Here is a 288358-nt window from a genome sequence, read left to right as displayed (position 1 = left end):
GCAGTCCTGATCCACTCTCTAGACAACCTCTGACAAATTACACAAACGGCATCGACTGATCACTGTCTCACTGCGAGACATAAAGAGGTAAAAAGAGAAAAGGTTAGTAAAACAAGTCCATCTGGATGAGGGCGGCCTCAGACAGGACTTCAAACATTCAAAATATTCAAAAAATGTCTTTTCATACCTCTTTAAATAACACAAAGGCCATTTGAGGCTATTTTACGATCAGCAGCTAAAAATTCAGACAGTTTTTCTTATAGATGAGAGATTTTTTTCATACCCACAGTTGAAAGTTCATAAATTTTAAAGCAAGCATCATTAAAATGCAAGGACTCTGAATTTAATATTTAGATTTTATTTATTAAAATTTACCACTCTCTGTAATACAAATCCTCCACTGCACTACAAGTCATCTACAATTTAACTTATTGTCAACAGTCAGCCTAAAATGAACATGTTTATACAAACCCCAATTCTAAAATAGTTTGGAGAGTATGTGAAAAGTGAAATGCAAATAAAAACAGAAAGCAGTGCTTTTTAAATCCACTTTGACCAAAAATAACACAAAGACAAGATATTTAATGTTTTACCTTATCAACTTCATTTTTTTTTGCAACTATAAACTGAAAGTGATGCCTGTAATATGGTGAAAAGCTATTTGGCCATGTTCATATTGCCAGGTTGAAGTGGCACAAATCCGATTTTTTGCCTTAATGTGACTCAGATCTGATGTTTTCAGAGCAGTGTGGACATGCAAATCTGATCTTTTTAAATCCGACCTGAGCCACTTTGTGGCCCTAGATCGGATATGTATCTCATTCGTGGCCATGTGACCTTAACGTGAACGCTCAGATCGGAATTCATGTGCTTTTTTTCCACTTTCCACCATGGCAGCAGCACCAAACAGAAGTTAAAGCCTGTAAACAGTGGAAAAGCAGCACATCTCACCTTTTTCTCCTTCATCTCACTCTAATAATGAAGCTGAGAGCTGATCAGAGTTAATTATCTTCCAAGCGATGCTTGTTCTGCTCGTTAGTTTGTTTGCTTCACATGTTCGTTCACGTGACGTTACTGAGTAGGATGTGTGCATGCGGATCATTTCAGGATGCCGGTTCGTTCACATTAATGACAGATTTGAGTCACATTTGAGTGTGAACCATCATGTTAGAGAGATTGGATCTGACCAAAAAATCGGATTTGAGCAGTGAGGCTTGTCATGTGAACGTAGCCTTAAAGATTTCGAATACTGCGTAAAACGCATCTTAAGTGATGCAATCATGTATGAGTATAAAAAGAGCATCCAGGAAAGGCCCTTCAGTCCTTTATGCACAAGGATGATTTGAGGCTTGCCAAACAAAATGTTTCAAACAATCCAACAGTTTGAGAACAAAGTCAATCAGTGGGTGACTGCAAAAAGTTTAGGCATTTCATCCTTTAACGTGCATATCAAAATTCCTTCAGAAGGGCAAGGCCAAAAAACGCTGTCAATAAAGACGGTTCGTCACTGCATCCCCAAATGCAAGTTAAGACTGTACTATGCACAGCCATATGTGAACAATGATACAATGAACACCGGGATTCTCTGGGCTCAAGCTTGCCTGAAATGGGCTGATGAACAGTGGAAGACTTGTATTGTAGTTTCAAGGGTATGGGGTGTATTAGTGCCACGTGTCCATGGTACGGCTAACTTGCACATCTGTGAAAGCACCATTACTATACAGAGTACCATTTGCACAGTAGTAAATGTTTTTTTTGGAAATGTTGCAGACACCAAATTTGGAATGAGCATATATTATAAAACAAAACAAACCCCTAAAAAAAGCCAAAAGACCCCCAATAAAGCTTATTCATAATTATATTATACTTATTATACACCGATCAGGCATAACATTATGACCACCTCCTTGTTTCTACGCTCGTTGTCCATTTTATCAGCTCCACTTACTATATAGGTGCACTTTGTAGTTCTACAGTTACAGACTGTAGTCCATCTGTTTCTCTGCTTACTTTGTTAGCCGCCTTTTACCCTGTTCTTCAGTGGTCAGGACCTCCATGAACCCTCACAGAGCAGGTACTATTTGGGTGGTGGATCATTCTCAGCACTGCAGTAACACTGATGTGGTGGTGGTGTGTTAGTGTGTGTTGCGCCGGTCTGAGTGGATCAGACACAGCAGTGCTGCTGGAGTTTTTAAACACCTCAGTGTCACTGCTGGACCGAGAATAGTCCACCAACCAAAAATATTGAGCCAACAGCGTCCTGTGACCACTGATGAAGGACTAGAGGATGACCAACACAAACTGTGCAGCAGCAGATGAGCTATCGTCTCTGACTTTACATCTACAAGGTGGACTGACAAGGTAGGAGTGTCTAATAGAGTGGACAGTGAGCGGACAGTGTTTAAAAACTCAAGCAGCACTGCTGTGTCTGATCCACTCAGACCAGCACAACACACACTAACACACCACCACCACAACTAACAAATTATGCAGAGAAACAGATGGACTACAGTCTGTAACTGTAGAACTACAAAGTGCACCTATATAGTAAGTGGAGCTGATAAAGTGGACAATGAGCGTAGAAACAAGGAAGTGGTCATAATGTTATGCCTGATCAGTGTAAATATATTCTTCTTCATAAGGTAAACCATTACATGGTGTGTTTTTATCCTGTTTTAAACTTAATACAGGTTAAACAAAATTAAACAATCATTGTTTATTGTTATTATTAACATTTCAGGTCAGTGAATCCTTTTGACCAAATGCAAATGAGCAGTTTAAATATCAAAAGAAAAAAAAAAGAATCAACATAAGTCTAATAGGCCTCCAGCATTTCAGCAGTACGCTAATCAAAACTGCATGCTATTACCACTCAATGTACGTTTAATACTATATTAAATTTTACATTTGTAAGCATTTGATATATGATTAACACTGTATTAAAATTTACATTTACTTGCCCATTCAATTCATGTTTGTACATCTACATTTAATGTATAATGTGTTTCAATGTGCAAATTTAATCAACTTATTTAATGCATCAAAATGACTGTGTTAAACAGTACAACACAAATGAAGATCCAAAGCTTGTGAGGAAGAAATGGTCATTGATGATGGGTTTTAAGGACAACAGAATTGAGTGCTAGAAAGTTAATGGACTGTCCACCGCACGGGCTGAGCCTTTATGAACACTAGCAACATAATGTGACAATAGGCAGCGAGACGAGTTTGCTGCAGGGAAGAGCAGAGCCAAGTTTCAAAGAACAGCCTACTGTATTTAATTTTAAAGCACATGTTACATTTTCTAGTGTGCATGTGTGTGGATGCCACAGGCTGCAAGCCTATCACGCTCAGCTGGCAACCCAAGTCTTTTATAATACAGTCAATTTAACATTACATCTAAAGTGTCAAAGGAGTACATTCACACAGTTCCAGGAACTCTCAGAAATACTACGACAGGGCTGTCGGACCTCTGTGGGTGTTTCGGATGAAGTGTTAATGAAGTGTGCGCGGGGAGCACTGGAGGGCACTTATGACATTTTAGTGTTTCTGTGGTTGAGCTTCAGAGGGAAAGTCTAAACAGTTTTGCAGTTCATTCAGCTGAACCCCAGCCAATCTGCTGCTACATTTAGGCCTACCACTTAATCAAGGCCAAATGCTGCAGCAAAGAGCCAGAGCCAGACTGCCAGACAGCGAGGGGGAGAGTCCTTACAACGATACGCATTTGCACTGACTCTGCATGACCTTCTATTCAAAGAAGTGGACAGTTCTATAAAGTGTTTTCACAGCAAAATGGCTCTTTTCTGCCAGTGCAGTGGTTCGTCTGACTGCATCCTTGTAATACATTTCCACAGCAGAAGAGTCGCCTGTTTCGCATGTCGCACTAGAGAGAACAGTGATAAAGCTTTGTGTTATGCCGTACTGTTTCATCGAAGTTGAACTGAATAGGTTTTATTGCCCCTTCTATATTTTTCATATGCCTACAAGAACAATAAGATACTGATGATGTAACCTGCAAGTGACATCTAGAAACAGGAGCCAATTTGGTGTCGTTACCATAGTTTGCTAACATTAGGCAGATCAGTCAGTGAACTGTGTGGACTCCTCTCTTGGTTATGCATGTGTTGTTCAGTTCTGCATTCAGTTTATTAAATGTTAACAGTAGTGATATTTCCTAACAATGTAGAGAATAAACCGTTATCCTAGTTAGCTTAACTAGTTAGCTTCTGTCACCTGTGGTCACATTCAACGCAACATTTTCACGTCACTTGAGAGATGAATAGGACATTTAATTAGAACCAAATGCATGAATATTTTAGCTCACTTTATAAGGGTAATAACACAGGATCTTCGACTAATAACAGGAAAATGAAACTGCAAAAGTACAGTTCGCTAAGCATACTTAAGCAACCTTTATCTTTCATCAAAAATTGTTCAGTGAAAAAATCTGTAAAGGACACAAGGATGATATTTATTGACAAATTGTTTTGCTCTCTTTGCGACATATGAGTAATGCAAGTAACTAAATTAAGTCTCTAGCCCTATTCGTGCTGGATTGGTTTTAGCAGAGGAGGTCCGGTAATGTAATGGCCATTTTGTAGGAGATGAAGGATCTCTGCAATTTCCACAAACTACCCCAAACAGCCTGGATCGAAACATCATCGTGCAGATGTTTAACTAAGAATTATGCAACAACACAATGTGTGGCTAAACTGGCAAACAGACTAGTATTGGGCTAGTAAAGTGGGTTCATTTAACTTATCAAATGCTGCCCAACAAGACAGAAAACGCACTGCCTTGTGAGAGGTGCTTTCAAGATGTTTCATTTTTCTTCTCTTTGAATTCAGCCTCCAAAAATGTTAAGGATTTTTGTAGTCTTGTCATGAACTTGAGGATTAAGGGTCAAATCGAGCTCCATTTTAGCCAACAGCTTTGTCTTCAGGTTATAAAAAAGAAAATAACCTGAAGACAGGTTATTCCACGTTTTCTACGATGCTAAAGTCAGTAACTGCTGCACCATTTAAAGTGGAATGGGAAAATCTGAACATGAAGCTGGCGTATAAGAAGCCAACTTCAGCCTTGTCCATTTTCTATCACCTGGTTTTGTCATACTACTGCTCAGGACTACGATTACTGAGGAGCTCAGTGATCTACAGAAAGTAATTTACTCCGGAATTATTAGTTAGCAGACTTGTAAAAACTATGGACATGGCAGATTCATACTGGATAAAAATCACATCGATTATCACTCAAATTGCAGCATGTCCCCAGGTAATACTAATCCGGCTCGAATAGGGCTATTAACTATAATGAGATTACAGAAGTTTCAACTGTAATGTGTTACACTACTTTACTAAACGCACGAAAAAGTATGAAGTATCTCCAACATTGCAAGCACTTGCCTAGTGAACCAACAAAGACATAAAAGTTAGCCAACATTTGGGGTGTCACAATATGAATGTCAATGTTATTTTTTTCAACACGAGGATTTCGAGATGACACACGCTGTGAATTGAATGTCATTAGACTTCCTGCTATAAAACGCATCATAACATCAAAGGTTTTTGTATCTCTAATGAACACAATCTATGATATTCCTAAAAGTGGTAACCACAAATGTAAAAAATAACTTCCTCTCAGAACTGTAAAAAACGGTTTTGGTTAGCCTGATGGCCGAAGAGTGGAAACAGAGTGCCAACATTGCTTAAATGTGGTGAAGGTCTTCCAATGTATGACGTTCAGACTGAGGTAAGGGCTCTACTCTGAAAAAAAGCGACGAGAAAATCTGTGCAAATGTGTCCGTGCCCACAGTTCTGATACCAACTCAGTGGATTATAGTTGCTCACAAATATCTGATAGAAGGCATATAAATCAGAGGGACATAGGGAAAGTCTGTGATACTTTCATGTTTTTAAATGGCAAACAGCTGCTCGCTGAGTGGGTGTGCATCTGGATGAACTGAGTCTACAATGCTGACATCAGATATGCACACACTAGCCTCACAAACACATTTATTCAGCAGCCACACACACAATCAGATGCTCAAACATCGATAGGGACTTGCTCCGCTTTACAGGTTAAAAATAAAGATTAAATCTCTGCAAGATTAGCAGCTTCTCAAAAGCTGTTCTGACCCCAAACTCAAAAGCATCGCTTTATTCTTCGCTTGGCTGCCATTCAAACAAACAGATCACTGGCGGCGAGAGGTGACAGAAACAATTTACCTGAACTTTCCTTTTCCAAGTAGATGTAAGCGTATTAGCAGGCCATTAAAAGGGTTAAGCAGTCGTAATAGCTTGTAATGGTGTAAGACAAAAACTGATGACGGATAGCACCCTGTTAAAAACAGCTCAAATACGCATACCTACCAAATCAAGTGAGTTGATTACTCAAAGATTAATTACTGTGTTAGACACAGCACACATAAACGTATATTATGACAAAGCAATTCAACAGCACTCAGGCATGCGGGTGCTTCCACAGCTCAATATAAAGCCTTAACAGCCTTTAGTGTGCCACTGTTTATCAATGAAACATTAGCTGCTGCCACTATCAAGGTCAAGACACTAGAAAATCACCAGCTTGCCATTTTTGAACGCGGTTAGTTACATATTTTATCAAAACAAACAAAAGCGAGTTTGCCTGGTTAAGCTACCTGGCCATTAATAGGCTTAAGTATACTGGTACATCACAGTTGGACACAGCCACGGAAAGAACTTCGCAGTAGTTGCTCTGCCAGTAAAGCAAATAGGAACTGGCTGCAAGGCTAGGGCTGAATTAGGAAAATTATTCCATTATCTCTGGTTGGTATAGTGTAGTGGGTAACACCTCTGCCATCTACACTGTAGACTGGGGTTCAAAACCTGCCTAAGCAAGCACCCTACACTATAGCAATAAGAGTCCTTGGGCAAGACTCCTAACACTACCTTCACCTACCTGTGTGAAATGATCATGTTGTAAGTCGCTCTGGATAAGAGTGTTTGCCAAATGCCATAAATGTAATCTAATTGCAATATTCTGACCACTCTGATTTCTATACATTAAGCTCCAGGCCTCTATTTTCAGCCAAGAAGACCAGCACACCCACTGTTTCTGGCATAACGTGCCAGACTACCAGTTAGCTGTGGTTGTGATGTTACAGCTCAGAAATGTTTGACTGGTCTCACTCATCTACTAGCAGCTCAAAAGCTCATCTGATTAGGTTAAGTTTCCCCACTTAAAACTTAAGACAACGTTTGTAGGCCAAAATGAATTTTGCGGCTTTTGCAATATGAAAATTGGAGCTCTTGCAATTTCGATACAAAAATGATTAATCTTTCAGCCTAATGCAAGACCTAATTGGCAATGCAATAGCATTTTCTCAGATAAGATTAGCAGCAACGTGTAGTTTTACCAAGTCAATATAACTTTAGCTTCCTCAGCTGTAGACTACAGGTGGAGGGACACTATCTCCAGTCATGAAAAGCTATCAGATAAACCTGACAGTAGCTGCTATAGCCCTTGAATAAGACATCAAATTGCTCTAAGAGAACTCTCATAGTTTAAATTTGAGTGTTCAGACCATGCCTTCAACAGGGTGGCAGTACGAGGGAAGGGAACTCTGAGAACTTCGGCTGGAGCTCTGGGCCGCTTCTGGCTTTAGCTAGAAGGCAAGACCCCCCTTAACAGCTGTAGAAGGATTGATGTAGGACTGAGGAACAGGGAGAAGATAGGGTGGCAGTGGGGATTGTGAACGCTTAGTCATGGGAACGGAAGGTGAGGATGTGAATTTATAGGGCGCAAGACCGGAAGACTGGTTTCAGGCATGTTCCTCCCCCCAAAACTTCAGTTATATTCTAATCACATTAAGCAGCTCTGTACAAAAGCATGCGACACTGTTAAAAATAAAGGTTTCTAAATGGTTCTTGGCTTGAATGTATGCTTTTAAGAACAAAAAACACTTTTAATTGGTACTTTTAGCCTTTACATTATGTGGAGCTTCTTTCAACTTTAAAAAGATCTACACAACTGCACATCTCATTTCTAATAATAATACTGAAAATAAGCATCCACTGAAAGGTTCTCTGGGGAACTGAAAGTGGCTATTCTCTAGCATCACTCCCAAAAAATCTTTTTGGTACCTTTACTTTGGAGAGTACATCATACCTGTTATACAAAAAACAAACTCCAGTTACCCTTTACATTGTGGTAGAAATTCATGATCAGACCAACAGAAATAATCCAAAATTACTTGGAAAAAAAATGTCACATTAGCTTTCATTAAGTTAAGAATATTTTTTCCTTGGAGATATGAGCTATTGTTCCGACAGCAACGATATGTTAAACACAGGGGTGGGTGATGTATGCTATACTTGAGTAAAAGCTGAAATACTAATGCTAAGTATAAAATATTATTTGAGTAAAAATACACGTATTCCTACTAGCATCTCTACTTACAGAGTACAAAAATACTTGTATCGAGAATGTACACCAGTATCAAAAATACAAATACTTTGATACTTTTACAGTAACTTTGAGTTACTGTAGATCTTGCATAATGTTCTATTAGAGACCTAAGTGACTAGAGACATGAAAAAATGTAGCTAGTTGTTTGTGTCTGAAGTCACACAGATCTCTGTAACAGACCCTGATCCTCAAGACGATGTTAGATATACAACAACTCAACATACTTACTTTTGCTACTGAAGCACATTCACAAGCAAGTACTTTTATAATGCTACTCAAGCAGAAATAGTGCACATAGATAGAATATGTGCACTTTTACTCTAGTAATATTACTTAAAGTATTTCTATTTAACTCAAAGATATTAAAGAAATACTGCATTAAATGATAAAATACATTTTATTTGGTTAAATAATTTAATTGTAATCCAAAGGGAGGGAGAAATGCGCTGGCATTAAGAGGAATACTAGTACAACATATTCATTACCAACTTTTGAAAACCTTTGAAAAATCTCCCTGACCTTAACTCTGCAACGTTTATGTGAAACCAGGCCCTGATTAGGAATGAAGACTTAAATTGAGACAAATAAAAAGAGCTTTTGATATAGGGAGGATTCTGAAGGCTTGTTAGAACGCTAATGCATACAAATGCACACGCATACAGAAGACAAATCTAGTACAATAATCACACTTTATCTCCACACACGCATCCTGCACATGCAACACATTCTAGAGATAATAGCTCTGTTGCCACGGCAGCAATTAGATACCAGTTAAAGTCTTGGCGCGATGAAGCTGAAACTGAACGCTGCATCTACAGCCCATCAGTTCCATTTAAAACATCAGCCACCAACCAACCATCACGCATTCTGGGAAAAGACAAGCAAGAAAGCAGAAACATCTACAGTTTAAGCACATTAACAGCATGGACACACTATTTTCCCCAGTTGTATTAGATTCAGTGTAGAGACATGACTGAGTATTTGCTACTGCAGAAAAACTTCCATTTCCGTTTAAACCATAATGCAGCGCACATTCACTCACAACCACAGACAATGAACAGACAGTGAAACAGCCCAGGAAAGCTGTAATTAACTGCAGTTCTGCAAAGAAAATATAGAATGTATTATATTTTTGTCAAAAATGAGTTTTGTGACAGACAGATTTTAATATAGAAATATAGCCAAATTTTGTCCCTACACATCTTGGTTTAGGAGTTATGAAGCAAAATGTGTTTTTTCTGCTCTATAGCGCCCCCCTTTGGCCAACCAGGGTCATTTTTGTTGCCTGGCGAGATGCACAAAAACTATATCTACCCACCAAGTTTGGTGTCTCTAGGACTTATGGTCTCTTCTCCACAACACGTTTTTCAGGAGAAAAAGAATAATAATAAGAAAAATCTAAGCAAAAGCAATAGGGTCCTACGCACATGCGTGCCTGGACCCTAATAAACAGACTGTTTTCCAGAAATATGACCTGTCAGGGTGAGTGAACCTGTGATTTTTCAGGCCGGTCAGTCCCAAATGTTTCTTCCCCGTGTAATAAAACGTCACTCCCTGGAGGCACAGCTGCTCGACATCCCTACAAACCAAACTGTAAATTACCAGTTCCTACCTTAAGATGAAAGACAAGTTTGCTCATTTTGTCCTCTTTGTGATTACCTTAAAGAAATAGCTCCACCATAGATGCTAATGTTGTTAATGATGAATTGATGCTAGTAGCCACATGATGTCATTTTCTTAAGGTCTCTTGCTGGCTATTCATTAGCATTATTGACTAAACCATTCTTTTAATGTTATTTCTGTAGTACTAGATGTCTCAGACATGCCTGAAATACAAGGGCTGAAATCGCTGAAGGTGGTTCTTGTTCTTTAAACCTACATTTGTTTTGGTAACACTTTATTTGGAGTGGTCTTTTGTAGATGATTAATAAACTCTTAACAGATTATCAGTAACACATCAACAACATATCAGTGAAGTAGCAGTAGTGAAGCATCTGAATACACTGAAGTAAATATCTTGTAGATGTTCTGTTGATACATTACCTACATTAAGTAGATTAATTGTTAATGTTACTTACATTACGCAAAACCTAACCTTACCAAAAACCTAACACTAACCCTTCTAATGCTAACCTTAACCTCAACCCAAAACCTAATCCTAACCTTAACCTTAACCTCAACCCAAAACCTAATCCTAAACTTTATCCTGGCCCTAATCCTAACCCTAACCTTAACCTCTACCCAAAACCTAATCCTAACCCTCATACGTTAGCGAATGTCAGTTGTGAGTGTTTCATTTAAAAAGGATCACTCAAAATAAAGTGTCACCTTAATTTCTTGTTTTACCTGCAACTCCATCTGATTTTTCACAATTTCTGCATAATTCAGTCTTACAGATGTAAAAGCCATTCAGAGTGATCTGATGTGAAATTGTCTGTCAAAGAGTAACTCAACTCAGGGTGTGTTTCCTTGGTCCAGACCACAGCAGAAGATGCATTTTTGCATTTTAGTTCTGGTTTCCTTAGCATACACACCAACATATTTGACATCAAACTAAAAGATGTCAACAAAAGTCATACAAGTAAAACTGGTTGGGCAGATTTTATGACATACAATAACTGTTATTATGTCCACCAAACTTTCTGACTCATGCTGTTCTCTGTTCTTGGTCACTGGTTTTATTTGTGTCTTGTTTTATCTGTCTTGTGATATTACAACAATAAGCCACGAGACTTCCTGCATTACTGTGGTTTCACAAAGCAGTGTGAAAACCCTGTAACTAGGGCTGAAAGATGAATTGTTTTTGTATCAAAATCGCTATTTAAAAGAGTGCAATTTTCAAATCACAAGAGCTGCAATTTTTTAAAAATTATAATGTATGTTATCAACAATGTTTTAGGAGGGGAAATTTTAATTTACAACTCAGAGCTTGTGAACTGCCTGGAGAAAAGGTAGACCAACCAGGGGCAACCAAACCTCTATGTGTTGTGACACCACAGCTACAGCTTACTGGCAGTCTGGCCCACTACATTTAGGGGTCAGGCCTTAAGCCAGAAAAGGTTGATATTCTGATCTTCTTGGTCAAAAAAAAACAGGCCTTAATTTATAGACAATAATCGCAATTTAAATCATAGTCAGAAAAGTCGCAATTAGATATTTTTCCCAAATCATTTAGCCCTACCTGTAACACGGTCTCGAGTGGCTCACTGCTTTTAGAAAACCTTGACGTCTTGATGCATAATATAATTTCAGTAAAATATGTATATTGAGTATTTTATAATGACTTAAAGCATGCATCAGCCTCATTTTACAACCAACATTATATGTTATTACCGATTCAGAGCTTCCACATACCAAAGAAGTTACGCACAGAGGAGACGGTTCATTCTGTCTTTGGTCCATTTAGATGTGTTTAGTCTGCACTGCACCAAACACACTAAAGTTTGTTTTGAAGCAAACAGAGAGGTACTGTATTCATAACCATTTTGGCTTTCTACGAGGGATCTTTCAGGCATTAAACTCTTTAGACATCTGGCCACAAACAATAATAATTCACACGTATACATTTTTTGCACCCTCTGTACAAAATTACTAACTTAAGTGCTTGAACAGTTAGCTAACATTAGTGTAAACAATAACGATAACGATCACTCATTTCACCATTAAGTTCATTTGTAAAGTTAATGTTAATGTAGCAAAAGTTAGACAGTCAAACTGTAGAATCTCATGAAGCAACAAAGGAGAATAAGAGAGTTTCAAAACAGTTTGCAGCTCTAACATCTGATGAAAAACAGGGTAAATGAGAACCCCTTTTCAAATCTTAGAGGAAAGTAACACTTTGTTTGGAGTGGTCTTTTGTAGATGATTAATAAACTCTTAACAGATTATCAGTAACACATCAACAACATATCAGTGAAGTAGCAGTAGTGCAGCATCTGAATACACTGAAGTAAATTTCTTGTAGCTATTCTGTTGATACATTATGTACATTAAATACATGTGTTGTTAATATGTTACTTCCATTACGCAAAACCTAACCTTACCAACCTTACCTAAAACCTAACCTTGACCCTGCCCCTAATCCTAATCCTAAACTTAATCTCAGCCCAAAACCTAACACTAACCCTGGCCCTAATCCTAAACCTTACCTTAACCTCAACCCAAAACCTAATCCTAACTCTCATATGTTTTTGACATGTTACTGAGACTCTGGTGAGTGTTTCTTCTAAAAGGACCACTCAAAATAAAGTGTCACAGGAATCTGCAAGAATAGCTTTTAAATATAGACTACTCAGGAAATTGTAGCCTTTCCCAATTAACTATTTACAGAGTCCAAAATCAATTATGACTAAAATATGATTCACAGCTCTTCTATCTGTCCGGGTGGGTGTGTGGTTAGAGGGCTGGTAGGGAAGGACAGTGTGAACAGCAATAATGCAAACGATCCATTGAAGATCAGTAAAATCCATACCAACTATATGTATGCGCAGATAGAGGGTCAACCCCCCAAACCTAACAGTACGTTCTTTCCTTCCACACTGTTATTCAGCTGAAAACATCACCACCTCTTCCTGCACCCCTCCCCACCAAATCAGATCAAAGCAGCCATGTATGGCTGTTGCTAGGGAACCTTGCAGCGGTAGCTCTTAGTTGCCTTATTGATCTAACTGTCGAAATAATGTATTGTGTTGCTTTTAGTAATGGCTAAGCCCGAAAACTCACAGTTCTCTTTGACCAGATGACCACAGCCAGGCAGCATCTTTTTACACAGACAGATTACTTTCCCCTAGAGCACAGGTTCCCACCCCTGCTTAGCTGGGTCAGGGGTGTTGGGAGCAGGGGAAACACTAAAATGTGAGGGCAAGGGGTCTCCAGGTCCAGGGCTGGGAACCACTGCCCTAGAGCAATCACAGTACAGCATCTCAGACTTGAGTCACAGGCCGCCTGCGTCTCGAATTTGCCCCAAAATGACTCATGACTCAAGTTGAGACTTAGGAAGACTGGTGAAATTTCAGCTTAAGGGGGGAAAAACACAAGCAAAACAAGTTAAATAATATTAAGGCAGTAAATGAATAAAACCTGCCGTTGCCAACCTTGCGTGACTGCCTGTCAGTTTCGCTACTGTCAAGTGCCGTCATTACTGCAGTGTCACTCTCTAACTGCTTGCAGCACCATCAGGTTCAAATAATGAGCTTTTCTGTTTAGAAAAACTTTCCCTTATGGACAGAACTAGTGTTAGATGCAGTAAATACAGTGTTCAAAGGACCCATATCATCAAAAGTGTGGAAATTCATATACAAAAAGAGTGTTAAGAATTAAATACAACTGTTTTTGATGCATAAACCACATTTGTGGACCTCAAAGAAAAAAATAAAGCACAAGACAAATGTAGGATATGGGCCCTTTAAAGCACTGGGTTCACTTTTTTGCTTGTGCAAAATGCACATTTATATATCAGTCTTAAAGAAATAAAAACAGCCTGTTTAAGGGATAAATACAGGTTGGAAAAAGGTCATGTAAAAATGAATTACAACTGTTTTTGGTGCATAAGCTCACCCACATGTCCCGATGGAGCTCAGAGAACACAACGCAAGATAAATGTAGGATGTGGGCCATAAAAAAAGAGGTAAGAGAACCTAAAACAGTTGGCTAGCATGTAGTTTGGACAGCAAGTATTCTAGCTAGCACAATAGCTAATTTATCATTTAACATCACATTTCCTTAAAATTTACTAAAACTTACTAAATGATTTATATCTTCTACACAAACTACAGACTAACCAGCTGCTTGAAGTTGTTTTGCCTGTTTCCTAAACTAAAATTCTTTACTGAAAACCTGAGACTCGACTTGCAGTCATATTAAGTAAATTGTCAACATCTCTGATGTCATCCAAGGGTTTCAAATCAACATGTGCTAGCGGGTATTGTGTGTTTATTTATGTGTCTTTCCATTCATCACCGGATAACAACTATTGTATTGGCCAACAGTGGGCACGCACAGCCAGCGTTAGTTTATACTGGTGTGTGATTCATATCAACACCTACGGCTGGCCGCAAGCATGGCTAACTGTGTGGGTGCACTTCTGAGGAGGAGTGATCTGAGACTGTGTGTGTGTATCCACATCACTCCAAGGTCGTGACTGAGCTGACAAGCATCGGGCTGCCGAAACATGTAATTCCGGCATAAAGCCCTGAGTCATAGACCCACAGACCCCTTCAAAACACATACAGCGACGATGCGAAGTGTTTCATGTCGCCGCTAATCAGTCAAAGACAGGGCTTTGTGACAAGATCCCAGGCTTCTAGGAAATATTTGGCACGAAGACAAAGACCACACACTCATACCGACACTGTTATAGCACTCTAACGTGTGCGTGTGTGTTAATTGGACTGGGTGTCGAAAGTAGCACAGGGCTTTTTCAGAGACAAAAGAGGATCATGGGTAATTACTACTGCTGCGGTGTCATTCTGCCAGGCCCCATAACGTCGCTCCCTGATTACTGGCCTTAGGATCGCTCATTCATTGTTACCATGGTAACGCAAGGAGGCAGGGGAAGCAGATTAAGGACCTGATAAGCCTGTGACGGGACAAGGATCGCACACAGGCCTACAGACATACACGCAGGTTTTCCCCGAAAGGCTACCACAAAATAGCACTGAAGCACTCAGACTCTTTCACATCACATTACTGGTCCCTCCTCTTCCCTCCTCGCGCTCTCTCCGCCCGCTAGATAAAATCCAGGACGGGCCCAAAGAGGACCATGGGTAATTACATGTCTCATTATCCTCTTTCATCCTGGCTCCACGCTCTCCATCCGCTAAATCCCACACCCCTCCAACTCTCTCTCTCTCTCCTTCTTTCTCTCAGTTACACCATCTTCCTCCCTCCTCACTCTAAATTGGAGCTGTATCATCTAAAAGTGGGCAATATGGCAAAAATAGTGGTTGGTGTAGTGTAGTGGGTAACATCTCTGCCCTCCTTGCTGCAGACTGGGGTTCGATCCCCCACCATAGCCTTACACTATATCAATAAAAGTCCTTGGGCAAGACTGCTAACACCACATCCACCTGCCCCTGTAACATGATCGAACTGCTCTGGATAAGAGTGTCCGCAAACTGGCATGAATGTGAACCATTCATCAGTGTGAGACATTTTTCACCATACCTATAACGATATTACTTTTTTATGAGGTTTGTAAGTTAGAATGGACAAAACAGGATGACATTTAAAAAAAAAAGGCTAACGTGTGTGCAAAAATGCAAATATTTAAAGGAGAGCTCCACCCATTTTTCAAAATTAGAAACTTACTGAGTCAGAAACGTTAACAGTACTCATGACAGGAACCAGGCGTCTGAAGAGTTAAAAAACCTCTAAAAGCTCCTTCAAAGGGAGAACAGAAAGTCACTACATGAATAGTTATCAATATCCTGCTTGATGACTGAAACATTGCTGTACAATAGCTTTGTGATGAAGGTTCAGCCTAAAAAAATGTTCAGATCAATTCACAGCAGAGAGGTACATACATTACAGTGGTGGTTTTGCATAGAAAATAAAATGTCTATATTTGTGCTGTAGATGTCATGACCCCACCAACACTGTAAAGAATTCTGTGGGATTTTTTTTAACCATTTCACATCACACTTCTCTAAATGACTTCGTTTTACATCCTGATGGCCAACCATTGCAGAAATAATGACAAATTGGCAGAATTTCCCTTTTAAGAACATTAGGAAAAACCAAAACAATTACGGAAAAAAGTGCGTCATAGTAAGTAAACACTGTAAAGTTTCAAAACATATCATTGACCATACTGTCCATATATGGACATTAAGCTGCAAAAACAGCAACAAGGAATTATAACCATTTTGGTACATAAAAAGCACAAATGTGATAAGTGGACGCCAGGGGGGGAAATAAAATACAAGAAAAAAAAACAGATGATAAGCCTTTAATAAACAACATGATAGAACATCCAAAAGGGCTGACATCCAATCAGTTATCTGTTACTATGCAGTCTATCTATATTACTATATTGTACTTTATATTTGGTCTGAATTCTGGTTTTTATGATGATGCTGTTCAGTGTTCTAGATGGACTGACGATGCCCACAATATACTCAGAAAAGCATATTGTGAAGTGTATCATGATAATGATAATCTTGTCATACTGCACCCCTAATATCTGATTTCTGAAACCAGGAGCACTAACTACAGCCAAACACCCACATACAAGTCCTAGTTGGGTGCTATGTTAAATCCAGTGGAATAATGGGAGAGCTAGAGCAGGAGCAGGGCAGCCAAAACGAGACTGCTGTGCAGTTAAGTACTTCATTACCCATTAAGCACACATACAGAGAGAACAAATGGACAAATGTGCATGCGTACACACTTGCTCTCAGGCTCTTTGTTAAATAAGAGCTTCTGATCAACACATTATTTATTAATCAAATCATACTTCGTAGCTAAATGTTTAAAAACACCAGTAATAGATTCTATTGATTGTTTCTAGGCTGTTCACGTTGCTATAGAAATGCAGTGTTTCTCACACAAAGACTATACCCTTATTCGCTTATTTGAATACCCGAATAAGTAAACAAATGCTATAAGTTCAGATATCTGTGTATTCAAATAACCACCTTCCCAAAAATATGCCCTTCCAGGTTGTGGGAAACAGTGAAATTACAACCCCATTTCCAAAAACGTCCATGATATTTTACGTTGAGAAACGGTATTCTTGAATTGTTGCACTATTTGCCCACACGGTCTTTCACAGAGTGGTGAACCCCTCCTCATCCTTTCTTCTCAAAGACTCAGCCTTACTGGGATGCGCATTTTATACCCAATTATATTACTGGCCTGTTGCCAACTAACCACCAGATGTTTTTTTTTTAGCATTACACACCTTTACCAGCCTTTTGTTGCCCCATCCCAACTTTTTTGGAATGTGTTGCTAGCATCAAATTCAAAATGGGCATATATTCTCCAAAAACAATTAATTTCCCATTTTCAACATTTGATATGTTGTTTTTTAAAGCATTTTCAATGAAATATAGGGTTTAAATGATTTGCACATCATTGCATTTCCATTTTTCACAGCATCCCAACTTTTTGGGAAATGGGGTTGTATCTTTTTATATTATTTTGTCAAATAGGCTCCAGACTTAAGTCACACAGGATCTTGATTTGGAACAGCAGGCCTGTTTTATTGATCCGAGTCAGCTAACACTGAACGTAGTGCTTGTGGCTTTAAAATGACATCACTACAATATTTGTCATTGTTGATGACTCAAAATTAACATATGTAAAATGGAAACTCAAGTCACAGACAAACTCGGGTCTCATTATGCGTGTGAATAATTCAGCTGCCAGCCGGGATGTGTGTGGTCAGATTAGAGGCTATCAGGGAAGCTGGTTTTGAGAGGAAACAGTGGAGCCGCAGCCTCTACAGTGACTCAGCAGTCTGCAATTCAAACTCTCTCTCATAGAAATATGCAGATGAGGCCAGAAGACCAAACACTTAAGACAGCCCTTCGTATGAGTGAATTCAGCTACTTTAAGGTGCAGCCACTGCTGACACAGGATGTCTCCATAGAAAAACACTGACTAATAGCATGGGATGCTCTGGAGCAGCTGCACATGAGGTCACCATGCCCGATACCAAGTGTCAGCAAGAGGGCTATAAAGCCCTACCCCAGCACTGGACTGTGAAGCAGAAAAGCTGCGTTCTCTGGAGTGATACAGCTTCATCCAATACCTCCATTTTAAATTCAATCTTTAGCATGTATTTTTTCAGCATTTAATAAAAACTGATTTAATAAAAGCCACATATTAAATAATAAAATACTGAATAACTCATTTTAGGTAATAAACTATTTCACCTCTCATTTATAAGACTGCAAACCCATGCGTTCTTAAGATCCTGCAGGTGTGGGTTAAGGATATTTATCATTTTCCTTGAGCATCTAGTGAAACTGCATTCTCTGGAGTGATTAGGCACCATCCAATAGCTCTGGGATGAGCTGGAGTGGCATTTGTGACCCATAGCTAATCATTCAACATCACTACCTGACCTCAATAATGCTCTCGTGGCTGAAGGCAATCAATCCTACCAGCGGTAATCCAACACTCGTGTAAAGCCTTCACAGAACAGTAGAGGCTGCTACTGCAGCAAAGAGGGACAAACTCCCTTTCAATAACCTTGATTTCATATCAGCGGTTGTCTATAAACCTTTAGACTTTTGTCTGCTGAAACTTTTCAGTTTTTATAACCCAATATTCATGCAGTTTTTGGCATGAGTAGTGGGTGTGTCGTGTTAGAGGTGGGCAATATGATACGGCAAATTACTTCACAATAAGCCTTTGTGAGCACGTTGTGGGTATCACCGTTACTTCCAGAACTCTGATGGTCTGCATGTCTCATTAAAACAGGCTTAGAAGAGGCCACTAAGTGGAACCGGTGTCTGAGGTGCAGTCTTGATGAAAATGTATGGCACTGCTTGACTTTTACAGTTTTTAAATGTGGCACTAGCGTCACACTTGTTCGTTCTAACTTATCAAACCTCAAAATGTTTTTAAGTGTTGTGATATTACATTTTTGCCATATTGCCCATCCGTAGCGTGTGCATACAGTAATATGCAAAAGTCAGAGACCACCAGTCACTTACTTAATTTCCTGTCAATGCAAATATTAAGTACATATTGCTCATTTTTCAGGAGATATTTCTGAGATTAGTTTGAAAATAAGTAAAAAAAAAAATAAGAACAGGAACAGAAAAGAAAATGGGACTCCTAATAACCATGCAAGACCTGGTAAACCACCAAAACTGTTCCCATCAGATAAACAGGACTGAAAACTTTCATCTTTGAGAGTAAGGAGAAAATCAAGCTCCATTCATGTTTCAAGTCAGAAAAAATCCACTGGTGTTTCTATCCATCCTTCCACTGTGAGAAGACAACTCAGCACAATGAGTCTGAAAGGATGTGTAGCTGTCAAGAACCTACCTGAGAAAAGGAAACGGACAAAAAAAACCAGAAGAAAATGTGCAAATCAAACAATGAAGCTGGTGGTGTTCTCAGAACTATGGACTGTCAATCGCAGAGTCCAGACCTCAACATCACTGAATGTGTTCAGGATTTCAAAAGGTGAGAAGCAGAAAATGCAACCAACTTTTAGCACTGAAATCTGGAGGTGTGTAAAAATATTCCTTCTGATTTCTTTGAGAAATCAAATCTTCTGAAAAAAACAGAAGGTGTGTAACTTTCTGTTAAATATACATCTACTTTTTTCTCTGAAGGCTGAAAATGAATAAGTTGGACATAACGGTTGTTTTGACTTTGACTTAAATGAAGGGGGTTATCTGACTTTCGCACAGTACCTTATATAAATATAACAACGGAGTTACAGCACGCTCACTGTTAAAACCACAGGAAGTCTGTGCACACAGTGCACCTGCAGCTGGGAGAGTGAGAGAGCAAGTGATCGTGAGTGGGGGTGGGTTGAAGGGGGGCGGGGGAGAGCAATAGAGCCATGGGGAGCACAGAGGAGATGAAGCTCCATGGTAACTCTATTAACATGTGATCAAATCACAGCCAGAATCAGACCTGAATGTTCCTGCTGGTTTGAGCGTAAGAAAAACACACACACACACACACACACACACACACAGACACACACACACACACACACAAACACACTCCTGTACTTACACACACACACACACACCGACCAATTACCCAATGGCTCCTCCCCCTCCATCTGTACTAGCAGAGTGGAGGAGGCAGTTACCTCTCACCTGTTTTCACTTCTCTCCTTATTTGACCAGCACATTCGCTCTGAACTACAGAAGCAACTAACCAGAATATAATACGCAGAAGACAGTAACATCTAGACACACTTTCATTTTTAAAAAAGTTGGGATGCTGTGAAAAATGGAAATAAAAACAAAAGGCAATGATGTGCAAATCATTTAAACCCATTAAAAATGCTTCAGAACGTAGCTCCCGAGTGGCGCAACCGTCTAAGCGTTGGCCCTATCATCAGGAGATCGCGAGTTCGATCCCTGGTGATGCTACAGCCGTCCATAGCCGGGAGTCCAAGAGAGCACAATTGGCCTCGCTCTCTCTGGGTGGGTAGGATGGCCCCTCCCTCTCCCCCCCCATCACTCAACGTGATGCTAGTCAGCGCAGGCGTCTGTTAGCTGACGTAACAGATCTGGCGGTTGGCGCTTTCCTCCGAGCGCGTTCGGCTGTCCAGTGACGTTGCGCGAACGGCAGTTCGAAAAGAAGCAGGTCTGGGAGGAAGCCTGTGTTAGCCTTCACCCTCCTAGCGTTGATGGCATCGTGTGATTGGGGGAGTCCTAACTAGCGGGTGGAATTGGAAACGACTAAATTGGGGAGAAAATTGGGTAAAAATCCCCAAAAAATTTTTGAAAAATATATGCCCATTTTGATTTTGATGCCAGCAACATGTTCCAAAAAAGTTGGGATGGGGGCAACAAAAGGCTGGCACAGTTGTGTAAAAAACACCTGGTGGTTAATTGGCAACAGATCAGTAACATGATTGGGTATAAAAATAGCATCTCAGAGAGGCTGAGTCTTTCAGAAGTAAAGATGAGGAGGGGTTCACCACTCTGTGAAAGACTGCACCAACAAATAGTGCAACAATTCGGAACGTGTTGTTGGCATCAAATTCAAAATAGCATACATTTTTCAAAAAACAATAAAATGTCTCAGTTTCAACATTTCATTTGTTGTCTTCGTACTATTTTCAATTAAATGTAGGGTTTAAATGATTTGCACATCATTGAATTTTGTTTTTATTTACATTTTGCGCAGCATCCCAACTTTTTTGGAAATGGGGCTGTACTTCAACTCCTGATGAGCTTGACCATCTGATAAACAAAGAGGTCAGCTTAGTTAAGCTTTATAAATAACATTGCTGTCAATAGAAATCTCATAACTACTTTTTTATACACCACTTAACTGCGGCAGGTCTTTCCTCTTCAGCAGACGATGAGCTGACGTGTTAGTCTGTCAGAGAAATATAATTTCACCTGTAGCAAAGTGAACACACACTGTATCTAGACCTAGCTAGCATTAGCTAGAGTAGTTAGCATAGTTAGCGATAAAGCCGTGCTATCTCAGCCTTCTCTGTCAACGCGTCCTGCTCTACACGTTAAAGTGCTTGTGTTTCGCAAAAAGTAATATAATAAACATACTCACTCGCAAATTGGAGAAACTTTGCAATTTCTACATAATTCAGTCGTTTAGTTGTAAACAAAGTGATTCAGAGTGGTCTGATGAGAAATAAGCTCTAAAGAAGCTAACAGACTCAGATTTCTTTACAGCGGTGATGATACAAAACAGGGATTGCAATGTCTGCAGCACAAATACAGCAATTTTATTTACTATTCAAAACCACCAGCGAACCTACACCTGTCTTCTGAGATTATATATGTAATGTTGATGATGGTAAAATAGCGCAACGCCCTACCACTTCGTCATGAATGAATTAAAAAAAATTACTTTTGTATGTAATGACTTGTAATAACTTATATAAATAAAGTACTAACTTTATGTGATGGAGCTTTTATAGATATACTCTTCAGATGTCTGGTTCCTATCATCACCACTGTGAACAATTCTGACTCGGCAAGTTTCTCTTGAACAAAGCATTTCACACCAAACCACTCTGAATGAATTTGTTTGCATCTTAACCATTTAATTATGCAGACATTTGCTCCTACATATGCTCCCTTAAAAATCCATGCTTTAAAGAAGCAGTAGACCCATTTCAAGAAATACTCTTTTCTAAAAAGAGTATTCCTGTGGGTAAAAAGCAAGATTGTGTAATTTTTTAAATTACATGACACGTGTAACAAGTAAAAGTAAATTCAATGTCAACAGAATCGTCATCTCAAAGTATTCAGCCTCATTTCTCAGTTACTCCCTGGACAAAGGTCTCTGGGTTTATTATTCAATTAAATTCTGGAGAAAAAAAACCAAACAAAAAAAAACAAAAACACACATATCCCAGTATCTTGGATCCTGAAATGAGTTCCCAACCTGCTCCACTTTTATACAATTTATTACAACCTAAGCTTTACTCAACACTCAAATAGATAAATATGTTATAAGACTAAGAAAGAGAAAATCTAACAAGCAGTAAATATAACAATTTTAGCTATTACTCAAAAGCTGAAATTACGGGATAAGTTAACAATAACAGCTTGTCTGTCTTTATATCTATATTCAGCTTCATTAAAATGAAAGCATAGAGAAAAAAAATTCAGAGTACAAGGGTACTTGTGATGTAAAAATTTTTGTTCAAATGATGGAAAACGGTGGTAAAAAACAAGACATACATAAGTCCTACCAAGAATTAAGTTTTTTAACTCTCCTCATAAGGAGTTTTTTTGTAATTTTTGACCATTTAAATTTGAACAACAGTCACTTGTTAAATATTTGAACAGTAAATATTCACATGCCAACTCAAAGACAAATGATTCATTTATCTTTTGAGACCATAGACAAGCTGTATCTGCTCATCAGCAAATTAGAAACCAATTTAAATAATCATGCATGATCAGATCAGTGACTGACACTGAGCTCAAACAAAACAGAAGATTACACTCAGGGTAGCCCCAATTATCTCCATCCGACAATTACAGCTGGGTTTACATTCACAAGGAAGGTCAGGGCTAATTTAGCATCAGGGCCCTGATTGCTTACTAGGTCTTCATTTCGAATAGTAAGGCAAAAATTAAATGTTTGGCAAAAGTACAAGTGTTACAAACAAATGAGATATGATTCCTCTACACATTCAGAAAAAAAGACACAAAACTGTCACTGGGGCAGTGCCCCTCTTGTCACTGGGGTGGTAACCTCAAGGGTTAGGGTCAGGGAACATAACTCCACACACCCCGTCTCGTCTCCAGGCTTTTTATTTTATTGTTCTGTTTTAAAACATTCGGTTATGAAAAGGTACAAATATCAACTTTTCACCTGGAAAAACTTATTTAAGGTTCACAATCAGACCTTAAAACCACTGTTGTACCTTTGAGGGAACATTTACATTGTTTGTACCTTGACGAATGAAAAATGTCTCTGCACAGAGCCTTTATTTCTAACAGTGTAGAAATTCTGTCAGCAATACAACAAACAGCCTTTATCTAGAAACCACATTTTACATTTTTTAAATCACATTAAACCTCACCAAAATCAGAGCGATGGAAAAGTCCGCTTGAATGAAGACCATAGAAAAATAATTACCATCATCTTTTCACTGTGACCACAAAATAGTGGGGAAGAGGGAGAAGAACTTTGCCAAGTGCTGTAAGAACAAATATTTAACTTTTTAATCTGGATTAATAACTGAGTATACAGACTGGACTGACAATCAAATTTTAACCTTTAGAATTAATGCATCGATCAAACATAATGAACTATTATACTCCTAGTAGAATTAATTATATTGTTCATTGCATAATAATGTAAACTTATTATACTAGTTTACATCGAACCTGCCTTCCTGTCCTGCCTTCCGCCCAGTGGCAGCTGGGATGGGCTCCAGCGCCCCACTGCGACCCAGAGGATAAGCGGTTTAGATGATGTATGTATGTATGTACATCGAACACATCATTAATGGCTGCGATTATGTTTCAAATTTCACTGTATGTCCAAAATAATAACCTACTCTTCTGAGAAGGTTTATTCTAGATGTTGAAACATTGCTGTGAGAATCTGACTGCAGCCACAAGGGCATTAGGGAGGTCAGGCACTGATGTTGCATGACCAGTTCTTGATCACTCTCAACTCATCTCAAAGGTACTGAACGGAGCTCCATCATTCGAGAGAACACAGTTCCAATGCTCCACAACACAGTATTGGTGGACTTTAATCCCCTCTAGGTGGGTGACCTCAGGCTCATGTGCGGCTGCTCCAGAAAGCCTTTCTACAGAGATTATACATGCAGTGTGTACGCAACATGGCACTACTGTCAATCCCAGTGTTGTGTGTATAACAAGTTGAAAAGTGGGGTCTACTGTTACAACAAACCTGCATCACCATAAGGAGGTTTTCAAGGAATTACATATTTACTCATTTTTGTAGACCTACATTGTTTTGTAGTCTGTTGCTGTAGGCGTCATAATGCGTAATGAATACACTCGCAAATATGAATATGAACAAAGATCTGTGCTGAGGAGCAAAACTTAGAATGGAAGAAACACAGTACTGTTTCAAAGTTTTCTGTCATTTGTGTGGCAGTCTGGAAAACCATTTACAAGCTGAAATGTTTTAAAATAAACTATTACAAAGATGATTCTTTAAAAAAAAAGAAGAAAAAAAGTAAGATATCTCAATCAAAAACAAGGTTACGAGATTTTTAGGTCTACCACCCATGAAAAGGTCAAAAAATTGCATTTAAAAATTAAGTGTTCCCTCAAGAGCCGGTTTCATCAGGAACAGGATACAATTTGTACGTTATTGTATTTATTAACCCTTTAAACACTTCTAGATGTTGGGCCCCATTCACCAACCGTTCTTAAGAAGAAATTTCTCCTTAAAACCCACTTATGCAGTTTCCAAAAACTCTGACATTCACCAGTGCTGTCTTATGTGGGATTTGTTCTACGCAGCCTCAAGAGCACAAAGGTGCAAACATTTCTGCGGATTAGGAACGCAGCATGAATCTGACAGAGACTTTTTCTTTGGACTTTTCTCAGGAGCAAATTTAAGAAAAAAACTTTGGTGATTTTGGTGAATGAGACCCTAGGAATTCCGTCATTACTCATACATACAACTTGGCTTTAAAAGTTAGAAAATAATAACAATATTGTGCTGTTATCTCACCTACAGCAGTCGGTTATCAAACAGTAGACAGAGGACACATACAATTGCCCTTTCTCAGCACACAATGTGCTATAAATTTATTCAATCTCACTTTCGTTTCTGTTAATAAATCACGTATCAGTTATTTCAATTTGTTTACAGTGGCAATGTTTTTTGTGAGGGGTGTCAGGACAGGGACAGATACATTTGAGAGCAGTCACCTTAAAATAATGGCCTATATAGGTTAAATGCGACTGACGGTGAAAGCAGGATTATTATACTATTCTATCTACCACTAATATTTGAAAAGAGAGGCTGGAAATGGAGCATCTGGGTGCTCTAAGCTCTTCTCCTGTCAAGGTAAGATGATAGTCTTTCCATAACACCATAAAAAATGGTGTACTACTATGTTAAGTGTGTATGACTAAAGAAGACAAGCACAAGACCACTGCACAACTAGCTACTCCACATGATGCCTTTAATGGAGGCTGAAAAGTCAAGCAAGGTAGGACCGGAGCAGCTAGATTATCCTCATGATAATGTAAACAGAGGGAACATTCATGCATGCAAAACTTCTTTGACTATAAAAACACCATGTCATAAAAGAAAGTGATTTGACTGTCCAAATGACTTGATCCTACATACACACGCAAAACACTAACGCACGCACAGCTGGTTCAGCCCAGGACTGTCACTATTGATTATATTAGCAATGGCTTCATTCACCAATTATTCTGATGGAAAATCTAGGGATTGATCAGAATCTGCTGAACAGATAAACAGCTTTTTAAATCTGATTTTTTTAGGTGCCTAAAACTTTTGCACAGTACTGTACATGAAAGTTGGAAATCACTCTTCATTCATTTAATATTTTCAGTTAAAACAGCCATCGTGCACAAGTTATTCAGTAACACTTTATTTGGATGGTCCACTTATTTGCTTTGTAGTTACTTAGTCTGTCTCTAACTAGCAATCAACTAAATATCAATGAAATGCAACTGAACTTGATTTTATTAGATTTTATTAAATCTAACCCTAAACCTAAACCTAAACCTATTCCTAACCCTAACCATATTGTTGCTGAGACTCAACTGAGTATCATCAGAAAGTTTATTACTAATGTAAGTATCTGTAGATCATCTATAGGGGACCATCCAAATAAAGTGTTTCATTTTTTGGCATCAGAGGGGAAAAAAAGCAGAAAACATATCAGCTGTTTGAACAAAACCTTGGTATTTTTACACGAGAAGGAAAAAACATAACTTGTCACAAAAGGTAACGTTACAAGATTTTTCATCCGGCCATTTAATTATTTCCATTTATCCATTCATCATGAAAATTTAACAACATGCAAAATGTAACTAGAGTTTTTCAAATTATGCAAAGAAATGAAAAACTAAACTGAAGATGCAAGGTTTTTACGTGAAAGTGACAATATATTGTAACAGAAAATTACACAGAAGCCTCAAAAGCTAAATATAGTTTTCAGTATTTAGTGTGTCCACTCTTCACCTTCATTACAGCTTGCCCTCTCTTCATTTAGTTTCTGAAGAGACTTTCAGTTTTTTTTAAGAAATCTGAAGGCATGTTTTTCCACACCTCCAAAGTTCAGTCTTAGAAGTTGATTGCATTTTCTGCTTCTCACCATTCATGCAACCTCAAATACATTCAGTGAAGCTGAGGTCTGGACTCTGGGTCTGGAACACCAGCAGCTTCTTTGGTTGATGTACAAATTATCTCCATTTATGTCTTCATCCTTTCCTCAGTAACTGTTTATCTGAGGGTGACTGTTTTGGTAGTCTACTGCAGGGGTGTCGAACTCAACCACTGAAAGGGCCATATTAAAAAATCTCAACAAATTTTTGGGCCAGTTGTGTTTTACTTAACTTTTTACTTAACATTTTGCCATGACCCGAACGGGCCATTGTTTATTCAAAATATGCCAAAACTGCAACAGTAAAACAGCCACTGAATACTTGAACTATTCAAAAATGAATTAGAATAAATATAAATAGTTTTATATAAAACAATAGGCTGCATTAGCTACAGATAATTGTTAAACTTCCTTAAATGTCCCCAGGAGGTAGGTTTTTAAAACTGTCCATTTGCTTGAACTAGACACCAGACATGTTTTCTTTTTGTGTGCTGACCCATAGACTGTGGTTGAAGAAAGGCAGTTAGAATGAACATTATGTTGCAGTGCATGCTGGGGACTGTAGTACAGCTCAGGGAAAACAGTCTGACAATAACAGAAAACAATTTTGCGGGCCAAATAGTGTTGTGCCATGGGCCTGACTTGGCCCGCAGGCCTTGACTTTGACACATGGGGTCTACTGGGTCTCTCACAGTTAGGAATCCCATTTTTTAACCTTGCCCCTTCCTCATGCAAGTGGATTATCTTTTATCTAATTTCCTCAAAAACATCTCCTGACTTAATGAAGGGTGGTCTCTGACTTTCGCACAGTACTGTACAGTCACTGCCAATTTATCTGGAAGGTATATTTTACTCAATCATTTTCTTCAATAATCAGGTTTAATCGGGTAATCATAACAGCCCTCGTTTAGTCCACATATTCTCTTGATTTGAAAGTGCAGTAATGCCACCAGAGAATGTTCGTAAAAGCAGAAAAGGCACCGACGTTCTTTTTCACAAACTACAACAAACAGCTTTCAATTAAACCCACACGACTGCGCCTACACAACAACTGTAGGCAATTATGCAAATACTGCAATTAGAGAGACCATTAAAGAGAGAAGGCATACAGTAGCACAACACTGACTGGGGGAAACTAACTCTCCAGCCTTCTTTCTCAGAGGATATGTAGATATGTAACGTTCTGAATGTGGCTCAGCGTGCAAGATGTCGGTTTTATCTTTGTGTAAGACTCTTCATCTCTCATATTTCAAAGGGTGGAAGAGAGATAAGAGCTTTATCTGATGGACAAGAACAAGCCAGGTGAGGCCAGATGCAACTGATAGGAGCAGCCAATCATAGCTTAAATCAGTGTGTGTGGGTATAAGCATGAGTACGCGTGTGATCACACGGAGAACATGTGGTTGGAGGAGCATATGGATGACGGGGGAATATAAACAGACCAGCAGAACAAAAATGTGCATATATTGTGTATGTACATGTTTTACGAATACAAGTTTAACTTGCACTTTTCAGCTCATCAATACATTTTTGTTTTCTTGCAGTGTTTGTTTTCTTTTCCACTGTCATATGCAAAAGTTTAGAGCACCCCAAATAACATGCTTTGTTGATTTTAATGCTCCATTTACTGTATTGGACAAAAAAATAAAATAATAAAATTATTTTGCGTTATTGTTTTTTAAGTTTTACTTCAACTATGCTAAACACAGAAATTATGCACTAAAATATGCAGAAAAATGCCACGTTTAAGTTTGTTCCTTGCAGAGAATGTTAAAATATTTTCATTTATTTTTCAATTAACAAAACATGTCATTTGTCCAGGGCATTCAAACATTTGAATATGACTGTACAGGTTTCCTTTAACTCTTTAATATGTTGGCATTTTATTCACTTATTTATTAAATGTTAAAAGTTATTATTAGTAAAATGTACAGTATTGTACAAAATGTATACACAGTACTGTGAGAAAAATCAGTATTAAATAGTTATTTATCTGGGCAATAAGTGTTTATTTGCTAATACTAACTGCTAATATCGGAACAAATACCAGTAACTTTTATATATATGCTCCTTGAAGAAACCCAGTACATTTGTAGCACCCAATATCTAGTTTGGCTCTATCACTGCTTCAGTGTGCTGGTGATGGAATTTAACAAATCCAATAAATCCAGCAATGTCTGGGGGGAACTACACTCTGTTCTTGGCTCACAAGAAACTGGCTCACAAGATACAGCTTCTTTTTTGAAAACGAGAAATGTGTGTTGCTTTTTACTGTATTTATGATTATTTGAATCTATTCTATGATACATGGTGTTTTATAAGCAAAAACACCTTGCCAATCATTGCCAGGATGGTTTACGATAAGCAACTGCACTGTTTGAACACCAAAGTTTGCAAACAATCAGCACCAAACAACACCTCACTCCAACACTCCTCCTGCTCACAGCTCTGGTGTCCTTACTAAGTGGTGCAACAGCACCATTATGGTCATTGTTATTCTTCATCTGTATTGAAATATCGTTCGTATTAAAACACCGTGAGAATACAGAATCATGAACCCAGTATCAAGAATTAAATCATAAAACATTACACCCTTAACAGTATGTTAGTTAGTTAATTAGGTGACCCTTATTAGTCCAACAACTGGGAAAAACTGACCCATCTGTGCAGTGAAACACCCACATACACACTAGTGAATGCACACACACTATGGGGCAGTGAGCACACTTGCCCGGAGCGGTGGGCAGCCCTATCCACAGCGCCCAGGGAGCAGTTGGGGGTTAGGTGTCTTGCTCAAGGGCACTTCAGTCACGTACTGTCGGCTGAGGGGATCGAACCAACAACCTTCCGGTTACAGGGCCGGTTCAGCCCACGACTGCCCCATATGTCACAACAGTACACCATCATTAGTGCATTCACTAGTACAGTATGTATAGTGGGGGTACAACGAAACAGAAAATTCCAAGTTCAATACTATACAGTGGTGTCTTGATACGATACCTTTTCCAATGTAGAATATATACATCCTTCTAATAAGGATTTCCTGAGTATATGCCCTGTGTTCATATGTTAATGTTAATATGCTTATGCTTGCACTGCACGCACACCTAACTTAACTCTGTTCAGATGCAACCAGATGCCTACTTTTAATTAACAGTAAATGATGAGACCATCGGAGGAAATAGAGAGGCGTTCCACCGATACAATTTTACATTTCAAATCTGTGTTGTATAGAATAGCATGGCATGTAATTTTAGCCTTAACTGCTGCACCTTTTAAGCTAGAACAGGAAAATTCGAACAAAGCTAGCGAAAAAGAAGTTCACTGAGAGTTGAAATGCTTGAAAAGGGATGAGGAGGTCGCACCAACTGGACAGGTAGGTAACAATAAATCATTTTTGCTGTTTCACAGAATCAACAAGTCAGTATTGTTTTGTCCTGTTTATGAATGTTAGTGATGGCAACTGTTTCACAGCAGCAACTGTAGCGACAGTTTGCTAACCCACTACCTCACTAACGGTAGTTACATCACTACATTACTATAACTAACGTTATATCATGGTATTTGTATGTACAATGTTTGCGAAGGGTTTTATGGCTACAAAGATCTAAAAAAAAGGTGTGCTGGCCTCAATAATGCATGTCCATGAATTTGGGGGGCTTCTGAAGGAGCACTGAAAGGAGGGGTGTGTTTGTTTTGCTTTTGAGTTCAAATATCAACAATCGTTCTCCAGAACGTATAGTGCTCTTTTAAGCTACTTTACCATCAGTATTAAGACCTATTTAATAGCTGACTTTTCATGACAAGGATCTCCTTAGATAAGAGCACAGAAACACTTCATAAATTTTGTTTAACATTCAGTTTTCCCAGGACCTTACCCATGTTTTGCAAATGTTGAATCTTGCTAACAGCACAAATAGAGAAAAAGAAAATGAATAACATCATAGCACATGATTATCCACAGAAGATATTAACAAAGTGGGACAGAAGAGAAGACATCTGTGTCTTTAATTGTGACCCCTGAACTCCCTCCAGAGGCTCTCCGTGTGTGTCCTCCACAACTCAAGGATAACAACTCACTGCACACATTTCCCATCAACTGGGACACTCGGGCACAGGACACTTACACTAAAAGTCACTTTAGAGCTCCCTTCTGTGAGAAAGTTACGCACTAGAACTTTCTCAAAGTAGGTCTCTAAAGAATCAAAGTGACAGAGGGGGAATGAGTGGAGAGATAACAGAGAGGTTTGGGGGAACAAAGAAACTGACAGCAAACAAAAGGATAATGTTATCTCAGTTTCGGGCACCATAAGTACAACCAAGTGGAAACATTCCATTTCATTCTGCAAATGAATGGAAATTTCCAAAAACACGTCACCTGTCAGCTTTGAATTGACACTGTTCTGGAAAAGCATGTCCTAGAATGGAATAAGACGATCAATTACCAACAGTCTGCTGACTCTTTTGCGCTGGTGGAGGTGGCCTATTTAGTGATTTATCTACTAAGAATCCCCTGTTTGGATTATACGCATTTGTATCCGTACTTCCTATATATATATATATATATATATATATATATTAAAACACTGTGTCCACTCACTGTCCACTCTATTAGACACTCCTACCTTGTCAGTCCACCTTATAGAGTTAAAGTCAGAGACAATAGGTCATCTGCTGCTGCACAGTTTGTGTTGGTCATCCTCTAGACCTTCATCAGTGGTCACAGGACGCTGCCCACAGGACGCTGTAGGCTGGATATTTTTGGTTGGTGGACTATTCTCAGTCCAGCAGTGACACTGAGGTGTTTAAAAACTCCAGCAGCACTGCTGTGTTTGATCCACTCACACCAGCGCAACACACCACCACGTCAGCGTTACTGCAGTGCTGAGAATGATTCACCAACCAAATAGTACCTGCTCTGTGAGGGTCCATGGGGGTCCTAAACACTGAAAAACAGGGTAAAAGGGGGCCAACAAAGTATGCAGAGAAACAGATGGACTACAGTCTGTAATTGTAGAACTACAAAGTGCACCTATAGAGTAAGTGGACCTGATAAAATGGACAATGAGCGTAGAAACAAGGAGGTGGTCATAATGTTATGCCTGATCAGTATACACACACACACACACACACACACACACACACACACACACAACGAGAAAGTAAGTAATTATTTTGACTTCCTGTTTCAAAACCCATTCATTTTCGGCTGATGGCATGTGCTGAACTTGAGTTTCATGCCATATGCATTTTGAAACCATGTGATATTGTAAAATCCCCTTTTAATTTCGCTGCGAGTACACAGTCTCCAACCAGTACAGAGAGTATTTAAGGAGCCACTGTTGTTTCTTTTAACACCAAAATAGGGTTTATGAAAGCACAAAGTTTTAGTAAAGCTACCCCTGTGATTAAAATACTCCCCCACTTTCCACAAAACAAGAGGAAATGACCACCTACTAAATCAAAACTCAGTTTTATAGTACAGTGCAACATTTGGGAAAAAAAAAATCTCATTCTAAGCTAATATCTACTCACACTGCCTTAGTCACAAAGAGGCTGATGCACTTGGATCTGATGTCATGTTGTACCCAAAAGCAAGCCTGATTGTCATTAGGCTAATCGTTAACCAACTGTTTGAACGGTACAACTATTATTCACAACTCATTTCTATGGAAGTAAGCCTCAGGCAAGAAATAGCACCGTTTCTGAAACCGCACAATGAGAGGTCTGCAGGCTTTCTACACCAACAGGTGTGAAAACAAGGCTGCTGCCAGGAAGAGATGTTATCAGTGAGAGGGAAGGAGAAAGAGCACACACAATTGGCGGTTTATGAAGAAGAAACCGAAGCCTGGAGCAAATTAAAGTGTCAGTGGGAGATTTTCCATTGAAAATTAGCTTTACTCAAAGCCTAGGCCCCAAAAGAACGGATATTTAAATTCCCAATCAGAAAGGGGTGAAGCTTCTGCCACATCTGCACAAGATTACATGGATTTTACTACCGGGCAATGTTGCAAAATGTACATTAAGCACTAAAAATGTAAATGTAAGGTCTGTCATAAAGAGGAAAAGGGGAGAATGTTTGTACAGACAATCATTAAATATACCCTGTGATCCATGCCAGAGCTCATGGATCAATGAGCAGGGTAGTATTGATGAGTACATGAATGATTTGGTCTGTGGACGAGTAAAGGGGTCAACAAAGGCTGGGAGTTATCTGAAGCCATTCACCCCCTAAGCCCACAGAATTGGTTTGGATCACCTCTACAGCAAGTCAATGTGTTGTAGCCTCTGTTTCAATGTTAATATCGCCACCCCCTTAAAGCCAAATTGTACTAGCAACTTTTTTCAGACACCATACATTAGCCGAAATATGACACATGGCCCATAGTGAGGAGGCCATTTGTAAATCATGAACAGTAAGGAACAAATCAAGCACAATGAATTACTTCTGGCTATTTGATAAAACATTCAACTGCTTAAAAGGCAAACTTGTATTTCTTGTATATTTTTCAGCGGGACCCCAATTATAACATTTATGTAGGTTTATGTACCAAAAAGAGTCATATTTAATTTTAACATGACCATTTTACAACCTTACTTTACCTTCTGGAATTAAATGGTCTGTTTTTGTTTCTGTCCTCTTAAGACAGACATATCATGTAAATGAGCTCTCTTCTGATTGGCTGGCCCATATTGTGTCTCAAAAAGCAGTCCAGGCTGAAACTCTCCTTATACACCAATCAGGCATAACATTATGACCACCTCCTTGTTTCTACGCTCATTGTCCATTTTATCAGCTCCACTTACTATATAGGTGCACTTTGTAGTTCTACAGTTACAGACTGTAGTCCATCTGTTTCTCTGCATACTTTGTTAGCCCCCTTTTACCCTGTTCTTCAGTGGTCAGGACCCTCATGGACCCTCACAGAGCAGGTCCTATTTGGGTGGTGGATCATTCTCAGCACTGCAGTAACACTGATGTGGTGGTGGTGTGTTAGTGTGTGTTGCGCTGGTACGAGTGGATCAGACACAGCAGTGCTACACAGAATTACTTGGGAAAAATGTCTGGTTCCATTGACTTACATTAAAAGTAAAGTAGGTTTTTTCCTTCTCCTGTAAAGTTACCATTTTGGAGATATGAGGTTTTGTTCCGAACGCAACAATGTCGACTGTGTGGACTGAGGGCTGAATGGTAGATTTTGAAACCTCAACTATTTTTACGTACTACATGAAACTTGAAAGGTTTATGAGATGGACCATTTGATACCACACACATTTTTTTAAACCGTTTATACTCCTGGGTCGCAGGGGGTGCTGGAGCCTATCCCAGCAGTCATTAGGCAGAAGGCAGGAAAAACCCTTGACAGGTTAGCAGTCCATCACAGCCATTTAAGACCAAGTAAAAGCTAAATCTATGGAAACCAGTGGTGTCTTCTCCTACCACAAGCCCCATCCCAGATACTTAACCTCCTGCCCATTCAACACCTCAGTTATGGCCATGTATACTACAAACACAACCCCTAAACCTCAACAGCTAGTAACGCAATTCAAGGTGTAACGACACCAACCCAGTCAGACGCTCACTGTAAAAAGTGAAATATGAGGCTTTATTACAAAGGGGTTTGGCAAAACTCAATGTTGATGAACAGGCAACCAGATCCAAAGGGCAAAAGACAAAAAGCTAAAAGCCTGGGCTTTATAATAAATCATATGACAAGAAACACAGGTGGATGAGGTTAGTATTCGGGTGAAAGCGAGCAATGATTGGACCGCCGTGGAGTGTCAGTCATGTGATTTCTCAGAGGACTCTGGGAGATGGAGTTCATGGACACTTCAGAGCCAGAGGGATGCGTGACACAAGGCCAATGCAACAGTGTTCAGACAGGTCTCTGAATTATCACAGAAGACATTACAATGATTTTTATATGGATTCAGACAGCTAAAAATAAAGTATTCTTTTTCACACAGTGCAATTTAACAAAATCAATAAAATAATAAATAGTGACAGAAGACTCAGTGAATACTGTAAAACTTTACAAAACCCAAAACCCAAAACTGCAAAAATTAATCTAAAACAGTGCTGAAATAGCAAAGAGAGAGAAACAACTACTTTATTAGATCACCTAGTATCTAAAAATCCAATTAGTCCGAATCAATCCAGGTTAGAGATAATGGCTGATCACCGGTATTTCAAATTATTTCAGGGTAGAAGCTTAAAAAGAGGTAACAGTGTAAAGTACATTGCTACTGTGACACTGAAAGAGCATATTTTACGCCTCTGTGTCGGATTAAGAACATTTCTGCGGTGATGTAAGATGCTGTAATGTTGCGAAGGTAATGGGTGTTCGGCTCTGCTCACAGCGCTGCACAGACGAGTGAGACGGGCTCACAGTGGGATTCTGGAGCTGGAGACACAGATTAAACGAGCTACTCACTGCTGGAGATCTATCAGAGCACTGAACACTGGGAGCTGGGATTAAATATGACACAGAGGGGGAGAGAGGGAGAGAGGGGGGGAGAGAGAGAGAGGGGAAGAGAGGGGGGAGAGAGGGGGGGAGAGAGGGAGAGAGGGAGAGAAAGAAAGAAAAAAGAAAGTAGAGTGGAGTCAGAGAGAGAGAGAGAGAGAGAGAGAGAGAAAGAGAGAGAGAGACAGAGAGAGAGAGAGAGAGAGAGGGAGGGAGAGGGGGAGGGAGAGAGGGAGGGAGAGGGGGAGGGAGGGAGGGAGGGAGAGGGGAGGGAGAGAGGGAGGGAGGGAGGGAGAGAGAGAGAGAGAGAGAGAGAGAGAGAGAGAGAGAGAGGGAGGGAGAGGGGGAGGGAGAGAGGGAGGGAGAGGGGGAGGGAGGGAGGGAGGGAGAGAGGGAGAGAGAGAGAGAGAGAGAGACAGAGGGAGAGACAGAGAGTTGGAGGGAGAGAGGGAGAGAGAGAGAGAGAGAGAGAGAGAAAGAAAGAGAGAGAGAAAAAGTAGAGTGGAGTCAGAGAGAGAGTGTTTGGCAGAGAGAATGAATGAGAGAGACAAAAAAAAAAGAAACGAGCAATGCAGTTTGAGAAAGACAGAGAGAGACAGAGTCAGAGAAAAATAGAGAGAGATTAAAAAGAAACAAACAAAGAAAAATGAAGAAAGCAAGAGGCAATGGAGTACATGAAATGAAAGAAAGAAAAGAAAAAGGAAAGAAAGAAGGGTAATTAAGTCAGAAAGAGAGTGTTTGGCAGAGAGAATGAGAAAGAGAATGAGAGATTGAGACGGAGAGAGAAAAAGAAAAAAAACAGCAATGCTGTGAGAGTGTGGGAATGACAGAGAGACCGAGAGAAAGAAATAGAGAGAGATTAAAAAGAAACAAACAAGGAAGAACGAAAAACAAACAAGACAGTAAGAAGCAATAGAGAGTAAGCGAGAGAGAGACAAAGAAAAACAGAAAGAGAGACCAAATAAAGCAAGAAAACAAAAAGAAAAAAGAGTAACAGTTTGAAAGAGAGAGGGGAGGAAGAGAGAGAGAGAGAAACAGAAAGAAAGAAATTAAGAAAAATATTTAGACAGAGAAAATGGCAGAAAGACAGAGAGAATGAGAGAGAGAGAGAGAGATTGAAACAGAGAAAAAGGAAAAAGAAAAGAGCAATGCAGTGAGAGACACAGAAAGAGAGATTAAAAAGAAACAAACAAAAAAGAAGGATAAAACAAGAAAGCAAGAAGCAATACAGTAAAGGTGAGAGCGTCAAAAAACAGAAAGAGCAAATAAAGAAAGAAACAAAAAAAAAGAAAGAAAAGAGCAATAGCATGAAAGATTGAGCAAGCGAGAGAGAGAGAGAGAGAGAGAGAGAGAGAGAGAGAGAGAGAGAGAGAGAGAGAAGAGCATCCTAGGTCTACACTATCTGCCAGCACTTATCATCTCTCTGACAGGGCTAACACACACACACTCCTCCCTTCCTTCTCTCCCATCTTTTCTCTCCCTCCTCCACCTTTTCCTGCATCTTCCCTCATCTGCCTGGCCAGCTCTCCATTCTGATCACATCCTCAGCTCCTCTCTACTGCGATGACTGCACAGAAGGATTTCAGCCCATAAAGCTTATCACATAAACGCTCAGGCTGATTTTGAAAAGCACTGTGAAACTGGACTGACAGGCCACATTTGAAAGCCTATTCACGACACAGCCACAGACGCCGAGAGAGAAAACATGCTGATTAATTAGGCGAACGCACGGGGGAGCCATGTAGGGTATAAACTACAAGCTGCTGTGCTCAGGCTAGAGTTCTTGAAGCAATTTCTGGATAATCGGAGGATTTCATCGAGGTTTTGAGAAGACAAATAATTAAAACAACATAAGCTACAAATTCCACAAAACTGAAAAACATTCAGTTGGACGTAACATATAAGCACTAAAAGCCTTCACTAATATTCATAAAGCACTGGCATAAAGCTCTAAACATACAAACTTCGATGTCAAATTCACCATTGGGTCATCTTTTATCAGATGTACACTTCATGTTTTTTGAGTAGGGTCTGACCACAGAACCGCAGACTTACACCTGCGGTTTCAGGCCAGCGGAGCGGCGGCGCATTTATAACGTCTCTGATGTAAACAGTGACTGTTTCTGCTGGTTGTATGTGTTCCCATGCATATTACCATTGAGGAAGGGAGACCGTTACCAATATAGGAATCAGCCATCGGTAACCAATTAAACTCAAAGCCAAAACACTTTACAAAACCATCAAAAACCAAAAGAAACACTTAACACTTGGTGGTGTTCAGGTCTGTGGGACCCATTTTCAGTGTTTACCAAAAGAAAAAACGAGGCGATTTATTATTATTTCTACCTCAGATTCTTGGCCTTTGCTCATTTTCTGTGAAGAATATATAAAATAACCCATTTTCAATGTCTTCACTCTGTTCACCCCCCACACATGTGGTGTTGGGTGAACCCACAGGGAATAAAAGTGTGGAGGTGCTGTGTCCTTCACTCTGTTCTCCTACATGGCCTGCTGTTAGTGTGTGTGTATATGTGTGTATGTGTTTGTATATGTGTGTGTGTGTATGTGTGTGTGTGTGTGAGGGTGGACAACATGGACAGGCTGCTGACTGGCTACAGCTGCTAAAGGAGAACCCTACGCTGGCCACCTGACCACTGAGTGACAAACACATCAACACCACACAAGGGTTAATGATAATGAGTTTTAGCAGGGACACGTTCAAAAACTAGTGTGTGTTTTAGCCTAAATCTTAATATTATGCTCAGTTTAATCCTGCTTAAGGTAAAGTTTTATTCCTGCACATGTAATATAAGTTTACACACAAAGCCCCCCTTATTAAGGTTAAGTTAACTGAGCTATATGTCTACATAACCCATTAGCTTACACAGGCCACATAAGCTGTAGTTTATGTAATATTTACCCTGTGAATCTCTTCATGCGTTCAAACTAAATTTTGTTTTAGCCCAAACCTTAAAATATAACTTTAGCCCAACACAAATGTATCATAAATTTATTGTAAACCCACATAATCCGACTGAAATATTGATTAGCCTAAAACTGGCTAAGAAAACCCAAAATAAGTGTGTGCGTATGCGCTGAATGACACCGGCTTGAACCTGCTGGAGTGAAACTGTGGCTCTGCAGCTCTGCAGACAGATATTATTGGTGTTTTTATCAATAATAATAATAATAATAATAATAATAATACATTACATTCACATAGCGCTTTTCTAGGACCCGAAGGCGCTTACAGATTACGTTTAGTGGAACAAGAAGCATACACATGACAACATACAAACAGATGACACAGCAGAGACAGAGATACAAAATCACAGCACAGATTATGAACTGACATGAGCTATAATAGGTTAGGATAGAGGAAAATTGTATGCAAGACGGAACAGATGTGTTTTAAGGTTGGATTTAAAGGAGGCCAGAGAATTAGACTGCTGAATATGAGAAGGGAGAGAGTTCCAGAGGCGCAGAGCTAGTATGGAAAATGCCCGATCACCAAAGTTATGGAGTTTAGAGGGGGGAATGGTAAGCAGACCAGCAGCAGAAGAACGGAGAGGGTGCGTAGGCTTGTAGGATTGGAGAAGGTCAGAGAGATAGGAAGGAGCAAGACTGTTGAGAGCTTCCATTAATAGGAATAACTATGCAGTATTTAAAGTCAACCTGAAATCAAAATTGCCCTTTTCTACCTTGTTACTTCATGTCCCCATTCTTATTAAGTATGATTCATTGCACAAACACAAAATTCTTGTTTTCTCAAGATTCTTTCTCTTCCATCAAAATGGCTTTTGCTTACCTCCAAAACATGCAGCGACATCACCATGCACCAGTGGGTGGGGGAAAATAATAGTAACCTAGAATATCTTTCATCTCCAACTCCCACCCTGACCCTCTATGATACTGATCAATACATCACGGTATGGAAGGAAAATGCATTATGATTTCGGATTCAATTTATTTTACCCTCATCTTATTTTATTTTCTTGCCCTAAAGTCCACTTTTTTGTATTATTTTAATGTTTATGTGAGTTTTATGTACCAGAAACAGCCATCATTCCATTCCATCAGACCATTTTCCAACCTCAGCTGGAAACCACCAATAGGTGGATATATGTCAATGAGTTGGTTTTCATGACATCACAAATACATATGCACATATGCATTCAAAACAAGTTGTTTTTTGGCAGCTTAGTGTCCATATATGGACAGTATGGAATGGGAAATAAACAGTATACTATGGAACTTTAACAGTATATTTCAAACAAAACTGATTCATGTTATACAACCCAGAAATCTACACAACACAAACTAACAATGACCAAATTTTTGGTTTTAGATAGTTTTGTTAAAATATGCTTGCAGCTTATAAGAACATCACTACATCTACAACCAGGGTTGGTGTAGTGTAGTGGGTAACACCTCTGCCTTCTATGCTGTAGACTGGGGTTCAATCCCCTACCTGGGCAAGCACCCTACACTATACCAATAACAGTCCTTCGGCAAGACTCCCAACACTACCTTCGCCTACCTGTGTAAAATGATCAAATTGTAAGTTGCTCTGGATGAGAGTGTCTGCCAAACGTAATGTAAAACTCTTATGCCACGGCTTTTAAAAAAAAAAAAAACATGGCACCACTTTACCTGAAAATATGAACATACATCATCTTAAAGATGAAGAATATTTAAATCCTTCATTTCATCAAGCATGTACTTGGTTACAGCGTTGCGCCAAAGGTGTTTTGCTGTCTTGCGGCAACGCTGCTTGCTTATTTCTGGTACCGCGATCCGCACATGAGCAGACTGAGAAATCCGAAAGAAATCAGAGTAAGAGTACACTGAGAAATCTGATTACTGAGCTAAAATCCAGCTCTCTTTATTGGATTTCTTAATCGGATTTCTAGACTTTACTCCGATCTAAGAAATCTAAGTATGCTGTTTACATGACCATTTGAATATTTAGATAACTGCAGAAATCCGATTGGATTACTGAGTGAACGTAAACGCACTCCGTGTCTGTGATGTGACTGTGGAACAAATCTTCTTGATTTATAAGTTAACAGTTACTAATCAAATACAGATACACAAAAAACTTACAAAAAAGAGAACAAGTACTATCAAAACATCAGGATCACGCACAGAAGCGTTTTTTGTGCAATTTCACAAAAGCATAACCCAAAGTGAGTGCCCTAAATTAATATTCTTTCAGCACTTCAAAATTTATAGTCAGCCACTGCAATGAACAGGCGGACTAATGCGTTTCTGTCCTCAGTTGTCCCCCATAATGGCTTTGGACTCAGAATTATTCAATTCTCCATAATAACAGAGTTTCCTTCAAACTCACCTTTCATCTCTTTCAAATCAAACAAGCTTTCTCCCTGTGTCTCCATGAAATAATCAGTAGAGGTGAACAAAGGGGACCGTAATTTGAGTCATCCAATGAAAGCCCGCAGACCTCCTTACTGGTGGCTGCCCTCCAAATGGCAACCCGTCAGTTACAATGCAGCATGAACTGCAGAGTACACCGGCCTCACTTAGCAGCAGAGATAGTGATCAAACCTGTAAACTGAGACCCATGAGGCAGGTGAACAGACTTTAATATAGATTAACGCAGCTGATACAAGACACACAAAGCTCTGCATTAGCACTAACAGCACCATGATTTAATACAGACTTATTTAATATGATTTTTGGGAAAGTCACAGATCTACACTAAACAAACAGTCATTGAATAGAGAGCTCTTTATCTACTTAAATGATTGAGTCAAGGATTTCAGCACGGAGCTATCTTTACGATATGATACGATTTGTCATTTTCTACCAGCACAAGCTGTATCCAGAACCTGTGTCATGAACTACTGTGGCTTTCAAAACAAGCATCTGTCAGGGAAATGTTGTAGATACATACAATGAGAGTCTCCCCAAAGTAAGGCTTTACTAACAAACCAGTGTATGTCTCCCCATCAGTCGAATGAAACTGCATTGAGGTACACAGTAGAAATAAATATTTTTCTTTCGTTCACTGACCGCCAGATGTGGTGTGAACAGTGGGCAGCCTGTGTGCACCTGCGGAGTGGTCGAGGTCTTACATCAGCAGAGTCACAAAAAGACACGGGATGCAGCCAGTAATGCAATAACTGCTCACAGAGGAGAGTAGATGAGTAGATGTAGATGAGTTAGACCAATCAGAAGCAGTCTGGAATACTATATTCTATCAATCCTCTTTCAAGCCTCGAGCCAGAAAAAGTGGATACAGGCATGGACTTTCACTTAAAGAAACTAATCAAACCCAAACTGTTAAGCCCTGAGGCAGGGGTCGGCAACCCAAATGTTAAGAAGAGCCATTCTGTCCTTTCAACAAAAATCAAACCACCTCGGGAGCCACAATATTTATGTCTATTTTACCACCTTTAAATATGTCTCAGTATGTGCTAATGTACAAACATGGACTATAAAATATAACATAAATGAAAAAGCAGACATCTGCTTTAAGCTTTAGCTCAGCTATAGCCACTTATCTCACATCTCTGGCAGGAAACTTTTCCTCAAAAGTAGAACAGTTTCTTGTAAAACGTCTCACAACGTTCAATATTTTACGAAGCTTCTTATTCAAATTTTCTCGTTCCACCTTAAACGGTGCCTGAGGTGCCAGAATATAACTGCTGCACCATTTAAGGTGGAACGGGAAAATTCAAACAAACAAGAAGGTGGTAAATGACAAACTGACTTCAGCTTCACGACTTTTTGGTGTTCGACAGTTTCTCGCTGCAGATTAAACATATCAGGAAACCAGCTGGAGTGATTATAAATGCAAATAAGTCCATTCGTCTCCAAATTATTGACATTCGTCTTAAATCTCTCTCTTTGCCTTTTCGTTACCTACTAGCTAGGTGAGATTATTGTCCGCGTTGCTTGGTGACCAGCAGTCTGCACGCCAATATTCAGAGTTCAAGGCTGATGAATTAGTGGTTATACATCACCTCCAGCGTTTAAGACCATTTATTGTTAAAACTGTTAGAACGATCAGCAAAGATTTACTTTACTGCAAAGGAGGATTATTTTATTTTTACCTAAAATCTAATTCTGCTTAGGAGCCGCAACAGGGCAGTAAAAGAGCCGCATGTTGCTGACCCCTGCCCTAAGTAGAAGCAGTAGTAGCTACATAATATACTGATACTAGCAGAGCTACAGCTAATTCCTCCCTGACAAAAACTTGTCACCTAGTCTTGCGTTGTCTAGGTAGATACAATACAGTAGAGTCCCCTAGAAGTTGTCTTTGCCTCCCCTGAACCACGTGACTCCATGTATTCAGAGGACAAATCTTTTGCTATGCCTTGCACAGCAGTTCCTTGCTAAGTAGTATTATCTTGTTTAGGCCTAGATATGCCCCCCTCCCTTCCACCTAGGGGCCAAGATCATAATAATAACAATAATAATAATGATAATAATAATGATAATAATAATAAAAATAAATATAAGTCCTTTTTAACAAATAATGAGTAGACTCTTTGCACCATGCACATTGCTTGCCGAAATGGACGCCTCACCTTTTGTCTCCTCACCAAATGACTGAATCTGATCAGACTGCAGTTTGTGGTTCTTTATCAAATTTTTCTGGCCTGCAGGGCTTGGATGCGTTCCCGCTTTGCTAGCCAGACTAACTGCTTTACACCTTTCATCCACTTCTTCTCATCCTGGAGATTATACACAGCATTCAAAATTACAAGTGGTCCCACAATGGAATGCAAGTAAACCTTTCCCACAGGGCTTGAACGCTGCTTTCCTTCTAGGCAACTCGCTGTCCGTTCCTGCTCAAATGTAAAACTTTCCAACTGGAATTTCTTGTATATGGCGTGTCTGGTGGCACAGATACAGAGCTGATGAACTATCACACATGCAAGAGCCTCACTATGCCCATCATTGGAAGATGTTTTATTACGCGCAGATAATCTGTGTATCACTGAGCAGTGCTCAGCGCCTCTAGTGCTGAGTTCCGACTAAGTCTGATGAATAAATGCTGCTCCTCATCCACACCAGCTATCACTCAGCTGATGACCATATGTGTGGGTTACCTCTAGGCGCACTTACCCCCCACTCTTACTTAAAAGTCTGCCAAGGGATTTGCCTTTGTGGTAGACTTTTTTGTAAAGTCCACCCTTTAAGCCATTGTAACAAGTATGGCACCTTTCTTTGAAGACCGCCTGTCTGCTGCTGATTACCTCACCTAAAGTTCTGGGTGAGAAGGATACACTGAGAGCCTATTATGCCTGCAGCAGACTCTGGAAGCTTTGGCTTGACACTGTGGTCAAAACGGCATTTCCCCCTTAGGGCTTATCCCCAACTACACTGAACTGCCTTCTGTCACAGACAAGCAGGATACATGACACTACCTGCTAAGCCCAGTCCAGGCTATGAGGCTTTATGTGGACAGGGCTGCTGACATTTGTCAGACCTACCAATTATATGTTTGCCTCTGACAGGACTACAATGGCTCTTATGTCAAAACCATGGCTTTAGCACTTGATGGCAGGGGTAATTTCTATGGTTTACAAGCAGTGGTGGATAGTACAAAACTTCTGTACTTGCTTGGAAGCAGAAACAATCTTGATAATCTATCACTATAATACAATATATCACACCTGTGTGGCTCCAGATACGAACGTTTTTCCATGTCTGCAGCCACAGTGCTGTCCTTAATAGAAACCAGAGTACTTTTACTCTGATACTCAAGTACATTCACACACAAGACCTTCTGTACTCTAACTTAAACAGGAATAAAGATAGAGGACTTTTTATTTTAGCTAAAGAACAGACATTTTGTACTTTCTCTACCACAGCTTCATCCAATGGTTTATCTCTTACTAGTTACAAACGTTTTGAGTTCCAATCACTTGGAATAGCAAGAAGATTCCTAGAGGATGTCTTTGTATTTGTATTTTTGGCGATATCACACTCACTGTGTGACTTTGTTGGTGTAATATCTCAACCTGTGCATAAAAAGTATCCTGCCTAGTTGTGTGTGTGTGTATGTGTGTGTGTGTGTGTGTGGGGGGGGGTTATGGCGAAAAAAACAAATGTTATTACAGTACAATTAAAATGTCTGATGGTTTCAATATATATTTTCAAATAAATCTGTTTCAGATGCTTAAGCACACCTATTTTTGTAAGTTAAGAGTGGCTTATTATTCTGGGATGTCCCTTCACTTTTTAATAAAAAAAAAACGTTTAACATCTAAAGTAATTTATGAAACATTTTTTTGTGCAAAATAGTAAAAACAAAGCTGAACGATATATAGATGAACATATGTCAATATTACTTTCTAAAACTAGCGCTGCTGACCCAACAAAGACAATGTTAATTGTTGTTTCCCATTTGAATTAATAGAAGACTTAAGTTGGCTTCTTATTTGCCAGCATTTTGTTAGAATTTTCCATTTCACCTTAAATTCAAGACATCTGAATGCAACTGCCGCAACATTTAAGGTGGAACGGGAAATTTGACAAAGAAGAAGACTTCAACGTGCGTTTCATACACCTGTGCGTCCAACCGTCAGACACTGCTGGATGAATATTACAATCATTCATGCTTCAGCACCAGCTGGTCCATGGTTTGTTGCACGCACAAGGCCCCAAGACCGCGGTGTGGTCTGGTGCAGCTAACTGAGTCAGGCAGCTCCTCAGGCACTACATGAGGAAACAAGCTTAACCCAAAATGTCCAGCCATTCTTTTATGTCTGTTGGCTCAACAACAAAGTGGACTACTTCAGTTGCAATGGACAAGACCAGAGGTCGGCAACCCAAATGTTAAGAAGAGTCATTTTGTCTGTTCAACAAATATCTAACCACATTTGGAGCCACAACATTTTATGTCCATTTCACTGTCTTGGCTGTAAATATGTCTCAGTATGTGCTAATGTACTAGTATAGGCTAAAAATATAATATAAACGAAAACGCAGGCTTACTTTACTCTGCTTTAAGCTTTAGCTCAGCTATAGCCACTTTTCTCGCATCTCCGGCAGGAAACTTTTCCACAAAAGTAGAAGTTTCTTGTAAAATGTCTCTCAACATTCTTTTCTTCAGCTTCTCATTCACCAGCGTCTTGTTCTAATTTTCCCGTTCAACCTTAAATGGTGCCTGAGGTGCCAGAATGTAACTGCTGCACCATTTAAGGTAGAAACGGAAAAGTCAAACAAAAAGCTGGTGAACGAGGAGCCGACTTCAGCCTCGCGACTTTTTAGTGCTTGACAGTTTCTCGTTGCAGATTAAATGTATCACGGAACCAGCTGAGTGCTTATGAATGCAAACAGTCTCTAAATGATCAATGTTCATCTTAAATCTTAATCTTTGCCGTTTTATTAACTGCTTGGTGAGATTGTTATCTGTATTGCTATGGTGACCAGCAGTCTACGCACCAATCCTCAGGGTTAAAGGGTGAATTAGTAGATATAGGCTGCATTAACTCCAGCTTTTAAAATCATTTATTGTTAAAACCGTGTCAGAACAATCAGCAGAACTTTATTTTACTGCAAAGGAGGATTATTTCATTTTTACCTACAAATCTAATTCTGCCGTGGAGACGCAACAGGGCAGTGAAAGAACCCCTGGACTAGACAGTGGAAGGTGTTTGAGGGTCTCCTCCGCTTTAATTTCAAATGAAACATGACAAACATCCATGACTCAGCCATTCAGCTAAATGGGGTAGCGTTAGCATGCTTTTCACAGTTGGTACGGCACAGTATCTGCGCTTATTTGTAGGATATCGGTATGAAGGTTATGACAAAACTCATACCTGAGGAAGAACTTCAACCAGTATACAGGCACTGCCCTCTGCTAGTCTAACGTACTTCTCACCACTTCACTCTGGAACTCATAGCACTGGCACCATAAAATTAAGCACTGAAACCTAATACTCCACCTCTGCCACAGAAGAAAGGTAAGAACCATTCAAGTCCGACACTCTTAGGTGGGGGCTGGGAATCACAAATCAATGTAATTAATTTACACGGCAACAACGGCAGCATAACACACCTCAGCACTAGAGCTGGGCGATATGGCCAAAAATGTAATCACGATAAACAAAATTCTTATCGTTCGATATCGATACATATCGCGATAAATGTCAAATCATTATTTCTTTCAAGTTTGAAGGCTGATTTTGCTCCTGGGTGGTTAATTGCTGTTTTAAACTATCCTTTATGTTCAGAACACGACAAACACTCAAACAGTGGAACATTTCACAAATCTGTCATGGGAGAGTGGGAGAAAGTGTCTGGTGAGCTGTTTTTACCAGCTGGAAAAGCACGGCTATTTTGTAATAGTCATAATTTAAAAAAGAAAACAGATTATTTTAGCTGGTGCCGAGCGCTCGGCTACCCCGCTACAAATGACATCACAGTATTCAGACACCAGCTAGACGACTGGATTTCTCTATACTATCGTAGTAGTTTAATTGGTGAACCGCAAAATATCAACACCAGACAAACAGAGTCCTCTTTTTAGGTATGTTTAAACTGAAAGCGGTGTTTTGTGTCTTGTTTGATCCACAGTATCATCAGTTCGCCGTGTTGTGCGAGTGACAAAGCGCTGCTTCTAGTTAGCCAGCTGCTAAAAACAGCTAGCCTGGAAAGCTAGCGCTCTCCCGCTCTCCAATGCCTCACAGCTTCCCCAGTTTACTTTCGTTTAAATCAGGGCTGTAATTTACATGAACCCACTTCTTTCTTTCACTTTCGTTGCTTGGGAATGCACTCATACTAAATTATGACTATCCGAGCGCTGTAACAGCGCTGTAGTTGTGAGGATTGTGATTTAACGCTGCTAAAGCTGGTTAGGATGCACGGAAAGAGTTGAGTTCGCTGTAGGACAGTATAGTTACGCCACTGACCTCGTGACTCACACTCGGTCACAGGAGAACAGATCGCCGGTCGCTCCACTCAGACAGGAAATGTATAACTCCGCGTTTCAGCCGTTCTCTAAAGACTCATCTTCCTCGTCGCCCCCTCCCTCTCTAATCATGTAGAAAAACTTGGAAGTGCGCCCTCTCCTGGCGACAGCACAGTAATGTCGCTTTCCTTGCAATAGAAAACGCCACCAAGGCTTTCGCTGAACGTGAGAGTGTGAGAGTGGTGTATTATATCGAACATTTATCGAACATGTCGTATCGCTCTATCGAGGAAAAGTTATATCGCGATAATTATCGTTATCGTTTTATCGCCCAGCCCTACTCAACACCCATTCAATGCTCACGCAGACATAGCCAAAGATGAATTCTTTGCAGTTTTATAAATCAAGCAGCTGATGCATAATGCTGTTGAATTCATGAATAATACTGCGTAATTTTAAAATGGTGCAGTCTTCCTCGCAGCATCCAGCACCTGAGAAATATACTCCAATTGGCCATGTCATCCTTTCGTTTTCCCATTAAATGAGAGCAGGAAGAATAATCTCTGGAGAGGGCAACAATTTAATATGTTGTTTCATCTTCGGTTTCTGATAGCACACCAGTGTGACATTCATTTTGCCAGCAATTACCGGTCCCCCCCCCTGCAAGGCCTTTATTGCCCTACTACATCTCCCCAGTCAGGGACGCAAACTCTAGATGGGTGAAAGAGGTGAGAGACCCCCTCGACGTTACATAAGTGTATCCTCCGTATGGGATACACAAATATTTTTCACAGCAGGTAAAACGCTGTTTTAGTCCACAATATTGCTTCAGATTCTGGTACACTGGCCCACTGAAAGTGAAAAGGGGCTTGTTCAGCTCGCTACGGCTCACACAGCATAAACACCTTTAAAAAGCGAAGGAAAATATCAGTAAACATGCTGACAGAGGACATCTGTTCCAGCGTAACAAGTCTGAGAAATGTTTCAGGAAATCTTTCTCTACATGTTGTCAATGGCATACTGTGGATATGAGAACTAGGCCCTTAGTTCGGGCCATAAATGCCACAACTTGGCCAAAAAACATCTCTACAGCAACGCTAGTTTCTGCAAGCACCCCATATGATGTGCATATTTTTTGGCCAGTCTATATTAAAAACAGACATCTTAAAGATTGTAAAAGACATTCTATTCACAACACTCAGTTGCGTCATTAAGAAGACCACGCCGCCATGTTGGTAGGTAAACTCTAACTCTGTGCTCTGATAGAGCTCGTCATCACCATTGTTGCTGTTACTCCCCAACAGGTGGATAAAAACCAAGCAAAACAGACCAGAATGACTACAAAAGCCAGACTGGTGGACCAAATAACCTTCAGTTCAGAACATTTCAGTGCGTGATATTTGCAAAAACTAATAAAAGTGGCTACCAAAACTGCCAAACCTCTTAAATAGTGAACTCATGCACATATATAAAGCTCAAGTCAGCTTCTTACTCGCCATTTTCTCATTTGAATTTTCTGTTCTACCTTAAATGATGCTGCAGTTAGACTGAACTGCCTTAAACGTAGAATGAATTTTGAAAGTTGGCGATTACGAGGCCAACATTAGCTTAACTTTCGCTTGGAGATGTTTACTGATCAGCTAACAAGCAGCACAGCAGAGCTATAGTCACCCACTGGAGCTGCTAAACACATCTCACTGGCTGAGCGAACGCCGCATCCTAAACCACACACTTCTGTACTTCACCTACTACACTGATTGAATGCACTTCTAATGGTACATGCACTCCTTGTTGAATAGGGTGCTAGTATGGGATGCAAAAATAACAACACAGCAGGAAATCTCGACCATTTACATTTTAGCTTTCATTGTTATCACTACAGCAACAAATAAAATAAAATCAAGTCAATGCACTCAAATATATCAGTTAATACGCTTTAAAAATTTGATTTTAAAAGTGTTTAAAAAAAAAAAAGTGTTTTACTGCCTTTGCTGAATCAGTTATGACTGTTATCTCATTACAAACCTCCACAGCACTGCTGAATGAACTTGACGTTGCCTACCAAAACACTGGCAGCACAATTGTGGTCATTGGAATACGATCTATATGCTGTATTAGAAGCTTGTAACAGACATTCACATTTATTTACATTGTACACTGCAGTTTTACAGTGATTCCTTCAGTAAAGAGTCCTGGCGTAGAGAACTCTGGTCCTGGAGTCTTGGTGTCCAAAGACACCTGATTCAACGCAACTAATTACCAGGTTTGGTGGTTTGTTTGAGTAGGGAAACAAAGCTTGACCTTTCAGGCCTTTCAGGAACATGGCCCCTGGTGTAAGGCCTTTAGTCCAGCCAATAAGCCACAGAGAAAAATACATCTTTATTGGACAATTGGTCAATTGAAACAACGAGTATTACTACAATAACTACAGAGTTCAACTACAATAAACTTGATTATCAAATAAAAATGAACAAAATTACAGGCATATCTTTAATACACAGAAACCCTAATGCCTTAAGGATTAACAGACCCTGAGGCTGCTTCACTGCCTTACATTTGTCCTGTATTCCATTTTTTTCTCTAAGGTCCATTTATGACATTTGTGTGGTTTTTATATATCAACACAGCCATAAATTATTTGTACATTTTACCAATTCCAACCACTCTTTATCTCTTAGAATTAAACAGGCTGTTTTTACTGCTGTGTTTTTAAGACTGATATATGTACATGAGCTCTGTTCCGATTGGCTGAGAGAGAGAGAAAGAGAGAGAGAGGGAAAGAGGGAGAGTGAGTGTTGAGTGGGTGTAGGTGTATGGGTGTAGTAAGTTCCAAAGATGAGTCTCTAGGTTACCAGCAGCAGATGGGATTAGGGTCATAATCTCATTAAGATTCTGTCTGCTCTTGTTATTAGAACAAGGTGTGCTGACATACAACAACAATAACAACACCACCACCATGTGCACACTGACTTAACCTGAGGAAGATCCTAACAAACAAAAGAGAAAAATAAGAATATGGTTCCTGCATACTAAAAGTGACACTGACAAATAAACTAATGTTTTAGAGTGTTATATAGCCTTTTATTAAGAGCCTTTTTGTGCTGAATAGTGGCAGAAATACAGACTGAAGGATGCTGTTTGGAAACGGACAGTACAGTGAGATTACTGAGAAATGTAGGCCACTGCAACATGAATCAAAGTGGACGTGGTTTCTTATTTATCTATATAAAAAAAGATCTATGTGTAAGAGAGGCAAGAGGGAGTGGGAAAAGAGGAATCATTCAAACACGCCCAAAACTGAACAAGCACTATTACATGCTTTACATAATGCCAATCAATTAGATAAAGTTCATGTTATTTACATACCCTCAACGAATACGTAACATCTGAGATCTGTCTGTCAACAAGGCTTTAAAGTAAGGTCGACCAATTTGGGGAAAACATCTAATTCCAATTTTTCTGATGAATTCTGTGACTGTGATTTAAATTATGAATATTTTCTATAAAAAAATCTTCAGGCATGGCGTCAACTTGGTTAAAAATTTTGAATTTACGTCCTAATCTGATGACAGATGTTTTTTATTTGGGGAGGACACTGAAGTAATAGCAGGAATCATGGGTGACTATATGTAAATGATTAATAAGTTTATATTATTATGAGCAGCTCATTCAGTGGGAAAATACAGGGAGATTCACTTGAAAGAGGCCCCGAATATACTGTTGTAACTCCCGTTAGGATGAAGCAATCTGAACTAACTACATATCTTGACATATGTGTAATTGATTGCATTACATGCGATGCTGGAAGTGATCTCCGTTTTCTGCCAGACACATGAAGGCGTACGGGAGTATGCACCCAGAAGTTGCAAAAGGAGGTTAAACGTCGCAAAGGCTGTCTGATGCCTACTTCATCGTTCCGACGCAGGGGCATCCCGGCTTGTTCAAAGCTCCATATACAGGGGAGCACATTGCACATTGTTTCGTTCAGATTGCTTCGTCCTACCGAGAGTTATTACAGAATATTTGGGGCCTCTTTCGAGTGAATTTCCCTGTAATATGTGACGTGGTCATAATGCTAATTGATAGTATCTATAATATTTTAAAATTTAATATTAATATTAAATATTTTAAACACTACCTCTGCATGGAAGAGCAATGCGGAATGTCTCACCTTTCATTTCGCCCCTCATGTTAAAAGATATTTCACACAGACTGTGCGAGCGAAGCTGCAGACTCCTGACTGCCACATTGAAGTGTGTGGTATTTAGGGAATAGACAAGGAGCCAAACACACCATACAGCAAAAAAAAGTCTCTCATTCATGACCGTTATCAAGCCTAATTCTAAATATTCTGTGCACCACACAGATTTCCCGGTTGTTTTACCTGGCTTGAAGCTATCACCCAATCACACATTAGAATGCTGTCAGGTGTGAACAGATATACCCACTCTTCATTTATGGAGCAGAGTGGCTGAGTTGATTGTTTATCCGTTCACTAAAAGTAAATATGCTGCCCCTCAGCAGTGCAACCCCAGCATGTATGATTGACCAGCGCATGCGAGCTGTAGTAGCCACTCATCATCCCTCACACCCTGCAGAGTGAAACGGGACAGGCAGCCGAAAGTTCACTTAAAACCCACCAGAAGCTGAAACTGACCCAAAATGTGTCCAAACATGGAAACAAGCTTTAAAAAAAACACAACATATTTAATAAAATAATCTCTATACTAACAAATCAGCTCAGTGCACTTGTGAATGCTTATACTATCCTTGTAAGCACATTCACAAGTATGTCTTTTAATTAATTGTTATCAGTGTATCCTTACAGAGATCTGTTACTGTGATATTACAAGTCACACCACTGAATGAGCCACAGTCTGTCCTTGAGTTGCCAGCTATTCAACACGAAGATCAATATAGGCTCAAAAGACGGTTCACTTTCATTTTCAAACCTTTTTCCGCCACAGCAGTACATTTAGAAAGCAGCCCAAACAAAAACGCCCCCTGCAACTATATAAAATCCACCAGAACTGCACTTTCAAACCAGCTGGATTTGCCGAGACAGCCAGGGATCTGGCAACCCTGTGTTTTTTTTGTGACTCAGTGCCCCACACAGTTTGCGCCTATGTCTCCAGGCCTGTTGTTTTGGCCAAGAGCACCAAGTCTTTTTTCTGGGCTGAGTCCTGAATGCTGAACGTACTGTGCCAGACTGCCAGTTAGTTGTGGTTGGGTTGTCACATGCGCAGCACATGGGTATTTAGTTGCTTCTGACTGGTCTAACTCATCTACAGGCAGTTCACAAGCTCTAGGTCATGTTACATTTCTCCTCTCTGACCTTGTTAAGACACTGACGGTGATAATGTAGCCTACAATTACAAATGCAACTCCTGTAAAGTAGATTTAAAAAAATGATTAATCTTTTAGCTTCACTTAAAATCTTGATTGATGTTACTTTCTGTTACAGTACGTACTGATTTCAGCTTTCAATAGAAGGACAAATCAGACAAAAGTAACAGATCAGCTGAGAAAACTCAGAGGATTGGTATCCCAGTAAGTCACTAAGCCTGGTCCTGGAGCACATTTTCCTCCTAACAGAGAATCTCCTTTCAGAATGCTGTGTAGTCTAGAACAAAGCTAAATTCCTATCTAGGAAACCAACACAGTCCAGGATTTCAGAATAGGGAAGTTTCAAGTCATGAAGTGAGTACTGAAACACGCTGAGATGATTTCCCATTTTTAGACAGTTGTCTGTTTTGTAGTTAATGCGGCACTATATAATGTTTTATTAAAATAAAACAAGTAGCATTATTGAGTCAGAAAGCAAAAAAAAAACCCACAAAACACACAAAACACACAAAAATATGGCGTGCATGAGCTGCTGCACGTCACCCTGTAAAGCTTGAAACAGTAATTTTGGAAGTGGGAGGTGTCAGGTCGGATCTTGGAGGTTTTCAGACACGTCTTTATGGAATAACGTCAAACACACAGCCTCAAAAAGAAAGTCTGGCTCATCGTTTACGTCTTAAATGCAAAACCAATTTTATACTGATGTGTATGATAAAGGGGGCAGCATGGTGGCACAGTGGGTACTGCTGTCGCCTCATAGCAAGAAGGGCCTGGGTTCGATGCCCCAGCTGGGCAGTTTCTGTGTGAAGTTTGCATGCTCTCTCCAGGTCTCCTCCCTCAGTCCAAAGACATGCGGTCAGGTGAATTGGACATGCTATATTGGCCCTAGGCGTGAATGTGAGTGTATATGTCTGTGTCTCTGCCCTGTGATGGACTGGCAACCTATCCAGGGTGTTTCCCACCCTCTGTCCGATGACTGCCAGATAAGCCTACGCTTAAAAATAATGGTCCTTCAAGGGTTCTTTAGTAAAGAAATGGTTCTATATGGAACAGTGAACACTCAAAGAACCTGTTGCATGATTAAAGGGTTCTCTGCATCAAAGAGTTCTTCAGATTGATGGGGAGTGCGCTGTAGATGGTTCTATCTTTTTGAAAAGCGTTCTAACAGCTTGTAACAATAGAAGAACCCTATTTGGTGCTATATAGAACCCTTTTCAGAAAGATTCTATATAGAATCATCTACAGCACATTCTCCATCAATCTGAAGAACTATTTCATGATGAATGTGCTTTGGATGGTTCTATATAGAGCCTTCTTGAAGAGGGTTCTATATAGCATCAAAAAGAGTTTTTCTGTTGTTATGATGCCAAGCTTGTAACAATAGAAGAACCCTTTTGGGTGCGACATAGAACCATTTTCAGAAAGAAATCTGAAATCTACAGTGCATTCCCCATCAATCTGAAGAACTATTTAACGATGCAAAGTTCTTTGAGTGTGCATGGTTCTATATAGAACCATTTTCCTAACTTTTTGAGTGTATCTGAATATTCACAATGCTCTTTAACTGAATTTGTCCTAAAGTACCATTTGTAAAGAGAGAAGCACTGAGTATTGTGTGATTGGTGTTGTAAAGCAAAAAACATGTAACTCTTTTTTTTTCTTGGTACCTACGAGGCACATTCCTCAGAAAGCAGATGTTTAAGCCTAATCGCAGTCTGAGAGATAGCTAAAGATTACACATAGCACTGCTGACTCTGCACAGCACACATTAAGCAGACTATCACACAGCAGTTTACAAATTGGAACTGAATATGTTGGTCATATTGGAGAGAAAAATCATTTTCCAAACAACCTGAGGGCCTCATGTCTCCTCTAAACATGGCAAAAATGGTTTTATAATAGTCACACTTTGTTCTCGGACATACCCTGTAGAAGTCATTTTAGAAGGGAGAGGGAGAGAGAGAGTGAGAGAGAGAGAGGGAGAGAGAGATCCTGGAAAAGAGGACAAGGCCAGGAGCACGAGTGAAAGTGGAGCAGGCAATTAAGGGCTGCATGCCCTCAATGCCTACTCTCCTTTGTGTCTCTCCTATAGTCTCTCCTGGTGCCTTTTCTTTACTTCTCGCTGTGTGTGTTTGTGTGTGCACATACGTGTGTGTGTGTACGGCTGTTTGTGTGTGTAAGGGTGAGCGAGCAGCTTAGTTAATGTCTCGGGACGTTTTTCTTTAGCAGTGACCAGCCGTCCCAGCACACAGGGCTACACCTGTTGAATGATCATGTGATCTTTGTATGGCTTGTGGCTGGTCTGGGTGCTTAATAATTCAGCACCGAGCTCAGCTCTTCATCAAGTCGTGAGCACAAGCACTCCCACACGCAAAGACACCAGCTGAACTCAAGCCTAGATTATCACTAAATAGACCTGAGACAAATTTTAATTAACTATATTTTAGAGGATTTCAGAAAGGACTGAAGTAGTAATGAGAATGTCTGGAGACAACCGTGCTGGGAAATGCTGGGATAAATGCGGGTGGGAATGCAGACTTATTTGATTGGGAACAAACTAAATGTGAAATTTTTAAACCAATCAAATGTCTCGTGAAGGCCGAGCTCAAAGTAGAGGGCGAGGGTGCGCTTGTCCACGTTAGCTGCGTTCCAAAGCCTAGGCTGCAGCCGAGGTAGTGCGGATCCTCGGTAGAACTGTCCTACGAAGACTCCTCCTTAGTAGCCTACTGGTCACAAAAATGGAACGGTCCTAACGAGGCTGCGTGGTGACGTCACCAGAAAGGTCCTGACTCTTGCAATTGCAGCACGAAACTTCTGAGGGAACTGGTGAGAGAAAATGAAGCCCGTCGCATTGTGTTTGTTGCTTTTTCAGTTCTTTACAGAAATAAAGGAGATGTTCTTATGTAGTACGATAAACTACATATATACAAATACTTCTAAATAAAATAAGATATCTGGACGATATACGATATATGGACAAATGCTTCAACCTCTTATTCACCAGGATATTTTTTGGTTTGTTCATCTGAATTAATATGATCAAATCATAAGATAATTTATTCAGTAACTGCATGAAATAAATGTAAATTTTTACTTTATTTATTTATTTATTTATTTTGTAAAGGTTCTCCTCAAATGAACAGAACTTGTGTTTTATGGTCATACACATATTGCTATATGCTTACAATTTACTGCTGAAAGCTTTGTATTTTTTATGAAATTAATTTTTACAGATCAGATCACTGAAGAGACGCCATCGGTTTATAGTTTACAGACCAGATTTGTGGAAAAATGGGTCGACTTTCAGTAGAAAAAAAAATTGTGAGTTCAGCTTCTTTTATTATAAGGGTTTAAAATTACATCACCCATCTATGTGACTGGAAAGAAGACTGTTACAGCTCTCAAACGACCCCCACCTTTTGAATGTAGCTTATGAAATACGAAAGCTATGAAGAATATGACGAAGTAAGTTTTGGAACCACCGGTGGTCCCAAGGAGCTTAAAAGGTTACTAATAGTCGTTTTACACTTTATAAGGTAACAAAGACGAATTCAAGAACATGAACAACTTACATTTTACAGCAAACTCTGATCCAACGGCTTTGTTTTCCGTCGTTTTCGTGGTGCTGTTTTTTTTCCGTCACGTCATTTGTGCGCCAAGAGCTGTGGGTAACCGAAGGCCTGGAAGGACACGTGCTGCTTTTTGAAATCACACAGAACGTAGGCTGCATTTCTAGGCTGTATACGAAGCGTGCTTCATTTTGGAACGACCTCCTATGACGTAGCGGCCCATAAACGCGGCCTAAGCTTTGGAGCGCAGCTACTGTCTAAAGGACAACGAGCCCGTCAGTAGCCCACGGATGTAATGCAAATTAGCATGGCTGAGAACTTCCTCACAAATATGAATTAAGGATCTAATTAAAGATGTAGATGTGTGTCGTGTGTGAAAAACCACATTACATGCTGTGAATAAACTTTACTTCTTACAAGGGGAAACTCAATTCTGTTAAACCAGACTATACTTTAGCCTTAGGAGATATCAGATACTTAAAATTACTGTCTTTTTCTGTACTCAATTTGATGTATTTAACCCACCTCTTACAAAACTTAATCAAAGTGTTTCTTAAACAGTCATTTGAGGAATGAACTGTAGCTATCACTAGCTATTCGCTAGCTAGCTTGTTTTGCTTGTTTTATCTATCGTACTTCAAACATTAACAGAGCACGCAGTGGAAAAACTTGTGGCGGGGATTTAGAGGGTATATAACCTTGTTAGCTGCATTTTTGCTGCAGCCCAGCACAAGAACTTTAACAGGATGTCCCAGGACATGTATTCTCGTTACAAGATCACATCTAGTCCCATGAGGCAAGGACTGGATATGTCTCACTCTTGAAAGAGCACGTTATTGTGGGAGTAAATTATTAAGAGGTCAGAGTCTCTGGATTATGTGATCAACAGCATGGAGCTCTGACGGTATGAGCCTGGCCACCATAATGATTAACCTTTCTAAGAATAATGAACCATTTAGTTTAACCGATGTGCAATGTGTGAGATATAATGCCTTTACTGCACTTGACTGATAGTTATGTAACAGGTGTATTAAGCACAATACACACAGTAAACTGTTACTATGCCTTTCTAAAAGGGTAACATAAAGAATTATTCCAGCACAGAATGGGTTTTGATCACAAGGACCTCACTCCTCATCCATAGCTGAGAGCGTATAACTGACTGTCCTCTCAGGGGTGGGAAGGATGGCATAGCTCTGTTCTGCCTGTCGTTACTCTGCTTTACATTAGTACATCATTTCAGTACATCAAACAGATCATGAACTGAGACTCCATGGTTTCTGTGCTGCACGCTGAACTGCTCTATGGTGCTGTGTGGGTGGCCAGTTGGAAAGATGCGGTAATTAGCCCACACCTGGTTGTTAGCTAGAATGCAGTGGGGGAGAGAGCTACAGAGTGAGAACTGGCTAGGGCTACACTCTTAAACATGAGGGTGGCAAAAAGGTTCTTTCCATGGAAGAACCACTTCGGCTTCCTTAAAGCAGTGATGCTCAAATCAGTCCTCAGGGATCCTCAGATGATCAACATTTTTGCGCATAATACATAAAGATAAAAAATGTTGACTACCTGGAGGACCCTGAGGATCATTAATTAATAAATAATAAACAATAAATAAATAAACTTTATAAAGACAGTTCTTCAAGGGTTCTTTAGCAAAGAAAATAGTTCTGTATAGAGCCATGAACACTCAAAGAACTTTTGCAAGATTAAAGGGTTTTTCCATCATGAAAGCGTTCTTCAGATTGATGGAGAATGTGCTGTAGATGGTTCTATATAGAACCTTTTTGAAAAGGGATCTATATAGAACCTTTCTGAAAAGTGTTCTATGTAGCACCCAAAAGGGTTCTTCTATTGTCACAAGCTTGATATTGTAACAACAGAAAAACCCTTTTTGGTGCTAAATCGAACCCTCTTCAAAAGTCTTCTATATAGAACCATCTACAGCACATTCTTAAGAACGCTTTGCATGATTAAAGGGTTCTTTGCATCACGCAATGGTTCTTCAGATTGATGGGGAATGCGCTGTATATGATTCTGTATAGAACCTTTTTGAAAAGGGTTCTATACAGCACCCAAAAGGGTTCTTCTATTGTTACAAGCTTGATGTCGTCGAACCATTGACAGCATTCTTAAGAACACTTTAATGATGCAAAGAACCTTTTAATCATGCAAAGGGTTCTTTGGGTGTTCATGGTTCTATATAGACCTTTTCTTTACTAAAGAACGCCTGAAGAACTCTCTTTTTTAAGCGTGTAAAGATCCTTCTGAAGGATTATTCTCTAAAGAGACGTTTTTGTAAAGGAGATGTGCGAGTGTGAAGACATTTTTATATTTTATATGTGCAAGTTCAATACCAAATAATATTTTTATTTTTTTATAGAACGCTACAACTAAAACAAGACCCACATACAAGTCTTCAGTGAAGAGTGACACTGGTGTGAAGTAAACACACAACAACCTTTACATACAACTGTGCAGAAATGTGAACCCAAGCACAGTGAATCTGTTGACCTATTTAGAAATGTGAATGAAGATCTGTGACAGAGGCCGTCAGGACAAAAGGAAGCAGGCCCTTCGTTAATCAGGTAAGTCGTCTGTGTGTGCGACTGTGCCATCCAGATGGCTGTCTGGTCGTTGAGCAGCTCAGTGCTGGAAAGCAGACGAATGACAGGGCGAGTGCAGAAGGGTCAAAAGTGAGGAGCGGAGGTCAGGGCCGTGCGAAAGCAGCTCTGAGTGAGAGCGGATCTGGCAGCGGCAGATGATTAGAGTGATGGATGTTAATGATTCAGAAGCTGAGCGTTTTCCTATAAAGAACGCACCACAGAAAGTTAAGCATCCTGTGTGCGGTAGAAAAAAAACGCTGCCTGAATCTCTTCCTTTTTCCAGAAATGAATATCCCTCAAAGCAGAAACAAGCCTGTCAGTACAGAGAGGTCAGCTGAGTAAATGATTATGCTTGTATGTGTGCATAGTGGTGCATCCAACGTACTACTGAATTTATATGAGGGGAACACAAATCTTAGGAGGGCCAGTCCAAGTTGCCATGACTCCTGGCTCTTAGGTTGCCATGACGGCAGTGTCCTAGCACCAAGCTTAGATCCACCTCATCCAAGCGTAATGGAAGAGAGCCACACATGCACACAGTTCAGTCACTTCACGGCGCTCACTGCAGCAGCCTACCTAAGTGGAATCCCACATTACTGTCATTTAATAATTTAATAATAAACCCTGGTGTTGACAGTTATGCAACGCAGAGCGGATGCAGTCTATTCAAGGACTCCTCTCGCGCCATAATCCGACCTAGTTAATCCAAGCCTCGGTGCGACCGTCCTCGAGCGCTCGGTCGCCTCAGCGTGACACGCAAGGCTTATATCACAGGAGCCCTCTCGACCACGGGTGGTCACCTTTGTGTTCATAGGGTGAACAGCGTGTGGCGATGCACTGTGCCTCCCTACCGCCTGTATAAGAGGGCTAGTGATTCTCACAAGGAGACTGTATAGCTTCCCGTGGAAGAAAAGCAGTGGGGTATTACCGCTCAGGCAAAGCAAACCTCAGTATGCTGGTTACGCTGCAGCCCCAGTGAATGTAGGCAACCTCATTTAATACCTACCAACAAGAAAATCTGATATATGACCACATATGCACAGGTCAAAGAGGGTTAGGCATATGCAGTGTTCATATATGTATCAAATATTGGACATATACATAATATATGGGTCATTCATATATGTCTAATAGGAGGATGAAAACATGCACATAAAATACGGGTCATATATATGCTGTATGTCAAATATAAGTCTGACACAAACACTGAAAGATGGTTTAAAGCAAAAAATCGAAATGAAATATGTAACATTAAGCTAACTGAGTAATATTTCATCCATATATGAATATTTTTCTCTACCATATATTTTTAAATACATGCGTTACATGCATATGTTTGTATAAGACAATATACGGCTGAAATGTATGTCCCATATTTGTATAAGTTGGCTATAAAGGAAGTTCATATGTGCCAATATGGGTCATCATGCCAAAAAAAACATCAGAAACCAGAATTGAAACCTAATGGTTTTGCTTGCTAATGGGAATTGGCTTGATTTCCAAATGAGACCACTGGTTTCCTGTAGAATATCTACAGATCCCATTAGAAGACCATCAAATGCATTTAGCATCAGCCGTTGGTCACCTGTTAAACCATTAACCTAGGATCCTTGATATACATGGTGATGTCAACCCATTAAAAAGCCAAAACACATTACAAAAGCATGAGGAGCCAACAGAAACACTTCACAGTTGCTATGTTTTTTTTTGTTTTGTTTTTTTCAGCAGGAATATATCTGAAATCCATACGTTGTCATATATCAGATTTCCGTGTGGGTATTAGCTGTGGTTCATAACACTGTGGGCATGTGTTGAAGATGAACACAACCACAGCGGATACCACTAACTGGCTGTGACCTGTTTACAGTTTGGATGAGCAACTTAAAAGCTAACAACAGTAAAACCTTAGCTAGCTAGCGGAATGTGTGGAATAAATGCATGTGGCAGAGGAAGAAATAAAAACAGAAAAGCCTGCTAGCTTCACGTTACGCAGCTCTACGAATAAACAGTCCAGAAACGATGAGCAACCCCCGTTGCTGCGTTCGCCCGTTGCTATGAGTGAGGGGGGGTGGCTAGCCAGGGCAAGTGCATCTCTCCAGGCTAAACGGTTTTCTCTACCAACAAAATCTGATTAAGTCGTGCTTGGGGAACCTTTCCACCACCCGAGGAGAGAGTTGTGTATTTCTTCATGCAAAAATAATTGACAACAAACTTCGTGTGTCTTCTTAGTGAACGACATTTAGCCCGTGTTAACGTTGTGTTAGCCGTTGGAACAGAAACGAGGCTGAAGTTGGCTTCTTATTTAAATTTTCCCGTTCCACCTTAAATGGTATAGCAGTTACAGTGTGAAACCTGAAGCTGTCTTATTCGCCAGTTTCTTGTTCAAATTTCCCGTTCCACCTTAAACGGTGCAGCAGTTAACTAGATTCGGGCGCCTCAGCCTTCGTATTCGCCAGTTCGAATTTTCCCGTCCCACCTTAAATGGTGCAGCCGTTGTATTCTGGCGTCTGAGCCTTCTTAATCGTCAGTTTCTAGTTCGAATTTCTCGTTCCACCTTAAACGGTGCGGCAGTTATATGCAACTGCTACACCATTTAAGGTGGAACGGGATAATTCGAACAAGAAGCCGACTTCAGCCTCGTCCAACAGAAAAGCGGTTTGACCTTACAAGAGGAAAACAATAGCAAACAAAGTCACTCACGTTCCGAGGATCTCCTTGAACTCAAAGATTTTCTTGATGTCGTCCACTTGCTTCTTCCACGAGTCTTTGCCCGACTCTCCGTTCTCCCGAGCCATGGTGGCGGAACCGGGGGAGGGAGGACCGCGGACAGACGAACGGACGGCGGCTGCAGCTTTTTCGTGGATCCCCGGAGGAGAAAGCGCCGCTTTCCCACGGTTCGAGTTACACTTCCTGCTGCTGTGAGACACGATGCGGACAGACGGGACCGAACCGAGACCCCCACTGCCCTCCTTCTCTCCTAACGCCTGTCGAGCTCCTCTCTCACGGAGAGAGAGACACGCGCGCGCTTCCCGCCGCCGCACACCTGCAACGGCTTTAAACGGCTTTGACGTAAACCACTCGGAGAAGTCGGGGGGGGGGGCGCTTTCTCTTTCCGCGCGAGCGCGTGTGCGCGCTCCTCCAGAGAAGCGGAGAAGCGGCAACGGGAACGGAGGACACGACGAGGACCGAGCCGGTTGTTATGGCGATGAGTGAGGGAGTGAGTGGGAAGATGCTCGCGGCACCGACCCGCCGGCGCGCGCGGAGGGAGAGAGGGCGGAGAGAGCGCGTGCGGATTGTTCGCACTGCGCCAAACGGCCACGCGAATTTTAAAAGCGCGCACGCACGCTCGATTTCAGCAAAGACCACAACAGTCACACCTCCGCTCTCTAACAGAGGGAGAGAGAGAGGAAGCTTAAAGGGCAATTCCACTAATTTTCCAAAATTTTGCATAATTCAGTGATTGAGATTCATTCAGCGTGATTTGATGTGAAGTGGTTCATTGTGGAGAAACTCGCGCGTGCTGATTTCTTTACAGTGGTGGTGATGGGAACCAGGGGAACCAGGGGTCTCCATGTCTACAAAACAAATATAGCCATATTTTCTTGAGCTTTTTCTGAGCTTTCATATGTCATGTTGGTTATGGTAAAAAAAAAAGTTTTCTTTAGGGACCACTTTGCCTTACAACGTCCTGTATGTATCCCTCCATCATGAATGGATTAAATAAATTTTAGGCCAAAACTTTATCGAAAACTATCGCAAATGACATTCATAACAATTACATGTAATAACTTTTTATGAGGGAGCTTTTAGAGGTGGACGTCTGGTTCCCATCACCACCACTGTGAACTGTTGTGTCTCTAAGTTTCTCTAGAATGGAGCATTTCCCACCAAACCACTCTGAATGACTTTACATGTCAACCGTTTAATTATGTAGAATTTTTGAAAAAGTGCTGAAAGTCCCCTTTAAGTAGCAGTGCACAAAACAAGGTTTACAGTAAGTGAAGGCAGAGTTTGACACTTTAGCTACATCTGGTGGAATATGTGAGTAGTCCATCCTCAAAATAAGCAAATAAATAATTAAACAGATAAATAAATAAACAAATCCACCTGATATCTCTGGGGCGTTTGGTTGTAGCTGGTGACAGTCATGGTTTTGTGCTGGCTGACTATGTTGATGGGCGAGAGTAAATAAGAGAAAAGGCCGTGCTTAGACTGCAATAGCAGTATTATTAGGGTTGGATGCTTGTGTTGCATGACTGCCACCTGCATGCCTGCAGTGGCTGTCACATGCTGCAGAATGCTCTGTGATCAGTCCAGCCAGTGTCAGAGAGAGAGAGAGAGAGAGCAGCACTGCTGTAGTCTACTGCGCTCATGAGTATTCCAGCTGCAACCTACTGCAGCTCAGGAAAATCTATTGCCCCTCGCTCATTCTCTCTGCCAGCACTGAGTCAGCAAATCCTACCAGCTTATCGGAGAGAGCAGATCACCTCCCCCCATGCTGCTACCACCCCTTGCTTCTAGATGAATGTCATGTGTGGCTGACCACTCAGCAACAATGCAAAAAATGAATGGGTCCCACATATGACAATGTAATCTGCTTGTTTATTCACTGTTGTTATGTGTCAAAGGAGTCGATGCTCTCAAGGCATGCTGTTGCACCTGATAGCATCTAACGTTAGCCTAAATGTTTATCTGTTTAAGATTTTAATATCATAAATAATGGATATACACTGATCAGGCATAACATTATGACCTTGTCCTTGTTTTTATGCTCATTGTCCATTTTATCAGCTCCACTTACTATATAGGTGCACTTTGTAGTTCTACAGTTCCAGACTGTAGTCCATCTGTTTCTCTGCATACTGTGTTAGCCCCCTTTTACCCTGTTCTTCAGTGGTCAGGACCCCCATGGACCCTCACAGAGCAGGTACTATTTGACACTGACGTGGTGGTGGTGTGTTAGTGTGTGTTGTGCTGGTCTGAGTGGATCAGACACAGCAGTGCTGCTGGAGTTTTTAAACACTGTGTCCACTCACTGTCCACTCTATTAGACACTCCTACCTCATCAGTCCACCTTGTAGATGTAAAGTCAGAGACGATAGCTCATCTGCTGCTGCACAGTTTGTGTTGGTCATCCTCTAGTCCTTCATCAGTGCTCACAGGACGCTGTTGGCTGGATATTTTTGGTCGGTGGACTATTCTCAGTCCAGCAGTGACACTGAGGTGTTTAAAAACTCCAGCAGCACTGCTGTGTCTGATCCACTCAGACCAGCACAACACACACTAACACACCACCACCACCACGTCAGTGTTACTGCAGTGCTGAGAATGATCCACCATGCAAATAGTACCTGCTCTGTGAGGGTCCATGGGGGTCCTGACCACTGAAGAACAGGGTAAAAGGGGGCTAACAATGTATGCGGAGAAACAGATGGACTACAGTCTGTAACTGTAGAACTACAAAGTGCACCTATATAGTAAGTGGAGCTGATAAAATGGACAATGAGCGTAGAAACAAAGAGGTGGTCATAGTGTTATGCCTGATCGGTGTATCATGTTACAGGTTGCAAAGGATCACTATGAAAGGAGTTTCCATGCATGAGACGCATTATGAATAATAGAGAGATTAATAGACGTCAGTGTGCTCTGTGTAGTGTAGTTAGAAGCTAATTGGTGAGGTATGTTGTTAAAGGAAACCCTGGCTGTTAAGACATATAGGCCCCAGTATGGTGTACACGCCCAGTACCATTCAAATATATTGTATAAACCAAGTAAAATATTTATTATTAAAAAATAGACCAAATCCTTTTACTAGTAGGCTCACACTTGATTAAGAAGGCACAGCAGCGCCTCTACTTCCTGAGGAGACTAAAGAAGGAACATCTGTCTCCTCAGATTCTCACAAACTTGTACTGCTGCACCATTGAAACCGTACTGGCCAACTGTATGACAGTGTGGTACAGCAGCTCCACTGTGGCCGACAGGAAGGCCCTCCAAAAAGTGGTGAGGACTGCTGAACGCATCACTGGCACACGGCTCCCTGCCATCATAGAGATCCACCCCCAGCGCTGTGTGCACAGAGCGCTCAGCATCATTAAGGACTCCTCCCATCCCAGCCACACACTGTTTAACCTCCTTCCATCCGAACAGGTCCAGCTTCTTTCCCTCCACCATCACCCTGCTGAGCTCCACACCACTCCACTAACCTTGTAATATTGTATGTTGCATTTCCATACAACAGACTGTTCACTGTATATAGAATACAACACATAACTGCTTACTCTAACAGTACATAACGTACCGTATATATTGTATTTATAGTATTATGTATATATATATATATATATATATATACATGTATATATCATTCATAGATATATTTGTAATTGTGTATATGTTGTTTATATAGTTGTATGTTTCATAGATACATCATATTTATATATTTCATATATTTTCCAGACACATCATATTTATGGCTGTTATTGTACATTTGCACTGTCCGTTTTGCACTATTGCAACTATTTGCACTTCTGGTAGATGCTAACTGCATTTCATTGCCTGTACTGATCAATGACAGTAAAGTTGAATCTATCTATCTATCTATCTATCTATCTATCTATCTATCTATCTATCTATCTAGCATTTTTGTGGCTGTATCAAGTGAAGAACAGTGAGCTCAATATCTCATTAAACTCAAATATATCCTTCAGCATTTTAACAACATTAGCTAGAACGTGACGTTACTTAAGAGGAATGCTATTTTGATTGTCTTATTTTCGACTGCATATGGCACAGTGAGAATGGTAGCCTACTAGTAGAGGGATTTTGCTTATTTTCATATTTTTTTTAAATAAACAAAGCATCCCCATTTGGTTTATTGGACATATACACTGTTTTAAGGCAAACAAGTCTTAACAGTCTGGCTTCCCTTTAAGAAACTGGATCGTTCTCAGACTCATTGGTGTACAGTTGTGTCAGTATCTATGTGAGGGGCCTAATAAAGGTATTAGGAGGCCAGTTGCCGTGGGAACCCCCGTGCGATTGCCCCATCCAACTCCATTTCCTATACAAAGCATAAATAAACCGATTAAGTAGTAAGAACCATTTTGAAGTTTCAAAATCTAGTTGTAGCCAGTACCCCGTAGTAAAACATTACTTGATATATATATATATATATATATATATATATATGTACATATATATATATATATATATATATATATATATATATATATATATATATATATATATGTATACACACACTATATGTATATACTTATGTGAGACATAAACATAAATACATAAAGAAGTTCTTATTTTGAAAAAAGTTGATATCTTGTGAGCAAAGTTTGGCTCCAGATTTCTCCTGGACATCTCCAGCCATCACATGGATTTGTTAAATTCCATCAGCAGCACCTGATTTAATTTAATGAAGTATTGATTAACCAAATCAGTCACTGGCTACTAACTATAAATAATACTGGGCTGCTACGAGGAGAGCTTTGAAAATGGTTAGACTAACACGTCGACACGTGAAAATTATTACTTATACAATAATGTTATTTGAATTTATTCTGATGTCAGCGAGAGCAAATAAAATCTTTACCAGATAAATAGTTTTTTTAAATCCAGGTGCCTAAAACTTTTGCACAGTACTGTATATTTAAGAGAAAATTACACAGAAACCTCAACAGCTAAACATAATACTAAATTTATCCGTATTTAGTGTGTCCATTCTTTTCAGGAGACTCACTTTCAGTTTCTTAAAGAAATCTGCAAGGGTATTTTTCCACACCTCTGCATGTACCTCTCCACCATGAATATGTTTTCAAATACACTTTAGGCATAAAACATAAAGCAAAACTATTACAAAATAATATCTGAGGAATCAGGCAGTATATTCATAACCATTGTCACGTAATAAGTTTCTGTGAAGGAGCTTTTAGTGGCGTTAAACTCTTCAGATGTCTGGTTCCTATCACCACCACTGTGAACAATTCTGACTTGGGTAGTTTCTCCAGAACGGAGCATTTCACATCAAACCAACCAGACTTTATTTGCAACATAATCATTTAATTATGCAGACATTTTGAAAAATTGTTGGAATTTCCATTTAATGATCATTTTGACTGGAAATGAAATAAATGAAGGGTAGTCTCTGCCTTTTGCACTGTGCTGTATGGATTGTGGATGTTTTTAAATATATAACATATGTAGGAATTATATTATATATATGCTATTATAGATTATTACTTCGGTTTATTTTGCGCTTAAGTTCAAGTGATTCTGGTTCAGGTTTACGCTATTGAGAACCACAACACGCAGGAGATAGTGGTAATATGTCGCCATCTAGTGTATTATTAACTAACTGCAACTAGTAAAGTGGAGTTTAGTCACTTCAGACTTGAGCAGTACAGCATTAAAATAGTGTTAAAATAGGTAACACAGTTATGTAACAGTTCACTTTTAGAGTGTAATAAGTGTTTCATATGGCACTCATACTTCAAGATGTTCCCTTTACTAAAGTGCGGTTTTAGTCATCACTAACTAGAAACTAAACAAGTTTTTAGTAAGCTAAGATAATCCTTTATTAGTCCCACAGTGGGAAAATTCTCAGTAAATAGGCTTTTTTTTTTATATCTAATTTGGGCTTTACTGAATAAATAACAAAAGCTTGATAAAGCCCCAATTTACATGCCTTTAAATAACCTGATACGGTCACATGCAAAAGTTTCAACACCCCCAGTCAAGTGAAATATTTTGTTGATTTTCTAAGAGAAAATAAGTTAACACACCCTCTACAGCCCATGTGTCAAACAAAAGGCCTGCCCGCACACCAGATCAGGCCCGTGGCACAATCCAATCCGGCCCTCGAAATTATTTTGATTTTGCATTAATATTAGCTAATTTCACTATGAGCTGCACTACAATCCCCAGCATGCACTGCAACAAAATTTGCGCTGATACCCTTCCCCCCAACAACACTCTATGGGACAGCACCGCTACCTGCGTTTCAGCTGCAGTTCAACCAGTATAAACACTATAAACACTATAAACACTCAGCAGCTCAGACATTCATCCCCAGAATTAACAAACTTGCAGCAAAGAAAAGATGTCAGGCATGTAGATCAAGCACACAGGTAGGTTTAAAAGACCTACATCCTGGCGAGATTTAACAGTTATCTGTAGTTATTGTAGCCATTATATCAAGTAAGTACATGTAACATTTGAAGGTTTCCTACAAGTGACTATATTTTGCTGTTGATGTTTTGGCATATTAAAATAGAAACGCTGTCTGGCCCACGGATTTGAGATTTTATAATATGGCCCTTTTAGAGGCTGAGTTTGACATCTCTGCTCTACAGAGAACAAATTTAAAATTTAAATATGCCATTTTTTTCTGTAAATTTAGTGCGCAATTTCTGTTTATTTGCTAAGTTTAACATATTTATGTATTAACATCACACAGACAGGCTCTAAAAGATGAATAGCCTCGATATTTAGGTCTAAAATGCATAATCAACATTATTCTGATGAAAATATGATGACAATAGTTCATAATTCACTTATATCCTCTGAAGACATGTCCTTCACCAAGTGTCATGGAGTTCTCATTCACCCAGGGAATCACAATCCACACATACATTCTCTAAACTGCTTATCTTTCTTGGTCGCAGGGGGAGCTGGAGTCTATCCCAGCAGTCATTGGACGGAAGGCAGGAAACACCCTGGACAGGTCGCCAGTCCATCGCAGGGCAGACAGACAGACATATACACTCACACACACATTCACAGCTAGGGGCAATTTAGCGTGTCCAATGGGCCTGACTGCAGGTCTTTGGACTGTGGGAGGAAACCCACGCAAACATGGGGAGACCATACAAACTCCACACAGAAAGGACAGTCAAACCCAGGGAATCAAACCCAGCCCTTCCTGCTGTGAGGTGACAGCGCTACCCGCTGCACCACTGTGCTGCCCTGACAACCCACACTACACCACACATTGCATGCAGTTACACATTTCCACCAGAGAGGTCTCCAAATCCCTAAATCTTACATAGTGCAGCTTTAAATTCAGCAAATAAACTAATTTGTGCATTAAAATGTTGATTTTCTACAGAGACATTTGCAAACGACCAGAGCCTAAAAAAATTAGGGGCTCAGCACAGTTCACAGCACAACTGTTATGGGATGTCATCCTTAACAAATTTTTAAATTAATCTGAAAAAGGCGCAGTTGCTACTTTTTAATTTAAGACATTCCACATGAACAAAGTGTGCAGTAATTCAGCAGTGTTTATAAACAAAATCATTAAAAAATGTTGCTGTACTTCAAATAATAAGTTAACCAAAGTAACACACATTGTTCTATTAACTTACTATTGCATGTTCAGTGAACTTGACATACTTTATAAATCAAAATGATTGTTGTTTTACAGTGGAGTAAGTTTACCTTTTTTGCAGAGATTCTTACAGAGAGACTCATAGCAATTACAGGAAATACAGAAAAATCCTTCACATGTCCCCCATTTGGCAGAATCAGAATCAGATTTATTGGCCAAGTAGCTGTTGGTGTCTCTCTAGTATCAAATGCAATATATAAACAATGTCCAAATAATTTACAGACAGTTCACAGTGTACATTATACACATCATACACAGTATACACAGTATACACAGCATACACAGCATACACAGTATACACAGTATACACAGCATACATAATATACAAGTAATATGCAGACTATATATGGAGAAGTAACATACGGAAAATGTACATATTATTTACAGACAATACACAATATACAAGCAACATACAGATTATGAATGGGGCATGAAATATACATAAGTGTGTGTGGTAGTGCAAACAACAGTAATCTACACCGTGTATGAGAATAGAATTGTGGTGCACAACCTCTGAAGCAGGGTGTAATAACTAATCTGGAGGAAAAAAACAAAAACAACAGGCGTAGCTAACCCAGCAGATAATATTACTGGTCAGCTATTTATGAGGGTGATGGCATGAGGAAAGAAACTCCTCCTGTGTCTGGCAGTCTAAGTACACAGGATTCTGTTGCGCCTGCCGGAGGAGAGGAGTTAAAAAAGGTTGTGTCCACAGTGTGAGGAATCTGACTTTCCCTGCCCATTTCCCAGTTCTTGAATAGTACAAGTCCTGGAGGGTGGGCGGGGGAGCACCAATGATTTTTTTCATTTATTGTTCAGTGCAGTTCCTGTCCTGTTTTGTGGACTCCAAACCAGACCGTGATTGATGTGCACAGGACAGCTTCAATGACTGTAGTGTAGAACTGGCTCAACAGCTCCTGTGGCGGACCCAACTTTCTCATTTGCCGCTGAAAGTACATCCTCTGCTGGGCCTTTTTGAGGATGGAGTTGATGTTGGTCTACCACTTCAGGTCTTGGGAAGTGGTAGTTCCCAGAAACTTGCATAAACTTGTCACAACACCAAAGCTCATCAATCGAAAAATACAACAAAGACAAAATTATACAAAGTTATTCCTCCTTTGTGACTTGAAAGTGTGAAGAAAACTAAGGAAGGGGATAAAGGATACTTATAAGTGTAGCACATAATAGATAAGCAACAATTATAGTTAGGCAACAATTAAGTAAATGGGCATAGTGTGTGTGTGTGTGTATATATATATATATATATATATATGTTAAAATATTATTATGCGATAGGCAGATGTTCTCTATACATAAAGCCTGAACAATAATCTGGATAACTTTATTCACAAAGTGCTGCCTGCCTAGAAATTACCTCTCACTCTAGCAATTTAGCAGCTGATTTGGCATCTTCTTTTACCATCGGTTGAGCCTCCACCCAACGTCTGAATTGGTCTACTATTAACAAAACATACCTATTCTGGCGTTTCACTTCACACTATATAGTCACTGCCATTTTGAGGACCGAATCAGGGAGAGACTCCGCTAGCGCGATGTGCTTTGTGAATGATTCACCTGCAAGACACAACAGAAGCCAAGAATGACAAGATTCAAGTTTAATTTGGTGTTTTCAAACTCCAGGCTTGAAGCCCCTGTACTGCATAGTGTAGTGTTTCTCTTTACTGTTCACACCTTGTTCAGCTCAAGAAGGGATTATTTAGCTAATAATATCAGGTTTTTTAATCAGGGAAACCAAAATTATGCAGTGCAGGGTTTGCAGGACTGGAGCTGAACTCTGCACTATCTGCACTAGCAAACTTACAAAATCACATCTGTCGAAACACAACGTAGTTTTTCCAGTCCAGTCATGAAATTTCCTAGCTACTAAATATTCCACAGTCAAGTGTCAGTGGTATTATAACAAAGTGGAAGCGACTGGGAACGACAGCAACTCAGCCACGAAGTGGTAGGCCACGTAAAATGACAGAGCAGGGTCAGCGGGTGCTGAGGTGTGAATCACGCTTCTTTGTCCAGCAAGCCGATGGACGAGTCTGGGTTTGGCAGTTGCCAGGAGAACGGTACTTGTCTGACTGCATTGTGCCAAGTGTAAAGCTTGGTGAAGGGGGGATTAAGGTGTGGGGTTGTTTTTCAGGAGTTGGGTTCGGCCCCTTAGTTCCAGTGAAAGGAACTCTTAATGCTTCAGCAGACCAAGAGATTTTGGACAATTTCATTCTCCCAACTTTGTGGGAACAGTTTGGGGATGGCCCCTTCCTGTTCCAACATGACTGCACACCAGTGCACAAAGCAAGGTCCATAAAGACATGGATGAGCGAGTTTGGTGTGGAAGAACTTGACTGGCCTGCACAGAGCCCTGACCTCAACCCGATAGAACACCTTTGGGATGAATTAGAGCGGAGACTGCGAGCCAGGCCTTCTCGTCCAGCATCAGTATCTGACCTCACAAATGCTCTTCTGGAAGAATGGTCAAAAATTCCCATGAACACACTCCTAAACCTTGTGGAAAGCCTTCCCAGAAGAGTTGAAGCTGTTATAGCTGCAAAGTGTGGGCCGACATCATGTTAAACCCTATGGATTAAGAATGTGATGTCACTCAAGTCCATATGCATGTGGCAATATAGTGTATGTGACACATGCTGTACAAAGAAGCAGAGTCTGTATGAATTGAGTGTCGCTAACCTTTTGCTAATTGGCATGCTGTAAATAAGAGGTAGGCCTTAAGCTCAGCCCACTGTGCAGAACACGGTTGATGAACACTGGTCTTAAACAGAGTTTGAAAAAATCACTGTCAGCACAGTACTGGACCACTGCTTAGCCGGTCAAATTTCCTTCTAGACTTCTGAAACAAGAACCAGCTACAAATGAGATTAACTTATTATCACCCAGGGGTGCAAACTGCATGTCTTTCCTTGGCTTCAGATCATTTTCAGTTCTTGACACAATTATGTGGGGTACCATCATCAGGTGTGATCATTCTCTAAGCAGGATTGACTTTTGAACACTTATGCGCTGTGAGTTCAGGTGCTGAAGGATTATGTAATTTCCTGTTCATCTGACATTGGTCAACATGAAGGCCACACCTGTCAGTAAGTTGTGTAGCGCATGGGTTGTGTATAATTAAACTTTGTGATCAATTGTAATTGACGTTGATTCTTCATAGGTATAGGTGGCAGCAGCTATACCCCTGTAACAGTGAGCATGCCCTGTTCAGTTTTGTCAATTTTGTGAAGATATAGGTTGGGTCTGGCTATTATTTGTTTGTGTGAGTACTGTGTTTATCTAGCCATTCTTTCCAGCCATGAAAAGCAAAAAAGATTTACAGTTTTAGAGTAACGTGGACTGGCCAAGGCACAGCGAGTACCCAGGTCAATTTTAATATTTACAAAGCTTGTTCTGCTTCATGATCCCAGACTAAATTCCTTTTCATATTTCGTTGCCCTGCACTATGAATCAATTAGCTGAAACGAGCTGTTTTTAACACAAAATCACAAATTTATTGTCTACTGTGTCCTGCCATCCCTAGAAATGTCAACATTTCGAATAAAGTTGAGGTTTTTGGGCTGCTTTGAATCACTTTTATATGTGCTGGCATGATAGACTTCTCGTTCCCTTTTAAATGTCTACCCAAACATGGCCCTCACTAACTATGAGGACTCTGAGGTCTGGGCCTCGGTATTTAAGAATGTTTCACTTTCCTCCATTCATAAGATTAAACGAAGAAACAGCAGTATTTTGATAATACAGTCTACTCAGCAGCACAGCCACAGTATCACAGGCCACCCAATTAAATGGGGACAGAATATTTATTATGCCGCATTTCTGGGATGATGAAGTTTGGTTTGTTTTCTGTGAGTGCTGTCACTGTATTATTGCCAATCAAAACCCTCCAATTACTGATTAGCAACTGTTACTATCCGCAATTGTTTCAGTAAGTTAGCTAGCGTTTGTGACTAGTGTTAGGACTCTGAGGTTCTCAGAAGTTCCTGAAGGGTTTTATGAGATTCAATGTGGAAAAAGTGATTAAACTACACAGTGAGCAGTGAGAGGTTTCTTAACTGACCTCAGAACAGCTGTGGTTCGGCTCTAGACCCAACTGCCCGCTCTGTCCGCTTCTGTATGAGATGCTACACCAAGTACCAGAGGGACTTTGACTTCTTGAGATGTTCAGGTATGCAGCACACATGCTATACGCTAACACATAACATCGCTATGGTAAAAACGTAGGAGTTTTATGAGCATCATTTACATATTAATGTAAATCTTTCTATATTAATGTACAATGCATTAACTCCATTATTCATTTGTTTATTTGGAGCACTCATAGTGTTGCTAGCTAAACCAGCATGCTTTAGTCTAGTTCCAGTAGTTGCTCGGTTTAGGCTACAGGCTCCATAGTTGGCCATATTAGTGTTTAGATGGGAAATTAAAGCTGTACTGTGTCACCTACACGTAACATACTACAACTGGCATGAGAAAGTTCACTGTTTAGACATTAGACTCGATGTTGTGTCATAAACTGTATGAGTAGCTGCCTTTTCCTAAGTGGGGGTTTAATAGAGATGGCCTTTTAATATGTGCTTTTTCAGTTATCAGTGAGGACAGAGATGCAAAAGAGACAAGCAGAGAGAGAGAGAGTGAGAGAGAGAGAGAGAGAGAGAGAGAGAGAGAGAGAGTTAAATGTAATAAAATCAGTTTGAAACGATCACTTGATTTAGTGCAGGTTTCAATATGTATTTTCAGCTAAAAAATAAACATTTAATAAGTAGTTCAATTATTCATTAAATACACTTAAACAGGGTAGGAGTCTAATGGATAGGTAAAAAAGGAGCAATGATTGTAAAGGAGACAGTTACAGTTGGTGTAACACTCATATTTAACAGTTATTTCACTCATTCTGAGATGTAGGTCACATTTTTGCAGCTTGGACCTCACTAAAACTCTGATCCTAGTTACAGCCCTGACCCCAAATAATCTACTTCTGTGGGTCAGAATTGAAGTTTTTCTTTATTCACTTCATCACCCTTCTCAGCTAACGCTTTGTGAATGGCAATGGAGTCCTTTTCATGTTGTTCCTTCATTGGACAGCAAATTAGCAGGTCATCAACGTACTGCAATATGGTGCTTCCCACTTTTCCCATCATTTTGGTCCAGCTCTCTTCTACAAGCTTCCTCTATTCGTCTGTTATCATGCATGGCTCTCTTCACTTCTTCCTCTATTGTTTCCTTTTTTTTCCCTTGCATTCTTTACAGACTCCTGTAGTGGATTTGGCTTTTTATTCATAACTGATCAGAATATTTTTGGACAAAGTTAAACCTCTGACTTAAGATACACAGAGAAATCCCCCAGGCACCCGGATGTCTGGTGATTATCTGAGTTTATGGCTCCAAGAGTGCTCTAAGGACACTCTCTCAACACCTCCTCCTCTGGGCTCAAAACAGAGAAAAGTAACCAGTGACCAGAAGTGACCAGAACCCTGAGTTGCAATGTTAATGGACCACCTCACAGAATCCCTCTAAGGAGAACTAGAGTAAATTCTGAACACACACACACACACACACACACACACACACACACACACACACACACATCTCATCTATCTATAGAGGAAGGCGTCGGCTAAAGGATCAGGATAAATCATACCAGATTACCCAGTCGGGTTGCCCCTCTCACTAAACCCCCTTGTGCAAACACACAAGCACATTCCAGGGAGGCCTAAATCCTGTGGACCCTTGCAAAACTGACCCTCAAACCCAGAGATGCTCTCCCTGCTATCTTATTTACCACATCAAATTCAAAGCGCTATAAGATTTTGACTACAGCCAAATCCAATGACTCTCCTTCCTTAATCGAACTGTGAAAAAACCTCTGTGTCTCTGTTAAAACATCAGTGTGTAGCTCAAAACACAGCTTCCCATGAAGCATTGCCAGATTCTAATTAGACAGATTCCCTACAGTTGATAGTACGGAAGTCCAGAGAGGCCATGAGCTGTTGTTATAATTTTCTGGATTGTTGTCGATGAGGTCACAAGATAATTAACTTGTTATCTCAAGATAGCAACTTTGTTATCTTGAGGTCACAAGAACATTGACTTGTTATCTAAAGATAACAACTTTTGTTATCTTGAGGTAACAAGATAATTAACTTGTAATCTCAAGATAACAATCCAGAAGATTATAAATACCTTATGGCCTCCCCAGACTTATTTTCAGTGGTGGACAGTAACTAAGTAAATGTAATTCATTACTGTACTTAAGTAGTTTTTTCGTGTATCTGTACTTTACTGAAGTATTTCCAATTTGGGCGACTTTTTACTTTCACTCCACTACATTTCAAAGTCAAATATCTCACTTTTTTCTCCACTAACATTATGAGAAATCTGTTGTTCCTTTTGGTTTATGTGTGTATAAAAATGTAACATGTCAAAACGAAAGAAGCGTGAAGCAAGAACACCAATCAGGGCACAGCGCACTTTGTTTTGAGCTTGTTTTGACCTGTAGTAATATTTGAGTAATATTTTACCTTGGGTGTCTCTACTTTAACTCAAGTACATGTTTTGTGTACTTCGTCCACCACTGGTTATTTTGTGATTCTTAAACTGTAACCCAAGTTCTTTTATCAAAAGTATTCTGATAGTTAAGAACTCCTTCTCATTGAATCAGTTTGAGAAATCTCATAGTCTCACGTCCATATGTTTCTTTGAATCAGGTTTAAATGTCATATCTTCTTTTCTTTTGGGCCATCATGTTGTTTTCTTTCCCTTAGAAGTAGAACTGTGTAAGTAAGTTTGTAACTTGTGTAACTTTTCTCATGAAAAATGCAATACTTTGAGCGTAATAGAGGATCTGCCATAAATATCCACAGGAAATAATAATGGTAACTAGATCATGTACTCAGCATTTCCAATTTTACTCTTATTAAGGCTTCATAAAACAAGAGCAGTGTTAATCTGAGTAAGGCCCAGGGAGTAACTAAAAAACCACAACAAATTGTTTCCACTTTTGTACATTTCAGGTTGGCGTATCACCAGAAAAATACAAAGTCTTCTATAAAAGACATACAAGACATATTCATAAAACACACAAGCCTTAATCTGAGCTGCTCTCGAGAGCAACTGACAGAGAATCATTCCGTTTTTATACTCTTCTGGGGTGAGGAGGGGCCGTCACCGGACCCCTCACTCACCCCTCCCAATCATCTCTCTTCACCAAATCTGGTTACCATTATTTCTCAATCACATGCAGTTCCGATTTCACCAAATGCTGGAAGAACTTAGTCATCCATGACCTTATTCAACCGAATCTAAAGAAAAGGGCGAAGTCATTCCCTTTAGCTGATTTCCACTACTGGCTTATTCCCAGTTACCTCACCTCAGAGGACTGCGCTGATTTCCAAAAGATGAGTAACCCAATAAATATATATATATAATCACAGACCTGTCAAGATTCCTTCATCACCAAATGGTGAGTAATTATTTTGATAAAAGAGAAAGAGTCATTTTAGGCCCGTCAAGGGCGAGACCACATCATACATACTTCATCATAAAGAAATCCTCCACATCTCCACATTCTCTCTCTCTCTCCCTCTCTCTTCTTCTTTCTATTGCGACTCTCTCTCTCCCTCCACCCCTTTCTCTCTCTATTGCACCACTCTCTCTCTCTCTGTGTCATCCTCTGTTTATTGCGCCACTTTATCTTTCTCTCCCCTCTCTGTCTCTTTCTCTCTCTCTGTCTGTTGCTCTCTTGCTCTCTGTATTGTGCCTCTCTCTCCCTCTCTCTTCTTCTGTCTATTGCGACACTCTCGCTCTCCCTCCCCTATCTCTGTCTCTCTCTCTCTCTCTCTGTCTTTCTCTCTCTCTCTCTCTCTCTCTCTGTGTGTGAGTGTGTGTATTGTGCCATGCACACTCTCCTTTTTGCTCTCTTTCCGATCCATGCTCTCTCTTTCTCTCTCTCTCTGAGTTAGAGGAGAGGGTGAATGTGCCCCTGAATGAAAGCATGGATGAAGAGAATGATGTAGTGGACAATACTGTTGTTTATTAAATAGCGATGATGTGAAGATGATGAAGAAGTCTCCGCTGACACCGTCTTGCTTGTATAAGATGTTTATTACAAAGTAAAACTGTATCATATTAAGCACTATAAAGCACCTGAGAGGGAATCCGTGCCAATTCTGAAGTGTCCCCTCCAGAACAGTATAACCTACTGCTTATATAGGGTGGTTGTTGTTGAAAAAGGAGACAGAACATATGGTCCTATTTAAAATGATCTCATCCATCTGGAACTAAGAGAGGAAGGGAGAGGAAGAGAAAGAGGCCCATTCCCTATGGGACTTTCCCTTGGACCTCTTGACCAGGGGCCCCCTAACTTAAACATTCCAAACCTGCTAAAACAGACAAGGAGGGATTTTGACAAGTCGTGTAGGGGTATGACTTAAGCAAACACATATGGAAACCTCAGAAAATAAAATCAAAACAATGTCCACATTCAGGCTGGTCAACCTTCCAATGGACCTTTCCCTGCCTAGCACCAATATCCCTAAGCACCCGAAAACAGAAAAAAACATCTGAGGACCCAATGTACTCACCCCATAACAGAAAACGTCTTCAAGCAATTAAAACAAATAAAGTGTTATAAATTGAAGTACTACTCACGCAGTAAACAACTCAAACACTCAATCCAACTAGTATGTCTTACTAAGATTATCACTACCTTATAAATGTCCTCTATCAATATCACAAATTACAATATAATAGAACAATCCAATACTATGCAAATATATATGAGAAGACATAAAAATGTATCACACTGCAGCTCCTCAGCAGCGTCGACTCTCAGTGTTGTGTCGATGATGTGTTGACTCTGGGCATTGTATCACAGTGTCCTTATTCAAAGTCCTCCAGTCCATTCTTATTGTCCATGCACATCGGGGTCCCTGAACATCCAACCACCCTTACAGTGGTCTCCCCCCAACATCGTTCTTGAAGGAAAGAAAAGAAAACCACCAACCAGTATCTTTTGCAAAAACAACAGATGCAGATTGAAACATCAAATACAGATTAACACCTTATAAGTAAATGTGAAATTCACAGTATCATACTTTCACATTATTCCAAGTTATAAGTCACCACTCTATAGTAAAAGACCACTAAATACCAAAATAGTAACAGAAATAAATGTCAAGACTATAATAAGAGTAAATATTCAAAATGGATATTTCTCCATCAGTTCGCCTTCTATCACCACTTCCTCGTCATTGTCTGTGTCAGTCCTATGTAGTAATGGCATCTGAAGTTGATCTCCAGGCATCACAATGCCAACCCATCTTAATATCATAGCCTTCACAAAAGTTAACAACAACGTACAGAAACAGAACATCACACTCAATGATATAAGAACTGCTACCATTATCTGACCAACATTGCTCCCAATTTCTCCTGCAACCAAGCATTCGCAGACCATCCAGCTCCTTCCGATGGGCCAAACGCATCCCTTATATGCTTCAATGCATCTATGACACTAGTCATACTGTCAGAACCATCAGGAATCAAAGTATAACAGGCATCCCCAGTTAAGTTCAAAGCCACACATAGGCCACCTTGTTTGGCCAAAAGATAATCAAGAGCCATGTCATGTTTCAGCAACGTTAGTCTATGACTCTTGAGTATTTGACAAGTATTCAAAACCTCTTATAGTCTCATTTGCAAAACCCTGTAGGGTGTAGGTAATATTATCAATGTGATCTGCCAAAAATGTCACACCATACCACGGAAACAATCCTATACCCCACTTCTCTCCTAGACTTATCCTCCAATGATAGGACTCCAGATTATGAAATAGTGCCAGTTCCCTTTTCTTCCTACTCCCAGAAATAGCATTAGATTGAACCTCATCTGATACTTTTCCCTTCTAGACAGTAAAAACCTCATATGAAAGCTTCAACGTTGCCATATAACAGCATCCTATCCACCCATACGGTAGAAATATATATGCCTTATCACCACAAACCCACCAAATATCCTTAAAATTCCCTATAGTCACATTTCCAGGCAACTTTTGGTTCTGCACCATCAAAGTTCTACTCAGTTTGCGATGTGGTACCTGAAAAGTCACTTTATACAAGTCATCCATAGCCTTATGTTTACGCACATCCAAGTCCATAATATAGTTGTTACAGTCTGATATTCCCATAAACTTTCCAGGCCCGTTATGAGTATCATCTGAACAAAAACAGTCTTTAGCCCCCACAGATTTCACTTCCAACGGATCAGGGATCGCTGTTATCATATTTTCATGCTGGTCAAGTAAATTCACATATGGTAACTCCCTCAACCAAGAACAATTATATCTAGGTCTAAACAGATGCACTGACAGAGCCATTACCTTATCTTCTGCTGATTGCTGCTGATATAACAGCCACTATAATGCATAAGATTGACATTTAGCACTTAATGGTTCTGGTACCGTCCCTAAAATTGAAGGCCATGTGCCTGGTGTTGGAACTTTCACCACACATGGACAATTCAGTTTCCTAACCGATCTTACAGAATGAGTGAACTGCTGGAACCATAAGTTCCTACCTGCCCTTGGGTCTGCGATTTGTAACACAGAGGAATCAAATCCATATGCCCTCCACTTCGTTTCTCTCTTCTGTAATACATGATACTGGTCAGTCAAGTCTTCTGGTGTCCAGTCAAAGTAAAAAAACTCCTCTTCCACATCTAAAATAGTCTTTTGAGCTGTCACAGATGAATCTACATCATTCTCTTCCACCGTTTGTCCTCTAGGTTCAAAAATCTCATCACTACTATTCACCCTTGGAGTGGCTGCTGTGGCGAATCGTTCCTGAACCCTTTAAGCAACCATAAAACCCCAGTAGAACTCAAATCTTCTATCATAACTACTACCTTATGGACTATATAACCCTCTCTCCACACATTTTGAAATGGAACAAATTTAAAGTCTGGCTCTAAATAAGTGCATGTGTATTCCCCTTGGTCTTCCCATGTAACATTACGCACAACAAGTGAACAATCATCCCTAACTTTCAACCACCTCCTGTCATTAAACAACAGATCCTTCCTCTGATCACGAGGCACCGCTTCCTTCTAAACACCTTCACTAAGACCTTGTCTCCAGGTTGCACTGTGCTCCTCTTTTGCTACTCGAGCCTCACCTGCACTTCCTCTTTCTTTGCCTTCAGAAATGTACATACTCCTTCGTAATCTTTCTCCTAACTTCCCCCCTTGCAACATGAGCTAACCCCTGGGCCTCCTGAATCATCAGACCTCAATCCGTGTCAGCACTGACCAGCTGCCTCCTCTCTCTCTCTCTCTCTCTTTCTCTATACATACACATTTCTCTCTTTTTCTCTCTTTCTGTCTCTTTCTCTGTCTTTCTCCTTCTCTCATCATTTTCTTTTCTCCCTCTTTCTGTCCTTCTCCTCTCTATCTTTTTTATTTCTCCCTCTTTCTCCTCTCCAATTCTCACACACCATAGGTGGATAAAGGAAGAAACAGATCAGAATTAAATATCAAATGAACCCACTAGGTATTTTTAACAACACAATAAGCAATTCAATATGATTTGCGCCCCTTATCTGCCAACAGTTAGGTCATTTTTATCTACAACAAATGTTTTCCTCCTTTAAACGCCCAGTTTTCATCAATAAGGACATTTCAGTTTATTTCACTCTAATAACACCTTAAATACGTATTCAGTTTTTCTTTACCCATGCACACAAAACATCCTCACTGGTCTCTTCACTTCTCTCCAAAATCATAAACGTCCTTCTTGGGGGCTCATACTATTTATCCCATATAAAAGTCCCCTCGAAAGAGGTTCATATATCTTATCAAAGTCCCCTGAAAGAGGCTCATAAATTTTATGTAAATCTGTAAAGTCCTCTTTTCTGAGGCTCATAAGTCTTATCAGATCCGAAAATGTCTCCCAAAACAAAATAAAAAAAAACGTCCTCTCGAAGTGGCTCATATGTTTTTACATGTTTTTATTCATTCTTGAAGCCATGCGCTCAGCTGAGACACAGCCAAGACGAACGACACACACACACAGAGAAAGCAGCTTCGCACACACACAGAAACCAACTCCACTCACACACACAGTAAGGGGGGGGCAATCCTCCCCCACACAGGAACACACAGCACGCTCAGAGAACACAGAAGACACAAAGTCAACTCATTCATACTTATCCTATAGCATGCTTTATCCGCCGCTCCTTTTTCTCTTTTTCTTCTAAATTTATGCTACCTTTATGAGGTGTGAATATTCAATAAAAAGCTGCTTCAGACGCTGTTCGTCAACTTGTGTTCGGGTGGGAACTTACAATTGAATTTTCTATTCCACACCTCCAGTTCCTTAGAACTGACCCAGAATTCACCTAGTGATTTTCCAGGATTTTAGGCCTGTCTAAAACCGCCTCCCAGAGGGCTTTGGTCCAAATCTGCGACTTCTTTCTCTTTAACTCTTAACTTCTCTATTTTCTTTAACTTCTCTTCTTTCTCTTTAACTCTTATCTTCTCTATTTTCTTTAATGTTTTCTTCCCTTTTTCTTGCCTCTTTTTTCCCTTAATCTAATTCCCCCAGGGCCCCGGGCTGTTACTTTTCACTTTTTTCCCTTTTTAACCTGATCTGACTATTTCTCCAAACCAACTTTTACGCAGTGACTAATATACACGTCTTACTGTTAAGAAGATAAGGGCCCAACCTTCATTAATCTCGCATGGTGTTGTTTAGCTCACCTTATCGGAGAACGGAGAAGCACTCCAAACATCAACACAGCTTGGCATGTACACACACATGATTCTTTATGGTGCGACTAGACAGCAAACACACAACAGCCCCAAAGAACGAACCAGTGCCCAATCATGTGAGAAATGCTCACCTTATTTGCCGGCTGTTAGCCATGCGCTAAGGCTGTCGAAGACGCAGCAAGCCACAACACATCCGGAATTCGTGACGCCAAATTCTTGTTCGCAATCCTGTTTGTGACCCAAATTCTTGTTGTTTATTAAATAGCGATGATGAAGATGATGAAGAAGTCTCTGCTGACACCGTCTTGCTTGTATAAGATGTTTATTACAAAGTAAAACTGTATCATATCAAGCACTATAAAGCACCTGAGAGGGGATCTGTGCCAATTCTGAAGTGTCCCCTCCAGAACAGTATAACCTACTGCTTATATAGGGTGGTTGTTGTCGAAAAAGGAGACAGAACATATGGTCCTATTTAAAATGATCTCATCCATCTGGAACTAAGAGAGGAAGGGAGAGGAAGAGAAAGAGGCCCATTCCCTATGGGACTTTCCCTTGGATCTTTGGACCAGGGGCCCCCTAACTTAAACATTCCAAACCTGCAAAAACAGATAACACATGGAGCTCTAGATACCACAGAACCTCACAAAATTTGATGTCGAAGGCCTCAAGCAGAGCTTTGTGCCTGGGAGCATCGTGCAGTATAGCAAGTATAGCTCACAAAGCTGAAGCAGAGATTGCCTCTCAGGGCTGCTGAGCCACGAATCGTGGCTTAAATTTTTGGGAACATATCTTTCCTGGACTGTGTTAGCAGAACCCACTGAGCTTGAAGTAGACTGTTTGGCTAAACTAAAAGGAAACTCCACCAATTTCTCAAAATTTCTGGATAATTAAATGGTCAAGATCTAAACAAAGTCTTTCAGAGTGGTTTGGTGTGAAATGCTCTGTTCTAGAGAAACCTGCAGAGTCAGAATTGTTCAGTGTGGTGGTGATAGGAACCAGACGTCTAAAGAGTTTAATGCCTCTAAAAGCTCCCTCATAGAAAGTTATTACATTAAATAGTGGTGAATTTGCTGCCTGATGCCCAAAACATTGTTCTGTGATAGTTTTGAGATAAACATTTGGGCTACAATGTACTTTTAAAATCCATAAATGGTGGAGAAATACATGTAGGGTGTTAAAAGGCAAAGTAGTCCCCAGTGAAACTTTTTGTCTCTATATTTGCCACTGTTTGACCATTATCAACATTACATTAAGGGAGACTTTTAATATAAAAGACTTTTCAAAGTTTAAGTAATAGATGAATAGAATCATAACTATTCATATGTGTGTCGTATGGCTTTAGCTGTGGATGAGCAGTTGTTGCTGTGTGGGTGATTGTGTGTGTGTGTATCTGTGAGTGACCTTCAGACATTGGGACAGGGAGGCCTTATCAAAGGCTGTGACTTCATGAAAAAAGAAAAGTGCACATGCAGCAGAAATAAAAATAAAACCACATAAATCCAAAGTAATAGATAAAGCGTATAAACTTGAAAGTTAGGCCTGAGAGCAGCCTTGGCCTGTGATAATTGAAAAAAAAAAAATCTTGGCTTGGAAATGAGGTTAAAAAACTATGATGTTAATGATGACGAGGCCACGTAGGGGAAAAACTCATTTAAATGATCTAAAGTTTGGAAATAAGGGTGTTCAAGGTTACCGTGACATTTGGAGGACATTTGGTGGTGAGAAGGTCTGAGATATTTGGGAGAGGTAAGAAGAGGCCAGGTGTTGACCCCTCCTTGCCCAGAAAAACAGTTTAAAAAGCATGGATTCTTGTGGGGTGATCAGTTGCTGCCTCAGCCAACTTGTTATCTGGATCGCCTTAATCTTCACTGAAATAATTTGTGCCTCTTCCTGCCCATCCTGGTGTTTTGAGTTTTATTTGAGTGTCTGGAGCAAAGCTGTGGAGATATTTTTCCACAACAACACATAAACCCTCAGAAGGCACGTGTAGGTTCACTGAAGGTTTTGGATAGTAAATAAAATGGCTATATTTGTGTTGTAGACCTGGCGACCACTGGTTCCCATCACCAGAAACCTGAGTCTGTAAGATTCTGTACAAACGAACCATTTCACATCAAACCACTCTGAATGACTTTGCTTGTATCTCAATGATTGAATTAGGCATACATTTTGAAAAATTGGTGGAACTCCCCTTTAAGTGAGGCTAATTCAGATAAGCTCGGCTTTTATAAGCTCGCTTCATGGTGGTGATTGATGCGATAGGTTTACCAAAAAGATAATGCTGCAGGTCTGTGCTCAGCCAAAATAATCCTCAGTAATGGTGGTCTTCAGCTTTTTATGTTCTTGTATAGTATCATTGTCCCCTCTATGCTTCAGGCCCTTTGCCAGCTGCTTTCCCCTCCCAGCTTTGTACGTGGCTCTCTCTCTCATTATTTGTTTCTGTATTTCTATTCTGTTCTTGAGCTCACGCTCAAACTTCTTCTGGTATTTCCTACGTGAGAGAGTATTCTGTTTTTGCACGAACGAGCTGCTCCACTGGCTGTAGACCTTTCGCTTTGCTGAAGGCACATCCATGTAGGTTTCTATGGGTTTTTTCAGCAGGGATGGCATCGTTGAAGAAAACACCTATCACTATTCACTCATACAACAAAAATTCCACCTTCTTTATGTTCCTCTTGTGCCCAGCTTGTTCATCATACCCACGTTTGGCAATGGGCATGATGAAGCATCATGTTCTATTTGTCAATGCTTTTTTTTTTTTGGAGATTATAAAAATTGTGTCTACAATCTTTTGAATATGCAGTGTAAATGGTGTCTATTACGGAGCCCTGAATGAGGATGGAGGTAAAAATCCAAATTAATTAGAGTGAATGTTTTTTTTAATTCGTGATCACGATTTCTTAATTCGCTCTCTCGTTTTCTTAATTGTGTTCATGTTTTCTTTTTAATTGAACACACGTTTGTTTTTTTGTTTTTTTTTTTACTTGTGCGCAAACAAAATAAAGTAGTAGCTACAGGTCGTGTTATTTGTCCTGTGCAGATGTAGCTAACAGCTCCCTGGGACTGTCAGACGGGTTTTGATGTGATGCGATGATGAACCGAGATGCTCATTAGGTCTGATTTTGATTTGGGGGGTTATGATCACTGTAGCTCCTCTCCACAGCAAACGACCCTCAGATTCATCAGTGCAGCTGTAGTTTGGTAGAAAAATGAAGGAAGACAATAAACTACAATCACAATCTTCACTAAACTGCAAATTGTAATGATTATATTGAACAGAGAAGAAGCCGCAGCGCAGCCGCTTATGGCTGTTTCCGCTTGCGAGTTAAGCTGTGACTCACACAATTACTCTATTGTCTGTGCATGTGGACCATTTTCTCTGACATATACACAGTTTAATTGACCCAACTGACCCTTTGTAATCTTGTTTTCTCTGGATGCAAAATCAATTGTATTTTAATATTAATAGTTTTGTCAAAGAACCTTTTATTGATTTCAAAGCACACTTCACTGAATCATTTTGAAATGCTAAATAACTTATCTGCAGTCCCTCACCCCTGCTGTGTTCTGTATACTGCATACTCGTTAAAGCTGCACTATGCAAATTTTGGGGATTTGGAGACCTCTCTGGTGGGAGTACGTAATTGCACGCAACATACGGAAGAACATTTTATAATGTTGGTCCCCTTCCCTGAGTGCATGAACCTGACTGAAAGAGAACTCAGTCAAAACTTCATGAAGGACGTGTCTTCCAAGAATGCGGATGACTTATCTACTGTCATTGTATCTTCATCAGTATAATGTTGATTTTGTATTTGAGACCTAAACATCAAGCCTGACCTCTTTGAGTCTGCGTGTGATGTTAAATCGTAAAGATGGTTGAAACGAGCCGAACAGTACCTGCAAAATGTCACCTGATGCCGGGGTTAAATTATTTTTACAGGTCGACTCGCAGCAGCGCACGCACATCACATTTTAGCATGCTTTCTGCTTTTGACTCATTAAGGCTACATCTTTCAATGTAAACGATAAAATTAGACAGTAATAAATTCACTATTTACTGTACAGCACTGGATCCGACTGGAGAATGAAAACAGGCTGACAGATTTCTTCAAACAATGCCAACAAGATGTCTGACACTGTATAACCATTTTTGAAAAATTGGAGTGATTTCAAAAACAGCACCAGTCAACTGACTGGTCAAAAAATTACCAAACTGGTCAGCTTATCACATTGTGAGAACGTGTGCGAGTATATCGCTGCTCTCGGAACAAAAGCCTGTATCTCCATTTTTTTGCTGTTTTTCAGTTTTTGACAATCTGAAAATGCCTGTTGCTCTTTACATTGTGTGTAAATCTTATGAACATACCAAACAAAATTCCCCAAGATTAAAATTCTGGTTCCATAGACTTACAGTAAAAGTAAAGCATGTTTTTTCCTTCTTCTGCACAGTTGACATTTCGGAGATACAAGGTTTTGTTCTGACAGCAGCTGTGTGTAATAAAATCTTGTGATGTCCGCAAATTGAGCACTCAAGAACAAACAGTGGAAGAGTCCAGTCTTGCAGAAAATTGTCAAGTAACACAGTACAACAGTTTCTGTAAAAATGTAAAACTGTATTGTAAAAAATATACAAATCTAGAGCACCTCATCAACAACAAAGCAGCAAAAAAGGTAAACTTTAAAAAAAAAAAGAGACATGTATTTAATGCTATTCAACAAAGCACGGTACAAATATATACACACTTAAAAACAACAACCACCTAAAGTACAGTAAAAACACTACAGCAACTGGAAAGAGAACACGATCCTGTACATTCTGGTGTCTTCCTTTTAGCCACTTCAGGCACTGAAGCTTCCGAGAGTACAGAGTGTGGGAGCAGCTGATATCAGCCCCGAAAACTAATGAAAGGATATATCTCCAATTAGAGTATTTAGAGGGACTTCATTGGTCAACAACTACAACTGTCAAAAGCATCTCAGTTTAATTCTGATAAATGGTATGACCTTACTGTCTCACACGGTGATCAATGTACCAAGTTTACCAAGAAAATACTGTTGCAAATCTACATTCAACCAAAATAATCCTCAATAATGGTGGTCTTCAACTTTTTGGGTTCTTGTGCTTTATCTTTGTCCCCTTTATGCTTCAGGCCCTTTGTCAGCTGCTTTCCCCTCCCAGCTTTGTACGTGGCTCTCTCTCTCATTATTTGTTTCTGTATTTCTATTCTGTTCTTGAGCTCACGCTCAAACTTCTTCTGGTATTTCCTACGTGAGAGAGTATTCTGTTTTTGCACGAACGAGCTGCTCCACTGGCTGTAGACCTTTTGCTTTGCTGAAGGCACATCCGTGTAGCTCATGCCAGCACGAGTAGCAGCAGAAACGGAGATGTAAACAGGAGCTGAGGAAGACTTTCCTCTGTCATGGCATTCGTGAAGAAAATCTCTATCACTATTCTGGGACCCATACAACAAAAAGTTCACCTTCTTTACGCTTTTCTTTTGTCCAGCTTGTTTCGATAGGCCATGCTTCGACTGTTGACTTGCAGCAGAACCTGACGGTGGAGAACATCCTGGTCCCTCTGGCTTCTGAGGTATTACGTTCTTAGGCTGATGAGGCTCAACAGCCTTTGATACTTGAAGCTTAAAAGGTGCCTTTCCGTCCATTTCAGTCCAAGTGGAATGTTTATTGGTTTGAATTCTGATCTTGATCGGAGTGCGTTTTTCTTCTTCTCCCCTGACTTTATTCCTTGCATCTCCAGAAATTTGGCCGTCACTGCTAGAGGTAAAGCTTTGAACACCTGACTGCTGTTTATGGGCACCAGCATTTATCACACCAGGGCTGAACAGATTATTGTCTGCAGCCGCTGCCAGAGCTTTGGAGAGTTTCCGCTTTTTGCATGACAGATACTTTGATGAAGAAAGTCTTTTTGCTAAAGTTGTGGTTTGGGATGACTTCATCTTTTCTGGGTGTGCGATGGCCATGGGCAACTCAGCTCTGGCTGAACTCTCAACTTCACAGATATCCTCTAGAACTGGCTTGGAACTCACTGAGCCTGCAGGCCCAAATAATTCTCGAAATGGTAGGTTGCCAGACTGTGGACTAGGGCTTTGTCTCTCAACACCTGGTTTGGCAGGGGCTCTCGTGGTTTCAGAGTCATCAACCTCTGGGGCGAGTAGGACTGACTCAGTTATCCTGGCATTGTCTGAACATGGTGGCTCAGTTAGTTCTTCAAGTTGTTTCAACTGTGTTTCAACTGGTCTCATAGGGCTGCTCGTGACATTAGGTCCACCCTCCTCTGGGCTCAACAGAGCTTCTTCCAGGTCTATATCAAGCAAAGGTGTCTCGTCCCAACACTTGGAGCAGAAATGGTCACCATCAGACATTATGTCTGTCACATGAGGGCAGGTAAATTTGACATGACTGGGTGGAGTCCCTGCCCCTCCATTTAGGTTGTTTGGCTGAGTGAGAGGAAGTGTGGCAAACAACTTTGAATCATCCCGAGGGGCCTCTTTCTGCTTGTCGCACTTGAAGATTGTCGTAGCATCGTCAGAAGAGAGAACTATGATGTCCATCAATAGGGAGTCGTCGGGGGAGCTTACATTGGAAATATCTTCTCTCTCACAAGTGCTGCCATCATTTTCCACATGTTGATCTGAATCGTTTAGATGTGAAGTTGGGACAGGCAATTCGGCACACGTTTGCTCATCATCTATTCTGTTTTTTTGCTCAATGATATCGTTTGGATTTGACTTTGGGCTCAGAGGTGTGGAGAACGCATCTGTTCTAGTGCCTCTGAGGTCTTTTCGGTATTCTGCTTTCTCATTTTCACTCAGTCCACATGGTTTCCCAGCTGAATGCATGAACTCTGCAGGATTCGTATTTACATCTTGCAACTGAGAATTTGGTTTACGGTGTAGCTGGATGTGTGTTTGGTTCTTTAATGATAAGTTCACTGGCTCTTTAAGCATGACTGCATTATTTTGGAAATCAGCTGCTACACGTTCAGGCTCTGAGAGACCGCAGTCTGAAATAACATTCTCTTTAGCAGCATTATCTGCTGTAGTCTCCGGTAATCCCTTTTGAGTGGACGGAACCAGGTCCTCAGAATCATTTCCACCAACCTTGACAAGAGCGTGTGCAGGATTCACAGCAATGTTCCTTGACGTAGTCTCAGATGATTCCTTTAGGGTGGACAAAACTTGGGCTTCATCGTCCTTTCTACCAGTCCGGACCAGAACATCTTTAGGATTCATAGTGTTATCAAGCACTGACTGTGAAGCATCCTTGCACCATGTGAAGTCATATTCTGAAACAGGTTCTGCAAGAACTTTGTCTATATCAGCTGGATTTCCATCAACATTCAGCCATGATGACCTGAACTGATCTGAAAATGTGATTTCATTCTCCAGAACGTGATAATGACATGTCAACCTTTTTAAGTTTTCAGGTTCAAGGGACTGTAATACCACTGCCTGCTCTTCTGTTATGCACACTTCAGCTATAGTATTTAACCAGTGCGCTTCCTGTCTATCTTTTAGTATGTTTCTCACATCTCCATCCCAGTAGAGAGCAAGGATAGACTTTATAAGGTCCGTGGCTGTCTCCTTTTCTTTCTCTGCAGATGAGGCCTCTAAGGACTTCACTAAGTGTTGTAGTTTCCCCAGCGTAAAAGCAGTTACTGGAACTGTGGACAAATCAAATGCAGCACAATCTGAATGAGACTCATTTAGGTCATCATTTTGTTGTACTGGACTTTCTGTTAAGTCAATATAGCAGATAGGTGCTTGAGAAGTGTTAGAGCTTGGGGACTTTGATGTAGGTCCATTATCAGCCTGGGGAAGGTCAAATCTTTGAGTTTCAGATGGAGTACAGATGGAGATGTTGACCGTAGATCCGTTTCCAGGCTTGATCGCCTCCTGCGTCTGAGGTAGTGTTACAGAAGACAACTCAAGCGGCTCTTTGCTGATCTCTTCAGGCAGACTTGGTGCCGTCTTCTCCTTCTCCAAGCTTTCATCGTCCTTATCAAGACTCCAGACAGCATTAATCTTGAGTGGCAGGCTGTCATCAGCACTTGGGGGGCCATCCTCCTTCTCCCCAGGATCAGCCTGCTGAGAAATGGGTGGAACTATCGCGACTGCTCTGTGGAATTGCCGAACTGCTTTCTGCAGTGCCATTACTAGCTCCAGACAGTCAGCTGGATCTGTACAGTGCTCCACCTCTCTGTGTCTCTTATCACTGCTCTCAGTCTGTAATCTGCTGGACTTAGTCCCCTCTACTGCTCTTTCAACACCTTTGGGGGGTGCTGGTCCAACCCTCTGGATTACTCTTTTGCTTGGGTTTGAAGGAACGCTATTCTGTGAGAGAGATGCTTGTGTCCGAGGGCAGTCTGCCACACTGGTGGTGGTAGGACTTGTTGTCTGCTGGTGTCCACCTCTACTCTCAACAACTTGAGCTCTAAAGCTGCTATTGGAGCAGGACAGAGGACTGTTGCCTTTACTTTGAACTTGTCCATCATCCCGCTGTAGCAGTAAGCTCAACAGAGTTTCTTTAGAATATCTATTAGGTCCAGAACGGGTGGGAAGTCGGGCTTGATTAGCAGGAGAAATGTGAGATGTTGTGTCCTGGGAGGTCCTAGTCAACGTAGCCATTGTGCTGTCTGACTGAAGACCTTGTGGCTCTGTGCTGCGCTGATGGGCTTGAAATGAAGGAAGGCTTGTTGTGCTATGATGGCCAGAAATGGGTACAGTGGTGCTGCGCTGCAGTGCTTGCATCTTTCGCGCCTCTTCAAGAATGTCTCCAAAAACCTGCGGCTGAGGCTGGCTAACTGATGAGCTTTGATTTATTGCCTGTTCTGACTGGCTCTGAATTACAAAACTCGTCAGACCGCTTTGACCTTGGTTTACCTGGCTCTGACTGACGTTCTGTGTTCTGTATGATGAATTCTGAACCTGATTTACGTTGTGCTGTGACTGGCCCTGACTAATTATGGTATGATGGCCTCTGTAGGATGGGGGCAGAGACGGCACCACGGGCGGTTGTGCTGCAGCAGAGGACTGTGCAACAGAGCCGTACGACGCACCATTTCTTACCGCTCTTATTTGACCTTGGTTAACCTGAATTCTCTGAGCTGCCTGACTGACCTGAACATTTGGAGACGTTTGTTGGGGCTGAGCTGCAGGTTGGTGCATGATTTGCATTCTGTTATACTGCCCACTTGAAGGGTGATACCTTGGTGGAACAGAACCATGCGCCTGGTTATTCTCTAATACAGAGCTTCCGCTGCTAGAAACAGGAGGAAACCAAACAGCATTAGATGTGCAACTAACATTCTGAATGGGGGGCATATTCTTATAGCCCTGAATAGTGGTATTTGTATGTGATGACTGGGAATGATAGCTTACAGTAGGGACTTTGAGATGAGCAGGTGGTGACTGTTGAAACTGCACAGTAACATTTGGACAAGGACCTTTGAAAGAAGCTGAAGTTCTATAAAGCAACTGACTCCAAGGGCTAGCGAACTGAAACTTAGGAGTTTGGCTTGACTGCAAGCCTGAATTGGGCTGGGAAGACTGTCCATTGCTTAAGCCAAGAGACTGAGTATTATTATTCCACTGGATTAATGTATTTTGTTGCACACTGTAACATGTAGTCTGTGATGTAGGGCCAGGCCCCTCGCTACTGAGAGTCTGTTGTGGACCAGGCAGATCATTCCTGCTGACAGGACTTGACTGCAAATGAGCTGAACTTGAATGAGGCTGGGCAGAGGAGCTGAAAGAGTGTCCGTTGTTTAATCCGACAAATTGGGAAGCATTCCATTGGTTTAATGTCCTTTGTTGTACACTGTAATATCCACTCTGTGATGTAGGGCCGGGCTGTCTGCTGCAGGGAGTCTGCTGTGGACTAGGTAGATCGCTCCTTTGGACAGTTGACGAGGTCATAGCGTAAGCTTGCATTGTGGCTGCTGATCTCAGTCTGTCCCCTTCCTTTAGGAACGACGCACTGATGGTTCTGAAAGAAAAGAAAAACAGTCATGGATCATTCTCCATTTGGAGTGTAGAACCATGTCACAAAGGTTGCAGGGCTTAAAAAGATGCTTAAAATAGCAGGCACAGCTCCAAAAAACAGTATGTACATTTACAGAGTTGATCTAAGATTAAATACGTTTCCCTTATGATTTTTCTTTTTTTATCCTGTTTCATAGTCGCTCTGCGTCTGTAAAACAGCTCGTCACAAAACCAGTTTTCAACATTTGAGAAACCATTTTTAATATAAAACATTATTTTTAAGAGGTTTAATTTAGGAATTTGTATAAAACAGATTCATGTTTACTTTTTGAATAAATAATGTTATACTACATTTAAAAATTATGTATTTTATTTAAAAAAATAATTTGTCACAGAGATTTTGGTCACTGCCGTTATCAGGACGCTTATATTACACAGTATTTTCAGCTCTATTAAACTGCTTCTTTGGGTAGAGGCTCATCAGTGAGGAAGCCTCTCAAGGCATGAGAAGGCGAGTCCACGCCTGCTCACTATATTTCATTAATTTGTTAATAATTTTGTTTATCAGGCAGCACATAACCTCTATGTGTCACCAGTGTTATGTGCTTTAATAGCTGGATAATTAAAATGTTGTCAAAATAATCCTGTAACAAATTCAGTACACTGAGTCATATTATGTTATTTCTTCATGCAAGTTAGAAGACTGATTGAGTAGTTTGAGCATAACCACCTACTTTTATATGCTCTTTTCTTATCTGTCTTATCTTGGCTTTTCTTGTGAAATGCTTCAATTCTACATAGCTCACTTTAAACCTGTTCAACTCCTTGAGGCCAACAGTGGTTCCAAAACGCACTTCGTCATATTCTTCATAACTTTCATATTTCATAAGCTACATTCAGAAGGTGGGGGTCATATGAGAGCTGTAACTGTCTTCTTTCCAGTCAAATAGATGGGTGATGTAATTTTAAACCCTTATAATAAAAGAAGCTGAACTCACAATTTTTTTGTCTACTGAAAGTCGACCCATTTTTCCACAAATCTGGGCTGTAAACTATAAACAGATGGCGTCTCTTCAGTGATCTGCTCTTTTATAAAAAAGTACAAAGAGCGTCTAAGATTTTTGGCTTTAAGCAGTAAATTGTAAGCATATAGAAATATGTGTATCATAAAACATGTTCTGTTAATTTGAGGGGAGATTTTACAAAAAAGAATTAAATAAAATAAAAATTTACATTTATTTCATGCAGTTACTGAATAATTTGCCTTATGATTTGCTCATGTAAATTCAGATGGAAACTACAAAATATACCCTGGAGAATAAGAGGTTAAATATATTGGCTCAGCCAATAATCAAGAAAAAGCAGCATCATGCCATGCCGAGTCATGTTATGTCTCTGTAATTAACAATCAGCCATCTCTGTTTGTGGTCCATTTCAGACCTGATTAAAAGCAATTATACACAAGAAAGCTGAGGAGAAAAATGAGTAGAGCATGGGCTTCAGTTCCAACAGATCCATCAGTACAAAGGAACCATAGTGGTTTTCTAAAGGGGTATTTGAATATCTTCGTATTTCAATGGTCAAAACTTTGCATAGGAGTTTTGATAATGATAAAACGTGCACATGGATCATGGCTTAGACTACGTGTCTCTAAGCTGTCAGCACTGTTGCTCTTCACAGTCTCTGATGTTTTATATATAAAACATTATATACATATCCTTTAAATAACCTATGACATAAAAACTTGGTAAAGCTTTTCCCATAAGTACCAATAATAGTGGGAACAAAAATGTATTAAGTCAAGGCAGATATTTTATGGTTAAAAGTTGGAGTGCACATCATGAATTTAAGGTAAATTTGGATTTCTTTACAGTCATATTGGCCAACAGCAGAGCTTTGGACATAATTTTTCAGTCTTGTTTTTTTAACCAGAAGATCACGCTGTCTGGGCAAAATCATGGAACCACAGGACGAGCCAGCATTTGACTTTTCAAAGTATAAAGACATTTCAATTGTGATCAGGATGCTATTCTTGCAACAACAGTAGGTTCACTCATTAATAGCTGATTTTATGGTTAATCACACAATGCTATGACAAACTCTTATTGCTCTATCTGTGCACATGCAGACCATGTGACCCTGAAACTCCCCTGGTGCTGAGGAATGTGCTGGTGTGCCACAAATTAAAGGAGTTGTCCATCTCCTCCGCATAAACTTTATCTCTGTTGCTTCGACAGAAAACCAGCCAGGTGATAACACAACCGTAGGCTGTTCATGACCTTGGGGCTGCAGGTTCACACTTAAGGTACAAAATGAAAGACGTTCAGTTTTTGGACCATAAATGTCTTTCCTCTCTTCTCACTTATTATGAATATAGTTACTCTCTTATTTATTCATATCACAATTAGGTATAACCAGTGAATTTCAACCTCTGTGTATTCTGTTGACCAGTGAAGTGGACCAATACCATTTTCAGTGTCTTTTTAAACTTCTGTAATCCTTCTTTAGGGGGATTTTTACCAGGAGCAGCCCCTTCCAAAGACAGGGTTATAATATTGAAGAAAAAAAGAAAAAACGACAAAAGAATGTAAACATTATTTTATGAGAACAACTAGAGTTTTAAATTTGTAATTCACATATTTAAACATGAATCAAATAAAGTGCTTACTTTTGGAGTGAGGCTGAAACCGACTACATGCTTGACGAAATGAGGGATTAATATTCTTAAGTATTCTTTATTTTGCAGACGATGTATGTTCATATTTTCGGGTAAATTGGCACGATGTTTTAAAGCCGTGACAGAAGTCTGAGTTCACGTTACGTTTATGTCACGTTTTCTTCTGTGAGTTTATTGGCTCGTTATGGTAACAAGCAACTGAACTAGTTTTATTCATCTCAAAAAAATACACTGAGTGAAGAATCGTGGTGTAGGTATCCCCTGGTATTGAGGCTGGTGTGTGCTCCCATTGCATGTGACCTTGGTGATGTCGCAACCAAGAGCTGTCCCTTCTGCCCAGCGTCTAGACGTTTAAGTATCTCTAATATGTTCTATGCTATTGCACTAGTAACTGTCTGTAGTCTAACTTCTTTAAAAGGAATTAAAACAATCAAAGAATATCAACGAAGTAAAAAAAAAAAGGATAAAAAGGATAAAAAGGAATAAAAAGACTTCAGCTGCTGAGTTCATCCCCTTTAGAGATGAGACTCCAAATGCATGCAGTCTACAGCCTGCCCCCCAATGTTACCTTCTTTAGGAGAGCTCCAAATGCTCAAGTTAGCCAATATTTAATTTATTGATTATTAATCAGGGAATGTTTTATTGGATCTTTGAATGTTTTATTAAATCTTTCCCATCAGTGACCCATGAATGATTATGCTCTGGGTAGAGCACCGGTGGTCTCCCTGAAGGCCTCCTGGAACGTATACACACTATCAGGTGTGCTGATGGAACGCCCAGTGGACTCAGAAGCCATGCTGAGAAAGACAAATGGGGGCTTATCCTATAGAAGCGCCCAGCTGTTTTTTTCAGGAAGGGTAGCGTGGCCCACGTGTAAGGTGCTGATGTCAGAAGCGGCTGAGTATGTCCGATTGGTTAAAAGGCTATAGAAGAATGCATTTCGGGAGGGGGCAGGGAACGTATAAAATTGTGTGAACTGTTCGCCTCAAGTGGGTTCATCCTCTGCAGACGATGATCTCTTTATGCAAACAAAGGGATTTAAACAGAATTTGACCTAAATCTAAGTGTTTTGCTGCCACAGAATCATTCGTTCAAAGTATTTATTTAGGTTGAATAAAACTAGTTAATTTACTTGTTACCACATGAAGTCATTTTTAGGTTGATCTGATGAGCCATTTTTTACAGTGCAACCTGCAAACCTTCGAAAGTTTGTATTTATTGGCTCTGTTGCCTTAAAAATAAACATATGAATTGTCCATCAGTATAGAAAACCACTTTGGGCTTGTTTGAAATGTGGTGTCTGGTTTTGGGCTGGGAATCTTTGCACATAAAGGGACTGACAGAAAAACAAATCTTCCAATATCTGACATTTATCTGCCTATTCAGCCAACAGCAGCTTATCCCTGTCCATTCATGATGAAGTTATGAGTGCTTGTTTTTAAAATAAGGCACAATACAGGGCAATCGGAAAAGGGCTAATTTACATACAGTAACAAAGGCGCAGCGTGTTTAATTCCAAGGAAGAACGATGTCAGTACACGCTCATGTAAAATTACCCCCCCCCCACAGTTTGGTGGCATACAGCCGTATAAGCCTTTAAAATCTAGCCTCAAACTGGCTCTTCGTAAGATATAACCAATAAACTTCACTAATTCGGCCCTGCTCAGACTTGTCTGGTACTTTCTGTTTTATTTGAGATGAACTGGCCAAAACATTAATCTGATCTGACTGTGGTTCGTGGTGTGAGAACTGATTTATGTGACATTCATTTGTTGTACACATGCTGTGCACGGATAAAACAGATATCACCTCAAGACAGAAATAAGACATGACTCGCCAGGCAGGGGGAAAAATGTTGTGCTGTAATAATCTGATTGTCTTTAAGGGGGATAAGAATTCAGTTTCCCTCATTAAAAAAAGAACTACAATTGCACGTCTGGAGGTTAATTCACTTAAACATGATCTTGCAGACGACACTACATCAGAGACTTTTTCGTCTTGCAGGCTGATCTCTCTCTCTCACTCACACACACACACACACACACACACACACACACACACACAACAGTATCACCTCCAGATTCTGTTTACAGTAGCCATTAAAAGGTATAACAGTAAACCCTGTGCTCCAAAATATGACCTCTGCATGCAGCACCACAAGGAATTGTACAGTATTGAAGAAAAAATGCAGAATTTAAGATTGAAGGGAGAAACTTGCTCAAGATGGAGTCTAGCAATGTCGGTAATGTCCAGAGAATTGGGGTGTGTCATGGAAAAAAATATCACCACAGCTCTGCTCCAGACCCAGAACTCAAATAAAGCTCAAAACACCAGGACTGGCAGGAAAAGGCACAAATTATTGTATTAAGTTGGCCCAGGCAGCAACTGATCACTGCACAAAAACCCACACTTTTTTGTGTTTGAAGTATTTGGAAAGGGCAAGGAGGAGCCAGGTATTGACCCCTCCTTGCCCTTTCCAAATATTTCAAGCTTTTTAATCACTATCATCTCCGAAAATCACATTCACCCTGAACACCCTTATTTCCAAACCTCAAATCATTTTAATTCCCCTTTTCACCTCCTTGTTCTCATCATTAACATCATGCCAACATGCCCTTATTTCCAAGCCAATTACTGCAATTTTTTAACTATCGCAGGCCAAGGCCGCTCTCAGGCCTAACCTTCAACTTTATTTGCTTTATCTGTTATTTTGGATTTTTTAATTTATTTCTGCTAGATGTGCACTTTTACTTTTTTGCAGTGACAATGTGGGATTTTGATAAAATTGTTTCCTTGAGTTATTATTATTTTCATTAAATAAATTATAATCGTGCACCTAAAGTTGATTAACAAAGTATATTAATCCTCTCACTAAGAATAGGCCTTGCTATGTGTAAGTTAGGGGGTTTTGGCATTGGAGAGCCCCTGACATTCAGAAGCATCTAGAAGCCAGTGAACATTGTTGAAAGGGCAAGCTGACCCTCAAAGTGTGAGGTAAGCTGATAAGGAACCTGTCAAAATCAGTTTTTGGAGCCAGTTAATAAAGCAAGAGTTAAATTAATAGCCTTGAGAGGATGGGATGGCTTTGTACAGCCAAGCAGGGAAAGTTTTAAAAAAAATAATGTCACGGTCGATTGGAAATAAGCGTTTCCAAAGAAATGGCGTAATCAGGATATAATGGGGACTAAAATGATATGTGCCAATGTAAGAGGAAGGGGCGATTACTTCATCGCCCCCAAACAGGATATAAAAATGAATGTTTTGTGATGTTCATTGCATTGTGTTTGTCCGGAGACCATCTTGCCACCTGAAGCTCAATAAAAAAGAAGGCCTTTTCCTTCCTTCCACAAGAACTTAGTGGCTAAAGTCTTTTATTTCACCCACTTTTATTTTCAGTTGAACTTAGTGTAAGTATTTAGACTATCCTAAGAACAAAAAAACATTGCATAGATAGTCTAATTTTAACCTCATATGTCTGGGGCCTTGGGCAAGGAGTGAATAGCTCTTGGTCAAAGGCTGTGACTTGATGGAGGAGATACACACAGCTGGAGTCACTTGGTCCCAACAACACTGAAAAACACAAACACTGTGTGTCTCCTCCATCAAGTCACAGCCTTTGATAAGGCCTCTTTGTCCCCACGTCTCAAGACCACACAGACACCCATACACACAGCAACAACTGCTCACCCAAAGCTACAGCTATACAGCACTTAAAAGTCTTTTATATTTCATATTATCAAAAATCTCCCTCAACGTAATGTTAATGGTCAAATAGTGGTAAATACTTCGCCTTATAACACCCTACATGCATCTCTCCATGGATTTTAAAAGTACATTGTAGCCCAAATGTTTATCTGAAAACTATCATAGAACAAAGTCTTGGGCATCAGGCAACATTCACATACAAAAGTTAGGGAGCGTCATCAAAGTGCGTGTCGTTATGTACAAGTCTTGCTCTGAATGTCAAAATCTCAATCAATACAGTAGATCCAGCTGAAACCCAAGCAGTTAAGTCCTTCCTGTAATCATAACTTACTACAGCAGCAGAATTTAAATTAAGTGTTGTGTTGATTTATGATTAGTATTCCATACACATAAAATAAAAAAAAAAATCAATAGCTTCTTTTATTTTATCAAAAAATCTCTCAACAGGTGTCACGATACACATGTATGTATTTGTTATTTTCAATACAATACAGGGGATCAGACTGTAAATAAAGTTGTAAAGCTAAGTTTATTTAAGTTTGAGATGTAACGTTAGTCCACACAGCTTTTGTCTATTTTATGAGCTGTAATAACATGTGTTTGCAAGCACATCATGTGCATGTAATGTACCTTTTGCAGTTTTGTTTATATTATTTTTTATTTATTATATGTATTCTAAGAAAATGACTTGTGCCAGTTGTCCCTTCAACAAGCATGGCTGTCTTTTGGTGGGGGGGGGCAGAAATAACACACACATGTATGCACACACACTTCATAAATAAATGTGAAAGTTATGTTAGCATTCTTTTCTAAATCTTTATTAAAAACGCATCGTATCATTATGTAAAAACAGTAACAGGTATCTAATAGTGAAATCATCGCAGCCCTTTTAGGGAAGACTGCGGAATCGAATTTAAATACGCCTTGGTCCCCTATTTACCCTCTCACTTCAGTTTCTTTATAAGTTAATGTTTAAACATGCAAGTGCGTGTGAATATGCATGTATACGTACCTGTGCAGGTTAAGGTCCCTGTTTACTTTCGATCTCTATGTTTGAATGTACATATTTGCTTCTGATCCATCTCAAACTCAGTGTACAGACACAAACTTGCCTACTCTTTTATTTCTATGCAACAAAGATCTGGAACACATTACTAACAAACGTGTGTAAACAGGCTCCTTCTGTCAACGTTTAAAAAAAAACAGTTAAAAACATTAACTAGTTTTTATTGTTCCCTTTGTTTTTACTGGAATATTACTTTAATTTTCTTGTTAGTTGCATTTTGGTTGTATTTTTTTCCTTTTTTATACTTTTATCTTGGGCTTTGTAATTGTAATTATTAATATCCCTCTTCTGCTGTTTATTATTTGTTTATTTTAGTTTAGATTTTCTTTTTCCTCTTCTTCCTCTGTTGTTTTTACTTTTTATTGTATGATTGTTTTAATGCATTTTATTTTTAATGTATAAAAGCTGCTATATAACCACTATTATTAGTAGTAATATTTGCTGCTTGGTCAGAAATCGAGCACAGTGGGAAAAAAAGAGAAAATCAGAAAGGAAAATGATCTCCGTCAGCAAAACTAAGTGAACCTAAAATAAATGATTACAAGCAGAAATAAAGTGTAAAGAGAGGGTAATTCTTACCACGTCTTTGAGAGAAGAAAGCCTGAGTGCCTATGTTCACTAATTGTCTCATCCAGAATGCGTGTTTGGGATACCTGGGTGAAAAAGTGAAAAAAAGCACAGCATTGAAATGATATTTTCTAAGCTGTACTGACTCCACACACCCCGTCTCGTCTCCAGGCTTTTTTATTTTACTGTTCTGTTTCAAAACATTCGGTTATGAAAAGGTACAAATATGAATTTTTCACCTTGAAAAACTTACTTAAGCTTCACAGTTGGACCTTAAAACCACTGTTGTACCTTTGAGGGAACATTTACATTGTACCCTGATGAAAAACATACCTGCACATACCTTTATTTCTAACAGCGTTTGACATATTTACTGCAAAAACTCTACATGTTGTTCTACAGGCCAGTAGCTCTCAACCTTTTTGAACTAAAGCCAACCCAGAAACAGGTTGGGATTCCCCTTCGCTCTGAACTCGCAACAACTGTTTCTCCCCTGTAGTTACCAATGGCATGGAAGAGAAGGATATGCTGTCCGTATATAAAACAAACATCTGTTGGCTTTACTAACTGCCAGCCAATTGTGCCAGGTTAGAGCTTTCTGTTTACATGTTGGAGGGCTGGGGAAGGTTCTGACTAGAAAACCAAAAGCCAAATTCAAACAAACATGCATACCAGCACGCAATGAATCATGATGAATCATAAATGATGTGAAAACAAAATCTAAAGCAGAAGAACTCAAAAGGCCTCCTTTTGCCACTCACACAATAAATAAGCACACACTGCTTTAAAGTGGGCGCACCTCATCTGCCACTGCTGCTGCCCTTTACTCCTTTTAACGGGGGAGGTGGGCACCCCCTGGGATTTTACGGCCCCTTAGGTTGAAAATAAACACTGTAAGCTATTGCTAAAGAACGCTTACAAAGTACAATACCTTCCTTACTGAATTCAAGTGCAGTTCTCAAGTGTTAAGTCTTCAGTGAAGGGAAAAACTCAAGTTGAGCTCGATTTCAACTCCATACATTTAAAAAGAATCTGTTAAATGTCTGTTTACGACATTTGGAAACATTTATCACTCTACAATCTACACATTTTTGGAAATCGTAAGTATTTCACATCACGCCCCTTCCAGAAGTTGATTATGCATGTAATTCCTAACAAACCTCTAAACAGATGTGACACTATGTTCCTGCAGAACAGGAGGCAGCTGAAGTTTAAGGACCGCAATTCTAGGACCCTATGTTTTCATGACGCTGCCCCCTGCGAAGCAGATGACCGATACTCCTTACTATTAATCCTACTAACTTTTTAGGTTTAACAGCTTATTCCTCCCAAATACCATTACTTTATCTAACTACTTATAGTTATAAAGGTTTATTCCACTCAAATATCACTACTTTATCTTAGTTATCAAGGCTTACTCCACCCAAATACTACTACTTTATTTAACTACTTATAGTTTTAAAGGCTCATGCCACCCAAATACCACTACTTTGTCTTAGTTATCAAGGCTTACTCCACCCAAATACTACTACTTTATTTAACTACTTATAGTTTTAAAGGCTCATGCCACCCAAATACCACTACTTTGTCTTAGTTATCAAGGCTTACTCCACCCAAATACTACTACTTTAACTACTTATAGTTTTAAAGGCGTATTCCACTCAAATACCACTACTTTATCTCAGTTATCAAAGCTTATTCCACTCAAATACCATTACTTTATCTAATTATAGTTATAAAGGTTTATTCCACCCAAATACTACTACTTTATCTTAGTTATAAAGGCTTATTCCACCCAAATACTACTACTTTATCTTAGTTATAAAGGCTTATTCCACCCAAGTACTACTTTGTCTTGGAATTCAACTTGTTTGCTAAGAGTTGCCTGTTGTTTATTTGTATAAAATAGAGATGAAATCAATCACATATTGTCCATCTACTCATTTGTTTTCAAATTTCCCCATTTGACCCACAGTTGCCTGTTTGTACACCAACATGCAAGGACAGAAAAGGAAAACTTTTATAGCGCAGGAAAACGTCTTTTTGAGAAACCTTGTCTTATACTGTAATCAGAATGTTCATATAGAACAACGTTGCTTATATGCTTTTGCTCTATCTTAAGTTCATTTTATTATTATATTTTTATTGTTTTAGATTATTTTTGTGAGATACAATTTTGTCCTAAGCCTATTGCTTAAATCTATTTATAGCAGAGAGGTGTGCGCAGGGTGTTAAAAAGCAATACAGTCCTCGAAGTAGACTGTTTTTTAGATTTACCACTGTTTTAGCATCAACAACTTTACATATGGAACTCAGAAGACACACTGTAGGTTCATCGTAAGTTTTGGATAGAAAAGAAAATGCATTTGTGTCAGACATCGTGACTCCTGGTTCCTATCACAAGAAATCACAGTCGTTAAGTTTCTCTTCAATGAACCATTCACACCAACCACTCTGAATGACTTCACTTACACCTCAACCTCGGAATTATGCAGGAATTTCCTCTTGAATGCTCAACAGATCCAATTTCAAAAAGTGCAGAAATGCAATATTGAGAGCTCCTACTTTCACACTTTTAGCTTGGGTAAAGAATTTGTGACTCAACTTTGTAAGAAACTTGCATCTTTAGCTCGTCTGCTCCCACATCATCCTCCCTCCAGAAAAGCCTTTAAGGCCTTAAGGATCAAACTAATCCATACTTCACCTAAACTGGTAAAGAACAGTGTAAACCGCTAAGCAACTCTTATGCATGTGCTCCCATCTCCTCAAGACAAATACAGTGAGAGTGAGTTAATGTAAAATCAGCCTTTCAACATGTAGTATTTAAGGCAGCCAGGCTCACAACCTCCTATTAAGACAATGGCTATACAGAAGCATGAACACTCAGGGAACTATTTGCATGCTTAAATGGTTCTCTGCCCAGTGAAATCGTTCTTCGCAGTGTTGGAGAATGTGTTGCATATGGTTCTGCACAGAACCTTTTTGAAAAAAGGTCCAATATAGCACCAAAATGGGTTCGTCTATTGTTACGAGCTTGACACTGTAACAATAGCAGAACCCTTTTTGTGCTATACACACATTCTTCCTCAATCTGAAGAACGATTTCATCATGCAAAGAACCACTTCAGCATGCAAACGGTTCTCCGGTTATCCTCAATTTTAAAAGATCTTTTATCCTTGGGGTCAATCTGACCTCAGCAATTGAAACCTCTGGGAAACAAAGTTCTGGTAGGAATTATGTTTTCCCCTCCCCCATGAGGTGTGAACTATTAGTGGTTCTCATACTACTACAGGTGTGATATGTTAGTTTAGGGCCCTAAAGCAGAGGGAAGATTGAAGATTGTTGAAGATTATAAAATTGCATGATGCAGTGACCTCAAAATCATCCAAAATAACAAAACAGATGGGGGTAAAATGTTGATATTTCTTATGTTTTATACAGTGAACAAGTCAAAATGACCCCAAAGAACACTGATGCATACAAAATGAGTACAAGACAGTGAAATTATAACATGTTAATTTTATGCTTACCCAGATGTTCCCATTAAATTAGGAAAAGTCATTAAATATAAAGCAAAAAAAATGATGTCAATTATTTATTTAGGGACAGTAAACACAGAATTGGGCTAATTTGACACTAAAAAGTTAATAGGAGGGTTAAATGAACAGCCTAAAAGGCAACCAGCATGGCCCTCCTTCACACAAAGTAGCCTTGGGTCAAAACAGAAGGCACACACTGACTGGCCAAGCTCAACCTCAAACGTACAGAAGGAGAGTTTAAACATGATGCCTGACAGCGCTGCTCATCCTGAAAACTCTTTCAGTTACTTCATCCTGCTGTAACTGAAAGCCCTTCAAAGTGTGACCACATGCTCCGCTCCGCTCACCCTTAGGCCCCCTGAAGGGGGGCGGATTCCAGGACTGGGCTCTCACGCCTCTAGGGAGGGTTTATTGTTTCCAATCCCAACATCACGATTTCACCTACTTATCCAACTTATTCAACTTGAATCAAACTAAGATTTTTTCACCAATTCGTATTACAGAAGCAAATCTTATCTTGATTTAGGAATTCTCATGATCTCACTGATCGCTTTCTTTGCCACTATACACCCTTTAACTGCTGCTGCAGTCAGCACTTTAACTAAGACTCATACTTTGCACATTGTAAGGTTCACAGGTATGACTCTGTGTGTATGTGTGTGAGTGAGTGATGGTAGGAATGCTTGTTTTATTTTAGTTTATTTTTATTTTATTCACTACTTGTAAATGTCTGTCTGAGACTGTGCACTGTGAGCTCCTGTAACCAAAACCAAATTCCTGTGTGAGCAAACCTGGCCTATAAAGCTTGACTCTGATTCTGAATCTTATCTTACAGCATTTTTTCTCATCTCAAATTAAGAAATCTTAACTTGACTCAATCGAAGTCCAACATCAACTGTCTTGTCTGTTACCTAGCAACCGACCGTACCGCACAGCGGAAAGGTGAACATGTAATGAAAGTAACCAAGCTAGTTAACCAGGCAGCTACATTAGCTACCATTACGGAGGTAAAAAGGCCAAACAGAATTAAAACATCGACATTAACACACGGAGGTAATAAGAGGGGCCGGTGGTCACGTCTGCAGCGTCTGGCTTTGGCCTTAGTCCAGTTCTTTCTGTAGTACTGTCTGTTGATGGCAAAAAAAAAAAAAAACTTCCTTGATTAATAATCAATAAACTAAATATTGGCTGAATAGAGAGTTTAGAGCTCTCTTAAAGAGGTAACATAGGATAGACTGTGTACATGGACAGGGATGAACTTTTGAACTCACAGAAGAAAGTTGTGTCAGATGACATTATAAGTTATAGTGAAGGTGAACTTTTAAACTTATATGGAGGATTGTGTGAGACGGCCCTGTGAGGACAGGACAGCCTGGTATGAGCTAGATCAGACTGGTTTTAATAAATAAACAAAAACATATCATACGAGTTTGGTTTTAAGGGTTACCAAAAAAGATAGATTTTGGATATGATAGGGACTAACATGTTATGGAATTGTGTAAAAGGGTGGGGTGATTATCTCATCACCCCAGAGTATTAATAAAAAGGGATGTGCTGTCATTGCATTTGGTTGTCTGGAAACCATCTTGCCAACTGTTGCTCAAATAAAGTGAAGGCCTTTTCCTTCCTCCCACAAGAACTCAGCGGCTGGAGTCTTTTTCATTCCTCTTTATCCTTTTTCATTTTTACTGTTTTTTTTATTCTTTTAATTTATTTTGAAGATGTTATTAGGGCAACAGTATAGTCAACATTAGAGATACTTATAAATGTCCAGGCCCTGGGCAGTAGGAATAGCTCTTGGTTGCGACACTGTCCGTCCTAACTAAAGTCATCATGGTGACTAAGCCGATAAGATTTCAGACGTTAAGGAGCTGCTCTGACCTCTGACCTGCAGCACACTCTTGAAAAAGATGGTTCTTCAGCAGTTCTTTAGTAAAGACAATGGCTATACAGAACCATGAACACCCAAAGAACCATTTGCGTGCTTAAATGGACATCTGCACAGTGAAATGGTTCTTCACAGTGACGGAATGTGTTGCATATGGTTCTTTTTGAAAAAGGCAGCAAAATGAGTTCATCTATGGATGAGCTTGACATTGTAACAGCAGAACCCTTTGTTTTGGTGCTATATGCACATTCTCCATCAATCTGAGGAACGAATTCACTATGCAAAGAACCATTCAGGCATGCAAATAGTTCTTTGGTTCTATATAGAACCATCGTGAGGGAGCTTGTAGATGCATTAAACACCTCTTATTTTCACGCACATATAATAACTCAACCGACACAGGTCCATGTGTTACTGAGTGCTATACACACATTCTCCATCAATCTGATGAACGATTTCACCCTGCAAAGGACCATTAAGCATGCAAATAGTTCTTTGAGTGTTCATGGTTCTATACAGAACCATTGGGAGGGAGCTTTTAGCATTAAACACTTCAGATGTCTGGTTCCTATTACCACCACTCTGAACAATTCAGACTCAGTAAGTTTCCCTAAAACGAAGCTTTTCATACCAAACCACTCTGAATGGCTTTGTCTTGATTGATGCACACTGACATCAGCAAGTCTAATATGATTGAATTTATGGATTTGCATTAGAAACATAGCAGCATTATTATTAAAAAAGAGAGTCCACACTGAACATTACTCTTTTCCCATGCACATATAAGTCAAGTAATAACTCAACTCATACAGGTCCATGTGTTACTGAGTGCTATATATACATTCTCCATCAATCTGATGAACGATTTCACCCTGCAAAGAAACATACATGCATGCAAATAGTTCTTTGAGTGTTCACGGTTCTATACAGAACCACTGTGATGGAGCTTTTAGATGCATTCAACACTTCAGACGTCTGGTTCCTATCACCACCACTCTGAACGATTCAGACTCGACAAGTTTCCCTACAACGAAGCTTTTCATACCAAACCACTCTGAATGGCTTTGTCTACACCTTAACCGTTAAGTTAAATAGAAATTTTGGAAAATCAGTGGAGTTCCCCTTTATAAAGCAATCTTTTTTTGAAAGTGATGGGCTAACTTTGTTCACTACTAGATGGATTACTCCATTACCCTGGGTGATGCACACCGACATCAGCAAGTCTGATATGAGTGAATTTATGGATTTGCATTAGAAAGATAACATGATCCCATCGCTCTTATGTTAAAAAAGACATCACACTAAATATTACTATTATTTTCACGAACATGTAAGCAATAACTCAACTGATACGGCTCCATGTGTTACCGAAAGGCTCTCAGTGTCTCCCAATGTAAATAAATAAATAAGTAAAACCAGTAAATAAGTCAGTAAATAAGCCTGGGTGAGTCTGAACCCTGAGGAATGCGCAGCTGGGGGCCGCATGGTCCTAGCGCCGCTACACAGTTTCCTGTCTTGAGCTGTTTTTCCAGAACATTTTTCAGCACATCGAAACGAGGCGTCTCAAAAAACCCTCCGGACACGTAGCTAACCTGGTTACCCTGCGCAAACCTGCGCCTTCTCCGCGGCGGCAACGCGCAAACACCTCAAACGTGCAAAACAAATGTTTAACGAGAAAAGCAAACAACGCGTTTTTCCACAGAGCACCCAGAGTCGAACCTGCTGCCAGGTGTAAACAACGCCGCGTTCGCTTCCAGCATCGAGACAGAACAGCAACTCACCGCAGCTCTGAGAGGCGCTCCTCATTCCTAACCGCTTCACGCGCCTCCAGCTCCTCCACTGGCACGCGGGACACACTCCAGATTCAACCGGGCGCCTCCAGCGCGAGCTTAAGTAACCTCGGAATCGTGACGTCGCTCGAGAGCCACCCAAGCTGTGACGTCAGCGCAGCCACGCAGTGCGCGTTCATATGGAGATTTTATGAACAAGCGGGCTTTTCTGTGAAATGCGAAGAGTTCAGTGCTGTAATCAATGCTGCACTGGAGGTCTGTTAATGCTGATGAAATCTCATACGACTTCAACTTTACAGTGTTTCAATATTACTGTATACTTACATCTTTCAAATCTTTAAATAATCCTTTAGAACAATAACATTAAACATAAATATATCACTGCTGTCGGAACAAAACCTCGTTTTTCAGTTTTTGACATAATTTGAAAATGCCTGTTGCTGTTTACATTGTACCAGGGTCCCTTCTGTGTGGAGTTCGCATGTTCTCCCCGTGTCTGCGTGAGTTTCCTCCGTGTACTCCGGTTTCCTCCCACAGTCCAAAGAGCTGCAGTCAGGCCAACTGGACACGCTAAATTGCCCCTAGTTGTGAATGTGTGTGTGATTGTGTATGTCTGTCTGTCTGCCCTGCAATGGACTGGCGACCTGTCCAGCTGGGATAGGCTCCAGCACCCCACCGCGACCCAGTAGGATAAGCGGTTTTGGAGATACTAAGTTTTGTTCCAACACCAATATATGTGTGTGTGTGTATATATATATATATATATATATATATATATAGAGAGAGAGAGAGAGAGAGAGAGAGAGAGAGAGAGAGAGAGAGAGAGAGATGCAAAGATGGAAAGATTGTAATTACATGGGTAAATATTGGGTCTACGTAAGATTTTTAAGTGCACTTCTCGGACTTTATTATAAATGCAAAACCTATAAGGAAGTATGGAGCCTTGCTGCTGACATCCCCTATAAATAAAAATAATGTGTGGCCATGACTTAGTAAGGCATGGGGATGAGCTCCTAATGCAGAGCCAAGACTTAATAAGGCATGGGAACAAGATCATTTCTTGCTAAGTCGTGGCCATGCATTAGAATTTCAGTCCCATGCCTTACTAAGTCATGGCCACGGCTTAATTATTTTGTTCCCACGCCTTACTAAGTCGTGGCCATGCATTATTTTTATTTATACAGGTTGTCACCAGTGCGGCTCCGTAGTAAGGTGTGGGAATGACATAATCAAGCCTTAACCACAGCTTAATAAGGCATGATCTTGTTCCCACATCTTACTAAGTCATGGCCACGACTTAATTATCTCATTCCCATGTCTTACTAAGTCATGGCCACACATTAGGATCTTGTTCCCATGTGTTAATATGGCATGGCCACTCATTATTTTTATTTACACAGGATGTCACCAGCAGGGCTCTGACAGAAATATTTAATGAAACATTCCTGATTAATAATCAATAAACTAAATATTAGCTAACTTGAGCATTTGGAGATCTCCGTTGGGGAGCAGGCTGCAGACTGCATGCATTTGGGACATCACCTCTAAAGGGGATGAACTCAATGAACTCACAAAAATGAAACTGTACAAACTGTAGCTGCAAGTTATGGTTGAAAGGAGGGGAACTGTTGGATGACAGTATAAACTATAGCCAAGGTAAACACTAATTAAAGGGGAATTCTGTTAGACGACAGTATAAATTATAGCTGAAGCGAACCCCTGAACTTGGGTGAAGAAGCTGTGTAAAATGATCTTGAGAGGACGAAACAGCCTGGTATGACCAGGTCAGAATGGTTTTTAAAATGACATCATGTGCGTTTGGTTCTAAGGGTTTCCAAAAAGCGTGCAGGGTTTAGATACAATGGGGACTAAGACGTTATGGAATTGTGTAAAAAGGGGTGGAGTGATTACTTCATCACCCCAAATGGGTAATAAAAAAGGAAGCCTCGAGATGATTTTTGCATTGTGGTTGTCTAAGAACCATCTTGCCACTTGAAGCTCAATAAAGAGAAGGCCTTTTCCTTCATTCCGCAAGAACTCGGCGCCTGAAGTCTTTCTTATTCCTTTTTTATTCTGTTTTATCCTTTTTTACTTTTTGTTAATATTCTTTGATTCATTTAATTCTTTTTAAAGAAGTTAGACTACAGTTAGTTATCAGGGCAATAGTATAAGAACATATTAGAGATATTCATATATGTCTAGACCCTGGGCAGAAGGCACAGCTCTTGGTCACGACAGCTCCTTAAGGCCAAGACCAAGCCTCATTCCAAATTATTCCTCGCTGTAAAACAAAAAATTTCAAAACCATGTCCCTCAAGGCAGAATTTTCTTTTTGTTATAAACACTTCACTAATGTGTTTCTTAGAGCAGTGCTTACTCCTGAAGTCCTGACCGTTAATATAAAGTATACTAAGTAAATAAAATGCTTTTTTTATAATTCACTTTCCCACTAGCCTGGGCTTTTTCCATCACACAACCCTGCTGAACATCTTTTCCTCTTGGGTCCACACTTATGGATGGCTGTGGCATCGCTGGGGCTCAAACTCACAACCTCCTGGTGGGGTGACGGCTTAGTGCACTGCGCCGCACAGGAACACATGAAACAACTCAGATTTTGTGTCTACAAATATTTAGAACACTGGAGAAAATATTTGTTGTTTTAGGTTTAAAGCAACTGTCTAATAATTCATCTCAATGACGTAATCAAGCCTTAACCACAGCTTAATAAGGCATGATCTTGTTCCCACATCTTACTAAGTCATGGCCACAACTTAATTATCTCATTCCCATGTCTTACTAAGTCATGGCCACACATTAGGATCTTGTTCCAATGTGTTAATATGGCATGGCCACTCATTATTTTTATTTACTCAGGATGTCACCAGCAGGGCTCTGACAGAAATATTTAATGAAACATTCCTGATTAATAATCAATAAACTAAATATTAGCTAACTTGAGCATTTGGAGATCTCCGTTGGGGAGCAGGCTGCAGACTGCATGCATTTGGGACATCACCTCTAAAGGGGATGAACTCAATGAACTCTTGAACTCACAAAAATGAAACTGTACAACTGTACTGTACAAAAGGAGGTTGTGAGTTTGAATCCCAGCAATGCCATATTTGTGCATATCTGGAATCCCAAGAGGAAAATATGCCAGATGGCACTGTGTGATAGAAGGAGCGTCAGCAAGTGGGGAAAAACACAGATTCAGGTCTGTTTATCTAACTGAGATGCAGAGCTGGAAACAGTAGCTGAGAGAATATTTGACTAAGAAGTTTGAGTTGTGTGAACTCTTGTGTCCTCAAGTTGAGTCAACTCAAGAAAAGCCATGTAATCAGTTACTGTATCACTTTAAGTTGAGTAGACTCTCATCTTTACTGTGCAAAATAAAATATGGAATTAATCCTGATGAAAAACAAATCGCTTTTCTTTGAGAGCTGACATACTATTTGTCTGATCTGTTTGATGAAAATGGATGTATTCTTACTTTAACTTTGTGACTAGACACAGCTTCCCTGCTGTTCATAGGGAAGAGGTGAGCAGTTGTTGCTGTGCGTGTGTCTGTAAGTGGCCTTGAGACACTGGGATAAGGAGGCCTGATCAAAGGCAGTCGCTTGATGGAGCACACACACACACACACACACAGCTGGAGTCTGTTCATATCATGAAACACTGAAATTGTCTTTGGGAAAAAGGAAACACATAAATCAAAAATAATAGATAGAAGTTTTGGCCTGGAAAATATATATATATATATATATATATATATATATATATATATATATATATATATATATATATATGCTTTCTTGGCTTGGAAATAAGGGCAGCATTTTGATGAGAAAAATGATGATATCAATGATGACAAGAACAAGGAGGTGAAAAAACTAATTAAAATGGTCTAATTAAAAGGGTGTTCAAGGTGAACGTGACTATTGGAGATGATGGTGTTCAAATCAAAAGGTCTGAGATATTTAGGAGAGGCAAGAAGAGGTTAGGTGTTGACCCCTCCTTGCCTACAAAAGAGTATAAATAGCATGGGTTTTGTGTGTTGATCAATTGCTGCCTGGACCAACTCAAGATTAACGCTTGTCTCTCTGTGTGTTTTCTTTGCCAAGTTAAGCAGCTGCCCATCCTGTGCATCTGATGCTGTTGCTTCTTCTGCCTTGATCGAGTGCCCACTGCTCGCCAGCCTTCTGGACCAGTTTGACCATCATGGAGCTTCTCGCTGTACAACGCTGTGCAAACCTCACCTGATGATGGTGCTGCTGCACAGACATATTTAATCAGAGCCATTTCTTTACCTGTTATTGTTCTTATCTGTATTTTAATATTTTACACTACTCCCTGTTCATCTTGCTCGTGTTATTGTTTGCTATCCAGTGTCGACCAGAGGAGGATGGGTTCCCCTTTTGAGTCTTGGTTCCTCTCAAGGTTTCTTCCTCTTGCTCTTAGGGAGTTTTCCTTGCCTTGCAGGCTGGGACAGGCAGCAGCAGTAATGCGGTCACTGTACCGGACTGTAGTGGTGAAGAGGGAGCTGAGCTTTAAGGCAAAGCTCTCAACCCTCACATGTGGTCAAGAGCTTTGGGTAATGACCGAAAGATGAGATCGCGAATACAAGCGGTGGAAATGGGTGAGGAGCTCGGTCATCTGGGAGCTGCTCGGAAAAGAGCCGCTACTCCTCCGCATTGAGAGGAGTCAGTTGAGGCGGTTCGGGCATCTGATCCGGTGGGGGTGTACCAGGCATGGCCTACTGGGACGAGACCCCGGGGTCGTCCTAAGACTTGAGGGATTATATCTCCAAGTTAGCCTGGGAGATTCCCCCGGGAGGAGCTGGAGGAAGATGCGGGGGACAGTGTTGTCTGGGATTCTCTGCTCTCCCAACTGCAACTGTGACACTGGATTAAGCGGTTAATGATGATGATGACGATGATGATGTTGCTGGAAAGCTTTAATTTTCAATAAAAGAATTTGTGCCTTTTCCTGCCAATCCTGGTGGTTTGAGTTTTATTTGAGTTCTGTGTTTGAAGCAAAGCTGTGGAGATAAAGTACTACCTTTAACTTGTCGCGACCAAGAGCTGTCTCTTCTGCCCAGGGTCTAGACATATAAGAGTATCTCTAATATGTTCTTACACTATTGCCCTGATAACTTTGTGTAGTAAAACTTCTTCAAAAAAGAATTAAAAGAACAAAAGAATATCAACAAAAAGTAAAAAAGGATTAAAAGGAACAAAAAGGAATAAAGAAGAATAAAAAGACTTCAGCCACTGAGTTCTTATGGGAGGAAGGAAAAGGCCTTTTCTTTAATGAGCTTAAAGTGGCAAAATGGTTCCCGGACAACCACAATGAAAAAAGATCATCACAAAAAATCCTTTTTTATACCCTTTTTGGGGTGATGAAGCAATCACTCCTCCCTTATACACAATTCCATATCACTTTAGTCTCTATTATATCCAAACTCTGATAATCCCTTCCGGCGTCGCTCGAGGTGGCTGCCTGTTCCAGTAGCTCTGTGTCTGCATCTTCTATTTTTTTTGTAAATAGCATCTTTTTAACCACTTTCTTTCTTGTCTGGATATTGAAGCATGGTCTAAAGTTGTTACACAACTTTTTAAAACTTTTATTGACTTTTCAATGGATCATTTAACAGAACTTTCAGACTACAACTGCACCGCGTGCTCCCACTTTGCCTACACAAGGAATCAGCTGATTGCACTGCGGGAGCCGGCAGCTTTGTTTACATTGCAGCGGAGCTGAGACGTCCTTAGTGGGGCTGCAGAGCGGGAGAGAAACAGCGGGAAAAAGCGGCGATACAAACCAAATCTTCCTGCAATAATTATGGGGAACGTACGGTCACTTTACACTGTAATATTGATGCAACTCAGAGTTAGTTATGTCTATAATTTGTACTTTTAGTTTATCTCATACCAGTCAGTGCCTGCTGTCAGTAAATACAACAAATCTGTCTCATATGCCATGTAAATATGCAATAGATATACTTTTATTTTATTTCTCTTGTACTTTAACTTACGCCTAGATTTATTTCTATTTTCTATTTTTCTGCATAGTTTATGTAAGTTATGCGCAATTATATGTCTTGCTACCGAAACACTGCAATTTCCCTTCGGGATGAATAAAGTTCTATCTATCTATCTATCTGTCTGTCTGTCTGTCTGTCTGTCTATCTGTCTGTCCGTCTGTCTGTCTGTCTGTCTGTCTGTCTGTCAAGTAATCTGTGTAAAGAGCAAATGCAAGAAAGAGCTTGTACTTTTTGTTCTTTGACAGCTGCTCATTGTTCTAATGTTTGTCTGTCACACTGAGTAGCTGCTGTACTAACAGTTTGTCGTTCCAACCAAGTGATCCTACTGCGTATGCGCATATCATTAGTATAGTGTAGAAGTTGTTTTCAATGTCAATCCAGCCTTAGTTCAAGTGTATTTTACAGACTCAGCTCAGTGTTATTTTTTCTCTCTCTAAAGGCTATTTAGACAATCAGAATGTCCCATCAGTAGTTTTGAGGCTGGTAGGATGTCCTGATAATGAGATAAGTTGGATATCAAAACATCCCACTTATAGTTTATGCAAGGAGCTAGTTATAAATATGCACTACAGTAGGACATTTCATCAAGGCAAGATAATCTTTTTTTTTATTTTTATTTTGCCTTAATTTTACCAGGTTGATCACAATGAGATTAAAAATCTCTTTTACAAGTGAGCCCTGGCCATAAGGGCAGCACACCAAACAGTCAACAAAGAAGCATCACAACCAACAAAATCAAATTGTCAAAACCAAATTAAAACAACAAACAAACACAATGATACAGTTCTTTAACAATTAAAATCACTCAAGGAAATAAACTCCTCTAAATGGAATGTTTTTGCAGATCATTCCATGCAGGTGAAGCACTAAAAACTGCCTTGCCATATTCTGACCGTACTCTCCGAACTTGCAGCTGGATGTAACTATTAGAACGTAAATTGTTTGTTGATATGAATGCAGACAAAAATGAATGGAGCTGATCAATAATCACTTTGTAGACAAACGTTATCCAGTGAATTTGTCTTCGCACTGAAAGTGAAGACCAACCAGCCATTTCATAAAGTTCACAGTGCTGAGCTGAATGTTATTAATCTTAATGCTGAATGATAAACAAAGTCCAAGGAATGTAATGTTGTCTTTGAAGTATCCATATAAAAATATCACCATAATCTAAAATATACAGAGCCCTGCTGGTGACATCCCATATAAATAAAAATGATGCATGGCCACAAGTTAGTAAGGTGTGGGAATCAGATAATTAAGTTGTGACCACAAGTTAGTAAGGTGTGGGAATGAGATAGTTAAGTCATGGCCATGACTTAGTAAGGTGTGGGGATGAGATCCTAATGCATGGCCAAAAATGAGTAAGGTGTGGGAACATGATAGTTAAGTTGTGGCCATGAGTTTGTAAGACGTGGGAACAAGATAATTAAGGTGTGGCCACGAGTTAGCAAGACATGAGAATAAGATAATTAAGTCATGGCCATGTAAGTCAAGGTGTGGGAACAAGACGATTAAGTTGGGGACACAAGTAAGTATGGCATGGGAACGAGATAATTACGTCATGTCCACCAATTAGTAAGGCGTGGGAACAAGATAATTAAGTCATGGCCATGACTCAGTAAGGCATGGGAATAAGATAATTAAGTTGTGGCCACACCTTAGAAAGGTATGGGAACAAGATGATTAAGTTGTGGCCATGAGTTAGTATGGCATGGGAACGAGATAATTCAGTCGTGGCCATGACTTAGTAAGGCGTGGGAATGAGATAATTAAGTCATGGCCACAACTTAGTAAGGTGTGGGGATGAGATCCTAATGTATGTCCATGACTTCGTAAGGCATGGGAACGAGATAATTAAGTCGTGGCCACAACTTAGAAACAGGTGGGGATGAGATGCTAATATGTGGCCACAAATTAGTAAGGCATGGAAATGAGAAAATTAAGATATGGCCATGACTTAGTAAGGCATGGAAATTAGATAATTAAGTCGTAGCCACGACTTAGTAAGTTGTAGGAATGAGATCTTAATGCGTGGCCACAAAAAGGTGTGGGAATGAGATTATTAAGCCTTGACCACAGCTTTATAAGACATGACTGACCCTTTTCAGGTTTTAGTGTCGACTTCCTCAACATGATACGATGATCTGAACATGTTAAAATGACAACGACCAATTTGATGCCTTTATAAAGTCTCTACACCATTTGGCGGACAAGCATAACACACACACACACACACACACACATACACACACACACACACACACACACACACACACACACACACACACAGTCCATGGGAACTAAATATTTCTCTCTGTATATTTCAATCTGCTGCCACCGTAATGGCCAAAAAGAGGTTCCCAGTCTATGAAATCTATGAGATCATTGATCAAGAAGATGACCGTGATGTACAAGATGCCAGTTGTGAAATAGATGAAGAGGCATCTGAAGCAGAGAACAATGCTGAAATCAGTTCAGAGCATGAGGAGGCTCATGATGAGGAAACTGAGGTTCAGCAGTATGCTGAAAGGGGGACATTCATATCAAAAATGCCCAAATAGCCCAGTCCTCACCCCAACTAGAGGTAGAACGGCTCCTCAAAATATGATCATATTGGCTCCAGCGCCCACAAGTTCTTAATGAAACGTGAATAAAACTCTTTTGATTTCATTTGTAACATAAGGGTCAAATTTTACCCATAACATAAAGATGTAAATTTATTCATAATGTGATGGTCGTCAACACAAATAAAATATCTGTAGTGTACAAGTACATACATGCTAGAAAGAGATACACACACATTTTCTAAACCGCTTATCCCAGCAGTCATTAGGCGAAAGGCAGGATACACCCTGGACAGGTCGCCAGTCCATCTCAGGGCAGACAGACAGATGCTAGAAAAAGATACTTCAGTAGAATATCTGGCTGATACATCTAAAGTGACAATTCAAACCCATAACATGCTCTAAAATAAGTGTTTTTAAATTTAATCGAATATCATATCTTAAGGTGTCACAGTTTCCCATTGTCCCAGGTGCTTTTGTTTTGTTGTTTATTAAGTAGCGGTGATGTGAAGATGATGAAGGAGACTCTGCCGACACCGCACTACTTGTAGAAGATGTTTATTACAAAGTAATACAGTATCATATCAAGCACTATAAAGTACCTGAGAGAGGATCCGTGCCAATTCTGAAGTGTCCCCCCCAGACCACTAGAGCCAATGGCTTACATAGGCTGCTTGTTGTTGAAAAAGTGAGACAGAACATATGGTCCTTATTAAAATGATCTCATCTATTTGGGATTGAGAGAGAGAGGCCCACTCCCCTATGGGGCCTTTGGACCAGGGGGCCCCCTTAATTTAAACATTCCAAACATGCAAAAACAGAACACATGGAACTTCAGACCTCAACTTATACTAGAAGTTAAGAGTGTTTTTGCCTTCTTCTATAAAACTATTCCTTTAAATATACCTCAGTTTCCCCTCAGTGTTTTCTTAAGAATTATTCATTATTCCCTCTTTCTTTCTTTCTTTCTTTCTTTCTTTCTGCTGCTGAATCTGCACTACCATTCAGAAGTTTAGAATCAGTGTTTTCAACTAATAAAAAGGAACTTTGTTGCAGATACATGTAAACATATGTTTTTCAGTGATGAAAACAGCTGCAAATGATTCAAACGTTATGAAGAAAGCTTTATATATAGGAACTTAACTGATGTTCAGATGTCTCATATTCTAAAAGCAGTGACCAGTCTCTTCCTGATCAAACACCTTTCCATAGTACTTCTGTGATAAAAAAAAAAACCCAGAAAATTACTGTTTTTTAATCAGATTTACTGTTTTTTCATTGTAACTCAGTTGTTCCCAAACCATCAAGAGTGTGACCTCTCTCTCTCTCTCTCTCTCTCTCTCTCTCTCTCTCTCTCTCTCTCTCTCTCTCTCTCTCTCTCTCTCTCCGTTCTCATTACCTATTTAAAAACAACTCCTGAGAATTTCATCTTCTTTCATGGAGCCAGAAAGACAGATCGACAGTGACAGGTGTCTGTTCTCTGTAGAGGATGTGTAAAATTATTTTGACTTAGAAAATTAATAAAACATGTCATTTCACCAGAGGTGCCCAAACTTTTGCATATGACTGTAACTCAAGGCCCCTCATGGGCCCCTCATATCTGCACTCTCATCTAAAAGGTCAGACAACTTTCAGGCAAAAAGGCACCCCATCCTCAACGTTAACGTCTCTTATCTCACAGTTTCAGAGGTGTTACTGTGGTTTTTGTGCAGTTAAACAGAAAAACTTTGTTGTTTTTGGGACAGTTACTGCAGTCCCAGATGTCCCAGATGTCCCAGATTCTGTATTCGAAGAGGTGTTTTGTTCCAGATAACAGGCAAGAGGCCCCACCACACATTGCCCTGTCAATCCAAACCCCACAACAGCATATCATTACATCATACATGCCAAGTCATATCATTGCATAATGACATTCCATCATGCGATTGTTTACAACCTTTTTCCCCAGCAGTGGGAACGTTTAAAAAATCTTCCCAGATGGATCTACACCGCAAAAAATAATATCTTGTCAAGTGACATGATCTTAAATCTAATCAGTATATCTAATATTTCCCATTATGAGATGGTTATGCACTGACCATAAGATTATCTAGATTTTTTTCAAGACATTTACTTGTTTTAGGTGATTTTTTTAAGTAAAATGATCTGTTATGTTAACACACTTGTTTATTTTTGTCACAATTACTTGTAACCAATAAACTGTAACTTTGTCTTCTGTTAAGCAATGAAATGTACCAACACTCCACTGGGGGACCATATAACCTCATGTAATGTGGGTCTGAGTTGGAGATGCCTGGCTATCTCAACAGGACTTTCTCCCCAGCTGTGGTTCTTTCATAAACACTTACATTAGAGATTAAATTGTGACTCTATGACTTTATTGTTTCCTTTTTTTCTAAACCAAGCATCACTTTGACCTCTTAGTTATTAACACTGTTTTTCAGTCCTGGCCAGTCCACCCCTCATTACAAATCAAAGCTCATGTTCTAAAACTAAACCAACTCAAAGAGGTGCAATGCAATACAAATATTTACTTTAGTGTAAATCAGGCAAAATTGTGGGCCTTCTTTAAACAATGCTGGTGGTATTTGGATTTGCCACAGCTATGTGTGAAATAAATCCCACAGTACTAAAGTACAGCAATAAAGGTAAGATAAGACGCGTGTGCTCTTAGGTGTGCTCTTTTATGTCGTGTTTTGTAATTGTATGTACATTTTGTTCCTGTTATTTATCTGTTTATCATTTTTATATTTTGTGCAACCTGGTGAAGCCAAAAACTAATTTCCAGAAATGGACAATAAAGTTTGTTTTTTCCTATTCTATATACCACAATAAACAATAAGGTAAACAAGTCAAGACAATAAATACCACAATACTAAAGGGCAGCAATAAACAATAAGGTAAACAGGTCAAGACAATAAATACCACAATACCAAAGGGCAGCAATAAACAATAAGGTAAACAAGTCAAGACAATAAATACCACAATACCAAAGGGCAGCAATAAACAATAAGGTAAACAGGTCAAGACAATAAATACCACAATACTAAAGGGCAGCAATAAACAATAAGGTAAACAGGTCAAGACAATAAATACCACAATACCAAAGGGCAGCAATAAACAATAAGGTAAACAGGTCAAGAAATAAATACCACAATACCAAAGTACAGCAATAAACAATAAGGTAAACAAGTCAAGATAATAAATACCACAATACTAAAGGGCAGCAATAAACAATAAAGTAAACAAGTCAAGATAATAAATACCACAATACTAAAGTACAGCAATAAACAATAAGGTAAACAGGTCAAGATAATAAATACCACAATACTAAAGGGCAGCAATAAACAATAAAGTAAACAAGTCAAGACAATAAATACCACAATACTAAAGTACAGCAATAAACAATAAAGTAAACAAGTCAAGACAATAAATACCACAATACTAAAGGGCAGCAATAAACAATAAAGAAAACAAGTCAAGACAATAAATACCACAATACTAAAGGGCAGCAATAAACAATAAAGAAAACAAGTCAAGACAATAAATACCACAATACTAAAGGGCAACAATAAACAATAAAGAAAACAAGTCAAGACAATAAATACCACAATACTAAAGGGCAACAATAAACAATAAAGAAAACAAGTCAAGACAATAAATACCACAATACTAAAGTACAGCAATAAACAATAAAGTAAACAAGTCAGGACAATAAATACCACAATACTAAAGTACAGCAATGAACAATAAGACAAACAAGTCAGGACAAAGCAAAACAGGAAGTCTAAAATATTAGCAATAAAACACAATCACATAGATGGAATGTAGAAGTTAATTATATTAAAGGTTGTAAACTAATACTGTCTGCAAGCAGCTCATTTTGGGTTTTGGGCTGTTTTAGACCTTTTCCTCTTGTACACGACGTACATGGATTACACTTATGGGCCACATCTGATTATTTCCGAGACCTTACCCACACTCAGAGCATGTGGGTCAGGAGACTCCAGATGATGAAGTCTGCAGTACCATCAGCAGATCCGTTTGTACAGTAAGTCAACTGCACTGGGTCCATACAGTGAGGTCCAGTCCAAAAGTCAGAGGCTGAGACTTTTCTTCATTCAAAACAGGAAATAAAAAATAGAAAGTTTTAGAATTTTGAAAAAAATTAAACAGAAGGGAAATGAAGAAGAAACATTCAAAATTCTGCACTATTTGAAGTCAACATTAACATTTAAGCTAATTTGTGACACCGATCATGTCTGACCTTTGTACCTAAAGTTCAGAGTCTTGTCTCTTCCACTAACGCTCGTGTTGAGGCGCCTCTGGATTTGATCCAGAGGTGGATTTGATCTACTGACTAGAGGCTTTAGCTTAAACTTTGAGTGCATGAGCTGGTGATTTATATAATTTACAAGGAAATTGTTTGCATTGTTATAGAAAAATAGTAAAATACATGCTTGTGCTCTCAGACTTTTGGGCATCGCTGTATGCGGTACTGCACCAAATTCTAAGCTGGGTGCTCAGATGTTTTAATGACCACAGATGTAAGTGTGACAGGCCTTAACGCTTGTGTGGTGTTGATGTGTTTGTTACTCAGTGGTCTGGTGGTCCCACCACATTATTGTTTTTTTAAATCAATACAGCCACAACAATTTATGTAAATGTAAATACCACATGTTTAAAATATCACAAGTGTCCAGCATAGGGCTCTACTTTAGCAGCTGTAGCCAGTCAGCAGCCTGTCCATGTTGTCCACCCTCACACACACACACACACACACACACACACTAACAGCAGGCCATGTAGGAGGAGAACAGAGTGAAGGACACAGCACCTCCACACTTTTATTCCCCGCAGGTTCACCTAACACCACATGTGTAATATAGATGTGTGGGGGGTGAACAGAGTGAAGACACTGAAAATGGGTTATTTTATAAGTTCTTCACAGAAAATGAGCAAAGACCAAGAATTTGAGGTTGAAATAATAATAAATCGCATATTTTTTTCTTTTGGTAAACATTGAAAATGAGTCCCACAGACCTGAACACCACCAAGTGTTAAGCTGTTAAAGCATGATGCCTTTAATGAATTTGGGACAGGGTTGATAAAAGGCCTTTCAAAACAAAGAGGACATGAGCACGGCCTCAAAAAGGTGCTAAATATTTCTGTGTAGTTATACTCCAGCACACTATCACAGTCAAGACGTGTCAGACAGGAGAGACCATCTACACCCACTGTCTGTCTTTTGTTTCGCCTCTTCAAAGCACTTCACACCTTGTTGTCTGAGGTGGTGAATGCCGGAAGCAGGTTCTCAGTGAGGCAGAATGGTTCACCATTCTTTTAAACATAAGCAAAAAACTGGTTCAGCTTATTTGCTACATCAGGTACAGATCATATTATATTATATGGATTTATCTCATAGTTTTTGTCACTGTATTTCCTGCATATTGATCTCGTCGTATTGCTTGCAAACGTCTTTAGTTGAGCTGTTCAATTAGACTTGTATTTTGTAATAGAGGGCTGTGGTCAGCAGCCTTACAGAGATCTTATCTCTGGTATTTGCACTGTATTTCTTCCTGTGCGGAGTTCTGTACTGACGTTTGCAGTCGCCATTGGTAGTGATGTGGAGCTGAATGTGTTGGTGTAGACATCTATGAGCAAGATTCAGCTTTAAAATTGTCCCTTACTGTAACATCAGATCAGCTTTTCAGAGTACATTGTTCACCATACATGAAAAGCAGCCATATTTTACACTTATTGTATTATTCCCACATGAAAGCCACTAATAACATTCTGGCAGTTTCATGTACCAAAAAATGATTTGTCATTTATGTTTGCAATAATTTTCAAACTTTCTTTATCCCTGTTTAACAAGGATAAACAGCCGATTAAAGAGGCTGATTTTGTTACTGTGTCCTTAATAAGGAATTCCACCATTTTTTCAGTATTTCTGCATAATTAATTCATTAAAATGTAACAAAAATTTTTCAGGGTGGTTTGAAACAAAATGCCTAGTCAGAATTGTTCACAGTGGTGGTGACAGGAACCAGATGTCCACCCCAAAATGATAGTTAATACATGCAGTGGTATACCTTACAGATATTGTCTATATCCACCACTGTAAAGAAGTCTGAGTCAGTGAGTTTCTCTAGAACTGAGCATTTCACTCTGAATGACACTGTTTACATCTCAAAAATTAAATTCTTACAAATTTTCAAAAATCAGTGGAATTGCCCTTAATGACAGGTACATGTAAATGATCTCTTTTCTCATTGTCAACTATGTAGTTGCCTCGTTCAACAAATAGTTCAGGTTAAAATACGTGAATACCGTTAAGACTGAAATTAAAAGTGAGAATGAGGCTGAAATTTTGCTGTAACCATCAGAATCACACAACAATGCATCAGGCTAATAACTTTCAGTTGTCATCAAAATAAAAAACTCTTTGACTGCTGGTGGGGTCCAAATTTTCTCATGTCAAATTATTATGCATGAATCAATCAATAATTCAGTCATTCATTCATTCACTCATTCATTCTTCATGTAACCCACTTATCTTTCCTGGTCATAGGGGTGCTGGAGCCTCTCCTAGCGCTCATTGGTTGGAAGGCAGGAAACACACTGGGCAGGTCGCCAGTCCACATGGTGCATGTATGATTATGTGTGTTTATTGCACCTTAATAGCTGCATTAGTAGACTGTCACCCATTAATCTGTCAGAAAAAAATTATGCGTTATTTTTCCACAGAACATGGAGACCCTGTGGCCTCGGCACATATTCTGAGGCACCACTTTAAGAGACAGTAGCATAAAAAGAAAGTAGATTAAAGCAGTAAGCCACTTGAGGCTACGTATTACTTCGATTTTATCAGGGGAAGGGTGCGAAGCATTTATCACTTACCAATGATAAAACCACAGTAATGCACAGCCACAAGTGGCTTATTGCTTTTATAAAATGGTGGCCAACATAAAATATGATAAAATACACAATTTTTCAGAAAATAATTTAAGGTATTGTAAATATTAATCGACATAAACAAGTATTCCGCCAAGAAATGTAGTTCCTTTCGAGTATGGTATTGTTACCAAGCAACCATGGCTGAATGAAAAGAAGCCATATTTTACACTTCTTGTATTATTTCCACATGAAAGCCACTAATAACATTCTGGCAGTTTTATGCACCAAAAACATGATTTGTAAATAATTTTTTCAATACTTTTTAAAACTTTCTTTATCCAAAGATTATTCCCTTAACAGCACAAGGAGTTTTTTGTGCCGTGGCGTAGGAATATACAATTCAGTTGTTGTGGGGTGTCATAGCTGTGCGTATATTGTTGATTTTACAATGGCTTCGAATGTGGCTCAGCCAATCAGATTTTAGGACCGGAACTATCCATTTTATAATAAGAAACTTAGGAGCCTTGTGTTATAAATACTAAGAAAACTATGTTTTTCCTTATTTTATTGTGAATTTGTTATTCTATTTTCATCATTTTCACTTTTTTATATATTCTTAGCAGCATTTCAGTTCCATTACTGTACACCACTGTCTGTTCTCTCTGCAGAAGACCATTTCCTGTATGCTGTAGGTGTTAACCTCAAGTTGATCAAGAAATAGGATGATCTCTTAGTGAACTTCCCTTTGCTGGTTTCTAGAACAACAGCTACTTCCCCTTTTAGTGACCTTCAGCAAATTTAACCTCTGGGGTCATTATCACCATGTGTATATGCATGTATGTCATCTGACATCTTAGGGGGTGAGCAGGGCGGGTGCAGGAGACATGCATAAGCAAAGCATGCACCAACAGTCAACGCTTGCAGATGTGCGTTAAACAAATACGAGGGATGGGTACAGATAACCCGTACTAAACCAGTACCGGTTTCTGACTGGTCAGTACCGAAATAATGATAATTCCTGGACAGATGGTGTAATTTATCATTAATTTATTCTGCATAGCCGGCATTTTCAAATGGTTGGTGTTAGATTCTATGAACCACTGAATATGCCAAAAGATGTGTATTTCATATGAACAGTATCAGTAAATGAGTATTGTGCTGTTTTTAAAATGCTCAGTATCGATAGATTGATATTTTTGACAATGCTAGTACAAATAAGCCAGAAAATAAAATAGAAGACTAGAGAGAAAAAAATGTGAATGAACTTTTAGTTGTCATGACGAAGCCAGCTAATAATGCTTCAAAAATGAAAGCAGGTGCAGAACTCTGTTGATTGTTTTTAATAAATTAATTGGGATAAAATCAAATCATGTTTATTATCACTTTACATTTACACAGGTGCGAAGGTAAGTGAAAATCTTAGGTGCGTAGCCCCCTTGCAGTACTTAAATATACAAAAAAAAATATATATATATATATATAAGGAAATGAAACAAAACAATAAATAAAACTTCATATATCCATTTTTGTTGTTTTTCGTTTTGTGACATAATTTGAAAATGCCTGTTGGCCTTTACATTGAGTGTAAATTTCATGATGAACAGACCAAAAGAAATGACCCAGAATGACTTGGAAAAAATTCTGGTTCCATTGACTTACATTAAAAGTAGATTTTTTCCTTCTCCTACAAAGTTACAATTTTGGAGATATTAGGTTTTGTTCCAACAGCTATCTCAGATAAGTTTGAGGTAGATAACTGAGATGCAGGGTACACAATTCCTTCCTCCAAATTATAGTTCCTTAACAAGAAGTTTGTTGCTATGTCAGAGTAACGAGCTCTGCTCATTCGCTGCACAGTCTGCTGTAAGCCTCGCCTTTTGAAGTACAGACTGAGTCATAAAACTAACGCAATTTCAAGTTTGGCTCAGTTTTGTCAATTTTTGCCGGATCGATATTAATGTTGTTTTGTTCCAGCCAGTCTGTAAAGCATCTTACAGCTCATTTAGTTTGGTGAATGGTATTGGGTTCATTTCTGGCTGATTCCTGGTTGTTTAGCTGTTCTTCTGTCACAGCTGCCGACTGAAAAGCTGCTCAGTGGTGACGACAGTTTGGGAATTTAGTGTCGTCTCATCTTCAGAGTCTGACCAAATCGGCTGTCGGTCAAATGTGATCTTAAAAGTGTCCATTTTCTGTTTGTGGCAAAGTAAGAAGTAAAAACGTTCAAATGGCTTGAGCGTCTCCTACAGCTGTCAAAGTCGTTGCTTAGCAACAGAGTGATGTAGAGTTTGTGAAAAAAGTACTTCTCAACCAACCAGCTTGCATGGCCGGAACTAACTGTTGTGTGCATCTATATGTGCATATGTGTAGATAACAATTCCAGATTGTTGCAGTTGTGTTGCTGTGGTATCCCAGGTGGTTGCTAAAGTGCTGCTGGGCTGTTGCTATGATATCCCAGGTGGTTGCTAATACGTGTGCTAAAATGTATGCGAGTCTGTTTGTATTGCCTCTGAGGGGCAATGTGAGAGATTTCCCATGTACCATCATTTGCAGCAGTTCTTTTTCAATGTTCATTTCCTATGTTTAAACGAATGTTGTATGAAAACCATACATGCGATTGAAGTGTGCTATTCCTGTATCGGCTCTATGATCCTGCAAAGTTGCATGGTTTCGGTTTGAAAACTACAGCCTGTGAAAATGGTGCAAAAATGCATAGAATGGAAATAATTGTTTTAGCTGTGAGAAAGGACTGCACTCATTGTGCTCTATGACATGAAGCTGTATTCAGTATTTTGAGCTCCACTGAAGCAACATTAGCATAATGCAATACTTTTATCATCTATATCTAAATAACAAAACCTGGCAATACCCTTAATAAACAGCCTAACTGCTAGAAAGTGAAGGCATGACCAACCTTGTTAATGATAACAAACTCTAAATGAACTCAGATGAGCGCCATGAGTTCTACAGGCATGCTTTGTGCTGATGGGCAGGAATGAGAGATGGATCCAAAGAGTAAAAAAAAGGGTGATGCTTTATTTTGAGGGTCCTTTTAGATGAAACAAACACTCAATGAACTTTCAATAACATGTCAAAAACATATGGGGGCTGGGATTAGGTTTTGGGTTGAGGTTAAGGTTAGGGTTAGGATTAGGCCCAGGGTTAGGATTAGGTTTTGGTGAGGTTGGTAAGGTTAGGTTTTGTGTAATGGAAGTAACATATTAACAACACATCTACTTAATGTAAGTAATGTATCAACAGAACATCTACAAGATATTTACTTCAGTGTATTCAGATGCTTCACTACAGCTACTTCACTGATAAGTTGTTGATGTGTTACTGATAATCTATAAGGAGTTTATTAACCACCTACAAATGACCACTCGGAATAAAGTGTTACCAAAAAAAAGTTCCAGCGTCATAGTTCACCTACTTAACTGCTACACATTGAGTATCTTCAGTCTTGCAGTATGCACCTTTAAAAGGATACTTTTTAAAGATTTTAAACAAACTCTGCCTCATTTGTTGCTCACTGTTGTTTACCACTCACTTAGTAAAGGGCTGAAACCTTGACTCAGAGTTTTTTTATTATGAAACTGTCCGCATCCTCTTATAATCTGGAATTGCTCAAAATACTTACTGTGCCTCTCTCAGCAGATTAGTCATTGCCATACTCTTCTTACTAGCTAGGTTTATCTTTATTGTATAGTGTGGGGGATGGGGATGGGGGATGGGGGTGGGTGTTTGATTTGTTGCTCTCTGGGGTAAATGCTCTCTTTGTGAGCATGAGGAACTATTTAAGCGTGCAGGACACTGTTCTGGTACCTTCTTTCTCAGCCACAGAAATATATGAAGCTTTACTACTGTTAACTAAACAGGACTGCACCCAGTACTACTGAGATTCAGTACAGCCTTCATCTCTTCATTGTAGCCTACACTCTTAAAAATGATGGTTTTTCAAGGGTTTTTTTTTAGTAAAGAAAATGGTTCTATATAGAACCATGAACACTCAAAGAACTCTTTGCATGATTAAAGGCTTCTTTGCTTCGTGAAAGCATTCTTCAGATTGATGGAGAATGTGCTGTAGATGGTTCTACACAGAACCTTTTTGAAAAGGGTTCTATATAGCATCCAAAAAGAGTTCGGTAACACTTTCTATGAATGTCACCTTTGTAAGCATCTATAAACGCATTCATAACATGCTATAATGCATGCATAAGACATTATAAACATAGCTAGAAATATTTATAAAAATGCATTATACATTATAGCCATGTTTATTATGCATTACGAATTGTTAACATAATACATTATAAGTACTGATCATAACAAATTATAAGAGCTCATAAGTCGTATTTGTCTGCTCTAAGTAAAGTGAAGCGTACTGTACTAAAGCCTCCTCCAGTGTTCAGAGTGAGGCTTCAAGTTGAAGTATTTACTGAAGGATTTACTGAAACACTAAAACATACATAATAAAGCACATTACAGGCTTCAAATGTCAGAGTTTAAACTAGAGCAGCCATCAGTGCTTTACCCAATGTGGGAAAGGTAATGTACACCACCGTTAGCTTGGTATTTGTCTTTACGCTCTCCAAGCTGGGACTGACTTCTTTGGCACTGACATTATAACATGTTATCAACACTACTTATAATACATTATATTAACAATTCATAATGTATAATAAACATGGCTATAAAGTGTAATTCAGTGTAATTCTTCTTTATAAATATTTATAACCATGTTTATAATGCCTTATGAAGGCATTATAACATGTTATAAATGTGTTTATAGATGCTTACAAAGGTGACATTCATAGAAAGTGTTACCAAGAGTTCTTCTATTGTTACAATGTCAAGCTTGTAACAATCGAATAAACCTTTTTGGTGTTATATAGAACCCTTTTCAAAAAGGTTCTATGTAGAACCATCTACAGCACATTCTCCGTCAATCTGAAGAACGCTTTCATGGCAGACAAAGGGGTTTATAAGACATGGCAGTATACCACTTTACTGCTACTTCATATTTCAAAAACGTAACATTCAATTTGCGATGTTCACACTGGGTTTAAGGTAGCAAACTACTTCATGCATGACTGAAAGGATGTAGATTATCTCTCATAATCAAATTTGTACATCTACAAATATAGGGCCTCCTTTACCAACCATTAAAAAACTTATCGCTGCTGTCAGAAGAAAACAAAAATCTCCATTTTTGTCGTTTTTTAGTTTTTGACATAATTTGAAAATGCTTGTTGCTCTTCACATTGTATGTAAATTTCACCAAACGAAACGGCCCAAGGTTGCTTGGGAATATGTCTGGTTCAATTGACTTACATTAAAAGTAAAGTATGTTTTTTCCTTCTCCTTTAAAGTGAAGGAAGTTAATGTGCTGTGTTGTGTCTGAAGGTGCTGAAGTTGTATTTTAGGCTGCCTATTTTTGTGTTTCTCCTTATATGGTCATGTTGTCACACCTGTTACTTGCCCTGTATAAGCTGGGTCTAACCTTGGCATCAGTCCAGCTATAAAACTGTGACAGTCCACTGTCTTACGGGCTGGCTGGGTGTCTGGAACCTGTGTGCACAACGAATAAACTTCACTTTGTCCAGACAACAGATCGAGTCTCCAGGGTTAGGATTCTATCAAAAGTTACCATTTTGGAGACAAGGTTTTCTTCCGACAACAGCGTTATACAGAGGCCTTTGATATACTTTGGCTTTTGTGAGGCCTGGCCATGTTACTTGAGAAGGATGCTGTGACATGAGATTTATGACTTATGTCTATCTCTGATCTGTGTGGTACAGGACCCGGAACTGGGTATTTTCATCACCATATACCCAGAGGTGTACTGAAAATCCCCACTTAAGCACAAGTACTATTACAGTAGTAATAATTTACGCAAGTACAAGTAAAAGTATTAGTAAATAAAACTACTCAAGTAAGAGTAAATGAGTAGTTTATTAAAAAAACTACTTAAGTACTCAGTTACTTAGTTACTTTTTCGTATTTCCGCTGTCACAACCTGAACATATTTCTGAGCTGACTCGGCTACATCACTGGAAATAATCTGCACAGAAAAACACTAAAGCAAAACATGATATTATGTGGGGAAAAGTTCTGAGAGCTGAGACTGATCACAGTCAGCTCTGCTAGTGCACAGCTACACACCTTTCTGTGAGCTGTGTAAGGAACAATGTTTACATTAAACTGCATGTATTTAATGCTTAGATGATTATATAAGACGTCCTAGTTTGTCTGTTTCAGGTAAAGTATTTTAGAGTCCCTGAAAGATGTGCAGAGGATATTACTGTTTAATTAAGCTCATTTAAAAAAAAAAATGAGTCAAAATTATGAGTGAATTGCTTAATTAATAATGTATGTTCAGTGAGAGTCCTGCTGCCCATCAGCTTCCTGGACTCTATCTTACGTTAACAGGTGTGAACCTCTACTGACAGTAAACACAATCACAGCCATCAAACTGTATATTTTCACTGATATCTGTTCAGAACATTTCTACCACTAACAGCAGCAGCAGCATCAGCAACTTACCCAACTTTGATTTTACCGTAATATATATCATTAATCATGCTGATCACTTAACACGGAATCAGACATTATCACTGCATTTGACAGTTAAACAGCTACACAGCCTCTTGCAGTTAAAGGCAAACACCAAGGCAGATAGGAGGGGAGGGGAGGAGGAAGAGAGAGACAGAGACAGAGGAAGAGAGAAAGAAAGAGAGAGAGAGAGGAACAGCAAGAGGAAGAGAGAGACAGAGAGAGAGAGAGAGAGAGGGTGGGGAGGTGGGGAGAGATCAGATCAGGCCAGTCAGCTCAAACAACAACATCGAGACAGAATCACTGTCCAGAGTTTATGAAGAGCCTGTATTAGACTAGATTTCTTGTCTCACAGCTGTTCACGACCATTTATCGCCAAAAGCAGCGAAACTTGGCTGACAGACACTATAATAAAATATACGCAACAGAATCATTATAAAAGAAAGAGGAAAACCGTAAACACAGTACCTGCTTAGCTCGGATCAGCTAGTTAGGCTAATGATCCCTCAGGCTGGAGTCGAGTTGCGAGAGCGGATCTCAGCAGGTTTCGTGTTTGGTATGCGGTCTGATCCTTGTTCCCCAAACCGCGCTTTGCTCTTATTGGTTTATGGACCTGAAACGCTCATAATTTGTAACATTATTATAAATTAAAGTAAGTAGTGCTATGATTTAATTCTACTCAAAAAAGTACCATTACAGGGAAAACTGTACTCAAGCACAGTAACGAGAGTAAACGTAATTCGTTACTTACACCTCTGCGCGTACCTGGGTGAAAGGTGACCATTCGGGAACCTTGGTTATGTCATTGAGATGTGCGTGATGGACACTGTGTTTAGTAAGGTTTCTGAAATAATCCAAGCCTGTACTAGAATGGCTTTGATTTCTAATGATGAATCAGCAATTGTACATGTAGATTGTCTATTGTGCATATAATTTGCATAAAGATATAACTGTTTTGATCAAGTCTGTGTTGGATGGGAAAGACACTTGTGGGTGCTCTCAACCCCACCACTTTCTTTTTCTTTCTTTCTCTCTCTCTCTACATAGCACACTAACGGTACACAGCTAGCAACAATAAACGCAGAAGTGTTCTGGTCAGGTTTCCTGTTCAAATACAGACGATTAATGGGAGGTATGGGAAGCGGATCAAAAGGTGAAGGGGTGACCTCCGGGGGGCGGAAAGGGTGACCTCCGGGGGTGGAGAAGGTCAAAGGAGTGGGACTTCAGGCAAATACATGCTTCTGATTGGGGTGTGGCTTCGACCTGTCAAAATGTTATTGTCTCATAATCCTCTCTCTGATAAGGCAAAACATTATGACTTGTTTCTATGCTCATTCTCCATTTTATCAGCTCCACTTACTAAGAAGAGACGAGCTGTGTTGCATCAAGTTGGCTACTCCTTACTCATCAGGCCTAGCTAGTTGTTAAGAGTCTAAATCTTTGGCCTTGAAGCTGCAGGCTGGCTCGTCCTGAAGACACCTGAGCTCACTAGAACTTATATGAACCTATTTGGCTGCTGTATTTGGGGTTTTTCCTTCTTCTCATTCAGAATGCATCCAGCAGCACTGCTGTGTCTGATCCACTTAGACCAGCGCAACACACACTAACACACCACCATCACATCAGTGTTACTGCAGTGCTGAGAATGATCCACCACCCAAACAGTACCTGCTCTGTGAGGGTCCATGGGGGTCCTGGCCACTGAAGAACAGGGTAAAAGGGGGCTAATAAAGTATGCAGAGAAACAGATGGACTACAGTCTGTAACTGTAGAACTACAAAGTGCTCCTATATAGTAAGTGGAGCTGATAAAATAGACAATGAGCGTAGAAACAAGGAGGAGGTCATAATGTTAAATAAATGCCTGATTGGTGTAGCTGGTCCAGGGGTCAGCAACTCAAATGTTAAGAAGAGCCATTTTGTACTTTCAACAAAAATCAATCCACCCTGGGAGCCACAACATTGTGGAGTTATAATGAATATATTACTATCATAATCAATAAGAAATCCATAATCATATACTAAAAAGTTGATTAACAAAAGTGTATTAATCCTCTAAGGATAGGCCTTGCTGTATGTAGGTTAGGGGATTTTGCATTGGAGAGTTTCTGAAGCTTCTAGAAGCTGGTGTGCTTTGTTGTCAGGGCAAGCTGACCCAAAGAATGAGGTAAGCTGATAGGGAACCAGACAGTATCAGTATTGGAACCAGTTTAAAAAGACAGGATTTAATTAAAAACCTTGAGAGGATGGGAGTAGCCTGGGATAGCTGAGCATGCAAGTTTTTTAAAAATCAAGGACACGTGCAGGGGGGAAATGAGGGTTTCCAACTGAAGTGTAAAAATAGGAAATAATAGGAACCAAAGTGAAATGAGAAAAGGTGAGAGGGAGGGGGCGATTGCTTCATCGCCCCCAAACAGGGTATAAAAATTGATGTTTCTGTATTGTACATTGCATTTGGTTGTCCGGAGCCATCTTGCCACCTGAAGCTCAATAAATGAAGAGTGGGCCTTTTCCTTCCTTCTAAAGAACTCAACGGCTGAAGTCTTTTATTCAACTTTCTTTTATTTTTGACTGAACTTTATTTTATTTTGCGTTTATGACGAGAACAAGCAACTAGATTAATTAAAAACTAAAACATAGTTATAGAACAGATTAGTTTAATTATCCGTATGTTGGGGCTCTGAGCGAGCAGGAATCACACTTAGTCCCGACAACATCCTGCCTGGTTCATCTTCCAAAGAACTCATCTATCTCCTCTTTCAATGACTACGGACCAGAGGCCCTTACGTCCCACGTCATGAAAGTCCTGGAGAGACTAGTGGTGTCACATCTCAGACCTCAGGTCAGCTCTGTCCTGGACCCCCTGCAGTTTGCTTATCAACAGCAAGTTGGCATGGATGATGTTGTTATTGATCTACTGTACTATATATATATATATATATATATATATATATTTGTATCTGTCTATCCGTCTATCTATCTGTCTGTCTGTCTTTTGGCCTGTCTGTCTGTCTACCTACCCCAGTCCCACCGTCCCACCCCAGTGACAAGAGGGGTACTGCCCCAGTGACAGTTCAAAAAAATCGCTTTTCTGCAAATGTTACTGCACAGTTACTATATAGGTGTTGAACTTAAAAGGTAGAAAAAGATTTTTTTGTGCTAAACTGTGCTGTTGTGTTGTTTTTGGCGATATAATAACGGTGAACTGAACTACATCCACTGTACACTACCCAAACCAAATCACTTAAAAAACAACTCTTCATTCATAAATGATTTTTATACACCCACAGCAGCCAAACAAGCTCTAGCTTTCTGTAAGTGTCCGTTTTTCCTCCAAACTCAAACAGCTGTTCCAAGTTGCACAGCTGGAAATTCCAAACTTCCAGCTGTCATGAACTGGGCCAGGCCTGAGAAGCAGAGCTTTAGCTCATGGGATCAGGATCATGTTTTTGGCAGCAGACAGTGTTTATGAGCAGCAAGATGTGAGAGACGTTTATGTTCTACTATGTAGTTTTTACTACATTAAGCCACGAGTGTCAGTCTCTGTTCTCACTCTTAAAGGCAGCAATTTTTCTTTAAAAAAAATCATAGATGCAGCATTCCCCTTGTTTTGATCTCATTATTTTATTTCATTTGCATTGATTTCATTGATTGTGTACTTCTAGATTCACTTCACTGTTTGATGACTGGTTAAAACTTTGTTTTACTTCTTTTGTGCTGCTCTGTTGCAAACAAAGCAAATATGAATATATAGAAAGCAGCCTTCTCTATTAAAGAGGAATTCAAGTTGCTTTTCAAAAATTCTGCACAATTAAGTGGTTGAGATGTAATCAAAGTCATTCAGAGTGGTTTGGTGTGAAATGCTCTGTTCTAGAGAAACTTACAGAGTCAGAATTGTACACAGTGGTGGTGATAGGAACCAAATGTTGAGTTTAATGCTTCTAAAAGCTAAATGAAATGTAGTACCACGCTGCCTGATGCCTGAGACATTGTGTTATGAGAAAGGTCTGGCCTAAAATGTATTTTTTGAAATCCATTCCTGGTGGAGAGGTACATGCAGGGCATTGTAAGGCATAATTGTCCTCAACCAAAGCTTAGTTTTTCAGATTAATCACTATTTTACCATCAACAAAATTACATATAAAATCCCAGAAGGCACGTGTAGGTTATGGTTGCAAAAACAGCTGATTTTATACTTAATCACACAGTGCTCTATGGAGGACTTTCATTATTCTCTCTGTGTTTGTGCAGATGGTGTGACCTTGAAGACTGCCCTGTATCTGGAGAATGTTGGAAAAGGAGTTGAACAGCTCCTCCTTTCCCTTTAGACTTAAATCAAGTCCTGATTACATCCTCCTGAGACCAGCTAGGGGATGATGTCACAGTCGACCATTGTTTATGACTTTGGAGCTACAGGCCAGCACACTCTTGAAACACCAGATGTGAGGTGAATAGTTTGACCATACATGCCAAAAAGTCATGTGTTAAATAACACAAGTTGTGTTACCCATTTTGTGTCATATTGTTTTCTGATTTACCAAATTTTGTGTTAAAATAACCCAAAATGTGTTACCCATAACTGGGGAAAAGAAATATTTCTCCAACTGAACACACTGATGTGTCTAGTTAGGGACAGACTGTGTAGTTTTTTACACATCTGTTTTAAGAGTGTATATGGATTTCCTTCCTTTTCATTTATTACACATATATGTTAACCCTCTCTCTGTTTAATCAACAATGTGATGACCCAACAAAGCATCTGCCTTACCTGTTTACTCTCTGGCTTTCACATCCGTAAAGGCTCACAGAGAAAGCCACAGGCTGGACAGTTCTGATCGGTAACACTTTCTATGAATGTCACCTTTGTAAGCATCTATAAACACATTCATAATGTGTTATAATGCATTCTTAAGACATTATAAACATAGCTATAAATATTTATAAAAATGCATTACGTTATAGCCATGTTTATTATGCATTATGAATTGTTAACATAATACATAATAAGCACTGATCATAACAAATTATGAGCTCATAAGTCATATTTGTCCGCTCTAAGTAAAGTGAAGCGTACTGTACTAAAGCCTCCTCCAGTGTTAAGAGTGAGGCTTCAAGTTGAAGTATTTACTGAAGGATTTACTGAAAAACTAAAACATACACAGTAAAGCACATTACAGGCTTCAAATGTCAGAGTTTAAACTAGAGCTGCCATCAGTGTTTTTCCCAATGTGGGAAAGGTAATGTACACCACCGTTAGCTTGGTATTTGTCTTTACTTTACGCTCTCCAAGCTGGGACTGACTTCTTTGGCACTGACATTATAACATGTTATTAACACTACTTATAATGCATTATATAAACAATTCATAACGTATAATAAACATGGCTATAAAGTGTAATTCAATTTTATAAATATTTATAACCATGTTTATAATGCCTTATGAATACATTATAACATGTTATAAATGTGTTTATAGATGCTTACAAAGGTGACATTCATAGAAAGTGTTACCTTCTGATCTTGTTGAACTTGAAAATCTCTCTTTTAAGCTCCTTCATCCTTCTGCCGAGTGCTGACCTGTGTTGTATTTCTTAAGTGCTCGATCATCTGTTGTTAATAATTGACTGAAGTTGGCAAAAGCTGTGCACCGTTTCCACATCGTCTCCAACAGTGGTAAAGTTAGTGGTCTTTCATGTTGCCATTACCTTAGTCTTCTTCATGTTGAGCTGTAGATCCATCTTTCCACTTTCTTCTTTAACCTTCCTAATAAAGGCCTCAGGTCTTCCAGTTTTCCTGTATAAATGTTGCATCACCTGAAGGTTATCAATGTTTCTTCCACCTCAACTACACACATTTTAATGGGGACCATTAAAAAATCCTTATATTGTCTAATTTTTTTGCAACTGTTGTGGTGACCTGAACCTAAATTCACCAAATGACCCCTACACAGATCTGGAGGTACAAGATGTGGTGCAGAGACGAAGAGAGTAAAGCATGTGCAAAAAGGAGAGACGTGCTAATATGCAGTCTGACAGCTCCATCAAACACTTGACCTGCGAAGGTAAGTAGGCTGTAGGTAAGCAAAGGTAAGTATTGGTTCTTGACAAACCACACAGTGATGAGACCATATCCTTCTATTCCTTTATTTTTAATTTTAATTCCTATGATTGATGGAAAGATTTAATAAAACATTCCCTGACTGATAATCAATAAACTAAGTATTGGCTAACTTGAGCATTTGGAGATCTCCTAAACAAGGTAACATTGGGGAGCAGGCTGTAGACTGCATGCATTTGGGATATCACCTCTACAGGGGATGAACTCAATGAACTCTTGAACTCACAAAGAAGAAGCTTTACAAATTATAGCTATAAATTATGGCTGAAAGGAGGTGAACTGTTGGATGACAGTATAAAGCATAGCTGAAGTGACAACTAATTAAAGGCAGTTGTACTAGATGACAGTACAAATTATAGCTGAAGTGAACTCCTAAATTTGGGTGAAGAAGCTGTGTAAGATGACCCTGTGAGGATGGAACAGCCTGGTACAACCAGGTCAGAATGGTTTTTAAGGACATCATGAGTGTTTGGTTTTAAGGGTTTGGTTTTAAGGGTTCATTATCACCTGTTTCATATCTTTTATTTTAATTCATGTGTTTGTATTTACAAATTAACTTTTACTACTGCATACATTTTATATTCTTGTCTTCTTTGTTCTCTTGGCTTTTCTGGGCTCTTGTCTGAACTCTGTGGTGCATGAGTGTCATGAAGTGAAATGGTTCATTGTGGAGAAACATACAGGCTCAGATTTTTTTTTACAGTGGTGCTGATAGGAACCAGGGGTCACAATGACTACAACACAAATACAGCCATTTTATGGTTGTCTAATACTATCTACATAAACTCTGTGATTTCACCTCAGAAAGTGTCATGACACGATCTAATCTAATAATAGAAAAAAAATCTGTCATCTAGATGTTGTCAAGTTGACGTCAAATTTGCAAATACAATTTTTATGACAAATAGAGCCTACTGGAATAAGTGTTTATAAATATTACTGTAGGGTTACATCAGTGGTAATGATGAATGTATTGCTGCTAGTATATTTTGGTTTGTCCATCTGAATTAATATGACCAAATCGTAAGGCAAATTATTCAGTAACTGCATTAAATAAATGTAAATTTGTACTTTATTTATTTATTTATTTTGTAAAGGTTCCCCTCAAATTAACAGAACATGTGTTTTATGATACACATATCACTATATGCTTACAATTTACTGCTGAAAGCCAAAAATCTTAGATGCTCTTTGTATTATTTTATTAAAATAATTTTTACAGATCAGATCACTGAAGAGATCTGTTTATAGTTTATAGCCCAGATTTGTGGAGAAATGGGTCGACTTTCAGTAGACAAAAAATTGTGAGTTCAGCTTCTTTTATTATAAGGGTTTAAAATTACATCACCCATCTATTTGACTGGAAAGAAGACAGTTACAGCTCTCATACGACCCCCACCTTTTGAATGTAGCTTATGAAATATGAAAGTTATGAAGAATATGACGAAGTGCGGTTCGGAACCACCGGTGGTCCCAAGGACCAGGAGAAAAGCTTCAAAATGTCTTATAAAACTAGTTTCATTGACGTCCATTCAAAATGACAGTTTTTCCTTCTCCTGTTTGGTTACCTTTTTGGAGATACAAGGTCGGCGGCATTATGTAGATGTCATGTAACTTTCTGAACGCTGTCCTACAGCATACGTCTTACTCTTTAAGAGTCTCATGGACACCAAAGAGTGAAAAAAGTACATGCGCTGGTGTGCAATGCCAGTTCTCAGAGGAGGTCCACAGGTACATTAGGGCCCTTGATACAGAAACATCCTAACTCTGAAATCTTCAGTTAGGCCTTAATTTAGGACAAGAGCTATTACTAAATTAACAGTTCCTATGTTCATTATCTTATCTTAACTCCAGATAAGGAAACAGAGCAACAGAAGCATCCTACCTCAACAAATCTCCCTAAATACTGTCCTAATGTCTCTTTTTAGCTGTTCTATTAAGAAGACAATGTTGTGTAGAAGACAAAAGTTCATTAACTGTAATTAGCATATGCTATTACATTTATTCAAAATAGCTATTTCAATTGTGATTTCTTTTTAAATCTGCAGTTCAACAAATGGCAGACAGACAGATTCCCATGAACTGTCTGTTAATGAGGTGCATTCATGTTGGGCCTCATTCACCAATTCACTTCCTTCATTTTTTCTTAAATGTGTTTTTGAGAAAGGTCCCAAGAAAAAGTCTACATCAGATTCATGTCGTGTTCTTCAATCACAGCATTGTTCACATCATTGTGCTCTTTAATGTGTGGTGTCTGAAGTTCCACGTGTTCTGCTTTTGCATGTTTGGAATGTTTAAGTTAGGGGGCCCCTGCTCGAAAGGCCCCATAGGGAATGGGCCCCTTTCCCTTCCTCTCCCTTCCTCTCTTAGTTCCAGACAGATGAGATCATTTTAAAAAGGACCATATGTTCTGTCTCCTTTTTTAACAACAACCACCCTATATAAGCAGTAGGTTATACTGTTCTGGAGGGGACACTTCAGAATTGGCACGGATCCCCTCTCAGGTACTTTATGGTGCTTGATATGATACTGTTTTACTTTGTAAGCTGTCCTGCAAAGCACATCAGACTTAAAACCATTATCATGTCTTGTTTGAAACTTCCTATAATTCCCCTCATCACAGCATGTTCTCAAAATATATTTGTACTTTCTCGATGTCTGTGACCTTTTACCTGCGACTTCCTTAATCTATGAATGTATGATTTAAACCACATCTCCTGAAATTGATACTGTTGATCATATATACGTATTATAATCACCTACGTATAAAAAGGCTGTCCTGATTCATATTAAACGGAGTAGGTCTCTGTGTCATTTGTTTTGATACACTCCTCGAAGCTTTGAGCGAGAACAAGCAGCTTCATTGAGGTGCTGGTGGGATCAGAAAGACAAACAGAAAAAAAATCCTAACACCTAAAAATAAATCCCAAATAAGAAAACACTGGCGAACGTCAGAATCTTTGTGAAAACTGCGTACGTTTCTGTTAAGAAGAAATTTTGGTAACGCTTTCTATGAATGTCACGTTTGTAAGCATCTATAAACACATTTATAACATGTTATAATGCCTTCATAAGGCATTATAAACATGATTATAAACATTTATAAAAATGAATTACACTGGATTACACTTTATAGCCATGTTTATTATACATTATGAATTGTTAATATAATGCATTATAACTAGTGTTGATAACGTTATACTGTCAGTGCCAAAGAAGTCAGTCCCAGCTTGGAGAGCGTAAAGTAAAGACAAATACCAAGCTAACGGTGGTGAACATTACCTTTCCCACATTGGGTAAAATGATGGCAGCACTAGTTTAAACTCTGACATTTGAAGCCTGTAATGTGCTTTATTATGTATGTTTTAGTGTTTCAGTAAATCCTTCAGTAAATACTTCAACTTGAAGCCTCACTCTGAACACTGGAGGAGGCTTTAGTACAGTACGCTTCACTTTACTTAGAGCGGACAAATACGACTTATGAGCTCTTATAATTTGTTATGATCAGTGCTTATAATGTATGATGTTAACAATTCATAATGCATAATAAGCATGGCTATAACGTGTAATACATTTTTATAAATATTTATAGCCATGTTTATAATGCCTTATGAATGCATTATAGCATATTATGAATGTGTTTATAGATGCTTACAAAGGTGACACTCATAGAAAGTGTTACCGAAATTTCTTCTTAAGAACAGTCGTCGAGTGAGGCCCAATATTCTAAACTTAATTCATCCTACTTTAGTTTTGTTTTCACCTTTTATTTTTCACACACGTTTGTTATTTTGGTTACGTGTTTATGTCTCAGCTATTGCACATCATCAGTTGCATGGTTTAACACAAATTTGTGGAAAAATCTTATCTTGACCTCGTCAGTTCCTAACTCAGGACTAAAGATATCAAGTTTCTGTAATTCGGCCCCCCTGGGGTTTAAAAAGGTTACTATCTAATGCTGCACTGTATAGACTATATTATGCTATTCTATGAGCAATAACACAGCAAATCCCTTTTAAACAATGAAATGTTTATTATCCTTAACATTCTAACATGCTATGTTTGTCTCTTAAGAGAGAACACATTTTCATTGTTCTCCGCCTCTTACAGAATGTCTTTTTCAGTATCTTCATCACTGGTATGTAACATCAACAGATTTGTATTTAGGGGAGTGTCGGGCCCAAAAGCCTCTCTTCTGTGCTGGAGGTCCCTGGACAGAGATGGATGCTCCTAGCGTGTTCTAATACTGTTACCGTAAGAGCTGACTGCAGTATAACTTCTTCTAACAAAATAAGAAAAATGTCTAAGTGTAAAAAGCAAAGTAAAAATAAGAGACTTCAGTCGCTGAGTTCTTGTGGAAGGAAGGAAAAGGCCTTCTGCTTTATTGAGCTTGGATGGCAAGATGGTTTCCGGACAACCACAATGCAAAGATCATGTCAAAAACACCCACTTTTATATCCTGTTTGGGGCGATGAAGTAATCGCCCCTCCTTTTCTATGGAATTCTATACCATCATTCCCATCATTTCCAAACCTTACATGTACGTGGGAACCGTCACATCTGCACTTGGGAACCCTTATTTCCAATCATACATGATATATGTTTTTTAAAAATATCTTATCTTAGCTGCACCAGAACGTTCCAGTTCCCAAGGACATTAGCTTTGACTGGTTGCATTGTAAGTTCACCTGTTCCAGGGCTGGTTCTTATCTCAAGGGCAGTTCTTCTTGCTCACGCAGCAGATTCTCACAAGCTTCAGGAGGCCCCTTTTACTAACAGGGGGCATCCTGAGTCCAAGTTCTCATGGAAGCTAAGGCCTATTTTACAGTGTGAAGATTACTATTCGTTGGTTAATAAACACTACTTGTTAGCATTATCAGAAGATAAAGATTATTTATTCAAAACATCCGTCAGGAAGAAAGCAGTTTGGTCCAGTTTAGGTTGGTGTATATAATCCGTACGATTTTCAGCTCAGAGCTGAGGGAGAGAACAAGACGATACCTCACCTGTTGTCCGTTTTGTCGTGCAAATGTTTGGTCAAAATACACGTTTTGTTAATTTTCTGAGTGAAAATAAGTTAACACCTCCTCTACACACTGTTGGAAATAAAGGTTCTGTGCAGGGAAATTTTTCGTTCATCAAGGTACAAACAATGTAAATGTTCCCTCAAAGGTACAACAGTGGTTTTAAGGTCCAGTTTACCTTTTAAGGTACCATAAAGTTTTCCCAGGTGAAAAGTACATATTTGTACCTTTTCATAACCATTAAAATAAAAACAAAAAAAAAAAAACAGAACAATAAAATAAAAAGCCTGGAGACGAGACGGGGTGTGTGGAGTCAGTACAACTTAGAAAATATCATTTCAATGGATTATGGTTCAGTTATGTTCCCTGACTAAAGGTGCTGAGATGTACCCTTGATGGTAATGATGGATGTTTTGACTAAATAAACTTTATTTTTGATAGTACTAATAAGGAGCGTTTATCAACCAAAAGAATAGTAATCCTCACACAGTAAGATAGGCCTTAGCTTGTCTGGGAACTTGGACACCGGAGTGGCCTTTTAACATAGAACATCCTGGTACAGCTAAGATAAGATATTTTTAAAAAACATATATCATGTATGTTTGGAAATAAGGGTTCCCAAGGAAAAGTGCAAGGTTTGGAGATGATGGGAACTAAGATGGTATAGGATTTTATAAGAAGGGAGGGGTGATTGCTTCATCACCCCAAACAGGATGTAAAAATGAGTGTTTGGCGATGATCTTTGCATTGTGGTTGTCTGGGTACCATCTTGCCACTCAAGCTCAATAAAGAAGAAGGCCTTTTCCTTCCTTCCACAAGAACTCAGCGACTGAAGTCTCTTCTTTTACTTTGCTCTTTTACACTTAGACATGTTTCTTATTTTGTTATAAGTTATACTGCAGTCAGCTCTTAGGGTTATAGCATTAGGACACACCAGAAGAACCCCTCTTCTGTCCAGGGGCCTTGGGCACAGAAGACAGGCACTTAGACCCGACAGTACCACCCCAGTGATAAGAGAAAAGAGAAAAATGTCATATTTAGGTTTGATTTCTGTAGAGGATGTGTAAACTTATTTCCACTTAGATGAACAACAAAACATGTAATTCGCTCAGGGGTGTTTAAACTTTTGCATACAACTGTACAGTGTATGTAGTTTCCTTCTCAGTAACATTCAAACTCAAGTAGAAATTTTCTTCAAAATCTAACACATTTTATGCGTTAGACTTGTGTATATATAAGTGAAACAGCTATAAACACTCCAACAAAGGTCAGTCTGGGTCATTGTGTCACCCATTCTACCTTTATTTCCGTTGAAAGCAAAACCTTTACAGCCTGGCTTATCTCAAAATACGGGGAAATCATACAATTTGGGTGACCGGACACTGGTCCGCCTGATCCAGGAAGAGTGTCTGGAACATGTGGTCGTAAAAGCTGGGGTGGTAGAGGCAGGCTCGGTGGCAGTCTGGATTGAAGTTCACCTCCAGAATCTGAGGCTGCATCACACGCTCTCCTGAGAAGAAACGCAAAACATTAAAACACTAATAAGAAAAAACTGTGATACTAGTCAATCTGCATCAAATTAAATTTACCCAGACAGCAAGCACATATCAGTCCACTGGCTATGAAAAGGTCGGCACCCCTCCACTGCTGGTCCACCCTTGGACCACCCAGATTACTGTCCTGCTTACAAGCTCTAGTTTTTAATCTCCTCAAACAGATTTTAAATGCACTGATAGAGAACAAAATAACGACTAGGCCTAATATAAAATGATTGTATAGAAATTGTTGCTGACACTGAGCTACATTAAAATGATTTTCTAATTTACTAAGTAAAACTAAAGAAAGGAAGGAAGGAAAAATAAGTAAATTGGACTGTGAGTGGAAAATGAGGGATGATAAGTGGAATTTTGTCTAATCCTCTGCTTAAGCACCGGTGGGTCACCCGGAAAACGCTGAGCAAAACGGCAGCGGACCGCCAGCTTGGCCATCAGCAGGCCAACAGTGGCCCACTATCCTCTTGCTATCAGGGTAGGTTCAATACAGCAAAGTAAACAATGAAGTAGAGAATGAAACAGTGTATAGGTTTATAGCGTGTTGGTTCACATGTTCACAGAGTTCATATACTTATGTTCGGTAACACTTTACATTAAGTGTTGACTAACTAACATGAAGTAATGCATTAATAATGGTTAACTAATGTTAAATTACATGCAACAACTGCATTAGTTAATGTTGTTTTGGTAACACTTTCTATGAATGTCACCTTTGTAAGCATCTATAAACACATTTATAACATGTTATAATGTATTCATAAGGCATTATAAACATGGTTATAAATATTTATAAAATAGAATTACACTGAATTACACTTTATAGCCATGTTTATTATACATTATGAATTGTTAATATAATGCATTATAAATAGTGTTAATAACATGTTATTATGTCAGTGCCAAAGAAGTCAGTCCCAGCTTGGAGAGCGTAAAGTAAAGACAAATACCAAGCTAACGGTGGTGAACATTACCTTTCCCACACTGGGTAAAACACTGATGGCAGCTCTAGTTTAAACTCTGACATTTGAAGCCTGTAATGTGCTTTACTGTGAATGTTTTAGTGTTTCAGTAAATCCTTCAGTAAATACTTCAGCTTGAAGCCTCACTCTTAACACTGGAGGAGGCTTTAGTACAGTACGCTTCACTTTACTTAGAGCGGACAAATACCACTTATGAGCTCTAATAATTTATGATCAGTACTTACAATGTATTATGTTAACAATTCATAATGCATAATAAACATGGCTATAATGTATAATGCATTTTTATAAATATTTATAGCTATGTTTATAATGTCTTATGCATGCATTATAACATGTTATGAATGCGTTTATAGATGCTTACAAAGGTGACATTCATAGAAAGTGTTACCGTTGTTTTCATATGAAGTGTTGACTCATTAAGCAATGCATTTATTAACATGAACAACAACTGAGGTACTACATTAATAATGGTTAACTAATGTTAAGTAAACATGTTACAACTGCATCAGTTAATGTTCTCGTCTTTTGCTCATGTACTGCAGTTATACATAATGACTGAAAAAGCAGTGTTAACTAATAGTTTAATTGGCTGAAATGATACGTAAGCAGTGGGAGCCACTAACCTGTTTTATTTACTCACTTCCATTTACCGATGTAATATTTTGTATGTTCTACTGTATTTTTAAGCGATAACACTTTTACTTCTCCCTACTGCTTTTCCCTCAGTTCCATTTCAGTCATTCATGTTTAGGTTCTTGTTGTGGTGTCGTTGTGTTATCCTTTTGAGGTGGTTCAGCTCCTGTTTTGCTTCTTTGTTGCTCACACCTCTCACTTTGGCGCAAAAGACGAGAACATTGATGCAGTTGTAACATGTTTACTTAACAATAGTTAACCATTATTAATGTAGTACCTCAGTTGTTGTTCGTATTAATAAATGCATTACTTAATGAGTCAACACTTCATATGAAAACAACATTAACTAATGCAGTTGTTACATGTTTACTTAACATTAATTAACCATTATGAATGCATCACTTCATGTCTTGTTCATGTTAACTAATGCATTACTTCATGTTAATTAGTCAACACTTAATGTGAAGTGTGACCTTATGTTCAGTTCAGAACTGAACTAAATGTTGCACCGCTGAAGAACCAGCAGATGTATTTTTATAGGGTTTCTAAGAGGAGTTCGCCTCAATGGGACACACTACAGTATTTTTTGTCTGTACCCTAAAAACTTCTTAACTTAGCATGAACACATCACAGAACAGGTTCGATTCTGTTCCTCGCTCGCTCTGATTTGTCCTTATCCTCTAAAATGTGCAGATATTGAACCTGTATTTCAGTGTCACTGTTTTAGTCCGCTCACTAAGCTAACGCTAGCCTCTGATGCTACCAAAGACAGTATGATGGAAAAAGACGAGTGTAGCAAACAGCTCAACGTACACACACACAAAAAAAAACATTTAGCCTTAAATTTTTGTCTTTATCCTCTAAAGTTGCACCAATCAAACCTCAGTGAGCTTTAACTGAACCTGTGTTGTGAAGCTATTGTTTTGGCCCGCTTGCTAAGCTAACGTTAGCCTCTGGTGCTAACATGGACAGTGGTTCATAAAGCTTGCTACTTGCTACCAGGACAGTCCCACACATACATTTAACAGTTTATTAGATAAATGTGGAATATAATTTTTACACTGTTATAATTTTAAAAACCAACATCATCTATTTTACCTGTTATCTCAAACATTCATTCAGCTACGTTAGCGCTCACTCTCTGCAGCAAAGTTTCTCGTCGCCACATCTCAATCCGTGCATTAGCTTATTGCAGCACATCGGACAGGAATAGGTTCAAGCTCATTGCTGACGTACAAACTAAGCTGTAGCACACCTCACTTTTTTCAGATGTACTGAGAAAGCCTCTGTTTTGTGAACTCTGTGATACATTAGATACTAATACCAATTAATATAATCGTAAGAATCCATTACAAGAGGAGTTAACCATTTAAAAACATGTTTTCATAGCTTAGGAGGTCTTAACAAAAAAAAAAAAAGGAATGGTGAAAGAGTGGAGACTGATGATTGAGTGGTGTTGTAACACTACCTCCTCCTGTCTGTTCCCATTTCAGCATGAGATCAATGGCATATATCGATCTTGAGGAGGGGTACGGACAGATTCCATACGGTGCAGGGCGGGACGAAGCTGCCTGAAAGAGCTCGGCGAAGGACTTGAAGATCTCCCCCTGGAGACACACACACACACACACAAACAAATACAGAAGTACAGTTTTAAGAAGACATTTCCATTTTACTTGGTTAATAACTAACTAACTAACAACACTCCTGGGCAAAAAGACGGGTCAAGCCCAAAATGGCAAAACATCGTTTTTTTGCAGACAACTGTTTAAAAAAAGAGTCAGTATTTTTACACACAGCACTGACGGCTTCAAACTGTTGAAAACAATGTCAAGCTAGTTTGTGTTTAATGTGAGACCAAATATTCTCTATAGGGTTTAAATGTGGACCCTGACCAGCCAAAACCATCAGTAAAACATCATATTTTGGGTTTGGCCAATTTTTTTGCCCAGGAGTGCACTGCATGTTGCTTCTGTTATTATACCTGTTCTCTTTTGGGTGATATACATATACATAGGAATGTATTAAAGCTGTTCCTTTATTTCTATCTGTCTCCTTTAAGAGTGGATGTAAAAAATATTGGTGGTTCTTTTGACATATCAAATTAATTTCAATTACATTTTCTAAACCAGTCAAGTCAACTTGTTCCCTTGCAAACTTCAAAATTCTACAAGCAAAATGAAGTTCACTAATAATAAACAACATTCTTCATAAAGTGACCACGAAATAATAATAACTATTCTACTGTAATATACAAAATGACTGGCCCATCCATAGATTCTACTGAAATAGCTATTCCAAACAAACAGGAACTATGGGGGTAAATAACCCCATTAAGAATGACGCCTATTTACAGTAAAGCTAAATTATATCTGTGTCTTAGTTTAGCATGTAAATGATGATGCATAAATCTATGCACAGTTAAGAGAGATGAACTGAAACAGCAATTCTGTTGTGATAGAGGCAGCTTAACCCACCACAGGCTGGCAAGCCAGTGAAGCTCCAGTTAACTTTATGCCTTTATGATGATTATTTTTCAAATTATTTTTTTAAGGCATGCTTTTGTCCCTTGTCTGTGAGACGTCTTACTACAAACGTCTAATTTTCACTTCAAAAGAAAAAAAAAAAAATCAACTTTCTGTCCTCAAAACTGTGTAGTGCTCCCCCAGTAACCCCCCATCATAATATTTGAAAAAAATTCTTTAACAACCCAAAATATTAGCTAATACATTCATTTATCAGGGGAGTAAATCCAGTGAATCCAAGGAATGCAGTGACCTATTTGCCAAGTTATCATGTGATCAGCAAAGAAAATGAGTGGAGTGTCCTCTCTTTCCTTCAGCAGTCCTCCAGAAGGTCTCATCTTACCCTCTCCCATCTGCCCCCCCCTTTAACTTTCTGCCCCTGTGAGCAGTTACCGCGCTGTTGTAGGCCTCTCTCTTTGCCTAGGCAGTGCAAAGACCAGGCGCTCAGCCCGAAGTGTACTTAGTACTGGCCAACAACCTCAAAGAGCATGTATACCGTAATATTTGTTCTGCAGTAGTTATTTTCTGTTTATGCTGAGTTCAGGGAGAGCAGAGTTGTCTGGCTGACGACCAAGTAAGCTGGACGTAACAACAGTGTGCTCTGTTAGCGCATTGCTTTCACGTGTGAGGCAAGACAGGGGCCACAGCCAGCCTTAAATAAAGCCAACAGGTCGAGCAGAGGCAGTGTGTCCAGAGCGGAAACGTTACAATATCATAAAATGAAACAAAAAAATATGTAATTACAGTAAGCCATACAATGTGATACTAAACAAAATAATGTTCTGTCTGAATTTTTTTCCTATTCTATTATTTCCTATTTTTTTCCTATTCTATAATTTCCCCATTAAACTGTGTCTGAGAGTCAAAGAAGTTGTTTTAATAACTATTTGCTTTTCAGTTTTGCAAGATATTCTTCTCTGAACTGCCCAGAATTCTACTACTACACTTTTGTTTATTTTGCCTTCATAAACGTGTCGATCTTAATCTGACTATAATCTAACCTTAGCAAGGACAGCAAACAAATAAATAAAGGACTTTAAATCTGGAAAAACTAGTGGTGTGATAGGACGACTTGTTAAGCTAATAGCCTGTGAATAAGAGAATGCTTCAGTGGATAAATGCAAGGACACAAATTAACATATTATTTGTTACCATGGCAATTTTTGCTCTTTGACCACCATCATATGCAAAACATTGAACACCCCAGGTCAAATGAGAGGTTTTGTTGATTTTCTAAGTGAAAATAAGTGAACACATCCTCTACAGAGATCACACATGAACATGGCTTTTTTAGTGCACAATTTTTATTTATTTATTTGAAAAGAAAACAAAAAACTTTCAGACAGGACTCATTTTATGTTTTCGTATTCTTTAATATGTTAAATTCAGCAGATAAACAGTAATTGTGCATTAAAATGTTCAGAAGTGTGTCTCTGTAGAGGATGTGTAACTTATTGACACTTAGAAAATCAACAGTAATTTGACCAGGGGAGCCCAAATGTCTGCACACGACTATATAAGTGTAGTTATACTTTGCAAAGTTAACATACTCGTTTTATTTTTATGTTGTGCTCACAAGTAAACTCCAACCCAGAGAAAAAAAGGAGAGAAAATATTTCTGCATTGATGAAGTGTAAACATTTCACCACCATTCAGTAAACAAGGAGCCAGGTTTAGGATAAAATTACTATGTAACACTTCATTAGAATCGTATTAATGAATTTGTGGTTATATTTTGAATGGTTTTGTTAAAAACTTTCATCATAATGCTAATTAGTACTGCAAAAAGACTGGGGGCTGTATCCCGAGAAGCCAGGAAACGGGAACGCATCTGAGCCTCTCCTTTAGCTCAACAGAAAATGCCCTGTGTACAATAATGTTGAGTATGCCTTCATCCAAAAGCTATGAGGCCAACTCCTGCCACTGCCATTCACTCCCACATAGACACAAAAGAGTTTCATTTTATTTCATTTTTAATTTCAAATTAAGAGTCTTCTTCACTTTAATTTCTTTAGGCCACCTACCTGAATAAACAATGAGCCCCCCTCATCATTTTTGTGCACATTCATGAAATGAAAAACACTGAAACTCTTACCTCCACTTGTTTCCATGGATATTGTGGATACTGCTTTTCAAACATGGGAATGAACTCATCATAGTGAACCTTTAGACAGAAAAAAATCTAATTAGTTCTACACAAAAAACAGTGCCACCAACTTTGAAAAAAAATTAAATAATTCAATAATTAATTAATTAAAAAAATAGTTAAAGGGACCACCACGTACAACATGTGTGAGATTTAAGTACCAAAAGTGTTAATAATTCATATTTACATGATCATTTTCTGACCTGTTTATCCCTTTGAATTAAACATGCTGTTTTTGTTTTCTCAGATCATTAGGAACTGGTCAGTTAGTCGCGCTGAAGGTGAAGACTAAACATGTAGAAGCAGTGTTTGGGTACTATGCTGCTCTTAAATGGAACCAGCTGACAGAGAGCATTAGTAGAGCCCCGACACTGGACACTTTAAATCCAGCCTCAAAACGTTCCTGTTTGAGCAGCTTAAAGTTTAAACACTGTTAGTGTTTCTAGCCTCTTTTCCTCTGTAACAGCTCTTTTTATTATTTTTTTTATTTTTAATTTGATTTTTTTAAGTATCCTAATTTAATTTTAATTTAAAGATTTTCTCTTTTAAATCCATTTTTTTTATCGTTTTAATTTTCTATTCTCGTTTATTTTTTCTTTACCTTTTTTGTAATGCAACTCTTTTTTCTGACTGTGTATTTTCTCATTTGTAAAGCGCTTTGAATGACTGCAGTGTATGAAAGGTGCTATATAAATAAACCTGCCTTGCCTTGTTACTGTGCCTTTAAGACTGACATAACACCTGTTCTGATTGGCTGCTCTGTATTGTGCCTCATTCAAAAAGCACTCAGAGCTGAAACACTCCTTAGACCTTCAGTGTGAGTGGGCGGGGCTAAACTGCTGTAGCCTGAATAGATGGATGTACGTAAACGAATTGGTTCTCGTTACATCACAGAAACAATGAATAAAAAACGGCCTGTTTTTGCAGCTTAAAGTCTATTTCTGGACTCTGCAGAGTAAAACTTTTTATTTTTATTACTTCAAACTCCTTCATTCAAAAAAGCAAGGATAATTCAGTTTTCCACAACAGGGAGACTTTAAAACTTGCTACTGAGGTGTTTGTGTGATTCTTACAAAGATAAAACTGTGTATTTTAGTTCGTGTGTTTGTAAAGGCCAAGTTGCCCCCCTAGCTTTGTGTTTTGAGTGAAATAGGATGCGGCAGCACCCTCCAACTCTCCCAGCTCAGACGGAGAAGCTGTGGGAAGCGGAGATCCGTGGTGCCTTTGGAAGTCTGAACGGTATCTCACAGCAAACAAATTACTTCCTTGGGATTACCAGCAACCCTGCTTTGCCCCCCATAAATCTGAACCTTTGCCTTGACTCCTATGAAGCCACAAAGACTGCTGCTGCAAACTTGGACTAATGGCAGCTGTTCTAGAGCTAAACAGTCTGGTTCTGGAACTAAAACCCCCCATTCTCCATAGGGAATTCTTATCCATAATATTTTATCCAGCCACAGTAGACTTACCATGAGCAGCGAGATTGTGAGATGATGATATATACTCAAAGCCGTGAGTCAGTCTGATTTAACCTTGTTTCTGAAAAATCATTCCTTGTAAAGAAATACATTACAGATGCAATCAAAAGTGAGCTCCACCAATTAGAGGCGCTGTTATTAGCATGGAGATTCAAACTGCAAATAGGTTCAGTGCCAGAAAAGCATGAAGCAAAGCGGCCTACGTCAGCGAGCAGCAGCTGCACTGCTTCTCTGTCACATACGATGTGAGTTCAATCATGTAGTAGAGTATAGTTTGTGTGTGTGTGTGTGTGTGTGTGTGTATTTAGGAGGCATCTGTTCAGTTTTGTCCGAGTTAGTATGAAGGACCCGACAGGCAGAGCTGTGGAGGGTTTTTGTGGACAAACACTGAACTCCACACAGATCATGTCACAGTTTCATGCTGCAAAATAAATGAAACCATTTAGGAGACAAGAATCAACATTTATGTAATATTAAAGTTACAGGCTAATGTGGAAGGAATTTTCTTTCCCAGATTTGTCTGTGCTTTGTATCACGCAATGAGGGGAAAGCATCACAAAGAGGGAAATATTTTGTGAGTGCACAGCAGTGACGTCTATAAAGTGAGGTTTTGGTACAGAAGGTGGAAACAAAATAAAATATAAATTATAAAAATTATGAATTTTATAAATCATACAAACTCCTCAGGTAATGCTTCTGTCTTTTAAACATTTGAAACTGTTATTACAACCTTTACAGGATGATTCACATGCACACCATATTTTAGCCTGTTTTTTTTCTCCTGACTCAGTAATGCGATTTCTTTTAATTAAAAAAAAATTAAACTGTCTTGGCTTAGCATTAAGCCCTTCAAATTCCAAAGTTTTATCCTGGCCTCCAGTTTTCTGCATTAACATTAAGCAAGACATTTAATAATAATAATAATAATAATAATAATTTTCATTTATATAGCACTTTTCATGCTGGTGGCAGCTCAAAGTGCTATATCAACAGTTATACAAGAAATTATAAGTATTAATTTAGAATCATATAAGAAAATGACAGATCAAATTAAAAGATAAACACATGAGACGCAGAGGTTTAATTTAACGCAAAGTTAAAGAGATACGTTTTTAGATGATTCTTCAAAGTGAGCACTGAACTTCACTGTCTAATAAAAGGTGAACTGAGCTCCACAGTTTAGAAGCAGAATAACTGAACGAGTCTCTCCATGTTTTCTGTATTTTACAGAAGGTGTTCAGAAGGTCAGTATCTGCAGATCTAAGATTCATGTGCTGGAACATAAACAGACAGACACTCTGTGAAGTGAGCGGAGCTTTAAAGTCATTTAGAGCCTTAAAAACTAGTAGCAGAACTTTAAAATCGATCCTGAGTGATACAGACAGCCAGTGCAGCTCTTTCTAAACAGGAGTGATCTGATCTCTCTGTCTGGTTTTTGTTAGCATGCTGATGCATTTTGTACGAGTTGTAAAGGGTGTACTGTTTTCTTAGGAAGTCCAGTAAGAAGATCATTACAGTGATCGACTCTGCTTGTAACAAATGCTTGAACAAGTTTCTCTGCATCGCTCTGATAGAAAAGGCTGAACTCTAGTGATGTTTCTCAAATGATAGAAAGCAACTTCAGTGACTGCGTTTACATTTAACATAACGATAAGCATTTTTAAATATTTCTTGATTGTATTCTTTTTCAGAAGGTCTTATTTCTCCACGAATTCTAAATATTTTCCTCTCAAATATCAAAGCATCAAAGCATTGTTTTCCTTCATATTTGCTGAGAGCAGAGGCTGTATTACAGAACCTTCTCAACTCTGAAATCCTATCTGTTCAGTTACCATGACAACTTCAATTAAGTCTGAATTAAGGACAGAAGCTTTTACAGAATTACCAAAGTTCATTATCTTATCCATTAACTACAGACAAGAAAACAATATTACAGAAACATCCCAATTAAACACAACGTCCTAAATTCTGTTCTGACAATCCTGACGGAATAAAATAAAAATGTCTAACATAATAATCAAACATGATGATTAAAGAGAACATTATTAATAGAATGTATATACACAGGACATTGGCAAGTATGCATAAGACAGTAAAGCCCCTGAGAAAACTTGGAGGCCTTCAAGTGAACCCTTTAACTTTAAGCCACAAGGAGGCCAGTGTATAAACAGGTGTTTGATAAGCACCGAGGGGGGTGGAGCTTGCCTTTTTTAATAATTGGATATGAAAAAGACAGCTAGACAACCACCTTTTTAATGGGATCGAATTTATTTGGTTCCAAAAAAGTGAGAAATCTTTGATTTAATGATGGGCAAAACAGGTTACGACACCTCCAGATAAAGAGGGGGGGTTACCTCATCTCTGAAACGTATAAAAACATGGAACTCTGTACATTTTGGGTCCAGAGCCTGATGCCCAGGCTGAATGCATGTTGCCTGTAATAAACACTGAAGCCTTTTTTCTCCACCTGAACCCAGCGTCTGCAGTCTTCTTTGAAAACCCGAGATAGTATATACTTGCTAGAAGTAAGATAAAGTAATTTGTTGAACCAACAGTCTGGCATGGGCAGCACAGTTCAGTGTAAATGTAGCACCATTATGCCAGTTATCTACACTGAAAGCGGTGCTTTGGCTTATGAGTTTTTTTCTGAAAGCATTTTAAAAACCCCAGACGCTGCAGACACGAACTCCACCGTCCCCTCTTATTACCTTTGTGTGTTAATGTTGATGAAAACTCAGATAAAATTTTACGGTGATGGTGGTGAATAATGAGGAGACAGAGCTGAACATGCGTGTTTATTAGGAGGATTAACGTTAGCGCTGCCGGCTAAAGTGTTTGGGAAACTGAAACTGAGGAGCGGCGCTCCGATAAACTTCCAAGTTTATCGCGCTGTAGTTTTATTTGACCTTTTTTACCTCAGTAATGGTAGCTAATGGTAGCTGCCTGGCTAACAAAGTTGATTACTTTGATTATGTGTTTACGTTTCCCCTGTGCGCGTATGGTCGGTTGCTAGGCAGCAGACATGTCAGTTGATTGTCAACTTTGACCGAGTAAGTTAAGATTTCCTAACTTGATATAAGACGCTGTAAGATAAGAGTCCTAAATTAAGATAAGATTTGCTTATGTAATATGAATTTGTGAAAAGTCTTATCTTAACCTGTCAGATCTTGCATTAAGACATAAAGATAAGAAGTGTCTGTAAAACAGCCCCAGGATTCTTGATGTGAACTAAGCCGTCTTCACATTTACCATTGGAAAATTCACTGCTGTGCTTTCAATCGCATTATTTTGCATGATGTGCTTCAGCCAAGTCTCAGCGCGGCCAACACGAGAGCAGAAGGCCCGGAGTTCCTGTCATTACCTGAAAGGCTAATTTTACCACACTTTAAAGTACTTGAGTGGCAAACGCAGGGCATCCCGTGTTCAGTGTGAAAGCTGCCCACAGGAAGCACTCCAAACTCAACCACACATCTTTAGCCTTTCACATATGACCTCTTCGGTGTCGTGTGCAGAATGCTGTCCATGCTGTAGTCATGCCACAATCACTCAGACTCATGAGTTAATGCTCTCACCTGTTTCAGCTGGACACCCTCAGCGTAGTTCATCACAGTGTAGTGCTTCTGGTAATCATCAAAATGATCCAGCGAGAAAGGCCTAAAGGGTAACAGAGGAGGAGGTGATGAGTTGGAGGGGCGAGGGAGGAACAAGAAGGTATTAATTACAAGCTGTTGTCTTGTGTGCACACTAGTTGATACAGTACAGATGACACATTATATGAGCTTTCACCTGAAGGATTCACAACAAAGAGGCTGATCCTCAAATCTTAATGCCTCACAAGAATAAATGAAAGAATGACTTGAGAGTAAACGAATCTGAGCGTCTCCAGCAGAGATGTTATCAATGAGGAGACCAGTCAGTGGTTGAAATATGAATGAGAAAGCACCTAACGCTCAACATGGCGTCTGTTTGCGGAGAAAGTCCTGCTCTTCAAGAAAAAGAGCCAATCAGCTTGCTGGTTATGTCGTGAGCGGAGTAAGCCCTCCTTTGTTTTGGAGATCCACAGCAACCCCAACATTTTTGCGTATTACGGGGCAAAATGCTACGAACTATTTATGAGCTTTTGTCAGATTTTACCAGTGATTTTAAATGCTTTTAAAATGGTAATTTGACCGTCAGTTCTGAGTATTTTGGTCTCTCCCCATTAAAAGCAAGACTTTCCTATAAGTATTTCGGTTTCAGTCATTCATGCATTTGTCATTTTTTCTCCATCTCTTCTCTTTTTCAGCCTGTTTATGAAAATGTACAGACATCATGTGAAACAAGCACTCCTCCTCTTGCTACAGCTCTCCTAGTCTCCCCTGTTTCTTGGGCCTGCACAGATCGCAGGAGGTCTTCACCGTGATTGCTCTGAGGGTCTCCCGTGTCATTCCCTGAGAGTTTCTGTTGGCACCCTCACTGGTTATTGCCCATCACTGTTATTACTTGGTGTACAATAGTGTGCAAATGTTTTAGGGCACCTGTGAACACTAGATTTAAAAGGCTATTTAATTGGACAGTAAGTGTTTATTAGCTCAGTGTGCCATGCGTCCGTACTCAGGGCCCCAATGATGGCCACGAAAGCCAGCAGGAAGGCAGGGCTCGCAGACGAAACCCCCATTATTGCAGCCCAGAGGGCAGGTGCAGGGCACGCTCAGAAAACCACTATTGTCAATGTATTTGCTTAATCATTTTCAAACCTCTCCTTGTAGCAGCCAAGTATTAAGTGTAGTTCCCATCCTATACGTAGTTTAGCTAATTAATCTTTTATTAACTTAAATCAGATGAGCTGATTGTGAATTTGCACAAATCAGCATGATGGCTGGGGCTTCAATGTGGAGTCCAGGGGTCGTATTACAGAAACACCCTAACCCTGAATTCTTATGCTATCTGTTTAGTCACCATGACAACTTCAGCTAAGGCTGAATTTAGGACAGTAGCTGTAACTGAATACCAGTTCCTAGGTTACTAATCCTGCCCTAAATTCAGATAAGAACAGAGTAAAACAGAAGCACCCTACGGACAAAATTTCTTAAATACTGTTGTAACTTTAAGACAACCCTAATGGTGTCCCAACTACTATTTTAACCGTCCATTTCTGTTGGTTTTAGGCTACTGAGAAGGGCAGCATAGTTTACTATAAGTAGCTACATAGATGTTACATCTATCTGTATTACAAAGTGGTTTCGGTGATGGTTTATTTTTTCTCTGCATTTTAAAACAATCCCAGACACTGCCGGCTAAAGATTTGAGAAATGGAAACTGAAACTGGGGAGTGATGGCAGTCTGATAAACAGCAAGGACCACTGTCATGATATTCCAGACTTCCAGTTTACTGCAATTTAGTTTTGACCTTTTTATTACATTGGTAACTGCAGCTGTCCAGCTAACTAACTCACATTTTTAACTTTATTTTGATTACACGTTTACGTTTCAGCTGTGTGTGTATCGTCGCTTGGTAAAAGACATGACTTCCACATGACCAAGTTAAGATTTCCTAACTTGAGATAAGACGCTGTAAGACAAGACAAAATTCCTAAATTACCATAAGATTTGTTTCTTTGATGCAAATTTGGACAAAAGATAAGACGTTAGTGTAATACAGCCCCAGAACTAAACCTGTGTTCTTCCAACATGCTCATATCAACTTTTTTCTTCCTACTTTTATTTCAAAGTTGTTGCAAAGAAAAATGGTCTGAAACAGTCTGTTTAGGTGTCGAAGTCTTCTGCACAGCACTGTATGTGCGCTCATGCTATAAAACATCGGCAGTAATTTACACACTCTTAAAAACATTGGGGTGTCTCTAACAGCCCAGAGTGGCTGAGCTACACTACACGAGCGATCATGACAGACACTATCCGCAATCTGTCTCCAATTTGGGGGATGTGTGGTAGATAAAAAAAACAAACAAATAAAAAACAAATGTCGGGTCAGTTTGGTGATCTTCCAGCTAAAAAACACACCTAGTCCAACTCTTCAGTTAATTGCCAGGTTTAATAGGTTTAAGCAGGGAAATCACCAATTTGTGCAGAATAACTGAATAACCCTGTTGAATGTGTTGTTCTTATGTCAGCCCCCCCCCCCTTTTGATTGATTAGTGGCAGGTGTGGAGTGTGTGTGAGCGCCTGACCTGTTGGCAAAGCGGAGCCAGAAGACGTTGTAAGCGTAGAGCCGTAGAGGCTGCACAGACCGCAGCAGCACCATGTAGCGGATGTCAAACTTCACCAGACCCACCTCCTCTCGGTCAAACAACACGGGGTCTTCCAGGTACTTACAGACCACCTGAGGCACACAAACACATTCAGAAACTGAGGCACCTGAACTGCAGGAGGCGATGTAAATGTAATTACATTGTCCAAAGGAATTCTCAACCCTGACCTGTCATGTTTGGTACACATTCACAGAACCATTTGCAATAGTAAGGAAAAAAGTGTTTGAAAACCACGCTGCACTGGCAGATCTCAAACACCAACACAACTGCACTGAGGTCAGACACTTTTTTCTTGCCACCAAAACTACAATATGTTAGCTACCATTAGACACAAACACATGGGCACACGCATATATGGATCATTCAACCCAATTGGTTCAAAGTCAGAGTTGAAAACATATTTCAAAAAGGTTAAAAAACATGTTTTACCTGATTTGGGCCCAATCCTGTTTCAACCTTTGCCCCTACCCCTGAGCCCTTACCCCTCCGTTTTGTGTGTTCACGTCTAGGGCTAGGGTGTTCCAATTTTTGTTGAGATGGAGGGGCAGGGTGAAGTGTTAGGGCTACATGGCCCTCCAAACCAAGGTTTTTCAGAGACTCACTCCAAACAGAGTGTTATGAACAGAGGTGTAAGTAATGAATTACATTTACTCTGGTTACTGTAATTGAGTACAGTTTTCCCTGTAATGGTACTTTCGGGAGTAGAATTAAATCATAGTAGTTTTATTCGAGTTAATTTTTATCAAAATACTTTTACTTCGCTACTTTGTTTTTCACATTACAGAGTGAAAATAAATTATGAGGGCATCAGCTCAGAAACTTAGAAGAAAAAATTTAAATTTTTAAAAAATTTAAATTTAAAAGATTCACCAATCAAAAAACAGCAGCTCCAGCAGGAAAAACACTAGAGAGAGGTCCAGCTAGTGGAGAAGGACAGAGGAGAACTGAACCAGCACACACGAGGAACAGGCCGCATCCAAACGGTCATCTGTATTCATTTAACACGAACTAAAGAAAACGGCGTTATTATCAGCGGCCAAACACGAAACCTGCTGAGACCCGCTCTCACAGCTCGACTCCAGCCTGAGGCAGCGTTAGCCGAGCTAGCTGATCCGAGCTAAACAGGTACCTTGTATATGGTTTTCTTCGGTCTTTTAAACTGATTCTGTTTATTAAAACTTGAAATCTGTTTTGTATATTTTATTACAGAGTCCGTCGGCTGCTTTAGTTAACAGGTGTTGCCCACAGCCTGCAGTTTATCGTTTAATATACAGCTCAGTTTCGCTGCTTTTGGAGATAAATGGTTGTGAACAGCTGTGATACGAGAAATCTAGTCTAATACAGGCTTTTCATAAACTCTGGACAGCGATTCTGTCATACTATCGTGGTTTGAGCTGACTGGCCTGTTCTGATCTCTCCCTACCTCGTCCTCTCTCTGTCTCTCTCTCTCTTTTTCTTGCTCTCTCTTCCTCTCTCTTTCTCTCCCCCCTTCCTCCTTCTGTTCCTCTCTCTTCCCCTCTCTCTCTCTTCCTCTCTGTTCCTCTCTATTTCTCTCTTTCTCTCTCTGTCTCTCCCGCCTCTCTCTCTTCCTCACTTCCTTCCTCTCTCTGTCTCTCTCTTCCTTTGTCGCTGTTAAATTAAACTGTAACGTCTAAAATACAAAAGTTCTAAAATACTTTATTGAAATACTTAATGAACTAGGACGTCTTATATAATCATCTAACCATGAAATACATGCAGTTTAATGTAAACCTTGTTCCTGACTCAGCTCACAGAAAGGTGTGTAACTCTAGCAGAGCTGACTGATCAGTCTCAGCTCTCAGAACTTTTTTTCCCCACATAATATCATGTTTTGCTTTAGTGCTTTACTGTACAGATTATTTCCAGTGATGTAGCCAAGTAGCTCAGAAATATGTTCAGGTTGTCACTGAGTACTTAAGTAGTTTTTCAATAAACTACTCATTTACTTTTACTTGAGTCATTTTATTTACTAATACTTTTACTTGTACTTGAGTAAATTATCACTACAGTAACAGTCTTTGTACTTAAGTAGGGATTTTCAGTGCTCTTTACACCCCTGGATATGAGAAAAAAAGAAAACCGGCGAGATGGCTACGCAAGCGTCCAAAGAAACGCACAGATGTGAGAATTTTCTCCATTAAAAAATTACTACAGCCATTGTATTAACTTAGTTTAATGCCGTTTCAGTGTATTATGGTCCTTTTCTTCATAACACTCATAACACAAGCATAACACTCGCTAGAAGTATGCTGATGTCTCAGTAGCTAGCAGCTAAATTTCCCGTTCCACCTTAAATGGTGCAGCATTTACATTTACAAGCACCATTTAAAGTGGAACAGGAAAATTCGAACAAGAAGCTGGCGAAAAAGCTGACTTCAGCTTCATATCACTGAAGAATTAGGGGTGGGCGATAATAAATGAATGTCACCCCCACTCTCTGAAGACATATGATGCCCTAAATGCAACTGAAGCCAAGCAGTGAGGAGCTGAACTTCACCCTCCTCTGCTATCACTGCAGACTGGCAGGGTCACCTACAGAGCAGCGCTAGTAGCCTGTTAATGAAGTAGTGCTCTTTATTTGAGGGTCTCTTTTCATAGTGGAAGATTTCAACCACTACCCCTCGTAACTTGGCTCCGATGGGCAAGGAGACACTCAAAAACAAGGGGTAAGGGTAAAAATAAGAAATGGGATTGGGCCTTGGACATTAGACTAATACAGAGTACACAACAAAACTGTTCGATCTGTATCACAGGTTGAGAACCACTGTTCCACATGGTATGAGGACTACAGGCTTTCGGAGTAAGCCACATCCGACCTCTGGAATCCAGCATCTGGGCCCAAAGAGCCTCTGCAGTTTCTTCATTGTGACAGCTTAAACAGCCCCAGGCCATAAACCGTGAAGGTTTACGGCGGTAATGGAAAAGAGGTCTTGCCCTCTCCTGAGGGGGGAGACTTTTGGTCTCCCAGATCATATCAAAAGGTGCCTCCAAAGTGCCCGGAATATATCTGTCTTATACCTTTACTTAAAGGGACACCGACAGCCAAATGCACTCCACCAGCCATAAAACAATGTTGCTGGACAGGGTACCGCTTAAGAAAGATGTCTTCGCCGAAGCGCGTGACCCCTTTCTTGACCTACGCTAATGGATAAACTTGTTTACGGCCAAGTCATACATTGGAACGGTCGCAATGCAAAGACACAGTTTTCAATGGAGAACCTTCAAACACCACAATTTGAAATTAGAATCTTATGACATTCACAACATCATTATTATTAAAATAGTGTCCCTCTGACTGGATGCAGCATGTTGTGGAAATATCTGAATAAATCAGAAAAGAGTCACAATTAATTAATATGTTAACTGAAGACTCTTGGCTGGGGAGAAATTCCTGGAAAGTACCCAGAAGTCAGACCAAAGTTATATATTCTCCAAGTAGGGTGTTGTTACTTTTCATTGGTTACCAGAGAACAAAGAAGTTACAATTCATTGGTCAAACTAGTTGTGATATGAATAAACATGAAAATGTTAACATATATGCATAATTAATGACAAGGAAGGAAGCTCTTATATGGTCAATAAGTCTTCTCACTCCTGGTCTCTTCTAGAAAGATCCAGCACACTCAAGGCCATTGAACAATATTTCACGGTAACTCCTGTCGGCTATCTGGGCATCAGGAAAGAAAAACATGAGATGAGGCCTGGGCAAATGTGAGAAGGCGATTTCTCCCTTCGTTGCACCCAAAGACCTGTCGGGACCAAGAGCTGCTCCTCCTTGCCCAAGGTCCAAACATATAAAGGGTATCTCTAATGCGTTCTATACTACAGCCCTACTCTCTTAATTGTAATCTAATTTCTTCAAAAGAAGTTAAAAGAATAAAAGAACGTCAACAAAAAGGTAAAAAGGACAAAAAGGAATAAAAAGACTTAAAAAGAGTTCTTGTGGAAGGAAGGAAAAGGCCTTCTTCTTTATTGAGCTTGAGTGGCAAGACGGTTCCCAGACAACCAGAATGCAAAGATCATCTCGAGGCATCCCTTTTTATATCCTGTTTGGGGTGATGAAGTAATCACCCCTCCTGTTTACACAATTCCATGTTATCTTAGACCCCATCATATCCAAACTCTGCACTTTTCTTGGAAACCCTTATTTCCAAACGTATATGATACCATTTTTTAAAAAACTACCCTAGCTTGGCTGTACCAAGCCGTTCCATTTGCTACTGCATTATGAACTGACTCCAAAAACTGGTTTCAACAGGTTCTTATTAGCTTACTCTGCTCTTTGAGGGTCAGCTTGCCCTCTTCTTTTCACTGTGTCAGCAAATGCTCACAGGCTTCTGGAAGCTTCTATAGCTTCAGGGACTCTTCAATGTCCAAAATCCCTTATGCAGACAAACTAAGGCTTATCCGTTGTGAGAGGATTAATATTCTTTGTTAATCAACACTACCCGTTTGATATAGTCAGAATAAGAGAATATTTATTCAATATTTATTCAAAATCTCTGTCGGAACAGTGACAGTCCACCCTAAATTTTCAGAGTTACATATATATCATCTAGAGCAAATATGTACCCTGAATATGCAAGTATATATCTTCTAAAGCACACATCAGCCATGAAAATATAAGTAGTGTGACTGGCTATATAAACTCCATATATCATTAATGAGACTACTGAATACAAATCTTAAAGGTGAAATTTTGGTTACAAAAACCAAGCAAACACAGATTTTTTTTTTTGTAAACAGAAATCTAACTATCCTCTCCTTTAAGCAAACAGCAAATTACAAAACTACAAATCACCACTATTGTGCAAAATGAAAAGAAATGAAATACTAACAGCTGCTCACATCAGAACTGCAAGCACATTTTACCTCCACAGCTTTTTCTATAATGGCTACAAAAACAAATAAATATATACATATATTCATTTTTTTATATAGGCAGACAAAAACAAATAAATATCTTTGGTATTTTTTTTGTTTAGTTATTAAATATGTTTGTTGTCACAGTAGCCATTATTGCCTTAAAACACAATGCTACAATCCTAATGTCTGATGTATGTTTTCAGGGTTGTAGTTCAGGATAGAACAGTATTTCAGCTGTGTGTGTTTCGTGATCGGCTGTTCGATCTAACGGTGAAGTTATTCACCCCCTACCTGGGAGAGCAGGGTTCGATCCTGGCACAGAGAAACACTCATTAGGCTTCTAAGGTTTCTGACGCAACTCTGCGTGAGCGTAATTTGATGTGTGCTCATATAAATATAAAAATATCATTTATCAGACCCTGAGTGAGAAGGTGCGGAATGTCCCACCTCTAATAAACAAACCTTTCTCCTCCATCACGAACCAATCAGTCTAGTTTATTCAAGAACGTCCAAACCTCCCTCAACCCCTACGTACAATCTTACACAGTAAAGTATTTGTGATTGGTTAGATTAGTCTCATTTGTACATTGAAGCCTCCTGCTGTATCTGTAAGGTCAATACTGTTATAACAATTAACAATATATTTTGCAGCCCTACTGTCTAACTGTTAAGATGTTCAGAGTGATTCATGGAGTTCAAGTTGCTAAATAAGGCTTTATAGTGTTGCACTGATACCGATATCTGATGAATACCAATACCATGAAGCCATTCCTGACGCCCACGTGCGCTACTAACTGAGATGTACACACGCACCAGTCGATGGACCTTAATTGAAGTAAGCAACGTGTCAACAGTGTGGAATTATTTCACATTCGAGACAAACAGCACTAAACAATGGTCACTGCAAAGTCTGTTACGGTAGTATTTAGAGGAAACACAATAGTAGTGGGCGATAGGGATGCCAATAACTGCTTTTTCAAAATCACTGGCATTGGACCGATGCTTAGATTTAGCCAATATTATAAATTGACATTTGATGTATTTACTGTATGCTGGAAGAGCATCATTAACATTCAGGTGACTCTGGCTGTGCAACAGTAGCGCAGCTAAAACGTCTCCCACAGCACCACAAGCAAAACCTGCAGCTACTCAGCCGCTCAATCAGCTCCTTCAGAAGTCAAAAGAATTCGAGAGAACTACAAATATTACAGCAAAGGTGATGGAATTTGTTCCTCTGGATGATCTGCTGTTTCCTACAGTGGAGGATGTTGGGTTTTGACAGCTTGAGCCACATTAAGGCCATGGCGCACAAGATGAGCTGTGCCGTGTCCAAAAATTTAAAACTATTGTTTATAATGGAGTAGAGCTGGGCGATATGGCCAAAAATGTTATCACGATAAACAAAATTCATATCGTTTGATATCGATACATATCGCGATAAATGTCAAATCATTATTTCTTTCAAGTTTGAAGGCTGATTTTTGCTCCTGGGTGGTTAACTGTGGTTTTAAACTATCCTTTATGGTCGGCACACGACAAACACTCACCAAACAGTGGAGCATTACACAAATCTGTCATGGGAGAGTGGGAGAAAGTGTCTGGTGAGCTGTTTTTACCAGCTGGAACAGCATGGCTATTTTTGTAGGAGTCATAATTTAAGAAAGAAAACAGATTATTTTAGCTGGTGCTGAGCGCTCGGCTACCCCGCTACAAATGACATCACAGTATTCAGACACCAGCTAGACGACTGGATTTCTCTATACTATCGTAGTAGTTTAAGGGGTGAACCGCAAATTATCAACGCCAGACAAACAGAGTCCTCCTTTTAGGTACGTTTAAACTGAAAGCGGTGCTTTTGTGTCGTGTTTGATCCACAGTATCATCAGTTCTCCGTGCTGTGTGAGTGACAGAGCTTCAAGTTAGCCAGCTGCTAAAAACAGCTAGCCTGGAAAGACAGCGCTCTCCCGCTCTCCAATGCCTCACAGCTTCCTCAGTTTACTTTCGTTTAAATCAGGGCTGTAATTTACATGAACTCACTTCTTTCTTTCACTTTCGTTGCTTGTGAATGCACCAATACTTAAATATGACTGACTGAGCGCTGTAACAGCGCTGTAGTTGTGTGGATAGTGATTTATCGCTGCTAAAGCTGTTAGGATGTACGGAAAGAGGTGAGTTCGCTGTAGGACAGTATAGTTACACCACTGACCTCGCCACTCACACTCGGTCACAGGAGAACAGATCGCCGGTCGCTCCACTCAGACAGGGACTGTATAACTCCGCGTTTCAGCCGTTGCTAAAGACTCATCTTCCTCGTGGCTCCCCTCCCTCTCTAATCATGTAGAAAAACTCGGAAGTGCGCCCTCTCCTGGCGACAGTAGAGTAGTGTCGCTTTCCTTGCAGTAGAAAACGCCAAGGCTTTCGCTGAACGTGGGAGTGTGAGAGTGGTGTATTATATCGAACGTTTATCGAACATGTCGTATCGCTCTATCGAGGAAAAGTTATTTCGCGATAATTATCGTTATCGTTTTATCGCCCAGCCCTATAATGGAGGTACACACACCGGCACAGCACCTGGCGTCAACACACACTGGCGCTTCATGTCTCCGAGCATCGTTCAATTCCTAAGCATAGTGCACCACACAGCATTTTATCATTACTACATTAAATTAAAGCCATATTGAGAGCACAGAAAGCCTACTACTAGTCTACTGTGGCTTTACCCAAAGAAAGGCTGTTTATTTTTCCCATAGACCAGGTTCGGATATAAACAGAGTCACTCAGAGTGGTCTGATGTGAAGTGCTCCATTCTAGAGAAACTTACAGAGTCAGAATTGTTCACAGTGGTGTTGACAGGAACCAGACGTCTAAGGAGTTTAATGCCTCTATATACTCCCTCACAGACAGTTACTGTGTGGGACTGATGTCTGAGGTGTTGTTTTATGATAGTTTTGAAAAGGTTAAAACCTACATCTGTTCATGGCAGAGAGGTACAAGCCCAATTCCAAAAATGTTGGGACAGTATGTGGAATGCTAATAAAAATAGAAAGCAGTGACTAGTAAATTCCATTTAACCTGTATTAAATTAAAACCAGTGCAAATAAATCACAGTATGTCATATTTTACCTTATGAACGTCACTGTTTTTGTAAATATACACTCATTTCAAATTCGATGCCTGCAATACATTTCAAAGGTGGGACAGGAGCATGTTTTACGTCATCTTTCCTTTCAACAAAGGAAGTCAAAAGGTCACTGGCACCCACTGATGTGGTTTTCAGCTTTGCCAAGTACTTTCAGTTTTTACCTGCATGTTATCTACTGTTAACCTTTGTGTACTTGACTTTGTACATGCAGAGTGTTGTACAGCAAAATAGTCCCCAAAGAAAGAGATTTATCACTATTTTACCATCATCAACATTACATATAAAAACTCATGAGACACATGTACGTTCACTGGCCTATTGGACAGTAAGTAAAATGACTATACTGGACTACACTGCAACCCCTGGTTCTTATCAACGCCACTGTAAAGAAATCTGTGTCAGTAAGTTTTTCTACAATGCAACATATCCAACTAATCTGAATGGCTGCTTACATTTCAATGGCCGAACTATGCAGAAATGGTGACCTTTTTCATTTCAAACATGAGGACTAAACATATAACAAGCTTGTGTACATGTTATGGTTATACTTTATAGTTTTATTTTGGTTAAGAGAGCAAAGAGACTGTTCTTGTTGATATACAGTGCTGTGCATAGATGCAAATAACCATAAATACGGTGAAAAGCAACAAGAATTTTGTGTATTGAAAGAAGTAGTTGATATCTTGTGAGCTATGAAGGATCTGCTGTATTATATATTTTATGTACAACGTTATGTTCAGTGTTAGGTGTTACAATAAGTGATCTGTGTATGTTTTATGCAGGCTGTACAATGGAACGACATTGTGAACAGGTATTCCTGACTCTCTATGTATAGGTTAAGAACAGTGTGTTGTTTCTGTACCTAATTCGGCAATGGTTCAGGCAACAATGTGCCTGACCCAGCTTATATAAACACGGCCATGTTTTATGTCGAGTGGGTCAGCATGACCTCTGTGAAGTGTGTGCCCAAGAAGAAATAAAGATCAATGGTACAAACGCAAGGCTGGCCTCCTTAGTCCTACAGACACAAGGCTGGCCTCCTTAGTCCTACAGACACAAGGCTGGCCTCCTTAGTCATACAGACACAAGGCTGGCCTCCTTAGTCCTACAGACACAAGGCTGGCCTCCTTAGTCCTACAGACACAAGGCTGGCCTCCTTAGTACTACAGGCACCAGGCTGGCCTCCTTAGTCCTACAGACACAAGGCTGGCCTCCTGGTCCCACAGACACAAGGCTGGCCTCCTGGTCCTACAGACACAAGGCTGGCCTCCTGGTCCTACAGACACAAGGCTGGCCTCCTTAGTCCTACAGACACAAGGCTGGCCTCCTGGTCCTGGTTCCGATGAAGAAAAGAGGGGTCTAAAATTCTACATCTGGTGCCGTGACCCGGATATTGGATGACCTTTGCCACTACAACTAGGTGAGTGGGTCCAATCAATGCAAACCCAGCAATGAGAAATAAAAATCAATGCTACAGAAGCAAGGCTGGCCTCCTGATCCTGGTTCTGAGGAAGAAAGAGGGGCCTAAAAATTCTACAGCTAGTTTGGAGAACAAAGTTTGGTTCCAGATTTCTTTTCGACATCCCCAGCTATCACACAGATTTATGAAATTCCACCATCAGCACACCTGATGTAACATACTGAAGTACTGATTAGCCAAACCATGTGTTGGACAATAATTACACATAATATTGAGCTTCTTCAAGAAAAAATGTATATATATTTAAACAAACTCATTGACGTACATAAATCACTACTGATTGTGTTAATATTATTAATATTTTTTCTAATATTAGTGTTTTTCTGTGCAAATAAATGCTTATTGAACAGATAAACAGCTTTTGTTTTTCTAGTGCCTTAAACTTTTGCTCAGTACTGTATGTGTACGTGTGTGTACCTTTGGAGTGCTCTCTCGTTGCCGGATGATGTAGTCGAGGTTGTTTGTGATGTGGGTATCCAACCCTCTGGCCAGGTTCCAGGGCTTACAGATCCAGTGGTTATCTTCTCCTCTGTAAACAGTCACCACCAGACAGTGATGGTATTATTTTTCACTTCTTTTATATTCTGAAGGAACTTCATTATGTGCTTAGATGATTTTTGAGGTATTTTTTGTCATGTGCTTTTACACCTGTGTGTTTTAGACATTCGAACCTAAAAAAGAAAATATTTGTAAGAAATAATTAACAATATAATAATAATAATAATAATAAAGAAATTAATTAGTTTCTCATCCTGTAACCATATTCAGAACCAACCATTCTACAACCTTATGTAACTACAGCCCCAGCCCAGCCTTCTGTAGTTGCCCTTTACAGTTTAGAAACCACACCAAGCCAGAACTTGCAAACCTCACCAAACTCACCATCACGTCAGAGAGGGGTGAGGTGGTGGTGTCTGCAGCCGAGCGCAAGCAAACATTCATATTTCCTGTTGTTTTTGGCATAAAGGTCACCGGATGAGCGCATGACAACTTGTTATTGATGAGCCTGGTGCCAAAATATTATGTTAAGTTGAGAGAAAGTGAGAGAAAATATACAAAGCATGACCAAAAATGCTGTGCGTGTCAGGTTTTGTATTGGTTGGCATTCTTGGGTGGGAAATAATAGTGCTAAAGCACATGTAGCTTTCAAAAAAGTGCTGTGTAGACAGTTTTAGAGACTACAGTCTATCCTACATCCATTCTAAATAAATGTCATTCAAAAAATTCTTCCATTTGTGTTTTGTCTTGCTGTTTCAGCTTTGCCTTGAAAATGCTTCATCATTCTCATTAGCTAACTTCCTACACCTCATTTTCAAAATGCTTCCCTTTTTTCCAACCTCAAAAAACATAACAGCTCACTGAGGCCAAAGTTTTAATGTTTAGACTGTTTTATGAAGCCTTGCTAGACCAGACTAATTTTGAACTGCCTCTCAAGGCCTCAGTGAAACAAGGGCCTTCACAAATATGCAAACTGCTCTCCACACTTATAGACTCTGCCTTACAAAGAACACAGAAACCTACTTAAAAGAATGTAAATGTATGTAAAGGCAGAACTAAGAGTGGCAGACATGGGAAACGTGATATATGTTCACAAAACAGATAGACAGTGTCTATATATACATGTGTGTAGTCTTTTTCTGAAGTAAGCTGGAGAGTCATTCTACTGAAACGTCCATTTTTGTGTCCCTAGCGTTTACAGATATATTACACTTGGAAACATGTTAGGGTGAAAATTTATTTATATTTTAAAAGAAAACAATAAGTGATTTTAACAATTACACCTTTTTGAGCCGTCAATTCAGCAATATTGGGTTTTAAATCAATCATATAGAATTCCAAGCACCACAGAAGTGTTAGTCATGTGTGAAGGCTGAGGCCATATTTTGAGGCGAACAACATATTTTCTGCAATTTTACCTGCAATAATCTATACATGACTATGAAATATATGATCTAAATGACAAAGAAAACAAATGGCAAATAAATATTATAAAATAAATAATGAAAGTTGTGGTCCCCAGGAGTCGTATCACTGGTGTTACTACGTGATAGGAAAACTCGTGTTTTGAAATAAAAATCACACTGATGACATCACTTGACTTCCTTTTACCTGTTTTCTGAGGATCTATGAAGAAAAGCACATGGTGAGTCCACTGTGTCTTTCAGTTATCAGAGATTTTCTCATTCAGCTCATGATTTCATATGAAGCTTTTAGCTGAAGTCACTGGTGTGACCGACTTTATTCTTAGGTAATTGTGAAAAAATAGAATACAAATGGATTAAATTACATATTATAGTGGATATTTTCCATGATTGCCATGTGGTTTGAAGCTCTGTAGCAGCCATTTTGTAAATTGCATATTTCATTAAAAATGTCACTGGTGTTACTTTTCTTATGTGTAACACCAATGATGAATAGTAACACCAGTGACTCCTGTTGATAGATTAAAAAAGTGGACGTTGCTGTAGAATGACCCAGAAACAAACAACATGCACCAGCAAAACAGCAGTGCCACAATTTGATGAATAAAAAAATACAATTAAATGCGTGTAAAAACAAACTACTAAAGAAGGAAAAGATAAGTGTCAGAAATAGGATACTGGCATAATGAGCTGACATTCAATCTGCTATGATTTATTATGTAGTTTAAGCAGTTATTATAAGCTGTTTTTTGCAGCCTATAATCCACTCAAATCTGTCTTTTCAGTTATACGTGGAGATGTTCTGTGTTACAGAAGCACCAATGATGTCCGTGTTATAATTAGAAAAGTGAACTGTGACATATCATCATACCGTCCACTCCTAGGCCTTAGAACTACTGTCGATTTACTATCTGCGTCTGTCTTTGTGTCAGTGATAAACACACAGCCCACCTTTCCTGCCTCTTTTGGTAATGTCTGATAAACTGGGCCAGCTCAGTCTGGAGGTTGAACGTTCTGGGGAGCCACCGTGGTCCCTCTCCTTGCCCCGCTCTCCTCGCCACTGATGCCAGGCAGTCTTTTGTGGTCAGAATCGTCTCGCACGGGTACTGGTTGAGCAGGACATGAGGTCGCTCCTCACTCAGCTTCCTATTGGCAGAAGCAGTGGGCAGGGTCAAAATGGCACCTGTTGGGTGTATTAACTGCTGAGTAAACAACACTGTAAACAACAAATCTGAAAGGCCTGGGGAGTGACCACATGGTCATACTATTTCTGAGAGAACTTAGATGTGCACAGGTGGAGGTGCACACACTGCGCATTTCATTCTGTGATGATTATATGAACTGAAAAATTAAAGTTCAACTACACCAAAATTTACAGATCACTGCCCAACATTAATTATGGAACCCACTTTACGTCAAAATGATCGATGAGGTATGTGATGACGCTTCTTCACAAGTGATGGAGCTTCTTTCTGCACAAACAGTCTATATTAACTATAATTAAGAATAATTGAGAGGATTATTCTGGTGCGGTAAGATTTCTACAACCCCTTGTTTTTTGGAAAGGGTTTGTAAGCACCATGAACCCACAAGGCAGTTCCACTATGGATAACGATGGCCCTTCAGCCAAAAACTAAACTAAAAAGTAAATGGAGCTCCTGTTCATTAATTTGGGACAATCTACAGAAGCATGGAATTCTGAATTACTTGTGACCAAAGACTGAGCTGCCTCTGATGATTAGCCAAATTTTGAGTGCAAAGAAGGCATTTATTCAGCATGACCTGCCTCGGCCCTACTGACCCAGCATCATCCGAGAAGAGTCTACAGATGTTGAAGAAAGAAAGCAGAAGTGCACACTGCTACAAAGCCAGGGGGAGAAGAACAAGAATGCCTCACTGGCTTGCATCAACATTACATCATCGCCATTATGTCACCAGATTCTTTACATTTTTTTTAGATTACATCATGGGAACATTTTCATACTTTTTTTCCTTACATTTTTTTGCAACCTTCATCATTTTTATCATTATTATTTTCATTTTACATCATCATTTTTCACATATTTTTACATTACTTCATACACAATATGTCATTACATTCTTTACATGTAACACTTTACTGTATGGTGCTCTTCATATGGCTTTATGACACCTACATAAGCTTGTCATGACAACTGACAAAACCCAACATTAATGTTTATAAATTCTTATTCCACTAGGCGTCATTCGCTATAAAGGTTATAGATGCCAATTTTGATCAAAGTTAGCCAAAGCTTATGTCTATTGGAATAAGCATTTATAAACATTTATGTAGGGTTATGTCAGTTGTCAAGACGAGCTTATGTAGGTGTCATGTAGCCTTATGAACAGCACCATATAGTAAAATGTTACCCATATTTTTACATTCTGCCACACCCACTACACCATCATTACATTTTTACATTATTTTTACATTACGTCATCATCATGTTATGAGGAAAAATTGTTTGCATATGTCATTGCACTCCTCATCCAATATACTGGGTTCTATGACTACTCACAACAGTGATCTGTAAGTCTGAATGCAGCGACAGCGCTACCCACTGCGCCACAGTGCCGTCCACCAAACTGCATTTATTCCCGGTAAATAAAAAGCAGGAATTAAACTACAGAGCGGCTATTTCTGGTGTTTTGCTGGGCAGCTGTGGCAGTCGGACTGAAGGCTCTGCCGTCTCTGTAATGCCTGATTCACACATGCTGCCTCTGTGTGGTGGGAGTGATGCGGCAGCGCGATGCGCTAGCCTTTCATACATACGTAATGCAGACCTCTACATCGAAGCCCATTTTTTTGGATTTACTATATGGCATGTTGTAAATTCCCCTAATCTGACCCTTCACTGGTTAAACTTGCACTGTGATGGCAGTGATTAAAATTGCACAAAAAACTCAATTAACAACTCAGCCCAAGTTAAAGTGAATTTAGAGAATTCTGCATAATTGAACTGGGCTTACACGTCTTTGGTCAAGTTGGATTTCAGTTTATAAGAACTTCTGGTTTGTTGTCAGTATACGCACCTATAATCTCGGATGTGAGAATACTTCCAGAGTATGTCGGCTTCATCTTCATCTTCAGTGAACTGGAAGCGTGGATGTTTTAAATGGTCCAAAACCTGCTTCATCTCTGAGAACACCCTATTACACACATACAGAGAGGAGGCATGTAAAATCATCTTCATAATCAGGCTCTATTAACATATAAACAAATCAAGTGGACATGCTTCGGAGCGGCGATCAACAGTGGTGAATTGTGTGGTCATATACAGTACAATATGCAAGTATGTGCTCAGTGGCAATGCTCTGGTGGGTTCAGGTAACTAACTTAGCTAAACAAGAACTTTTTGGCACTGAAAAACTCTACTATTATAGTAATACTATAATAATCGCTCTACTTGTTTGGTGAATGATGCAGGCGGCAGGAGTTCATTTAATCCACCAGACGTCAACGTTGCTGAAACCTGGCTTGATTTGCCTGGACAACAAATGGGCTGACAGAATATAGGCACAAAAATAAAACACTACATAAACGACGGGGTCTTACTTCCCTCCTAGAGCAGAAAAAAAGACCACCAGTTATCGCCTTGGAGCACAGCTCACACCCAAGTATGTAATGTGCTTTACTGTGTATGTTTTAGTGTTCCAGTAAATCCTTCAGTAAATACTTCAGCTTGAAGCCTCACTCTGAACACTGGAGGAGGCTTTAGTACAGTACACTTCACTTTACTTAGAGCGGACAAATACAACTTATGAGCTCTTATAATTTGTTATGATCAGTACTTATAATGTATTATGTTAACAATTCATAATGCATAATAAGCATGGCTATAACATGTAATGCATTTTTATAAATATTTCTAGCTATGTTTATAATGCCTTATGAATGCATTATAATGTCGGGACTAAGTGCAATTCCCGCTCGCTCAAAGCCCCAACATATGGATAATTAAACTAATCTGCTCTATAACTATGTTTTAGTTTTTTAATAAATCTAGTTGCTTGTTCTCATCATAAACATAAAATAAAATAAAATAAAGTTTTGTCAAAAATAAAAGAAAGTTGAATAAAAGACTTCAGCCGTTGAGTTCTTTAGAAGGAAGGAAAAGGCCCACTCTTCATTTATTGAGCTTCAGGTGGCAAGATGGCTCCGGACAACCAAATGCAATGTACAATACAGAAACATCATTTTTTATACCCTGTTTGGGGGCGATGAAGCAATCGCCCCCTCCCTCTCACCTTTCCTCATTTCACTTTGGTTCCCATTACTTCTTATTTTTACACTTCAGTTGGAAACCCTCATTTCCCCCCCGCACGTGTCCTTGATTTTTATAAAAACTTGCATGCTCAGCTATCCCAGGCTACTCCCATCCTCTCAAGGTTTTTAATTAAATCTTGTCTTTTTAAACTGGTTCCAACACTGATACTGTCTGGTTCTCTATCAGCTTAGCTCACTCTTTGGGTCAGCTTGCCCTTACAACAAAGCACACCAGCTTCTAGAAGCTTCAGAAACTCTCCATTGCGAAATCCCTTAACCTACATACAGCAAGGCCTATCCTTAGAGGATTAATACACTTTTGTTAATCAACTTTTAGTATATGATTATGGATTTCTTATTGATTATGATAGTAATATATTCATTATAATTCCACAATAACATGTTATGAATGTGTTTATAGACGCTTACAAAGGTGACATTCATTGAAAGTGTTACCGATTTTTTTTCACATTCCTTCCCTTTGACACAACACTATCAACGAAGGTAAGTGTGGGGGCCAAGACTGCTTGAACACCTAAGTCATCTTCAACAGAGAGAACTGGGTGGTAATCAAATGGGGATAATAATCAATATTCTTGTTTTGGTTTGGTTTTAAGCGTTTGCTTTTAAGGGTTGCCAAAAAGGGTGCAGGGTTTGGATATGATGGACACACACACACACGCACACACACTTGTCTTGCTATACATATGAGGACGTCCATAGGTTTCTATTGATTTGATGTGTTACTGTAGCTAAATAATACTACACCTTAACCTAAACCTACCTATAACCTTAACCTCAGTATCCAAAAGGCAATTTTTCGGCTCTTTTAGTTTTCAAATAAAAAAAGGTAACTGTGGTGAAAACAACACATTTTGCTGGTCCTCACTTGAGAAAAAAATTTCATATATTCCCATCATAGTGAGGACATGGGGTCCTCACAAGTATAGCACTACAAGAACACACACACACACACACAGTCACATATATAAATGTCTGTTACCCTTTACATTGTGTGTAACTTTCATGATGAACAGACCAAAAGAAACGGCCCAAAATGACTTGGAAAAAAGTCTGGTTCCGTTGACTTACATTAAAAGTAAAGGAGGTTTTTTCCTTCTCCTGTAAAATTGTTATTTTGGAGATAAGAGGTTTTCTTCCGACAACAGATCGGAATATATATATATTAAAGTGCTGAGTGCAGCAGCAGTTAAAGGGTCTATAGTGGCAAAAAAGGCATCAGTGAGGTAACAGACAGATAAGTGGGGTAATAAGGCAGGTAAGTAAGGTGCAGAAAACACTGGTCTGAGACAGCAGTTACAGATGATGGGGTGTTGAGTGTTACTATATACCATACATACTATAGACAAACATATTTAAGAAGTGCAGTTGGAATATGTTTATGTGTAAAATTTTAACTGTTCAGGACATTGACGGCTCGTGGAAAGAAGTTTCTTTGTAGCCGGGATGTCCTGATCCTCATTTCGCTGAGGGAATGAGCTGGAACAGGTGGTGTCCGGGGTGTGACGAGTCTGTGGAGATCTTCTCTGGACGCTTCCTGGTTCTGGAGACATGCAGTTCCAGCAATGTGGGCAGCTTAACACGAATTGTCTTCTCTGCAGACCTGATGAGGTGGAGGTCATGCTTGGTGGCTGAGCTGCCCCACACTGTGATTGACGTGGTGATGATGGACTCTATGATGGCTGTGTAGAGCCGCACCATCAGCTCCTGGGGCAGGTTGAACTTCCTCAGCTGACACAGTAAGTCCATCCTTTGCTGGGCTCTCTTGATGATGGAGCTGATGTTGCTGTCCAAACTTCAGGTCCCTGGTGATTGTTGTGACTTGCAGGACTCCATTACCGTCACAGTTCTGTCCAGGATGGTGAATGCTGGCAGGGTTGGAGGGCTCCTCCTGAAGTCCACTATCATCTCCACTGTTTTCGCCGTATTCAGCACAAGGTTGTTGTGGCTGCTTCAGAGGACCACCTGATCAACCACCCGTCTGTAAGCAGACTCATCACCGTCTCGGATGAGACCAATGACTGTAGTGTCATCTCCATACTTCAGGATTGTGACTGAGGGGTCCGTGGAAGTACAGTCGTTAGTGTACAGTGAGAAGAGCAAGGGGGAGACAACACAACCCAGAGGAGCACCCGTACTGATGATCTGGGCTTTTGAGGTGAACTCTCCCAACACGCTGTTTTGTTCCCGCCCACAGCTGTTTTGTCCCCGCCCATTCATACTGAAGTTCTAAGGAGTGTTTCAGCTCTGAGTGCTTTGTGAAAGATGCACAATTTGGGGCAGCTAATCAGAACAGAGCTCATTTACATGCATACATGCATCAGTCTTAAATTACGGTAACGTAAACTGTCTGTTTAATTCAAGGTATAAAGAGAGATTGTAAAAAATGACCACGTAAAAATTAACTATCAGCATTTTTGATACATAAAACCACACAGAAGTTGGCACGCTGAGTTGGACCAGTTTGTTGTGTAGCTGTCCTACGATAATTGTATTAAAGGCTGAACTGAAGGCCAAGAACAGAAATCTTGCATAAGTTCCAGTACAGAGAAAACGTGCAGTGGAAAAAAAAAGTGCTCTTGTGTTGAATTCCCTCGTAAATTAGCACGGGTCAGTTGTTTGGTGCTGCCTGAATTCAGGTGGAGTAAAGAAGAAATAGGCAGACAGGTCTGCACCAACCAAGGCGGGTCTGAAAGCGCCTCCAGCTGAAATGGAGAGTCTGACTGGCTTTGCCGCTCAGTTTGACTCTGTCTGTCCGTGCAGTTCAGAGAAACGGAGGTTTTTATGTCGCGTCCTGAACTCAAAAAGTAGCGGGGCATCTCCACAGCCCTTTGAAAAGTGTTGGGGCGAATGCCTGCTTGCCACCCTGGTTCCGGTGGCCCTGTCCCAATCAAAACTTTCTACAGGGGTATAATTCTACTCCAGCTTAGAAGCAGAATGTGTGAAACAATAACGCAAATTGCTCAAGTATGCTGCAGCTGCATCAAGGGACATTTTGTTCTGCGTGTTTTTTCACGTAAATACATCTGAAATAATGTTATTTTGGTGGTAAACATTTTTCAAAGACGCACACGTCTCCAAGCCCTCACTATGGCTGCTGCTATTGTTAAAGGGGGCCTCCCAATAACACACTTTTAAGATACAAATGCAAATTTATGCCAGGTTCTAAAACGTGAAACGACCGTCACTCTCTCAAACAAAGCTTTAAAGGGCCCATATCAAGGAAAAACTAATTTCCCTTGCTTTTTTATGTAAACAGGTCCATATATGGAAATAAAGCTGCAAAAACAACATTTTAATTCACAGTTTCTCTGACGCCATGAGAACCAACTCATTTACATATATCCATCTAATCAGCCTACAGCTGTTTTGTCCCCGCCCATTCATACTGAAGTTCTAAGGAGTGTTTCAGCTCTGAGTGCTGAATGATGCACAATTTGGGGCAGCTAATCAGAACAGAGCTCATTCACACGCATCAGTCTTAAATTACGGTAACGTAAACTGTCTGTTTAATTCAAGGTATAAAGAGAGATTGTAAAAAATGACCATGTAAAAATTAACTATCAGCATTTTTGGTACATAAAACCACACAAAAGTCATGAGTGGACCTCAAGGGAATGGACCCCATTTTAGATGAGAGAGAGAGAAATGTGCGAGGCCTTAGGTGGGTTTGTGTACTCTGACCTTTGCACAGTGTAGTATGCATAAGGCAGAGAAACATATTTTGCATGGCCCATAAACTGCTTGAAACAGCACAGCACACATGCAAACCGGGAGGCATTTGTGTGGATTTTTTGGTTTGTTTTACTTTATGATTTTTCTTTATTCCAGTATTACAGGCTGAAGAGTCGGTATATTTTCAGGTTTACGGTTATCCAACAAATGTTGTGCCACACTTCTTAGGCCCAGAATAGACTACCAGTTTCCAGGCCTTTCAAGGCACACCTCCTGTTATTTTCAGACTCCCTGTGACCACAGGTCATGGACACAGGTGTGCAATGCACCATCAACTATGGTATATAAAGAGGCATCCCAAAAATCTCTTCAGACCGGGATCTGCATACAAACAAGAGCAAGACAGACAGGGGTGTGCAGACAAGGGGTGTTTGCACACTGGGGTGGCATGATGGCTAAGGAATATCTCTGATGACAGGCAGCACAGATGGACAGAGCACTGTTCGGACACAGATTGGTCCATCACAGACAGATGTTACAATGTGCTCTTGAATAAAGATAATTCATTGTAGCATCTGGTCTCCTGACTCGCCTTGTTGGCGCAGAATAGTCATGTGTGCCTTGAAGATGATGCAGCACAGAGGGAAGATAGTATTCAATATGTCAGATACCTAAATTTCTCTAGGACTTTCCATACTCATTTTCTTATGTGCTAGCTCTGATGTACATCACTGACAGTATGTAAGTCAGCGTCACAGAGTTCAGCTTAAGACACACAGCTGATGACTAATTGATCACTATCTTAAACTGGATAGACTGTATTGCATTGTTTTAATGATGACTTAAAAGGGCTCTGTATTAAAAGAACACCACATACACACATACTTTTGGAATTATGCCAAGTTTTGCTAAAGAAAATGTAAATTATTGTTTAGCAATGCAGCTAATAAAATATTTTTTTTATTAACTGTCCAAAACTACCAATGAGCCTACATGTCCTTTAAGTTTCTATATGGAACATTGATAATGGTAAAATACTGATAAAAAGTTCCCTCTGGGGACTATTTTGCTTTACAAAACACCCTGCATGTACCTCGCTGCCATAGATATGGGTTGCCAAATATACATTTAGCATATATTTTAACAAAACTTTGTCTCAAAACTCTGACATCAGGCAGTTTATTCATAACCATTTCAAACGTCTGGTTCCCATCACCACCACTGTAAAAAATTCTCTAAGTTACTCTAGAATGGAACACTTCACACCAAACCACTCTGAATGACTTTGTTTACATCGTAACCATTTAATTATGCATTTTTTTTAAATAAATTAAAAAGTAATTCCCCTTTTAGTTACCAAAATCTTGAAGTTCTTCTATTTTTAATTTTCTTTGTTTAACTCTCTTCTGGAGTCCTTTCCTGTTACCTGGAGTGGCATGCCATTCTTTTCTGGGCTAGGACCATAGACTCCGACCTGGACGTGCTGATTTACATACCGTTTCACAATCAGCTGCAAACCGCTCCGGTGAGCGCCAGGGGGCATCCAGAAGGAGCCAAAAGGACATCATCATCCGCAAGGCGCAGAGACTTTGCAAGTGGTGGGCCCACATGGTCCTCGCCGGATTACGTGGGCTGCCAGGCCACCAGGCGCTACCCAAGGAACACTACCCCCAGGCCTGGCTCCAGGGGTAGGTCCCAGTAACCCACTACCAGGGAGGGTACATGACATTGGGTCCCTTGATCATAGGGGATTTTGGACTTCAGGTGAGGGGAGAGGACCTGCCCCAGGTGGAAGAGTTTAAATATCTCGGGGTCTTGATGGGAAAAGGGATCATGAGATCGGCCGCAGGCTGGCAGCAGTAATGCGGTCGCTGTACCAGACTGTAGAGGTTAAGAGGGAGCTGAGCCAGAAGGCAAAGTTCTCTGTTTACTGGTCAGTCTACATCCCAACCCTCACCTGTGGTCATGAGCTTTGGGTAATGACTGAAAGAACGAGATTGCAGATAGAAGCGGTGGAAATGAGCTTTCTTCACAGGATGTCAGGCTACACTCTACTTGATAAGGTGAGGAGCTCAGTCATCTGGGAGGAGCTCAGAGTGGAGCCGCTACTCCTCCACATTGAGAGCAACCAACTGAGGTGAGGTGGTTCTGATTACAGGCACGGCTGACTGGGACGAGATCCTGAGGTCGCCTTAGGACCCACTGGAGGGATTATATTTCTAAGTTGGCCTGGGAGTGGCTCAGGATCCCCCTAGAATGAGCTGGAGGAAGTTACGGGGAACAAGGTTGTCTGGGATTCTCTACTTTCCCTACTGACACTGCAACCCTAGCTGGATCAAGTGGTTTAAGAAGATGACTGAACGAATGAATGAATTAATTTATTTTTTTTCTATGTAATATTATTATTTCAACTCATTTAAGTTTTTTTTAGTCTTTTCATTAAAAGGCAAAAACACACCACTATTTTTCCATCATCAACATTACATATTAAAAGTCAGAACACCAAGTAGACTCACTGGTGAGTCTAAAAAAATGGACAATTAAAAAATGGATAAAAATGGATATATCTGTACTGGAGACATCATGACCCTTGGTTAGTAAATCACAAAGTTTCTTTACAATGATCTCAATGACTGAATTAAGTAAAAAAAAATCAAAAATCGGTGGAATTCCCCTTTACATGCTGTCGGTGCTTAAAGTATTTAAACCGCTTTTTGAGCTTCATTTTTCTTACAGATGTCACTGACTATTAAACATCATTAAGAGCTATTTAAGTTACTTTAAAATAATAAATTAAAAAAGGTCATTTTAAAATATTTAAGTTACTATATTTGCAGACTTTACTGTACTTTGTTCTAATATTCTTATATTCGTTTAATGTAAGTTGTAAACACAAGCTGCATTCCTGTAAATGTTCACACTACAAGCACCAAATTTATGGTAAATGAATATCAGCCCCAAATTTCAGTTATCGGGGTACAGGCCCTGATAAAACCATAGCGGTTGACCTAAAAGAAAGCCTGATTGCATTTAGAAGTCAAAACTAGGGATTAACATACAATTTTGCTATGTGTGTAGCATCAGGCTGCACATCTGCACAGCTAGAGTTGTAGTCAATACCACTTGAGCCGAGTCAAGACTGAGATCTGGACACATTGAGTTGATTCGCAGCAATATGTTGTCATTAAAAAAAGAAAAACAAACCAACCAATTGATGCACCTTCAGCCGCTGTCTAGGTTCCTAAGACACAGACTTATATACCTTGGGTGAGGTATACTAGAGTTCAGTTCATATGGTAATTGGTTTGGAAAGTCCCTGCTGTTGACCTATGGCATATCAATATCTGCAATCAAGTACTTTACATATGAAGAACTCCCACTGTCCAATAATGTGTCCAGGGGACGTTCCCCTGCGACGCACGTGACTGTTTCCTGACAGCTTCAACTTGTACTCCAAATTTGACACTAAGGGTACAGATGATGCTCTAATGCAACGCCATTAATCCCTTGCAGAGTCATGTTGACCTTATCCTTAACCTGCTGTCCTCACTATGAACTCAGGCTGAACTTCTCCAATCTACTTCTGCATTTTCTGTCTGTGAAGTGTGTGTAAAAACTATTTTCCTCTATAATTGCTGGTAGCTAATACGTGGGCCTAAATCACAAAACCTGTCTTTATAAACACGAGAGAGCAGTACTGTCATTTAGCTGCTCATGTAATGTTCTTTCATTCACAGTTAGCCCAGTGAATATGCAGCCGAAGGAGACTGGGAATGAAAACACATTACTCACTTCAGAACGCTCCCCTCTGGCACACTGTGGACGGGGATTTCCACCGGGAGCGCTTCCTTGTTCTCCTGTAGTATGGTCTAAGAAAAGATTTGAGGAAACAGAGACAGTCAAACAGAGTACTGACAAAAACAGCGAGCTAATGAGCCTCTTATGTACTACGTAATAACCCCTAGCCCATTTAAACGGCCCAAATCTTTCATTTTCATTGCATTTTATTTTTTCCCTTCAGGTCCACTTTTGACATTTGTGTAGGCTTTTATACCAAAAACAGTCATTTCTACATTCCACACTTCTACCATTTTCCAACCCCTCTGTATCCCTGTTTTTGTGACTAAGCCTTTAGGACTGATAATGCAGTTGTATGCAAAAGTTTGGTCAAATTACATGTTTTATTGATTTTCTAAGTGAAAATAAGTTAAACCATCCTGAATAAAGAACACACTGACATTGTTACTAGTGGAAGTAAATTTCTTACAAGTAAAAACTGAATTTTTTTACAAGTTGAAATGTAATATTCACAAGCGGAATTTTAAAATTCACATAGGGAAGTCTAATTAAATATTAAAATAAATATTTACTAGTCAAAATTATGTTTCACATGTAAACTGAATACCTGAGATCAAGAAAAATAGAAAATAAACACTAAAACAGCTCACCATAGTAGTGAGAATTTCAGCGTGTCAGTTAGATTTTTAGTTAAAAAAAAAATAAATAAAATAAAAAATACCAAATGACTAAATTAGGTTAGTAAAAATTGTTACTGCAATTAAAATGATCTGGAAAACAGCTCGAAATCTTACAAATGAGAAAGTAAATCTGAAATGCTATTCCTACAATTCAAAGTTGAATTTTGCAACATAATTAGATTTTTTATTTTTTTTAGTAGTATAAACATTTTCTGATAAATAAACTTTATTTTTTCATTAAAAGTTAAAAGCACCTTTACCAACAATTTACTATTATTATCCAGCATGTCTTCCTGTACAATATGAGATTCTGAGAATTTTGGTTTTCGTTATTTCTCTGTTTACATTTCTTTTATTGTATCTAATTGGGCATCTAACTATGTATGACCTCATCTACATGTGTATTTTGATTGGCCCTTGTCTGGGACACTGGTCACAATAAAAAGACACCAGTGTGCTAATCACCACCATAATGACTTTATGAATAGCTCTTTTTTTTATTGTGCTGCACATTCTGCGTGCCGTAGCACTGTTACCGTTGAGTTTTATGAATCTGGCCAAATTTGTTTATTCAAATAACAGCCTAGGAGAAGATCTCCAAAGAAGAGAGAGATACATGCTGTAGGAACCACAGCTATGAAATGTCTGGCCACAGCTTTCTGGCTCTGGTACCCATGGTGAGCAGGATTGCCCTGGATCATTACATTTACATTTACATTTACGGCATTTGGCAGACGCTCTTATCCAGAGCGACTTACAATTTGATCATTTTACACAGGTAGGCGAAGGTAGCGTTGGGAGTCTTGCCCAAGGACTCTTATTGGTATAGTGTAGGGTGATTACCAAGGTGGGGTTTGAACCCCAGCCTACATCGTAGAAGGCAGAGGTGTTACCCACTACACTACACCAACCATCATAAATCAAGGGTGTGCTTCCCCCACAAGGTCTGCTGCTGTAATGCTCCTGGGCCGACTTTTACTTTAAAGAATTCCAGAAAAGTAGGCTGTTTACCTTTTCTTTAGCTACAATGCCAGCAAACAATCATAACCAATGTTTCTACACAGAGCACCACTTAAAGAAGACCCTTCTTAAAGTGTATGGCCTCCCCCCCTTGACCTATTATAATGTTTACAACTGAGGAAGTCAAACTCACACACAGCTTTCAATCAAAGAACCGCAAATGTCCCAGTTTCACAAAAAGACAATTTCCCATTAACAACATTGAACTAGAAATGTCAGAAAATTCATAACATCACGTAACATATATTTTCACTAAAGACACAATGCTGTGTGAAGAATCCAAACCCCAGCGAAGCAGGGAACGAGATCTGTTGTCTGGACAAATGAAGTTGTGCGCACAGGTTCCAGACAACCAGCCAGGCGGTCAGACATTGGACTGACACAGTTTTATAGTTGGACTGATGCCAAGATTAGACCTAGCTTATAGAGGACAAGTAACTGGTGTGACAGACATGAGCATATAAGGAGAAACACAAAATAGGCAGCCTAAAATACAACTTCAGCACCTTCACATACACTCTGCAGAACGCAGAACACAGCACATTTCACAACAATATTCCTTCATGTGTCACTCTTTTATTACTCTTTATCCTGAATTGCACGTAAAATATGCAAAACATTTACAAATTAATGTAAAATTATGAAATACTGTAAGGTTCTGTGACACACCAGTTGCCAGATTTGGACATGATATAAACTTTATGTCCAGTATTGCAGGACAAGTATGTGGTGGAGAGTGAACAATCACCCTGTTTGCTGCCCATGCAGAAAGAGAACCAAGCAACAGTTAGGAACATGTGACAGGTACTGGGAGATTTCCCATGGCTAAACTCCATAAAAGTTGGAGGACCTCAAATATCCCTTTGAATTGCGAATTGGGGTGTCATGACTTCCAGTCACCAACTTCTGAGTTGGTGCTTCTGGTTCCAGCCCTGTCCCACTCTGAACACAACCAGAACCACTCTCATCAGAAGACAACACATGCAAACTTCTGGATCTAGTGGCCAAGCCTCTCAGTCCCAATTCAAGGACCATCAAAGCATAAACTTTGTCAATGTTTTATCCATGTACATGTGTGTGTGTGTGTGTGTGTGTGTGTGTGTGTGTGTGTGTCTCACATCACAGACATTCCTCCAAAATTGTGTGACCAGATTTCCTTCAGATGATGTAAAAATTGTTATTAGTCTTATTGTTATGAACCGTCTTAAGTGTATTAACCTCTTCAACGCGAGACCACCAGTGGTTCCAAAACGCACTGTCATATTCTTCATAACTTTCATATTTCATAAGCTACATTCAGAAGGTGGGGGTCATATGAGAGCTACAACTGTCTTCTTCTCAGTCATATAGATGGGTGATGTAATTTTAAACCCTGTTAATAAAAGAAGCTGAAGCTGAATTTTTTTTCTACTGAAAGTCGACCCATTTTTCCACAAATCTGTAACTATAAACAGATGGCGTCTCTTCAGTGATCTGATCTGTAAAAATTATTTTTATAAAAAAATACAAAGAGCGTCTAAGATTTTTGGCTTTCGGCAGTAAATCGTAAGCATATAGCAATATGTGTATCATAAAACACATGTTCTGTTAATTTGAGGGGAGCTTTCACAAAAAATAAATAAATAAAATAAAAATTTACATTTATTTCATGCAGTTACTGAATAATTTGCCTTACGATTTGGTCCTGTAAATTCAGATGGACAAACCAAAATATACCCTGTGTGTACCTCATTCTGAGACTATTTTGTCCCGTTGGACTGGAGGCCCATCTATTACCATTGTTGTCATAATAATTAGTAGTAATTTCTCCAAATCTCTGACAATGTGATTAAATAGTTCATCGTCCAGGGTTTATGTCTTTTAAATGAGTTGCAAGTAGACAAAGACCTTCATGCTTATTGGACAAATCAGAACAGAATTATCATAAATGACTATATAATTAACAGGAAAGACTGTACATCTATGAGCAATCTAATGTAATACCAAACACATTTACTTTACTCCTCAGGCTCAAGGCCAGGTCAGTTTAGTAGAATCATCCATATTGAGTGTGCTTTTGGTGCACAGTTCATCCTTCCTTCCATCCATCCATCCATCATCTAAACCGCTTATCCTTCTGGGTCGCGGTGGGGTGCTGGAGCCTATCCCAGCTGTCATTGGGCAGAAGGCAGGATACATCCTGGACACGTCGCCAGTCCATCGCAGGGCTGCACAGTTCATTGTTAATTAAATTATAAGTGTGTGATTCCTACTTTAATGCATGCTTCAAAGCCAGCGGATTAACAGTGTGTGTAGTTTGTCCTTATGCCTCAGATAATTTCAAGACCGTGTGAGAGATGCTCGTAACAGCCTTATCTCTTATTTGACTGCTGAGAACTCAACTGATGTCATTAACAGCCAGTCAGTTTTTTCAATTTTCATGTAAACAGAAATACGGCTTTGAAAAAGGGGGCAGACCAGGGAGAGACTCTCCTGGCGCTTTCAAATAAAGCTTTTGCTCCCTCTGCACCAGCATCCTGCCATCCTGCTCATTTTTCCTGCCATGTAGGGGAGATTTACCTGGGCTGAAGTCCAGAAGCCCCGAGTATTTCAAGGCCTCTGTTTATCACATAAAATTACATGTTGACGTGATGGGCCAAGACCATAATTAAAATAATAGCTCACCGTTTGGAGATAAGGGAACCTTGACAGGTTTAATTATATATATATATATATATATATATATATATATATATATATATATATATTGTTATTGGGTTACTCATCTTTTGGAAATAAGTGCAGTCATCTGAGGTGAGCTAATTGTGGATAAGCCAGTAATGGAAATCAGCTAAAGAGAATGACTTCACCTTTTCTTTAGATTAGGTTAAATAAAGTCAAGGACAATTAAGTTCTGTTGGTATCCAATGAAATCAGGTCTATACATGAATTAGAAAGATGAACGGTAATTAGGTGAAGTGAGATAACTGGGAGGGGCGAGTGAAGAGTCTGGTGAAGAAAAACTGAATGGTTCTTTGTGCTTTTCAGTTTTTTTTGAGAACAGCTCAGATTAATGCTTGTACGTTTTTGATCGTTAATAAAAGACTGTATTTTTCTGCCACTTCTTGGTGTTTTGATTATTTTTTTTTATGCTTAATTAAAGCTTGCTTATAAATACATATATATAAAGTCCAATTGGTTCCAAATTATCGATGTGCACTTTAAATCTTTCTCTTTGACGTTTCGTTAGCTACTAGATAGCTGGGCGAGATTTGTCTGCGCGCCAACTTTCAGGGTTAAAGGGTGAATTTAGCAGATACAGCCTACATTAACTCCAGCGTTTAGGACCATTTAGTGTTAAACTGTGTTGAACGATCAGCAGAGCTTTATTTTACTGTAAAGGAGGATCATTTTATCTTTACCCACAAATCTGATTCTGCTGTGGAGCCGCAACAGGGCAGTAAAAGAGCCGCGTGTTGCCGACCCCTGTTCTAAGGCTTATTATTCAGGAACCACAGGGACTTCAATACAAGCAGGTTGAGCTATTTTTGGGTTATAGAAGTGTGTAATAAACTTCTGGCCATTTAAGGGTTTAATGGATTTGTTTTTACAAGGGTCTTCTGCAAGTGTCCATCAAAGGCACATCATAAGAGTACAGAACTGCAAACAAACCTCATAATAAAGGTCAGTGGGCTCTGGAGTCTCATCGCTTACTCCTTCCAAGTCAGCTGGTAACCATGGTAACAGTCTACACTTCCTCACCAGCGAATCTGCCTCCCCGTAGGTGTAATCCCTCGTCACTTCATCTGGAGGAGATCAAGAGAACGAGAGACTCCTCAAAAAGTGAGTATATAACCAAAACTTCAGAAAAATGAAACTGGAAGTCTGCATTTCACTGTTAGTACTGTTCATATGACTGTCACGATTAATCAATTCACCTTCATCACTTAAAAAAATTATCAATTAAAATGTATGTTCTTGCTCAATCAGCCATATTTAATTGGTCGTTTGAATGATGATCATTTTAAATGTTTTAAACTCTCCTACTGGTGTCTTTCACTGTAAAAAACACACAAAAAAAAAACAAAAACAGAGCTTAACAAACTAAATGTATATGCATATTTTGCCACATAGTGTTTTATTGTCTTTTTAAGAAAGGCTTCTTAAAGAATGTGATTTATCCATTATTGTATTATGAAATTTGAAATGCTATGCATGGTGTATTACACTAAATTTAAGTCCAACAAAGGGAAGATTGGAAGAAGTCAGATTGGACGAGGTCAGTTTATATCCCATTACCAAACACAGAGTGTACGGATTTCCTGAAAATCACATGCCAGTAAAAGCATGATTAAGATTATTCAACGCAGACTAGGGCCCTACTTGGAAAGAGGAAAACCAGATGTGCAAGAAGGATTCAGGAAAGTCAGAGAAACAACAGATATAATTGCAAACGTACGCTGGATCATTGAAAAGGCCAAAGAGTTCAAGAAGGAAGTCAACATGTGTTTCACTGACTGCAGCACAACCTTCGACTGTGTCGACCACGTAAAATTATGCAATGTCCTCAGGAAAATGGGAATACCAGAGCATTTCATCGTTCTAAAGAGTAAACTCTACACTGATCAAACCGCTACGGTCAGGACAGAAAGTGGACAAACAGACTGGTTCCACATCAGAACAAAGCTGCATACTATCATCATACCTGTTCAACCAGAATGCACAACATATGAGAGACGACTGGAGGAAGAAGGTCGAGGAAATCACCCAAAGCCCAGACAACCTCTTATTCTGAACATAATTTGAAAAGAACCAGTGCGTTGGAAAAAAAACATTAAGCTTGTAAGAGCTGAAGGTAAAAAAAGGGAGAGGACGATCAGCAAGACAAGACAGATGGATCCATTTAGAGGAATCCTGTGCCAGCCATTCAGGAGCCTGAAGACCCAGACAGAAGACGAGATATTCTGAAGCAACACTAATAATATGGTCGCCAGAAGTCGGGAACAGCTTGACAGTACTTAATAATAATAAGAAGAAGAAGAAAAAGAAGAAGTTAATTTTAATTGTCTGTTCTTTATCTAAAACTGTGATTACTCAATCAGTCATCAAAATAAATCAGCAGATTACTCAATCTAATACAGTCAGACAAGACACTAAACTGTTCTACCCAACAGATTAAAAACAACAGACTTCGAACATCTAAAAAGGAAATCTGCATAAGAAGGAAAGTTTTGAATTTAAAGGAAACTAAAAAAACTGTTCAGCTGTGACTGTAGAGGTTGACAGTAACATGCAGGGGCAGCACCACACCTCTATAAACGGCCACGCAAAATGCATTAGTTGTCCAAAATAAATAAATAAACCCACTAAAATACTACTAAACTACTAACAAATACAGCACTACATGCAGCACAGGACAGAGCTCCAACGTAATGATTAGAGATTCTACAGTTTAATGTTGTTGTATTGCATCACTGTAACTAGTGTGTTAGCTTGGGGCTAAAATATTAGTATTAGTAATAGGGGTGGGAATCTCTAGGCACCTCACAATTCGATTCGATTATGATTCAGAGGGCTGCGATGCGATTATAAAACGATTATCGATGCATCTCAATGCATCTTTTTTTTCTATATAGCATTTATATTTTCTCACTGTGTGAGCTCAAGTTTCGAGTTGAAGTTTCGAGTTTATTTGACATTTGCACAACATGTCAGGACATTTATGCATTGAAATGCTTGTGGTGAGGCTCAGCTAATCACTCTACAGAAAGAAAATAAGTAAAAATAAAAATACAAGAAAAACCAACTGAAATATATTAAATATGGTTTCCTGGTACGTTAAATCTGCAGCGACAGATGGTCAAACACTAAAAAGTTAGGACGAAGCTTCTCTTTCGAATTTTCCTGTTCCACCTTAAATGGTGCCGCATTTAGGTTACATTCGGTGCCTCAGTCAGAATTTAAGGTGGAACGGGAAAATTCGAACGAGAAGCTGGAGAATAAGAAGCGACTTCAGCCTCGTAAAACAGCTGAACGATGAGAGACATTTTAGAAAAAAACTATTGAACTTTTGAGGAAAAGTTTCCTGAGGGAAAGGGGAGGAAAGCAGCTATAGCTGAGCTTAAAGCAGAGCAAAGTAAATCTGCACTCTCGTTTATATTGTTTAGCCTAAACTAGGACATTAATACATACTGGACATTAAATGTTGCAGTTCCCAAGCCGGTTTGATTTTTGTTGAAAGAACAAAAGGGCTCTTCTGATCATTTGTGCTGTGACTCCTGATCTAACCTGGCTTTAATGCAGAGGGAGCCGGTCGGATTTCTCACTCATCCAGTAGTGTTTTTGTTATGTGCCGCCACAGACTGTCCGGGCGCTGCACTTACCCACTTCCAAGTTCCGCCCTTTGCGTTCCGTCAACATTACGTTATAAATTAAATATTTAGAAAATCAATTTTTGACATTTGTGAATCAGAATCATTCTCGTCCGCATCGCAATGCATCTAAGAATCGATTTTTTCCCGCACCCCTAATTAGTAAGTACTGTATACATTTAAGTATTGTATCCTGCTAACTAGCATGGTAGCTTGTGGCTAGTGTGTTAGCTTGGAGCTAAAATATTAGTAAGTACTCTATACATGTAAGTATTGTGTCCTAGAGAGAGGAATATGACCTTGGGGCCCCAAATACCCCACCAGTACCCCCCACCAACACCCTTTGCCCCGGAGGTCACCACTTCCGTCCCCGGGGGGTCACCCTTCACCTTTTGAACAACTTCCCATACATCCATTAAGCATCTGGTTTAGACTTCTGTTTTTGAACAGGAAACCTGAACAGGAAATACCCCGGAGGCCTGAACAAGAAACAGCACATTGTCTGTCAATCCGAAGAACCATTTCACCATTCAAAGAGTTCTTTAATCAGGCAAATGGTTGTTTTTGTGGTCCTAGTTCTATGTAGAACCACCGTCTTTACTAAAGGACCTCTGAAGAACCATCTGTTTTTAAGAGTGAACTACTGCACGTGGGGGACGGGCATATTTGACTATGAGCGAATCAGAAACGACTAATTTAAATGCTAACTCTCTGGGCCAATCAGAAAACACGACCATCAAGTTCTCTCATACACTCCTTTAAGTTCGCTAACACTCACAATCAAGAAAGCCTTAGAGTTTGATAGTGAGTGTGAGAGAGTTTGATAGTGTAGCGAACACTGGCTGAAACGAACACTGGCCGAAACATGACCTCAAGTTGAATGTTTACTTAAACTCATGAACAACCAAAAGCTAAAAGCCTTTTGGCTCCAGCGAGTCTGGGGCTGGAGGTGTAAATCTGTCACTTATCACCCCCAACTCCCAAAATCAGTCGATTTACAGCTGAATCAAGGACCAGCACCCCTCTCTCTCCTTTAACCTGGAGAAAAACAGGACCCTTCACTGGAATGCAGCTGCACGGCTCTCCACAATCCTGTGGACAGATTTTTCTTAAGTAACAGAAAGTACATTTCTAAGGTGTTTGTCCCCTCCAAACTACAACCACTCGTTAGAACTCTTTTTAACTAAACTAGACATACCAAAACGGAATTTGTACGACTTTGGACGGCAAAATTCCAATTTTCTAAATTCCCTAGGGATCTCAAGCATGGACCCACAGCACCCCCAAGGGGTGAAAACGAGGATTACCACGCCACCACCTAAGGACTGTTACTCACAAAGGATCCCAGGAAAACTCATTGATATGCATGCTCGACTATCAACCTTATCTAATTTCACGAGTGATGATGCTTGTATTTGTATACTCAGTTACTTAAAGTGTATTCATCCTTTCTTTGTCAGACGTTAGGAATGTGTGGGATAAATGTCTGAAGTTACCGAAATAACCATTTAAAGTAGTGATTTTAGACCACTATGCACCTAGGTTTTCTTGTCACTTATTTTATTTAGCCTTCTATATCTTTACTCTTCTCATCTATTTAATTGTCATTTGAAGTAATGATTTTACTGTGTTGAAAGTTCCTGCAATGAAAAGACACCCAAGGATTATCTATAAGATTGTTTCTGCCTTTGCCATAGTTGTTCTCAGATAATGTGGGTAGAAACTGCACGAAGATACCTAAATGTTAGGTTTGTAGGTTATGGATTTTAGTAACCTAAGTGATCTGAAAACTGTTTTGTTCAATCGAATTAAACTTTTAAACCTAGAAGGAACAAAGGAGGGGGTTCCCTGGTAGGACAGAGAAACCCCCACCAATCAGGACCAAGTATTAGGAATAGCTAATTACCCGTTAGGTGAGAGAACCTATCAACACCTGGGTTCCACCCCTGAAGGGAAGGGCCTCCAGCTGAACAAAACCAGAGTGCACCGCAAAATTTGGAGAGTTCCTGCGTTCGCAACAAGTTTCTAAGTTTGTGCCGGCCTAGGTCAGAAAGACAGGTCAGAAGTATTAGGACGCTAAATTATCAGATCTGAAACCTTTGTTTGTTTGCCTGTTCGCCTACACATCTTAAGTTTGAACCACCCTCAGAGAAGGAAGGTGGATGTTTCTTGTCGGGCCAGGGAGGATATATCCATAACTTTCAATTCTGCTAAAGAGAGGTAGTTAGTTAAATTGGTACCACCAGCCTCAGAACCCTCATTGCAACCTGAACCTCGCCAGCGGAGTGGGAGCGGTTCGGACGCCACGGAGACCCAGCATCGCACCCAGAGCCACACACTGATCTGTGAACAGATCGACCCTCGAAAGGCCGCCCAAGCTCCACCGTCAGACGGCCACGAGACGCCTCCGCCCAATCACTGACGGAAAGGCGCGTGCCCGCACGGAGATGCAGCATCCACGGCCAGCGAGGAGAGGAACCACCGCGTGAGCTCCAGCCTTCGATCGAGTCTGTCCTGAGACGACCCCGCCTGAAGTCAGCCCCCGACTCCCACGTAAGCTGGTTCCATCAATTTGCAGTCAGGGCCCTGACGCCAATTCATTTAATAAGAGAACTTTTATAGGTACATCCAGCCATATAGTTCTTCCCGTCCAGGCTTAGGTTAATTCCCTAGAGGCTCTCCCAAGCGAGTTCCCAAACCACACTGCCTCATACCATTTAGCCGTGAATCACTCTAACTTATTCGAGCTATTTTGTCTTTCATTACTATCACTTTGTTTTGTTTTGTTTTCTGGTTTTATTTTCTATTGTTTATCATTGAATGTAGTCCAAAAGTAGTTTGATATTTAGCCAATAAATTCCCCTTTTCTGAAGCATCCTTGGTGCGAGCGTTTCTCTCTCTTGCCCTGGTCTGTAGACTTCAAATAAATCCGGGTTACCTCACACCCTCACATACGGTTCTAGCAATAATAATATTAAAAATTGCAAAACTCGTTACAATAGTGAGTGTGAGAGGATTTGACAGTGAGTGTGAGAGGTTTGATAGTGAGTGTGAGAGGATTTGGTAGTGAGTGTGAGAGGATTTGACAGTGAGTGTGAGAGGTTTGATAGTGAGTGTGAGAGGATTTGGTAGTGAGTGTGAGAGGATTTGACAGTGAGTGTGAGAGGATTTGACAGTGAGTGTGAGAGAGTTTGATAGTGTGTGTGAGAGGTTCTATAGTGAGTGTGTGAGAGGTTTGGTAGTGAGTGTGAGAGGGTTTGATAGTGAGTGTGAGAGGTTTGATGGTGTGTGTGAGAGGTTTGGTAGTGAGTGTGAGAGAGTTTGATAGTGAGTGTGAGAGGTTTGATAGTGAGTGTGAGAGGGTTTGATAGTGAGTGTGAGAGGTTTGATAGTGAGTGTGAGAGAGTTTGATAGTGAGTGTGAGAGGTTTGATAGTGAGTATGAGAGGTTTGATAGTGTGTGTGGGAGATTTGATGGTGTGAGTGAGAGGTTTGATAGTGAGTGTGAGAGGGTTTGATAGTGAGTGTGGGAGATTTGATGGTGTGTGTGAGAGGTTTGATAGTGTGTGTGAGAGGTTTGATAGTGAGTGTGAGAGGGTTTGATAGTGAGTGTGAGAGGTAAGGTGGAGTTTTGGCCTAAACGACCTCTCATATGTGCATGAGCGTGTGTGTGTGTGTGTGTGTGTGTGTGCAAAACATTGGTTACACACAACTGTAATATGAATAGGCAATAGAATGTTAACATATAGGTATAATAATTCAGTTGAGGAAAACAAAGTAAACTCTGAACTTATGGGCAACATATAACATTTATAGCAAGCACAAGGGTTTGATAGTGAGTGTGAGAGGGTTTGGTAGTGCGTGTGAGAGAGTTTGATGGTGTGTGTGAGAGGTTTGGTAGTGAGTGTGAGAGAGTTTGGTGGTGAGTGTGAGGGAGTTTGACAGTGAATGTGAGAGTGTTTCATAGTGAGTGTGAGAGGTTTGATGGTGTGTGAGGTTTGGTAGTGAGTGTGAGAGGTTTGATGGTGTGTGAGGTTTGGTAGCGAGTGTGAGAGTGTTTCATAGTGAGTGTGAGAGGGTTTGATAGTGAGTGTGAGAGGTTTGATGGTGTGTGTGAGACAGTTTGATAGTGAGTGTGAAGAGGTTTGATAGTGTGTGTGAGAGGTTTGGTAGTGAGTGTGAGAGAGTTTGATGGTGAGTGAGAGAAAGTTTGATAGTGAGTGTGAGAGTGTTTCATAGTGTGTGTGAGAGAGTTTTATGGTGTGTGTGAGAGGTTTGGTAGTATGAGAGAGTTTGATAGTGTGTGTGAGAGGTTTGATAGTGAGTGTGAGACGGTTTGATAGTGAGTGTGAGAGGTTTGATAGTGAGTGTATGAGGTTTGATAGTGAGTGTGAGAGGTTTGATGGTGTGTGTGAGAGGTTTGGTAGTGTGTGTGAGAGGGTTTGGTAGTGAGTGTGAGAGAGTTTGGTGGTGAGTGTGAGGGAGTTTGACAGTGAATGTGAGAGTGTTTCATAGTGAGTGTGAGAGGGTTTGATAATGAGTGTGAGAGATTTGATGGTGTGTGTGAGAGGTTTGGTAGTGAGTGTGAAGAGGCTTGATAGTGTGTGTGAGAGGTTTGATAGTGAGTGTGAGACAGTTTGATAGTGAGTGTGAGAGGTTTGATAGTATGTGTGAGAGTTTGATAGTGAGTGTGAGAGTTTGACAGTGTGTGTGAGAGGTTTGATAATGAGTGTGAGAGGTTTGATAGTGTGTGTGAGAGTGTTTTATAGTGAGTGTGAGAGAGTTTTATGGTGTGTTTGCGAGAGTTTGATGGTGAGTGAGAGAGAGGTTGATAGTGAGTGTGAGAGTGTTTTATAGTGAGTGTGAGAGAGTTTTATGGTGTGTGTGAGAGGTTTGGTAGTGAGTGTGGGAGGGTTTGATAGTGTGTGTGAGAGGTTTGATAGTGAGTGTGAGAGGGTTTGATAGTGAGTGTGAGAGGTTTGATAGTGAGTGTGAGACAGTTTGATAGTGAGTGTGAGAGGTTTGATAGTGTGTGTGAGAGGTTTGATAATGAGTGTGAGAGAGTTTGATAGTGTGTGTGAGAGGTTTGATAATGAGTGTGAGAGGGTTTAATAGTGAGTGTGAGAGGTTTGATAATGAGTGTGAGAGGGTTTAATAGTGAGTGTGAAGAGGCTTGATAGTGTGTGTGAGAGGGTTTGGTAGTGAGTGTGAGAGAGTTTGGTGGTGAGTGTGAGGGAGTTTGACAGTGAGTGTGAGGGAGTTTGACAGTGAGTGTGAGAGTGTTTCATAGTGAGTGTGAGAGGTTTGATGGTGTGTGTGAGAGGTTTGGTAGTGAGTGTGAAGAGGCTTGATAGTGTGTGTGAGAGGGTTTGGTAGTGAGTGTGAGAGAGTTTGGTGGGGAGTGAGAGAGAGGTTGATAGTGAGTGTGAGAGTGTTTTATAGTGAGTGTGAGAGAGTTTTATGGTGTGTGTGAGAGGTTTGGTAGTGAGTGTGAGAGAGTTTGATAGTGTGTGTGAGAGGGTTTGATAGTGAGTGTGAGAAGTTTGATGGTGTGTGTGAGAGGTTTGGTAGTGAGTGTGAAGAGGCTTGATAGTGTGTGTGAGAGGGTTTGGTAGTGAGTGTGAGAGAGTTTGGTGGGGAGTGAGAGAGAGGTTGATAGTGAGTGTGAGAGTGTTTTATAGTGAGTGTGAGAGAGTTTTATGGTGTGTGTGAGAGGTTTGGTAGTGAGTGTGAGAGAGTTTGATAGTGTGTGAGAGGTTTGATAGTGAGGGTGAGAGGTTTGATAGTGAGTGTGAGAGGTTTGATAGTGAGTGTGAGAGGTTTGGTAGTGAGTGTGAGAGAGTTTGATAGTGTGTGTGAGAGGTTTGATAGTGTGTGTGAGAGGTTTGATAGTGAGTGTAAGAGGTCTGATGGTGTGTGTGAGAGGTTTGGTAGTGAGTGTGAGAGGTCTGATAGTGTGTGTGAGAGGTTTGATAGTGAGTGTGAGAGGTTTGATAGTGAGTGTGAGACAGTTTGATAGTGAGTGTGAGAGATTTGATGGTGTGTGTGAGAGGTTTGATAGTGAGTGTGAGAGGTTTGATAGTGAGTGTAAGAGGTTTGATAGTGTGTGAGAGGTTTGATAGTGAGTGTAAGAGGTTTGATAGTGAGTGTGAGAGGTTTGATAGTGTGTGAGAGGTTTGATAGTGTGTGTGAGAGGTTTGATAATGAGTGTGAGAGGGTTTAATAGTGAGTGTGAGAGGTTTGATAGTGTGTGAGAGGTTTGATAGTGAGTGTGAGAGGTTTGATAGTGAGTGTAAGAGGTTTGATGGTGTGTGTGAGAGGTTTGATAGAGGTTTGAGTGTGAGAGAGTTTGATAGTGAGTGTGAGAGGTAAGTTGGAGTTTTGGCCTAAACGGCCTCTCATATGTGTATGAGTGTGTGTGTGTGTGTGTGTGTGTGTGTGTGTGTGCAAAACATTGGTTACACATAACTGTAATATGAATAGGCAATAGAATGTTAACATATAGGTATAATAATTCAGTTGAGGAAAACAAGGTAAACTCTGAACTTATGAGTAACATATAACATTTATAGCATGCACAGATCATGAAGATGCAAGTGGTATTGCTAGCTATATGAATCAGTGGTCATACGTGAACTTACTGTTTCCATAACCATTAAGATAAAGTGAAATAAGGTAATATGACATACATATAAAAAGTCAAAACAGTCTATTAAATTCCTCAAATGAAAATCAGTAGAATGAATACTTAACACACAATGAAAGATATAAAAGAAATGTATTTTACTGTTAAACCTAAAAATGGTTCTATGGTGTCACCGCAACTCAAGACAAATGCCCACCTTGGAGAGATTAAGCAGTCTTGGGGTTAATGACCCCAATGAAAAGAGGCCTGGTCAATAGTGTCAGTATTTGGAAGACTTTCACAGGTGTACATTCAGCACATTTCTTAAAATCGAGCAGTTTTCATATCTTATCCTGTCCGACTGAAATTGAAGAACAAGTTCAAAGTGGGGCTCATTTATAGGGTTGGAGGCAAAAATCTGACTCAGAAGTTGATAGTTGTAAAACAACCACAGGTCACTCATGTGATAACCGGACAAAGTTCATATCATGTCCATATGATGCAACTGGTTTACCATACTACACTGAAAATCACCCCAAAAATTCTAGCATGATATTACGATTAATTTAAAATGACACTTTGCATGTTTATCTATTTCGCATACGATTTAGGAAAAAGAATGAATTACATATTCATACATGATATCATTAAACAACAAAACAACATATTACATATAAGACAAAATGTTGAGAACTTCCTGTGAAATTCTCATTTCAGTTTTGTTAATGGAAAACTTTCCTTTTGCACAATAATATTGTCTGTGGCTTCTACATTAAATACTGTGTCTTTGAATTACATTTGCTGCAACACATGGTTTGTTCATAAACCAGAGTGCACTTTAGCATAGTTCGAGAAGGAGGAATAAAGGGAAGGGGTCCCTTTTAAGTGGTACCTTGTCCAGCATTGTTTTATGGATGCCTGTGTAGTGAACACTGGCTGAAACTTTACCCCTAGGCTGAGTGTTTCTACCGTATCAACAACCCAAAGTTAAGGGCCTTTTGGCTCCAGCAAGTCTGGAATTGAGGTGTAAATCTGTCGGCTTAACACCCCCCAACCCCAGACTCAGTCGAATTTACAGCTGAATCAAGAACCAGCACCCCTCTCCCTTGACCCAGAGGGCAACAGGACAACGCCTCCCTGGAATATTGGCCACATGGCCCTCCACAGTCCTGTGGACAACTTCATCTTTAAGTAACAGAAAGTACATTTCTAAGGTACAAACTGCAACGATTCGTTAGAACTCTTTTAAACTAAACTAGACATACCAAAACGGAACTCGTACAACTTTGGACAGCAAAGTTTCAACTTTTTATAACTTTTATTGTCGATTTTATTTTTCACGCATTGGGTCATGTTCAGATATGATAGGCAAATAGTACCTGTGTTCTTTGACGTGTGTTGTGTATCAGGTAACAAGGGTTAAACTCTCTCTTAGAAACATGCCTGAATATCCTAATTGTTCATTCCTTGATTTTGAAAGTTAAACCAATTTGATGATATAGAAATGTTTCTTTTTCTTTGTTTAAACTAGCTGAAACAAAGGAGGCAGTGATTCTGGGGAAGGCATTCCTAAAATCATGCACAACCAATCAGAGTTGGAAACAATGAGTAGCTAGTAACCTTAGGTGAGGAGAACCTATCAGCACTCTGGCACCACCTCCAAAGGGAAGGGCCTCCAGCCGAGCAAAACCAGAGTGCACCGCAAATTTGGGTTGAGTTCAGATTCTTGCGCACGCAACAAAAGGATAGCTTCTAGGATCGTTTGTGCCGGCCTTGGTCAGAAAGACAGGTCAGAAGTATTAGAACGCTAAATTTTCAGATCTGAAACCTTTGTTCGTTTTGTAACTTGCCTGTTCGTCTACACACCTTAAGTTTAAACCACCCTCACCACGCAGCAAGCACATGAAACAGCATGAGAGACAAAAGAAAGAGATTTGATGGGAGTACCGCAAAAATATACTGTAGATAGAGCTGGGCGATATGGCCAAAAATGTTATCACGATAAACAAAATTCATATCGTTCGATATCGATACATACCGTGATAAATATCAAATTATTATTTCTTGCAGGTTTGATAGCTGATTTTTGGTCCTGGGTGGTTAATTGCGGTTTTAAACTATCCTTTATGGTCGGAACACAACAAACACTCAAACAGTGGAACATTTCACAAATCTGTCATGGGAGAGTGGGAGAAAGTGTCTGGTGAACTGTTTTTACCAGCTGGAAAAGCACGGCTATTTTGTAATAGTCATAATTTAAGAAAGAAAACTACCTCGTTACAAATGACATCACAGTATTCAGACACCAGCTAGACGACTGGATTTCTCTATACTATCGTAGTAGTTTAAGTGGTGAACCGCAAATTATCAACACCAGACAAACAGAGTCCTCCTTTTAGGTACAGTTACACCACAGGAGAACAGATCGCCGGTCACTCGACTCAAACAGGGAATATATAACTCCACGTTTCAGCCGTTGCTAAAGACTCATCTTCCTCGTGGCTCCCTCCCTCTCTAATCATGTAAAAAAACTCGGAAGTGCGCCCTCTCCTGGCGACAGCAGAGTAGCGTCGCTTTCCTTGCAGTAGAAAACGCCACCAAGGCTTTCGCTGAACGTGGGCGTGTGAGAGTGGTGTATTATATTGAACATTTATCGAACATGTCGTATCGCTCTATCGAGGATTTATATCGCGATAATTATTGTTATCGTTTATCGCCCAGCCCTAACTGTAGATGTCACAATCCATCAAGGGGATAAAGAACTGTCTGCCAGCACCGTCCCTTGGGCAGGACTTTAACACACCAGCGGTAAAACACCATGAACTTTCAGAGAGAGAGTGTTCATAAGATGTCTTCATCCTTCGGCCGCCATCTACCATGTGAGAATCAGCTGCATTCTGACTCTCACTGCCCATAGCTATACATGTATGCTATTTTCAGATGAAATAATCTACACTACATGATCAAAAGTATGTGGACACCCAAACATCCCACCCATATGTGTTTGCTGAATCTCATTCTTAAAACATGCATGTTGGCATTAAAATGGCATTGGTCTCTACTGTGCAGCTGTAACTGCCTGTGTGCTCACACTACATGCTTCAGCACTCTGTGGCCTTGTTCTGTAAGCCTGTGTTACCCATCGCTCCACTACTGAGCTTTTGCTTCTCCTTGGCATCTCCACAACACCATAACTCACATTTTACTAGGACGGCTCTCCAGGGTCAAGAATTTGACAAACTTTACAGAAAAGGGGGGCATCATATGACAGTGCCAAATCGAAAGGCAATGAGTTTGTCAATATGACTTATTTCACCTCCAGTGCTGGTCTGGGGCAGGGGCACCCAATACTGCTGGTCCTGGAGATATCAGATCCAACACCTGGCTCTAATATTCAGATATCCCTGACAAACTTCAACACCTGGATTAGGTGTGTTGGATTAAGGTTGGTGCTAACTCTACCGTATTAAATCTCTAGGATCAGGATGGGTCATCCCTGGTCTATGACATGGTTTTGTGCTAGATTTCAGGCACCTGTTTTTATAGCCAGAGAGTGTCCACATAATATTGGAAATAAGGTGCATATTTATCTACATGCTGTGGCTCTGTTCCAGAACAAAAAAAGGGTCTTCCAAGGACCAGAAGGTAAGGTACAAGCTCTCTGTAACATGACCCATTGGCTAGAACTTGCTGTTTGTCCTCCCTGAGGTTTCCCTCCTATTTCTGCCCATCTGTTCAACTCTACATGCTGCAATGGTATTCCACCACACTACTGGGAAAAACTGGATCATTTCAATTTTGTCCATATGTTCAATTGTGTGGATTTGCGTCGCTACAGATGGCGGTAAACTTTCATGTGCCACAAGGAATGTTCTAAGGCACATCCTTATCTATGTTGAAATGACTGTCATCACTGAGCTATGGAAAAATTATGAGATATTTACCACCATGACTGAGGTTTTGCTATGGTAAAATCCCATCGCATCCACAGCAGCGTTGTTTCATGAAATTAAATATATATAAAGAAAACATTTCCTATGAAAACTATACCAGAATTATTTTATGCAGGTATGTTTTTAATGCTGTTTAGACTGGCTTTGCAATGAAAAAATAGCACTGTATAGTTGGTTGTTTTGCATGTCAGCAACATCTGACTCCTCCTGGGGTACTGACAAACTTTCATTAAGTCGGTTCACCGCATCTATTAGAAAAGGGTTCAACTGAATAGTCGGTCCTGTTCTTGCAGATTGTTTTGTAACCTTGACAGACTTTGGTTTAGCTGACAGAAAGCATCATGTAGAGTTTCTGGTGTGATTTGTAAGGTATTATTAGGAGATGCTACAGATTCAAAGTCTGAGCTGTGCTCATGAGTTAATGACAAACTTTCATTGAGTTGATTCACTGCATCTAATAAGAACAGATTCACAGTTGTGAACGTGTTGTGTTCGATTAGAGTATTTTATAATCTTGACTAATTATGATCCAGTACAGACACTATCTGATTTGGGGTGCTTGAAAAATTAATGAGGTTAGGCTTCTTAGCATCATCGTTAAAAAGATCACTGCCAGGCCGTTTCTGAGCCATTTGATTCGTACAGTATATTACAATGATTAATAAACATATTTACGCGTTCTTTAAACTTGGAAAAAGCAGAACAAGCGTCTTGCCTTGACCCGTGCGCGGTCACGCGTTTCAGTTTTTGTAGCGACAGTTCGACGGGCCATGACAGACAGCGGAAATCGTAAATGTCATCGACTTGAAACACTAACTCTTAAATACTCTCGCTCACAGCATCATGGACAGAAGGGAGGAATGTACAGTTATAAGAACAAACGTCTGATTGGTCGGCATCTTTTAAAATTTGGCAGGGAAAATCGATGTTAGCGGCATAGTATGTTAAAATGGCTAAAAATAATACGGGTGAATTAACTGTTCAAAGGCAGAAGGCTAAGGCTGGTCTTACAGGAGTGTGTGTTTGTTCCCTTGCCCCGGAGGCCTGAACAGGAAACCTCCCCCCACCCACCCACCCACCGGAAGCAGCCTGAGGAGCAGCAGGTGGCAACCCCTCAGATGGTCAGGAGCCTGCTGGCAGAGCGGCAACCCTCGGTGTGCGTGGGGGCAGGAGCCCCCTCTCACCGCCCCTCAAGCCTCCAGTCCCAGCTCCTGGGGGGACTGGAGCCCTTCTCCCCCCTCCTCATCCTGTTCCGAGGGCGCCCGGAGCCCAGCTTCTCACCCCTCCCGTCCCTGCTCCGCGGGCGCTCGGAGCCCAGCTTCTCTCCCCTCCCGTCCCTGCCGCCGCAGAGGTCGCGGAGGCCCCGCCCACCGCCGGAGAAGCCTTCCCTGACATGCCGGCCTCCAAGACACACGACCGGCCGCTGAGGGAGCCCCTACCTACGCAGCGGCTTTGTTCTCCCGCCCTCCTGCCCGGCGCTGGGTCTTTCCCCAGGGGAGGGGGGTGCGGCAGCTCAGACCGGGTTCCCGGTCTGAGTTGGGTGGTGGGGGTATGTGGCAGGCGCATGCCACAGGGACGCTTCCTGTTAAGGCCTCTGGGGCAAGGGTTGTTGGTGGGGGGTACTGGTATGGGTATTGGGGGGCCAGAAGATTTCCTGTTGAGGTTTCCTGTTCAAAAACAGAAGTCTAAACCAGATGCGTAATGGATGTATGGGAAGTTGTTCAAAAGGTGAAGGGTGACCCCCTCCGGGGGACGGAAGGGGTGATGGTGTTTGGGGTGGGAGGTCACCCCCGGAGGTCAAAGGTCAAAGGGGCATGGCTACGACCTGTCAAAATGTGACATACAAAAAACGCATCCTATTTCTCTCTCTACCAGTCTCTGGACTAAGCGGATTTACAATGCAACCAGTCAAAAGCTAACGCCCTTGGGGGAGTGGAACATCCTGGTACAGCTAAGATAAGATATTTTTAAAAAACACATATCATGTATGTTTGGAAATAAGGGTTCCCAAGGAAAAGTGCAAGGTTTGGAGATGATGGGAACTAAGATGGTATAGGATTTTATAAGAAGGGAGGGGTGATTGCTTCATCACCCCAAACAGGATGTAAAAATGGGTGTTCTGCGATGATCTTTGCATTGTGGTTGTCTGGGAACCATCTTGCCACTCAAGCTCAATAAAGCAGAAGGCCTTTTCCTTCCTTCCACAAGAACTCAGTGGCAGAAGTCTCTTCTTTTACTTTGCTCTTTTACACTTAGACATGTTTTTATTTTGTTAGAAGAAGTTATACTGCAGTCAGCTCTTAGGGTTATAGCATTAGAACATGCCAGAAGAACCCCTCTTCTGTCCAGGGGCCTTGGGCACAGAAGAGAGGCTCTTAGGCCCGACAAAACCCAGGCTAAATCCCAAACGACTCCGTATTCCCTAAATAGTGTGCTAGCTATGAAAGTTTAGAAATTCTAGCCTCTACAGCCAAACAGTGCATCATTTATGGAGCGTGGAGTCCCACATGACTATTTCTTGGCTATATTTTGCACTGTTGGCTGCAGGATCCAGTTGGGAGCCATTTGAGATTTGGCCCCAGCCGGAGAAGAGGAGCACCGCTGGATTAGTGCTAAATAAGACTCGCGGTGGTAATTTGGTGACCAAAAAGTACCTTCAAAGCAAAGGTGTTGCATTAAACAGCGCCATGTTATCATATGTTCATTGTTAAAAGACAAAAAGAAATGACCGCAATATACAGCGATGGGTGACCGAACTCATTCAGCGGTCCATGATTCTTGGCAACAATACCATGCTCTAAAGGAACTACAGTTCTTGGCGGAATACTTGTTTATGTCGATTTTTATTAATAATAAATTATTTTCTGAAAAATTGTGTTTTTTTTTAATCAGATTTAAGTTGGCCACCGTTTTATAAAAGCAATAAACGACCTGAGGCTGTGTGTTACTGCGATTTTATCACAGGGAAGGTAGCTTTAGGCACTCCACTTCGTGCTGTGCCTAAGGACATGGCTTATTGCTTTATTATACCTGAACCAGAAAGCATACAGATGTGATTAGTATGAGTGTGATTACCTCCATTCTCCAGGTCCTGAATGGGCCAGAGCACAGAATATGCTATCTGCTGAGGAGCATAGAAAAAAGGAGCCATACAGCAGGACGGCTGAGAGGAGTGCTGCACCTGAGAGCCAAACTCATCCATTATGTACCAGACTGGCACTTTCTCCTCCGCAGACTGCAACACACATACACAATCACTCAGAACAGAGGCGCATAAATCTTGTGGTCTAAAACAGTATATTGGAGAAAAGACAGCCGAACTCTCTGGCCATAATTAGTACACTCTCAGAAAAGATACTAAACTGTCACGGGGGCAGTAGCCCTCTTGCAACTGGGGTGGGACCCTCAAGGGTACATCTCAGTGCCTTTAGTCAGGGAACATAACTGAACGATAATCCATTGAAATGATATTTTCTAAGCTGTACTGACTCCACACACCCCGTCTCGTCTCCAGGCTTCTTATTTTACTGTTCTGTTTTAAAACATTCGGCTATGTAAAGGTACAAATACGAACCTTTCACCTGGAAAAACTTAATTATGGTTCACAATCAGACCTTAAAACCACTGTTGTACCTTTGAGGGAACATTTACACTGTTTATACCTTGATGAATGAAAAATGTACCTGCACAGAACCTTTACTTCTAACAGTGTGTATCACTATGTAACAGTGTATAATTAGTTATGCATGCATATGTTTAACAAATAGAGACTGCATGTTTATAACCCTAATATAGGAAGGGCGTATATTTAACACTCCATCACTTACTTCATTAGTGCCCCGTTGCATTTACTTATGTAACCTGTGAATGTTTATGCTTTAGGCAGAGAACCCCAAGTCTCCCTTAAGGCCTCCTGGAACGTATGCAAAATGGTATATGTGCTCATATACTGTCTAGTGGGCTCAAAAACAATGGTGGGAAATGGATAGAATGAGGGGAAACAGACGGAAGGCCTTACACTATAAGGGCTGAATGGTTATCTGAGGAAGGGGCTTGAGGCCCCACTTTAAGAATGCTGATGTCAGAAGCGGCTGGGTGAATTTAATTGGTTCAGGAGGAGACAGGAAGCCTGAGAGAGGAGTCACATGGTATAAAAACTTAGGGATGCTATGCATTAAGTGAGTCTGTACTCTGCTGACCAAGGTTCCTCATCTCTTTATGAAAATAAAGGTATTCAATCAGTTTCATCTGAATTAAATTTAGGTACTTTGCAACTACACCTCAATTCCACATTTTGATCTCTTTAACAGTTCAAATGGAGCAACTAATAAAACTAATCAAATACAAGCTCTTGGTTAATCTCTTTCAGTCTAACAACTACTGGAATAATAAGCATTGTAAGGAGTATTATTACCCCCTGTGACAGCTGATAGGTCTGATTGAACTTCCACATGTTGTCCAGCACCAGTTCCACAATGTCTGGGTCAGGAGCTTCGCCATGAAAAGACAGGCCCATTAAGCTGGCCATGCGCCCCAGCAGCCCTGGAATCTCCATCAGCTGCTGCCTGGCACTCTCCACTCGATACGTCCATGCATGGTCCACCAAATAAATACTGCAACAGAACGCAGATAAGGTTTAATCCTGCACTGCTACATGGGAGCCTCATGTGGCTCTTTCACTGCCCTGTTGTGGCTCCACAGAGTTAGATTTGTAGGTAAAAATTAAATAATCCTTCTTTGATGTAAAATGAAGCTCTGCTGATTGTTCAACACAGTTTTAACAATAAATAATCTTAAACGCTGGAGTTAATGTAGAACTGCTAATTCACCCTTTAACCCTAAAGGTTGGTGCGCAGACTGCTGGTCACCATAGCAACGCAGACAACAATCTCACCTAGCTAGTAGCTAACAAAAAGGCAAAAAGAAAGACTTAAGATGATCATCGATAATTCAGACGAATAGATTTATTTGCATTTATAATCACTCCAGCTGGTTTCCTGATACGTTTAATCTGCAACGAGAAACTGTCAAACACTAAAAAGTCGTGAAGCTGAAGTCAGTTTATTGTTCGAATTTTCCTGTTCCACTTTAAATGGTGCAGCAGTTACATTCTTAAGGTGGAACGGAAAAATTCGAACAAGAAGCTGGCGAATGAGAAGCGACCTCAGCCTCGTAAAAATCAAATGTTGAAAGATATTTTACAAGAAACTATTCTACTTTTGTTTCCTGCTGGAGATGCGAGAAAAGCGGCTATAGTTGTGCTAAAGCTTAAAGCAGAACAAAGTAAGTCTGCGTTTTCCTTAATATCAGTGTAATATTTTTAGCCTATACCAGTACATTAACACAAACTGAGACATGTTTACAGCCAAAATGTTAATATGGACAAAAAATATTGTGGCTCCCAAGGTGGTTTGATTTTTATTGAAAGGATAAAATGGCTCTTCTTCACATTTGGGTTGCCGACCTCTGACCTAAACCAAGAAACAGGTACCTCAGACAAGGCTTGGCAGAAATTGGCAGCATGGTGCAGGTATGCCAGTTAAGATAATGGAAGCAATTATTTACATATCAAAGAAAGGTGGTCTGCAGGCTTTGGGTAGTTTATCATCACTGCAGATAATGATAAAGTTGAAACACAAACTTAACTGGAGCCCACAGTCCTTGTGTGAATATGCTTTATGTCACTTACAGGCTACTGATTATGATTATTACATGTAGCCTCTATGCAAATAAAAGCCAGTTATGCAGCAAACAGAAAGATAGCCTAAGGTTAATTAAACCAACTGCATTCCTACATAATTATAGAAGTGGGTGATCTGGCACGACTGTAATGATGTAAAGATGCTTCGATACGTTTTCATGATATTTATTTTTTTCCAACATCTGTTAAGTCTGAACAGGCATAGTAGTGTCACATTAAAAAATACTATGATGAAATACCCTAAAAAAAAAATTGAAACTATGGTTACAATGATTTGTATTCAACAATTTACATACTGTGCTGCACTAAATACAATTAAACGGGACTCATTCCGCTGCCTTCGTAAAGAAATGTAGCGAACAATGGCCGGAATTTCAACTCCAGCTGAGTGTTTACCCAAAGTTAAGGGCCTTCTGGCTCCAGCAAGACTGGTTGGAGGTTACAACCGGATCAAGAACCAGCACCCCTCTCCCTTCACCCAGCAGAAAAACAGGACACTTCCTCTGGAATGTGGCAGATGCCTCTCCAAAGTACTATTACAACTTTTTATCTTAAGTAACAGAAAGTACATTTCTAAGGTGTTTGTCCCCTCCAAACTGCAACCATTCGTTAGAACTCTTTTTAACTAAACTAGACATACCAAAACGGAATTTGTACGACTTTGGACGGCAAAATTCCAACTTTCTAAATTCCCTAGGGATCTCAAGCATGGACCCACAGCACCCCCAAGGGGTGAAACCACAAATTACCACATCACCACCATAAGGACTTGTGCTTATAAGAAGCCAGAAACTTTGTGCTTTGTTTGCTTGATTATCGATGTTTCTAAGATCTGTAAGTAATACTACTTGTGGTATTAATCTTGTTGTTGGGTAGTACCTAAATATTACCGGTATCTTTTTCTATTGTTACGTGCTAGAAATACGTAGAGTATAACTTTGATAACAGTCAGACCCAACCATTTAATTGCTATGAGTTTAGACCATTGACCAAGATGTATCCTGAATGTGGTTTTCTTTTCTTTTCTTCCTTTGTTCCTTTCCTTTTATTGTTGAGTTTAGTTTTTTCATGCATTGGGTCATGTTCAGAGATGATAGGCAAATAGTACCTGTGTTCTTTGACATGTATTGTGTATCAGGTAACAAGAGTTAAACTCTCTCTTAGAAACATGCCTGAATATCCTAGTTGTTCATTCCTTGATTTTGAAAGTTAAACCAATTTGATGATATAGAAATGCTTCTTTTTCTTTGTTTAAACTAGCTGAAACAAAGGAGGCAGTGATTCTGGGGAAGGCATTCCTAAAATCATGCACAACCAATCAGAGTTGGAAACAATGAGTAGCTAGCAACCTTAGGTGAGGAGAACCTATCAGCACTCTGGCACCACCTCCAAAGGGAAGGGCCTCCAGCCGAGCAAAACCAGTGTAGGAAGTTCCTGCGTTCGCAATAAAAGTTTCTAAGTTTGTGCCAGCGTAGGTCAGAAAGACAGGTCAGAAGTATTAGGACGCTAAATTTTCAGATCTGAAACCTTTGTTTGTTTTGTAACTTGCCTGTTTGTCTACACACCTTAAGATTGAACCACCCTCAGAGAAGGAAGGTGGATGTTTCTTGTCTGGCCCGGGAGGATATATCCATAACTTTCGATTCTGCTAAAGAGAGGTAGTTAGTTAAATTGGTACCACCAGCCTCAGAACCCTGATTGCAACCTGAACCTCGCCAGCGGAGTGGGAGCGGTTCAGACGCCACGGAGACCCAGCATCGCACCCAGAGCCACGCACTGATCTGTGAACAGATCGACCCTCGAAAGGCCGCCCAAGCTCCACCGTCAGACGGCCACGAGACGCCTCCGCCCAATCACTGACGGAAAGGCGCGTGCCCGCACGGAGATGCAGCATCCACGGCCAGCGAGAAGAGGAACCACCGCGTGAGCTCCAGCCTTCGATCGAGTCTGTCCTGAGACGACCCCTCCTGAAGTCAGCCCCCGACTCCAACGTAAGCTGGTTCCATCAATTTGCAGTCAGGGCCCTGACGCCAATTTATTTAATAAGAGAACTTTTATAGGTACATCCAGCCATATAGTTCTTCCCGTCCAGGCTTAGGTTAATTCTCTAGAGGCTCTCCCAAGCAACTCCCCAAACCACACTGCCTCATACCATTTAGCCGTGAATCACTCTAACTCACTCGAGCTATTTTGTCTTTCATTACTATCACTTTGTTTTGTTTTGTTTTCTGGTTTTATTTTCTATTGTTTATCATTGAATGTAGTCCAAAAGTAGTTTGATATTTAGCCAATAAATTCCCTTTTCTGAAGCATCCTTGGTGCGAGCGTTTCTCTCTCTTGCCCTGGTCTGTAGACTTCAAATAAATCCGGGTTACCTCACACCCTCACATACGGTTCTAGCAATAATAATATTAAAAATTGCAAAACCCGTTACAGAAACATGAAGTGTTTTTCAAATACTGACCATATTTTGATATACTCTGAAAAGTAAACTGCGATGTAATTATTACAACTGCAATAAATACTGTCATCCTGCTCAGCTCCACTTAATTACATACAATGACAAGGAACCTGACCATCTAAACCACACAAAAGCATTCACCCGCAACATCTCCTTGGAAACAATCACTGGCCATAAGATTTCATCCATTATCATGCTCCAACTGTCATCCTCTACCCCATTCATTATTGGTCACTTTCCAACCACAGGATCACTGCTGAGCAGTAATTATTCATGTGGCGTTACACTGTAGCATCGGCTGGAGTCCAGGATGGTTCACCTCTTTCCCTTCTCAAACACACCCACTAAACTTGGAGCTTCAGGGAGGCTACTAACCACAACTATCATAAAAGACTTATGAGCATCTTAACCCTTCTGTGACCAGCTAATGACCTTCCTCATGCCTCAATGTCAAAAGAAGAACAGGAGATCCTGCAGAAGCTGCGGTGTAAACCTTAAAGCGAAGGTAGTACGTCCACTGGTTTGCTATCTAACAGTGACAGGCAGCCTTTTAATATGCAAACAGCCAATGAGAGGGAAGTGAGATTACATGGTAGGTAAGTGACCCCAGCCAAGTGTAAACAATGGTTATTTGATGTTATTATTTATGTTTTATATCACTGCTGTCGGAACAAAACCTCGTATCTCCACTTTTGCTGTTTTTCAGTTTTTGACATAATTTGAAAATGCCTCTTGCTCTTTATATTGTGTGTAAATTTAATGATGAATGGACCAAAATAAATGGCTGAAAATGACGTGGAAAAAGGTCTGGTTCCATTGACGTACATTAAAAGTAAAATAAGTTTTCTCCTTCTACTGCAAAGTTCTCATGTTTGAGGTTTGAGGTTTTGTTCTGACAGCAGTGATATACACATCTGTGCACAGTGCACAAACTTAACGTATAAAAAAGGAGAACCTCTGTGGAGTACAGTTAAATCACAACAATAGCTTTGTAATCTGTGCTCCTTTAAACCTGATGTATAAAAAAAACTACAAAAAAATTTTTACTTAGAGGCTAAACTTGAGTATCATCCTCTACAAGATCTGATGGCTTTTCAGTTACTTTCAGTGTGGTGTACAATAAGGGGGGGGGGGGTTGTTCTCTCCAAGACCCCTCTTAGGTGGTCCTAAATTTACTCCCACAGACAAGACCAGTGACGTGACAAAATAGTGCCTTATTTTTTTGAGAATCGCTGGAGGAGTCATCTATGACCGAGGCTGGAAAGATACGATGGTCCTGATGAGTAAAGACTGCTGCTCTGAGCATGTGCCCCCTGACAAATAACCTCTGTTGACCTAGTCAGGCGTTTTTGAAGCAGGTAAATGGCCATAATATGCTGGACTCCAGCCTTGGTGACCCCTGATAACCCCTCTATTGACGTTTTGTTTGTGAGCGCGGCAACTCTTTTAGGCAAAACATTTTTTTTTTTAGGTAGGCGCTGTGGCTGAAAATCAAAGGACCCTCCTCCTGGTACTGCTTGGAACATTCCAGCTCCCCCTTGCAATCCCCAAACCTGCTGCTTGTTGTATTAGTTAGGTTCTAGTTTCTGTTCTCTGTAGTTTTCAAGTGTATTTATTCCTGACTTTGTTTGCTGATGACTGTTTGATGGATTTGCTGCAAGCTTTTCTTGTGACTCCGGCCTCTCAAAACCAGAACTACTTCTCGACAACTGACATTCAACTGAAATTTAATTGAAAGAAAACAATCTTTGACAATTAATTCATTAAAAGGTAGTTAAAACTACAGTTTTATTGAAGATGAAATGATACAGAACACTGCTAACTTGGCTAATTTTAGGAACAAATGCTGAAAGAGTTGCCTGATGAGCAGAACCGGCTGATCTGACTCATAGAAAAGAGCCGGAATGTATTCCTACGTATTCACCAATTCATGGTATTCGATTACGTCATTAAGAAGACTACATCACCATGTTGGTAGGCGAGCTGTAACTCACTGTTCTCAAACAGAGCACATCTGCTCACAGTTACTGCAGCTGCAACCGTGCAGGTGGATAAAAAGCAAGCAAAACAGACCAGAATGACCACGAAAAAAGATGAAATGACATGTAGATGCTTTACATGCAGTCTCCAGAAAACGCTATGAGGTTGGTGGACTAAATCCATATAACTTGCGTTTTTCCAGAGTTTAGAAAATTCCAGTGTGATATTTTATAACAACTAATAAAAGTGGCTACCAAAACTGCCAAGGCTCTTAATAATCTCATACATATCAAGCTCAAGTCAGCTTCTTTTCTGAGCTTTCTGTTCGAGCTTAAATGGTGCTGCAGTTACACTGAGCTCCCTTAAATGTACACATTGGTTAATATACTTAAAAATTAGATTTAAGCAGTTTTTTAAAAAGGGTTTCACTGCCTTTGCTGGATCAGTTATGGCTTTGTTATCTCATGACAAACTGCCAAAGCACTGCTGAATGAACTTGATGTTGTCTACTAAAATGATAGCAGTGCAACAGTGACGTCATCGGAATACTATTAATACACCCCTCATGTAGAGCAGTGTTTCTCAGCCCTGGTCCCACAGGCCGACTGCCCTGCACACTTTACTGCTTTCCCTGCTTTAACACAGCCACTTTAAATCAACAATGGGCTGTTAATGAGCTGATTAGCTGGATCAGGTGTGTTGGGAGCTGGGAAAACACAAACACTTCCCACTTTAAACTTAAACTGACCAACAAACCTCCCTTACAGTGTTACAGTTTAACTCCTCCTGTAATATAATGTTTTTGCACTACTGTACAAGTAATCTTCACAACTGTTTGTATCACTCTGTAATGTTCTGTATATAATAGTTTTTATAGTATATTTTACAGCACATCTACTTGACCTGCATATGTAGAGACATCATCTCAATATGTACATCTCCTGAGCTCCCTCCACATATTGCTTCTTTATTATTCTTTATTCTATTTTCTATTTATTGTATTTTTAACTTTTTCCTTAGTTCAGTACTTGCTAATAGTCTTCGTGCTGGGTGGTCTATTTATTATTAGTGACATAATTTGAAAATGCCTGTTGCCCTTTGAATTGTGAGTAATTTCATGATGAATGGGCCAAAAGAAACGGCCCAAAATGACTTTAAAAAAATTCTGGTTCCATTGACTTACAGGAGGGTGGTCACTCTCCGCTACACATCAATGGAGCCGAAGCGGAGAGAGACAGCAGTGTGAAGTTTCTCGGTGTACAGCTCACTGATGACCTCACCTGGTCCATCCACACCAACACTATTGTGAGATCTGCCCGTCAGCGTCTCTTCTTCCTGCGTAGGCTCAGGAAGTTTGGTCTGCCTCCTCAGATCCTCTCCAGCTTCTACAGATGCACCATAGAGAGCATCCTCACGGGCTGCATCACTGTCTGGTACAGCAGCTGCACCACCTGTGACTGTAAAGCCCTTAAAGGAGTGGTGAGGACGGCAGAAGCCATCATAGGCAACAAACTACCAGCCTTACAGGACATTTATCAGTCCCACTGCCTCAGGAAAATCAAAAAGATCAGGTCAGACAGCGTCACCCAGCACACGGCCTGTTCACCATCCTGCTATCAGGTGGGAGATTCAGCAGCATACAGGCCAGAACAACCCAGTTAATGAACAGTTTCTACCCACAGGCTGTCAGGCTTCTGAACAAGCTGTGAAGCTGTGGGTCCTTCCCCAACTACCATTTCACTCGGTCACTTAGTCAGTATTATTATTATTATTATTATTATTATTTGTTCACTACGTAGAGTGATTACCTGAGACTCACCACAAGCACTGTAATGCATGAATGTCCTGACATGTTGTGAAAATGACAAATGAACTAGAATCTTGACTTACATTAAAAGTAAAGTAGGTTTTTTCCTTCTCCTGTAAAGTTATCATTTCAGAGATATGAGGTTTTGTTTCGACAACAAGGTTTTGTTTTGACTCACCAAGACAAATTCCTTGTATGTGTAACATGCTCGTCAAAATAAAGCGATTCTGACTGTAAGAAGTGCAGGGCAGTGGGCCTCCAGGACCAGAGCTGAGAAACACTGATATAAAGTTTGTAGGCTGGGATTGTGAGCGGGATCCAGCGGCCCCTGTAGTAAGAAAGCGCACAGCACTACTGGAAAAACGGCGCTCTGCTGCCCTCACCTGGCCGGATCACACGCCTGCAAGCCGCTTTCCCGAGTCACTATCACTTTACAGGAAACTTCAGCTGCAGGGTTGGAGCTGCTCTGTACATTCTCATCTTCCACACCCTCCTCTTCATCATCCCCCTCTTCTTCTTCCACTCGCATGATTCCAAAGACTTCCCCCGCATCAAACACCTGAAATACACACACAGCAGCCACGTACAGGTTCATACACAGAGGTCAACAGCCATAATTTAGACACGTGACTATTAATATGTATACACCCATCAGGCATAACATGATGACCACCTCCTTGTTTCTATGTTCACTGTCCATTTTATCAGCTCCACTTACTATATAGGTGCACTTTGTAGTTCTACAGTTACAGACTGTAGTCCATCTGTTTCTCTGATACTTTGTTAGCCCCCTTTTACCCTGTTCTTCAGTGGTCAGGACCCCCATGGACCACCACAGAGCAGGTCCTATTTGGGTGGTGGATCATTCTCAGCACTGCAGTAACACTGACGTGGTGGTGGTGTGTTAGTGTGTGTTGCGCTGGTCTGAGTGGATCAGACACAGCAGTGCTGCTGGAGTTTTTAAACACCTCAGTGTCACTGCTGGACTGAGAATAGTCCACCAACCAAAAATATCCAGCCTACAGCGTCCTGTGACCACTGATGAAGGACTAGAGGATGACCAACACAAACTGTGCAGCAGCAGATGAGCTATCGTCTCTGACTTTACATCTACAAGGTGGACTGACCGTCTAATTCTCAGTCCAGCAGTGACACTGAGGTGTCACTGCTCAAGTAGCACTGCTGTGTCTGATCCACTCAGACCAGCACAACACACACTAACACACCACCACCACATCAGTGTTACTGCAGTGCTGAGAATGATACACCACCCAAATAGTACCTGCTCTGTGAGGGTCCAGGGGGTCCTGACCACTGAAGAACAGGGTAAAAGGGGGCTAACAAAGTATGCAGAGAAACAGATGGACTACAGTCTGTAACTGTAGAACTACAAAGTGCACCTATATAGTAAGTGGAGCTGATAAAATGGACAATGAGCGTAGAAACGAGGAGGTGGTCGTAATGTTATGCCTGGTCAGTGTTTATAATGTTGGTGCGTGTTGAGGAAGGCGCGTTTACTGAGCTGTCACTCTGCGGTGACTCAGTCAGTCTAAACACTCTGAATGTACCTCATTGGTGAGTTTATAGTGGAGGGTCTTCCAGTACAGTGGGGGGATTCCGGCCGCCTTCAGAGCAGGAGTGTGCAGAGCCAGGAAGGCTTTATACAGCTCGTCCTCTCCTCCGTTAATGAAGCCATTCTCCATGTTCAGCCTCCACACTGCAGCCCACAACACACGTGTAGAACCCGGGCCCCGCGGTGCATGATGGGAACTCGGCTTAAAGGGACGGTACACGGCCAGATACAACAACTGGAATCGACTGTAGTCCAGGGGCCAAATTTATAAACCAATCACAGATTTTATTTCAAAACTCATACAGAAAACTGATAAATTGCCATATATGGGCTAATAGCGTAAAGTGTCAGGCATATATTTTCAATTATGTACATATCATATCCTGCATATATGTCTGATAGGTGGGTGAATACATATGTGCATAATATATAGAACATACATACATGTGTGATACATGGTTGAATCCACCCTGTTTCAATTTATTTCATATTTTAATGATTTTAATGTTCAGCTTATAATGTGCACATTTTCAGTTTCGTCATGTAAGTATTAGACTACATTTCACTGCATTAGAAAATATGTGGAAGAAAGAAAGATGCATAAGAACCTTATTCAGCATGAAGAATAGCATATATAAATAGTTCATGCCATTAATGTGTGTTAAATAAAATGGATTGTTTACTATGATATATACTATATACTAAATATGTATGTATGTGTGTGTGTATATATATATATATACATCGCTGCTGACGGAACAAAACCTTGTATCTTCATTTTTCCTGTTTTTTAGTTTTTTTTTACTTAATTTGAAAATACCAGTGGCCCTTTGCAATGTGGGCAAATCTCATGATGAATGGACCAAAACAAACAGCCCAAAATTGCTTGGAAAAATGTCTTACATTAAAAGTATAGTAGGTTTTTCCCTTCTCCTGTAAAGATACCATTTTGGAGATTTTCTTCCGACAACAGCTACATATAAAATCCAAAAAAGTTGGATATAAAGAAAATTTATATATGCTAATATATGTTATATATTCAGCAGAATTCCCTTTTAATTACAAGTGAATAAGCATTTCCAGTTCAGGTAGTGAAGATGGTGGGTTTTGAGCTACACAGTGCCTGAAAGAAAACTTCAGGATGGGTTAAGACAACATTTATTATCCAACAGAATGAAACATTCAAGGGGAATTCCACCAATTTTTCAGAATCTCTGCATAATTAAATGCTTAAGATGGACCCACTTCTTTCTGAATGAGTGCAGGTCAATTACATCGAAAAGAAACTGAACTACATAGAGCACTGACCAACATGACCAGAGAGAGAGTCAAACCCAGTGGGAAAGCTAATCAGAATCTCCATTTCAGCTGCAGGCTGGACATTTTCCAGACAGTAAAACCTGCATGAGTTGGTGTTCAGTGAGAGGAGCTGCAGCTCACTAATCTGTGAGTTTATGTTCTTACACTGTGTGAATTTACTAAATGTCAGTTTGAAAGTTTATGAGGACCTACTGCTAATTTGCTCTACAAGGTCACTTCCACAGCTAGCTTGTTTAATCAAACTTTCTCTTTATTTTAGTCCATTTTGATGTGTGAACACTCCACTCGTACTCAGGTCCTCACCAAAAACTGAACCTTGAACTGGTGACCACTTCAAACTTCAGTCACCAAACATGCCTTGACCAACTGACTATGTGGGGGTTAATGGGAAACTGTGCAATTGGCATTGTGTTATGACAAAACACACACATATAAATTGGTGAAGACACCAAATATTGTCTTATATGTTCATAGAATTTATTTTATTTGTTTCTTGTCCTGTTGCAGCTTCTGGAAGTGTTTCCCAAATCATTTCCCGCAGCACCACTACACAGATACCAGAGATACCCGGAAGAATACATGGAAAACTAGATTGCACCACATCAAGACATTTTTAAAATATGCTTTTTATCCACTTTTTTGTCTTTATTTACAATTCAGAGAGGACTTTGTTTGTTAAGGTAGTGCAGAAACAGATGTGCTCCTCAAAGTAGGTTGTTATTTATAAAGGTTCCCACTGTAATAGGTTTCCACTATATTAACAATACAGCAAAGGATGGTTAATAACTTAAATACCTTTGATTAAATTTAAACAGGGCCTTTAAAGAGCAGATTAGGAATCCTCACTGAATGAACAGGTTACTAGATAGTGAGAACCACTGTAGGGGGTGTAATACACAAGACCTAATACATGATATATTGCAGTCTGGGTTAATATGAATTCATTTTTTTTACATCATTGCTGGTGAGACAATATATAAACATCTTATTTACTTTTTCATTTACATTTCAACATGTACAGTATTATATCCTACAACATTTAACGGGAATTCCACCCTTTTTTTAAATTTCTGCATAATTAAATGGTTAAGATGTAAACAAAGTCATTCTGTGTGGTCTGGTGTGAAATGCTCCATTCCAGAGAAACTTACCAAGTCTGAATTGTTCACAGTGGTGGTGATAGGAACCAGATGTCTAAAGAGTTTAATGCCTATTCTGCCTGATGCCTGAGGCATTGTTATGGTAGTTTTGAGAAGACAATTTGGCTCAAAAATGTACTTTAATTCATGCAAAATGGTACTTAAAGTTCACCTTTTGCAGATTTACCACTATTTTACCATCATCGACATCACATACGAAACCTCAGAACACGTGTTTAGGTTCACTGATTGTTTCAGATTGTGAATAAAATGGTTATATTTGCATTGTAAGCATCTTCTGGTTCCTATCACCACCACTGTAATATAATCTGAGTTGATGAATTTCTCTACAATGAACCATTTTACATCAAACCACTCTGAATGACCTCGTTTACATCTCAACCACTGAACTATGCAGAAATTTAGAAATTTTGCTTGAATGTCCCCTTTAAAGTACATGTTGACAAAAGGCACATTCTTGTTTTTTCTTGTACAAGGGTTGTAAGAATAGGATGTAACCTCAAACGTCGCAGTGATCGTTATGAAAACCAGCTCGTAATTTTTACGATTGTCATAAAAGAACATTCCACACCTTTAACTATTGTGCATGTTAATGTTTGTTAATATCACATTTGAATGCAAATTTTGTTATTGTTGTTTTAAGTGCACTTAAGAGCTTAGGCCCATGTTCGTGGTCAAAAATGAAATAGAGAAAGGTCTTTGGTTCTTAAAGAGCGGCTATCATTTGTGCTTGACAGACATGAGTCATGTGCATCTGCATAAACTTGGCCCATCTTTCTCAGTGCCTGTTCGTGTAGCACGGAGGTCGTGAGACAAAGCCAGTACTCTTGGCCATTGTCCATTCATGTCTATGCACACTGTCCATGTGCTGGTGCGTTCAGCTGTCGGAGTCGTCCTGTGAGCCAAGGAAAAAGCAGATCTGTTCAGGGGCGGGGCTGGACGTGCACGGACTGAGAGGCGGCTGAGGGCTGGTGGGCGAATCCCAGCCGTAACCATGGAGATCAGTGGCGGAAAACGGCAGGTGTCCATCAAGCTCCATAGCAGGTGGCTGCAGGTCTAGCGTAGGCGGCCCACTCACACACCGTCGCATTGGAATGCCACTATACAATAAATAATACTTTCAAAACACCGGAAGTTCATTAGCTGATTGAGTGCTAACAGCTTTTAGACAGTGTTGCTGCAAATCAGAGTGTATTGTGTACAACTGTGGTTATGACAAACTGTAAAGGGCCCATATCATGGACAATCTAATTTTCCTTGCTTTTTTTTTTTGAAGTCGTAGTATGTAAACACGGTTAAAGCTTCAAAACAGACCCATCTATACAGCCCATATATAAGCTGTGCCTTAATTCAGTGGCTGCATTTGAAGGACGACTGCGTCACTGCGGTGCGACTGGACTGCCCCATTTCGAAGTCTCCTTCATATGCGGCCGAGAAATGTGTCCTTCTTTTCCATGGTGGTGAAGGATCCAATGGGTGGATCCTTCGCCAGCCAACATATCCCGAGGTTTATTGCATGCTGGTGAACATTCGAGAACAAGGCGGCGTCAGCAAAGGAGCAAACGGCAGCTGAGGAAACACTTTTAAATGTAAGTACTGGGCTTAAACTAAGTCGAATAGCTAACGGGGTCAGAAGCAAATTTTCTGCTAACATTCCGTTTTGTTTTCGGGAGCAAAGAGCAGAAAGAGAGACACATTTCCAGGTCTAATAAATGAAAAAATAAGAAATAAAATCAAGGTTTCTGTCTTTAAAAAATCAAAAGAACTTGATGGAAGCGGCGTTTCGTGGCGCAGTGGTAAGAGCAGGAAACAGCGTTGCTGTGACTCAAACAGGAAATCCGCCATTGATCAGACCATCTCATTTCAGTTCAGCCTTCGCGGTTCTACGCAGCCTTCGAAGGACACGTCTGTGTAGACCGTGTCCTTCGAAGTCCTTTAAAGGATGCAGCCCCTGAATTGGGACACAGCTATAAAAACAAAGCTGCAAAAATAACTCATTCTGAATTCACTGTTTTTGCGATGTCACAAAAACTAAAACATTTATATTTATCTACCTATTCAGCCTACTGCAGTTTAGCTCCACCCACTCACACTGAAGTTATAAGGAGTGCTTCAGTCAGGACTGCTTTTTGAATGTGGCACAATGTAATATAAGGCAGCCAGCCAGAACCAAGCTCATTTACATTTAACAGTCTTAAAGGCACAGCAACAAAAAGAAGCCTGTTTAATTCTAGAGGGATAAAGAAAGTCTCAAATTGGTCATGTACAAAGGAATGATGAGTGGTTTTTGGTACATAGAGCCAGACAAATGTCATAAATGGACCTCAGAGAACAAGGAAAATGTAGGATATGGGCCCTTTAACACAGTGAATAGTCAATAGCATCAGAAAGAGAACAATAAGACTTGCTTCTGTTGTAACTGATTTTACGAGTGAAGGATCTTATCCAGGAACATCAGAATCAATTTTACATTTTATCATATATGTGCTGATGATACTTCTGGGACATTTTTGCACTCTTACCTGCCCGGTTTTGGGGACACTCCCTTCCAGGCGTGTTTGTAAACACTTCCTGCCATCTCGTAAAGCCAGCGTGCGTCTGCAGGCACCTCTGGAATCCACTCCACAAACCTGCAAAACACGACATGCATGAACTTCACTCCTGACATTAACAAATATCCTGAGTAATCCAATTGTACAGCAGCTGTATGCAAAAGTTTGAAGTTTGAGTTACATGTTTTGTTGATTTACATGAAAACAAGTTAACACATCCACTACAGAGAACACACATCTGTACATTTTAATGCACAGTGACAGGTTTTTTGCTGCATTTTACATACTGGAAAAAAACAGAATGTGGCCTGGGCAAGTTACGTTTTAGATTAATGTTTTATTTTTTCCAATATGTTTGACTCGGCAAATAAATCGAAATTTTGCATTGAAATTGCAGGAAAAAAACCCAGATGCATATTGTTTGACTAGGGGTCTTCAAGCCTCTGCATGCAGCATTAAGTGGATGGGAGCACAAGTGTGAATGGGATCCAATGTATCTCAGTGACACATTGTGATACGATCACTCAACCCACGCATATCTCCTTTAACTTAAGAGGAGAAGGAAAAATAATTTTTACTTTTAATGTAAGTTAATGTAAAGAGATTGTTTTCCAAGTCATTTTGGAGTTTTTCTATTCTTACATTCATTATGAAAGTTTCAGGCAATGTAAAGAGCAGCTACTGTGCTCAAATGATGTCGAAAAATAAGAACAAAAAAAAAAATTGACTTTTTTTTATCGTAAATCGAACAAAGTGCCACCTAATAAACTTTGTTACCACAGCAGAGACAACAGTAGCTTCCCTCTCCCTTTTGTGTATAAGTTGCATTAGTAGCCCATGTGATCTAAATGTTACTGCATTTATAACACAAATAAGGACTCAAACATTTCTGTGTGATAACAAATACAGTGTGAGACTGACGTAGTTAATGTGCATAGCACCCTTCACTAAAATCTGATCACAAATGTTCACTGGAGACACATTTGAGAAATTCGAGAACAGACTGTATGTCTCACAGTCCACTTGTGATCAGGGCTGGGTTTCCTGAAAGCATCTCACCACAAAAGTGATCCTTAAATGATAGAGAAAGCACTGAAGACCTGTTAAGATGATCTTAATACTAAGATGCTTATGGAAAACTGGGCCACGATCACTCAAGGTGGATTTTAATACACTGGTAAACAGGGCATTAACAAGATGTTTACGATCTGAAATAGATTAGGGGTGTGGCAATAACACAAGCTGTCACCAGGTGGCGCCAACGTACATGGCAGCAGGTGGTTTGGATGATCATACATGCAAATAGAGAATCACATTACTCTCTGTGTAATGTCAGCCTGTAAATATGTCAATGGAGAGCTGAGGGGGAGAATTTGAGAACGTACCTCTGGACTGCAGAGTAGGCCGACTCCACCGGCAGAGTGCAGGGCAATAGCATGTAGGAGGCCACTCGGACTGGCAACAGGGCAGTGAGCTGACCAAACAGGCCGTGTTTCTCCCTACACGCTTCACAGAACACTACACACACACACACACACAGATACACACAGGATAGGTACAGGATTATTATTCCGTTCTGAAGATATCTGAAACTATGCCGGACACTGGGGGAAATATTCAAATAATGGGTAACGCTTTCCTTTACAGTGCCTTAAGTTCTAGGTATTAACCAGGTAAGTGTGAGGCAGAAACTCCAAAGTACTACGTAATCATTTTGGGTAACGATGGTAAGTTCCAAGACATAAACTGTGCATTTCAGTGCCCACTAAGAGAATTTAAAATATGTATTATTAAGATATCTGCAGGTATAAGCAATTGAATTAATTTCAGTCATTTTTAATGCCATTTTGAGAATTGTTAATGCTGCTTTGAGCCCGTCTGTGAAGGAGTGTGTGATTTCATGAACTTGGCCATGCATATCATATAGCAGTAGTTACTGCATAAATCTTCACTTTATAAATAACCTGCTATGATAATGCTCATTTCTGCCAGCACCTCTATGGGAATTTCAATGTTAAAGCCAGCAGTGCTGTACATTCACTTTCCACACAGGGTTTAAAATTAGGTTGACCAGCTCTGCTTATACACAGACATTTTTCTAGCAGTTGAATGTTACTGGCGTAGCTGTTCAGCCTAAACCTAGTTAAGCAAGAACTTCTGCTTCGTATACACTTGTACTTCATATATATAAAATTTGTAACATTTATTTGACTACACAAAATGTGTCATTACGAACACACATGTTATAGTAAGATCCTGCTGGTGGGGGTTTCCTCTCTTTCAGTGATGCACATAAAAGAGTGCTAATGACTCTCCATTGTGGAGAGTCTTCAGCATGTTAAACACGGCTTTACCATGACCCGCAGATACCATGTTTGTCATTCAAACTGCTTATGAATGGAAATTTTAATCGACTGATTTTTTAATTGAGTAACTGAGTTTAATCAAGTAACCAGGGCAGCCTGTCATGACTAAATGGAAATCCTTGTCCAATGAATATGTAAAGAAAAAACATTTAGAGACATGAAAGTGAGAGATGAAGCTAGTGGCCTTCAGTTTTTTGCTATTTTGTATAAAAAGCTTAATAAATTAATATGTATGCACCAATATGTGAATTGTGTGCCAATGCCAATATCTAATATTTTCTGTGTATGTGTCTGCCGATGCTGATACAGATGCCGATACGTTTATAAAATGTAGAAATTGCACTACAACTATTTGGATCAGAATTACAGAGAAAAATAACATTTATTTCCGAATAGTTTTAAATGGAGTAAAAATGAATAAAATGCTGATATTTCAGCGCATCTTCTCTTCTTCCAGAGTACAATATATACATCATGAAACATTAATTTGAAATTCTGGTCAAATATAAACATCTGTCTGATATTTTTATTTTAAACAAATATCTGCTGATTCAGATATGATTCTGATATCATTGTGCATCTCTATTAATTAATTACAAACACTGCGGTAAGCTATTACCTTTCTTAATGGGTGTGGGCAGGTTATCAATAAGCTGCTCATCCAGCCACCAGTGGTGCTTCCTGAAGAGGCGGAGTCTCCGCAGCATCCACTCCTTTGTGGATTCTGTGACGACAGAGTTTTTGACACCCGAGCAGCAGCAGGGGGGCGGGTCCTGCGTCAGGGCAAGGTCTGTGGTTGGGCACTCGGTTCTCAACAGATCTGAGGGTCAAATGATAATCACATGATTAAAGGAAGAGTTTGTATTTAAAGGCCCATAGTGAAAGGCTGTCATGACCAGTTACACTAATGTTATACTGCGTTTACATTATGACAGTATACAGAAAACTGGGTATTCCATTTTTTCAATGGAGCCAGAATGGGAAATTCTGACACCTTCAGAGGCAATGGCAGCGTATGACAACGGTCAGCAAAACTTTACATCAAGAGTTCAATTTTCCCTTTTGCAGTGAGCCGCAGTGATGAAATAAACAAGATGTGGATTTTTTGGGGGGGGCCATGGACACCAAACCAAAGCTGGGTTAAAGAAAGCCTGGCCAGTTCTTATTACTCCTGTCATCAAAAATATGACTGGAAAACACCAGAGGGCGCCTGCGAGCGAGTCCCCAGTGAATGGTGTGAATGAGGCTAAATGGCAAAAAACAAAAAAATGAAACTTCTTTTTAACCATTTGTGTGGGACCTCCTGTTAATTTTGGGAAGCTGAAGGATGTTTTCCATTAAAAAGTGAAAGAAAGCTCACCGACACCAACACATAAACGCAGCATTACAGTAACCTGTTAATGCCATCAGTGAGTGCGTTTACATGCACTTAATAATCTGATAACTGCAGAAAATCAGATTTTGTCAGTAATCCGATCGATGCGTTTACATGCACTTGAGTAATCAGATAATGGGAAACTCCGGGTCTACATGAGTCAGGCAGTAATCAGATTTCTACTTTGCAACCAGCCAATAAACTCATAGAAGAAAATGTGACGTAAATGTAATGTAAAACTTGCACCACTTTACCCGAAAATATGAACATACATCATCTAGAAGATGAAGAATATTTAAAGCCTTCATTTCGTCAAGCATGTATCTGGTTTCAGCATCGCTGCATCTTGCGGCAACGCTGTTTGCTTATTTCTGGTACCACAGTCTGTTTTCGCACATGTGCAGACTGAGAAATCCGAAAGAAATCAGAGTAAGAGTTTACATGCACTGAGAAATCTGATTACTGAGCTCTCTTCATCTAATTTCTTAATCGGATTTCTAGACCTTACTCTGATCTAAGAAATTGGAGTGTGCTGTTTACATGACCATTTGAATATTCATATAACTGAGTGCATGTAAACACACTCAGTGTTACTGAATGAGGAATAATTCAATACATTTACTGCATGAATTGCAATGACACCCAATCAAACAATGATTGTGTTTCCTTCAAGCAAATGAATAGAACTCACTGTTGTCCTTGAGGAACCGGAAGGCATCTTTGTACCCACTCTGACACATCTCTGCCAACACCTGTCACACGTATAAGAGAAAACACTTGAGATTCACAGCACAGTGCATCACAAACACACATATCATCACCTGGCAACTTTACACAAACAAACTTCTTAACTTTAATGCATCTTAATGCAACAAGGCTTTATTCCAAGTAATTTTGGGCCATTTCTATTGGTCCGTTCATCATGAAGTGTTAGCTTATTGTTTCCATTGGATATAAAAAGGTGTTGATGCAGCATCAACGATATAGAAAAGTCATATGCAGCTGATAAACTCTTATACTCAAGTGAATCTTCTGCTGCATTACAGGAACCTTTTAGACTATGAGTTGAACTCCAGGCCTTAAAGCTGCTCAGTTAAATCTTACTAGTCAGTTATTAATCTTAAAGGAGAATTTCACCAATTTTTAAAAAATTCTACATAATTTAGTCATTTAGATGTAAACCAAGTCGCTCAGAGTGGTATGATGTGAAACATTTCGTTCTAGAGAAACATCAGAATTTTTCAGTGGTGTTGATGGGAACCAGATGCATGAGGAGCTTAATGCCTCTGAGATCTACATCACAGAGAGATAAGGAAGATAAAATTTTCTGGATTGTTATCTTAAGATAACGAGTTAATTATCTTGTTATCTTAAGATAACAAAGTGGTTATCTTGAAATAACAAGTTAGTTTTCTTGTTATCTTAAGATAATGACCTAATTATCTTGTGATCTTGAGATAACAAAGTTGCCATCTTGAGATAATGAGTTAATTATCTCGTGATCTTGAGATAACAAAGTTGCCATCTTGAGAGAATGAGTTAATTATCTTGTGATCTTGAGATAACAAAGTTGTTAACTTGAGATCACAAGATAATTAACGCATTATCTCAAGATAACAATCCAGAAAATTATAGCAACAGCTCATGGCCTCTCCGGACTTCCATATCAATACGCTGCTTGATGTTTTACGGTGAAAAAGCTATTCATTGTGGAGAGGTACATGCAAAAGCGTTGTAAGGCCACCACACCGCCATTTTACCATCATCAACATCACATATAAAAACTCTGAAGACACGTGTAGGTTCACTGGTGGTTGTAGACAGTAAATAAAATGGCTATATTTGCGATCCCTGGTTTCTATCACCACCACTGTAGAGAAAAATCAGTGGAACTCCCCTTTAAGGCGCATCATTTAGTAACGGCTATGAAATAATTTAAACTTGTTTAGCTATTAAAGTCCTGGAACTGTTATACTCATCAGCTTATGCTCAATCCCTTCATTAGTAACAGCTGTGTTGGAAAACATTGTGCCCTCCAGCTTTATATCAAAGCTGTAATAAGGTTAGAAACGATGAATAAATAACAAAAAAAGTACATACTGTTTCCTTTTAAGGAAACCTGATACATTGATACATAATGTATAGGTACTGATATTAGTACTTCTAAAGGCAATGTAAAGTTTCAAAAGTGTAAAGTTCTACACAAGTGAGCTTCTGACTGACTTACTGGTTTATATAATTACTTTAGGAAGTTGAAAAGTTCTGGATGTCTTGGGGCATAATGTGTTCTGTGTTTTCCTGAAACTGATTACTGTGAAATCTGAAATAGTGCTTAGGCAACTTGGGAGAGGCAACAGTTTCATTATGAAATTCTTTCTTTTTGCACGGAAAGTATGTACACATTTCACTCAGCATGAACCGTCTGTCGTCATTCCTGTTTGTTTTTCTGGGAAAAAAAGGGAAAAGACAGAATTTCGCACTGGCTGGACAATATGGCCATTCTGTTCTGTTCTGTACCCTTCTGTGTGTAAACCACAGTCCATGTAGCTGAAACAGCTATGTCATTCGATTTCTGAGCCACTTCAGGGCAGGACCCTACGCGTGCGCGCCTTGAGCGGATTGGAGTTGCCTCTTACATAATCAGGATCCTGTCAGACCTGCATTCCACACGCCGGCACGTGTGTGAGCAGGGGAAGGAGGCCCCAGAGAAGCAGGATAGACTCTGCAGTGCCCTTACCTTGGGCTCTGGAGGGAAGAGGGCTTTGCTGACCCTGTACACGTTTCCCCAATTGACTTGAATGCTGGTGTTGGTGAGCCGCAGCTCGTGAAAGCTGCTGGAATTATCTTTGGGACAGATGTCGTTCTCTCCGGAGAACGGGGAGATGGTGATGGTGTTCTTCAGTTCCGACTGGGGGAGGTTATCACTGAACCCGCCATCCACATACCTCTGCGGAGAGAGAGAGAAAGCGAGGGAAGCATGAATTCCAATGATTTTGCAAAATTTCTGAATGATTAAATCAAACAAATTCTGATTGATTAAATGATAAAATATGATGTGAAATCCATCATTCTAAAAGCACGAGTTCTGGCCTAAAATGTGTTTTTAAAATCCAATCTTGGGGAAGAGATACATGCTGGGTGTTCTAATGTCCCAAAGTCCCCCAAAAAACGTATTTTGTCAGATTTAATACTATTTTATCATTATCAACATATAAAATTCATATACATATAAAAACTCAGAAGACACGTGTAGGTTCACTAATTGTTTTGGATAGTTAATAAAATGGGTATATTTGCATTGTAAGCATCACAACCCCTGGTTCCCCTGGTTCCTATCACCACCACTGTAAAGAAATTTCTCTACAATGAATAATTTTACACCAAACCTGGATCTCAATCACTGAATTATGCAGAAATTTTGAAAATTCGCTGAAATTCCCCTCTAAATTACATGCTGACAAAGACACGTTCGTGTTTTCTCTTGCACAAGGATTGTAGGAATATGATGTAACCTTAACTGTAGCAGTGACCATTCTGTATAGTAAATAAAAACTGAAAAGAAATCCTAGCTAAGATACGTTTCTCTACAATTGTAACACAGTCGGGCAGGTCAGACTCGTGTGGTTACAACAATCTTTACTGGGGTTCAAGAGAAACATAGTCGATGAACAAAGCAAGGTCAAAACCAGAAAAAGGAGACCCAAGAGATCCAAACAAACAATCCAAAATGGAAAAGGCAAAAGGCAGAGAGTCCAGAAAAACAGGCAATGGAAACAGTACCTGGGAAAAGCAACCATACATAAAAATGCTGAAAAGCTCTATAGAAGACGCAATACCTCGCTTAGACCTAGACTACAAGCCCAGACCTTTATACTAACTAAAGACATCATAATCAGACACAGGGGCTGCATATCAATATCCAGGTGAGGGAGAAGGAGAGTGGTTTGTGTTGGTGGGGAGACAGTCATGTGATCTCCCAGGAAGAATTCTGGGAGATTGAGTCTTTCATGAGAGCACGGTCAGAGGGATGCGTGACAACAATGAACTACTTCACATCAAACCACTTTAAATTACATCTCAATGACTGAATTATTGGAGGTCCCCTTTAACATTCTGCATACTGTACACCAGCAATATTGCACCAGATGGAGGGAGGACAGAAAGAAGTGAAAAGGCCCAGGCGCTTCAGTCTCATGAGGGTTACAACAACCAGACTCCAAGGAAAGTTTCTGTCCTCATACACTCATGAATGATTAATGCGCATAACTGCATATTTTTAAAAATTCATTATTTGTTACTTATTTGTTGGCTGCTAAATACTGCACTGTACTGTACAAAACACTTTCAGTCTTTGTTTAGAGTGGGTCTGTGTGAGTGATTACATGAATACATGTCTGTGAGTCTGTGTATGTGTGGAAGAATGCAAAAATGAAAAATGCAAAAATGAAAAATGCACATTGTGAGGTACACTGTATTGTGAGCTAATGTGTAACCAAGCACAAAGTCCTTACAGGGTGATTATGCTGGAGAACTGAGGCAGAATGAGAGAGGACTAAACCAACTCACACAGCTACAAACAAGCCCTGCCTTATTGCAGCTTCAACGCCTTTCCACAAAAAGTGTCCGAGGCTCTGACTGGCACTTCGGATTGCAGGCCTATGTAACAACCTCACAGAGGATCATATACAAAACATTAGAAGAAGTCGAACTTAATTACAAAAATGTCATGAAGAATCAATGAATCAATAAATGTATAATAAAAATACAAAAAAAAGTACAGATTTCCTTTTTTAAAACAAGTCTAACTAAGCTCTCTTTGAAGCAAACAGCAAAAACGTATTGCAAAATTACAAAAGCGCCATTCGCTACTGTACCAACAGTTGCTTACATCAAGACTGCAAGTACATCTTTGTGCACTGTAAGGCTAACCTCAGTGTCTCACAATGTGAAGTACTGTTTTTATCAAGCATCAAAAGCTATTTGACTCCTAATGGTGCCCCCTTGTGGAGGATTTATAGCCTGCAAAATGTGAGTAACTTCCATGAGTGCCTCAGCCTAAAACCAGTCAGAACATTTTGCACACAACACTGGGAGTGATGTGCTGTAGTGGGTGTTTTTTGTTACTGTCTGTTTAGCTGAATTGTGAAGTTGTTTGCTCTCCCTGTGGGACAGAAGGTTTAAGCCCAGTGCGGAGAAGCACTTGTTGGGCTTCTAATGCTACAGTCCTGCCAATTAGTGCTGCACGTGTGGTAGTTTGATCTGTTCTGTGTGTTTATCTCTGAAACTCACAATGCAATAACAATAAAAATATGTGTTTAAATCTAGGACTATTTATTATTATTTACACGGATTCAGACTGAATCATCAACAACTTTAGATGTTGGAAATGTTTGTTCAATGGTAACTGATGTCTGTGCGTTCATTGGTTCGCTAAAGTTTTTAACTGATGACCAAAATGTGTGAATTTTCAGCTTTGTTTGACCATTTTCAATTTAAATTAGCCACATTGATAGTATTTAGAGATCACATTACTTAATAAGAGGAGTAAAATTAAAGTTTTAGTTTATGTTTTGTATGTTTTATTTCTTCCAATATGTTAAACTCAGCAAATCAACAAAAATTGTGCACTAAAATCTGCAGATAAATGCCATATTTAACTGTGTTCAGTCAGAAAATCAAGAAACCATGTCATTAAACTGGTGGGGGTTCAAACTTCTGCATACAACTGCATGTGTCACAGGCTGGCTCTCCGCTGTAGCGGTCTGCAGCATAGCAGCCGTGTGCAGGTGTCCGCTCTGGGTCAGTTGAGACAGTGCCAGGGCTGGCTGACACAAATATGAATGAGGAAATCAAACCCCCTCGGGTCTTACATAATGGCACCATCAGGCCTCATTCATTCTGCCGTGGGTTCTGCCGGCCACGCCACTAAAACATTTGACATTTCTCTCAATGGGTCACTTCTAGCCATGTAATGCGCTTTAAAGTTCAGGCGAAAAGAATTAACCTCCTTTTATTTCCTCAGGATGAATCGTAATTAGGACTGGCGGCTCTGTTGGCAGGCAACTTGGGACTGGCATGATGTCCAAGAGCCATAAACAATGTCTGAATAAAGTCCAGATGCAATGAAACTTCTTTTTTCCACCTTTACAGTAGCTGATTAAGAAGTAGCCCATGTAAAGCCTTGTGTGAAAACCTCTGCGGAGATGTTTTTAACCTGTGTGTCTCTGTTGAAGGAGGAGCTATTTCTATACATTGAGACACTCCTCGCCCTCATGAACGTGAGCTTGGCCCTGTTCCAGGACTTTCTAAGAATGTAGTACATAATGTACAGTGGGGGGAGGGCCGGGTGCTGCTGAGAGACAGCGCTAGTCAGCATGTAACTGACTTGTGTTTTAGAGAACTCATAAGAGGATCAAAAACCTGATACCCACAAATCCTGCTTAGCATTAAAAGCTCACTCAATTCTGCCAGTGAAAACAGAGTGGCATGTTAATATGGTGTGATGTAGGGTTCATGTTTGTCCAATGAGCCCTAGTGACTCAGTTCTCCAGCGCAAAGGCAGCAGCGTGGACTCTGGTATCAACGTCCTAACTGAGTGGACTATCAACTCGCAGTGTAACCTGGTGTAAAAAGCAACATTACCTCATGTTTTAAATGACATCACAATAAAAATGACCATTGACACTTACAACTCCACGGAAGGCAGGAGGTATCAGACCACAGTATACAGGGATGAAGCAGCTACAGATGAGCGCCTGGGGAGAGGAAAAGTGATGATTCATCTCAGATGTATTAGATCAGGTATCTTTTATGCTCCTTAATCTAAATGGCTGTAAAACGGACAGCATGGCAGTAATGTCATGTCTGGGAAATGACCGTGATAATCATAAGGCTTTATTAGTATCATGATTGCAAAACTTTTTGCCACATCTAAAAACTTTTTACATCTAAAAAGTCCTGCCTATGCTCAACTTAGCAGGAGCTGATTAAAGCCATAGTTTGGCCAAACTTGGTCACTTTACACAATTTGCCTCTTATCCCAAATGTGGTTGACCGGCCATGACGTTTTGCGTCTGGAGTTTACTTCTTTAGTTTTGCACTAGAGCTATGAAACTAATGTGGCTAACAAACAAGGGAAGCCTATAGCCACCTCTAAACTGCCTAAAAACATGTTAAGTATTTAAGTAACGACTTGTTTATGTAGACTAGACTATCTAGACTTGCTTATGTGGTTGTTCACACTGTATATCTACATTTAAGGTGCATCACAGATAAAAACAGTCACAGCATCCGTCTTGAAGACTGAATTTTGTCTGTAATTTGTGTTTTTTAAAGATAACAGTACAGTCATATGCAAAAGTTTGAAGACATTTTTAATATGACACTTTTCTGCAATTTCTAGCGCACAATTTTTATATATTTGCTAAGTTGATGCTGAAAAAGAAAATATAAAATATCTAATGTGCCATAACATTTCGCGTTTTTTTCCCAATATGTAAAATTCAGCAAATAAACAGTAATTGTGAATTAAAGTGTGCAGACATGTATTCTCCGTAAAGAATGCGTTAACTTATTTTCACTTAGAAAATCACCCAAACATGTAATTTGACAGGGAGTTCGTAAACTTTTCACACACCACTGTATGTCATATAGCACCAGAAACATATTTAGGTATATCTGAGATTACTTAACAACTCAATGCTGTTTAAGGCAACTGTGTGATGATTTAAGCCAGGCCTGTCACAATTTTTGATGATTGTATTTATTTTTCACAGTTATTTGCCCTCTAAAAACAAACAGAATGTGAATTGGGCATGTTTATCAGTTGGGATGAGGCAAATGAATGTAAATAAAGAAAGCAGAGCTGTGGTTCTTACAAAGATAACAAAAGTTCTAACTTCTGACTGTGTGCTGTAACGCCTTTACAGGGCAGCAATGACTGATGTTTGTTTATTTGAGCTTGAGCTGTGTCTGTCGTCATTTGAGAACTGTTAAGAATCAACGGCAAGAAAGCAAAATAGCTAATCATCCAATGAGGCTTCAAGAGTTGCATACCATGAACCAAAAGTGGGCTAAAATTTCATGATTGTGACTGGTCTGATGCTTTACTTGCAGTTCCGCTAGACAGTCTCTATTTCCACAGTGACAAGGCAGCCTCACCTGGATCAGCTCATCTTTGGAGCTGAAGTCTGAGACCAACACGTTCTCCCCATCACTGACACGCGTGAGGGACACGCATAGTTTTCCAGAGGCGCGAGAGTGTGCATCTTCAGGCAAATCCCGCTGCAGGCCGGAACGCAGAACCTTGACTAAGTGGAAGGTGGGGTGCAGCGGACCCAGGTTACGCTTCCGGGCCTCCTTAGCCACGTCAATCACATCCTCACAGCATTTTTCTGCAAAAGAGCACCATGAAAACACAGAGTCGACTAAAATTACACAGCTAAACACAGAGGAAGTGAAGCACATCTGCTTAGCACATCCTTAGTGCCAGTTCAGAAAAGCGGCTAGTAGCTTGCGTTAATTCTTTTACTTCCTGAAAGCTACCGAGAAAATGGGACTTAACAACCATGCAAGACCTGGTCGACACCAACACTGTCCTCATCAGATAAACAGCACTTAAAGCTTTCATCTTTGAGAGAGAGGAGAAAATCAAGCTGCTTCAGATCTGAAAACATCCACAGGTGTTTCTGTCCATCCTTCCACTGTGAGAAGACGACTCAGCGCTATGGGTCTGAAAGGATGTGTAGCTGTCAAGAAGAGATTACTGAGAAAAGGACATAGGTAAAAAAGCTCTCAGAGCAGTGGACTGACCACCCCAGGGTCCAGACCTCAACATCACTGAATGTCTTTGAAATGACTTAGAACATGAAAAGCAAAACATGCAACAAACTTCTGAGACTGAACTTTGGAGGTGTGGAAAAATATCCCTGCAGATTTCACTGAAAAACTGAAAGCAAGTCTCTTGAAAATAATGGAAGCTGTAGTGAAGGTAAAGAGTGAGCACATATCCAGCTGTTGATGCTTCTGTGTATTTTTCTACTAATTATGTGTTTCATATATTTTTTCCTGATGCTGAAAAATGACTTGTGCTTAAAGGCTGTTTTGACTGGAAATTAAATAAGTGAAGGGTGGTCTCTGACTTTTGCGCAGTACTGAATGTGGACCCACACTTCAATTCCACACTCTTAGAACTGCATATCCTACATAGTAGTTTCATAGTAGTAACCAGTTTATATGTCTTACTGAATAATAATTCTTAGGGTTTGTAACTGACCGATAAGCCTAGAGTTCAAGTAGTTAACTGATGACTGAATTGCTTAACACGTCTTCTTGGAAACTCACTGGTGCTTTCTAATAAATGCCTTCAAGTCCAGCAAAGAAAACTACCCTGTAGGCCTAGCAACTATCTACTGTTTATCTTTTAACAGGCTGGCAAGTAGATTAGAGAGCTGTTCCACTATACGGTCCTAAAATACTGAAGATGCCTGACTTTGTCCTATACCAACTCATCTCAGGTGCCTTGACTGTACATGTTATTTTGTACAGACCGTACATGAATACAGTTGCACGAATATTTGTGGGCAACATTTGTGTACATCTGGGTTTTGAGGCTTATATTTGCTTATACTGTATTGTAGTGGGGAACATGTCCGATTTTAAGAGTGATTTCTGTGGAAGAACTGATAAAAATCTTAGTGACAAAAGAACTTTAGTCCCAACATTTGATAATAAAATTGAAAATCAGCTTAATAAGAGAGAAGAAACAAAGAGTGGGCTAATAGATCATACAAGAAAGGAGAGAAATCTGTGTTATGATAACTACACAGACCAGCCACTTCATTAAGTACACCGTCCTTGTTTTGACACTCACTGTCCATTTTATCAGCTCCACTTACCATACAGTTGCACTTTGCAGACTTACTATTACAGACTGTAGTCCAGCTGCTGGAGTTTTTAAACACTGTGTCCACTCACTGTCCACTCTATTAGACACTCCTACCTTGTCAGTCCACCTTGTAGACGTAGAGTCAGAGACGATAGCTCATCTGCTGCTGCACAGTTTGTGTTGGTCATCCTCTAGTCCTTCATCAGTGGTCACAGGACGCTGCCCACAGGACGCTGTTGGTTCTCAGTCCAGCAGTGACACTAAAGTGAACTCCAGCAGCGCCACTGTGTCTGATCCCCTTAGACCAGCACAACCCACACTAACACACCACCACCACATCAGTGTCTCTGCAGTACTGAGAATGATCCACCACCCAAATAATACCTGCTCTGTGGTGGTCCTGTGGGGGTCCTGACCACTGAAGAACAGGGTAAAAGGGGGCTAACAAAGTATGCAGAGAAACAGATCGACTATAGTCTGTAATTGTAGAACTACATAGTGCTCCTATATGGTAAGTGGACCTGATCAAATGAACAAAGAATGCCACGAATGAATATCATTATCAGTTGTCAATCAACATCTGAAGCACAATAAAAACCGGTTCCACGGTTCAGCAGAAAGAGAAAGTGAAAGAAAGTGCAGCTGTATGTCTCTATCATTATCCAGCAGTCTTTCTGATCCATTCCCTGGCCTCTAACTCAGCTCTAGCACTCTGGAGCTCAGCTGTAGCAGAGGCCTGTGCAAATACTGTACATCACGTGTAGGTTCACTGGGCGCTTTGGATAATAAATAAATGGCTGTGTTAGAGTTGTAGACGTAGTGACCCCTGGTTCCTATCACCACCACTGTAAAGAAATCATTAAATTTCTCTACAATAAACCACTTCACACCAAAACATCCAGACCGACTCTGTTTAACCAAAATCTCAACATCGTAAATGAATTATCCCAACGTGCAGAACAATGAGTGGAATCTGATTTTAAGTCAGTTAAGTGTACAGATAACTGCTGTCTCTGATGTTTAGTCTATATATTAGGACTGCTCGATTATGACAAAAATCATAATCATTTGGGTCAATATTGAGATCATGATTATTTAACATGATAACTCATTGACTTTGCGAACATTATGAATTTATTGAACTTTAAAAAAGAAAAGTGTCTTTTTAGCAATGGATTTCCTTGAAGTTTAAACATAATTCAACTGAAAAACAAATAAAAAAATGTAAAAAAGATTAAAAAAATTAACTGAATTGGCTACAATATACAGGCATATATACATTTTAATAATTCCTTTAAAAATAATCAATAAAAACTAAATAAGATCATTTGTGCTGTAGTGCACTGCCACAACATACTGAAAACGTCTAGACATATATAAAAATAATAAATAAAAAGAAATTAGATGAGTTTGGGCTAGTAGGGAGGGCCAAAAGTGCACTGCTGTAAAGCAAAGTGATGCACTGGATTTGCAACATGACACAAAACAAGAGCATCATTGTGAAACGGAATGCAGCACAATAACTGTTTCATCTCGATTATCGTAATTTCATAATCATTGGTATCCAAAATCATAACATCAGGATTATTACAATAATATTACCAGTATATCTTATATTACATTATTAGAGGTGGGCGATACAGCAAAAATATAATATCACGATACTTTAAGAACTTTTCATGACACATGATATGCCACGATATTTAATTTTTCAGACATCTGATCAGAGAAAAAAGAATAGTAGTACTACTTTTTAAAAATACTATCAAAAATCATGAACACAATTATTTTAATTACATTTTTCGCACTAAATCCAGTTAAACATGACTAATTTTGCTCTCCTTATAATGAAGCATGCAGTTAGTTAGTTTTCTATAAGTACTGATATGTTATGCACAATATGTTCAGAAAAGCATACTGTATTGTGATAATACACAATAATATTGTCATATTGCCCAGCCCTGTGTATTATAATATGTCATGTATTATTCTATATTATAGCAGTGTGCAGTTGGAGCACCCAGTCTGTAAGCAGTCTATGTTCAGTCTATACCATGTTAAGTGAACAGCAGGCTACCTGAACAGTCTGCAGTGTGCACTCTAGATGCTGTTTAGTGTGCATGTACATCAGCAGTGTAAGTGTTTTAGGCTCAGTGGGTACCTAAGCATGCCTGGCTGGTGAGGACAGAGGCGGTCAGCGCCCCTGCTGAAGCTCCGTAGATCCTGGTGGCTCCGTGGATGAGGTAGGGCGCCTGCTCCAGCAGACAGCTCGCCACGCCGATGTGGTAAATGCCCAAAAACCCGCAGCCGGCGAACGAGATGTTCCAGCCTCCTTTTAGGTCAAACATCGCCCACAGAAAGGCTCCGAGTCCGGGGATGAGGGAGGTTATGGGTGCTTCTCAGTAAAGCTGGTCTGGACTGAGTTCATGCCGCTGCTCAGCGCCTTTTTCGAGGCCGGTCACGCTGACAGGTCACAGCTTCTCTGGACGAGCTGAAAAGAGAAGCTGCCGGCTTGTTTTTCTTCCTGCTGCTTATCGCAGCTGAGGCCGGTGGCCAATAGGAACCGCGAAGCAGCGGTCTCCTCTTACATAAGCCACGCCCTCTCCTATTACAAACCCCGCCCTCCTCAAATGCAAATCCAGCATTTTTCTCCCATGCAGAGCCCCTCATCTACACACGCTTCGTCTGAATGGCCTAAAGCGGATTGGCCCAGAGCTTTTTCAACGAGTTTCATTTTAATCCTATATGCTTCAGGAAATCTGTCAATAAATCATAAAATAAAAATCTAAACCTTCTTTCAAAATTATTTCTTTGATCGTTGGCTTTTAGTTATTTTAGCATATTGATTAATTACCTCATTTAAAAATGAGTTGTTTTTGTATTTCAGGTCCTTAAAATGGAAGTGCAGTAAAAAAAAAAAATAATAATATATATATATATATATATATATATATATATATATATGTATATGTATATACAAACACCTCAGTGTCACTGCTGGACTGTGGGCAGCGTCCTGTGACCCCTGATGAAGGACTAGAGGATGACCAACACAACTGTGCAGCAGCAGATGAGCTATCGTCTCTGACTATGGTGGACCATCAAGGCAGGAGTGTCTAACAGAGTGGACAATGAGTGGACACAGTGTTTAAAAACTCCAGCAGCACTGCGGTGTCTGATCCCCTCGTACCAGCACAACACACACCTACACACCAGCACCACGTCAGTGTTACTGCAGTGCTGAGAATGATCCACCACCATAGGACTTGCTCTGTGGTGGTCCTGTGGGGGTCCTGACTATAGAAGAACAGGGTAAAATGGGGCTAACAAAGTATGCAGAGAAACAGATGAACAGTCTGTGATTGTAGAACTGCAAAGAACTAAGTGGAGCTGATTAAATGGACAGTGAGTGTAGATACAGGGAGGTGGTTTATACATACACTCTGCTTCCAACGTAGAAACCTAATCCATCTAAACGAGCAGTGTTCAGTCCAAATCCAGTTTACCAATCTGTACCCATTCCCTTTAAAGGGAATTCCGCTTGTTTACATCTTATCAGTTGCATAATTCAAAGGTTAAGATGTAAACAGTGTTAGAGTGGTTTGGCATGAAATGCTCTGTTCTTCACAGTAGTCACAGGAACAAGACGTCTGAAGTGTTTCAGGCTTTGTAAACGTTATCTCACACAAGTTATTACAGTAAATGGTTACAAATACACTGTCTGATGTTTGAGACACTGTTTTACAATGGTTTTGAGACACGCTTTTGGCCTAAGAGGGCAGAGAGATACACACAGTGTGTTGTAAGAAAAACAGTACCTGAAAATCCTTACGTTTTTTGGATTTATTACTATTTTACCACCATCAACATTACATAAAAGAACATGAAGCCACTGGTGGTTTTGGATAGTTAATAAAATCGCTATATATGACCCGGGTTCCTATCACAACCACTGTAAAGAAACCTGCAAATTTCTCCACAATGTGCCACATTACACCACATTAAACCACTCTGAATTAGTCTGTTTACATCTCAAAGGACTACTTTGTCTTACAACACCCTGCATGCATCTCTCCACCATGAATGGATTTTACAAATATGTTTTAGGCCGAAACCTTCTAAGAACTATTATAAAGCAATGTCTCAGTCATCAGGCAATTTATATATACCTAATTCATCTGTAAGGTAACTCTTAAAAGCACTGAACTCTTTGGACGTCTGGTTCCTATCACCACCACTGTGAACAATTCTGACTTGGTATGCTACTCTAGAACGGAGCTTTTCACACCAAACCACTCTGAATGACTTTGTTCACATCTTAACAGCTGTATTATGTAGGGCTTTAAGAAGTCAGAAGCAAAATAATATATTAGAAGAATCAGCAAATAGAAAAAAATTAAAGCAAAGACTGGCAGAATATCACTGCTGTCAGAACAAAACCTCATATCTACATTTTTATTGTTTTTCAGTTTTTGCCATAATTTGAAAATGCCTGTTGCCCTTTATATTGTGTGTAAGTTTCATGGTGAACAGAGCAAAAAAAACAAGCAATGTAAAGTTATTAATTTGGTGATACAAGGCTTTGTTACGACAACAGCGATAAATATCCAAATATATATATATATATATATATATATATATATATATATATATATATATATATATATGTGTGTGTGTGTGTGTGTGTATATATATATATATATATTCGCCAGATTGCGGAATTTTGATAGGCTTGAGAGCCTCTTGATTGGCTGCTTAACACTTTGCTTGTGGATTTTATTATTATTATTTATTATTTTATTTACAGAATGAACTCCACAGAATTCCCCCTTTAACGTTCAACAGTAAACAGCCACCTCCTACAGTCTGGTGCCTCCGTGTTACCTAACAGGGCAGAGGCAGTGAGGAGGATCCGCCCGCTGCTTCTGCTGCTGCTGCTGCTGCTGATGCTGGTGGAAGCCCCACCGATTACATCATCACGGACCAACGTGATTGGCTGACGGTCCAGGCGCTCTGCAAACCAGCACGTCTGCGCCAAAGCATCGACACTACCTGACATCAAATGCCTCTTTTTCTATCCTCCAAGTGAAAAAAAATCCCCGAAACTTTTTTGTTTGCGTTCTCTCTGAAGATGGCAGAAAGCGAGGTGGACACACCGAGCACGCCGATAGAGTACGAGAGCAAATACTTCGAGCATCATGGAGTTCGCCTGCCTCCCTTCTGCAGGGGGAAGATGGACGAGATCGCCAACTTCTCCCTCAGAAGTAGCGACATATGGATCGTTACTTACCCCAAATCAGGTAAAAAAAACCTTCATTGGGTTGAAGGTCTTTCATCTCAGCTATACATCGACGTCACTCTTCACTGCGGGTGCGCGCTGTAGGCTCGTGTCGTTAAAACGTGCTTTACTCCCATTCCTCGTGCCATAATATGACAAACGCATCACGTATAGATGAAATGCATCGTGCCTGAGGGATGAAGGGGCTGTGGATTTGTTATTATGGCTTATTTACCGTACTAAAGCCTTTTTTCTGACGCAGCACATGCAATATTTGATATATCCCTGTTTCTGTAACCACTATGCATTTTGCCTGTAGATTAATGTGGTGAATCACAATCAGTAAAACCACATTTTGTTGAGGAAACTGTTGTGGAGCTCTGGATTATCCTTGTTTGGACCTTTATTAGGTTTAGGCCTGCATACAATGTCATTTGTGTCACTCAACTTTGACAAAGCATGTATGATTAGCTTTTCTGGTTCAAAATTAAGTTTATTTTCTGAGATTTATCGTGCAGACAAGAGTGTATGTGTCGATTACTGTGTAGAACAGCACAGGAAAATGTAAAGCTCTTTGCTAGGCCTGCTGCAGAGAGGCTGTGTTGACAATCGTCGAAATGAGGCGGGTTTTCTTTTTTCTTTCCTACCCGTTTTCCGACAAACCCCGCCCTCTGCGCTAGCAGGACTTATTAGCCCCATGTATCAAACACAACGCCAGATAGAAGTAGCATAATCTGATCTGGCCTATGAAATCATTTTCAAATATTAATATAAGCCTGTTTCACAACGCGCTGCACTACAACCCCCAACATGCACTGCAGCATAAAGTGCATAATGCAGTGTAGCTTCTTTTATTGTGCATAATGTTGTGTACTGTAGCCTATATATATATATATATATATATATATATATATATATATATATATATATATATATTTTGATTTTGAACAACTCAAGTGGTCATCAAGAAATATTTCAAGGTTCACAACAACTGCCTTTATTTTGATGTTGGTGTTTTGGTGTATTTTGAATAAACAATGGCCAGTTCAGGTTATAAAAAAATGCTATTTAACAATCAAATAAAAACACAGATGTTCTCTGGTCCACAGATTTGTAGAAGTTTTTTAATATGGCCCTTTTAGTGGTTGAGTTTGACACCCCTGTATTAGCCAGTGCTAGTGCAAGAATGGGGATGCTAGTCAATCCTAATGGGTGGGTCTAGACAGGCCCAGTTCTATGGGGGTGCCAAAGCACACATTGAATATCTGCCCCTTCTGTTGAGCTTTGGGGAAATCTTTGCAGCCTGACAAACTCCTAGCCAACCCTGCTGAAAAAAAGACCATGGTTACCATTAGAGACCACCCAGATAGCAGACAGTTTTAGGCCGATTCTGGCTTTTCTATGTGAGTGTTGGTTGACTACCGGGTAGGTGTTAGGCATGCGTGCCAGAATAGGGCCAGATCCTGGACAGCTTCATACCGTTGTGCCTCATGCCTACATTTCTGGCGTGAACATGTGGACCATTGTTGGGCCAGATTGGGACCACATTTGGGCCATACCCTATAGTTCTACTCACTTTACAGTGTGTGGGCCAGATCTAGGCTGAGGACCCAGCCATGTACAGGGCCAGAACAAACCAAGAATGTGGCCCACAAAGAATGTGAGCCAGACAAATTTTGCTAACTGGGCACTAGTTTCCTGTAGGACACCTTTAGATCCTTTTAGGAAACCATCAAATGCATGTATAATCAATCACAGAACACCTGTTAAACCATTAGAATCCTTTACACTGCAATATCAACCCATCAGATAACACCAGTAGTGACTATTGGACACAAGGACCACTATTGATTTTCAGCAGGGAAGAGCTGTGCGGACAACTTTTTACTTGCGGAGGGCTCTGGTAGTGTAGCATGAAGATTAATTAATCTACATAGATAGCATTTGTATGTCTGATAACCCTGCTAAAAAAGAGCACAGGCCTAAGCTGGTTTATGCTAATCTATGCTGGTCATGTCACACTGATTGACCAGTATACCAGCATCCAAAACACAAATCTTATGCAGGTTTTTCTGCTGACCAGCTATGCTGACCTGTGATGGTTTTCCAGCAGGGAAAACCCGACATGTTGTGTGATCACTGCAAACAGAGTGCTGTGCTGCAGATAACATCCTCTATTGTTAGCATACTGGATATTTGCTAATCACTGATAGCAAGAGGATATTGGACCACTGTTGGCCCGCTGATGGCAAAGCTGGCAGGCCACTGGTGATTTGCTCAGCATTTTCCGGGCGGCCCACTGGTGGTTAAGCAGAGTAATAGACAAAACAGTTGGGACGGGGGCATGTTTACCACTGTGTTGCATCACCACCTCTTTTGACAACACTACATAAGTGTTTGGGAACTGAGGAGACACTGCTGTCGTTTTGAAAGTGAAATGTTTTCCCACTCTTGCTTGATAGAGGATTTCAGCTGCTCAGCAGTTCAGGTCTCTTTTGTTATATTTTTCATTTCATAATGTGCCAAATGTTTTCAATGGATGACAGGTCTGGACTGCTAGCTAGGCATTTGGACTTATTTACTATGGAACCATGCTGCTGTAATATGTGCAGAATGTTGTTTGACATCATTTTGCTGAAATTAGCAAGGCCTTCCCCGAAAAAGACATTGTTTAGAGAGCAGCACATGTTTTTCAAAAAGAATACACCACAGCTCTTCGCTTTGTTTTCTATTCACCTAAAGTTCTACTAGATGAACGCAAAATTAACCTCTACCAGAAGAGAATCGCCTTCTCTCGTCCCTGCATCCTTACCCATTCGAGTGAACTGGCTTTTTTGCCAGCCAAATTTTACTCATGTTTGGTGACACCGCAATTAATCGTCAGCTAAAATTTACATTTACGCAAAAAAGTAAAAACAGGTCTCCACTGGTCAAACTGGGGGCGCATTTTAGTGAAGAGTTTAAATGGAAAGTATATCCAGATACATTAGCAAAATGTAAACCCAGATTAAAGCTCAGGTTAAAATATGATCTGATTTCAAACAGCAAAAACAAAATGGTGTTCCTTTCCATCTCCTTTCACATCTTACAGTATAGACACAAGGCCGTACAGCAAAGATCTGACACAGCTGATAATGCGCTTCCTGTTTTACAGGCCTACAGGAAACTGCAGATACATTATAAAGTGCTCTCAGCACTTCTTCCACCACCTGCGCATTTAATATGAGTATTACAGAGGAAAGAACGCAGTCTGGTTCCCCTGAGCCTCTCTGCACACTCTCAAAGTGATCAGACGCAGCTGAGCCTGAACCTGATCCGGAGGAGTCAGAGACAGAGGCAGACAGAGAGGAGAGATAAAGAGGAGGGCAGTGAGGGCAGACAGCAAATGAGAGAGAACTTGGCTTATTTCAGTGAGGATAATGTCTCTGCAGACAGCAGGTTAGCAAATACTGGATGTGTCATGCTAGTGGCTTTAGTAAATCAGCCTCTAGGTCTTAAAGCCCCTGTCAACCAGGGCTGCGTTCAGCCCCGACAAAACATGGCAAAGCGTTTATTTAAATGGAAGCAGTGGTGCGCTGAACACTCTGTTGTGTTAGGCATTGAAAATGGCAGCTGAGAAGGCCATTATTGGTGTCCTTATAGCTTATTCCATTAAAACACTCACAATACAATACTTACAACGAGCACGTCTTCTAACGTCTTCAATTGTTGCATACAACAAGCTGCAGCGGCTGCCTTTGTAGAGGATCCGTTGTGGGCACTGCCTTTTCAATACAGTAGGTTTATATACATGTTACTGCTGACTGCTGACTGGGTAACACCTCTGACACCTATCAAACAAGAGAATACGTACCTCAAAGCCCATTACACACCATTTTGTACCGTTTCGGTGTTCAACCCAGAAATCGTAGCAAACCAGTGCATAATGTTTTGCAACTGAACATGCCCCTGGTTTCAAATGTTTACATTTTTGTTTTAATAGTAAAGATATGCAGTAAAAAAAGTGTTAAATTCAAGAAATATACATACATTAATACAATTTAATAGTAGATAAATGCTCTGAAAATTTCAAGCTATATCTGCTCCTAACTGTGTGGGCATATCAGAATGCAAAATGATTGACAGTGATGTCTCCTAAGTCACATAAACAACCAGGCATCTGTGGTCCTACACTTTTGAGCCACCCCCCCACAGAAAAATAGAGCACTTCGCTCTTCTTGGCTGGTCTTTGAATTGTGAGTAAAAAGTGAGTGCAAAATGGAGAACAAGCTGTCTGATGGTCCTTTATGAGAACTTTCAAGAACTTTCATCGTATGATGGGTAGATCACAGACATATCGTGTCTGTAATCTGAACTCACAGCTTGCTAGCTAACTGCTGGGTCATGCTTCTAAAACGGAGGACACACAAGCTGCCATTACGATTCATGTCTGCGGACACTGTGGAGAGTTTCTTTTTGTGACTCACGCGCCTAAAAAGTACAACTGTGGGAAAACACTGTGAGCCTTGATGTTGGGGGAGCTAAAGTCATACTAAGCTAATGTATCATTTTATTCCTACAGTTAAGGTGGGCCACTAGCTATCACACTCTCGCAGGTGAAGTTAATCGCTTAGAGTAGGATCCTGCAACACAAGTAGGAAGCAGCATCTAGCTACGACACAAATAGTGGTGTAAACTTTCATAACAAGCACTGTTTACGAATTTAGAACAGCTTAAATAACCGTCTTGCTGGAGGTTTTGTCTGGGACGCAGCGGGAGATCAATCAATTTAAGGGGTATAAGTAGCTGACGTATACATAGTGCTAACTCTGATTGTTACTTGAGTAGATATGACGTCACCTGAGGCAAATTTAGTCCTGCCAATTTAAACATGGCAAATGGCAGAAAACATAGTTTCCGAAAACTCTCAACAGAAAAGACAAATAGCATTCCTTCTCTGCCAGCTTATAGTAAAACATCACAAAAACTATAGGTAATATTTTGAAGAAAATCATGAAAATTAGTAAACAGTAAATGGCTTTAAAATAGATGCACAGATGAACATGAATGCATAAAGTAAAAAGAAAATTCATAATAAATTTAGGGAAAAAATGAAGCAGCATCAAAGCTTTCGGGAAATCCTCTGTATCTCCAATCCATCAAAGCCTGTCAGTTGATATGATCTAGTCATAAAATTGTCAATTGACAATTTTACAATTGCATCACAATCATCAGCTGCCTTTTTTATGACATCTGACATTACAGGTAGTTACATATCATCACTATCCAAAATGATGAATGGACCGATAGAAATGCTCCAAAATTGTTTGAAATAAAATCTCTTCACATTAACTTACATTAAAAGTAAAGCATGTTTTCAACTTATCCTTTTGACATTTTGGAGATACTTGTTTTCTTTGGATAGAGATGACATATATAGCAAATATGAGACATATATATAACCCCATGTCCTGACATTTCATAAAAACATTGTGTATATGTCGGGGTGAGGATGTCCGTTCTTGATACTTATGCTAAACCTGTTCCTGTCAGTGCAATGGTGATTTTCCATTATAGTCTTGACTGTAAGCCTAGGACTAGGCTTAATCTTGTAAACCACCTCACAGTGTCTGAAAAGTAGTCAAGATGGAACTTTTTTCAATAAATGGATTTTAGGAATCCAATTCTGCTGAGTCACCTATTATATAAGTGTTTACTACTGAGTTACCAAGCACTTTAAAATACACATCTGCAATATGAGCAGAGAATAGATCATTACCACACTAGTCAGTACCATTTAGTGGTATTAGCATAGTCATATTCTTACAAATGGCTCTGCAATGAAATGTAAAAGTGAACTGTCAGGTTGTAATTTCAAGTTGTGTAGTTTCTCCACTGCTTGTAAGCTGGTTAGTCAGATGATACCAGTGTTCGAGAATTACAGCTGAATAAAACCTTGTGACTCTAATTTTTCTGTTTTTATTTTTTATACTATTTTTTGACACAAAATGCCTTTATGTGAACAGTTCACAATGAAGGGACCAAAAGAAATCACTTAGGATAAAATCATGTTATAGAAATGTACAATAAAGTTCTTTTGTAAAGCTACCATAACAAGGTTTTTTAGGAATTGTGAAGCACATGTGTTATTTCATGGCCTGTCAGCGGAGAAGGGAAAGGGGATCGAACTCACGTGCCACTGTTTACATTTGAACATTCGTATCTGAGTCACTGAAACAGGATGGCTATACACGATCTAAGTACATTATTTAAAACCATTTCTATGATTGCCAGTTAGTCAGCAAAGAAGCCCAAAGCAGGCAACAAATCATAACACTTCCACCACCATGCTTTACAGTTGATACTATAGCCAAACAACTCTATCTTTGACATTGTTCCAGAAGTCCTGGTCCCTGTCTAGATATTTTTTAGCAAGCTTTAGCCTTGGCCTGGTGTTCATTTTAGACAGCAAAGATGATACCACACACTCCAATACCAAACAGCAAACCAGACCAGATATCTGAGATTAAATAAGACAAGTTCCTCCAAGATATTCTCTAATGGTGTTCTGATCATTAGCACCTGATCAGGTGCATCTGATTTCAATTTGACACATTTGAAGTAGTAATATATGTAAAGATGTACTGACTTTTTCCACATGGGAAAATTGCATTACTGAATCATATAAAGGATGACCAATAAATAAATACTAGTTCTAAAATATCACTTGTTAAATTATATCACCTTTATGTGTCAAATCTATTGATATCTGCATCTCCAACTATGTTGAAAAACATCTAAACAGTCTAAACTTCTTCACATGACAGTATAATGAATGAAGGGAAAGGGGATCGAACTCACGTGCCACTGTTTACATTTGAACATTTGTATCTGAGTCACTGAAACAGGATGGCTATACACGAAAACAAACACTTAAAACTCTCTTACTTTTGCCAACAAGCATGTTTACAAGAGCACTGCAGCACAATCAGTTCTTCATTGCAATGTCAGTGAGGCAGAGAACATCTGCAAAACTGTGGTGTTTCTTGAGGGCTTTACAAAGTAGAGCGGAACGTTTCTCAATAAAGATTTAGTAATAGGTTTGTGCTTTATTTCATGGAAGATTGTCATTAAGTAGGAACACCCAGGAATTAAACTTTCTAGGAATGGCATTGCATGCAATCTCCTCCTAGTCTTTGTAATGTGTATTTTCGAGTGGTTGCATGGCTCTGTTTGTGACGGTTCTGTTGGGTGCTTGACTTTGTGTCTGAGAATGTGAGTATGAGTTCACATGTGTTTTGGCCTAAAGCCCACATTATTGGCTCATTCTGTCTTCCACGTCTAGAATATCAGCCAATGAGAACACACAATAAGGATGAAGAAGGTGTTTTTCTCCCCAAAGATAGGAGGTTATATAAAGAGATGTTAATAATTAATAATGTTTAATGGGTTTATTATAAGTTTTGTCCCTTTATACTTTACAGGCTTTTGTAGTTTTACTGCATATTGGATTGTTGCTGTTTTAGCTATGTATACCACATGGCCTGCTTATTGACTAAAAAAAGTAAAGGTTAAAGGTCACAAGTTTGACCGATGAACCTATGAGCCTACATAGATCTCGCTTTATCTCTTTTTGGCTCCCACTTTCATGAACACACATAAACACACATGCACTTTCTGTTTTTATACAATGCCATGATGTGTCCCATACGTCCCACCTATATTACACATTTGTTATATATGTTAAAACATATTATAATACACATACGTACTGAAGAAATCTAGGTGATGACTGGAGGCATCGAGGAGAAATCTAGAACCAAACCTGTGTTCTCCTAACCAGATTATATCAAATACTTTTTAAAAACATGATATTTTTGTCTGTGATGGACGGGCGGCCTGTTTCCTGCCTTCCACCCAATGACCGCTTGGATAGGCTCCAGCACCCCCCCACAACCCAGGAGGATAAGCAGCTTAAAAGATAAAAGATGATATTTTTGTGATGTTTTACAATATTAATACTTATTTGTATTTATGATATGTATTATTCATTCTGTTTATTTATTTTATAGTACAGTGATAGTGTTTTGAAGGACAAAACCACTCAAGATTAATAATTTTAAAATAAGCGACCCTTATTAGTCCCACAACAGGGAAATTTCACCTCCACATTTAACCCATCTGTGCAGTGAAACACCACATACACTAGGGGGCCGTGAGCAGCCCTATCCACAGCGCCCAGGGAGCAGTTGGGGGTTAGGTGCCTTGCTCAAGGGCACTTCAGTCATGTACTGTCAGCTTAAGGGATCGAACCGGCGAGCTTCCGGTCACAAGGCTGGTTTCCTAACCTCCGGCCCATGACTGCCATAACAAGTCTTAGGCATCTAAGTACATTATTTAAAACCATTTCTATGATTGCAAGTTAGCCAGGCTCCTAAGGCAGCAAAGAAGCCCAAAGCAGGCAACAAATCATAACACTTCCACCACCATGCTTTACAGTTGATACTATAGCCAAACAACTCTATCTTTGACACTGTTCCAGAAGCCCTGGTCCCTGTCTGGATATTTTTTTAGCAAGCTTTAGCCTTGGCCAGGTGTTCTTTTTAGACAGCAAAGATGATACCACACACTCCAATACCAAACAGCAAACCAGACCAGATATCTGAGATTTATCTAAGACAAGTTCCTCCAAGATATTCTCTAATGGTGTTCTGATCATTAGCACCTGATCAGGTGCATCTGATTTCAATTTGACACATTTGAAGTAGTAATATATGTAAAGATGTACTGACTTTTTGCATTACTGATTTATATAAAGGATGACCAATAAATAAATGCTAGTTCTAAAATATTACTCGTTAAATTATATCACCTTTATGTATCAAATCTGCAATCTATCAAATCTATTGATATCTGCATCTCCAAATATGTTGAAAAACATCTAAACAGTCTAAACTTCTTCACATGACAGTATAATGAATGAGTATTTTCTTCTATGAAATCATATTTTTTGCCGTGGAAAAAGTATGCATAGCCCCCCCCACACACACGCAATGTATTATGCTGTGACGGGTTGCTATAACCACTGTAAATAATAAAATAACATAAGAGGATTTCTGGTATGACCGAATCTGAATGCACTGTTTGTGAATTTATGAAGACTCTGTCATTACTTATCCGATATTAAGTGTGTTTAGTATAGCCATGTCCCTGTTATGATTTAGGACAAAAATGATTTAATTTATTTCATTTTTAAACCATGCAAACTCATTTCCAAGTGAATGTCAATATATTTCAGCATGTCCTGTACCGCATATCTCCAGGCCTTTGGTCTTCCAAGGAGTATGAAAGACATTCGTTTCTCAGAATATCTCTCTTTGTCAACTGTCAAGAAGGGCGAACTCTGCTATGAGCAACCTCAATATTTAGATCAAAAAGCTAAGCTAAAATATATGGTAATATAAGTGAAATAATATAAAAAGAAGGTTAATCTTTGCATTTTTAGCTCATGGTCTACATACAGCCTCCTTACATTTACACTATAATGCACTGTTTCTCAACCCTGGTCCTGGAGGCCCACTGCCCTGCACTTTTCAGTGTTTTTCCAGCTCCTAGCCCACCTGATCTAACTAATCAGCCCATTATTAAGTCAAAGTGGTTGTGTTAAAGCAGAAAAGCACAAAAACATGCAGGTCAGTGGGCATCTAGGACCAGGGCTGAGAAACACTGCTATAATGTATATAATGTATATGTACACAAATACATAATATATGCTATTGTTTTTTCTTATTTATGCTCACAAAGGCACGAGTTTGTTGCAGGAGGTAGTGTATCTAGTCAGTCAGGGGGCGGACCCAGATGAGATTGGACTCATGAATATTGATGAGCAACTTCCAGTGTTGGAGTACCCACAGCCTGGATTAGATATTATCCAGGTATGTTTATACACACACTCACACACACACTCATACACACACATGTAGGGGTGCTGTAAGGGGGGCAGATTAGGATGATTTCAATGGCCTCGAAAGGATCCCGAAAAGACAAGCCCACAAAAGCCCACAAAGACATGATTCTTAGTTGAAACGCACCATTTATTAAATAATAAATTAAGGCTAGTTTATATACAGAGCCAACGGCAATGTCTAGTCACGGTCTGTAAGAAGAAGCAGCCTTTTGTTTTCAATTCGAAAACATCAAATGAAAAAAGAAGGAGAGCAAAAGCAAGAAAGACAGTTTTTCAGAGGTGACTTGTAAAGATATACTGCAGATGTTAATAGAAAGAATGCTTATGCTATATAACTGCAGCTCTCAGATGGAAGTGATGCAACTGAGCTGACTAAACAAAACCCTCATGACCCACTGCTTTTCACTGATAACTCAATAAGTAATGATGTCATGTCCTCTTGACTGCTGACATATAAAAGTTTAACGGTAAAGTGAAGGAGAATCAGAAAGTGGTCTTTTAAAGAACATTCTGTAGCTTCCTATTCTGTCTCTTGGCCTGGGGAATGAATGAATTAAAACAGAACTTCTCCATTTTTTCACAGCTGTATAGGGATAAGGATGTTTATGAAGATTTTGGGCTTTGATTAGTGCATGTGTCCTATAGTCAAAAACAGTTCATTAAAGAGTTTTACTTCAGCAGCCAAGATGCATCACTTTTAAAAAAAAAAAGTGACCATTTCAGTTTTGGCACCAGAACTGTGAAAATAACAGTTGGAATTATGGAGCTAAAAAAAGAGAAGGGTCATTTTTCAAAATTACTTGGAAAAATGTCTGGTTCCATTGACTTACATTGAAAGTAAAATATGTTTTTCACTTCTCCTGTAAAGTTACCATTTTGGAGATACAAGGTTTTGTTCCGACAGCAGTGATATGCTACACATCATATAAGTAGAGTGTTTAAATTGTAAAATCTAATAATAAACACAGGGTTGAGCTTTTGAATTATGTGTAACTAAATGGCCAAAAGGCTTTTCCACAACTGTAGCAACTGATTAACAGCAGGTCAACCAGGTCAGCTTGACTTGTCAACTGTGTTGAACTAATGCTGCAGTTTTGCTTTTTATTTGATGCTGCAGGAGCTGACATCACCTCGCCTGATCAAAAGTCACCTGCCCTATCGCTTCCTCCCCACGGCCATGCACAACGGGGAGGGCAAGGTGAGCTCTGGCTTTTGTAGGTTAGCCCTGAAAAGTAGAGTTATTATTGTTGGTTGACAGTAATAAATAATAGTACATTCAGTTTACATTACATACACATTTTACATTTACATTCTGCATCAGCAGGTCTGAATCTGCACTTGTGTCTTTTTTCCATTTATTTCAGTGTCAGAAAATGACAGAAACATGGCAAAAATGTAAAGAATAGTTTTTCAAAATGGGACTGTAGCAAGACTGTTACCTACTTTTCATTGCACAATGTTTTCAAAGTTGATTTGAAGTTAATTCAAATCATAATTCTGCACAATGTAGTATTGGTTAAGGATATGATTAAACAAAAGGTAAGAACAGATGTTTCAAGCTGTAGGCATCACAGAGGATACACACTCTATCTGCACTACAGCTTAAATTTCCTTCGGTCAACTGTATTATTATTTTTTATTTTATAATTTTTTTATATTATTTTAATATTATTACTATTATTGAATTTTTTTTCATGAAAATAAAAAATCTAATAATCAGATAGGAGGGTTAATGCACATATAGCATGTAACTGAAGATACTACTGGTCACCACAGTACTAGTGCCTTAGTGTGTATGCGTGTATGTGTTTCAGGTGATCTACATGGCCAGGAACCCCAAAGACCTGGTGGTTTCCTACTACCAGTTTCACCGTTCTTTAAGAACCATGAGCTACCGTGGAACCTTCCAGGAGTTCTGCCGACGCTTCATGAATGACAAGTGTGAGTGAGCCATACTTTCATAAATATGCAGTGGAAAAAACTGATGGACTGTGTAAATTTAGCTTGAAACAAATGTGCAAGCACAGCAAGGAACACCATATTCACCATGCTCTTTCTCTGTTTCTGCACCTGCAGTGGGATACGGCTCCTGGTTTGAGCATGTGCAGGAGTTCTGGGAGCATCGCATGGACTCAAATGTCCTCTTCCTGAAATACGAGGATATGTACAAGGTACCAACAAGCCTCAAAGGCTGCTCAAACTTTGTCTACAAACCTCAAATCCAAAAAAAGTTCGGATAGTAAGTGAAATGCCAAAAAAAAAAACAGAAAGTAAACATTGCAAATCCACTTTAACCTGTGTTCAAAGAAAAGCCCCGTGCTTTAATACCTGTTTTAATAAACCCTCGTCCACTTGGCCTCATCATTTTTCGGGGGAATCCCCAGTGCCATTTCAAGGGCCGTTCCATCACTTTATTAGCTTAAGTGAGAGGTATTAGAGAGCGAGGGATCAAGTGAACACCTTTGCCATCTTCAGCAGCAGAACTTGCCCAGAGATCATTGCAGCCTGATGCATTTCCCTTTTCAAGCCTGATAATAATGGAGGACTAACAAACTACTCCATCTGTTATACATGAGCACTGATACAACTGCATCACTTTACTCTTCTAGCTGGTTCGTTAGCATGCTAAAGGCTACATGGCTGACAAGAACAAAGAGAAAGGCACTACAGCACGGCTGTACTCCAAGGTTATAGCCAGACAAATCAATTACTCACTCACATTATGTATGTTATGCTCAAACTTCTTAAAAAAGGTTTTGTATTGCAAAGTTTGCATGGCTAGCCAGTTAGCTCATTGAGGCTAACCTGTCGAGGGCGAGTGGATTCCGTTTGATTCACTCCTCACTGTCACCTACTTGGCTTCTGATGCTAGTTACCACTTGTGTAACACAGGTGTGACGCACATCCACGTGCTGAGTCGAGGAAATGCTTTTAATGCTTTAGCTTATCAACTTCATTGTTGTTTTCGTGAATATATCGCTGTTGTCGGAAGAAAACCTCGTATCTCCATTTTTGATATTTTCAATTTTTTGACATAATTTGAAAATGCCTGTTGGCCTTTACATTGTGTGTAAATTTCATGATGAATGAACTAAAAGAAATGACCAAAAATGACTCGGAAAAATGTCTGGTTCCATTGACTTACATTAAAAGTAAAGTAGGTTTTTTTCCTTCTCCTGTAAAGTTACCATTTTGGAGATACAAGGTTTTCTTCCGACAGCAGCGATATGCTCATTGTGAAACTGATGCCTGCATATTCCAACAAAATAACCCCAAAAACGCAGCTTGCTAATCACTGCTTTCTGTTTTATTAGCATATCACATACATCCAGTGGTGGACGAAGTACACAAATCATGTACTTGAGTTAAAGTAGAGACACCCAAGGTAAAATATTACTCCAGTAAAAGTAGAAGTTCCTCCCTTTAGACCTCCACTTGAGTAAAAGTACAAAAGTATTTGCCTTCAAATGTACTTAAGTATCGAAAGTAAAAGTACTAAAAGATCAATTATGGCTCTAATGTCCTATTACTTGCTTCATTAACTCATTTTAGGTGAAAATACTCCAGTGTCACTCTTGGTAAACCAGTCTTTTAATAGAATGTCATTAATTAGTGACGCTGATGTCTATTAAAATCATCATAAGCACAAAACACTGAAGGCAAACAGTTTCCATCAGGTAGAACTGAGTGGCTCTGAAATAACTTTTTGCAAACAAGCAAAGTTTCAGTTTAAGATTTATTTGCAACTTAATTACAAGTTTAAGTTTAATAAAAACTTGCTTTAAATTCAGATTCACAAAAGAGTTTTTTTCTTTACTATATTGCATCTGTAGGTCTCTGTTCATAAACATAAACTAGCAAAAACAAATTTACTATAAAATGAAATAGTGTTTGTATAAATTCAGAAAAAAGACACGTCAGTCACAACTGCATATGTGTACATATTTCTATATTGTGGTCTATTTACACAAAGTTAGGTTAGAGTCAGGAGTTTCTTCTTGGAATAGACACTTCCAAACTTTTACGCTGTTATACCGTATGCTTGCACTGGGTAGGCATGTCCAACAGGTCAAAACAAGCTCAAAACAAAGTGTGCGCTGTGCCGTGATTGGTGTTCTTGCTTTGTGCTTCTTTTGTTTTGACATGTTACATTATTATGCACACATAAGACAAAAGGAACGACAGATTTCTCATAATGTAGTGGAGTAAAAAGTGAGATATTTGACTTTGAAATGTAGTGGAGTGAAAGTAAAAAGTCACCCAAAATGGAAATACTTCAGTAAAGTACAGATACACAAAAAAACTGCTTAAGTACAGCAACGAATTACATTTACTTAGTTACTGTCCACCACTGCATACATCTTTCCATAAATCTATACACTGAGGCTGTAAAACACTCACAGGCACTACTCACACAAATTTATGGCCTGAATAGACTGAGAAGTATGCAGACTGTCTCAACTGGATGCTCTAAATGTTCTAAAGCGCAGAGGCTCTAAAAGTTGTTATTTTTGAGAATAGCGTTATAGCTTATGAGAAAAAGCATACATTTAAGCAAACATTGTGTCTATTTATATTTATCTATAAGATAAAAATGGTGAGACAGTACAGAGTCCAATGCTGACATCTACACACATGCACAGAAGTGATACTGCAGTGTCATGTGCTCCAGGAGAACGTGTGGTTCCTATATGTGAACAAACAGCTCAGAGCGAACAGGCTGTTCCTGAACACACTGTGCAGTGTGTGTCTCACTGCTGTGAGAATGTGCACAATGTATGGAGTGGGTCAAAGGTCAGAAAGTTATAGAAGTATGGAAAGGTCAAAGAAAGGTTAGGGTTGGATATACGGTACTGTGCAGAAGTTCTAGGCTCCTAATCACATTATTTAAAGCTATTTATCTTGGCAATAAATTTGTATTTGCTTGTAATATATATATACATATATATTGTTGCTGTCCAAAAAAAAAGTATTTCCATTTTTTTTGTTTTAGTTTTCTGCATAATTTGAGCTCAGCAGCTGTCTTATACTTATAAAGAAGGTTTTTCCCTCTCCTGTAAAGTAACCATACTGGAGAAACCTTTTTTTTTTGGACAGCAATGATATATCATTGCAATAAATGCAAATAAACATGTAGAATTAGTGTAGAATTACAGTGTAGGCCTTGTTGTGTCTATGTTTCATGCTCTCTCTCTCTCTCTCTCTCTCTACCTCTCTCTGAAGGACCTGGGCACGCTGGTGGAGCAGCTGGCGCGGTTTCTGGGTGTCTCGTGTGATAAGGCTCAGCTGGAGAGCATGGTGGAGAGCTGCAATCAGCTGATTGAGCAGTGCTGCAACTCAGAGGCTTTGTCCATCTGCAGGGGTGAGAGAGAGAGAGAGAGAAAGAGAGAGAGAGAGAGAGAGAGAGAGAAGGAGAGAAAGAGAGAAAGAGAGTTAAAGAAATAAAGAATGATTAAGTGAATCAAAGAAAGAACTGACTACTGGCAGACAGGAAAACCTGGGTTTGATTGGTCACTGTCCATCTGCAGAGGTCAGAGACAGAGATAAAGAGATAGAGATAAAGTTAAAGCAAGAAAGGGAGACAAAGAGAGAGAGAGAGAGAGAGAGAGAGAGAGAGAGAGAGTTGACTGTCGACTAACTAAAATGTAGGTTTGTTTGATCGCGGTATCACTGTCCATCTGCAGGAGTGAAAGAGGGACAGAGATAATGAACCAAAATGAGAGAGATTGAAATAAAGAAAAAGGTTAAAGAAAGAAGGAAAGAAAGAAGAGAATGTTGGCAGATTGGAAAATGGGAGTTTGATTGGCTGCTGCCCATCTCCAGGCGTCAGAGAGAGAAAAAGAGACAGATCTTAAAATAAAGGAAACAGAGTAACTGAAAGAAAGAAAGAAAGAAAGAAAGAAAGAAAGAAGGAAAAAGAGAAAGAAAGAAGGAAAAAGAAAGAAAGAAAGAAAGAAAGAAAGAAAGAAAGAAAACAAGAAAGAAGGAAAAAGAAAGAAAGAAAGAAAGAAAGAAAGAAAGAAAGGGAGAAGAAAGAAAAAAGAAAGAGAGAAAGAAAAAGAGAAAAAGAGAAAGAAAGAAAGAAAGAAAGAAGGAAAGAAGGAAAAAGAAAAAGAAAGAAAGAAAGAAAGAAAGAAAGAAAGAACGAAAACGAAGGAAAAAGAAAGACAGAAAAAAAGGAAAGAAAGAAAGATAAAAAGAAAGGAAGGAAGGAAGGAAGAAAAGGAAAAAGAAAGAAAGAAAGAAAGGAAGGAAGGAGGGAAGAAAGAAGGAAAAAGAAAGACAGAAAGAAAGACAAAGAAAGAATTATTGATTTAATGAGTGAATGAAGAAGAAAGAAAAAGAAAGAATGAATGAACGGAAACAGAAAGATCAGCTGATGGTGGTCAGACTGAGAGGCGTGTGGGTTTGGCAGGTTGCTGTAACAGGGGGCGCTGGGTTCGTTCCGCTGGGCTTTTCTGTGAACACTGCGACACTGCTGAGAGCTCTGGGAGCTGATGTGACCCAGAACCTTTGGCTCTGTTTATTCAAGTTCCCATCATATACATTGTGGCATCTATTTTCAGCAAAGGGACAGAGATGCATGCCTGCAGTGCATACCAGCATGTGGCCCCACTCATTTCACAATGACTGGACGCCGTCTGCCCCTTAACCTTGATCCACCCTGCCGTTCACATACAAATACAATCCAGGATTTCAGGACAAAGGTTTAAATGAAAGGTTGAGCTCCTGGTTAAGTGTGCGGGTAGATCAGCTCTTTGGATACAGAAAAAGTCCTTTGCATACATGGTCAATAGTATAGCCAATATCAAATGATATGGCAACCAGCTGCACAGCTTTTCTGAGTTAACTCAATTTAAAGGCCACTCAAACTTCTTAGCTCAGTAAACTTCTATTGACTCACATATTCAGTACTTTTGAGTAAACAATACAGATTAAGTACTCAGTTTCTCCCTCCCCCAACTTGGTCATTGCTAATTCACACACACAGGCTTGGACCCACTCTGTTGCAAGATGCTCCCAGGCTGGGAGGGTGAGGGACGAGTGCTTCTTCCTTTCAGACTCTCGACCACAGAGGGCTGTGGTGTTGCAAGGATTCAAACTCATGATCCCCTGATGATCAGCTACTCAAAAGCTATATAAGCTTTATATCTTCTTTTAAAAAGTGAGAAACCATATCAAAATATTTAATAACACAATAAAATCCTCACGTTGAACGCAGGTCACGCTGTTCTGAGTAAATGTATCTTTTTCTCCTTTCTTGGAATATGTGACGTTTTGCGGCTTCCAAGTAGTCCAACTGTCTGAGTGCTGAGTGACCATCAGGAGGTCATTAGTTCAAGTCCTGGTGCAAACAGTTTTCTGTGGCCAGCAGTCTGAGAGGAGGAGGTTATCAGCCCTCGTCACCCCCCAACTTGGGGTTTCCATGTGATGAGGGAGTCCTAACCAAAAACTTGTAGAGAGGAGAATTGCCACTCTGTAATGTCTTCCAGGTTTCTCAAACGCTAGAGGGCGCTCCTGAGCGAGTCCAAAATGAATGGGTTAAGATGGAGCATTTGAGCAAAATCATAGTTTATAAATGTTTTTTTAATGTAAAAGAATATCATCAAATAGCACAAAACATTTTAACACCGCTGTTATATTTTTAAGAGCTTTTAAACTCCATTTACAGGAGTTTAAAACGGTGCCTCATGTACGTTCATGACGTCTGTGAGCGCGAACAGCCAATGAGCTGCTCCGCTCACCAACCACTCAGCACTCAGTAGCAGTAATGCTTATGTCCTGCTGCCCAAAACCCATTTGCTGCAGAAAGAACGAAACATACAGGTGAGTTTTTCTTTGCTTTTTTAGTGAAACACATCCCTCTGCTCTCTTAAATTAAAGGAAAGTTCTGTATAAGTGATCAGAAACTATTTTAACTTTTCATTTTTAGCCGTTGAGCTCCATTTACACCCATTCATTCAGGATTCGCTCGCGGGCACCCTCTGCTGTTGTGCAGTTCTGTTTTTGATATAACGGGGGAATTAGGGGGGCCAGGCTTCTCAAAAATGGGCTCTGGTCCTAACCTCAGTGTGGAAATTCATAGTATCTGATTGCATCATTAAGAAGACCACGTCACCATTTTGGAGGCAAGCTGTAACTCTGACTGTGCTCTGATAGAGCTTGTCTTATCATCTTTGCTGCATTTACAACCCTGCAAGTGGATAAAAACCAAGCAAAACAGACAGGAATGACCACTAAAGAGATTAAAAGACACGTAGATGCTTTAGATGCATCTCCAGAAAACCCTACCAGAAGATTTGTTAGATTGGTGGACTGTATCTGTATAGCCTGCACATCTCCAGAGTTCAGAACATTCCAGTAAAAACTAAAAAAAAGTGGCTACTAAAGCTGCCAAAGCTCTTAAGTAATAAACTCACACATACATATTAAGCTTAAGTAAGTTTCTTATTTGAATTTTCAGTTCCACCTTAAATGGTGCTGCAGTTACACTGAGGCGCCTTAAATGTAGAATGAATTTCGAAAGTTGGTGAATACGAATTTAACATCGGCGTTCCAAAAATAAATGTATCAATTTACCTCAATAAATGATCCTTAATCAACAAATACTTCAAACTTCTGCTTGGAGATGTTTAACTGTTACCAAGCACTTAATGTGCAGCACAGCAAAGCTATAATCAGCCTTTGGAGCTGTTGAACGCACCTCACTGCCTGATCTAACGCCGCATCCCACACTACACACATCTGTACTTCTACTACACCAATGAGTGCACTTCTAATGGTATATGCACTATTTTCTGCATACTGTGTAGTGTGCTAGTATGTGAATTGTAACGTGAAAATAATAACACAGTGGGGAACCTGAGCTGTTTAGATTATGGCTTTTGTTTGTCGTCACTACAACCACAAATCAAACAAAATCAAGTCAGTACACTCAAATACACTGACTAACATGCTTTAAAAATTTTAAAAGGTCATAATTGAAGTACACCAAAATTTTGTTTATCTGAGCAAAAAAGACTTTAGATACTTTGAAGATACTTAATTTACTTTCAAGTTACATTCAACTAAATATCTACTAAATTGACCATAAATTAAACCTGGCTTTAATCCTAATCTTAACCTCAACCCAAAACCCCTAAACCCAAACCCTCACCCCAGTCCTAGCCCTAACTCTGGTCCAAATCCTAACCCTAACCCCACCACTGTTTAGAATCAACTGAGTTTCAATAGATAGTTTGTTTATTTGAACATCTGTAGATGATCTATAGGGGACTATAGTGGACTATCCTAATAAAGTGAAACAGAACTTCTTAGTAAACCAAGAAGTTTGAGTTAACTGAGTAAAGCTGAGCAGCTGGTTGCCTTATAGTTTTAACAGTGTATGCATTTGATGACTCATCTCAGATGGTAGTTATATAAGGCAAGGAACTGAGTAATTGAACTCCTGTACTGTTAGAAATAAAGGTTCTGTTCAGGTACATTTTTCGTTTGTCAAGGTACAAACAATATAAATGTGCCCTCAAAGGTACAACAGTGATTTTAAGGTCCAACTGTGTACCTTAAATAAGTTTTATATATTTGTACCTTTTCATAACCGAACGTTTTAAAACAGAACAATAAAATAAACGCCTGGAGACGAGACGGGGTGTGTGGAGTCAGTACAACTTAGAAAACATAATTTCAATGGATTATGGTTCAGTTATGTTCCCTGACTAAAGGTACTGAGATGTGCCCTCGAGGGTCGCACCCCAGTGATAGGAGGGGTGCTGCCCCAGTGACAGTTTACTACCTTTTTTCTGAGAGTGTTTGCTGGAATATGTCCTGTATGTATTTGCATGTAATCTGGAGTATGTTTTGGCATAGAGTCCGTTTTGGCTTCACTGCCATCACCTGGTGAAAAAGTGTAATGCTTGTTTGATTTGACTCACCAATTAATTTTGTGCTTTTGAAAACATTATGTTTATTAAAGCCTCAGTCAGGAACCATAGAGAAAAGCAGACTATTTCTTTGTTCACTTGCAGAAAAGAAAACAGCACTACAACATTATACAACACTACAATGTGCATTAATACACTTCTCTATGGCTGTGCCAGGCTGGGGTTTTAATATGTTTGATATGAGTTATTTTAAATTTGACATTATTTTTATATGTTATTGTTAATGTTTTTTTCTTTTATTGCTTCCTTGTTATCATTGTTTTCTGCATTGATTGTTTTTATCATTTAATCTGTTTGTTTTCTGGTGTTTTTCATGATCCTTTTGTCTCATTGATTTTTTTCCTTCAGTGCATGGATTCTTTGCTTGACTTGATGGTGAGAAGTGATGAGCATGCTGTAGGGTCTTAGATAAACAGTGAGCATGGAGAAAGAGAGAAAGGGAGAGGGGGAGTAGGAGAGAAAAGGTGAGTGTCAAGGAGGTAGAAACTCCTAGCAGTAGTGGTTGCATGTGTTCTAAAAATCAAAGTGGCTGTGGGTCCATAGATTAAGGGCCTCAGTTTTATTCTGATAAATCTGACCGATTCGCATTTATTCAGATGAAAAAGCACTTTATCCCTTAGAAGTGTAGAATTTTGGTCATTTTCTTATAATATTTCAGTGTAATCACATAATTACATCATTAATTATGTAGTTAGTTACATCATGAATTACATACATTCTATTAACATTCTAACATCTGACTTATTGTTGTTTATTTCAGCGTCGAACAACAACAGAAACATAGCCAAAATGTAAACAATGTTTTTTTTTTCAGGAAAATAAGCCTATAGTAACTTTACATCCACTTCAAATCACAATAAGATGTCTCTTTTTCTACTGGCAAACACTAATGTGGTAACAGTGGAAAGTTTCCTCCCTTTCAATAGTTTTGCAATGCTTGTTTCAATAAGCTACAAGTTACCAGTCATATTAAAATCATATTACCAGCCAAAACTGCAACTTCTAAGGGTTAATAAGACTTCTGTGATGTGTTGGCTCAGCTGATTTCAGTGTAAAGGCTCCTCTTTTGTTAATTCTCCGTCTGTATGTTGCTTCAGGTCGTGTGGGCCTGTGGAAGGACATCTTCACTGTGTCCATGAACGACAAGTTTGATGCTGTGTACCGACAGAAGATGGGCAAGTCTGACCTGACCTTTGACTTTGGTCTGTGAAAAAGCCCCATGGCCACTGGACTCTGCCAATCAACCGATCAACCAATCAGACCACCTGCTCTGCTTGACACAATCTGCACCTGCTAGAATGGCCCATCCGCTAAAGTCCATTTTACCTGTCCTCGTTTCTCTCATTCCATCTCTGGCTTGACTTCGCTTAACATGTGTTGTAAGAAGGTGCTCCTAGGTAGAGGTCTTGAATCAGCATGGCACGGGTAATGTGAGAACGATATACCTGATTCAAGGTCAGTGCGTAGGGGCATTTCCTGCCCGGAGCTTCATCTTGTGTGTTTGCAGTGTGTTCGTGTATCAGCAGTGCTTTAGCCTGGTGACAAGTGTGAGTAAAATGCTTGGTGCATTGCAGATTGTATAGAGCTTTTCCTACAGTATACAGTCCTAAAAATGTGTATTTATCAAAATATGGGAAAGAAATTATTTATATTCTGTACACCAAAACCTCATTACAAAAGTCGAGAGAGGAATTCCAAGCTGTTTTTGTTTGGTTGATGTTTGAGTTTCTTCAGATTTGTGTAATGATTGGCTAGTTGCTGTATTGTACACACCAGTGGCGGACTGTGACCTGTGCTAATTTCTGCTACTACCCCTATGGGATTCTAGTAGTATGCTAGCGCTAAGCCAACAGCGATTCATATGAACATGAACATTTGAAGCTTATAAAACACATTCCATGATTCTATTTGAAGCTTATAACAGATGTTAACTTATATGTTATAAGAGTTTTACAGTTACAACTGAATGAAACACTTTGGTCTGGATGTATCTAGGACTTCCAGAAGGCCTAGAGTGACAGGTTTTCTTGGTCATTCTACAGAAACGTCCACTTTTTTATGTATGCACAGGAGTCACTGGTGTTACTGATCGCCATTGGTGTTACACATAAGAAAGGTAACACCAGAGACAGTAACACCAGAGACAGTAACGCCAGTGACATTTTTAATGAAAAATGCATTTTACAGAATAACTGCTACATAACATCAAACCACATGTTGTCAATCATGGAATATCCACTAAAATATGTAATTTAATCCATTTGTGTTCTATTTTTTCACAATTACCTAAGAATAAAGGAGGTCATACCAGTGACTTCAGCTAAAAGCTTCATATGAAATCATGAGCTAAATGAGAAAATCTCTGATAACTGAAAGACACAGTGGACGCACCATGTGCTTTTCTTCATAGATCCTTAGAAAATAGGTGAAAGGAAGTCAAGTGATGTCATCAGTGTGACTTTTATTTTAAAATAAGAGATTTTTTGTTATGCAGTAACACCAGTGACACGACTCCTGGGGACAACAACTTTTATTACATATTTTATAAGATTTATTTGGCATTTTTTTTCTTTATGTCATTTAATTCATGAATTTCATAGTCATGTATAGATTATTGCAGTTAAAATCACAGAAAAACATGTTTTTTACCTCAAAATATGGCCTCAGCCTTTACACATGACTGTGGGGATGAGCACTTCTGTGTTGCTTGGAATTCTATATAATTGATTTAAAAACCAATACTGCTAAATTGATGCTCAAGAAGGTGTAATTGTTAAAATAACATATTGTTTTATTTTAAAATATAAATAAATTTTCACCCTAACATGTCTTTTCAAGTGTAATATATCTGTAAATGCTAGGGACATAAAAATGGACGTTCCAATAGAATGACCCTTCTCACAAAATTGCTCCCGCCCATTCTAAATCAAAATGTAAATGGCTGATTCCACTGTAAGGTCCTATTTATATTAGTGGCTAATCTGAATTTAGGCCTCTAATCCAGCTCCTGAAGTCCTAACCAATGGGAGAGCTCGCTTGACCATATCTGCCTAGATACCAAAGAGAAAAACAACCCTGATTGGATCATTTTCCATTGTGCGTTTAACCCCTTCACCTGCACCCAAAGCTAAACAATGAAATAAGAGAATTACAACAATACCTACAGACTTTAAATACAACACACATGATAATTCTATTAAACGAAAAATTACAAACATCCATTTCACAGCAATCGTTAGGCCTTCTCTGAAGGCCTAGGAGGCCCTGAGGGTTCCCCACTGGTATACGCAGCTGTCCAATCACAGGTAGTGAGCCCCAGTGATGAAAGATGATTGGTTTAGAGATTAATATATTTGTATGTGACTATCATCACCCTTGTTTCTATGGTACACTCTTAGTTCTCAGAGAAATGACTGATGTTCTGGTACATATTGTTTTAGTCCGCTGCAGTGAACAGTATTACAGATTAAGTTGTGCACTTGTGCATGGATACTTGTCAGTGTACTGTACGTGTGAGTGTGTGTGCGCGTGTATGGGTTTCACTCTATCAACGAGCAATATCTCATCATTAATGAGCAGCCTGGCATTTGTGTACGCTCTGTGTTGATATGGTCAGCATAATGCCTTCTGCTCTGAGCTCCACTGCTCCAGTCCTTTCATTCATCTAAAAGATTAAGGGGCAGAGTGAGTGGGCTCCTCCTGGTAACACTTTACATAAAGATACACTACAGTATGTCATACGCAGTAAACTATGACGCTCCATATTGTTCTGAAAGGTATCTTGCTTTGATCTGGTGTTGCTGTCACATGCTTATCTTATTTTCAAATTGATTCATGCTTAGACTAGGTGGTGATAAAGAAGCCAGCTCCAGGTAAAGTGTTGCCAGATTTACTCTTATGACAATACCAGCACTCATATGAACCATTTCAGAGCCCATGCACCCCCCATACACGGCATTACCTACATAACTTCAGCTTCCAAACTTCACAGTTCCTGTCATGACTTAAAAGAAACTAGGCCATCGTTTGTTTTCAATGCCTTGTCCTGTGACACACAGAGCTACTACAGTTCTCATATCTGGACAAACTCGAAATATTTTCCTTCACTAGACGGCTAGACGTCACACCCTTATCTTACAACAGTTATTTTGCACAATCCACAGTCATGCCCCCCAGTTACTGGGCCCAGTCTCTGGCACTTCTGAATGTCCTTAACTGTGTGGATGAACAGCACCATTCAGATCCACTGTTAAACAGGCATCTACTGACGCCACTACTTCAGTACTTCTCTCTTTCTGGCTCACACATTACCTACAATATCTACACACCTTGTGCCGCTGGGTTGCCTTTCAAACTCTGGGTGGGGGGCGCAATCGCATTGTTCTTTTCATGCTTGCTTGTTTGTTTATTAATAAAGTCATGTCTTCAGGCCCTGTGGCTGTGGTTGTCTTTGTGTGTGCAATTCAGTGCAGTTCTATCTGCAATACAGTGTTATAATGGATAATTAAAAGGGTAAATTAGGAAATTAAAAACTTAATGGCCGCATATCATGGAAAAACTAATTTTCCTCACTTTGTTGTAGTAAAATAGCTCGATGTGGCATCAAAACAATGTTAAAGTTTCAAAACTACCAGTCACTCTCAGTTCATACAGGCTATTTTTCTATATACGCAAACTATGCTGCAAAAACTGAGGTTATAAGGAGTGTTTCAGTCAGGGCTGCTTTTTGAATAAGTTACAGTACAAGGCAGCCAATCAGAACAGAACACATTTAAGGCACAGTAACAAAAAAAACAGGCTGTTTGAATTTAAGGGATGAAGAGAGATTGGAGATTATGTAAAAATAAATGCTATAAACGGACCTCAGAGGGAAAAGAATATAACAAAATATGGGAACCGGTGCCTTAAAGGTATAAACAGTGACAAAGATTTTTACTTTGTGTGAAGTCGAAGGAATGCCATGAGATACTAAGTCATAATTCTAAGGAATTATGACTTAATATCTCATGTTAGTGAGAAAGTTTTTAATAATTATGACTAACATATCTCATAATTATCACTCAGTATCTCATAATGATGACTAAGTGTCGCATTATAATGAAAAGATTTCTCATAATTATGACTGAATATCTCATAAAATGACTTACTATGTCATAATAACGATAACATTTTCTCATATTTAAGTCACAATCATGAAATACCAGGTCAATCTTGTGAGATCATAAGTCTCTCATTATTATTAGATAGGAAGTCGCAATTATATAGATATTAATTCATTATGAGATAGCAAGTCACAAGTGATAACTTTCTCGTTACTTACGAAATGGCTATATAGTCTTTCTAGCGGTGGAAACGGGTTTCAAACGTTGTAAAGTTACCATGGCAACAGCACTTGTGTGTGCACGTGCACTTTTCTCTTGCGCAAAAACAGCCTCAGGTTTGAGGTAAAATGAATCTTAAGCTCTATTCGGGTGGTATTCATTTTACATGAGGAGATGGGTAATGTAATTTTTACGGTGTTTTCTTAGTGATTTTACACATGTAAAAATGTACAGTAAACGTAAAATCTACAGAAAAATGTTCGATTTTATGCGGTGAAGTTGACTGTTGTGAATTCCCAAGCTAATGGCGAGGCTCATGACGCACTGTAGTTACTTAAGCCAGCGAGGTAAAGGTGAGAGGGTAGGGTAAACGAAATAACGGCTAAATTAAATGTTTTATACGGAGCCCCGCTGGTGACATCCTGTATAAATAAAAATAATGCGTGGCCACCACTTAGTAAGGCATGGGAATGAGATGATTAAGTCGTGGCCACGACTTAGTAAAGCGTGGGAACAAGATTCTAAAGAATGGCCACAACTTAGTAAGCTGTGATCTCGTTCCCACGCTTTACTAAGTCGTGGCCACGACTTAATCATCTCATTCCCACACCTTACTAAGTTGTGGCCACGCATTAGGATCTTGTTCCCACGCATTAATAAGGCCACGCATTATTTTTATTTATACAGGATGTCACCAGCGGGGCTCTGTAGTTTTAATATCTTTTATGTTGTTTTCTGGTGGCAGTGCATAAATCGAGTAGCCGCTCCTATATCTGTCATTTAACGTTAGACCGAGACTTCTTAACCCGTGCGAATCGCTCATGAACATTACAGACGTCCTGAGGTAAACTGGCATTAGGTAACGTTACCCACCTCCCAGTGGAAAACTAGGTAATCCTGTCTTAAGTCAACTTTCTGTGGTGAAAAACAAACTTGAAATAGCAGTAGAACTAACAAAATGGACATTTAATTACGCTCCAGTACATCAGCCTAGGTGGATATACTTTTTGAAAAAACACATAAAATTTCCTTAAAAATTACAGCAACTGCGCCAGGCTAGCTATGACAGATAAATTATGTTCAGTTAGCGAAACCATGTAGAAAATATAAAATCACATATCCAGTGTGGGGAATGATTTTAGCTGTTGCTAACAGGAGAGGAAACTGTGTGTTCCACTTTACTCACTCTGGATGAACACAGGAGCCAAACGCAGTAAAAGGAACCCAAGTAACGCTAGCTCTCTACAATGAGATGACTCCAGTGAAGCGGTCAGATCTGAAGGTATTATTTTAATAAAGTGGTCAGACCCCTAAAAGCTTATCTATTAAATAAAAACGAATGCTACAATTACCACTATTATTCACTGATAGTAGCATCAGTGCATCAGATCTGGATTCACAGTGCTAGATCTCTTGGTGTTCATCAAATTGAAAATTTATTTTTAAAATAAATTCAGTTGGGATCCATACAAAGACCCATAGGTTTTCAATAAAAGCAAAAAAAAAAAGAGCATTTCCAAGAAACAGAGCCCTTCTCCTGTTTGTTTCTTAACCAGATTTCCAGAGCCTTTGGTCAGAAAAACAGGCCCATGACATCACCTCCCCCAATACACCAAACTAAACGTGGTTCATCTTCTAGTTTTCATACTAAACCCGCCTTTGTGTTGTTTTGCAAACTTCAGGCACTTAAGTTTGTGCTTGAACAACAACAAAGGCTTTCTTCTGGCAAGCCTTCCAAATGCATGGAGGTCGCATCTAATTGGAGCATTAGAGAGGACACAACTAACTCCTGCAGTTACCCAAACATGATTCTTGGAGAAAGTTTTGCCTCTCGACCCATTCACAGAGTTCAAGGAGGACAACTGGACTTGCTTTCTTTTACCAGCAGTTGTTTGAAACTTCTTAATCGTTGCCCTGAAAGTTGATATGAGGATTTTCTGGTGTGATGATTTTATAGCATTATTTATAGACGCTGTCTGATTTATTCAGACAGACAGGCTTTATGCTGCAGTTCATCTGTGTTTTCTCTGATCTTCCCCGTGCTGATGGGCAGCTAAGGGTATTTGGCTTAAAGTAAGTTCATAGTTATACATCAGAGAAACCTCATATTTATTATAAACCAGTAACCTAAAAGTTATTATACCTCAGTTAACCTCACAGTTATTATATACAAGTGAAACCTGTAGTTAATATAAACCAGTAAAACCTCATAGTTATTATACCCCAGTTAACCTCATAGTTATTATACACCAGTGAAACCTCATATTTATTATAAACTAGTAAAACCTCATATTTATTATAAACCAGTAAAACCCCATAGTTATAATACACCAGTGAAACCTCCTATTTATTATAAACCAGTAGAACCTCATAGTTATTATAAACCAGTGAAACCTTGAATTTAATATACACCAGTAAAACCTCATAGTTATTATACCCCAGTTAACCTCATAGTTATTATAAACCAGTGAAACCTTGAATTTAATATACACCAGTAAAACCTCATAGTTATTATACCCCAGTTAACCTCATAGTTATTATACACCAGTGAAACCTCATAGTTATTATACACCAATGAAACCTCATCGTTATTATACCCCAGTTAACCTCATAGCTTAATATACACCAGTGAAACCTCATAGTTATTATAAACCAGTAAAACCTCATATTTATTATAAACCAGTAAAACCTCATAGTTATTATACCCCAGTTAACCTCATAGCTATTATACACCAGTAAAACCTCATAGTTATTATACACCAATGAAACCTCATAGTTAATATACCAGTTAATATATCCAAAAAAGTTGGAAAGCTGGTGTCTCCATGATTTTGTCAAGCATATTCTACATATTATTCTCACACTCAGAGGTTATAGTAGAATGCACTGTAGATACATACTATATTTATATGTAGCATATATAGTAGAATATTGTAGTATATTGTAGTATATAGCAGTACAACATGCTTGTGTTTCTGACTAATACAGGTTCTGTGCTTTACCTGAGCCTCCTTTTCTTGTAGAATTACTCCCAAGTTGAGAGGAGGCATGGAAGAAGAGGCTCTGAACCCACAGCACACCTCTTAAGGCACCACGGAGGAGCTCCAATATGTGATAAGGTCACCCATAACACGTCTTCATCTGGTGATGAGGGTCTAATAGTCCCAGTGAGTAGAGCAGATGCACCCCTAAAAGACAGGATTCATATCTATTGCACATGGCATGTGCCTGAGAATGCAACCCTGATCAGGAATTGTTTTATCCTGTCGGCCAGTTTTTTTATAGCATAGTCCTTAGAACAGCAACAAAGCTGCTGGGAAGTAGTAATTATTCCACAATTCCCGAATGGACTTTTAAGAGACAGGGACAGATAAATCACAGCAAGCATTTGTTAATTAGGAGATGACCTATAAACACATACAAGCCATGCTGACTTTTCCAGATCAGCTTACCCAGACTTTTCCTGTTGATAATTCCCACAGAACTTTTAGAAAGGGCAAGGTTTGACAAAAATGTAGATGAAGGACCTCAGTCAGCCTAATGCACCACAGCTCTATGAAGTAAACCTTTGCCTCACAAGAGGGCAGTAGAGTGCAAGTTAACTGAAAAGATTTATTATGAACATTTTCATGGATCTTTCATTGTCGCTGTTCTTAGGATGGTCATTATTCATGGTGTGAAGGGCAACTCATATCATGACACAACCCAAATATGACTAAACAAGGCCTTCTGTAAAAATCTGGTCCCTATTCATTTTTTCACTTCTTACTTAATCTTAAATAGCCAACGTGTGAACATACAGTATATATATATATATATGTCCAAAAAAGTGCCCAGTCCACAACAGTAACACGCATATACAAGTCTGAGCAAACATGCACACACACTGCACTGAGTTTTGAAAGTCAGTTTTTCCCTTCCCGTTCCCCTCGCTCATTTAATTTCCATGCTGCAGTAGAACTGCTTTGTAATTTCACTCAGAGTCTCTCAGTGTTCCCGCCGGACCGCCGCAGACTGACTGAGGATGTGGATGTGTGGGATGCAAAATAGTCATTCCAGGATTTCTTTCCCGGTGGAACCTGACTCTGTGTTTGTGTATGCAATCTGTCAGAATGTCTTTCCACATCTATCCTCCTTTCTGGAAAGCACACCGATCTCGCGTTGAGCCTGGTGCTTCTTCAGTTGCATATCTGTATGTTTTCTGTAACCTCCTGCTTCCATACGTGGCAGCTCCTCATCCCCTGAGTGAATTGCTTTTCCATCATTACCAGTCGGGGTAAAATCGCACATATTTCATATGGTCAGGAAAGCGTGTCCTGCTCTTCGCAGAGAGTGTGGAATTTGAACGGTGTCCAACATATGTTTACATCCGTTTCTATGCATGACTGTGCTGCTATACAGGGTTTGAGTATGCACACTTTTTATTCCAATCCAGACCATGCTATAAGTGTGCGTCCTGCTGAGTGGGGCGTGTAGAGCTCTCCTGCGTGTCACGCCGTGCGCGAGCGTACGTGTATGTGTGTGCGCCTGTGTGTATGATTTTTCTGCCACTCTGCTGCACGGTCGTAATTGTCTTTCTGTTCGTCTTTGTTCCGTCTGGCTGCCTCCATCTGACAGTTTGACTGCTTGCCTCAGTCTGTCTCTCCATAGTGATGTCCTCCGCAATCTCAGCCCTGCCTCCACACAGGCGTACAGACTGGGGGAGTTGCGGAAAGTTTACTTTACAGGCAGGCCCTGTGTTCTCACACAAACAGCTGCTATTCTTCTGACATTTTGATGTCTCTTATTTGAGTCTCTTTGTGCTTCTGGGAGTGAGGTGCCTTTGGCATCTTCTTTATTTCCTCTCTCATCTGCTCCGCGCTCTCAAACGGAAGATTGAGAGCTGTGTGCTTTACTTTCTTTTTTGACTGATCAATTATTTAAAAGGCGAGCGCTCGCCGCGCACGTGAAAAGAACACTTATGCAAATAATTGCAGGGGCCAGTCGAACGGCGAGGACGCCGAAGGCAGAGAGAGAGAGAGAGAGCGCCTCTGAGGCAGAGGCACTTTGACTGCAGGTAGAACAGTAAAATATGAGTTAATGCATTGTCTTGTCAGTGCGGGCGCATTACTGAATGGGAGAGAGGACTCAGTCAGTGCCAGAACAGCCATCTGCCGGAGTCCTCTGTGAATGCGCTAGTGTTAAAAGCCCAGACTCTGCCATTAGCAGCATACACACACAGGCTATGTGCTAATGAAAAGCTATGCGCTCTATTATAAGACCCACTCTATCTGACTCTTAGGGGACTAGCCACAATGGATTAGTGCATTTCAGGATGTAGGGCACTCCATAGGAGACTGTGCTTTGATTATGCATGACTAAAATAGGTGTGCAAGTATGTGCGCGTGGTGTACGTGTGTGCGGGGAGCTTCGTTTACTTACTGCGCGGTGTGTGTTAAGGTTAGGAGCCTTCGTGTCCCAGGAGTGACCTAACATTGACAACACATAGTCCCCTGTTGGCTTACCGTGGAATTACAGTTGAACCTTAAACAGGTTAATGCTATTCAAGAAGGTAAGCTAGCTCACTACCGGGGCTGTTGGGACCCAGTTGCCTTGGGCCCCCTTAACATCTTTATTGCACCTCTTATATCACTACTTATGCGATTTTATACCCAGGACTCATGGGTACATTCTTAAAAAAAGGGTTCGTTACAAAAGGCAGCGGTTCTATATATAACCATGAGCACTCAAAAACCATTTGAATGCTTAAATGGTTCTTTGTGTGGTCAAATGGTTCTTCTCAATAGAGAAAACCCAGTTGTATCGGGTCCTTTAAAGAAGGGTTCCACAATTGTCACGAGTCAACCCTTTTTCAGTACTGTATAGGGCCCTTTTTGCTAAGAGTGTAGTTACACTTCTTTAGAGGTGAAGTCCATTGATCTTTTTTAAAAAATGTGCATAATTCTATCCTGGAGATGTAAAAAAGTGAGGGTTTGATGTGAAGTGGTTTGTTGTTGTAGGGAAACCTCTCATTCAGTTCAGTTTGTGTCTACAACACAAATATAGCCATTTAATTTAATATCCAAAATGACCAGTGAATCTACATGAGTTTTTATATGTAATATTGATAATGGTCAATTGCGATAAGTCTAAATATAAATCTAAATATACTGTTTTACTTTACAGCACCCTACATTTACTTCTGGATGCATTAAAAAAATATGTTTTAGGCCAAAACCTTCTCGCAGAGAGACCATACTACAACAGAGACCATATGTCCAGTCTAGAATGGTATTAATAAAGACATACACTCTTAAAAAAGAGGGTTTTTCAAGGGTTCTTTAGTAAAGACAAAGGTTTTATGTAGAGGCATGAACACTCAAAGAACCCGTCACATGATTAAAGGGTTCTTTGCATCATGAAAGAGTTCTTCAGACTGATGGAGACTGCCCTGTATATGGTTCTCTGTAGAACCTTTTTGAAAAAGTTCTACATAGATGTCAAGCTTGTAACAATAGAAAAACCATTTTGGGTGCTATACAGAGCCCTTTTCAAAAAGGTTTTATGTAGAACCATCTATAGCACATTTATGCACATTTTCCATCAGTCTGAAGAACCCTTTCATGATGCAAAGAACTCTTTAATCATTCAAAGGTTCTTTGAGTGTTCATGGTTCTGCAAAGAAACATATTCTTCACTAAAGAACCCTTGAAGAACCCTCTTTTTTAAGAGTGTAGATATATAATAGACACAAGTGCCCAGTTTCATTATTCATCCTTTTTTATCATTACAATTGTCCTTAAATCCTAAAATTCAGTTGATGCTTGTGTTGTTAGGTGTGCAGGTATTAAAGCAGGACCTTGTATGTAAACTTGGGCTGGCCTGAATAATTTGCATGCTTAAGTATTTCGCTGTTGTCGGAACCAAACCTTGTATCTCCAAAATGATAGCTTTGCAGGAGAAGGAAAAAATAATACTTTACTTTTAATGTAAGTCAAAGGAACCAGAATTTTTTCCAGGCCATTTTGGGTCGTTTCTTTTGGTCCATTCATCAAGAAATTTTCATCCAATGTAAAGGACAACAGACATTTTCAAATTATGGAGATACAAGGTTTTGTTCCGCCAACAGCAATTTGTTTGTTACAGTGGTATTTGATTTTGTATTTAGTAATCAGAACTGTGTTATTTATCATTTTTTCATTTTAGCCTAAACTACAGCACATTTCATCAGCAAAGCCATTTAAAAAGGATATTTATTTATTTCTTACGTGGAAAATGTTAACAATAGTTGGTTTAGTTTAGGCATTCACGTCACCTCGCCTAAGAGCACAACAAACTGCACTACTTTCCTTGTGGCCACTGAGGCTAAAAGAGCAAAGATGCCTCCTGAAGGAATCCTGTGTGAGAGCACTTGAAATTATCAGAAAATTGCAATAAGAAGTCATTATCGAGGCATGACAAATATGATCTTCGATATGTACTTATTCAAGTACTTTTAGTCTCTGGTGAGGGCATTGCTAAAACCATCAAGCTCAGAGCCTCAATGTTTGTTGTGGTGAGTTCTGTTAGTGGGTGAGGAGGGAAGCAGGAGTGCTGCTGCTGTCACTCCTGCTGCCACTTCAAGTTTTGTCCTCCTCATGTTAACTTATTTTCACTTAGAAAATCAACAAAACGTTTGCGTTCAACTGTAAATATTATTGTTTTTGTGACTGATTTTAAGAACGAGTATTTGCGTATTTGTTCGTAAATACCAACAAGTATTCGAAGCCTGTAAAATGCTGTTTGGGACGGTCCTTGTGTGCACAAATGGGTATTTTTTTGAGGTAGGACCTCAGAGAGCAGAGCAACATGGACCAGCACACCTCCCACAGCACAACACGGACCACGATTCTCCACACGGAAATGCATCCTTGTCATATTATTGCCACTGCAGTGCTGTACAGTGCACCCAACACATTCAGCTACCACTTTGTTTTTGTCTGATAATAGTGTGGGCTGTTGGACTGTTGTAACCGCTGTAAGAGCTGAGCCAATCTGCAAATTACATTGCAAGCGGCGATCATTGGGGTCCAAGCATGACGTGCCTCATGGAGCCAGTATTGGCGTTTTAGCAGATAGAAGACAAATGATGGGTAGAGTTTTTAGCATTGCCTTGATTCATAATAGTTGTTGTAAAAGGATCTGAAAAGGAGATGCCTGCCAAAATTTGTACTCACCGACCTTGGCATGAAAAGCAAGATTTTTAACAAGACAAAATACCTGGAAAGCAGTACAATTTTTGGACATGACTTGTATTGGCATATTTGTTGAACTCAGAAAACTATATTACTCTACTCTAGTTACTTTTGTCCTCTGTAGTTTATTTTCAGAGTGTGACATACTCTCAGAAATAAAGGTAATAAACTGTCACTGGGGTAGTGCCTCTCTGGTCACTGGGGTGGTACCCCCAAGGGTACATCTTAATACCTTTAGTCAAGGAACAAAACTATCATAATCCATTGAAATTATATTTTCTAAGTTGTATTGACTCCACACACCCCGTCTCACCTCCAGGCGTTTTATTTTATTGTTCTGTTTTAAAACATTCGGTTATGAAAAGGTACAAATGTGTACTTCTCACCTGGAAAAACATATTTAAGATATTAAATTTGACCATAAAACCACTGTTGTACCTTTGAGGGAACATTTGCATTGTTTGTACCTTGATGAATGAAAAATATACCTGCACAGAACCTTTACTTCTAACAGTGCAGAATGCTTAAATTAAAATCACTCAATTTTGACACCTTTTTCATTGCCCATGAGTTTGCATGTGTATGTCTGTGCAAGTACAACACCTTAACAGTCCAGGTTTTGACCTCTGACCTGTGCTCCTTCAGGTTCTCTGTAAGTCCCACAGCAGTGCTCCTTCAGACACAAGGTTAGATTTTCACCCACCACCTCATCGACTACACATCACGGAAGAAAACACAGAGTTAACACCCTGTGAATTGTGTGCAGCTGCACAGACCATTTTGAAAGCCATTTTCCTGAAATTACATTCTCATTTGAGGGTCTTGCCTGCATGACTTCGTCAAATAACATTTTTTTGTGTTTTAGTTTTGTTTATGTGTCTGTCAGGGCAAGCTACAAAACACAGGAGGTTTAAAATAACTCACTCCCACATATTTGCTTTGCTTACGTTCCAGAAATTAAGTAGGTTGTTTTGTTTTCCTCGTAATGAATTTGAGGAATTTATTGAATTAAGTCAGATTGCAAATTAGCCCCTCTGAGAAGCTCTCTCTTTTTTCTTCTCTCTTTCTCTCTCTTATTCTGTTCTCCTCTTTTGGCCTTTTCTACTTTATATAAATCTATATGTTTGTCTCTCCTTCATTTCCTCACTTCTCAAATCCCTTGTTAAATCCTTTTTATTTCTGTTTTTTACTGGCAACGTTGGCAACAGCTCATCCGCGGTGTTGCTGCAGACACACAGCCATTTAGACACATTCACACAAAGACTTTCTGCTTGTTGCTCCCCACAAACATCACAAATAAAGCTTTTTGTGTGAGAGCACCTTTTCAGTGTGGTAGGTTGTTAGAGAGGAGCAGTGGTGTGTCTCTGTGAACAGCTGCTTGGACTAATGACTGATGTGTTAACACACGCACACACACTTACACAAACGCACAAACAAGTGATGAAGTACTTTGCCACAGATGCTTCCCGTTCACACCAGCATCAATTATCGATATTCTATCACAACAGCGGTCTTCCACTGAAGAGACTCCAGCCCCGGCACACCACCTAAGACGACGCTTCACGTCTTCATACGTTCTCATTGCAGTGCTGTCCTTCCTCTGTCCCTCTCTTTGCTGTCTCTCCAAGGATCTCCCGCAATCCAGTCTGCTTCCTTCCCCTTCCGCTCTCCTCCATGCTCTTTCGTGGACTCGTTCCCTTCTGGGGAGCCTGCAGGCTCACGGGCCCATTAGGGACGTGCTGAAGCCTTATTCTGATCACAGCCATTTAAGGATGGGCATTATGGCAAACATATAAAGTCACAGTTCTTAATGGCATTTTCATGGTATACAATATGCATCACTATATTTAGCTTTTCTCAGTATTGCAAACAGACAAAATGCACCAGCAGTGCCAGATTTCTTAGTTTGCAAAAAGGTATCGGTAAGAACAGGAGGAAAAAACAAAGAAATTAAAAAATAAATACATAAATAAGTCATAAAACAAATACTGGCGTAATTGTGTACGTGTAATGGCGTAATTCTTCTGAAGAACACGACTGTCCCCAGCAGCCGATCGTGGTCATTTTTGTACAGGTATTGTTATTTATTTATTTATTTATTTTTATAAAAGTTACGGTTAATAAATTGAAAGGTTTCAGGACTGCTGCAAGGACTGGATAACAATAACTTACTAGAATTCAGTGTTGTATTGATACTAATAAATGTAACTTTTGTGCGCTGTTAAACAAACGGTGTTTTAACGTAAAAAATTACAGGGCTTATCTTAAAGTTTTGATTAAATTCAACTGCTAATAGTAATTTTTCAGAACAAGAATTTGTGCCTTATGCTCTGTCACCTGTTAAAACACTTTTCTTTTACAGTGTGGAACCGAAGGATACCAAAATGTGAAAAGAGCAATGTTTGGTGACTGGTGAAGTCGCTTTCATTTGTCGTTTTCACACATTTTTTTTTCTTTAATCCGTTAACATTCACTGTAAAAATGGCTCTTCAGATCAACCTAAAAAAATTACTTCATGTGGTAACAAGTAAACTGACTGGTTTTACTGAACCTAAAAATATACCTTGAATTAACAATTTTTTGAATCAATGTAATTTTTTGAGTTTAGTTAAACTAGCTCAATTGCTCATGAAGTAATTTTCTCAGGTTGATCTGATGAGCCATTTTTTACAGTGTACTAAAGCTTATTCCTCAGTAACTACAGGGGCTTCAATGTAAACTAGTGCAGTTTTTTTTAGGTTATAGAAGAGTGTAATAAAACTTTGGGTAAGGGGTTGATAGTGCTCAAACAGTGGGTTGCAAGACTAAAAATAAATTAGTATTTTTTGCACCCAACACAATCAGTTTTTGTCTGATATTAGTGTGGACTGTTGTAACCGCTATAAGAGCTAAACCACTGTCTGCAAAGTACATCATAAGCGGCGATCATCGGGGTCCAAGCATGACGTTCCTCATGGAGCCAGTATAGTCTTTTAGCAGATAGAACACAAATGATGGGTGGAGGTTTTAGAATCACCCTGATTTCTAATAGTTGTTGTAGAGGATATGAAAACGAGATGTCTGCCATATTTCATAAACACCGACCTTGGTACGAAAGCAAGAGACTTTAAACAAATAAGACAAAATACCTGGAAAGCAGTACAATCTTTGGACTTGACTTCTTCTGGCATAGTTGTTGAATTCTGAAAACTGAATTATTCTGCAGTAATTACTTTTTCCCTGTGTTTTATTTTCAGAGTGCTCCACAATGCTTCATTTTATGTTCAAATCGTTCATTTTTGACACCTTTTTCACTGGTCATAAGTTGGCATATTAGAATATGGCAGATGTGACTTTATTAGCCTTGTCATTAGATATTTGATATATGACTTTATACATGCCTGCTACTAAATGTAAAACACATGAAATAATATATGGAATGAGCTATATTAGTAGTATCATTGCAGTGTTCTCTTTATAGCAAATGTGTTGAGAGACATTTTGACATAATTATGGAGCTCTTTGAATTTGAAGGCAATTTTTTGGCCCCTAAACTGCCCCACCTAAAAAATCACCTCTGTTTACAGGCTCACTATAATTGCTCTAAATCTGTATTTTTATGATACATGCATGTTCAGTCTTCTAGAAGGACTGATGATACAAAGTGCTTTTTTTTCACGCTACATTTTATCGTATCGCCAGCCCCTACAGCTATTGCTCTTGTGCTCCGAGACACGGCCAGCTTCTGGAACATGATATCTTCCTCTCAGTCTTTCCCTTTTTGTCTGTCCGTCTGGTGTGTCTGCTGTCTAATTCATAGTGACAGCAGAGGTTATGTAGCGTCTCTCACTGGCTCTGTGCTACACCCTGGTCACACTGACGACTGCAGGGGCCAGGCCTTTATTCTGTTTTGCTCAAAAACAAAAACCTTGATATTTTGATGAGGAAGAAGTAGAGTGTGTATTACTCACACAAACACACACTCTCCCCTCCCAAACACACACACACACACACACACACACACACACACATACTGTCACACATACAGGCCTCTAGCCCTGGTCCCTGTTTAATTACGGACAACTAATTGGCCCTGGCAGCTTCACTCATGAAAGTGTTTGAGGTCTGATGGCCCTGTGGTCATTCACACAGACACACACACACACACGCTAGACACACACTTGCACACACACATGCACACACTGTCAGTTTGGCATAATGCCAGGTGGAGACTGAAGCCAGCCAACATAAAAAAACACTTAATGGAAACCTGGCATCAATAAGAGGAAGCAAGAGACAGAGAGAGAGAGAAAAGAGAGATAGAGAGAGAGAGCAAAGGGAAAGCACGCAAAGGGAATGATGAGGGGATGAAACGCGATAGCCAACGAGAGATTAGATGAGATCTCTATCTTTCAGCTCATTAATTGTTCAAGATATCCTTTTCTTTCTCCTTTGTGATTTTAACGCACTTCTAATTAGCTTATATTTCAGGAACTTTTGGGCCTGAAATCTTATTTATATCTATTCTAATAAATTCTCTTTCATTTGATCTTTTCTCTTTTTTCAAAAAAAAAAAAAAAACTGCCTGCGCTCTCTGGTTTCCTCTCCCTAGGCTGAGACACAAAGCTAACTTAATGCTGCTGTAATTGTTCTGCTTGTTAGGTGCAATTGTTAGGGCTGAGGCTGTTAGTTATTACAAAGAAGCAAGGATTCCCCCTCATCATCCCCAGCCTGGCTGTTTCCCTGATAATTAAAGAAACGGAGAATCAAACGCGCACCGTGAAAACAAAGACCGGCAGAAAAGATAAAGGAGATCGTCTTCCTCGGGCAATGTCTGCGCAGAGGTGAAAGCGCATGATTACACCCAATCACAGGGGCCTCCTTTTCGTTTCAGAGCAAGAGCCCCCGTTTCTGAGCTATCTTGGGGGAGGGGGTGGGGGGGGGGAGGTTGAGCTGCTGGTGGCAGCTGACAGCACATCTGGGAGGAGGCACTCATTTTCGCGGCGATTTGGCGGCGGACCTAATAAGAGTTCAATTAAAATGGGAGTTCTTTGGGTGACGGTGGGACGTGATTACCCAGGAGTCGGGGGGTATATTTAGTATCTGCTCCTCTTTTTGTGAGGCACGTGCACTTAGGCCTCAGGGACAGGGACACTTACCCAGCTGCACAACCACTCAACGCTCACTCATTCCACCCACTCCACTACTTACCCTCTTCAACCATCGGCTAATTATTCAGGTATTAATCTTAAGATTTATGACCCGGTAACTACACACTTAAAAAAAGGGTTCTTTAGTAAAGGAAGTGTTCTGCATAGAACCATGAACACTCAAAGAATGCTTTGCATGATTAAAGGGTTCTTTGCATACTAGGTTGGAGTTTCATGGTGGGCAGGGATGTAGATACTTACCAGAATAGGGTCGGCTAAGATCTTTGTGAGATATACCAAAACGCCTTTTCTTTCATTGCGATTTGTCCATTTTCAATCGTCTTTCTACTGTTATTTGATGTTTTAAATTGTTCTACTGTGTTATTTTCCACTTTTCATGTGTTTTGTTTTCTTTGTTTCTTTTTGTTTTTCTTTCATTTTTTACCTGTGTTTTGTATGACTTGTAATGTATGGTATGTCTACTGGTCCCCAGGAAGAATAGCGGCTATTGTCAATCGATCTATCTATCTATCTATCTATCTATCTATCTATCTATCTATCTATCTATCTATCGTGATCACAGCTAATGGGGATCCTAAAAATAAACAAAAAATGGTTCTTCAAATTGATGGAGAATATGCTGTAGATTATTCTATATAAAACATTTTTGAAAATGGTTCTTTATAGCACCAAAAAGGGTTCTTCTACTGTGACAACTTGACATTGTAACAATAGCAGAACCCTTTTTGGTGCTATAAAGAACCCTTTTCAAAACAGTTCTATATAGAATCATATACAACACATTCTCTATCTGAAGAATGCTTTCATGCTGGAAAGAACCCTTTACTTATGCAAAGGTTGTTCATGGTTCTAAATAGAGCCATTTTCTTTACATAGAACCCATGAAGTACCATCTTTTTAAAGAGTGCACTATTTTTTTAACTGCTATAGAACTGATATGGGAGTCATGAGAATGAGGCCCATAGCATTTAAGGGGTTATGTTTTACTCCAGTCCCTTATCAAGGGTTTATAAACGTTCCCGCAAATCTATACAGCACTCAAAACCTATCAAAATCTCTTTCACTCTCTCTTTCTTCACTATGAGCTTTGCCGATAGAGATATTTGTGTACTTGTACTTGTGTAATTGCATCATTACCCCTACTCTTCCACAGTGCATCGAGGGAACAGGCCTGGCTCGGCGAGTGTAGTGAAGAGATGAAAGCCAGGCAAAGGCTCATGGTGCAGGGGGAGAAGGTCAGTTGCCTGCAGGGCTTGCCGACGTGCTCTGGCTCGTATGCGTCTTTTAACTCTGCAGATCAGAGCCAAGCTGAAGGCAATGATCAGGTCTGTTTCTCTGTTCAGCTACAACCAAGTTGCACGAACCCAGCAGCATGAGCTGAGTAGGGGCCACTGCCTGAGTTTTAGAAGAGAACAGGAAAGAAGAGGGGAAAGCAGGAGGGAGAAAGAGAGAGAGATAGATAGATTACTGAGCAGTCATTATAGGGTAATTGTGACTGATAACTAATAAGGCACCTGGATGATCTCCTGAAGATGGAAAGTAACAAAGAAAACTCGTTTCCATCAAGGACTTTAACAAACTTTGTGCCTGGCAGTCAAATTTTCCTCATTGAGTTTTTGATGAGGCTCATGGGTATAAGCAGTGACAGGTTCATTTCCACCGCCTCTAATTGCTTTCAGCTCTCAGCCAGGTCTCGCTACATTTATAGCACAAATTTGGTAAACTCTGACAGCCGGCCCCAAACTCAGCAGCTCTGTGGATGATGATACACTGTCATTCAAGAGGGCAGAACACAATTCTGTGAAACCGCCGTACAGAAGCAGTACTTGGATGTTAACAGAGCTGGGAAGTAACACAATACATGTAGCAGCACTACTTAATCAAGGTACAACAAAAGGTACCTGTGCTCCATTACAGCTGCTGAAAAATGCAGTAATCAGGTTACAGATACATTATAAAAATTGGGTGATTACTAGCAGGATTACATTAAAACCAGTCTTACATAACACTCATGGTAATTTTATTGCCTGTGGTCATCTCCACATCCTTAAACCTTCACTTTGTAAGAAGCCTTTGTTCACCCGATTATCAGCATTACGATAATGCTAAGTGGCACTAGTACTGCTATGGGATTTGTTTCAGGTAGTGCATTCATTCACTTTCTCACAAATGACTTAATGCCACTTATGGCAGCTATGGTTTAAAATCCCAGGCTTATTACATACTAAGTCTTATTATTCGGTAACTACAGGGACTTAACTGCAAACTAATTGAGGTTTTTTAGGTTAAAGAAATGTGTAATAAAAATGTGGGCCTGCCGACGAGCCCTGGCCATTTAAGTTAAATACAGACATTTGAAGCTCTAAGACATTCAGTTAGCATATTCTTTATTTTACAGCTAGACAGTGAATGCTTCAGCAAACTTTACAACTTAAAGCCTACCTTTATTGAAGGAGCTGGTTTCCTCTCTTTCAGTGATGCGCACAAAACGTATTTAGGTGCTGATAGCTCCCTTTTCTGGAAAACAGTGTTTTCTCCCACTGTTAAATGGACGGGGAGGCCTATGCGGGAAACTCACATGCTGCCCGGCTTGGATGAGTTACAGACATTAAAATATACCTGGCAGGCAAGGGTTTGCTTCTGTTGTATGTACTCATTTTGTGGCTAAAATAAAAGTCTCAGTCTGTTTTCAGATGTAAAGATGTACTTAATTTAGATGATAAGTCTGACACAGTCATTGCAGTGTGTTGTAGAAGTGAGCTGATTCAGTTATTACAGTGTGTGGCAGGGTGTGGTAGAAGCCAGCCAGCTTGTTCCAGAGGAGCAGCGTCTAGGTTTCTAGTATCTAGTCTTCTAGTCTCTAGTCACAGTAGGCTTTAATCACAAAAATTCTTTGTCTTCAAATAAACAAAACGTTTTTCTGCAAACATATATTTGTTTGAGGTGATGTTATTGAAATATTGTATTGCGCCCCTGAATGAGAGATAATAAAAGATGTGTCATCATTGATGTTGTCATTTGCAGATGTAAGCAATCAAATTCTTATAGGATTCTTCAAGCTCTAAAAATGAAAATAGATCAATTTAGGCTTTAACACTATTCGTATACATTTCTATAGAATTACAATGATAATCAATGAAGTGAAGTTGGTTAATTTGTTATATGTTTATTAAATTTATATTCCAGATCAAAAGATGAGCATAAGACTAAAGCACAGAATGTCTGAGTAGTATTTTCCATGCAATGTAAACCACACAGGACAAAATGTAATTTGTTGTGTTTACTCTGGCCAACTGACCCTAAGCATTGGGACAAATACATTTAAAGCAAAGTGCAGTAATTAAGGTTAGTATTTGGTCCCAAACCCTTTACATGCAATATCTGACTCAAGTCTGCGACCCACTGACAAAACTAGACTCTTGATAACCTCATTTGGAATTCTCTGCCAAGCCTTAATGGCAGCCTTTTTCTGTTGCTGCATGTTTTGGGGCTATTCTGACTTCAGTTTTATCTTCAGCATGTGAAATTCATGTTCATTTGGGTTTAAATGAGGAGACTGACTTGGCCAACCTCTCACGTCCCACCTTTTCTTTCTCATTCTGCTGAACTCCTTTGTGTCTTTGTCTCGCTGCATCATGAACATCCGTCCAGCGAGTTTGGAGGCGTAAGTTTGGACAAGAGAATTCTCTCTGCTGCTGCTATCATCACCAGCCGCATCATCAGTGAAAAGCAGTGAGCCAGTTCCCGAAGCAGCCATGCGTACCCAAGCCATGACACTGCCTCGTCCACGCCTCACAGATGAAGTGGTATGCTTAGGATCATTTGCAGTCCCTCTGTTTCTCCACACTTTTCTCTTCCAAACACTTTATTAAAGATTAATCTTTACCTCATCTGTTCACAAAACTTTGGTCCAGAACTGTTTTGGCTCATCTTTGTACTTCTTCGTGAATTCCAGCCTGGCCCTTCTGTTCTTGGTGCTGATGAGAGGGTTGAATCTTGTAGTTTTGCTTCGGTATTTTTTTTTAAATGGTGAAGACAGATACTTTCACCTCTGCCCTTTCATTCCTTTGGATTTTTGGATTTTCCTTCAAAGCTCTAACAATGTTCCTGCCATCAGTTGCTGTGGTCTTCCTGTGATCGCCTAGTCCAGTACTTTCCTTCTTTTTCAAAATACTCTATACTGTTTTTGTAGAGTGCACAGATGTGCTACAGTGGTTTTGAAGGGTATTTCCTTTAATCTGTGGTTTAAAACTCCTTCTTTTCCATCATCAGGGTTAGGTAAAATACTTCAAAAATAGTGATGGCTGAATACTGAATAGACTGTGCTAAATGTATTTAGTGTATTCCATTACATTACATAAAACAGTATTCAGAATACATTTACAATACATTTAGAATACCTATTTACATACATATATATCGCTGTGTATATATCGAATTTTTGATGTTTTTTAGTTTTTGACATAATTTGAAAATACCTGTTGCCCTTTGTATTGTCTGTAAATTTCATGAGGAATGGACCAAAAGAAATGACCCAAAATGACTTGGGAAAATCTCTGGTTCCATTGACTTACATTAAATGTCAAGTAGGTTTTTCCTTCTCCTGTAAAATTACCATTTTGGAGATACAAGGTTTTCTGCCGACAACAGCGTTATGTATAAACATGCAGATAAGACACATGGGAAAATCTCTGCTTTAATTTTTACTTCATTCATACAGTTCTTCACTGTTTCTGGTTAGCAGTTCTTTTTATATAGTTCTTCTCATAATATGTTTCATGCAAAAAATTATTTAAATGAATTCAAAAAGGAATACTAAATTCTCAGAGTTATGTTGGCTCTCATCTCAACATATCCCAATAACAAAATCTCAAAAATCTGACTATAAAGTGAGTAACTATGTGATTTTCAGTTAATGATATGTGTGTAACTTGCCACAGAATTCATGTCCACCACTGAGAAGACTGTTCACTTCACTCGTCCTTCAAAAGTGTTTAACTAACTGGTTCATAGTGATTTATCAGTCTACTCTGGCTTTAGCAGGTACTTCAGTGTTTGTAAAGAAGCCATTTTTGCCATGTATGTCTTTGCGGCTGTGTGCTGTATGTATATATATATAGTGGGTAAGTATGCACTCTGTACATATGCTGTACTCCGAATACTGCCTTTACAAAATGGAACTGGGTACATTGGACTGAATACAGACATTCTGAATACATATTCCCAATACTTGTATTCCGTTACATTCCAGACCTGTCCATCATAGTCAGGTCTCTAGTTTTCATCTTATTTTGTACCTTTTACATCAAAACAAGACCCCCTACTACAAACTCCAATGACCACAACCAAACCTACATGTCCTCGTAGCTCTTTTATGTGTTTGTGTATGTATTCACATTTAAGGGAACAGTTGAGTAATGAAAATCACTGATCATTCATAATTATGCTCGGCTGAAATTGGTGGAGTTCACACAACGAAAACAGTATGGTTTATGTAATATGGAAAATATTGCCCAGAACTGAAAAAGCTGACAATCTGTGCTTTAGTCAACTTTTGATCACTGCCAGTATTTTTGCTTCTTGCTGTATATGGTAAATATTTTTTGGCCCAGTATGAACTGTAAAGCCTTCAGTCTCAGGTGAAGTCTTCCTATATACATTAACTGACTATAAATGAACTTGTAATCAATCACAATCACAATTCTTGAAAATAAATATGTAGAGAACATGAAACATGGTGTACTCTCTTACATAGTGAACTCACTGTATTTCTAAACATGGTTCTGTTCTGATGATTCTACTCCAGCCCTTCATGCTAGGGGCAAAATACAGTGGGTCCTGCAGGATAAACCTCTTGGATCCAATGAAAGTCTCAAAATCAAAATCGCATAGCTTTAGAAATAAAGGTTCTGTGCAGGTAAAAACAACGTAAATGTACCCTCAAAGGTGCAACAGTGGTTTTAATAAGTTTTTCCAGGTGAAAAGTTTGTATTTGTACCTTTTCATAACCTACTGTTTTAAAACAGAACAATAAATAAAACGTCTGGTGATGAGACGGGGTGTGTGGAGTCAGTACAGCTTAGAAAATATCATTTCAGTGGATTATGGTTCAGTTATGTTCCCTGAATAAAGGTACTGAGATATACCCTTGAGGGTCCCACCCCAGTGACAAGAGGGGCACTGCCCCAGTGACAGTTTTCTACCGTTTAGGAGTTAAGAGTGTAGGAGTTCCCTTAAAATATGATGTTAGGGAAAACTGTTGTTCAAATACAAATTCAGGGAAAATTTATTGTTTAGCTGCTTCACCCATAATCAGCCAGCTTCTGTCTCTGGTATTCTTAACTAACTAGAGATACAGCACAGGTCTCCCTCAGGGTGGCGCTGTGCACACCCACTTGGTCCTCCATAGTCTAGCAACTAGAAGAATTGTTAACCCCTTAAAATCCCAGGCTAATTACATACTAAAGCTTGTTATTCTGTAACTACAGAGACTAAACTGAAAACTGGTTGAGCTATTGTTGAGAAGTGTGTAATAAAAATTTTGGGCCCTGGCCATGTGAGGGATTAAACCAACCATCATGTTGCCATAGCACTTTGGTGAATTACCCAGCCAATGCTGGACTAGCCAGCCAACATGGGACCCCCCGAATACCAGGGGGTATTTCGCACACTGCCTGCATGCGTTTGATGACACCACATACATATAACACTAGTAGCTTTGAAGGGTTCTGCCACCTGGCCTGAAAAAAAACCTAACAGTAGGAGAGCTTTAGGAACAGGCGTTGTAATCATATGTGACTGAAGTCATCTTTATGTTTAAAATATTGCCATATTGCTTCCCATGCGGAAAAAATATATAGACATGTATTTTTGAAATACATGTCAAATACATCACAGTTGATTCCGAAATACTGTCCAAACACTACAGTGTATTTCAGAACATATTACTGTATTAAACAAATATATTTAAAAATACATTTATTTTAAAATGCATGGAGAAATATTACACATAGAAATGCACCATAAAAAATAAATGTATGTAAATGTATTTGTCAAATTCATTTGAAAATGTATAAAAATAGCCAAGTGCTCTGTAATGTACTTTACTGTTAGCAACAACCTTTCAAATGAATTTGTATTGCAGTATCTTAAATTTAAATATTAGAAAATGAACCTTTAATATAGCAAAAGCGAGTGTTGTAGGTATTGATACAAATCAATAAATGCAGCTTGATGATTTGATATCCTGTTTGTTTGAGCGCTGTCTTTCCACACACATATAATAATTAATGCAAAGTACAATGCAAAACACAGAGGCCAGTACCATTTAGTTATATATGTAATTTATATACATACTATTTTAATAAATACAATTGAAAAAATGCAAAAACAAAACAAATAAATGCATTTAAAAGTATATATTTAACAAATAGATTTTAGTCTAAATGTATAAATATATAAGATGTATTTTAATTTTTTTTGCCAATTTTCATACATAAATGTATTTGAATGATGAATATATTTGGAATATTTCTTTTTTTGTGTGGTCCACATAGATTTAGCCTTTTCCCTGAATATGAGATCAGTGACTGTCTGTCTCCACCTTCTCACACACAGTAAAAAAAAGATGATGATTGCTTTTTTTTCAAATGCTAAACTGTACTTGCCTTGTGTGAATACCTGATTAACTCCACCAAAATATTTAACGAAATTTTCAAAAATCATCTCATCATTTTTTATTTCATAAATCAGTGCAGTTTTGCAGTTTGGCTTGTGTTAAATTAGTCATTTTGAAAAGCTTTTCTTTTGATATAGTACACAACCTTTTTTGTCAATTTTTTTTTAACATAATTTAAAAACACCAGCTGCCGTTTGCGTTTGCAAGTTTTATTAGTCAGCCTAGAAATCGTTTAGAATTTTTTTTACCTTCCTTCATTCTCCTGTACAGTTGCTTTTTTTTTGAGATTTAAACAAAAACACAAACTTTAAACATGACGTTAAAAAGACAAATAATGCAAAAGTAGCAGAAAGTAATCAGATTATGTTACTTTAATGTAGTAATCTTTTGGATTCATTTACAGATCACATTTTAAGGGAACGCTCCTAACCCTGTATGTCAAAATATAATAAGTTAGGATATTATCTTACTTCAACACGCAGTTACATACACACTAAATAGAAGTGTGTACACACTTTTGTGCTCTTTTGTGTGAAGTGACTTTAGTTCCAGTCAAAGAGCCACACATTGCCTATTACTATTTCTCACTCAGTCATATATTTCTGATTTCAAGGTAAACTTCACAGAAATACCCAAAGCAAACATTTCATGATTTCATGATGCGAGTACAGTTGTACTCACCTTTAAACACTGACCTACAGTGATAAAGCCTTTTACAAATCATAGACGTGTCTGCAACAGACAGAGGCTTAGCGATGACAGACAGCAACAAAATGAAAAGATTTGTCACAGATTAGAAGCAAGCCAGAAGTGTCAGCTGAATGACGAGTGATATGATGTGGTTAAATGTGTAAGAAAACGACACAGCGCAGAACTCAAAGATTGGACGTCAGATAGTCAAGGTGTTCTGTTACTGTCATCCCTTAGAGCCTTTAATAATGCACAGCAATATATACAATCACATTCTCTGCATATGTATTGTCCCTTTATCTTGTGTTATATGCTTCATTTTATCCTTTAGAGTTTTATCCAATGGTGTCATAACACCATGTCCAGCATGTCCTACAAAGAGTTTCTGGAAAGGCATAGAGTCAGCAGAACACCAAGGCCCAATCCCATTTCTTATTTTTTCCCCTACCCCTTGTTTTCGAGTGTCATCTTGCCCCTTGGAAATGAGTTACAAGGGGTAGTGGTTGAAATCTTGCCATACGAAATGGGACCCTCAAATAAAAAGAACATTACTTCATTAACAGCTACTAGCGCTGCTCTGTAGGCGACCCTGCCAGTCTGCAGTGATAGCAGAGGAGGGTAAAGTTCAGCTCCTCACTGCTGGGCTTTAGTTACATTTAGGCCATCATATGCCTTTAGAGGGGGGGTCTGACAATTACTTATTATCGCCCACCCCTAATTCTTCAGTGATGTGAAGCTGAAGTCAGCTGTTTGCCAGCTTTTTGTTCGGATTTCCCCGTTGTACCTTAAACGGTGCAGCAGTTTTGATGCCATTTAAGGCAGAACGAGAAATTTAGCTAGCCAGCAACTGAGACATCAGCAAACCACTAGCGATTTTTTAATGCTTTTTATGAAGAAAATAACCATACTACACTGAAACACCACTGAATTAAGATAATACAGTGGTTATCATAATTTTTAATGGAGAAAATTTTCACATTTGTGGGTTTCTTTGGTCGCTTGCGCAGCCATTTTGCCGGTTTTCCTTTTTTCCTCATAACTCTCTGTTTGGAGTCTCAGAAAAATCTCCATTTGGAGGGCCATGTAGCCCTAACACTTCGCCCTACCCCTTTATCTCAACAAAACTCAGGACACCCTGCCCCTAGACGTGAAAGTGCAAAACAGAGGAATAAGGGCAAAGTGGTAGGGGTGAGGGGTGAAATGGGACTGGGCCCTAGAGTTCCATGCGCTCCCACAGACTGACTAGAGAAATGTACCTATGGAGGTTTTCTTTGTATACCAGTTACAGGACACTAATAGTGAGAGAAATAACCGAGTAAGAGAGCAAGGTGGACATTAACATTCATTGCCATTACTTCACTTTTAAGGGTTATGCAAATTAAATAAGACTTCTGAGTTGATACTATATTAATATTTTATATTTGGATTATCAGTCTTAAACTGAGGAGCTTTGAAGGAAAAGAAGAGGAATGTTATGCACTATCCTATGAGGGACATTTGTCACTTTTCTGCCAGGGAGCAGCACAGCATCGCCAGCAGAGCAGGCAGCCTGGGGCAGTGGGGGCTTAAAAGCCTTGCCCAACCAGGGACACCCAGGCAGTCTCTGGGATTTGAACCCACAACCTTTGCTGGCTCATCTCTCCTATCACTACGTTACTGGCCCCAACCGAAATCAGAACAGCACATGCACAAATAATTCACATCCAGTAGAGAATTAGAGCAAACTGTGTGTCTAATGAAGGTCAGTACGAAACTCCAACCAGCTCCTAATATATAAATTCAGCCTTGACCGTTAAAACAATATGAGCAAAACCATTGAACCACAGTGCAGCTGTGTTGTACCACTGTGTGCTGAACCTATTTTACATTCATAGTTGGTCTTCATTAAGCAGTTTGTTATTTTATTATATTATTAATGGTGTTATGTTTTACATGCACGGTTAATTTATTTTATTTTATGTTTTTTTCCTCCCTTTTTTTCCTTTGTTTATTCGTTGTTATTTTGTGATCTGTTGTTGTGGACTCCAGGAAGAGTAGCTGCTGTGGAAGCAGCAGCTAATGGGGATCATATTAAAGAAATAAAGAAATAAAGAAACAGACTTCAGACCGGCACAACAGGGAGATGCTCATACTAGAGAAGTCACAGATTCTACACACAGAATTGGTTTTGGGCCAATACAGGCAGGACGTGCTGGATCATATATTGGAGAAGAAGAGAACTATCAGACTAAAATTCTGTAATAATTAAGGATGGATTTTATTGTATTTGGCCCAAATAAATATTATACTAGATTTACAAGTCCTTCATTTTATAAATTTACTGTAAGATGGCTGTCTATCCTTGTGTGGTGTTCAGGTCTGTGGGACCCATTTTCAATGTTTACCAAAAAAAAATTATACACTTTATTATTATTTCAACCTCAGATTCTTGACCTTTTCTGTGAAGAACATATAAAATAACCCATTTTCAGTGTCTTCACTCTGTTCACCCCCCACACATTTATATTACACGTGGTGTTGGGTGAATAAAAGTGTGGAGGTGCCGTGTCCTTCACTCTGTTCTCCTCCTACATGGCCTGCTGTTAGTGTGTGTGTGTGTGTGTCTGTGTGTGTATGTGTTTGTATATGTGTGTGCGCGTGTGTGTGAGGGTGGACAACATGGACAGGCTGCGGACTGGCTACAGCTGCTAAAGGAGAACCCTACACTGGACACGTGATATTTTAAACATCTGGTATTTTTACATAAATTGTTTTGGCTGTATTGATTAAAAAACAGTAATGTGGTGGGTCCACCTGACCCCCTAAACAAGCAGGGCCCACCAGTGGGCCCAAAGTTTTATTACACACTTCTATAACCTAAGAATAGATCAGCCAGTGTGCTCTGAAGTCACTATAGTTACTGAGTAATAAGCCTTAGAATGTAATAAGCCTGGGATTTTAAGGCATTAAAGAGAATGAAATGCTGGGCTGATATCAGTCGATACTGGAGGTTTCAGGATCGGTGTTGGTACTGGAGAATGAAAAAGTGGTATCCTGTCAAACTCAAACCACTGCAAATTTGATCCAGGAAGGAGGGAGATTACTTTTGTTCTTAGTGTAAGGGCAAATGAGTTGATTGTGTGGGCCTGGAGACGCCCGATCAGAATAAACGCAGTTCCCCCCCCCACTCTTCTCCTGCCGTTTGTCACCATCTGGGGCCCGCTCTCCTGTCTTTCTGCTTTTAGAGGACAGAGAGGGGGAAATTGGCACTAAGTGGGAATATAGCATGCGCGCGACAGAGGGAACAGTTTTAATTAAAATGTTTGCCCAGAAAATAATCTCCCGAGTAGCCTTGTTAATTATGACTAATTCCTGCGAAGGTAGCGCACACAAAGGCGGCCGCTCACGCTGCGCGCGGGGGTGTTTTCTCGCCATGGAAACGGGGACGGTTGTTTTTATCTCCCCACCTAAACGGAAGTGGAGCAGCTTCCCTCCTCCTTTGTTCCTCGTTAAAGCGGTTTGTTTGGCCACCCGGCGAGGTGACTTTGTTGTTAATTGGGTCATTGCCTTTGCTGAGGCGCACTGACTCTCAGACCCTGATGTGACAACTCAGCTGGGATCACAGAGGCTGCGCCACCAGGACAGCAAGAAAACACACACACACACACTCACACACACACACACACACACCAGTGGCCTAGGCAAATTTAGACTCTGGGGGGGGCTGGTTACAGGTTGAGGGGGCAGCTAGGAAGCATTATGTCCTGCTATAGTGAGGTTGACAGCCATCTAATCAGTGTCATTGTAGCTAATTTCTGGCTCACTCTACATGAAATCAGGTTTATTTTGTAGCAGATTGCCCCCCCCCCCCACAATCGTGAAAGGTGTCCTGATCATCTTCCCAGATTATTCTGTGGTGTGTTGTGTGTTTAATCCAGTCTTTACCCCTCCAGTCTACTCACAGTCCAGTTGTGACTGGTCCAATGTTGAATCGCAAATATTAACCCTTGTGTGGTGTTGGGGTCCGTGGGACCACAGGAAAAAATTATGCAATTTTTTAATAATTATTTCAACCTCAGATTTCTTGGTCTTTGCTCATTTTCTGTGAAGAACATATAAAATAACCCATTTTCAGTGTCTTCACTCTGTTCACCCCCCACACATTTATATTACACATGTGGTGTTGGTTGAACCCACGGGGAATAAAAGTGTGGAGGTGCTGTGTCCTTCACTCTGTTCTCCTCCTACATGGCCTGCTGCTAGTGTGTGTGTGTCTGTGTGTATGTGTTTGTATATGTGTGTGTGGGAGGGTGGAGAACATGGACAGGCTGCTGACTGGCTACAGCTGCTAAAGGAGAACCCTACACTGGCCACTTGTGATATTTTAAACATCTGGTATTTTTACATAAATTGTTTTGGCTGTATTGATTTAAACAAACAATAATGTGGTGGGACCACCAGACACTGAGCAACAAACACATCAACACCACAGAAGGGGTAACCATGTTCAACATTTACGACTCAACATCCTGCTACTTCACCCTCATATGAAACACTGCACTGACGTTCTGCACGAAAGATCAGTAACCAATGACAGCCAAGCTGAAAGGAAGCAAGTCATTATATCCTAATCTACATTGTAAAAAAGCAAATGAACAAATGTATTTTTATGCTGCTAAATTCACACCTGACTAGCAAAATAATCTGTGCCTTGCTATCACCTGCCATGTTTGTTTTCATGTGAACTCACATTCGTTCACAAGAAATTCTGCTAGATCTCAGGTTCCAGGAGATGGGGCTGTTGACTGAGCCGCTGATTCGTGAACATCTGAAAGTGTGTGGTGTTTTATTCTGGGCAAATCTTATAGCTTAGAGGGGCTTTGATGACTGAATGATGACTAAAAGCAAAAAACAGTAGAATTTGTCATTCTGAGTGGAGTCTCTCATATTTTAGATATCGGTTGATTTTAAAAATCCTGTACTGTGGGCAAGGCATCAATTGTTAGAACAGTACCCCCCAGTCTACACACTGGTGTTCAATTAAGCGTCGTTCACTGCCTTATTGCAGAATTGGTATAAAACATTGATGGTATGTTATGCAACCAGTGGTGCCTTGCAGCCACGGAAATGTTGGTGATAACAGCTCTCAGAAACTGTTAATGATCAAAGGAGAGCTTTTGGTCATTTTTATTAGTTTAAAGTGTAAATAAAGGCAAGTAAGAACTACAAATGCAGCACCATGGAAATTTTTCTTTCAAGCAGTCAGAAATCTGGGGCTGGCTTCCCACTCACATCCCCCGCCAACACATCGCTACACCCCTGACACAGAAACACAAATGTGTCGAGGGTGTGTGAGATTTCAGTAAACCAGACTCAAACTTTTGAATGCAAAAAAGTGATGGCCTGAGCAAAGAGCTGAAATGTGAATCTATAAGATGGTTTGTGTGTGTGGGGGGGGGTATGTGGGGGTGTGGGGGTGGGGGTGTGTGTATGTGTGTGGCAGATGCAGCAGAGCTACAGTGATGTGTGACATGCACTGTAGTCCTTTGATGTCACAGGCTCAGAGCTGGTCTCAGTAGAGGACCACAAATCTGTCCTCATCAACTTCATCTCTCCTGTGAACCACTCCACCACCCTCCTCCCCTTCTCCAGCCACTAACTCACTCTGGCTTTGTGCACAGTGCAGGTACACAACATATCCTATCAAAACCTTGTACCTCCTTATTTTTTGAATTTTTTTTTACAATTTTACACCATTTTAAAATGCCCTTTACATTGAATAAACATTTGGTAACACTTAATTTGAAGTGGTCCTGTGCAGATTAAAAACCCCTTAACAGGTTATCAATAACACATCAACAACATATCAGTGAAGTAGCTGTAGTGAAGCATCTGAATACACTGAAGTAAATATCTTGTAGATGTTCTGTTGATACATTACTTACATTAAATAGATGTGTTGTTAATATGTTACTTCCATTAAGCAAAACCTAACCTTACCAACCTTACCCAACACCTAACCCTCACCCTGGCCCTAATCCTAACCTTAATCTCAACCCAAAACCTAATCCTAACCCTCATATGTTTTTGACATGTTACTGAGAGTCCATTGAGTGTTTGTTTAATCTAAAATGTCCACTCAA

General features: G+C 39.7%; 5 protein-coding genes across 7 annotated transcripts in view; 1 reads left to right on the top strand and 4 right to left on the bottom strand.

The window, feature by feature from the left end:
- Positions 1-61604, bottom strand: part of camk1da (calcium/calmodulin-dependent protein kinase 1Da) — a 123866-nt gene extending 62262 nt beyond the window's left edge. Inside the window, exon 1 of the mRNA XM_036577648.1 lies at positions 61503-61604. Within this exon, the coding sequence (XP_036433541.1) occupies positions 61503-61597 (95 nt within the window). The 5' untranslated portion in view covers positions 61598-61604. The remainder of the gene's footprint in view (positions 1-61502) is intronic.
- Positions 61605-86545: 24941 nt separating this feature from the next.
- On the bottom strand, positions 86546-107296 carry LOC118812569. The gene is made up of 2 exons (XM_036577647.1): positions 107222-107296; positions 86546-92001 (listed from the first exon to the last, which is right to left on the bottom strand). Exon 2 carries the CDS (start codon positions 91944-91946, stop codon positions 87063-87065), a length of 4884 nt encoding a protein of 1627 aa, XP_036433540.1. The 5' UTR covers positions 91947-92001; positions 107222-107296; the 3' UTR covers positions 86546-87062.
- Positions 107297-141565: 34269 nt separating this feature from the next.
- Positions 141566-211554, bottom strand: ttll12 (tubulin tyrosine ligase-like family, member 12). Its single transcript, XM_036577644.1, has 14 exons — positions 211356-211554; positions 210171-210346; positions 202253-202451; positions 200914-201073; positions 184563-184696; positions 179206-179282; positions 170484-170600; positions 168381-168575; positions 165925-166036; positions 155918-156069; positions 153323-153404; positions 148222-148290; positions 145070-145208; positions 141566-141942 (listed from the first exon to the last, which is right to left on the bottom strand). Exons 1-14 carry the CDS (start codon positions 211488-211490, stop codon positions 141791-141793), a joined length of 1899 nt encoding a protein of 632 aa, XP_036433537.1. The 5' UTR covers positions 211491-211554; the 3' UTR covers positions 141566-141790.
- Positions 211555-213997: 2443 nt separating this feature from the next.
- Positions 213998-232554, bottom strand: pnpla3 (patatin-like phospholipase domain containing 3). Of its 2 annotated transcripts, none has more exons than XM_036577645.1 (9): positions 232181-232554; positions 228294-228526; positions 226823-226888; positions 222871-223080; positions 220825-220885; positions 219378-219578; positions 217778-217910; positions 216363-216470; positions 213998-214940 (listed from the first exon to the last, which is right to left on the bottom strand). In XM_036577645.1, the coding sequence occupies exons 1-9, from the start codon at positions 232365-232367 to the stop codon at positions 214718-214720; spliced, it is 1422 nt and encodes a 473-aa protein (XP_036433538.1). In that variant the 5' UTR covers positions 232368-232554; the 3' UTR covers positions 213998-214717. The 2 variants fall into 2 exon arrangements, with proteins under 2 accessions (XP_036433538.1, XP_036433539.1); XM_036577646.1 differs by having other exon boundaries at positions 214783-214957.
- Positions 232555-235029: 2475 nt separating this feature from the next.
- Positions 235030-257251, top strand: sult4a1 (sulfotransferase family 4A, member 1). 2 transcript variants are annotated; one of them, XM_036577642.1, is made up of 7 exons: positions 235030-235319; positions 245081-245211; positions 246361-246441; positions 247058-247184; positions 247320-247414; positions 250467-250605; positions 256282-257251. In XM_036577642.1, the coding sequence occupies exons 1-7, from the start codon at positions 235151-235153 to the stop codon at positions 256392-256394; spliced, it is 855 nt and encodes a 284-aa protein (XP_036433535.1). In that variant the 5' UTR covers positions 235030-235150; the 3' UTR covers positions 256395-257251. The 2 variants fall into 2 exon arrangements, with proteins under 2 accessions (XP_036433535.1, XP_036433536.1); XM_036577643.1 differs by lacking the exon at positions 256282-257251 and adding an exon at positions 255533-256002.
- The last annotated feature ends 31107 nt before the right edge of the window (positions 257252-288358 follow it).

The sequence above is a fragment of the Colossoma macropomum genome, unplaced genomic scaffold, assembly GCF_904425465.1.
Source record: "Colossoma macropomum unplaced genomic scaffold, Colossoma_macropomum, whole genome shotgun sequence".
NCBI classification, from domain to species: domain Eukaryota; kingdom Metazoa; phylum Chordata; class Actinopteri; order Characiformes; family Serrasalmidae; genus Colossoma; species Colossoma macropomum.
The sequence above is the reverse complement of the archived record's forward strand: the minus strand, read 5'-3'. Positions and strand labels throughout refer to the sequence as shown.

What these genes read in the sequence shown, in the direction of transcription:
- LOC118812569 (XM_036577647.1), bottom strand. Translation starts at nt 91,946, where the DNA reads ATGCAAGCTTACGCTATGACCTCGTCAACTGTCCAAAGGAGCGATCTA.
- sult4a1 (XM_036577642.1), top strand. Translation starts at nt 235,151, where the DNA reads ATGGCAGAAAGCGAGGTGGACACACCGAGCACGCCGATAGAGTACGAG. An exon ending in AATACGAGGATATGTACAAG is followed by an intron (nt 247,415 to 250,466) that starts GTACCAACAAGC and finishes CTCTCTCTGAAG; the next exon opens with GACCTGGGCACGCTGGTGGA. An exon ending in GGCTTTGTCCATCTGCAGGG is followed by an intron (nt 250,606 to 256,281) that starts GTGAGAGAGAGA and finishes ATGTTGCTTCAG; the next exon opens with GTCGTGTGGGCCTGTGGAAG.
- ttll12 (XM_036577644.1), bottom strand. Translation starts at nt 211,490, where the DNA reads ATGGAGAATGGCTTCATTAACGGAGGAGAGGACGAGCTGTATAAAGCC. An exon ending in TACCAAAAGAGGCAGGAAAG is followed by an intron (nt 166,037 to 168,380) that starts GTGGGCTGTGTG and finishes GACTGTTTACAG; the next exon opens with AGGAGAAGATAACCACTGGA. An exon ending in AGGGTGTCCAGCTGAAACAG is followed by an intron (nt 148,291 to 153,322) that starts GTGAGAGCATTA and finishes TTCTGTCTAAAG; the next exon opens with GTTCACTATGATGAGTTCAT.
- pnpla3 (XM_036577645.1), bottom strand. Translation starts at nt 232,367, where the DNA reads ATGTTTGACCTAAAAGGAGGCTGGAACATCTCGTTCGCCGGCTGCGGG. An exon ending in CTCCTGCCTTCCGTGGAGTT is followed by an intron (nt 223,081 to 226,822) that starts GTAAGTGTCAAT and finishes CTCTCTCCGCAG; the next exon opens with AGGTATGTGGATGGCGGGTT. An exon ending in GCCCACACCCATTAAGAAAG is followed by an intron (nt 217,911 to 219,377) that starts GTAATAGCTTAC and finishes GTGTGTGTGTAG; the next exon opens with TGTTCTGTGAAGCGTGTAGG.